Source organism: Microtus oregoni, unplaced genomic scaffold, assembly GCF_018167655.1.
Source record: "Microtus oregoni isolate MIOR12 unplaced genomic scaffold, Mior012 000036F_ref0000092, whole genome shotgun sequence".
Lineage (NCBI taxonomy): Eukaryota > Metazoa > Chordata > Mammalia > Rodentia > Cricetidae > Microtus > Microtus oregoni.
This window is the reverse complement of record NW_024543095.1, coordinates 26,366,467-26,654,824: the sequence shown is the minus strand read 5'-3', so window position 1 is coordinate 26,654,824 and position 288,358 is coordinate 26,366,467. Positions and strand designations below refer to the sequence as shown.

The window sequence follows — 288,358 nt, the reverse complement described above, 5'->3', positions numbered from 1 at the left end:
AATAAAAGCGAACAGAAGCAAATACCTGCGCTTCCTAGGGCAGGGCCATCTAAGTTGAGTAGTTTGACTACAAGCGACATTTCCCACACGATGCAAGCCGAGTGCTCAATTCTAAACAGAAAACCGGATACTTTATCTCCCATCTTGCTAACTGTCATGGGTTGTGGTGGAATCTGGAGAGCCTTTTATTGAGACAAATGGAAACCGTCTCCAGAATTATTGATGGAGGAAGGTCATTGGCCAATAAAGAAACTGCTTGGCCCTGTGGGTGGAGTAAACAGAACAAAATGCTGGGAGGAAGAGGAAGTGAGGTCAGAGACTTGACAGCTCTCCTCTCGGGAGCAGACGCCTCAGAGAGAGACACCATGCCCCGCTCCCGGCATGAAGCTCCGACCCAGGATGGACTAGGCTAGAATCTTCCCGGTAAGACCGGTTCTCACAGATTATTAGAGATGGGTTGATCGGGATGTGAGAATTAGCCTGTAAGTGCTAGAAGCTAAAGGGCCAAGTAGTGCTTAAAAGAATACAGTGTCTGTGTAATTATTTTGGGGCATAAGCTAGCCATGTGGGCGGCCGGGTGTGGGGGACGCAGCCCTGCCGCCCCATATTACTACAAATTATATTAATGAAAAACGTCCCGAGAAAACCTTTAAAACAGACCCCTGCTATAAGAAGGGACCTGCAGGTCTGGTGGAAATGAGCACAACACCTGTTGTCTTTCCTCAATTTCTCCACGTGGCCCCTGAGTTTCTTTTCTGTCCTTGTGCTCAGCTCTCTCTCTTTGTAGACTGACTTCTTCCACAACGTTGCCAATTTCCGCCCCACCATCGCTTGGCCTTTTACCTGTGTTCTAATTCCACGTGGTATTAAACTTAGTTCTGTAATATGGACTAAGGCCGTTTAAATCTATAGTGATCAGCTGAGCCCTTTTACGGCTCATTACGGAGGAGATGAAACTAGGGTTTCGTGCCAGGAGTTACAGTCTCCCAACCGCAGGAAGGGAACGATACTTTCCTCAGTTCCCCACATGCTAATGATGGCACCACATGGTTTTGTGTCTATGGTAACCACTGACCTTAGAGTTACTGTGTTCAGAAATATTTAAAAGCTTGCTTTATTATTCTAAAATTAATAATTGGACCTCCATGGCAATGGTAAGGAGGGATAATGAATATGCTAAATTCTGTGTGAAACCATTTATGAGTGATAATAAGATAAAATGGAAATAATAAGCAATTGTGGTAAAAAAAAAAAGGAAGGCAAATGGTAGAAAGGTCTAATGTAATTCAGATGGAAAAGAAAGTTTATTAACATGATAATATTCTGCTGAGAGAATATTTTGTATAACTTAACTTGATATTAGCTTCCTTGGAAACTGACCTTGTTAAAATCAAGTAACTAAAATGAGAGATGGTCACTGGGTTCTATGGTTTCATTCATTTATCTCACGCTATCCAGTCCCATCTCTTTTCTGTTTATTAAAAGGTTTTGATGCTTAGTTGGCTAGGTTTGTGGTAATAGCCATGAATTTCCTCTTTTGAATGGGCCTTAAGTCCAGTTAGACCACTGTTGGTTACCTCCAGAAACAAAGCAAAAGGGAAAGAAAAAAGTTTCTGACACACATCGATCTTCCTGTAAAAGACTCTTAGGAACGCTGACAAGCCAAAGCAGAAGACCCATGTCCACTTTGGTTACAGGCAGAATGGAAAAACAAAATCCACCCGAGTTACTCATTTCTGTCATTTCAATTTTCCCACTGGTACCTAGAGTTCCAATGTTCTCTTGTTCAGTAGAAAGAAATATTTCTACCCAGAACATGATCTACTATCAGAGATTTATAGTCAATTCTAATGTAAGAACATTTTAGCTTGTCAGCAAGTAAAGCGAAAGCACATATTTTAAGTATTCAATAAAAACACTACCAGGAAGCACGCAGAAGCACCAAAGTCAGTCACTGGGTGATTGCTCCAGCGGCTCCCTTCATCTACATGTGGCTATTACTGGATACAGATCCCTTGCTCATTTATTTACTGTCCAAAGATCTTTTCTCCAGCCTTTATGGCTACATATTCATTGTGTATAGTGTTGGATTTCATATCATTTCTTTCAAGTATGTCACGTATTTGACTCAATCTCTTTTATAATCCTTTCCTTTTGTCATCAACATTTTCCACCTCCCACTGGTATCCTCCCTTCCTCTAGTCATTCGTGTGTGTGTGTGTGTGTGTGTGTGTGTGTGTGTGTGTAATTCTGGTACTGACAAATGAAAGAAAACATGTAGTATTTGTCTCTATGCATTTGACTTATTTTTAACCTGGTTATCTCCTGTCACATCAAGGTTTTAACAAATGACATAGTTTGGTTCTTCATGGCTGAAATAAAATCCATTGTGTACATATACTACATTTTCTTTATTGGTTATGCTGTTGATAAACACTTAGGCCAATTCTGAAGCACGAGTGTTGTGAAATATGCTATAATGAATAAGGATGTGTAGAAATATTTGTAGCACATGACCGTAGAGTTCTTTGGGTACATAACCCAAAAGTGGTGTAGCTGAATCATAGTTATATTTTTACATATTTTTTGAGGAAGCTCCATGAAATTTTCTGATGGTTATACCAGTTTGCATAATCTCCTGTGGTACATAAGGGTTCCTGCTTCTCAGCATCCTTAGCAGCATTTGTTATTGTTTTATTAATGGTGTTTTTTTTTCTTTTTGGGTTTGTATTTCTTCTTGGCATTACACAAGCTGTGTGATCAACATTTAGGAGGCACAGTGACAGAGATAAGCTAGGTCAGAGCCTGAAGCTACAGGGTAAGCAGGTAGTGAGAAAGCTTCCCTAAAGTCTTATGTTTGCCCTGAAGGAAGACTGGGAACCAGAGTTGCTGGTCTAACGGGCAGAGCAGACAGTAAAGAGCTGAGAGTGTACAGGTCCATTGGGACAGTTGGCTTTTCTGAAGTGTAGAACAGGACTGACATTGAACGAGACCAGAATAATGTGCTCATTCTGGAAGACATAACCAAGTCTTTGGAAAATTATGATGTGTTAGCTCAGAGATCTGTGCTAACATCTGAATGTCCTAGTATCCAATCCCAGGAACCAATGAACTTCATTGCAACAAATAAATCCATAGCACACAAGACCCATGGACCAAAATCATGAGCATATTTAAAAGCAGTGTGATTAGAATGAGAAATTATTGTTTGGTGACTTTTGAAAAGAATTTCCATCGGGAGGAAATACAGGTTTTTAAATTTTATCTGGAAGTGTTTCAATTAATTCTCAGTTATCACTCATCACACTAGACATTGATTGGGAATTCATATGTGAATAAAATGAAATCATGCTTGTTCATTTTTAAAAGAATAGAGTATTAAAATCACAGCCTGATCATCCAGGTTACAAATTAGAGTTCTGTTCCTCTGGGTAACTGTAGAAAGTTATTCAACTGACTCTTAGTTTTCTCATTTGTCAAATTAAAATGACGATGTCCAGTTCATAGGATTATAGAAGAAGTTGAATATGGCAATGGAGTACCACATAGTGGTTAGCAAGTATAAACTGCTGTTATTCTTTAACATTTTACAGACAACCATACATAATTAATCCATTGTGTTATATTTGCTTCTATTTAATACAACTGTTATAGCCACACTTTTATTCTGGGGCTTCTCTGAAGATCCTTGATTGAGAAAGTTCTTGTCTTAGGGGAAATAAATGTAAAAATAAATAAACATAAAATTCTGCAAGGTGTGATTTTTTAATATGCTAGAGCCTCTAAAAATCCAGAAGTCTGTGGTAATTTGGATGAAAGATATCCACACAAATCTGTGTATTTGAACACTTAGTGCTCATTTAGGATTATTGTTTGGGGGAGTAATAAAACCTTTACGAGGTAGAAACTTACAAAAGGAATTGTGTCACTGGGGGCAGGCTTTGAGGGCTCATGCCCTCCCACTTCCTGGATGAAAAACATAATCAGTCAGCTTCCTGCTTCTGCAGTCACAGTCCCCCTATCCACTTTTCATCTTTTTGCTGGATTTTTTCAAAGTATCTTAGAGCAAAGTACAAGAATTTTATTATATAATCAATTAATAATGATTTCTTTATGAACAAAGTCACAATAACACTATTACAGCATGATAAAGTAAGTAAATGCGAATGTGTTATAGTGCTCATTGTATTCAAGTTTTCTCTAGCACGAAGTTTATTCAAACCTGGTTTCAAAAAACGTCCATGTGTGGTCATGATGTTCCTTTAAGTCCATTTGATCACTACAAACACTTAACCTCCATTAGATTTCATGTAGGTGTTGAAAATTTTGAGGCTTCTTTCCCTAATATTTTCCTTCTTAATTTGGCAATATTTTCCTTAGGATTTTTTGTTTGTTTTTTAAATCTAACTAAATGGATAGTTTAGTGTTTGAGTGATCCCCATAGGCACATATATTGAATGCTTGGTCATTAGGGAATGGCACTATTTGAGAGGGATTAGGAGATGTGGCCTTGTTGGAGGAAGTGTGTCACTGGGGTGGGCTTTGAGGTCTCCAAAGCCCATGCCAGGCTATCTGTCTCTCTGCCTCTCTTTTTCTGCTCTCTGAGGATCTAGATGTCGAACTCTCATTGAACTCTCAGCTTTTCCTCCAGCATCATATTTACCTGTGAGCCACCATGGTCTACACCAAGATGAAAATGGGCTAAACCTCTGAAATAATCAAGTGCTGATTAAGTGCTTTCTTTTATAAAACTTGCCTTGGTCATGGTGACTCTTCACAGCAATAGAACAGTGACTAAGACAGATAGGTTCAAATCTTGGTTAGATTCAGATGTGAGGTTTTTGTCAGGAATACCTACATATTGTTATATATGTCATACCATAGCATACCTAATGGCTGATTACCCCACTGTTCATATAAAACTGATGGGTGAGTTTAGATTTTTATCACCTCCAGCTATGCTTTCAAAAATGATCATTTTTAATTTCTGATAATTTTGAGTTAGACCAATAGATTTGCATTTGAAATCCTTTTGAGTTCTAAAATATTTCTCAGTAGCTAAAATATTCCTTTCCCTCTGTCCGAATGGATGTTTATTAGAGCCCCAATTCTTCTTGCACTATATAATTGTGTGTAATTTGTGTGTGCATGTGTATGTGCGCAGGTGCACATGTGTGTGTATGCGTGCAGGTGCACATGTGTGTGTATGTGTGCAGGCGCACATGTGTGTGGGTGTGTGCACACAGATACGCACATGCCTGTGGAGGCCAGAGGACAGCCTCAGATTTTTCTCAAGGGACATCTACTTTTAAGACAAGATCTTTCATTGGCCTGCTCACCAAATAAAGTGTAGAGAAACTTAGGATCAGAAAATTAAACGACCTCTAAATTACTTTCTTTAATGCAACATAAAAGGGTAAAATTCAACAGATGCACAAAGTCGAATTCAAGAGAGAGAATCCCATACATTTAGAGTGATGATTTGGAAAGAAAATCAGGCCTTCTTGTAGAAGGATACTTCTTTGGGTTGCCAGCTCACAAAACATGACATGGAGATGTATTATTAGTTACCAAAGCTTGCCTATAGCTTATGATTGTCCCACTAACTCTTATAACTTAAATTAGACCATATTTATTAATCCATGTGTTGCCTCATGGCTATTTATCTCTCTTCCATCTTGCACCCATTTCCTTCCTCTCCATGTCCTCTGGTGTCTTTCTCCCACCTAGATCCATCTCTTCTTCCTCTCTCTCTCTCTCTCTCTCTCTCTCTCTCTCTCTCTCTCTCTGCCTAGAAGTTTCACCTAATCTCTTCCTTCCTAGCTATTAACCATTCAGCTCTTTATTAAATCAATCAGAAGGTGCCTTGACAATGACACATCTTCACAGCATACAAAAATATTATTCCACAATACCCTTTTCTTCCAAAAGTCTTCAGGTCCCTCCTCCATTTTAGTTACTGACGTGTGAATCATGGCATCGTATTATTACAGTTATTATTTTCAAATGTAGACTTACAGATTTACTGTAAACTTTGGACCTAATGATCACTTCTGGCTTCAAGATGCTGTCAGACTGAAGACACATCTAGTTTAGTGATACCTGCTCTGGATCTTGAGAGAGCATTCAATGTAGTTTCCAAGTCAGATCTTCCTGAGAGCATGCATATGTTTCCACCAGAAAGCAAGGATGAGAAGGAAAGACTAAAGCCAAAGAGGATTGCAAGTTCTTCATAGCTGAGTGAACATTTGGCCATGTTTGTCTATCAGTCTGGTTTGCACAAACCCTTACAGAAGACCTCTATGACTGAGAAACTATAAGAACAAAATAAGCACAGTACATTTTATATAGGATTTCTAAGATATGTTTTTAAAATGTGATCATATAATCTCATTTAAGTTTTCATCTATTCCTTCACTATAAGCACTTTATTTCCTGAGTAATTTGTTTTTCTTTTCTGTGCTTGTACATCAATTTAGATTATAAGGGCATGACTTCTCATACTAAAAGAGAATTACCGGTTCCTGGTCATTTTTGTTTGTTTTTCATATTTTATCCATTTCCCACAGAAAGATAGTAACATCTAAATCATTCATTAATTTTCACAGCAAACTGCACCCTTGTTTTTTAATGAAAATTTTCTGTGTATTTGGACTCTGTCTTCATCATTAGGAGGGATAAAGTAGGGAGGGGAGCTTCTTGCTAATAACTAACAAAGCTAAAATTTATTTGTGCAAAATTATGTCGGGGCCAGGGTAAATCATAAGGTTGCGATCATTATTTTCTGTCCTAGGCCTTAAACAAGAACATTGTAGTTAACTTACCAGGAATGGAACAAATGGCTGGTCAACATCACCCTGGTTTGGGACATTGAATGTTTGGTACATCTTGTTTGTTGAACAGAGGGACCACTTAGCTCTAATAGCTGTTTTCAGGGTCAAATTTGTTTTAAACTTTCAGCCATGAAAAAAAATGCTGGTCACAAATGTTCTCAAAGCAAGGGATCCCAATGTGAACAGGGTAAGAAATGAGGTGTTCTTTACACTTGGTTCACTAAGCAATCAGAACGTTGAGCCCAGTAAAAAGAGCCCCTTTCAGAGGGTAACTATAAAGGTTTTGCCACTGTCTGGTAAACCTACATGAGCAACAAGCCATAATATGAATAGTCTTCAATGAAGTCATTTAACCCATTTAACAATAAATACAATAATAACCATCATTATTAAAGTTATGATGTTTATATATTCAAATCTTGTGATTATTTCTACCTACTGGGAGAATGGAAATATCAACATTTAAACACAAGGAAGTGACTTGAGGTAGAGAGGGCATTTCAGAATAATGTTTGAATAAAGCTAGGACATCATATTCTTTAAAGCATAAGTCAAAAGTGTAACAAAGTTCACAAGGAACTGAAGGTCTTAAGACAAATTCTAATATAAAAAATATTTGGATCCTGTCCTAATCCATATGCCCTATTTATCTATTTAAAACATAAAGTTTCATGTATAGAAAATTCCAAGTATTGCCCAAATATCAGGACATGGTAAGAATTCTTTTCTGCCAATAGTTTTTTTGGGTACCAACCTTAGGGTGTGGCTTCTGTGTGCAGATGTGATCTCTTATAAGGGGGAGAAAGGGTCGCTCTCACTCTCTTGGGATATAGGTGCAGACACAAGCTTCTCCCCATGGAAGAGTGGCAGGACACTGTGACTTCCACTTTTTCCAGTATTCCGTGAGTCTGCATTTCCCCTTGAGTCTTATTTCCTTGTGTATCCCCAGAATAAAACAATTTGTAACTTTCACATCACCTCTGGTTTTATCAAGACAAAAGAAAATTAGAGTATTTTTCTCCCACCAAAATAAACTCCATAATCCACTTGCCCCTTGCGCTTTTCTCAGTAATCACTAATCTTTCTCTTGCTCTAGACTTCTAGATATTTTCCTGTTCTGGATAATTTATCTAACTTAAATGACGTAACATTTAATTTTGTGACCAGTTTCTTGGATTAAATATAATGTTTTCAATATTCATCTATGCTGCTGGGTGGTAGTAGCACACACCTTTAATCCCAGCATTTGGGACATATAGGCAAGAGGATCTCTGAGTCTGAGGCCAACCCAGTGTACAGGGCAAGTTCCAGGACAACCAGGGCTACACAGGGAAACCCTGTCTCAAAAAACAAACAATAACAACAGAATGATTTATCAATGCTATACCATGATGGATTCATAATAATGTAGCCCAATAATATTCCGTTGTAGTGATCTATTATATTCTATTTGTATACTCAAAATTGATAGCCATATTGGCTATATTTTCTTTTATCTTTTGTTAATAATGTTGATATAAATAATTATCCTTGGATTTTCATGGACACTTTTTCTATTCCCTCAGTTGCATAGTGTGCCAACTGGGCAATATGGTAAGTATATTTTTGAAACTTTGCTAAAACAGCCTGAACCAGTTTATATTTCTAATGTCTGTGTAAAATGATGTCAGCCTCACCATATCTTCATCAACATATGATTGTTACAGTCATCCAAGTAAGTGTGAAGTACTATCTGCATGGAGTTTTGGTTTTTGTTTAGCTCCTTAGGAGAAATGTGTATTCAAGAACATTACTTATTTTTTGGCTGGGATTTTTATATTTTTGTTGAGTTTTAAGAGTTTTTATATGTTCACACTATTAGGCCCTTATCAGTTATATGATTTAGAGTCTCTTCTTTGATTCTGTAAGGCATCCTTTTGTTTTCTTTAGTTAACTTTTTTTCATTGGGGGGCGGGGGGGAGGTATGGGTTTTGCTCTGTAGTGCAAGCTATCCTGAAACTAGACTTTATTGTGAAGCCTAGATTATTTCTCATTTCTGGCTTCTGGGATTGAGGTTCCAGGTATGTGCTCCAATGCCAGAATTTTATTTCAAGAGTGTTTTCTGATATATAAAATATTTAACATAGGAGTATTTTATTTCATTAGTTGAGAATTTTAAACAATTTTTATCAGATTCATCCCCTTGTCCAACTCCTTTAAGACCCACCCTCCTTCCTCACATAAACAACCTTGTCTCCTCATTTTTTAAAAGCCCATCATTCATGTCTAATCTGTGCTGCCAATATATTTTCACAAGTATAGCCTTCCAATGGATATGGTGAATTACCAGAAGATACCCTCTTTCAAAAAATTACATTGTTGTTTTATTTTATATATATGAGTAGTTTTCCTTTGTGTGTATTTTTTACTCTCTGTACTATGGTCAGATTACTTGTAGGTATATGTGTTAATCATTATCTACTGGCAATGAAAACTTTTCTGATAATGTTTGACTTACACATTAATCTACGGATATAATGGGGAGTTGTTAGGCATTAGTTTAATTCTGTGACCTCTTAGCAGAATAATAGTAAGAGGTTCTCCATTAGGGTCTATGACCCATTTACTCACAGGTTGTTGGCCCCAATATTGATGTCAGATATGGATTTCATCTTGTGACGTGGGCCAATCTGAAGTTAGTTGATGATTTCCTTGATATTTGTTCCAGTATTGGACTAATTGGCTTGTCTTGCTGCCCCAAGCTCTCAGAGTTCAGAGCTGGCTAAATAAGAACTTTCAGAACTGTGAAAGCTAGCAAATAGAGATGAGGTTTTCAAGTCAAGACCAACCTGATATTTCTGTTTCTCTGATTTAAGTACATGGTATCCTCGGAAATATGGTCTTACCATTAAGTCCTTAAGAATAACAAATAGCATTAACGATGGATCTGAAGAACCTCACTGACCAGTCACTCCAGAGGAAGTAACATGTTCCTGGTTCTGGGCTTTTATTTATTAGCCTGGGGTGTCAAGAATGGACATTGCCACCTATCAGGAGAAAAACACAATTTATACTGTTTATAGCTATGTTAAAGCATTATGACCAAAATCAACTTGAAGAAAAAGGGATTTTTTTTTTCTTACATGTTCTAATCACAGCCCATCACTAAAAGAAACTGCATCAGGAATGCAAGCATCGCAGGAACCTGGAGGCAGGAACTGATGCAGAGACCATGGAGGAATACTGATTATTGGCTTGTTCCCCACGGCTTGCTCAACGGGCTCTTTTATACAACTGAGGGGCACCTGTCCAAGGATGGAACTGCCCACAGTCTGCTGCTCCTTCCCACATCAATCATTAATCAAGAAAATTTCTCACAGGTTTGCCTACAGGCTAATTTTATGGAGGCTTTTTCTCAGTTGATGTTTCCTCTTTTCAAATGACTCTATGTCAGGTTGACAAAAAGAAAAAAAATTAAAAATAAATAAATAAAACAGCACCAGGAGCTTTTACAGTAGTGTCTTTCCAAATAATCTTTCCTGAATGTTCTTTGGTATTATTTGTCTCTTACCATATTCCCTCCTCCATCCAGCCTTCATATTCTCAGATTACAAGTTACATTGCAGAGCTAAGTAATGAAAACAGCATGGTGCTTGCAGAAAACAAACACGTTGATCAATGGAATATAGTTTAGGACCAGCATAGAAGTCCAAACTCTAAAGCCATTCAATTTTTGACCAAAAAAAAGTCAGAAATAAACACTAAAGGAAAAATGCATCTTTAACCTCTGTTCTAGTCAAATTGAATAGCTACACATAGAAGGCAGAAGCTGAATCCTTACTTCTCAACTTGAACAAAACTCAACTCTAAATGGAACAAGAACTTTAACATAAAACCAGATATTCTGAATCTATTAAAGAAGAAAGTAGGAGATATGTTTGGAACTCATTGGAACAGTAAGTGACTCTCTGACCAAAACTTTGGGAGCATGGGTATTAAGACTAATAATTAATAAATGGGACAGTTGTACAGCAAACAACACCATCACTGAAGTCAGGAGACAGCATACAGAACAGGACATTTCACCAGTTATATATCTGACAGAGGGTTGTTATATAGAATATACAAAGAACTAAACATCAAGAAAACAAACAACCCAAGGAAAAAAATAGGACATAAAACTAAACAGAGTTCTCAAAAGGCAAAATCCAAATGACTGGGAAACTTTTTTTAACATCTAAAATCCTTAGTTATAAGGAAAAAGAAATTAAAACTAGCTCAAGATTTTATCTTCTCTTAGTCAGGATAGCTAAGATAAAATAAAGCAACAACAACAACAAAATGACAACAGACACTGTCAGAATATGGTATAAAGGGAACACTTATTCACTGCTAATCAGAGTGCAAACTTAGAATGTCGTTGTGGGCATCAGTGTCGTGATTTCTCAAAGATGGATATCTATCACATGATCCAGTTATACCACTATTGTCCACATGCCCACAGGACTCTATATCCTAATATAGACCAAACTTGCTAATTTTTGAAATTAGTTTTAACATAGTTATAGTAGTTAGTAGTTTTTAGGCATAAGGTTATGTCTTGGCATATAACAAAAAGGGAAAAACACTTTTCACTTACCAGTGAATCCAAAAGACATTCTCATTTTCCTGTGGATGCATTTTCCAATCTAGTATGGGATGAGTCTTTAAAAATGACAGTCAGAGATTATAAATTTTCCTCTGGAGGCTTTACATTTCAGAAATTTCACTAAAATTAAAGCACAAAGATAGTGATCTATTTTGTAATCTGTGTATCATTATTGAAACCAATACAACTTTATAAAAGTATTAATAGCAAACTTTATTATCTTTCAAAGTTTAAGTGAAACAAGTTTGTATATGCTTGAATTAAACTTGGCGTTCCTTCTCACAATGATAACAACAGACATTCATGTTTTGTTTTTTTTAATGTAACAGCTATATTTATACCAAGCTATTATTCTTTTTGTCACTTCAGATTAGAGCTCATATGCCCAAATATGGCCAGTTTACTGTTGACCAGTATTTGTTGATTCACTTCTTTTTATACCTGCACAGTGTACCTGTTATAGGAAGTAAACTAAGAGGGTTTGTCCCCAGAGATTGTGTGGGAATCACTATTCATTGCTTCTTTGTGGATTTCACACCTCCATCCCATTCACGTCCCTGTCCCTCCGTATCTGTTTTCTACCTTGCTACCTTACATAGCTCACCCTATGCAGCAAGCAGCGAGGGGTGGGACCAGTTCTTCTGTTCTCACACCCTTGCAGGCTGCCTTATGCCCACCTCTACCACCAGGGCCAGCTCTACTGTGTTGCCTAGGTGAAATACAGAAGTACAAGAGCCACTCTCCGGAGTGCTGAGGCTGGGGAGGTGCAGGACCAGTTCTTCCTATGCTCCCAGGTCAGTTTTCCCATCTGCTGCAGGTGGCAAGGGGTTGTGGAGAGGACATCTTTTCCTTGCCCATGCCATCGCCTGACAGACGGGGGGGAGTATCTCCTAGCCTCAGGGCAGGGTCTCTCATTCCCTCTGCCAATAGTATCTGTTCTCCTGTGCTGCCCAGCGAGGTGCAGGACCCGTCCTGAGTGCTGTAGCCAGTGAGGGGTACGGTCAACTCTCCTACATTGGTGATCTCAGGACCAGCTCTCCCACCTGCCATAGGCTGTGAGGGATACAGTGGGGCTTGCGAATCACTTTTATATCTTTTTTTAACGTTGAGATTGACTAATTTTGGTAATATTTTATGGGATTTCCAAAATATGAGATACACATCACCACCAACACTCCCATTAATTATCAATAATCCCCAGCCTACAAGTTTTCTACTTTAATAATTTTTTCTATGATAAGGTGCAAAAGAAAAATGCATCTATAGATACCATACTTTTACTTTTGAAATACAACCTTTTCCAAGACTAACAAAATGTAGTCTGTAGTTGCCAAAAGCTACCCATTGAAGAAAAGAGATGGCATCTACAACCAACGGTGCTAAGAAGACCACGAGTGCGCATCAATAAGGAGGCTGGAACACAAACTCCAAATGAGTGTGGAAGACTTGAAACTAGTGCCAGATGGAAAACTAGGGGAAATGCACCAAGGTACAGGCCCAAACGTAGACTCCCTGAATGTCTCGATTTGGATCACTCAAAGAGAAAAACTAGTAACCAACAGTGGGACCTCATAGAAGAGGCCTACAGAATGGGAGAGAAATTCTTCCCAGCTACACACTTGACATAAATTTAATATGTAGACCTTATAAAGAACTCGAGAAATTAAACACCAAGGAAACATCCAAGTGAAAGCATGGCCCAGGAGTTCTGAACAGAAGTACAAATGGATTATAAATATGTTTTAATGTGGTCAACATTCTTAGCCCTTGAGAAAATGCAAATTAATATCACTCTGAGACTCTGCATCAACTGAATCAGAACAAAATTATATTATATCACAAAAATACATGTCAACAAATGCTGGTGAGAATTCAGGGAATGAAGAACACTGATCCACTGTGGGTGGGAATGTAAATTAGTAAAGCCACTGTAGAAATCAGCATGGAGGAAAAAATACAACCATATTTAAGATAAAATGAGAGTCACCACATTACCCAGCTCTAACATTCCTTGCCACGTACTCAAAAAAGACTACCCCTTTACTGAGATGCTAGCACATCCGTGTTTAGGGCTGCTGTGTTTGCACAGCTCGGAAGTGGATCAGTCCATGCCCATCAACTGATGAATGGATAGTGAAAATGTGATAGATATACACAATGGATTTCTTTTCAGTTGCAAAGAACATTGAAATCATGACATTGGCAGGAAAATGAATCGCTCTGGAAAATATTATGCTGAGTAAGGTGACCCAGACCCAGACAGACAAACACTGTATGCTCTCTCCTCTGCGAATCTTAGCTTCAAATTTCTAGATTTGTGTGTTTGACTTGGAATGTCTATGGTGACTGAGAAGTTAGAAAGGGGTCATGAGAGGTTGGTTGGGGAAGAGGCCTTGAAGTGGGGGATGGGAATAGAGCACAAGTAGAAGCGACGCTGGGGATGGCAAAGGTTATGTAGAGATGAAGCCGAAGAAAAGAAGGGGCTAACCAGAACTTAGAAGATTTTTTAAAGGCTACATGGAAACTTAGTATTTTGAAAGTTAATTGAAAATAAAATTTTCAAAGAGAATTGAATGGAGGATAGTGCTACTCCCAGAAGTCTAGAGTTGTTAAACAAAAGTCCTAGACATGAGATGCTTTCCCGTGTGTTACTGCTCCACAAGTCCCCCAAAACAATACAGACTACATCCTTGCTCGTGAATGCCCACAGGACTGAGCAGCAAATCCCCATCAATGAGGACAGCACGTATGTTGTTTGCAGAACTGAGGAAAATTATGCAGAAGTGAGCTGGAAACTATAGACCTGACCTAAAACTCATGCCTGGAGAAGTTATAGGTCATGTTGGGGAACCCAGTATTGTTTTGGAAGTGTGATGTTTTTTTTTTAATTTTTCTCTTTTTGGTTGTTTATGTTGTTATTGTTGTTGCTGCTGTTGAACAGATGTATCAAAGCTCCTACATGTTGATGTTTATACCCATAGACTAGAACTACGGTCACCCTTGGAGATGCTTCTTCCTGCCGTGGGTAGCAGAAAGTACAGTGCAGAGAGGTACAGTAAATTTGATCTACAGAATATTCTGGTTATACATAATTCCATTTGTCTATTTTTTTACATGTTTGCCTACACTTTGATGTCCTGTCTAAAATTATTGCCAAAACGAGTATCAGAAAGCATTCTTCCAATGTTTCTTTCTGGGGGCTTCATATCTTGAAAACACAATGTTTAAGTCTTTATGCCTTTTGAGAAGTTTTCTTATATGGTATAAGATAAATGTCTATTTTCATTCTTTTACATGTAGACATTGAGTTTTCCTAACATCTATTATAAAAAAGACTATGTTTTGTTTTATGCTTTCTTGACATCCTGTCAATGCATAGGTTTATTTCTGGGATCTCTATGCTGTTCTATCGGTTCATGTGTCTGTCTTTAAGCTGACGCCATGCCCTTTAAATTACTGTAGCATTGTGATATCTATTAATGTCAGGAAGTGTGCTACCTTTATTTTGATCTTCTTTTAAGATTTTTGGGCTACACTGGGTCTTTTGTGAGTCCACAAGACATATAGTATTCTTCCTATTTCTATAAAAAAATACATCAACAGGATATTGATAGAGATTACTCTAAATAGTAGAGCAATTTGCATGTATGTATATTTTTTTAATGTATTTATTTATTAAGGATTTCTGCCTCGTCCCCGCCATCGCTTCCCATTTCCCTCCCCCTCCCCCGATCAAGTCCCCCTCCCTCATCTGCTCGAAGAGCAATCAGGGTTCCCTGACCTGTGGGAAGCCCAAGGACCGCCCACCTCTATCCAGGTCTCATAAGGTGAGCATCCAAACTGCCTAGGCTCCCACAAAGCCAGTACATGCAGTAGGATCAAAAATCCACTGCAATTGTTCTTGAATTCTCAGTATTCCTCATTGTCCACTATGTTCAGCTAGTCCGGATTTATCCCATGCTTTTTCAGACCTAGGCCAGCTGGCCTTGGTGAGTTCCCAATAGAACATCCCCATTGTCTTAGTGTGTGGGTGCACCCCTCGTGGTCCTGAGTTCCAGACCCTAAAAGAGGAACATAGGATGTACTCACTCATATTTGGTTTCTAGCCATAAATAAAGGACATTGAGCTTATAATTCATGTTCCTAGAGAAGCTAAATAAGAAGGTGAATCCAAAGACAAACACATAGGCATCCTCATGAATATTAACCTTCATCAGGTGATGAAAGGAGACAGAGACAGAGACCCACATGGGAGCACCGGACAGAAATCTCAAGGTCCAAATCAGGAGCAGAAGGAGACGGAGCATGTATGTATATTTAATAATATTAGATCTTGAAGTCTACATATCCTTTTTCTTTTTCAAAAAATATTTATTTATTTATTATGTATACAATATTGTCTGTGTGTATGCCTGCAGGCCAGAAGAGGGCACCAGACCCCATTACAGATGGTTGTGAGCCACCATGTGGTTGCCAGAAATTGAATTCAGGACCTTTGGAAGAGCAGGCAATGCTCTTAACCTCTGAGCCATCTCTCCAGCCCCTACATATCCTTTTTCTATGTTTGCATATTTCTTAATTCTTTTGTAAGTGCTTAAATAATATTTTTGAGAGTTTTATGTTAGCCCCAGGGTGTGGCTCAGTGCTAGAGTGTTTCTCTATTATCCCTAAGGACCTGTGTTCTATCTCAGCACCATAAAAAAATAATAATTGGAAATTTATGTCACCCTTCCAAATACTGCTATAAATAATTCCTAGGAGTTCAAATGTGAAAGTATTTTTACTTCAGTTTGCCAAACTAAAACGCTTGTGTAGCTTAAGTAGAATTTTTTTCCCTGGGATAATTTTTATTTGACCTCAACAAGATTGAGAATATTATAAACATAATTAATCAAAGGGGAGGTTTTGCATGTGACAAATTAAAGAAAAGTTTTTAGAATACTAAGGTATTTTGATAAAATATATTTTATTGCAGCTTTATGTGAGTTTTGGAGATTATTTAAGTACTGTTTATTAGGGCCTGGAGAGATAGCTCAGAATTTAAAAGCTGCCCTTCCAGAGGACCCACATTTGGTTCGCAGCAGCATTTGGTGGCTCACAACTGTCTGTAACTCCAGTCCCAGGGGATCCTTTGCCCTTTTCTAGTCTCCACAGGCACCACAAACACATGTGGCACACAGACATTAAAATCAAATACATTTTAAAAGATTAAAATTAAAAAGTAAATGGTACTGTGCATGGTTATTCATTCAAGAAATATACACTTACCAAATACAAGGCATGTTTTAAAATTCTGCCAGGACATTGCTATTCATCATATTCTTGGCAGTTTTTTTTCATTTCTATGGCAAACAAAAAAGAATCTGATGTAGCAGAATAGTTCAATTGTTTATCAAATTAATCTCACGTAAGTCCTTGGTATGTATGTCCTGTACTTTCTTCCCACTGCTGATGCAGGGAAACTTACAGTGAAATCTTCAGTGCTTCCTAAACCCAGACATTAACGCAGAGACTTGTCCTATCGTCTCATGAAACCCACGAGGACTTTTAAAGCAATGTAAAAAACAAATAAATAAAAGCATTACACTCATAGCCTCCTCCCATTCTCACTGTTTTCTGAATAGACTCACAACCCCCAATCATGTTTACATCTTTTTTATATAAGATTTTGAGATTATAATTTAATTACATTTCTCCCTTCCCTTTCCTCTTCCAAACCCTTGCATATGCCCCTCGCAACTTTCCTTTAAATTTATGCCCTCTTATTTTCATTGTTATTACATTCATATACGTAAGCATTCTTAAATATAACATGTTCAGTTGCATAATATCTTAAGTGGTTTATTTAATTGCTTTCTACTTTCAACTAACAATTCAAACACATAATTTCAGTTATTTTGAGTCATGGGTTATTTTTAGGAATTATTGACTGTTCACTAAAGATATACTTCACTTTAAGTCAAATCAAGATTCACACAAATTCAGAATATCGAGAGATTGTTTGCTTTACAGAGGATTTGTTAGTATTTGTGTTTGAACATTATTGTATATATATATTTAAAATACAGCTTGATTGATGTTGTTTGGTTTTCATGTAAGTTTTCAGATATATCTACTGCATAAAATATAACACCATTATTATAAGGCTTTCAAAATGTTTTCTTGGCCACTCTCAATCAATCTCTGTATTGTTTTAGTTCGTGGGGACATTTATTTCTCTGTGAGTTGGCAACAAAAACACTGCTGATACAACATCTCTCAAGTGATGTGTGTGAGCAGGATCTAACACTGACTTGCTGCAGTTAACCTCAACCTCTGACAGGAAATCTTGTAATTAATCACATGAAATTATCGCTCCTTGGTTAGCACCCAGCTCTTCTGATTCAATACTGACCAGGAAAATAAGGAATAAAATGTTAAAATTAAAATATGGCAATAGCTTGAAGAAAGAAAGTTTATACCAAGACTGCCATTCACATTCTCACGATAGGTTGGAAAATGTCTTCATCAAGGTTTTTCTCTTACTTAATAATTTATTTACTCTGTTTCGTTGCCTGGGTTTGATGTATGCACTGGTGTTGTGTTGCTTGCAGTGTGATAAATGCATCTTGAATCAAAGAGGAGAGCTGCAATCCGTAAGACATGGAGACTTACTACAGCGATAACACAGGAAGACAAATACTGTTATTGAAAGGGTTCATATTCTACTTCATCAGAAAATAATTAAGAGCATTTCATTAATGAAATTTAGATTCATATTTAGTTTACCAGCCAAGAAATTAATCATGAGAAATGGGCCAACGATGGAGACTAGGTTGAGATTCAGCTTCAGTTTTCACCCTGCTTCCTTTGTCCTGCATCTGCCATTATGATTTTTCCAGTGAGAATCAATATTCAGAACCCCAGAAGCTTGTAGAGCATGGAAATTAGCAGAGGGTTTTAAATTTATCGTTGTCTTCAAGCCTCTTAAATCACAACTTGAAAATACGGTTTCTCTGCTGAGGCTGTAAATTGATATGTTTTAGAAGAATTTATGACGAATGTTAAACCCTAAATCAAAGTCATCTTTACAAGACTGGGTCCAACATGAAACATGCACCAGCAGTCCTGTTTATGATTGTTCCTTCAAAAATAAGTCCTGACACCAATCACTCCATCTTGTTCTTGCCAATGATCCCTTAATCACTTCACAATTCTCTTTATGTGCCTAGTTGTCATCTTACATATTTTCTGTCTTTCCTAAGATTTTATCCTTCTGGGAGGTGAATTCAATACTCTTTCAGCTCCCAGTGTTTAGTGTGTCTGTCCATTCCACGTGCATTATTTCTTGGGGCCATCAATACCATTCCCCACAATGCTATTGTCCAAAAAAAAAAAGCAATGCCATCTCCTTTAGGCCGTTTTCAACTATCCCATAGCATGCAATGCCGCCTCAAAGCATAGCTACTGATATTACACTATTGCTTTTAAGACTTCAGCTGATAACATGTTTACATTTTTGAGTAATCATCCCATCTCAGTAGACTGTAGGCACATTGGACAAGAACTTCTAATGGAGGCATGTGTCTTCATTCCAGCCTCCAGTGCACGCTTGTCCAGAAAGAGCTTGCCTCTTCTTCCTTTAGGTTAAACTTTAGTTTCAGGTCACGGGACAAAGAGAGTCTTCATAAATCTGTACGTCACGGTGCGTTAACTTTGGCTCACAGAGAAGAGAGCTGTGACAGTTCCCCTCAGGAAACATTGCTGCTTGCTTAGGAAGACTAAGATATAGTTTACAAATTTGAAGGAAAATAAGGTAGGCAATTCTTTTGAAAGATTCTTTCCAGATGTTTTTAAAATAAACTCCATATAATGTTCACTGGTTTCCTTGCTTAAGAGGTCATCCAACAACATGACCATCTTTCTTTCCTAATAAAAACACTTCTAAGCCCACGAGAATATTTATTTACACTTCTTTGCCTCCACAAGAAGTGAACATTGCCATATTTCACGCAGAAAATAGTCTAACTATAAAACCAAATTACTTTTCAAGTCCTTTTTTATGAAATAATTGCTTGTGGAATTATATTTTAGTGTCAAGACAATCCTTAGAGTACAAATAACAATTACCCACATATAACCATGTATGCCAGGAGCTGTTTGAGTTGATTCTAGGTCAACTGATCCTCACCGCAGCCCTCTGAAGTAGGTATCACTACCAACAATCTCACTTACAATGAGAGAAACTGAAACTCAGGGAGGCTCAGTAACTTGATACCGCAAAGCTATAGTTTATGTTAGGCTTGTATTTGATCCCATCCAGGTCCTATTTGAACTTGTTTGGCAGACAGTCAACTATTCGAACTTCCTGCATTTCATTTGTCTCCCATTGACTAACACTACCATAGCATTACTTTGAGAAGTAATTTTATATTTTCTGGACTTCGTACTTTCTGGACTTGTTTGATGTCATCATGCTGTGTTAATAGCATTCTAACTAGGATGACATGATATATCATAATATTTCGAATTTTCCCAGATGGTTAAACACCCTGAGCAAAGTTTTCCATATATATTTTTTGGTCATTTGATTTTTCTTTTGTACAGTGGCCATTCCAATCATTTATCACCTTTTAGTTGCATTATTTGGAGATTTTTTTTCTGTTGTATTTTTAATTATTGTTTTATTTTTTTGAGGTTTCAATATAATGACAACATTTTCCCCTTCTCTTTCTTCCTCCAAACCAAACTGTAGCTACACTACAGTTCCTTCACCTAAGGTTCAAGGATAATTACAGAACAGGGGACAAAAATATTGTAAAAGACAGAGGACCAGGAAGTTTGTAGTGAGATTGTCTCCTAGGAAAGCCCCTTTGAAGTTCCTTATATATTCCGAGCATTAACACTCTGTCAGATGAATAGCTAGCTGAAAAAATACCTTCCCCATGCTATAGGCTGCTTCTTTTTCTCTGTTAATTGTTTCTTTTGCTGTATAGAAACTTTTTAATGTAGTGTTATTTTTCCTGGATTTTCCTTTTGTTTCCTGTGCTTTTGGGGCCTATCTTTAAAATTATCACCTACAATATGAAGTTACAATTTTATGCATACAGTAATCCAATTTTCCCAGTCCTTTTATTATAGACATTGTCCTTTCTCCATTGTGGGTGTTCAGAACCTTTGTAGATGATTGGTAAAATATAGACAATAAAAACTCTTTCTGGGTTTACCATTCTGTCCATTGGCTGACGAGTCTGGTTTTCTGCCAGTGCCATGTTGTTTTGGTTTTGGTCTCTCTGCTCAAAATCATTTCTGGTATTGGGAGATTCTGTGCTTCCTTTTTCTAGTTCTGTGCAAAATGTAGCTTTGTGATGAAGATTCATTGACTCTGTAGCATGATTGGGGTTTGTGGGCATTTTAACTACTAGAGTTCTCTCAGAATATATACATGAACTGTCTATCTGCCTTTTAGTGCTTTTTTTCAGTTTTTCTTCATTGATGTTTTATCATTTTCCTTTGTTCAAGTCTAACACCTCTTCTCTAAAGTTTATTTCTTGACCTATTTTGTTAGTGCTATAAATGAGATTGCTTCCTGATTTCTTTCTCAGAAAACTCACCATGAATACACAGGAAAGCAGATGGCTTTTATGTTGGCCTTGTACCCTGCTTGTCACCTCATTCATTTATCTTTTCCATTGATCTCTTAGAATACTTCTTAGATTTTGATCGAAACATACAGGCACATTCATCTACAAACAGAATAATTTGGCTTCTTATTTTTATGCTTTTTGATTTGTTTCTAACTTTATGTTTTTTTTTTCTTTCTCATACATAATCATGTTGTCTGAAAGAGATTGTTAAGAAATGATGCCTTTTCTTTTTCCTGGTTGTTAGGGAAAATATTTTCAAATTTTTAGCATTGAGTGAGATGGTTAACTATGGGCTTACTGGGCACAGTTATATTGTGTTGACATCCATTATGCCAGCTTGATAGGGAGCTAGTGTCATGGAATGATGTCAAGTTTTATCAAATACCTGCTATGTGTCTGCTGAAATAATGGAAGTTTCAAAGACAATCTGAGTTTCAGCTTCATGCAATGATCTTTCTAGGCCTCTATGCAGGGACACCCCTAACACATATCTAGCCTCAGTAACATTCCTTAGTCATAAAGGGAGATTCCACAACCCTTTTCTTATATCATTGACTCTACAGCCAGAAACTGTCAAGGCTTTAGACAGATTGAACCTTTCTAAAGTTCTGTTGCTTGCTGGGCCTGGAACATGGTTCCCTCATTCAAATACATTTTCATCAGCTTTCTGTTTTCAATGATTTCCTTCACTGCCTAAGCTTGGCTATCCTGGAACTAGATTCGTAGACTAGGCTGGATTTGAACTCAGAGATCTGCCTGCCTCTACCACAAGAGTGCTGAAATTAAATACATGCACCACCATACCTGGCCCTAATTTTTTCTTTAATTCCTTTTCTATAAGTTGGAAACTTAGATGGGTAGGATCTTGCCTGAGGTCACTACTCCCATTAGACTATTTAGGATCAGGCTTTTCTTTAAACTTTTTTATCTCCTTGAGCACTGAACTTTACTCCATAATACTTTCTGGTGCTCCTTTTCTTGTATTTTTGTACAGTTTGTATTTTTCCTTGCTCAGCTTGCTCATTTCTATTATAGATTTACATAACCATGACCACTAATAACTTAGTGACATAGCCAATACTAGGCTATCTGGAAATAGGCTCTGTCAAAGCTATTAATCAATAATTCTTCAATTTAGCCAGGCAGATTTTTTTTTACACAAGAACAGAAAACAGCCACATTCTTCACCAAAAAAATCACAGGGATGGACACTAATTAGGTCACACACTAATTCTGTTCTCCTTTGGAACCTCTGATCCAGGCTCTCATGGTTCAAATCACCTTCATCGCTCCTTCCTCCATTCTCCTACTAGTATGGACCATTAAGCCCCATTAAAACATTCAACTTCTTCCCTAATCTAAAGACCCAAAGTCCACATTCCTTCAAACAAAAGCATGGTCAGGCCTATTGCAGCAAAAGCCTAGTCCCTAGTTCTGGAAGAACCAACTCTTTGTCTCATTGATTCTTTGTATGATTTTTCTTTGTTTCTATTTTGTTGATTTCAGCTTTCAATTTGATTATTTTCTGCTGTCTAGTTCTCTTGGGTGAGTTTGCTTCTTTTTGTTTTAAAGTTTTCAAGTGTTCTGTTAATTCACTAGTGTGGGATTTTTCCAGCTTCTTTATGTAGGCATTTAGTGCTATGAATTTTCCTCTTAACACTGCTTTCTTTGTGTCCCATAAATTTGGTATGCTGTATGGTCATTTTCATTGAATGTTATAAAATCTTTAATTTCTCCCTTTATTACATCCTTGACCCATTGATGATTCAAGTGAGTATTGTTTAATTTCCATGTGTCCGTGGGCTTCCTGGAATTAGTATTGCTGTTGAATTCATGGTTTAAACTAGATAATTTAAGATAATTGGGTTATTCCAACTTTTTGTACTTGTTGAGGTTTGTTTTATTACTGAGTATGTGGTCAGTTTTTGAGAAGGTTCCATGAGGTACTGAGAAGAAAGTATATTCTTTTATGTTTGGATAGAATATTCTATATATGTCTGTTAAATCCATATGAGTCATAACATCTGTTAGTTCTCTTATTTCTCTGTTAATTTTTTGTCTGACTGACCTATTCAGTGGTGAGAGTGTGGTGTTGAAGTCTTCCACTATTAGTGTGTGGGGTTTAATATATGATTTAAGCTTTAGAAGTGTTTCTTTGACATATGAGGGTGCCCTTGTATTTGGGGCACAGATGTTCAGTATTCAGATTTCTTCTTGATGGATTTTTCCTGTGACTAAAATGAAATGTCTTCTTTGTCCCTTTTGGTTGATTTTAGTTTGAAGTCTATTTTGTTAGATATTAAGATAGCTACACCAGCTTGTTTCTTAGGTCCACTTGACTGGAAACTTTTTCCCAACCCTTTACTCTGAGGTGCTGTCTGAGGATAAGGTGTGTTTCTTGTATGCAGAAGAAGGATGGATTCTGTTTTCATGTCCAATTTGTTATCCTGTGTCTTTTTATAGTTGAGTTGAGTTCATTTATATTAAGGGATATTAATGATCAGTGATTGCTATCTCCTGTTAATTTAGTTTTCATTGTTGGTAATGTTAATTTGTATATTTTTCTCTTCTTTGGAATTTGCTGCTGTGAGATCATTAATTGTCTGTGTTTTAGTTGATGTGGCCAACTTCCTTGGGTTGGAGTTTTTCTTCTAGTACTTTGTGTACAGTTGGGTTTGTGGCTAGTTATTGGTTAAATCTGGTTTTGTCATGAAATATCTTGGTTTGTCCTCCTATGGTGATTAAAAGTTTTGCTGGGTATAGTAAAGGATGTGCTGGCGTCCGTGGGCTCTTAATGCCTGCATAATACTTGACCACAACCTTCTGGCTTTCATTGTCTCCAGTGAAAAGTCAGGTGTAATTCTGATAGGTCTGCCTTTATATGTTATTTGGCCTTTTTCCTTTACAGCTAGCTCTTACTATTCTTTCTTTATTCTGTATGCTTATTGTTTTGATTATTATGTGGCAAGGGGACTTTTTTTGATCCAGTCTATTTGGTGTTCTGTACACTCTTGTATCTTCATAGGCTTATCTTTATTTATGTTGGGAAAGTTTTCTTCTATAATTTTGCTAAATATATTTTCTGTGCTTTTGAGTTGAACTTCTTTTCCTTCTTCTATACCTATTATTCTTAGGTCTGGTTTTTCATGGTGTCCTGGATATTTTGGGTTAAGCTTTTGTTAGATTTAATGTTTTCTTTGACCGATGAGTCTATTTCCTCTATTGTATCTTCAGCACTTGAGATTCTTTCTTCCATCTCTTGTGTTTTGCTGTTTATGTTTGCATTTGTGGTTCCTGATCGTTTTCTCATGATTTCTGTTTCTGTAATCCCCTTAGATTGTGTATTCTTTATTGTCTCTATTTTAGTTTTCAAGTATTGAATAGTTTCGTTAATAAGTTTGATTGCTTTTTCTTGGTTTTCTTTAAGGGATGTACTGATGCCTTCAACAAAGAGTAACTCTTCAACAACTAGAGATAGAACTGTCATATGACCCAGCACTTCTTCCCGAGTTAACACCAAAGGAAAAAACATTACGCCAAACCCAAGTCAAGACAAAGAATAAAAACAAAACACCAAATACTCTCATATTTATTGCTGTACCTTTTAAAGTAGATAAAATATTATTTCAACCCAGATTCCCCTCAGTGGATGAAGAAAATGTGTGTTGTAGAAGCCTAATCACATATTATGTACTCATAATTGTAGAGAAATTACTCTAATTGTCCTTTTCAGTAGTGTTAATGGAACTGAAGACCATTGTACTGGGTGAAGTTATCTAGATACTTAGATACAAATACTACATGTTTTCATTCCTTTGTGGGAAATAATGAGTCAGTGCTATGGGATGGAATGGTGGTGGAGTGATGCTCACACAGAGACTGGAAAGGGTGCAAGGGAGGAGATGCGAACATTTCTAATTCAAAACACAACAATGCAGTGTGGAGTATTTCTGTCTGGTTCTCTTTATGATAGTAGGAAAACTGTAGGTTAAAATAATACAGGATGCATTTTAAATGAAAATGCAAGATCTCTAATGCATAAGAATGACTAATATTGGTAAAAGCGGAAATGCTATTACCTTTGATTAGATTATAACACATTTATGTAGATGTACCGAATTAACACAACATAGCCCATGAATATATTTTATCTCTATTTATAAAATTAGGATTCATTGTCTGATAAACCATTATGTAAGTAGTGCAGTTGAGAAAGTAGACCCGTACATTCAATTTTTCCTCAATTCACTTACTTTTTGGCTTACTTATAGCTAGCTGGAAATAAATTAAAGTTTCCATTCCTTAATTATGCAAACCCCATTCCCAGCCCTAGGCAGTCACATGCGAGTGTGCATTTGGCAGCACATCTTATGCACTGTTGGGATCAGGCCAATTTCCCATCCTTCTGTTGCTCACCCTGACAGCAGCGGTGGAATAATTGTCGTTGGGAGGTTGTGTTTCCTTGCTCACATAAGGATCATTTTTCCTATGGGTCGAGCTTTATGTTTAGAGAAATAACTTGCCCTTGTGACAAAGTCTGTTTGATCTCTTTGTTTTTGCAACCGTGATGGACCAGCTCTATCAACATTGCCAAAGACTGACGAGAGATGAGTAGGAAAAAGCAGACTTGTTTTTCATAATCAAACAAACAAAATCCTCATTGATGCAGGGGTAAGCAAGATGCTGTAAATATTCGGAAAAACACAAAGTACAGAAGAATCTACTTTGACTTGATGAATTTAAAAAAATATATCTACAAACCTCCAAAAATGTAAGTTAATAGGCATTTTTGACATCTATTAAGATAATTTTCTTTCTTTTAACTGTTAATCCAGGTAATTATTTCAAGAGTTTTGCTAACAATTAGTTTTGCTAACCTCTCCTCCCAGTCCTTTCCCCCAATCCCCCTCTGTTCCCACCTCCTAATCCACTCCTCCATCTCCAGTTAGGAAAGAGCAGGTCTCCCATGAGTATCTACAAAATATGGCATATCAAATTGCAATAAGACCAAGCACCTCTCCATGTATTAAGACTGGGCAAGGCAACCCAGTATGAGGAGTAGGTCCCAAAAGCCAATAAAAGAGTCAGCCCCTGTTACCACTTTTAGGAGTTTCACAAAAGGACCAAGCTACACAACTGTAACATATATGCAGAGTCCCATTCAGGCTCCCTGCTTGTTGGTTCTGTCCCTGTGAGCCCTTATAAGTCCAGGTTGGTTGATTCTATGAGTTTTCTTGTGGTGTCCTTCACCCCTCTGGTTCTGACAATTTTTCTCCCCCTCTTCTGTAGGATTCCCCTAGCTCCACCTAATGTTTGGCTGTAGGTCTGCATCTGTTTCCACCAGTTACTGACCGAAGCCTCTCTGCTGACAACTGGGCTTTGCACCAATCTAGTCACAGGAGATGGCCAGTTCAGGCTACATTGCTATCTGAAATATTTGCTTTAATTTTTCTCCTTGACCCAGGATTTACTTACAGAGAAAATATATCGGTGTATAAATAGATCCTTACTTCTTTACTTTCAAAAAATGTATTAATCATCTTAAGCTAAAACACCCAAGAATGTCCCTTAAAGGTTCTGTTTTTTTGTTTGTTTTTTGTTGGATTTTTGTGTGTGTGTGGTTTTAAGGATTTTTTTGTTTGCTTGTTTTACAATCTTTGCCTTTTTTAAATTGAGGGTGGTGCTTGTTTGTTTGTTTGACACAGGGTCTCTCAATATAACACTGGATGTCCTGGAACTCACAATGCAGAGCAGGCTGGCCTCGAACTCTCAGAGGTCCTCCTACCTCTGCCTCCTGAGTGCAGAGGTTAAAGACGCCACCAGGTCCTGACAATTGTTTGCCTTTTATGCTTAGACTTTGATCTTCTTTTATAAGTGTACTTTCCTTCTACATTGTATACTGATAGCTTTACATGTTGTGATTTGGGGTTACATTTTTTTCTTCTCACTGATACCAATATTTACACAATTTCCTGCTAATTTTTATCAAGCAGATCTTTCCTGCTCACTTTTTCCTTTCTTGCTTTTGTGTAAGCTGTAGCACTTACAAACAACTCTTACAAATGAATTTCTGTTGTTTCTATTTTTAGCCATTATTTTAACCTATATTTCTAAAAGAAAACTCAACCTACTTATATTTAGTAATTCCTGATGTGTTTTAACCTTCCTGAAAAATTCCTTTACTTATTGTTTCTTATTAAGTGTCATACTCTGATGGAGGAAGGTCATTGGTTAAGTAATAAAGAAACTGCTTGGCCTCATAGGTTAAAACATAGGTGGGAGGAGTAAACAGAACAGAATGCTGGGAGGAAGAGGAAGTGAGCTCAGACTCGACAGCTCTACTCTCTGGAGCAGAGACGCCATGCTCCCCTCTCCCGGGTGGACGTGAGAGCTCTGCTCTCTGAGGCACATGCGATGAAGCTCCGACCCAGGATGGACGTAGGCTAGAATCTTTCCCAGTAAGACTGATGCTACACAGATTATTAGAAATGGGCTAGTCCAGGTGCAAGAGTTAGCCGAGAAGAGGATAGATATAATGGGCCAAGCAGTGTTTAAATAAATACAATTTGTGTGTTGTTATTTCGGGGCATAAGCTAGCCAGGCGGCCGGGGTGCTGGGGACACAGCCCCACCGCTCCTATTACTACAATACTCTTTATCAAATGACAAGGCCTCCTCTACTTTCATAACTTCCTTTTTTGGTTTAATTAACCACTGTACTGGTGTCAAAATTTTTAAAAAAAATATCTCTAATGTTACTTCTCATCAGATCTTTATCTTCTCAAAAACACGGAGTCTTGCATATTTTCTTCTTTTCACTTTTACTTTCTTCTGCCTTCATCTTGCACAACCATTCCTCATGGCTGAGTAAAGCAACCTCAGCTTTGAATACCAAGTTGTTACTAAATTGTCTTCACTTTTGAAATCACTTTAGTAATGATTTAGTTGTGATTATGTCAAACTATCTAAACTCTCAGTAATTACTAGGAGTTCATTATGAACTTTATCATTTCTTCTTTTAATACCCTTATATGTTGTGCTTTGTTTAGGAGGTGTACACCCTGGATGACAGTTTTCAAAATGGAAGACTATTTGTACATACAAACAGGGGCTCCTTTGCACTTTTTACTTTTCAGATTCAAAGTGAATTGGTCTGGTGGTAGGCCCAAGTGTCAATAGTCCTTAGTACGTCTCCCCTGGAGAAACTATTGTTTATCCAGGCTGAGTTATAGACTTGTCCTTGGAAAGTTTTCCTGGGACAGAGGCCATGGCCAGCTGTTGTAACTGGAGCCAGATGGGGTATGTGTGTAAGCTAGACAAGTCTTGATGCTTTCCCCGTACACTGCTAGCCTGCTTCACCGGTCCAGTGTCCCTTGATTTTGCCTCAGGGCTACCTTTGGGACATCCCCAGAATCTGTCCCTGTTTTTTGCACATTCTCAATTTTGTAGTCTTTTCCTTCAATCTACGATTTTCAGTTGGTTTGGATTTTTTTCTTGTCTGTTTTCCATTAAACTTATCCATATCTTTTTTGTGGAATAAAGTATCAAAGGTCTGATCTATTTCCAATAGTCTTACTAAAGTGTGTTACTACTACTTTATATCATTTTAAAGGGTGCTGGAGAAGAAAGAGGAATCTGCCCAATTAGTGGTCCTGAAGGTCACAGGAAAGTGTGCTTATTCGCCAGCACACGGCTGCCTTACAGTCCCACTGTGTTCTCTTATGCTAATTTTGTCCGGAATGATCAGAAATCACATCATTTTGCTTCTATGAACACCTTCCCAATCTCTTCATATCTGTGAGTTTGTACCTGCAGACTGCTATTCTAATACCATACATGACATTACTTGTTCATATGTGCTGATATGTTTATCTTCCATCCATCTTTTTCTTTATACTTACCCAAGCTGGTATCTTTTCTCTCTTCACATTTCTTTCCAATGACACTTGCAATGTTTTTCTTCTAAGGACATCCCTGAGTCACTGAGCATATTCTAGCCATTCCCTTTGAACACAGTTGGCTCTGTGTAATGCCAATAATCTGAGGGCAAGTCTCAATCTCTGTTTATAAAGCAAACACCCAGTGGTCACCAAGTACAAGTAGTTTATCACACTTGAGACATTGTCAGTCAGTCAATTCAGATCAGAGACTCATGAGATCAGAATCTCTAGTCCACTGCTATTTCCAAAAACACACAATGGTCCCCTTGTTCCTGTGGCATGCTTTCTTCTCCCAGTGAAGTTCAATTCAAATTCCCTGGGCTCATTCCCCTCTGCCAGTGTTAGAGAGGCATGGTCTGCCCTTTTCTAGTCCCTGTTTGCAGCAGAACTGACCTGTGAGAGTGTCTCACTGGCACATTCAGGCTCACAGGCTTTTTGTTGAAATTAAACCTAGATTTAGATATATCTGGGTGTATCTAGCATGTCAGGACCAGCTTCAGTCTAAAGGCTGGGATTGATCGGAGTATGAACAAGACAGAAAGTAGAAACTATTCCACTTTACCATCTCATTCACAAAGTGAATCTTCAACAAGGCCTCTCATGTCTCTGAGCTAACCTCTAGGCCACACACACAATCTCAGCAGTGTTCTAACACTACTTACCATCCATGAGAGACTTTTCCAGAGAAGAATATTTGTGCCAAATTTATGGTATTTGTGAGAATTTAAATTTGATTTCATTCTTTTTTTTCTAAATTTCCACATACATGAAGCCCTGTGTTCAATCTCCTACCTGATCTATGAATACTGTGGTTTCTTACATGAGTTGGGCACATGTAACAAATAATTGGGATATAGAAATTGTGCTGGTTTAAAAGAAAATGACCCCCTAAAGGAGTGGCACTATTAGGAGGTGCGGCCTTGTTGGAGTAGAGTTGACCTTGTTGGAGTACATGTGACCTTGTTGAAGTAGGTGTGGCTTTGTTAGAGTAGGTGTGGCCATGTTGGAGTACAGGTTGCCTTGTTGAAGGAAGTATGTCAGTGGAATGAATTTTGAGGTCTCCTATAGTCAAGCTAAACCTGGTGACACAGTCACTTCCTGTTGCCTTCAGATCAAGATGTAGAATTCTCAACTTCTTCAGTACCATGTCTGCCTGCCATGGATGATAATGGACTGAATCTCTGAAGTATAAGCCACCAAACTAAATGATTTTTTTATAGAAGTAGCCATGGTCATGGTGTCTCTTCACAGCAATAGAAACTTGAACTAAGACAAAAATGAAGATGCATTTGAACTAAGTAAGAGACAAATAGTTACCACAATTAGAGTCATGTTATGGAAGGGGAAGGAAAGACAAGGGAAGGAAAGGGAAGCAAAGGGAAAGGAGAAATCAAAGAGAATAAATTGGGGGAGGGAGGGAAAAAGAAACAAGAAAAAATGAAGGAATGAAAAGGGAGAGGGGAGATGAGACATAAAAGGAAAATGGAGGAGAAGAGAAATAAGAGGAGAAGGGAGGGGAGACAAGAAAAAAAAAGAAGAGGAGAAGAAAGAGGAACACGTGTATTGCTAATAGGGATATACATTTATACATCTATTGTCAAAAATTGCTTCATGGGAACCCTGCAGAAAAGGAATCAGAAAGATTGTAAGAGTTAGTGGGATGAAAGCCGCCAAAGAAACAGGGTCCTCTGGTCACGACAATATTGACTCACGTATAAACTCAGAGACTGACAATTGGCACAGGGCCTGCATGGGTCTACACCACATATTGTCCTAGCAGTAAGAGGGGAAGTGGACTCAAGCCCCATCCCTAACCCAGAAGCTATGTCCCAGTGAGAACTACTCACCAAGGAATAATTTCTCCAATGGAGTCTCACTGTGTATATAAACCACACTTAAGAGCAGGGCCCAGGACCAGGAGTAGATGGCTAACAAAGAAACTCAATGGTGTTTTTGGAAGGATTTTGTCTCATAATGCTTTGTCTAGATACTTTTTTTAACCTTATAGCTCTTTTTTTCCTTATATTATGGTTTCCAATATTATGGTTTCCAATTTTATGTTTTTATAAAGTTTCTGTGTGTGCACAAATACAAATGTGTGTATCTCTGTGTCCATATATGTTTCTTATGGGGTTTTTTTGCTTTCTTTTTTCTATCTGGTTGTTTTCTAATGAGAGAGAAAAGGCAGATTTGGGTGGATGGGGAAGTGGGAAGAATCTGGAAGAAGTTTGGGAAAGAAGAACTGTGATCAGAATATATTGTATTTTTAAAAATCTATTTAAAAAATTATAGCCCTGGAGTTCCTCCGAAACCTAAACACAGAATTACCATATGATTCAAAAATTATACCTTTGAGTCTATATCTAAAATAATTGAATACAGGACCTCTGAGATTTTTATGTTCATAGAAACGCTATTCCCAAAAACTATAGGTAGAAGCAATCCAGCAACAAGTCGCTACAAGAAATGTGATCTATATTTATCAGGCAATATTATTCAATCTCAGAAAAAGAAATGCATCGAAACTTTGGGCACATGCTACAACTTGGATGAAACATCAATATATAGGCTAAATGAAAACAGCTCGTTCAGGAGAAATGAAGAAAACATTCAGAAGACTCAGCTCCCCTTTGCAACACACACACAAACACACACAAATACACACACACACACATACATACACACACACAAACATACACACACACAAACACACAAATACACACACACAAACATACACACACACATACACACATACAAACATACACACATATACACACATACACACACACACTTCCCAAAGGAGGTTACACAGGATTGGGCTTAATGAGAATGGAAAAGGCCAGAACACAGAAGCTAAACTGTAGACACTGAGCCACTGGCTTGGTTTTTTATTGCAGTGATTGCCCCACTGCCTAGAAAGAAACCGGAAGCAGTAAGTGATATGTAGTGGTTCTGTACGGACTAGAAAGGAACCAGAAACAATGAGTGATGCCATCAGGATGGTGCTTGGAAATGTATAGTCTCTGTGTAGTGTAGGCTGCTCAGCTCCTGCCCTGAAGCACTGCCTCAGTTCCCCTCGTCGCTGATGGTGGACACCAGCTTACTCATTTGGAACTCGCAGCAGGAACTGAGTCAGAAACTATGTTGGTGTACCAGGTAGGAAGGGGGAAAGGTTAATGGTGTATGCTGTAAGTTGCTCACACATGCTACAGTAGGAACCGATGGGAGAGTTGAAAAGGAACGTTAGTATTAAAACAAGGAGGCAAGAACACAAGCAAGGAGCTTGTCATTGGGTGTGAGATAGCCAAGTGGCCTTGATAAGAGACAGATGGCCTCTGCAAGGTAAGGCCAGTGTCAGCAAGCTGGCTGTCTAGCCCTACCCTGTACTTCCAGGGGCTATATACTTGTTGCCGGTGCTCTTTTGAGTATTCTTGTTGATAATGCAGCTTATTGCAACACACTAACTTCCAAGAAAGCCTCTACCTATTTCAGGCAGGAGACCCCAGACCATCCCAGAGAAAAGGCATTAAGATTAAGAACTATTACGGCTATTTGTTGGTACTGTGAAAACAGAGCCCTTGTACAATTAACAGAACTTGAAACACGTGCAAGGTCAGACGCTAACAATGCTGAACAAGGAACTCACAGCAAGCAGGCAGTCAAAGTCAATACTAACAAAGCAGAAGTCAGAGATGGACACCTGGTTGAAGGGGCAGAGGAGGTGGTCCTTCCGCCACCCCTAACCAAGTCAGCAGCACAGCGCACGAACACTACATAATTATGGAATATGTGAGCCTGCCATTGGCAGACAATTAACCAGCCTCAGTGGGGATTACCCTGGCCTTTGTTCAGTTTCCACCATTGTGATAAAACTAAGCAAAACAACCAACCCCCTAGACAGAGGATCATGACAGCCTTTTCCTCTCCTGGGTACCCTAATGCTTTCAGTTGTTTCAACTATCAGTTTTTCAGTTGTCCTTGATTTGCCCACTTTTCCTTAATATTTTTTTAATATAGGCTGCATTCCCCTTTTTGTACTTCCATGCCAGTATATGCCTTTAGTTTTCATTGGCAGAAGACCATGAACTTGGGAGCTGCTGCCCAGGTTATGCTTTGGTGGCTAAGGCCTAATGGATGCCCTAAGTCCTTTCAACAAGCAGTTAGGTCCTGCCTTGCTCAGAATCCTGCATGCAAATGATATGTATGTGCTTTCAAAATTGCTAGCTGCCTCCCCTGAATAAAATAAACTTCCCATCAATGGCTGAGATTCTTGTATCTGCCTAGAGGAGCACTATGGCAACTGTAGTGACTGGCGAGGAAAGGAATCCCCGGTCAGGCTTGGATGGCAGCCAGAAGCAGCTCAGACTTTCTCACATACCTAAGATGCTTCTGGAACACAGATGGCTTGGTTCTGTAGTAAACACAACATAGTTAAATATTGGCCATGGCTAAAATTCCAAGTATGAGGTATTGAGAATGCAAGCAAAGATTTTTTTAATATGAAATTCTAATGTCTAATATGATTTTTAAAAGTGTATGTTAAAACTCTCTGGACATGAGAATAAAAGAAGCCTGTACCATGTCCCGGAGTTAAGCAATGGGAATAGTGTCCTACATGTAGTCAGAGGACTTAGACACAACGTTACCGAGCACGGAGGACACAGTCATAGTCAAGATCATAGAGGGGTGGAAGAAATCATCTGGAAAGGGTCTCAGTCCTGACCACAAATGCAAATCAGAACAAATACCTCAAAACATTTTGACCAGTCTACTGAACTTGACTTAGGAGCAGTGACCACAGACTTGCCTTTTCTGGAATTGGCTCAGGTGGAGAAGGGGGTTACAAAAGGAAATCAGGCTGTTCTGTGTTACTCCCTAAGAACTTCAAGCAAGGGGCTGAAGCTGAACCTTGATGGGGCCCCATATCATTGCTCAACATTATAAAAAAAAAAAATCAGCCTAATGGAACCTAAAGGAATTCTCATGACCTTTTGACCCTGTTACATCAATATCTGAGCTGATTCCTAAGTCAGTGTGAGACCAGTTGCTTTCTTATTATTCATATATTGGACTCCCGCTTCTTCAAATTCCAGATCTCTTAGCAATAATTTAACAGCAACCCCACAATGGCTCATTGTTTACCAGGGAGAGTCATCTTCATGTGACTCACCCCAAGTTCATTATTCAATCCTTTTCTAGTCCGTCTGGCTGTTTTCTCCCTTCTCTGTAACTACTCGAACGTTCTGGATTTCTCATGGTACAAAACACAGACAGATGACTAAGAAGAGGGCCTTTCCTTGACGGGATCTTGTTTTCTGCATGAGCACTGAGCAGAGAGCAGCCCTCATCCCCACCCACTTCTAAAAATATTCGATGTAGTGTTGTTGGTAGATTCCACTCCATCAGCAGAAGGCTCTGCTCTTTCAAGTGCAAAATTATATATAATATAATTTTGTTTTAAAAATGAAGTCTGTTATAAAGAGAAGTCTGAGATGGACCAAGCAAGAATCAACTATCCTTTAGCTTGAGTGAAAAGAAAGACCTCATTGAAACTGCACATTGTCCATCTCTGAACATGAGATAAAATGATCAGGACTCTGAACATTGTTTGCCACAGAAAAGTTTTCTCAGGTATAAAACTTATCCATGTATTATATTCACTTAATAGATAGTTATTAAGTAACACAGCTGAGGAATACAAAGAACATGGAGTTCTGATCCTGGGCAGTGTTCTAGATTGTCATTTGGTGAGGTACATTTTCACTAAATTAATCTTCCTAATTTCGGCTACCACTCCTCTCTTAGGTCATGGAGGCTTAGAATCTAAAGTCGGTTTTTAGCAAGTTTTCTTTGTTTATTTGTTAGTTTTTAGGCATGATGAAAATAAGAGCTCATGACAAGAGGAATGAAGGGGAAATTCGACCCATAGTAAACATCTCATCTCACAAGCTGACCTTCGGCACAGAGCATGATCAGAGGTCTGTTTTGCAGTTGTTTCATCTTCTGACACTAATCAACTTCTACTACTTTTCCATGAATGTTTTCAGCAGATGCAAAGCAAAGAAGGATAACAAATAATTTACCTGATGGTTTGCCTGAAATTTCTCATCATGGCCCAGTGTGAGCCTACTGTTGCCTTCCACAACCAGTACCAAGTGATAGCAATGCTTTTTCCTTTCCCAATTTTTCTTTAACTTATTTGATAAGCATCCCCGTAGAAAACTGTTTCAATGTATTTTTTTTATCTTTGACAGGTATTTTTGTTGCATGTTCTTTTATAGTCCATATTCTAAAGTTTCTAAGTCATGGCATATTTTACACATATTTTGCTGTAATGTAAAGTGTTTTATATACAGTAGAGTGTCTACTTATATTCTTTGTCACTTACAGCAACATTTTAGAAAAATGATGAGGGCTCTTGGTATGATATAAAACACATTACAATTTTATTTCTTTAGGAAAGAAGGAAATAAGTTACAGGTCAGGGTTTCCGTGCAGAGCTTCCAACTTTCAGAAATTTGTTGCTACTCCCCAGAGGATGAACCAGGAGTGATAAAATGACACAAAAGGTGACAACTGGACTCTGACTTTATGACCCTGACTTTAGAAAGACTTGGAGCAGCTGTGTGAATAAGCACAAATGTTCCAGGAATTGGAAACAGTTACACCATGCATTGAGTGAAGACAAGAGTAGGGAGGCAAACTCCACCTGGAACTTAGAGCTAAGGCCCCTGGGTTCCAGAGGAAGGGTTAGAGAGCTTACGATATAGGATGGAGCATTAGTGCTGTCTTTTTGAAAGAGTACTCTAAAAAGGCTTGCTTGGGCAGTGTAAGAAGAATGTCCAAATTATCCAAAATACAGATCTCTAATAGGGCAGTATAGATAAATATGAAAGAAGAAAGGAGTGTAAAATAGCAATAAGGATGTCTGAAAAAGTCATAAGAAATCATACTATTGACTGCATACCTAAAAGGACATAATACAAGTAAGTTGGTATATAAATACAGACACACACACACACATACATAGTTTAAATGAAATTTTCCCACATAGTCTGACAATGTATAGACTATCTGAAAAAATAAAAACAGCAGGCATGAGAAGGCCTCTTTTGAGTGATTGGCCAAGAGACTCCCAAAACATACATCTTATTGCCATTGTCCCTGGTTGCCACCAAAGGTGGCAGGTAAGTCCCAGAGGTGGAAGGTAAGTCCCTGTTGCTGAACACATACACTTCAGACACAGAACCCTGAGCAGGAAATGACCTGAAAGCCTCCTTCCTAAGGACTACTTTTCATCCACCAGAAGTCTCGAGCTTCTAAAGAAGGAAGGCAACAATAGTCCTATCCCACTATGATGCTTATGAACCACAACAATGACCATAACAATGAGAGTGGCTTGAATATCTTGATGTTTACCAGATGCTCTACAATTAGACTTAAGACCTGCTCAACAAGAAGCAGAAGGCAAAGTGTTCCTAGTACTGGAAACCTAGCCAATTATTCAGGAACATTGAAGCTATAGAATTTGGAGAAGAACCTACAACGGGCACTTTGATAAACCAGCATTAAACCCTAACTACATTCTAAATATCTGTCCTATGTCCACAGTTAAGTGTAGCCCTCAGCCATCATAAAGAAAACTTCTCTTTGCAAGAGACCATCACAGAAAACAACAACGAAACAAAATGCAGAGTTGTGGAAAGCAATCTCAAAGGATACATCTACAAAACAATCCCACACCCAAGACTTGGGATCATTGTGGAAAAGGAGGTGGAAAATTTGTAAGATCCAGAGGAACAGGGAGATTGCTATGAGATTGTGTCTCTTTGAAATGTCAGAAGCTACACCCATAAAGTCTCACCACTATGACTGCCTAAACATCAGTTGAACAAGAGCAACAGTGATAGGCTAACATCATCAGAAGGCCTCAACCTAAACAAGAACTATAAGCAACTAAGGAATGCTGAGGGTGGGAGAAACAGTTGTTCCCTGAGAAGATTTTAATTTTAAATTAGCAAAAGTTGGAAGAGTTCAAACACAGATGTTGCCATACACTACAGGTCTGCATTTTGTGTCCTCTCAAGTGTGGTAAGCATTTCTAACACACCGTTCGCTAAAACGCACACTTTCCAGAATATTTAAGAAGAGAGTAGGCATAATGGCATAGTCTTTCAAAGTCAGTCTTATGTAGTGAGAAATAATTAACTCAGATTTTTATTCTACAGTTTGAATATTTAATTACCATCCTATCTCAAGCAATATAATTAATATCAGATAGTAATGGATACTAAGGATGGGAAGATAAGAATAGAAGATATGACCCAATGTTGTCTAGATGACAGTACAACTATGCAGATTCATACCAATTAATCAACATGTTTTAAGAGCATTGGTGTTTAAATTAAGACTTGAGAACTAAATCCAGCTACTTGTTGGGTCTCTCAAACTTTTCTTTCATCGATTTTCCCACATTCGATGAGAAATGTTATCTCTGGGTTTCATACTCTACAATGGCAGGACTGAGGAGTTAAGAAAAAGACTGTCTTGCCTGCAACCAAAAAATGTTTACTACCTTGCTCTTTATAAAAATAAATGTTAACATCTGCTGAAGGGGATTGATGGGCACGCTCACCCTGGCAGAATAAGGGCTCTTAGGAAATGTGTCAAAAGGACTTTATACCCTTGACACAAAATTCTGAGAACAGAAGCATAGTTGATGGCAAAATTAAGCTTGAAAGAAAACTTTAGAGACTAAAGAAGTTAAATTCAAAGCCAAAGTGAACAAATTTAAATTAACCTAGTCATATTAATAAGAAAAAAGTTAATTCACTCCCAAGAAGCATAAAAGTTAACTAGATGGAAAACAGAAATCTTTCTTTCCTCATCCAGTTACCAAAAGGTGAAGAAAAAGCCTGGTGGCCATTTCCTCTTGTGCAAATGGAACATAAAACCTAGAAGTTAACTTAATTAAAAAGCCCCTTTGTTTGATTATAATTAAGAATAAAGAATCAAGTTTTGCTAGGTCTTTAAGGAAAAAATTACTTTTTTCCCTTAATATTTGTGAGTGAAGGTTTATGAGTGTTTCACCTGAATGTTTTTCTGTGCACCACATGCATGCCTGGTGTGCAGAGAGGGCAGAAAAAGGTGTTGGACCCCTGGAGCTGAATTTGCACATGGTTGGGAGCTGCCATGGAAATATTGGGACTCCAACCCGTGTTCTCTGCAAGAGCAAGTGCTCTTAACTTCTGAACCATCTTTTCAGCCCCAAGACAAACATTTTAAATATCCAGCCACAATAGCTAAGCAAGAACTGGAGAAAATAAATTGCATAGAGGAGGTGATGAAATCATTACGGTAGAGACAATGAAAGGGTGTCTAAGATGGAAGTGCTGCAGCTCAAATGATATGTGGATTATTAAAGAGAAGAAATTAAATTAAAGAATTAAAGAGAAGAAAAGACCATTTCATAATTAAACCCTCTTAAATCTCTATTAAGATCAGATCAGTATTTCAAGAAAAGCTTCTGCCTAGTACATGGGGATTAGATCCTGGATGAATGGTCTTTGTGTAGGGTGATATTATCCAAATTAGGTCACAATGATTTCCGTTTGGGTTAGACTTGCCTCCTGGTCCTTATGATCTCTATCAACGGCTGTAAATGAGACGCACAGTCTATAGCACAGGAGAGAGATAAAGTCTCTTACAGAGTCACAGGGACACTCCCAAGGCTGAGAGAGGGCAGTGGCCAGTGGGATCATTGTACCAACCTACAGCTTGGGTGGGCTTTACACTATTTCTGAAGTCACTAGAAACAGTGGATTTCCCTGCGAGGCATTTTTCTGTTTGTGTGATGGAGAAACAAACCCTTTTGGACAGAACTGACTTTCAAAAGAGGGGACAATGTTATGTTGTCCTTCAGTTAAATAGTAATCTTATGACTTTTTAGGCAGTTCTGAATGTCATGTCTCCACCCAGGTTATAAGATAACTCAGATTCCATTCTTTTGAACAAAACTCATGAAATAAAGTAGATTTGATTTTTTTGTTGTTGCTTGATTGGTTTGGGGTTTTTGGTTGGTTTTGCTTTGTTTTGCTTTTTTGTTTTGGGGTTTTTTATTACATAGATGGGGAAATAAACATAAAAACAACCATGCTTGAGACCAGAAAGAGACAGCCTTTCCTTGATGAACTCCGATATACAAATATTCAAAATAACCTATGCCCTGCTACCGCCAGCTCCCTTTTCTACAGCCTGACATGCAGGCTGCTTGCTACCCCCTTGTGGCTAAGGAGAGGTATTAACTTGGGCCCACACAAAGTCATTCTCCTACTTCTAGTAACTTGGCCCTGCAGCTCTCAAGTGTAAACATCATAGATGACAGCCTGCTGCTTTGGGTTTATATCTTAGCTCTTCCATTTAAAAAGTGAATCTTCATAGAGGCGGTGATGGAGAAACCACCTAAGAAAGATGCCCCATTTATCTCCTGTCTCACTTTGTTTTCACTAAACACTGAAGTAGGTAAAAGAAAAGTCTTACCAGTGTTATATCCACTCCATTTTTTTAACTTACACTCCTCATGTGATTCCCCCACATCGCCTATCTTCCCGCCTGAATGTCCTAAATATACTGTGCCCCATGGTACAATTTTATCAACAGTTAGATTTGTTACATCATTCTTGATAATGCCGCATAAATAAGAATACATTTTGCAGCTCTGGTGTCTCAGTTCCATTTCTACTGCTGTGACAAAACACCAAAGCCAAGGCAACTTATAAAAGAGAGCACTGAATTGAGCCTATGGTGTCAGGTAGCTAGAATCCACAAAAGCAGAGCAAAAACATGGCAGGGGGAACAGCTGAGAGCTCACATCTTGCTCCTTAAGTAGACAGAAAGAAAGCACACTGGGAACGAAACATTTCTTAAAGGCCCAAAGCCCATCCCCAGTGACAGCAGTGATATCCCCTAATCCTTTCCAACAGTTTCACTAACTGGGGGACCAAGTTCCCAAACATATGAGCGTATGGCGGTCATTCTAATTAACCCACCATATGTAAATTCCAAATGAAGAGAGTATCCGGCCTGGGAAAGAATTCTTTTTAAAGAAAGCTATTTTCAGCGACAGTGAGATCGCCCAGCAGATCAAAGTATTTTCTAGGCAACCCTGATTACAGGAGTTCAATCCACAGATCCCACAAAGGAAGGAGAGACCCAACTCCCCATAGCGGGTCTCCAACCTCCACATCCACAGTAAGGCATGGGCCGACCCACACTTAGCTACATCATACACACATGTGGATTATATCGCAGATAATAACCGATATTATATGAAAATCTTAAAACTAAAACAGAGATATTTCAAATAAAAGTGTTAACATAGCAATGAAGCATGTTCTCAAACATATGCCTGAACACATTTGCTCTGAGTTTAACCTTACTCTTTCCCCTCTGTAAACATGTAACATTCTGAGAATCTCATAAGATTATGGACTTTGTTTATCATCCACAGATACACCTTCACTCCCTTGGAACTTAGCACAGTAAAGATTCTTTCAAACCCTGTGACCTATGGAATCATCCTATGATCTCATTTACCCAAATGGGGAAAGGATGTGGGAGGGGAGGAAAGTTCTTTGGCAACCCTTAAGTCAGTGTTACTGCACCGGAATTCTACATATGTCTATCATTAGACACTTGCATGTGACTCTCCCTTGAGAAGTCTTTACTTGTGTCTTCGTGTCGTGTCTGCTCCCAAAACTCCCCTCTCCGGATTCCTGTGCTTCTTCAATCTGGTTAAAACCTTTTCTTAACAAGTTCCAACTTTGCTTCCTCCTGATTCGTTCTGAAATTCCTTCCTATGTCAAAGTCAAGAATTCCCACTCCACCTGGACTGAGGTCTCTGAACTCTTCAGGCTACCAGGCATTGGCAGCATTGGGCGGTATCCCCCACTCCCACTGCCCCCTGGAAACCTGAGGCTCCGTCTTATCAGTCATGAGCAAAGGATTTGGATGGATGGCTGTTCCAGAGAAAAGATGATTTTTATGATTGAGAAAGTATATTTTTTAAAAAGAAAATTGGGGCGAGATGCTGAGAATACGTCTGCTCCAGCAAAGATGAGTTCTGGCTATGGGGAACTGAAGGAGAGACCTTCAAGTACACGCAGCCAAGGGGAAGAGATATATAAGTGACAGAAAGTAATATTTCTACAAACATGAACCAAAACTGAAACCAAGATATGCTGATTCATTATCCTTCCAGCTTACCTTAAGTAAGTGACTGCTCGTGCTGAAATCCTAGCACTCGAGAAGGTGACGCAAGACGATTGTTACAAGTTCAGGTCCAGCCTCGGCAATGCCGGAGTTCCATGCCAGTGAGAAGGTCATAGAATGATATCATGCCTTAAATAAATACATACACAAATAAACAAACTAACTGAGTAACAACAAAACCACACAGAGAAAGGAGATCTCCAAAACCTGTCTACCAACATTGAAACAGAAGAGGGCACTAAAGAGCTAAGAAAGCCACTTTGCCAGCTGTTCTCCCTTTCTGTAAGTTATTGCTGGCCTGGAAGTAAGACACACCCAAACAGACAGAAGGGAAAAACCTTCATCCACACAAGTTACTATAATCAAAAGTATGAAGTAACAAACAAAATGTTTCCCATGAGAAGAATCACAAAACAATCCACAAAGCAGAGAAAAATGAAACAAAACAGGCAATCTAAAATTAAATATCCTTAAACAAGCATTTGCAGGGGTTTAGAGAATCTCAAAAAGGTATGCTTACTTAAAAGTTGAATTAGAAAAAAAAAACACAAGATAGTGTGAGATGAGACTTAACTGACTCAAAGATTTAAAAATTCCTCAGAAAAGAAGTCCGAGTTGGAAAGTGGTCAAGAAAGAACCAGTCAGATGGAGAGTGTGATCGAGAATATAAGCCAAGGTTAAAGTACCAAAATGATGAGGATGAAGAGGAGATGCAGAAGAGACTCGCGAAAGAGCAAGACATCCAAAAGTAGGCAGCAAGAGCAAGAGCCTCCAGGAAAGTGAGAGCCAAAGAAGGCAATAATGCAGATAATCCTAAGAACGACCCAAACACGGAACACGTAAAAAGAGTTGTTGTTCTATGCATTTTACTCATGCGTGTGTGTTTGTAACATGCAATACATATTATAAGCACAAATGGAAGATAAGTGAATCTTGAGCCTAGATTAGCAGAAAAGCAACAGCAAAATATATAAAACATAGTAAATACAATAAAATAGCATGAGCTAATTATATCAACAAATAAAACAGACTTAACCAGACCTTTTCTAAAATTATGAATTGGCTTATACAACAAAACCAAACCCTGCTGTAACTAACACGCCCATTTTAAACAATCGCAATTCAAAAAAGGTTGGCCCAAGTACATATAAATAAGAATCCACTAATTTCATGAATGCTTTTTACATGAGGAAAACTTCAAATTTAAAAATATTAAATAAGCTAAAACTTCAACTTCATAAATCTGAAGGACCCAGTTTACCAAAATGAGTGGTTATGAATATGTATATTTATTCAATAACAGACATCATCTTAGGAAGTCGGCTGCAGAAAATCCAAGGGAAATACAGTAGTAGAGGACACGACACTTTACTGTCATCCAAGTCCAAGGGAGAAAATTTTCTCTACCCAGTCAGTGTAATTTATTACTGCTTACTATTTAATTTAATAAACTATTAACCTAGATTTCCTACTGAAACATGGTAATTTGTAACTTAGCTCCTTAAAAGGGGGCTCCAAACATATAGAAAGATCCTCAAAATCTTATTACCAAACATCCCATGCTCCCATTCCTCCCATCGTCATAGGCAACTGTGATTGACAGATTGTCTGTTTTCCTACTCTACGTTGCTTAAGTAGAATCATATATATCATCTTTCCTGTATTCAGGGTTCATATGCATTGGTGCATGTGCTAATACTTCTCTTTTTTTCTAATAACATTACACTGGGTAATATTATTTATATTATTTAATATATAATTAATATTATATCCACACTGGGTGTACAGTAGTCTAACCACTTGCCATGTGATGGTCCTGTGGGTTATGGATAATGCCACTTTGATCATTCATACACATGTTTTTGTATGTAAGTGTGTTTGCATTTCTTTTTGAGGTATAAACCTAGCCATGGAATTGCTGGGTAAAGAGATAAATCTAATTTTAAGATTTTGCAGAGCTGCTCGTCTATTAACAAATGACTACACCATTTTACGTCCTTATTGATAAACATATAAGTTTCCATTACCCACTTGTCAGCATCATTGGCTAAAACATGGTTTAGATTTTATTTTTGTAATAACTACTGGTGTTGAGCTTATTCAGTTGCGTATTGATCACTGTGTATCATTTTTGGAGAGATAAATCTCTATTTAGATTCTCTACACATTTTAATTTGGTTATTTTTATTGTTAATTTATAATAGTTCTATATATGTTCTCAATGCAATCCTCTGGTCTTAATGTCATTTGAAAAAAGTTTCCTGTGAATTTTCATGGCGGTATGCTTGAGTCATGTTCTACCATGCCTGAGTCCCTTAAAACCTGCTTCCTGTACATTTGTTCTGTATTTCCCCTGAGAGTAAGTATGAGAAACTTCCCACGCTAAAGCATCTTAGTCGACTCACACTCCAGTCCATCACAGCAAAAGTTCGGGGAATGCTACAGCAACCTGCTTAACCCACTTATAAACGATGTTCTATAACCAAGATAATAGACTCCAAGACATGCTTCAGAAAACACTGAATCTCCAATCTTATCAAAATTGTAAAAGTTGCATTGAAAAGGCTATTTTTCTGGCCACTGATTCCATCTGCTATACATAGCAACAGTACCACCTTCTGGAGGTCTAAAGAAAGTAGAGGGATCTTTTTCAGAACTTAGGAACAATTTTCACAAAATATAATTGTCATCACTACTTAGATAATTACAGTGAGCTATTGCATGTAGACACCATGTTAGGAATGCTTTAATAATGAGAGAATCTGCAAGATCACAAGGTATCTAAGAGACAATAAAAACCAGCAAGAGACGCAAATGGGACAGAGAAGGTCACAAAAGATTGTTGCTGCAATGAGAAAAGACAAGAGAAAATCCTTTCCTTTTAGTCCACTGAAGCGGGTAGATAAAACACAAGACAGAAAAAAAAACAATATAAAAACCTTTACTCTAAACCAAATAAAGCAGTAGATGCAAGGAAATCTAAATAAAGTGAGTTCTAAAGAAAAGTAGCATTTCTTGATGATTAAAACCCAATACTAGCTTATGTTTATATTGGTGGATGCAATATTAGTCCTCAGAAAGTAGTAGAGACATCCCACCTTGAGGAAGAGGAAAAAAAAAAAACAGTACTACCTCTTCTGATGACAATATGATGAGCCTAGTGGATAGCAAATACAGAGTATGAAATGGGAAAACTAATCACTCAGACAACTATTCCCTCCTCAAGGAAATTCTGCTAAGAGACAGAAAAGCCCAGAAACCCTGGGAACATCCCATGTTTTTTTGTTAAAGCTTAGGTTTTGGGCTTCTCCGAGAAGACACAAAGGCAGAAACACATAGGAAACCAAGGTCTCTCCAGCTGAAGTAATCAAAGCCATGCATTTCTTGGCAGTACTGCTGGATGCCAGGGGCTCAAATCAAAGGAAAGAAAAGATGTAAGCCAATGTGAACCAGATATAAACAAGGAGGCGGCCCAACTCCAAGTGAGCTAGCCCCCTCAAGAAACTGGAAAGGTTACCTTTCTCTGCAGATGACTCATGAGAAGGGAGCATGAGTGAGCCTGCTTGAAAAAGAAAACACAGAAATTAGGCAGTTTAAAGTTTATTATTCTTGATTGAAATGCCCTTAAAAATGGGACACGTATAGAAACAAAAAACTAATGTAGTCTCAAATAAAAGGTTGATAGGATGGCATGTAGAAATACTAAGGTAGAAAACCAATTAGCAAAAATATGCTAAAAACAAAATAAAAATTTTAAATTTAATAGTATGATTGAAGTTCTTAAAAGTTACCAGATGTAGTGGGGAAATTTAGGAGAAGCTAAAGAGAAAAAAAGCCAATTAAAAATTCTAAAAGCACAGATTTCAACGCAATGCCCATCGAAATCCCAGCAAAATTCTTCAAAGACCTTGAAAGAATGGTACTCAACTTCATTTGGAAAAGCAAAAAAAACCCAGGATAGCCAAAACAATCCTGTGCAATGAAAGAACTTCTGGAGGCATCACAATCCCAAACTTCAAACTCTACTACAGAGCTACAGTACTGAAAACAGCCTGGAATTGACATAAGAACAGACAGGAGGACCAATGGAACCGAATAGAAGACCCAGATATCAATCTATACACCTTCGAACACCTGATCATTGATAAAGAAGCAAAAAATACCAAATGGAAAAAAGAAAGCATATTTAACAAATGATGCTGGCATAACTGGATATCAACATGTAGAAAAATGAAAATAGACCCATATCTGTCACCATGCACAAAACTCAAGTCCAAATGGATCCAAGACCTCAACATAAAGCCAGCCACATTGAACCTTATAGAAGAGAAAGTGGGAAGTACACTTGAACACATTGGCACAGGGAACCACTTCCTAAATATAACCCCAGCAGCACAGACACTGAGAGAAACATTTAATAAGTGGGACCTCCTGAAACTGAAAAGCTTCTGTAAAGCAAAGGACATGGTCAACAAAACAAAATGACAGCCTACAGAATGGGGAAAGATCTTCACAAACCCCATATCAGACAGAGGTTTGATTTCCAAAATATACAAAGAACTCAAGAAATTGGACACCAAAAGATTACATAATCCAATAAAAAAAATGGAGTACAGACCTAAACAGAGAACTCTCAACAGAGGAGTCTAAAATGGCTGAAAGACATTTAAGAAAATCAAAAACACTGATGACAACTTATGCTGGAGAGGTTGTGGGGGAAAGGGAACACTTCTGCATTGCTGGTGGGAATGCAAGCTGATACAACTCCTTTGGATGTCGGTGTGGTGATTTCTCAGAAAATTAGGAAACAACCTTCCTCAAGACCCAGCAATACCACTTTTGGGTATATATCCAAAGGATGCTCAATTGTGCCACAAGGACATGTGCTCAACTATGTTCATAGCAGCTTTGTTTGTCATAGCTTGGAAACAAACTAAATGTTCCTCGATCAAAGAATGGGTAAGAAAAATGTGGCATTTACACATGGAACACAAAAAATAATGACAGCTTGAATTCTGCAGGAAAATGGATGGAGTTAGCAAACATTATTTTGAGTGAGGTAACCCAGACACAGAAAGACAATTATCACATGCACTCACTCACAGGTGGTTTTTAAACATAAAGTGTAGTAGGGAGGAGTGAGCTGCTTGTCCTCCCAGCAGCCGGGATAGTTTAACCCCCAAAATAACCACATAGAAATTGTATTAATTAAATTACTGCTTGACCCATAAGACCTAGCCTCTTATTGGCTAACTCTCACATCTTGATTCAACCCATTTCTAATAATCTGTATGTCTCCACGAGGTCATGGTTTACTGGGAAAGATTCAGCATGTCTGACCTGGCAGCTTCATGTGGGCTCTCTCTGACTCTGCTTTCTTTCTCCCAGAATTCAGTTCTGTCCTCCCCGCCTACCTCAGTTCTGCCCTATCAAGAGGCCAAGGCAGTTTCTTTATTCAACCAATGAAAGCAACACAAATAAATATAGAACTTCCTACACCAATAAAGCAAAGAAACCCAGCCTGCAAACCATAATCCCAGAAAACTTAGACAACAACTAAGAGAGACTTACATAGACATAATCTACATGGGAAGTAGAAAGTAGAAAAAGACAAGATTTCCTGAGTAAATTATGAGCATGGGGAACTTGGGGGAGGTTTGAAGAGGGAAGGGGAGAAGCAGGGAGGTGAGCAGAGAAAAATGTAGAGCTCAATAAATATCAATAAAATCCCTGGTGTGACCCATTGTTTATGAGGACAACAGTCATATTAGATTAGGTGTGACCGAGTGATCTCATTTGATCATTATTACTTCCTTAATTAAAGTCTCTCAACTGGGCATATCAGCACACACCTTTAATCCCAGCACTCAGGAAGCAGAGGCTACCCTGATCTACAGAGCAAGTTCCAGGACAGCTAGGGCTCCACAGAGAAACCCTGTCTAAAAAAAAAAAAAAAAAAAAAAAGTTCTCAATTTGAATATAGTCACTTTGTCACGTTCTGAGGTGTACTGGCAGCTAGGATTTCAATCTAAGAATTTAGAAGGAGGATACAATTTAGTTCACAATATTTACAAATAAATGCATATGGTTCTCACAGCATCTCTAAGGCACACTTTTCCAGTTATTTTTCAACAGTTTGGATGATTGAATATTGGCCCTTACTTTTTAATCATCTAATCCATAGCTGTTCAGTAGATGTCCCAGCAGGATAATCATCTCAAAGTGATACTAACAACAAAACACGTAAAAACTTAGGTTAACAGCAAAGTGAAGACTGAAGGGCCCAGACCCTAACCCTGAACCCCCTCCTTTGGCAGCCAGGACAGACCTAGCAAGACTAGGCCACTGACTCAGCAGAATGTACTGAGCCCTCGACCTTGTCCAGCCTTGCCCAACTTTGCCCAACCTTGCCCTAATTACTTACTGGGAGGATCAGAAGTTAGCTGGCGACTCAGGATGTGCCTTACTGATTTGATGATGGAATGCAGTAATCGGCCCACCACCACCATCACCACCACCACTGCCGCCATGACTCCAACTATGGCAACTTTTCTGCAGCTACAGCTGACCAATCAGCTCAGCATAGCTTCCCCAGCCTGGACGTGTGCCAAGCCTGACAGTGTTACTATGCAGCTAGCAGACCCTGAGATGACCCCCTTGTTCTACCCTCAATATTATACCCTGCCCCAGTGCCCAAGTGCAGCTCAGGTTCCTCCTATTCCACCCACTGGATCAGACAGATGGACAGAGGACATGAGTTAACCCATAATTAAAAAGACACCTTGAAGCTGGGCGGTCGTGGCCCACGCCTTTAATCCCAGCACTTGGGAGGCAGAGGCAGGTGAATCTCTGTGAATTCGATATCAGCCTGGTCTACAAGAGCTAGTTCCAGGACAGATTCCAAAGCTACAGAGAAACCTTGCCTCGCAAAACAAACAAAAAAGACTCTTTGGTTTTGCATCAAATCTTGTCTCTTGGTGGTTTGGGGGGTCCAGACTCTGGGCACAACAAAGATCTTCTCAAAGAAAGTGAATTGAATAGTTCTTGGTGGAGTTAAAATTCAACTCTGAGGCAAATAGAGAGAACCCCATTCTGTACAAGAGAAAACTAGCATTCAGAATTAAGGAACATGGTTATGTGAATAGCTGGAATCACTGGGATTTGAACGAGGTCACTGTCAACACCAGAGGCACCAAGCTTAGCTGATTATTTACTTCATCCCCTAAACTGCCCTGATGGGAGTTTAGTGAGCCGTAACAGAGTCCAAAAAAATTGACTTTTAAAATTTATTACTGTGTGGGTGTGTGTTTCTTCACGAGCATACACATGTTCATATATGCATGCACGCCACCGCATACATGTAGAGATCAGAGGACAACTTTTGGGATTTGGTTCTAGTGTAGGTTCAGGAGATGTGTGGTGTTTGGATGATAACGCCCCACCCCCAAAGGCTCACATATTTGAATGTTTGAGCTCCAGTTTACGGAAACATTTGGGAAAGGTTAGCAGGTGTGGCTTTGTAGGAGAAAGCTTGTCACCTGGGGTGGATTTTGATTTCCATGCCGTTTCCCAATTAGCTTTCTTCCTGCCTCACATTTGTGGTTCAAGACGTGAGGTTTCAGCTTCTGCCCTATACCAACTATGCCCGCCTGCCTGCTGCCACGTCTCCTATCTTGATGGCCGTGGACTCTAACATTCTGGAATCATGAACCCCCAAAGTAAATACTTTCTTTTATAGGATACCTTAATTGGGGTGTCTTATCATAGAAACAGGGAAGTAACTAACACAGGATCTACCTCAGGTTGTCTGGATTTTCCATGCTGAGTCATCTCAACAGCCCCAGGAAATTGATTTCTCGATAACTTGTAATAACTCGTAACTTTTTTTTTTTTTTGGTTTTTCGAGACAGGGTTTCTCTGTGGTTTTGGAGTAACTCGTAACTTTTTAACTTAGGTGAAGGAATCTGCAGTTTCCATGTCTCACGTCCTCCCCACTTAGACTTGGGACTTGGGAATGCTAATAGAATTCCCCACTTCTCTGTGTCTCTGTTCCTTCAACTAAAACCAAGAAAAATACCATGGCTGTGATTTTAATACAATTTGTCCTTTCAGAAGCACGAGCTGAATTTAATTCCTTGTGTAGAATATTAAGGGGTAGAAACAAATGGAATCTTTAAGAACCAATTTAAGAGCTGCTTTCATGAGTGGGTTGAAGCTACTCATGAGATCAATGGATTCACAGGTAAATGTGTTATCTCAGGAAAACCCTGCTCAACGAGTTAGTCCCATTTAGGTATCTCTTGACAGGTGAGGTCCAGCACAGCTGTGACCTCTGCTAGCAAGAACTCACCAGAAGGTCAAAATGGAAATGACAGTCACCTGACTATTTAGAAAGACTATGACCATATGTATATTACAACTTTCTCCACACAAAAAAATGCATTTAAATACAGAACCATATAGCAACATTTATATTTCTTTCACTACTATCTTAAAATTCCCCAGTTCCAACACGTGGTAGGCCATTTCCTCTGCAAAACATGAGCATTTGGTGAGGCAGTAGTATAACACATGTAAATCTCTGGGGTATTTTCTTCATGAGTCGGGATTCAGTACTCACATGTTCAAAATTATTTGAACACAACAACTTCCAGGAAAAACTAATTTTCACTGAAGCAATAACAGATATAATATAATATTCTTTCTATTCTCTCAAAAAAGAACAGGGGTTTGGGCCATATTAATGCAGTTCTGAAATTTTCATAACTAGTGTCTCTATTGAGAATAGATTAAAACCTTTTTCCCCATAACCAGTTAACGAGTCCCTGAAAAGATGCTATGAAAAGCTATTTGCCATCAGGGCAAACTTAATGGCAAAACAGAGAAACTGTGAGAAATGAGAGAACCACAGCTTTTGTTTTTCAGAATTTAATATTTTCAAAAAGACAGAAAATATAAAAGTTATCAAAAATATGAGAGTTCATTTTGGGGAAAAGTAATAGGATTGAAACTTGCAGCTGATTTATGGTAGAGTCAGAACCATGGCATCTATAGCTGTCCAGTGTGAAGCCCTCCTACAGAAAGGCAGGAACAGGATGGATGAGAAACACCTAAGTCCTGCCCTGCGGCTTCCCAAGGTCCAAAGGGAACATCATTTTGCGCGCTTAGATTCTACTTCCTCAAGAATCCACTCAATGCCATTCAAAAAACCCGTCAGAGTTTCAGCCTCCATATCCTGGACCTGTGAGCAGACGAGAGAGGATGCTGTCAGTTCAAACCAGAATCCTAATGAGTGGCATTTCTCTAGATATTATTTTTTGAAGAGCTAAAATAAAGTGACCCGAACAAAGACTAAGTTCCGCAAGCACTATCACTGGGAGCAGTCATGTAAATAAGTGATCTCTAATGTCTTCTAACCACTTCAGTGTGTGTCGTATTTCCTAGTACTCAGCTCTAGAAATGGGAGGGACAGGCTTCTAGCACATTTCTCCAAAGGATCCTCTTTAAAAACTAAAACTCAGCCCTGAAGCTACAGAGAAACCTTGTCTCGAAAAACAAAACAAAACAAAATTCACTAGAACATTCTTTAATGAACCTAACCAGTCAACTAATGAATGTGACATACTACAAAGCTAACTAGACCCAAATGGACCTAAAAGACCTTAGAGAACATTTTATCCAAAAGCTGGAGAATATATACATTTCTCCAACATAGATTGGAACCATTCTTTAGATTGGACATTACTTTAGACCACAAAATCTTCAACAATGGTAATGATTAAGTGGAAAAAAATATGTATTTTTATGGTTAAATACAGAAATAACAACAAAAAGTTAGAAATGGGAAAATACATGGACTTCACATGTTATTAAACAAACAATGAGCCAGTGGATAAATTAGAAAGACAAATAAAAATGGGAAAAATTTACCAAATATAAGGGATACAGCAAACACAGTATAAAAAGGCAAGTTGGAGCAACAAATACCTATATTAAAATATGCACACACGCACACACATACACAATTTCAGAAGTGGGGCATACTTGGGGCCCAAGTCCCAGTAAATAAATAAGATTTTAAACACACGTGCTAACAATGTATCTCAGGAGTTCAGGGCAAAACAAACACCATATTATGAGATGGGAAGAAACACCAAGAAAACAGTAGAAATAAATGAAACCATGATTTTAAAATCACAAAGGACAAATAGTTGGTCCTGGATTTTAATTAGAATCAACACACCTTTAGCTAGATTGGGGAAAAAAAGATCTTTAGCCCCAACACTTGGGAGGCAGAGGCAGAGGCAGGTAGATATCTATGAGTTCAAGACTAGCCTGATCTACATAGCAAGTACCAGGATAGCCAGAACTACACATTATTACTCAAAAGTAGTAGTAGTAGTAGTAGTAGTAGTAGTAGTAGTAGTAGTAGTAGTAGTAATAGATTCAAACAAAAACAATTGACCAATAGAGACTAGTACAAACAATTTATCTGTGGAGTTTCATGCCAACTATCATATGAAAAAAAGATTTTATTATTCAAATAAACTTTAAAGCACTAGCCTATGAGATGATAGTGGTGGTGGGCACCAAACCCTTGGGTCTCCTGTATTTTGGGTAGGTACTTTACCATTGAGCAACACTCTCATCCCCAACGACCTGTATTTTAACATGAGGAATGCTACTCATCCTAAGAGTCTTAAAGCATACACACTGGTGCTGAGAAAACAGGAGGGAGGTCCTTACAACCTCTCCCAGTTATTGTCTTACTGTTCCTACAATAGGAGAGGTGAGTAAGGAACAGGTGACCCAGTCAAATTTATTACCACCCATCAATCAAGCCCTTAAATCATTTTAGAGTGGCAGTTCATTTAAAAAACAAACGCTATCATTCTAATTGTGTCCCCTAAAGTTCTAAGTGTCAGAGACTTGACCCCACCCCACACTGCTGTTAGGGAGTGGTGGAACTTTCAAGAAGTGGTTACTTCTGGGAGGTCACTTGGGATGTTCCTTGAAGGTCATCCTGGGACTCAGTCCCATCCTCTTTCTCTTCCTCTTTTGCTCTAAGACAGAGGTTTCCTCTATCACGTGTTCATAGTATGATGATCTGCCTTTCACAGCCTCAGAATCAAGACGGTCAACTGATTGTGAACTAAAACATTAAAAACTGAGAGAATAGGTTGCTATACAGTAGGTCACACATAGCAACCTATACTGGGGGAAAGTCATAGATATATTCTTCCTCTAGGGTCTCTGAAAATGCCCCCGTGGGCACCTGAGCTCATACTGACTTTTTGCCCATCTATGAGCAGCTGTTCTGAAATAGTAGCCAGCTGTCCAGAGTGGCGATTTTATAGCCCAAAGGTTTGGATTGTAGTCATTGCTGACTGAGCAAAACTGAAAAAAAAAAAAAAACATAGTAAGGCTGGAATGCAAACTCGGAGCAACATTAGGAGGGTGGGGAGGAAAGCAACAGTGCCAACCAACCAAGGCTCTAGACCAGTGGCTCTCAACCTTCCCAATGCTGCAACACTTTAAGATGGTGATTTTGGTGATCCCCTCCCCAACCATAAAATCATTTTCACTGCTACCTTATAAAAAATAAAATAAAAAAAACTGAGAGAATATATGCCTTTTTCCCTTTTTAAGTTATTGTCTTAGCTATTTTGTTACCATAAAAGAAAGCTCAAAAAGACACATACATGCAAGCAACATGTACACCTGTATAAATAAATACGTATCATAGAAAGTACACTAAAAATCAATTCTTTGTCATCAAAGCAGTTAGGACCTTACCATCCACGGGTGGTTTAGAAGGCTGAGACGCAGCTCATGAGCTAAATAAAAACAGGGCATTCTTTTTACATCCGCTTGAGAAGTACAAGATAAAACCAGCAGTGGTCTTCCTGAAGATCCAAAAGCTGGATCTGTCATGGCCATAATACGAGAAAATTCATCTTGCCATTCATGTCCTAAGGAATTTAAGTTAAAATATGCAATTTGTATCACTCTAAAAATAATTATACTTAAAAATAGCACACAAAGGAATTAAATTTTTTACCAGGATTTAAACATAATAAGCTGTCTTTATTTCTGAGATTTATTTATTATTCTGCCAAAAAATTATATTAAACTGTCTTTCAAATTAGATAGAATTTTTATAATGCCATAAAGAAATACCACAGCACGTGGTAAACAAAATCCCAGGCCATTCTCCTATATCAGCTTGCCAAGAATCTTAGACAATAGATACAAGCCACTGTTTCTTTCTTTTTCTGCCTAAGAACTTTCAGATTTAACGCTAGGCATTTTATTTAGAAAAGCAGTTACAGATGGAGATAAAGAGGACAGACTCTTAGAAGCAGGCATGTTCCTTTGACTGTTGGATCATTAACATATTGGTTAGAGTCAAACTAGTCCGTCGCTGGTGGATTTGCCCTCTATTGCTATAGTTAGTGTCAACACAGAGGATTCAAATGCCCTGCAGTTAGGTATGATAGGTATGATACACTTGTAATACTCGCAATCAGGAGAACGAGGCAGAGTAAATGTCATAAGTTCAAGGCCAGCCCAGGCAACATAGTGATGTCCAGGCTCAGATTTTACACACCAGTTTCAGTCTTAGGAGGGGATGCCCCTGAGCATGAACAGTGGAAGTGTTCTTGGTGACTACAGAATTATGCCCTGTACTGGTAGAAAGGTATTCTATGAAAACATCCTTCCCCTCCACAGGATCAGAAAACAAAAGAATACTTGCTTCAAACTCAATTCCTACCTCTGTGCTCAGGCGAAAAGCATTTGTTTCTACACTTCCCTCAGGAGCAGTCAGTCTCTGCCGGAAAAGCGGCAGGGGCAATTTCTCATCCTATCACTGTTGATAGAAAGCTATGGCTTCATTTGAGAAAAAGATATAGAAAATAGGGCTCCTCTCACCGGAATAGCAGCAGATCAAGACATGCCTCTTTCATGAAAGACCAAAGGTCTCCTATCCTACCACTAAGCTCATAAGGAAAATCTAGCTAAGCTTTATGGAAAAAATTCAGTAAGTAGGTATAGATTATTTTTGTATTCTATGTTTTCATTTATTTGTTATTATCTATCATGGCTTGGTGTGGGATGCCCCTCTCTGTATTCTGTGAATATGTTGTATGACCATTGGTTAATAAAGAAGCTGTTTTGGCCTATGGCAGGGAGGGTATAGCTAGAATGGAAATCCTAGCAGAGAGACAGGGAGAAAGAAAGTGGAGTCGGGGAGATGCCAGCAGTCGCTGGAGGAGTAAGATGCCAGAACATTACCGGTGAGCCACAGAGCATGAGGCGATACACAGACTATTAGAAACGAGTTAATTTATATATAAGAGCCAGTCAGTAAGAAGCCTGAGCCATTGGCCAGGCAATTACAGTTAATATCAAGCCTCTGAGTGATTGGACTGGTGGGCGGGAGAAGAACTGATCCAGCGGCACCAGACAGGACAGGGAAAAGACCTCCAGCTACAATGCTTGGGACTGAGTCTGAGGCCTCAGTTATGAACCAGGTTAACACCCTACTTTTTCTACTATTTTACAGGGGCCTATTGGGACCAATCTGGAAGACGAGATGAAAGCATGTTCTCTATCAGTTGTAGCTCTCATCATATCTCCACCCACAAATACAGCGTCTGACCTCTACAGCTACTGTTTGATGAACAAATCGATCTACCTTTTATTCTGCTTCTAATTTTTCCTTTTACAGATAGCCCTATAATACAGATAATAATTCATTATTTTCTTATGAATAATTTATCCAGGATTTCTAAGTATAATTTCCTCCAGGACTTAACAGATTGGCAGAGAAATAAATTCATTGTAAATTAAAATCAACACATTAAATAACTATGACATTTGTATCATGTGCATATTATATACAAGCAATATGCATACTAAATCGTTTATTTATAGTTATATTTATCTTGTACACAGAGGATTGGGAGCAAGTTATAATACTGATTCAAGATTCAATGACAGCAATGTCATACCAAAACAATGTCAGCGACAATTATTCAGAGTATATGGAGAGTGTTATGAACCCACTGATTTAGTTAACTTTAATCTACACAACTAACATTCTATCTCCACACCTCTTTACAGTATGGGTAAGAATAAACCAATACATTTTCAGTTATCTACGTAAATTATTTGAATATATCAGAGGCAGAGAAAGCATCAGTAATTTTAAAATGTCGGCTATATAAAAACGTGCTGAATCAAGCTTAGGCACATATCAGGACTCTGTGGTGCTTACAGAAACCAGACATCCTAGATAATGGGCAAAATCTATGGATCACAGTGTGGCATGCTAGGAAGTTCCCATGTAGTCCTAACACTAACACTAGTGACAGTAATGGCCAGAAAATCACAGTGGTAACATCTAACTATTGTGGTATTGTGATGCTGTAAAACTATGATTATTTATTTTGCAAAGAATGCTGTACCTTGGAGAAGAAATATAAGAATGCTTACGCTTATGAGCTTCGCCGTTTGCCACATAGATGAAACCATCTACAACTTCACACACCTTCTGAATCTGTGGAATCACACTGTAGCGGCTTCCTTGTTCATTGCCTTCACTCTGTAGGCTGAACATCTTGTTAACGGTGCTTGTGTGCTCTTCCCTTGCCCTGTCTCTCTCCTTCCTGCAAGAAGAAAATATACACGTATATAAGAAAAAAAGATATGAAACAGGTTCCATCCCTCTGCAATAGATGTTCCGCTGCTGATGTTTCAGGCAGCCTTACCTGGTAGTCGAATATAATATCAGGATATTGAATTTATGCTGATTGCTCAACTGAAAATTGACTCCAGATCCAATACCTACATGAGAAAGTTGGTTATACAAACAAGCCAATAATAAAAAAACACTTAAAAATTCCGCTGAAAGATTATGCAGTGAAATCAAAAGGGGCAAAGGGGGGAAAAGTAGCAAGTTACATGCAACTTTGGAATAAACTGCCATGCTTGTGATGAGGAGAGCAAGTTGTATGAACTTTGGCAGCACAGATACAGAGCGCACTGAGCGCATCCTGACTTTCCAGTCTCCAGGCAACATGACAAGCATCACAGTAGCAGCTGGGGCATGGCAACTACTTCTATTTATCCTCAACATGACTCCTATTCATAGTTTACATTTCCACTGGTCTTATGGCCCATGTATATATTCAGTGGAGACCCCCTTCTTCCTGTCTGAGAAACTGTTCACAAACATGAGGTGGAGCATTAGAAAAGCCGGAGAAACTGAGCCAGAACAGCAGATGCTGAAATTTGGAATTAGAGCAGTGCGGATTAGAATCCTAAACTTGCCACGAAAATGAAATAACCTCTACTTCCTAGGGATTCCTGTGAGGGTTGCCTGAGATCTAATATTTGATACCCTTAGGTTGCTAACTATTGGCTTCTTTCTGCTGTGTGTCTGAGTCACCCAACAGTTGCTACCCCTTTCTTAGCCTCTTCTGTTTTGTTGATGGTGGGAGTTTTGTTAATGATCAATGTATTTTTTGGCCCCCTGGAAACATCCTGGTTCCATAGCTCTAGTTCTTGCTAGAAACTTGTCCCCTCCCATCTGTCCACTTCTCTCTGTGGCCATTCTCCTTTTAGTAAAAATTAACAACCTGTAATTTCTTTCAACCAGTCCTCTAAATTCTCTTGCTTTAACTAGCCTTTCCTGCAACAGTAGATACCTTACTTAATACTTACTTACATAAGGGTTTCTCTTCTCTACAAAGCCATGGGCCTCCAGATATACAAACAAATTGACATCGTCTGTTCCCACTTAACTCATTGGAGACTACTCCAGTCTTTCATCCCCAAACTCTTGACTTCTACTTAAATAAGGTATGTTACATCACTTCGTTCTAAGCATAACTTGTATAGATTTGGACTTGTGAATACTATTTAAAATATAACTATCCCAAGTCACATGATCCTCTAGCCTCCAGCCATGTTATTCCACAAAAAGTACATGGAAAGAGAACCAGACATTTCTGCTTTGTTTTTACCAGTTTAATTTCCAGAAATTATCCATTCAACACTGGAATCCAACTTATTATTCAACCAATATTCTTCTCTGCCATAGACTGGCATTTTCAAGCAATCACTTAAGTCACTGTAAAGAGAATGTAATTGCCATTTCACAACTGTAGACTTTCCTCGTATCTTCTGACTTTTTCTGAAGGGTTGCCTGAAACTGGCCTGCCTTAGGTAATACTTGTCTTGCCATGGACTCCCAGTTATCAAAATTGCTTATTTCCTCATATCCTATAGTGAAGAAGTGGGCTGATCTCTCTACTTACAATGACTTGTCTAAACCATTACTCAAGAACCATCTGGAATAGTTCCATCTGAAAAAGACACCGTTCAGCTGGAGAGCAGTCTCTTCATCTGCAACCTTGCCATCATGGTCATCCCTTCCCCTATTTCAGACTTCGGACATTCAGGTCACTATCTTTCTCTCTAGCCTCCTAAACTTCCAAGTCCATGGGAACCTGAACCGTCTATGGCTCCAAAATGTTAATTTCTTCAGATCTTGCTCTGATCTGGACATATAATCTGTAAGCCATTTATTTAACGTGTGTGTGTGTGTGTGTGTGTTAGCTACTTTTCTACTGCTATGACAAAACACCATGACTAAGGTAACTTATAAAAGAAAGCACTTAAAGATGGGTTGTGGTGGTGCATGCCTTTAATCCCAGCACTCAGAAGGCAGAAGCAGGCGGATCTCTGTGTGTTCAAAACCAGCCTGGTCTATAAGAGGTAGTTCCAGGACAGGTTCCAAAGCTACAAAGAAACCCTGTCTCGAAAAACCATACAAAATAAAATAAAATTAAAAGAAAGCACTTAATTTGGGGGGCGGGGCTCATGATTCCAAACGGTTAGAGTCTGTGCCCATCATTGAAATGATCCTAGCAACAGGCAGGCTGTAGCAGCTGCTGAGAGCTGACATCTGAGCCACAAGCACAAGGCAGAGGGAGGGCTAACTAGGAATGGTGTGATGAAGTAGTAATAAGGGTGGCGGGGCTGCTTCCCCAGCACCCCAGCCGCCCGCTCGGCTAGCTTATGCCCCGAAATAACAACACACAAATTGTATTCATTTAATCACTGCTTGGCCCTTTAGCCCTAGCCCTTACTGGCTAATTCTCACATCCCGATCAACCCATCTCTAATAATCTGTGAGAACCGGTCTTACCGGGAAGATTCTAGCCTAGTCCATCCTGGGTCGGAGCTTCATGCCCGGAGCGGGGCATGGCGTCTCTCTCAGGCGTCTGCTCCGGAGAGCAGAGCTGTGGAGTCTCTGCGCTCACTTCCTCTTCCTCCCAGCGTCCTATTCTGTTTTCTCCTCCCACCTATCTTCTAACCAATAAAATGGGCCAGGGCAGTTCCTTTATTAGCCAATGACCTTCCTCCATCATTTCCCCTTTTTCGGTTTAAACAAAAATGGCTTTAACTTTAACATAGCAAAATTACATATAACCAAACAGTTATCAAGTAAAAGTTACAATAATCTTTATCATAACTAAAGAAAACTATAACTAACTATTCTTAACTCCATCAAAGACTCCAGAAAGATATAATATTGCCTAAGTAAACAAGAACTAAGAAACTTCAAACTCTAGAAATGACAAAGACATCTCGCTGCCTAGACAGTCACCCAAAGTTCTTTTGTACCGTTGGGGCATCCATCTTCAGCCTTCAGGCCCATGGTATCCAGCAGACATTTCCATAAAGCAGGAAAATTCAAAGTCAGTTCAGTCACTATCTGTTGTGTCCTGCAGAATATCTCGCAGACTCTTTCAAAATGAATCAGGAACCCCGAAAGATCATCTCACGTTAGGCAAGTTCAGTAGTCCTCTCTCTGCGGGTTCTCTGTGTCCAGTTTATGCAATAGTCCAGGCAAGAGCAGTTTCTTGCCCAAATGGCTATCAAACTCCATAAGGTGCCTCTTCGATGCCCATCTTCCTCTTGAAGTACATTGGTGCTGCCAGGAGCAGAGTGTCTCATTGTCATGAAAAGTCCTAAGTTATTAAAACATTTAAAATGCCATATTCTATAATCTTTGAAAGATATGAAGAATGCCTATCTAAGATATATCTATGCACATCTAGAAAATCTTAACTAACATGACTACAAACTTGACTATTATTTATGATTATCCATCAACAACCTATATTTACTAATTATACATTACATTTTAATAATGAACTACACAATCACAACACCTTAATCAATATCAGAAATACATATACATATAACAAAATTGACCTTAAATCTCTGTCAATAAAGCAAAATCTATACTAATGCAAATTATTCATACCTATATCATATCCCCCTTTAAATGTAAAAGAACATTTATAAACATTTTTTGGGAATATGGGCGCAGTTATTTCTCTCCAAACTGCTTCCTGCTGAATGGGGGCGTCGTTAATTAGGTCTTTCATGGTATAACCTGTGTGCTAGTTTTATCTCAGTTGGCAGTTGAGCGAAGCAATTTTCTGAAGGCGTGCACAGGAACCATTCAGGAGGACGTGGTCCATCATACCAAATCGGAATAGAAGAAATGAACAGCGTCTCATCCTCTGTGAAAACAAAATAAGAAACTCCTTTCCAAAGTATCATATCCTTAGATCCAAATTTAAGATATCTATGTTGGATTAGTTCAGCAGCATTTATAAACAAATATCTTTTAGCATCTGTTGCTCCTTCCTCAGCATTTAAATAATTCAAAGAGAGCATAATAGCATACAGTATCAAGATTCTCTGTGTATTTTTCATCTTTGTACAGCTTTGTTTTAACCTCTATTTCGTTTATTTTTACTTTTAACTTTTTGCTTTTTGAGACAGGTTCTCTGTATCTTTGACCTGAAGTAACTCTGTAAACCAGGCTTTGAACTCTCAGAGATCCGCCCGTCTCTGCCTCCCAGGCATTCAGGATTAAAGGTGTACACTACTACACCTTGAACTCACAGAGATCTGTTTGTCTCTGCCTTCTAGGCACTGGGATTAAAGGCGTGTGCTACCACACACAACAACTCTCTTCCTTTTTTTTTGTTTTTTACTTTAAGAACTTCAACTTTTAGTCTGCATATATTTTTAACACACTTTAAACCATTCAGAAATTTTCTCTGTCTTTGAATCTCTCTTTACTGTATATCTCTCTTTTTCTGACCACATGAATCTTTAATTTACCAAGCAATATCAGTAGGATTAAAGGCGTGGCTTTGCCAGCTAGATCCAGTCCATTCCTTAGCTTTCCAGCCTCATGACGGATATACAGGCTGTAGCCATGTTTAATGCAACAACTGTATGGCATTTCAAGGTCCCTGCCAGCAAGTGAGCTACAACAGACAACACTCAAGTCCTCTCTAGGTAGCCGGCCCTCCTGCCTCAAACAGTCAGAGTTTGCCCTGGCAGGATGGCTCCAGAAAGCCGGCATTTTTAAACGGCGCAGCTTTTTTCCTGCTATAGCTGAAAACCGAAAAGCATGTGTTCAGCTTTTCGTCAACACCGTTTAAGTGTTTCGTGGCAGGAACTCTTAATGAGCTGCAGGGTTTTGCAGCTAAAGCTGAGTCAGGAAGCTTCTCTTAGATGAGGTGCTTGCTTGCCTCTAACAAGCAGAGCAGACCCGAGAACACAGCGAGTCTAGTTGCCATCAAACAAATCATAGCCCTTTACTCCAAATGCTCTATTCAAAAGCTCTGTCTCCCGCAGGAGTCAGACAGAGATCACAATGGCGGCACAGCCCCAGGAAGTCACGCTTTAAAATGACACAGCATTTTTTTTTTCTGCTACTGTTGCCGAATCAGGAAATCTCTCTACAGCACGCCACCAACAAACAGCAAAAATCTGTGTTAAACTCTCTCTCCCTTATTTTTAAGCCTTCTCAGGTTTTTTAAGTGGGTTTAGTCCATCATGTTGGGCGCCATATGAAGTAGTAATAAGGGTGGCGGGGCTGCTTCCCCAGCACCCCAGCCGCCCGCTCGGCTAGCTTATGCCCCGAAATAACAACACACAAATTGTATTCATTTAATCACTGCTTGGCCCTTTAGCCCTAGCCCTTACTGGCTAATTCTCACATCCCGATCAACCCATCTCTAATAATCTGTGAGAACCGGTCTTACCGGGAAGATTCTAGCCTAGTCCATCCTGGGTCGGAGCTTCATGCCCGGAGCGGGGCATGGCGTCTCTCTCAGGCGTCTGCTCCGGAGAGCAGAGCTGTGGAGTCTCTGCGCTCACTTCCTCTTCCTCCCAGCGTCCTATTCTGTTTTCTCCTCCCACCTATCTTCTAACCAATAAAATGGGCCAGGGCAGTTCCTTTATTAGCCAATGACCTTCCTCCATCAGTGTGAGAGCTTTTGAGACCTCAAAACCCTCCCTTAGTGATGCACCTCCTCAAAAAAGAGCCACATCTCTTAATTCTTACCGAACAATTATACCAACTGGGAGCCAAGCATTCAAATACATGAGCCTGTGGAGGCCATGCTCACTCAAACCACCATAGTGTGGAACCTATGATATGTCTGTCATTACAGATACAAGTAAAAATAAAACTGACAAGATCTCTAGCTCCTGCCACCAAAAGCAATAGCCACTCAGAAAACCAAAAAGAAGAAAGAAAGAAAGGAAGAAAGAAAGAAAGAAAGAAAGAAAGCAAGCTCTGGTTATTCCTTACCCTAGTGAATGACTTTAAACCCAACAGAAACCAGAAGACAAAAATCTGCTATCTTTACTACATAATCATTAAGAACAGTTAATTGCATCAATTTTCATCCTCAATTCATTCTTTTTCATCCAATGACTCCTTTCATATATATTTTAATCGTAGATTATAGCAGTTTCTTTAGGCCCTTCTAACCAGTTTTTTACTCAGGAGTCAGAGTAAACTTTTCTAAAGTGAAATCTTGATCCCCTCAGCCCTCTGATGAAATTTCTTCAGCAGCTCCCACATACTTATGCTTCCCAAGTGTTTTTTGGTGGTGGTTACCTAGCTCTGGTAGATTTATAGACACTTCAGAACTTTGTGCTTTTAGCCTTCTTGTTTTAAGAGAACAATGCAGCTAATACTGGTGAGTCTTCGCTGGCATCTTCTTCAATGCGCAGCCTTCTTTGATTCTTATGTTTCTGTTCAGAAACTAACTGATCATATTCTAATTACCTCAGCACTTGTGTCTGTAGCCTCACTTAGAGCCACTGTCTCCATGGAGAACCAAGATTTGTTCTAAATCTCTGAATCTTTGCCATATAGTGAGTAGAACACACCTTACATTGCATCGCTACTCCTGTTTATAACACTTGCTCACCTTACCAAAGGTCACATACTGTTTTGTGGGTTGTTTTCTGTTTATTTGTTTGTTTTTGTTGTTTTTTTTCCTGTGGAAGGGAGGTAATAATACAGTTCTTTTTTTAAAAAATCCCAACATGTATAAAAAATAATTGGCAAACAGATGTTCAATGGCTTTTCTTGACAAATTGTTCTTATTGTAAACACGATATGGACTGTTAAAACACAATAACTTATTTTAACATATTAAATTCTAAGTTATACAAGTTTGAGAAATTAAGAAAAATATACTTCTTATATTAATTTTTTCCAGTGGGACCAGGGAGTGCGTCCACCAATTTCTAGATTTAATTACAATTTCTAGATAAAATTCCAAGATTTAATTTTAGAAATGCCCCTCCTTTAGCACTAACATCAAGCTCCTAGTGCTAGAATTACTACGTATTATACATTAACATGAAAACTAAATTACCATCAATCTGCCTATGAGGCAGACCAGCCGTAGGGCGGAGTTCCTCAGAGGACATCAAACTCAACACCAATGATGTGTTCAGTTCTTCCAAACCTGGTCCAAACATAGCAAATCGGGGTTCGTTCTGAATGATCAATGAGTGTAAGAAGGAGGTAACAGCTCCGTACACAGGACGGCTGGCTTTCGAGGCTCTTCTCGTATACGGACAGCACATTTTATAGCTGCAGAAAATTGTCAGACTTAGAAGATAAAACAGAAAACATTTAACTTTTGTTCATTTGAGAATATATCACTTACAGAGTCCTTGCAAGGCATAGTAATATCGAGATTATAGTTTCAACCCTCCCAGACAGTTGGTGAGAGGCACGATTGTAACATGTATGCAGAGTGCCGTGGCAGGGAAGAACACGAAGAGCTAGAGAGTGGGAGGAATCACGAAGCTACAGAACCCTCCCCGAGGAAGATGTTCTTTACCTTCTTATCTTTTATTTAGTTTCTTTCATGAAACACCAATATTTGTCTGAATAGCGGAAACTAATTATATAGAAGAGTAACTGTCTCTTCCTGAGAAAGATTTTTATCTCTCATCCTAGAGTATGTGGCCATGTTTGGACAACTTTATCTTCACATCTGGGGAAGAGGAGGCTGTGCTACCAGCACCTACTTAGCAGAACTGGAGATGCAGCCATACATTCTACAGTTTCCAGGATCGTCCCCTACAATTGCTCCAAATGTCACTAATGTTAAGATCGAGAGTCCCCACAATAAGGATGGACTACAGATATTTAGTGTTAAATCCCAGAAATTTTAAAATATCACTAAAGCTACTAAGATCAAACTTCTTAAACACTCCTTTCATAGTCTCCAAAGCAACAGTTCATTCAAAATACTAAATAAATATACAAAGGCACCCAAATAGACCTCATTGAAAATTAGCAAAATAAAAACCACGTGAAAGAAGCCATGACAGGGAGAACAACAGCGCCAACTTGTTCCTTGGGCAGCTGAGGATAGGGCACCTGAAATGACCCTATCCTATAGCCATACTGATGAATATCTTGCATATCACCATAGAACCTTCATCTGGCGATGGATGGAGATATAGACAGAGACCCACATTGGAGCACTGGACTGAGTTCCCAAAGTCCAAATGAGGAGCAGAAGGAGAGAGAACATGAGCAAGGAAGTCAGGACCGCGAGGGGTGCACCCACCCACTGAGACAGTGGGGCTGATCTAATGGGGAGTTCACCAAGGCCAACTGGTCTGGGACTGATGTAGCATGTGATCAAAACAGACTCTCTGAACGTGGCTGACAATGAGGGCTGACTGAGAAGCCAAGAACAATGGCACTGGGTTTTGACCCTACTGCATGTACTGGCTTTGTGGGAGCCTAGTCTGTTTGGATGCACACCTTCCTAGACCTGGATGGACCGGGGAGGACCTTGGACTTCCCACAGGGCAGGGAACCCTGACTGCTCTTTGGACTGGAAAGGGAGGGAAGGGGAATTGGGGGGAGGGGGAGGGAAATGGGAGGTGGGGAGGAGGTGGAAATTTTTAATGAAAAAAAAAGAAAAAAAAAAGAAGCTTAGACAGCTTAGCAGGTAAATGTCACCAAGACTGATGTTCTGAGTTTGATCCCAGGGACCCATTTGGTGGAAAGAGAGGATGGACTCCCAAAGGTCATCCTCTGACCTCCATAAGTACCATAGCATGTGTGTGTCTACCCACACAAACACACAATAAATAATAGTAATTTTTAAAAAAATGTCTCAAAAATGGTTTTCTTCCCAGTCAAACAGAATTGTTTTCTGATCTCTGGACATTCCTTCTCTGGTTATGGCATTTATAAGCATTTATAATTTAACAAAACAAAACATATTAGAAAGATTATGAGAATTTTAAGAAATGTCTTATTTTTTGCCAACTGTATCACATAATATTAATTGAAAACTGGTTGGTCACCACAGGGAAATAACACAAAAGGTTAAAGCTGTAAGAGTCTTATGAAAAAAGTCAATTACCTCAAACCCATAACTTTTTTAAAGGGGCCATTTAGACAAATTCCATGCAACAAATTAGTAGCAGTGTTAGAACTAGCGTGGACTATTTTAGTGTAAAATTTACCATCTCCTGCTAATTCACGGAAATTGATACTTACACCTTCATGTAATCAAAACAGGTGCTGTTGGTGACCTCAGATATAGGCTTTTTTAAGATCTCTAGATCCGGAAGTGACTTCCAATCAACAGAAGACCAAGAAGGGAGGTCCCGCAAGAGAAAATATCTCCAGAGGATTGGGTCTCTTACGGTTTCATTCCAGTAACGGTCTGTACTTCCCAACTGGCACAGATCATGGGGTGAAAGAAAGGACAAGATATACAGCTGCACATCAATCTGAAAGAGAGGCGACCGCGCACGCGTAAGAAAAGGAGCACAGCTGAGATAATCAACAAGGAATTGCTCTCTTAAAGGGCAACCGAGCGAGCCCTTCTTCATACTACCAAGTCTTGTCTTCCTTCACCCAGAGAAAAATCAAAACTCAACGTTTTCATTCCTAACACCTATGAAACATTCTTGAAAGTTCAAGGCCTCGTCTTTCAGGCAAAATAACAACTTCCATATTTTTCTTTCTGTGGGTATTTTGATATACCAATGAATAATTTCTCTCTCAGAATAAACGTGTTATCAAGTGGAAATTTTTCTGACAAGACCTACATGTTACGAGAATATACACCACGAGAGAGCAAAATTGCAATTTAATGCATGTTCCACCTTCCCTCTTCACGGAACCTAACGAAATATCACAATAGTTACCAATTAAGGAAGCAGCTAATATTTCCAGAAAGAATTGATCCTAACACTGCGGACTCACAAAATACGCCCTCGGAATAGAATGCAGTACAGCATACTCCATGTGGAACCTGACTGGACGGCTTGGCTACTGTAGGGATATTTTTATGATGAGAATTAATTTCCTTGCATATGGTCAGATTTTCTGTAGCCTTAAAGGGAAATAAAAGAGCTCTGCAGGCAGGTTCCACTGAACTCCCATTTATACTGTCTGTCTTCAATTTCCTACTGGAGATACATGCTCGAGCTAAATTTGGATTCCTAAATTGTCCCAAATTGTGACCTCAGCAGCAGTGATGTATCTGTGTCTCAGGAGGGAACATGACCTACATCCATCAGGAAGCATCGTCTCCCACTGTGAAGAGACTGAATTGTCAACTCCACCGCTGAGCCCTGATGTGACTCTCATAGGATTCTGACTGCATGTTGATTTACTATGTTGGCTCTTGGCTTTGGGCTTTCTGGTGGTTATTCACACTTCGGGAGAATTGTGACATGCTACCTAGGAAATTAATCTTCTATTATTCATTAGTTCGAGTTTCTGTGCAACATCATATTGTGTGTGTACACACATGTATTTTTAAAACTTTTCATTTAAAAATCTTTGTCTCTGAGTAGTGTTCGATCACTTATTTTGATAATTCATTGTTAAAAATTGTGGAAAAGTAAAAGAATTGACTTTTTTTAAGACAAAAAAAGTGGGTGGTAGGAAAGATGAATGTGTTTCTGAACATTTTATTAGTGTATTCTGGTGAGGAATACCAAGAAAATGTGTCTTTGGCCATTTCTAAATATGACATATACCATTTTATATTTATTTGTCCAAGTTGTCTTTTGTAAGAGGAAAATAAATAATAAGGAATTATGAAAAAAAAAAAGAACAGAGACAGTGGGATGCTTTCCCAAGCTAACCCATTTCCCTAAAACAGATTTCCACATCTCCTGTTTGGACCGCTGACAATCTGTGGGCGATCTCGCTGGTCACTAGTGAGAGACGTGGGGCGACCCTGGCTGGCTGGGGCACAAACAAGAGTCAACGTCCAGGCGACTCCGGGCACTGTCGTTCCAGGCGAGCACACACCCGGAAGTGGCTGGCCTGCGCTCTGGGCTGGCTTACCGGCAGCCGCGTCAGCGCGCTGGTCTCCTCCTCCGACTCCTCCCGGGAGACCGTCCGCGCCGCCCGCTCCTTGCCCACCGAGTGCCAGAAGGTCCTCCAGCCGCTCAGGATGGCGGCCTCCAGGCGGCCCCAGTCGCTGGCGGGCGGCGGCGAGCCGGCTCCGCGGGGCTCGCTTCCAGCCATGGCCGCCGTCGCCGCGCGACGAAGCCGGGCGCACCCGCTTGCTGGCCGCTCGGCCTCCGTCTCCGCCTCCGCCCGCCGCGCTGGGCCGCCCCGGGCTGACCTACTGGGCGCGGTTCTGGGCAGAGGTCCGCGCCAACCATCGCTCACCCACTCGTGCTGGTCACCACAGCCAGCTCTTTCACCACTGCTGGGAACCCTCTGACCCCGGAATGACTGTCCTCTCTGTCCTACCTCCTTACCCCAGACTATACAAAAACACACACACACACACACACACACACACCCGACTGCCCCCTCTGCCCTACCTCCTTACCCTCACACACACACACACACACACACACACACACACACACACACACACACACCCGACTGCCCCCTCTGCCCTACCTCCTTACCCTAGACTATACTATCTCTCTGTCTCTCTGTCTGTCTCTGTCTCTGTCTCTGTCTCTCTCTCTCTCTCTCTCTCTCTCTCTCTCTCTCTCTCACACACACACACACACACACACACACACACACACACACTTGATCTCTGGCTTCTGGCTCCATTCACTGCAAGGACCTAGGAGCGATGGTTTGTTCAATAGCTACCCTTTTCTGTGATATTGGTCCTAATTACACGTGCTTCTCCTTAAGAATTAAGTATAAGTGGGCTGTGTGCATCCGTGTTTTGGAATCACCAATTTACCAATTTCTTGGAGCTTCGAAAAACTGAGCCCACAGAGACTATCAGGAGGCTGCGGAACTAAAGTTCTCCAAGAAGCCATATCTGTATTAAAGATATTGCAGGATATGTGACATTGACTGACTAGCACATCCTGCTTTGGAGAAAGAGTCTTGCGGCTGGAGAGCCAAAACTGCCTCAGTAATGTCCTTTAATAGCGCCTTACCTTCAATCACTGTATTCGGTCTAACCTTCTCAGGAATATTAGGTAAAACTTGTGGTTAGGAAGCTAGGAAACATCTAGCCTTTACAAATGTTTTAAGATTTTAATTTAACTATAGTTTTGTGAGTATCTGCATGAATCGCAGGATCCTGCAGAGGCCAGAGACATCCCCTGGGTCTGGAACTTGGAGCTGTGTGCCACCCACTCAGGTCCATGTAAGAACAGTACATGCTCTTAATTGCTGAGCCGTCATCTCTCCAGCCCCCTTTATCTATCTTAAAGTAAATAATGTAACATCTGAAATCCAGAGAAGATTTACCCAATTTCATCTAGGCTGGGTACATAATGCTGCCATGAATGTAGGTGGTAAATGTATTTCATATATGGCCTTTGTTCTTGTGAACTGCTTCCGCAACTCAGTGTGCCATTCAAGGTAACTTGAGTACTCTCTGGCTGTGGCCACCCATATTTTGTTTACGTAAGAGTTGTTATTTTGCCTCAAAAAATAGCCCAATCATTAGGTACTTCATACCAAAATGGCGTCTTAAGTTCACTACAAAAATTTAAGTACACTAAAAATTTGTTCAATGATCGATGGAAGAAAATTTGATAGGAAAACAATGTGGTATTCTTAAAAGCAACAAGTGAATTTTTAGTCTTTTGGAAGCCATGTCTATTCTGCTCACTTTAATCTTAATTTAAAAGACATTTTTTAAAAGGAGGTAGACTATATTATATAGCACTGGATATGGTTCCTTTAGGAAAGACACTTGGTAGCATGTATCAGATATTTTCAAATAGACTATCTCAATCTAAATTTGTCAACCGGTAAGTGCTTACCACTCCACGATACCCAGCTATATTGTTTTTGTGAAAACATTTAAATTATATTATCTGCATATACAATTGGCTTAACCTCTATTGTCAAAATGTTCTCTTATATCTAATCCATAGGATATTTAAAAATTAATCCCATTTTTTAATCTTCAAAGTAGAAGGCGAGATCTACATCTTTATAAACATTAAACCTTTAAAGAACATACTAGGCTACCAGAAAGTCGCCAGTATATAAATATTAAAACAGTGGAGAATTAATAATATATGGCGCATGGAACAGTATTCACTGCTCAGTAGTAGACCATAAATGCTTTGCAATAGGGCCCATCATTCAGAAAGTAGTAGCTGAGGATCTGAATGACAAGAAGTTCAACAAAGCTTGACGACCGGGCAATTGGGGCTCTGTAAGAATCTAAATTTAAAATAATTTTTCTACACACCATTGCTAGCAAATAGGTCAAGCATAGGCTCGGGTCAACAGGAAAAGGTAAGAATTACTTAGATGGCATTTCTCCTCCCTACATTGTTTTATTTTCATAGAAAGAAAATTAGCATGAGAAACTAAGTCAGTTAAGCATGAAGAAACAAAATGCCACTGCTCTTGTATTACAAGGAAATGTGAATTATCTATTGAATGAGAATTCAGATTCCTTATAGAAATATTTGTGGAAAGTAAGATTAATGGACTGGAGAGGTGGATCAGTGGTTAGGAGTTCCTCCTGCTCTCGCAGAGGATGGAAGTTGGAATCCTAACACCCACCCCAGTTGACTCACATCACCTGAAACTCTAGCTCCTGATATCTGAAGCCTCTAGCCTCTGCGGGCCATGAGCACAGAAATGCACCATTTAAACATACTTAAAAATAATAGAGAAATAGAATATTAAAAGCCAAAAAGCCTTAGTAATTTACATAGGATTACAGTTAGGATGGCAGGGTTGTGAATTAATTCAGGCCTTCTAGCTCCAGAACTCACTATCTGAATCATTATGCTAACCTGTCTGCAAGTTATTAGGACCAGAAAAAAAACCATTCAAAAATCAGGACAGCAAACTGAGAGGAAATGTTTTTATTCTGATGCAAGAATAAAATATAAAACAAGAAACAAGTACAGTAATGTGGTTTTATTTTATTAATCATGTTCCAAAACACTGTAGTTGGAAAATGTCACTAAAAGTCGCAAAAACCAAACTACTCAACACCAGCATAAGTATATAATGAATACTTTTAATTCCGGCTATATTAAGCTTATGTTAATATAATACTTCCATAATGTATTTCATTTTATATTAAAAGAACTCAGGATAAGTAATACTAGAGAACTATGGAATCCTGGATTCTGTGGCAGATGGGTTATCCTCATAGTTACAAAAGGGACCCTAAAAGACGGACCAAGGATACAAGCAATCTAAAGTAGACCATGTTAGTAGCAGTGGGTTTTTAAAGTGTCATGAAGATAAGTCAGACAACAACTTCACACACAGCTCATACATTTTAATGAAGATCAGAGCACTGACGGCAAGGCTGTAACACTAGGAATGTAACTTTATGGTGGGCTTTTAGTCATGACTCTTACCTCACTCTACTGTATGCAAAAGACAAGGGAATGCCATATGTGCCTTAACACCAAATAATACACAGTAGCCAAAAAGCCTATAAACATAGTAAGAGACAGTCTCTTAGTCTTTTTGTTGTTGTTTTTGTTTTATGACACAGGGTTTCTGTGTAATAGCCCTAGCTGTCCTGAAACTTCCTTTGTAGACCAGGCTGGCCTCAAACTCACATTCAAGTCTCACAGCCTGATCCATATCAGAAAATTCATACATTTAAGGATAAACATTTAAGGATTGTGGGAAATCCTATAACATTTTACATCTCAGTAAACAGCAACGAATTCCAACTGAAGATAAAGTGATTTTTCACTAGAAGTAGGAAAACAAAACTCACTGAACATCAGCATGAATATATAATGTATACATTAATTGTGACATATTAAGTACCTCTTAACGTAATATTCCCAAACTATGTTACCTCATATTGTTTTAAATATATAGGGAAGTGATATTAAAGAAACTACAGAGTTTGGCTTCTGTGGACAGATATAGGAACCTTACAGAAGACAGAAAAGGGAACTGGAAGGTAGTAGGAAAACTACTTGGAATGAATAAAATGCCAAGGCCTTTAGGCAGTAGACATTAGGAATGCCACTGATAAGAAGTCCATTCAATGCAGCAAAAGTGAGAAGGTTGTAGGTGGTGACTTCCCTAAGAAAATCTTTGACAGTACTGAATATACAAGGTATCTAAATAACAGGATGGAAATTGAAGACAGGTGCTTAGATGTGCCATTCTCATCACTCTAAATAAAACAGCACCCACCTCCAAGTCACACTTGTCCCTTACACCCTACATCATGCTCAATAGCATTATCCCTTGACATGCTGTATATTCCTCATCTACTGATGGATGATAGTGTTTCCAAAGCTCTATCCTTGGTGCCTAGGACAAGACATGGCATGTAGTAGGCATACAACAGTTGTTGAGAAAAATCGATTGGAGGCTTAACTATTGTCCATATGTGGAATATTTGGTATTTTGAGGTTACTTCATTATACATAAAAGAATTTACTCATCAAGATTAAATGAATACAAAATGTGTTGTTCATTTATAATACCACAGTAAAAAGTCCTGCAACTATTATGGTCTACAAATTGTTCTCCAATTGTTTGGGGGAGGGAGTAAATTATACAAAAGCACCCAAGAATACCCTCATAATTGTACCAACCAGTGAGTCCACAAAGGTAATAAAGGCAAAACATGAAGTTCTCAGCTTCTGAAGATAAGGTCTTGTTTTCCCAGGTTTAGTATCCAAGTAACACTTTACTCTTCTGAGGAATATATTTTCCTTTTTGATGTATGAACCACTGGTATAGAGGGCATGGCAGTTTGGAATGCAATAGCAGCAACGCTTTTGTGCAAAATTTGGCATTTCAAATCATGCCTCATTAATTCAAAAAACATAACTACCTACCATGCAATGAACAGTATGTGCAAAGGTAAATTTTTAAGCTATGGAGTTCATTTAATAGTAAGAAAAATAATTACAACACATTGTGCTGTGGTAATGTGGGAAAAGGAAGACAAAAAATATGAAGGAATATCTAATTTCTACTGGAAAGGGCTGAAAACAGCCTCTGGACACAGTATTACTAAAAGTACATCATACAAGTAAATTATTTACCTGACCACAAAGAGAGGCCTGGAAATAATGGTGTCTACAAAGGTACTGAGGCTGAAACACATAAGTGCATTGGGAAAGTACTGGAAGAACTTGATTAATTGACTATGACCCACTGAAAAAGTCTGTGCTTCTAAAAATCACATTAAAGATTATTTAATTTTAGAAAGCCAAAGTATTTTCATAATAAAACTTGCTAAAATGCTAGGAAACATAAAAATCTTGGTTTTATAAAGATATGCCAGGAGTTGAAGCAGGGATGGAGGAATCTCCCCTAGCTACCATTGCCTATTCAGAATTTTGTTGATCAAAAAGAAGCCTGTAATTTTGATGTTTGAAAAAATGTTGATCTAGAAGACAAATCAGAGTGAGTATAGAAATGAGGCTGGGAAGGTAAACCTTCTGTTTCTCTTCCTGAAAAACTACACAAAACTCCGGGGGGGGGGGGGGGGTGAAGCAGAGAAGATTTTCCATTAAAAATGAAGTATCTGTCTTTTGCTCATACTGAACTTAAAATTACTGTGCAGTCAGTATTTAATAGGCAGTTAGAAATAAACTTCAGAGGAAGCAAGGAGACTGGGGCTCAAGTTCCTGGCAGGGAAATCAGCCTGATATTATGGGCACTGCAAGCCAAATGGCTGTGAAAGATATTCTTTAGCATGAGCATTTGGAGTAAAAAGCAAGAAAGAGAAAGAAGACAGAACTTACATGAAGACAGAAAGTGAGAAACAACAAGAAAACAAGGAACTAGAAAAGATTGGTCATCAAAAAATAGGTAACCTATTTTTCTTTAAAACAGAAAAATGAGTAAATATAAGTTGACTCCTTCAGAATTTGACTAATGAATTTGACTCTACCACAGTGGGGAAGGACAGGCACCTTCGTTGCTTACAGTCAACGTTCTTCTAAGTGAAGTCACACATGTAGAAACACACTCTGAAAGACTACATGCCTTCCACATAACTAAGTCTCCTAAGAATAAACAGCTGATGGAGGATGAATAAAGCCAGCTAAGGACAACACTACCAGATAAGACAGAAGAGGAAACAATGGGGGAGAGTAGTTCAGATGACGTCCCATGAAATGCAGGGCAAAGAAAGCATGAAAGAGGCTAAGAGTCAGAAGAACAGTCAAGAAAGAAACCTGTAAAAAGGATAAAAGCTGTAGAATAAAAATAGAGAGAAACCAACAAAAACAAGGAAATTTTAAAAGCTGAAAAGCGGAGAATTGTTATCAGTTACTGAAACTTAAGATTTTAGAAAGAGAAACTGAGTATGGCTAATGCACAAGGTGCAGGAGCAGAAATTACTGGAATGTAAAGATGTCATTGGGACAGAAGTCTAGTGCATCAGAAGGGATCATCATACAGACTATCCCAAGACAACAGGAGTTGAGGTAGGCAGAAAGTTGGTGAGCAAGACAGCAAACTAGGCTCTCTGACCATCAGCATTTCAATCCTAATAAAGGCAAAACATATGTAAAGTTCATTATATGCAAAGATGTGCCCTAAAAGCATCTGAACTGATAGAATCATTTACACTGATTTTTATCTTCATTACTGGAGAAACCATGCAGTTTTTGTTTTAAACAAAATAAGAAAAATAATTTATAAAGTAGCTAAGTCAATAATTTAAGTATTATTAGTAATACATGGCAAAATAAATACAATGGTTCATTCCTAAAATCTTTTGCCATTTAAGATTACTGGAAATGAAATCTAAATATAGTTATAATCTTTTAATTGCCTACATTTATACTGATCTATATATCTGAAACAAGGAGAAAACTGATTTTCATCTTTGAAGTATGCAGATTTGTGTTACATATATTTTACCACAGTGAAATATAACTGGGGCTCTCCTCACCAGTGGCAGGATTGTATGCAGTTCAGTTCAGTTAGAATAACATATATGCTATTTTAGAAGGGAGAGACTACTTTTTCACAGATTTAGGACTATACAATGAATGGTGATAGCATTAGAGAAGGGTAGCCATGCTGGGCATCTTTACGTAGTGTATATACTTAGGATCAGTGTAGACATTGCCTCTCCTGAAGCCTTCTTTTCCATCTCACCCATCTTCTTCCAAGCAGTGAGGACAGAGGAACACCTAGCTACAGCGCTGCTGAAAGAAGCTCAGGATCTGCTTAGCATTCGCCGTGTTCCACTCCTGCTCTTTCAGAGGTCCTTCACACACCGACACATACTTCTTCAAAATTTTTTCACCTACTTCTCGGAAATCCAAAGGCTCTTTGTGTGTGGTGCAACTTGCTCCAAAAACATCAGTATCAACTTCATTATTTTCTGACTGTAGATCTGTGCAATGCTTTAATCCCCAGTAGCACATTTCTCCGCTGTACATCATAGCCAGCACATGAATATCACTAAATATTCCTGGGAAGGTCATTTATTTTGAAATTAGAGTTAAGTTTATAGAAAGCAACATCAGCTATTGAAAAACTCATAATGTCTTTAGCAATAAACATTTTTCATACCATTTACTAATGCTCAGAAAAGCCCACTATCACTAGCACAATTCTAACTAAATCAATGCTGTGTCTTTTATCTAGATAAGAAATTCCCCAAACAAAGCAGAGTATTGTCAAATAATATTTTAAATAACGATTTAGTTATTCTTAACATTTCTATGAGGCCTCTTTAGAACCTTCTTTGAGAATTAATTTCACTGGTGGAACCCTTCTAGATTATAGCCTAAATTCTGTACATAACTTCAGAACTCTCATAAATTTTCTGAACTGCATCCATGAACACAAAGTTTATTTTGAAGGATGCTCTAGGATCAGTGATATAACTATATTGTTAAAATACATCTTATATTTGAGTACACTAACAGTCTTAAGTATTATCATGTGTTTGGTAGGCCATACAATTCTAAACTATCACAGATGCTAAAGATATCCAAGTTGCTTTGTATCACTAGGAAAAAAGAATACCAGGACAATTTCCATCAAAAGATGACTATTCCTTTAACATTATTCCCAGAAATTTTGCAATTAAATATTTAAGGTCAAAGCATGTTAATTTGTTATAAAGACAAATTAGACTTAGAATAAGAGATCTAGGTAGACCAGGAGTAGTAGGAATACGTATTATATTTTCTATGTGTAAAGCAATTTCTACCTATCAAGTACAATTAGCACATAAAAAGCCCTAAAAGTCTATCTCCTTTAAAACTTACTTCTAGTATGATATTAATAGCCAAATCTAGTTCTTGTCAAAACAAAAGTAACATGATACATTAACTCTTCTAAATTAACTCCAGGTTCTGCATCCTGTTGACCTCTGTGGGTACCTACATACATGCACATAAATTCACTCACACATGAACACATGAATAAAAGCAAAACTACACACACACACACACACACACTTCTCACATCTTGCTATGTAACCCTGACTGTCCTGGAACTCACTATACAGAACAAGCTGATCTTGAACTCACAATTTCTTATGACTTTGCTTCTTGAGTACTGGGATTTTTATAAAGCCAGGCAGTGGTGGCGCACGCCTTTAATCCCAGCACTCGGCAGGCGGATCTCTGGGAGTTCGAGACCAGCCTGGTCTACAAGAGCTAGTTCCAGGACAGGAACCAAAACCACAGAGAAACCCACAGAGAAACAAAAACAATAAAATAAATAAATAAATAAAATAAGTTACAAAATGAAATATTTGTTCTGTGCCTTTACTCTGAGGTCAGATGAACTGAAGGTACTTGGCCGGGCCATGGTGGCACACGCCTTTAATCCCAGCACTCGGGAGGCAGAGGCAGGTGGATCTCTGTGAGTTCGAGACCAGCCTGGTCTACAGAGCTAGTTCCAGGACAGGCTCCAAAGCCACAGAGAAACCCTGTCTCGAAAAAACCAAAAAAAAAAAAAAAAAAAAAAAAAAAAAAAAAAAAAAGACTTGTGCCAATACATCTAGCTAAAACTAAACATGTTTTAAGTGTTTTTCTACATTATATGAAAAAAATTGTAGTTCTTGCATTCATTTTAAATTTTGTATGAAATTTCAATGAGAGTAGTTAGCAAGCTTTCTAAAATCTTAAAAAAAAAAAAAAAAGAAAAGAAAACTTCACTTAGAAATGTTAACAAGAAATCACCTTACCTGTACTCAGTAATTTAGCTGTGTCTAGGTCTTGAAAAGAAACACCTTCATTTAACTGGATAGGGCATCGATAATTTAGCATCTGCAGCAAGTAATTGATCCCATCAACAAGGTACTAAATAAAGAAATCAAATAAATTACAGCATTATGCACAGAACTATAAACAAGTACTTTCTGCCTCAATCTTTACTCAAGGATAAATGGACCAATACAGAAGTACATATAATTACTATGATATTCCAATGTCATAAAGACTTATCACCCTGAGACGGTTGCAATATAAGTAAACCCTCCCAAATAATGAGTATGGAACACGGAGGAAATATCAACCACAAACACAAGTTGCAGCAATGCAGTTATTAAAAAAATGTTATCAAAGGATGAATGCTGTAAACATGAATTCAAAAAACCTTTAAAAATAAATACGGAGTTTTGTTTGTTTTGCAGTACTTGGCACTTAACCTAGGGCATCATGAATGCTAGACAAGTGTCCTACATTGAACTATATATTGAAATATAGTGAACTCTATTTTAGCCCGTTTTATGATTCAGATATAACTAATTTTTTCTACCTAAAAGTATGGCTTCCCATTTTCAAGACTATGCAAACTATGGGTACATTTAGACTGAGCTGGAATTCTTAGTGACACAATACTAAGATTCATGTCTTTGGAATAAAAATTGTTAGAACAGACAGTGTCATAATGTTTTAGGAGCAGGGTCCTACAGGCTTCTCAGGATTACCTTGCTTACAAAGAGACACACAAAACAAAACTTCTTTCACCAAAGAAAATATTTAGAAATTAACAGCTTTATCTTATATTCAAACAAAAATAAAACTCAAGAACCTGAGAAACACATGTAGTAGTCTCCAAATGCTGTTCTTTCATGTGTCATCTTAGTCTTTACAGAAATCCCAAGAGCACATGAACCTAAAATGTAGGTCTACTAGCCCAGAACCTCTGATTTCACTACTGTCATTATAAAATGTAGGTCTACTAGCCCAGAATCTCTGATTTCAGTACTGTTATTATAAAATGTTCTAAAGTCTGTAAAGCTAACAATCAAAATCATAAATGAAATTGTTTCTTACCTTCTGGAGCAAGTTAGATTTTCTCAGGAGCCACTCTCTTCTCTTAGTTAGAGAGTGACAGTACATATATAACAGGGCTCCTCGTCTCCAAGAGAGGCATTCCAGTAGCTCATCCCCAAGCAAATCGCACAGCTGAAAAGAAACACAAAAGGCATATCCACAAAAAAGCCATACATTTACAAAATCAAACTTCTAAAGAAAATTAAGCAACTAAAAGCATTCTCATATCACAGAATGTGCCCAGATTAGGTTACAGAGAAATGCTTATGCTTGAATTAAGTAAAAATATTGTCATCTGTTGATATATATACAGCAAAATAACTCTTTAATTTCAAGTAGTATTAAAAATTAAGTCTACAAGAGCTAGTTCCAGGACAGGCTCCAAAACCACAGAGAAACCCTGTCTCGAAAAACCAAAAAAAAAAAAAAAAAAAAAAAATTAAGCTGAAATATGATAGTAGAAAATTCCCCTACTATTACTTGGAAAAATGCAAAATCCATTCTCATTAAAAAGATACCCTTTTTATGAAGACTTTGAGTCAAGATAATATCTATTTTTCTAGAAAGAAATAGGAACTACAGAAAAGAATAAGAATTAATTTGCTAGAATAATGAAAAGCTATATATGAAAAAATAACTTAAATAAACCAAAATGTTTATAGTGGTATGGCCTTTAAATCTTGGGGTTATTGCTCTACCAGAAAGCCTGTCCTAATGAATACATAAAGCCAAGAAGGTATTTAGATAGACGGTCAACAGGCACATAAATACAAGAAATCATTTACTTGAAAATAGTATCTAGCAGGGCCATCAAGAAGGCTCAGCAGGTAATGGTACTTGTTGCCACGACTTGAAACCTGAATTCAATCACAGAACCCATATGGTGGAAGAAGAAAACTGACTCCTGCCAGTTGTCCTCTGACCTCCATACGTGTACTGTGGCACACACATGAGCATGCACACATTGTACCCACAAATACATGTTTAATAAAGGGGGGGGGAGAATAACCCAGGACTAGATACCTAGATACATAAGGCCAACTAGAGAAGGCTGTTAACAAAGCATGTGAACAGGACATTAGAGACAGATCAGAGACATCAAAGCATGAAGGAGGCATCCTTGGGCAATGCCTGTCTCTACAATGAAGAAGAGGAGAGTTCTGGCAAAGAGCAAGCAAAAACTTCTAAAGATGGCGAAAAGAACATGTAGGAGACAAAGGATCAGTGCCAGTAAGAAAGGCGGCAATGTTCACCAGGGTCAGGATTTAAACAGACAGTAAGGACTGGGCGTGGTGGCACATGGTTTTTATTCCAGTACTTAGGAGGTGGAGGCAGGTGGATTTCTGTGAGTCTAAGGCCAGCCTAGTCTACAGAGTTCAAGGGCAGCCAGTATTACACAGTGAGACTTTGTCTCAAAACTCTAAAGAAAAAAAAAAGGCAATAAAGACAATTAGATTTTATGACTGTCAAAAAACAGTGCTTGCAAAAGTAAAGGCGACAAGGAAATATCTGTGTTAGAAAAGGATTCTGTATGCAATACAATTAAAATTCCATTATATAAATATTCTGAAAGTAGTTCATAAAATACACTTTTCTGATCATGGTCTAGAGTATTAACCTCCTCTCCCCCAATCCCCATCCACTTTGCTTTTTTTTTTTTTTTTTTTTTTAACGAGACAGGGTTTCTCTGTGGTTTTAGAGCCTGTCCTGGAACTAGCTCTTGTAGACCAAGCTGGTCTCGAACTCAAGAGAGCCACCTGACTCTGCCTCCCAAGTGCTGGGATTAAACGCGTGCGCCACCACCGCCCGGCTTCCCCATCCACTTTGAAACAAGATCTTCCTAAATAGTCTTGGCTGGCCTGGAACTCACTATGTAGGCCAGGTTGGCCTCAAACTCACAGATCCCCTTGCCTCTGCCTCCCAAGTGATAGGAATAAAGCATGTGAATCCAAGCTCAGCAAACCTCTTTCTTTTAATCTTAACTTAAAACAAGGATACATTCACAAGCATCAAAAACATAGTCTAAAGAGCATACCAAAGCCACACAGAGAAACCCTGTCTTGAAAAACAAAAACAAACAAAAGAGCAGAACAGCGGCAAGACAATGTGACAATGTTCTGTTATAATCTGCATGTACACAGCACTTACCTTGGGATGCATATTGTTTTCTTTAACTAAAATTTCTGGTTCTGAAAGAAAACTGAGAAGCTCTTTTACTTTCTGGGGAGAAGAGTCTTCAGGAAAATCTTCATCTACTAGCTTATTCTCCTCAAAATATGTCATGTCTAATATGGCCTTAAAACAACAACAAAAAATGTATACGTAAGAGATGAAACTTTACAGGATAGCAAAGTGTTTAGCCTTTATTAGACACCCAACCATATCAGCACTGTATTTAAATTTGAAAGGAAGCAAAATGTTCAGGCACCAAAAGGATTACTGTTTCAAGAAGTAAATGAAGATTCATGTTTCAATTAACATGTCATAATTATAAAAATGTAATCAATTATTATTTGCCGCTCATATCTGTATAACTCCCGGATAATTTATAAATGCCTGAAGTTTTATAGTCTAATTCTACTTTTTAATGCTGAATCTTTGGGGGATTTGTGTTCCCAAATATACAGCCAGTATTTGAGAGCATACACCCTGCCACCACATAAATGAAGTATGCCACCACATAAATGAAGTATGCCATCAATATGTGCAATTCTAACACTGAGTCCCCAGCAGCCTGTAAGACCTTAAAACTCCTTAGTCCTCTTACTTATTTTAATCTGCTGGAAACTGGGTTACAGTGGTAGTTTTTCTACTGGTCACAAAACTAACTATGGACAACCAGTACCTTTCAAAGTTCCTTTCTTTAAGAGTAAAATGAATATGTAAAACACATGAAACACTACAAGCATAATTTGTGATACCTAAGTAATAAGGCCTAAGCCTTATCCCCAAGGGCAGAGAGATCAGCTTCTTACAATCTTGATTCAGAGCCACGAGCATCTTACAGAGGAAGCTAAGGAATCAGAGTCATGAGCAGAGTTCAAGGCATGGGAAATCTAAGTCTGTATCCCTAGATATTCTACTGTATTGGGGGAAGTTCAGTATTTAGAGGATCCTCATGTGAAAGACAAGCAGAATACTCACCATAGCAGACAAGAGTGAAAAGTTTTCTGAAGAGCTAGAGACTTCCAAGTTAGTTCTTAGGGTTTAGCTACTATAGGCTAAGTCAGTCATGCTTGGAGGCAGTAACACTCATATGTACCTCCTATGAAGAAGCACAGTGCTACAAATGTGCACTTTCCAAACTTAACCAAGTCCTCCATTTTTCATAACTACTTTATCTTTACTCTCTTAGCAATCAAGAAAGGGCACACGAAAGCACTTTGCCAACTATAAAGTGCTATTCAAGTATCAATTACTATAATGGCATACAGTTCATTCAGATGTCAGCTTGTTTGGAAAGACCAAGAAAGCATATACCACCCAAAAGGAAGGTGTGGTTGTTTGAAAGAAAATGGCCCCAATAGGGAGTGGTACTCTTAGGAGGTGTGACTTTGTTACAGTAGGTGTGGCCTTGTTGGAAGAAGTGTGTCACTGTGGAGGTAGACTTTGAGTTCTCATATGTGCTCAAGCCATGCCCAGTCCTCAGACTGCTTCATGTTGCCAGCGGTGTAGGTCTCTCAGCTTCTCCAATACCATGTCTGCCTGCATGCGACCATGTCCTGCCATGGTGATAATGGACTAAACCTCTGAAACTGTAAGCCACCCCAATTAAATGTTTTTCTTTTACAAAAGTTGTTGTGGTCAGGTAACTCTTCACAGCAATAGAAACCCAAACTAAGACAGAAAGCGAAAAGTAACAAGAAAATGTCACGAACGCATATGATGACAGCACAGCAATCATGTTTACTGTGAGAATCATCCTAAGAAAAGGTGAATTCCAGGGAAGAAAATTAGGCATTAATTTCTAGTATTCTGATTAGTTATCAATAATTATTTTAATAGCAGTATTTTTCTTTATGTATCTAATGAATCTTACTCCTTTCAAACTGCAGGTTTTTTTTTCTTTTTAGCAAAATTCAATGCTTTACAATTAATTTGATTTTATTTATAAACTTTATAAATAAAATTTGATTTTATTTATTTATATAACCTTTGGAAGCCTAGCATTTAAATAATCAATCTGATATCAAAATGCCAGAGTTCAGGGACTGAGAAAGACGGCTCAGTCAATGAAGTATTTGATGCGAACATTAGGACCTGAGTTTAGATCCTCAGCAACCATGTAAGAAGCTGAGCCTGGCATTGGGTACCTGTAATCCCAGCACTGGGGAGGCTAAGAAAGTACTTCTCTGGCACTCACTGGCTGGCCAGCTGGCCCAGTTGAATCCATAAGTTACGGTTCAACGAGAGACCTTGTCTCAAAAATCAAGATGGAGTGTGACTGAAGAAAACACCTGACATCAACCTCTGATCTCCACGTGAATACACACAAGTCCACAAGTCTCCACGTCCACACGAATGTGTGCATTAAACACACCCTCAGTAAAGCCAGACATCACATTTGTGTTAGTACCTGTGTGTACAGTTCCAAAAGATTTGATGGATTTGAACATTCTTGCTCTTCTCCACACAAGAGTTTCAATTTTTCTAGAGCTGCAGAGGCCCGAATTAAAAAGTGATCTGAAAGTAATAAAAACATGATTATTTTACATAAATCTAAAGGGCATTTTAAACAAAAAAGTACTATGTAACAGAAATGATATAAAGAAACTATACTGTGGAAAGATAGCAATTTCTTACCTAAAATATTATTTCATACATAAAACCCAATCACAATGAAATAAATTTATTCTTCAAAGCAAAGGCTTAAAGTTTTTTTTTTTTTTAAATTCACTGTTGCTATTTCTTAAATTTAGAAATAGCATTCTTAAGAGACTTTACTAAGGAATTAAGTATACAGCTCACTCTTTCTTGGTATGTTATGTGTAGTGTACATGCATATGTATGCTTGTTTACACACATGAGCACACACATGCAGGATGCACGTGGAGGGCAAAGACTGACATCAAGATGTCTTCCTCAAGCCAAGTGGTAGTAGCACACGGCTTTAATCCCAGCACTCAGAAGGCAGATGGATCTCTGTGAGTTTGGGGCCAGCCTGGTCTACAAGAGCTAGTTCCAGGACAGGCTCCAAAACCACAGAGAAACCCTGTCTCGAAAAACCAATAACAACAATAAAAAAGATGTTTTCCTCAATCATTCCTCACCTTACATATTGAGGCAAGGCCTCTCACTTGTACAAGGAGCGTGCGATTCTGCTGGTCTAGCTGGTCAACTTACCTGGAGGACACTGGGATTACATGTGGCCCGCGACAACTCACATTTACAGCAGTTCACCACACTACACAACATGTGCTTTACCTTCTGAGCCATCTACGTAGTTCTCAGTTTATTATATTTTTTGCAATGTAGAAATAAGTAAAATACTTAATAAATTTACAACCTTTATGGGAATGCAAAATCCCCAAATTTGCAGAAAGAGCTTCCACTGAATGCATGTAATTTCATAAATGCAATTGCAAATGTTTCCTAAAAGATTAATTGGCCAAATCTTTGTGAAAATATCAGACTGTAAACAACTCTAGCATACTTCCATTTTTAGTTGCTATAGCTACAATTACAATCTAGAGGGCTATCTTATTCCTTTAAAATTTTGGTATGGGGCAAACTACCTCATTCCTTCAAAACCTACAGAAAAACAAACAAAACCAACAACAAACAAATATTCTACTACTTCAATACACTATCACAATTTACCCAACGTTCCAACCTTCACCATCTCCCCATCACTACCATATTTTCTTGACTTCTGATTTCAGACTTTGTGAGTCCCAAAGACACTATCCTCCCTCAGATCTCACTTCAGTAGTGAAATGTATATATGTATACCACAGCAAAAGACACTAAAATCTCTAGGCCTCTTATCTGAAACACGGGACCATTCCTAACCATTTGCTAGTGGACAATGTAGTAGTTGGTGTGGTCTCATCTGATCCAGCCTCTGCAGTTACATAAAGAGATAAGTTATTCAGTGTTAGAATAAAAACACCATCAGGTATGGCAGCTGGCATAAATAACACCCTTTAGTTTTCCTGAGTAAAAAAACTAAACTATAGCTTTAGAGGAATTTTTGTTGCTGTAAGATCACTATTCACCTACACTGAATGCTATCTACTTAGGTCTCTTCCTATCTCTCCTTGGCCCAAAAGAACCAACCAACCAACTCAGAACACAAGATTCTACTGTGAACCCAAATAGTATGGAATGCTGCATTCCCGACATGCTTAGAAGATTATAGTAAATGCCGAGACTTGTATTGAACCAAGTCATTGCTGAAGCAAGATGTTATAGCTATTACCATAGGAGGGGTGTGGTGCTGGCATAGCTAGAAAAGTCCATAAAAACACATTCCCTTTAGCTAGAAATATTTAAAGTAAACTGGCAAGGAAGGAGAGAAAAGTGACTCACATAATCTCTGGAAAATATCCTTCTTACGGTCTAATTCCATACAAGACAGTATCATACTGCTAATAATGAGGAAAAAAAATGGCCACAAATACAAAGAGCATTCTTAAGTGGAATGAAGATGCGCCTTATATAACCTAGTTTGAATAGAAACTCTCAATACTGACGACTTAATAAAAAAGTGTTAGGCTAAAGGATAAGTTTCCAATGTGTTTTGTTTTTGTCGTATGGAAAAGGGTCAAGTATAATTTAAATACATGTAAGCTCTCTTAGTAAATACCGGGTAAAATTAACTTCAATACTGACTAGGAGCTCATACACTGGACAGCTATGGCTGTGATTTAAGTCAAATTTCAGATGTATAAAGACTCCAAAACTATATAACACTGAACTTTTCTTTCCAGGTATCCTCTACATAGGATCACAGAATTCTTTCAAAAGAAAACTATGAAAGACTGTTGGGTTCAGCAATAAGGGAATAAAAATTATTTGTGCTCTGGGATGATCCAAATAAAGCTAGAATTAAAAGAAACCGGGATATAGACTAGGCAACAGTCACTACTGAAGCCTGTTTCATTTGCCACAAACCAAAAGACAGCCTCAATGTGGTGTGTGGGACACTGAAGAACACCGTCCGGCGTAGAAATACTCCAGCAAATGTTCTTCATTGAAAGTGGGCCATTTAATTGCAGAACCGACTCTATAAATATACCAATTGTTCAATCACTTGGGAAAATGTATGAGTCTAGCTACAAGAATTTTAAGGCTCGTGCACGATGAAGGCTAGATATTCAAATGAAGTACTGCCGAACCAATGGCAACTGAGAAATTATAAAAAGCAAACTGATTCCGATGTCAAAAGAACGATGTGTTTCGCATCCCATTTTTTTTTTTTTGTTTCCTCCTGAGGAAACATCTCAGACATTTCTCAGAATACACAAGGCTTGGCGAGGACTGAGATGATGTGGAGGGAAGCTCATTCCAACTACACCAGTGCAACTGTGTGAAATTCCGTTTATTTACAACTGAATTTTGAACTGAACACAAAGGGGAAATTTACAAGGCAGTAATGAGAACGTGAACTGTCATGCACGCCTCTCTGTATTTACTGGATGAAAAAAAAAAAGCATCGTTCATTTGGGAACAGTTAGGCATTCAGGAAAACGTCCGTGTGTACTTTTACTCAGAGTCTAGCCTTTGCGCAGATTCGACACTACACATCTGGTCAGATGTAAACAGAAAGGGTTTCAAGGCGTATGAAGCCCGCTGCCTTGGCAGCACGACTTCTGAGGAGAGGGTAAATGACTGCCCAATGGGGGCCGGCTCAGAAGCGCCAGCCCTCGGAGGGCCAGGACCAGGGACCCCGCCTAGGAGCGCAGGCCGCGCCTTCTGGCCAGCGAGCGCGGCGGGCCCGCGGGTCTCCCCACCGTCCGCCCGCCTCCCTCTGCGGCGCTCCCTCACCGTCTTCCCCCGCGGCTTCGCTAAGGTGCTGTATGTGGGCCTGAGCCAGGTCCCCGAGCTCTTCCACCCGCCTCACCACACCGGACACCGCGGCCGCCATGGCCAGCTCGGGGCGCGCCGGCCCGTCCACGTGACCGCGGCGGCCTGCGATCACCTGATGGCCTCGCTGGCGGGGCGGGGGCGGAGCCCACGCGGCCGGTGGGCGGAGACATAGGCTCCGGGCGGTGACCGTCCTGGCCCGCAAAGGTCGTTCCGGGTATTTAGTTCCTCCCCGTCGCCCCGTCCCTCCCACAATCCTGTGCTGCGAGGGAGCCCATGTAACGTCAGGGCACACCTCCCTCCCGCCTACTTCTTTCAACCAATCGGCAGCCGGCCATGCTCCAGGCTGAGCCAATGGGATGTCGGTTGGCACCGCGGGCTCGGGGAGCATGCAGCCCCTGCAGCACCTGCAGCCCCTGCTGCTTGCAGGCAAAGGGCCGCTTGGAAGGTCTGGAAAGAGGATTGCAGCTGTTGGCCCTGTAGGAAAGAGGTTGCCGAAAATAAAACGGCTGTAGTCCCGCGGTCAGAAACGGAAGTCTGCGGATGGGTGAGGTTCATCCGAGCTCCTCCGAGACGAACAATTAGGCCGTCCGCGAGGTGCTAGATAGAGTAACGAATATTAACCCTGCAGCTTGTTTTAGCTCAGATATATCTTTGCTAGCTCACATTTTAAAGTACCTTCAGTGTCCTGCACCCGAAACGTGGTAGGTAGTTTAGTTCAGCTTGAGACGCTTCTTTACAAGTGTTAAGAGTTCTTCCGGATGTTAATAGGCGCTCAAGAGGTCAAACCGCTTTGCATTCCATGAACGCTAATCTTGTCTATGGCCATGGACGTCTTAATGCTCTTTGTGAGTTTTTTCTGTTTGACACAGTATATCTTGAATAACTCTGTCGTTCCCGTCTTAGTTTTAAGGTTTTGTTCTTGCCTAGTAGAAAATATTAAAAGTACAAAAATAGTATTGGATCTTCTAAGAGTGACTTGCCTCCAACTAGCCTTTGTAACTTCAGTGTCTTCCTCGTGTCAATTCACTCAAAATGCACGGAACAAAAACCATGTGCTGTGTCCTTGGTGCTTGTATACCTGGCACATATGTATATGGTTTTTAATCGAAAACAATTAACAAAATCTTCCAGATATTTTCTAATCAAGAAACTGAAGGCCAGGAAAATCTTATCATCATACGAGCAAGGCGAACTGAAGAATGCAAATGCTTCTGCTGGAGTGTTGGCCGACTCCTGAAATCCCAGCCCATGAGAGGCTGAGGCCAGAGGAACACTGCCAGAACTAGAGCAGCCTGCACAGGAGACAAACAGCTCACAGAAGCTGAAGGATCCATATTCTAACATGCCAAACCGACTAAATAAAACTGACAGTCACGAGCTGGGGTGATGATCGGATAAGAGGACTGGGTGAATAGCCTGGCTGACAACCACATGGCCACTCACAACTATCTAGACCCAGGGCATCTGATGCCCTCTTTTGGCTTCTGGGAGCATTGTGTGCAGACATACATGCAGGCAAAATATCCATACACATAAAGTAAATGGGAAAAAAAGTTGTAATTACAATCATGGTGATGCAGCCAAATCATAGTAATCAAAATGGAAAGTCTTAACACTGGGAATATTGTTCAACTGATATTCCGGTGTGTCCATTTTCAGAGAGAGAGAGAGAGTTGGAAGGGATCTGAGCTAGCAGTCTAGTCTGTTATTTGCAGAGAAGAAGGAGACAGTTAACCCCCCAAACCATAGAATATATGATTCTGTGGTTTATCCAAGATCATAACAACATCCCAAGGAAAGCCAGTTTCCCCACGGTGATACACAGGCAACAGGTGGCCCCTCACCGTCCACAATAAATCATTTAAACCCAGAGAACCCCTGCACTAGAAAAAAAGCATTTCCCCCTACAGCTTATAGTTAATTCTTTTTTCCTTCCAGAAACCCCATGAATAGTACAAATAAAAGATAATTCTAGATTTATTTTTAATATCAGATTAATTACAATGTACCAAAAATATATAAGAAGCAAAGTGGTTACATTCAAACCATCTTCCTCTCCACTGACATATAATTAAAGAAGCTGGCAAAGAAGAAATAAATTTTTGTAGATGTTTATGAAAGAGTTAAAGTTTCAAGTGTAAGTATTTGTTGTTGTTTGTTTGTTTTTCTAGACAAGGTTTCTCTGTGTATCTCTGGCTGTCTTGGAACTCTCTCTGTAGACCTGACTGGCCTCAAACTCAGAGATTCACCAACCTCTGCCTCCCTGAGAGCTGGTATTAAAGACGGGCATCATCACTGCCTGGTTAAGTGTAAATATTTGTAAACAGAAATCTTGCTTGTCTCTGAACTACTTTTACCATTGACTTGCAGCATTCTCTTATAAACTTCTTTAACTACTTTGCGTTTTTGTTCGGGACTTATTTTCTCATATAGGTGTGCCAAATAACAACAGTGATGTGTGTCTGTAAGTTCAATTACTTGCCACTGGTGACTTTTATATAGTCGAACCTTTTGTTGGTGTTCTGAGTTATGAGGGCTGGTGGAAGAAAGAGAGACACTGCAGAATGAATCTGTGCTTAGCAAAAGCAGCAGCGGGAAATCAGTCTCAATGGACTTGACTTTCTAGGAGCTCTGCAGAAGCTGTTTTTATTGATACACAAAAGGTCTTTTAGAAAGCCAACTCCCCAATACCAAAATCCTTTATCTGAAGGAGTCATTGTCTTAAGGAACTGTGACCTAGGCAGTCATAAGAATTCCAGTTCGCTTCCTCCACTTTTGCTTCTCTAGCCTGAGTACTATGTTCCATGGCTGCTGCTTCCCCTTCCCACCAAGTAAGCTTGGCAACTGAGGACCAGCTTCTAGTCTAGCTGCCACTAAATCTGAGAAATTATTCTGAGTAGCCGAATTATGTAAACTCTGTCTTACCTTAGGTAAATGCATACCCTATGCCTCTGCTTCTTCTTTAACCACTTCAGAGCTGTCATTTCTGTAGACCTCCAACTCACCTGAACATAACCTTGAGGATATTGGTTTGCAGGCATTTGCTGCACAGTGACTGGAAAGCACCTGAGGAGGCGTGCTTATGACCTTAGGCAGCAATTCCTCAGTTCCTTCAGGAGGAGACTCCAGAGGTCTTTGATGGTGATTAATTATTTCCTCTCTTCTTTCTAATGGGAAGAAACTTTCCCCTCCTTATTTCATTCTTTTTATTTGTATCTGCAAATTTTGCAATTCTATAGCTAATGCTACAATATTTTTTTTAAAAAAAAATCTGTTTCATCTAATAGAGGAGTAGTGTCTTGGCCTTCCTCACTTTTGCCTTCCTCTTGAACATCACTTTTATCTCTGAGGCAACATTCTCTGCGAGCTGACTGAACTGCTCTCTGTCTGACCAAGTTTTTTCTGACTCTTCACTCTGCAGAGGCTCCAAGGCTTTGGAAATTAACTTACACTAAAGATCAAAGCCTTACTGGTATAGTTTCTCCTCTTTGATGAACTCATCTCAAAGCTCTCAGTATTTCTTTCCACACTGTTAATTTTAATTGAACGTGAAGAGTTGCCTGAAATCAGCAGCAATGATACTTAATCAGTACTGAAAGCTCAGTAAGCTATCTGGTTTTGTGTTTGTTTGTTTGGTTGGTTGGTTGGTGGGTGGGTTTTTCATGTCCACTCCATTTTCTTTTGGAAGCATTTTAACAACCGCATACATTGTTGCTCCTGAGATGGGGAATTCGCCAGGTCCCTGCCAAATCCTGGAGTCTCACTTACCGGTGAGTAAACATCCCCTCCAGTCCTGGAGTGTCCTGACTGCTCTTTTCTCTGAGCCCACCTCACTGGGCGCCACAGGTCAGTGTTCTGAGTCACGTGGGCCAGTTGAAGAAAGAGAGACAAGCTGCAGAATGAATGTAGGTTTAGCAAAAGCAGCAGGGGAGTCCGTTCTCTGGGACTAACTGGGTAGGAGCGCTGTAGCTCCTCTTAGCCTTTTTGCAAGTTAATTCCCTAATAGCAAAATATCTTATCTGAACTAGGTGTTGTCTTAAAGAACCATTAACTAAGAAAACACCGATACTATAAAAATTCCAGCTTTGCTGGAAATGTCTCACGACTGAGGTTATGCTAAGGTTCTAAAACCCCCAAGAAAAAGCAGCCTTATAAATCTCAGATAACAATTAATGATTATCTATAAGAGATTATTTCAAGGCCTAAATGACCATCACTCCAGAGTAAATTCCAGGTACAATGGCCCTTTTAATTTTCCACTACAACCTGTTACATATTTATTGACTCATGAGCTATGATTGGCACTAAACTTCTGGCTTAATCCCTGCCCTCTTGCAATTTATTATTTAGTAAACTACTATAGAGATAATAACAATATACAAATGAATGTTCAAATGTAGAATTGTGGAAGGTAAGATACTAAAGAAAGCACTCCTCAGGAAATGATATGAGCACCTAAATGATGATAGAATTATCCAAAGAAGAGCAATAATTGCTCAGTCAAAAGCCAATCAAGAGAGAGAAAACACAAGGTGTTGAGCATGGTGATGCACACCTCTAATCCAAGTCAAATGATGTGTTATAATCTTGAGTTGAATAGCAAAACCTTACTGAGAAAAAGGGGAAGGAGATAAGGCCACTTGGCAATTTAAACATGAAAGTTCAACATAAGGAATTGCAAAGTATAAAAATTAGATTGACTATAGCCAGTCTTTCATGTCGGACTTTCAATCATGACCATCAGCCTCCCAATAATGACATGGAGACTTATTAGTATAAAAGCTTGGCCTTTAGCTTAGGCTTGTTCCTAACTAGTTCTTATAATTTAAATTACCAGATTTTATTAATCTATGCTCTGCCACGTGGCTTTTTACCTCTTTTTCATTCTGTATGTCTGTTTTCCTCCTTGTCTTGCTGGTGTCTTCCCACCTCCCTTCTTCCCAGAGTTCCTCTCTCTCCCCGGAAGTCCTGCCTATTCTCTTCTGCCTAGCTACTGACCATTCAGCTTTTTATTAAACCAATCACAACAACACATCTTTACGTACTGTAAATAAATATCCTGAACAAATGACACTGTATTGTTTAATAAAAATTAAGAAAGCTCTAAAGAGTAAAAGAGTCACGGGTAGAAGAACTAGCTGTACTGGTGGCACAAAAATTCTGATCTTGCTGGAGAGCTCACGTCCATAGTTCACTGGGTGGCAATAAGTCACTGGTTCACTTCAACAAAATGCTTGGAACTCTGTTTTCTGAAATTTACTTTAAAGAAAAAAAATCCTCTAAGGCAAAGGTTTTCAATCTTAATAACACTGCAACCCTTTAAAATAATTTCTTGGGGCTGGAGAGATGGCTCAGAGGTTAAGGACGCTGACTGTTCTTCCAGAGGTCCTGAGTTCAATTCCCAGCAACCACATGGTGGCTCACAACCATCTACAATGAGATCTGGTGCCCTCTTCTGGCCTGCAGTCATACATGGAGGCAGCACACTGTATTGTATACATAATAAATAAAAAACCCCAACAATTTCTTATGGTGATCCCAACTATAAGATTATTTTTATAATTTTGCTACTGTAATAATTGTAATATAAATATCTGATATGCAGGGTAGCTAATGTGTGATTCCTGAGAAAGGTCATTCGATGGCCCACAGGTTGAGAACCATTCCTCTAAAGCTTCTCTGTTCCTGGAGAAGTATGTCACACCAGGCTGGCTAGTGGAGAACATCCTAGGCGACTGTGAGATCAAGCTGGCACCTGTGCTTTATAACAATCCATAGCCCAGATAACTTGTGTCATTCGTGGTAGGAGCCTTGTACCAGTAAGGCACGTATGCTTCAGGAGACTGCCAAGAAAAAGACACTAAAACCCAGCAAAGACCTTTTGCCTCCTGTAATGTCTCCCCATTTCCTTCTGTAAGCAAAGTTTAATATCGTATCTGCTGACAAAGAAATTTTAAAGGGCACAGATACACTTGCATAAGTAGGCCAAAGTGTTAAGTTGGAGCTGAGAGGCAGAAATCTGTGATTGCATGAAATGGAAAAACGTACAAGATGCAGGAGATACCATATGCAAGAGGTCTGGAGTTGGGAAAGAGCCCAGTGCCTTGGAAGAATGAAAGAAAGCCAGGCAACGTGGAGGAGAGCTGACAGGACATCTAGACATCTAGTCATTTAGAACACACGACTCCCTCTTAGCCACAGGGATGGACTCCAAAGTCACTGTGTGAGCCCCGCATTGGCCATGTTAACTCTCCTCTGACCTTTCATTTCAATATTTAATGACCGCTGATTTTTCATGTCATCCTAGTGAACCAAAGGGGGCATCAATTTATATGAACCTAAATCTAAATAGTATCTCTGCCCTTTTACTGTATGACAACCAGAAAGTGAATTAAAACTTCTAGGCCTCAGGTTCTTCATTTATAGAATGAGGGTTAAGATAAGTATCTACTCAGCGAGTTGCTATGAAGCTTAAATTAATGAATTGATGTAAGGTGCCAGTGTATTTCCCAATATATATTAACACTGTGTAAGAATGAATAAATGGTATTTAACTTGTGGTCAACTTCAGACACAATCTATGGGGTTATATCTTCTCTTGTTATATTCCATGGCTGACAAGTTCTGTTCTTAAAAGAGGACACCTGAGGAGATGGGTTCTGTGTAAGGCCTTTTTTCTCACTGCAGTCGGCCATGCTTCTTTAGATCCATAATCAGTTCTTCTTGTGCCCACAAACACATCTAAAAATTTCACCACTTCCCTTCATGCCATGGGTTTAGCAATGAAAAAGAAGTGACTAGATGTTTGCAATAGCTTGAATGAATCTCAACAGAATGTAAGAGAAAAAATCCAAAGCCTGGAAAGCATAGCCCATGTGAGTCCATGTATTGTTATTAAAGCGACAGACTGCTAGACAATGCGAGCGTTAATGGATAGAGGAGTGCGGGAGGGGGGAGCACGTGAGGGTGCTGAGAAGAGAACAGCAGGTGCTGTTCTGTCCTGTTCCCCTTGGCTGTGGCAATAGGCATGAGACTACGAGCTCAGATTTCACAGAGCTAAATGCCCATGCAAACTGGTGACACACGAAGTTGGTAAAAACCTGCCAAATGTCCCTGCATTATATCAGTGTCAGTTTCCTGGCCGACATATACTAATATAGTTTTTGCAATAGCCTTCTTTGCAAAGGAATGAATATGATGAGATTGTTTTCTACTATTTCTTCTAAACATACACGAATCTATGGCTATTAAAAATAGCTTAACTACACAAAACAGCAAACATTGATGCTCCCTGGTATAATGCAGCATTTGAAATAGGTCGCGACAGATAAACAGAAGTGGAGTGTTAAGAGCAACTTAAGTCAGCAAAACAATAAGGGAGGTTAAGTGAAGAATATATTTAAGGAAAAAGCTGGAACTGAGTTTAGTGGAGGTCTAGGAAACAGATGGGGAAGTACTATGAAGTATAATGAGGAAAGAACATAAACTGGAGAAGCAGAAAGTGATGGCTTCAGAGCATAGGAAAAACTATTCTCCCATGATTGGTGGTCTGATATGACACTGGGTCCTTCTGTTTTAATAGGACATCATTTGTCACCATCCTCTCAGCAGCTGAATGTCTGAAAATCCCAATCTTCAGTCAACCACTAGATTAGAAACCTTCCTAACAATCTAGATGGCAAGGAAACAGAGTATGGCTTGTGAGTTGTTCAGTATTCTGAGAAGCTAATTGTTAAATATAAATTAGAAGTTGTTGTGATTGCAACAGTTGTTGAAGAGTTAGGTCCAGAGGGTAGGGAAGAGACATATATATGTCTGTGGAAAAGTTCATAAGGAAACCTTTAAATGGCTAATATAGAGCTAATAATAGACAGAAAGAACAGAGTTATCCAGATTCCTTCTGAATCACCAGTAATTTAGAACTAAATAAGCCCTAAAATCATATCAAGAGTTGATCAGAGAATAACTTTTGAAAAATAATGAACATTTGACTTAGAAATTTTGTTCTCCTTAAAAATTTATCACTGCCTACCTTCCAAGCTCCCTAAAAATGTGCCTGTCAAGGCAGCTCAAAGACAAAGGAAAAACTTACAGTCCAGGTTTTTTTCTCCAGAAGTAGCTAACTTTCAGTTCCACTAATCTTAACTTGTACGTCTTACAAAAGATATGCTAGGATGTACATAACTGGAGGATGCTTTTCCTAGCCCTGGAGTTCGCTGGAGAACTTGCTCATTATCTATTCATCACCTTCGATTGACATTTGAATCAAAGAAGAGTTCCTTGATAAAATAGAGCCAAATATTTGATAGAGTCTTTGATTATGCCTTCGTTTTATCTGTTTACTTCCCTAAATACCATTAAAGTTTAATGCAGAGTGTTCCTAACCACTAGTTAGCCTTCTTTTTGCCTTCATGCTATCTTTCCTCACTTGGTGGTATGGAGCAATATGGGAACCTCCTGATTGCTATTGCATTTGTGTGGTGCAGAGTTTACACACATTTTCAAATATCAAAATCTATTGATGCCATCTTCCCTTCCATCACTTCTCCCATGCCATTGTTTCTCAGTTCCCGAAGACCATGTTGCATCTCCTCTGGCCCTATCTAGGGAAGTTAGCCATCTCTGGTTAAATTAAACTCCTTAAGGAGCATTGAGTCCTGACGTCAGCACTCTTTCAAATTTTCTAAACACCAAAACTCTCTCTGATAGCTTGTAAAACCACTTTTCCCCTTCTATCAATAAGCATGCCTGTGATTTTTTAGACCTTTCTAAAGTAAACAGTAAACTTTGCAAAAACAAAGAACAAGTCTAGATAGAGTAAAAATACCATGATTATATTGCAAAAACCCTCACATGGTACACATGCAAGCATGAAGGCAAAACACCCATATATATAAAACTAAAAAATAAAGTATTTTTTAAAGAGCAGAGCACTGGAGAATTAGATGAGCCATGAAGGACTCTTTCTGCTATTGTAAAGTACTGGAGTTCCATTTTTAGCACCCGCATGGTCCTCCCAATCATCTCTACTTACAGTTCCAGGGGATCCAGTGTCCTCTTCAGGACTTCACAAACACCAGAAATGTATACACTACACACACATACATGTGGGCAAAACACTAACACATATAGTTTTGTTATTTTAATTTTTTATTTTTTGAGATTATAACATAATCACATAATTCTCTTTCCTACCTCCAAACTCTCCCATATACCCCCTTTTCTTTCAAAGTCATGGCCTCCATTTTCATTGTTGGTGGTGGTGTTGGTGGGGTGTGTGTATGTGTGTGTGTGTGTGTGTGTTTACTTCTAAAAACAACCTGCTCAGTCTGTTCTATTACTTGTGTGTATATGTTTCCAGGACTGATCATTTGGTATTGGATAACCAACTGGTGTATGCTCTTCCCTGGGGACTACTATTTCTCTCGCTCTCTGCACTCCTAAATTGACTCTAGTTTTTTGTGTAGGGTAAGGTCTCGGGGCTTTCCTGCATCTGCATTATCATGTCCGTTGGTGCTGCCTTTGTTCAGGTCATATTTAAGCCGTTATGTTGGTGAGACTTTAGGGGTGTAGTTTCTTACATTCATGGGAGACACTGTGTCACAGCACATCCCCTATTCCATGATCCCTGAGCTTCAGGTGCAAGAGTTGTATTGTGGATGCATCAGTTGGAACTGGGCTCCACAGCTCTGTTTCTGTTGCAATGGTCTCTGCCTGTTGCAATAAGAAGTTTCTCTGATGAAGGATGAGGATTACATTTATCTGTGGGTATAAGGACAGAAATTTATAATATAATTAAAGATTATGATGGTTTAACAAAGTGGCAATTGCAGGTTCTCCCCCAAGATCCATGGATTAACTATCCCTGGGTAGTTTGCTAAGTTTCTGTCATGCTGAGCAGGTCTTAGGTCCAACTAGAAAGCTATTGGTAACCAACAAGTTATGTGTGCCTCTATTGCATACAGTGTTACCTTCCATGCTGGTCGTTACTGTGGTTCACAGGCATCAGCTCTGGGTAGGGCTGTTGGTTGCTTCTCTCCTTTGGAAACTTGCAGGACAGCTTCTGGTACCCTGAAAGCCAGTCCTTAGGCAGGTCATTTCCAGCTTTATCCTTTAAAGGCCTACCTCCTCCAGATAGACCCTGCTTCTCACAACCTCTTAGCTATGATCTCAGCACATTCATCCCTGTGTGAAGTCAGTGCTATCAGTTCAGCTGCTTTTCCATAGTGCCACCTAGTTCATCAAACCGTGAACATGTGAGCCTTGTGGAGGGGCATCGTATATACATATGGCAGCAATTATTTAGAATTAATATGGATTTACCATTTTAAATTTTCAGAGACTATAAGTTATAAAAAGTAAACTTATAATATTGATGCATTCATGAATAGAAAAACCAGTTGCAAAGCCTGTGTCTATTAGGAGGTGAGTGTCCAGGAAGTGTAAGGAATTCTGTTGTAGTGAGATGAGATGCATGTTGCTGCAGGCAGCTAGCGCCTTCGAAAGTCAACTTAAATATGAAAAGGTTATTCTGGTTTATGATTTCAGACGACTCACTCCATGGTTACTCGGTTCCATAGATCTGGGTTTGTTATGTTGTTTATAATGGACTAAAATCAGAAACAACCTGAATGCTTTTGAGTTGATTAATGAAATCTGGCTTAATCATATACTAGAGCATCACTCAGGCATAAGAAGAAATGATGATGCTGTACATGCTAGAAAATAGACCCTAAAATTATTATATATGACAGAATTTAGACATAAAAGACAAGTTACGTGATTGTATTTTTGCTAAGTGCTCAATTATGTAAATTCGGGGACAAGGCATAACTAAAGCTCCCTTGTGTTGGGGTAGGTGGGAATCTGGAGAGATTCCTCAAGAGCAAAAGGCACCTTTCTGAGGTGATGAGGAAGCGGTGAGGTGAAACTGTATTTACCTGCGACTTTCCTATAAATGGTGGAGATCAATACTTAAATGAATTGCATGGTGTGTGAGTAATACTTCAATTAGACATTTTAAAACACTGTCCAAGTTGATTCCATAGCAGTTCCTACTCACAAATTTAGAGGCTGTGGCTCTGATGATTCTGATAGAATTCTGCAGATATCTCAGCGCTCAGAGCAGTTTCTGAAGCTACACTTAGAATTTGTGAAGCACAGAACAGACATGTGTTAGATAGGTATTGAGTAAGTATTAGAAAATTCAATCTCCCCCCCCCCCCCCCCACACACACACGTGGGTGTGAATTTATTTAAATGCAGCCCTGAATGGAAAAAAACAACAACCTTGAGAAGCTGGCAGAGGAGAGATTTTGAAACTCTTTCTACGTCAGAGTAGGATAGATTGATACAGGCCTTGGAGAGATCTGAAACAGCTCTTAGCTAGACAGAGACAAGATAAAGCTTCTGGCAGACACACAGGTAGTAAACAGGAAAGATTTGGAGGTGTAAGTGTAGAGAGGGAGGCTGCTGGGAAAACAGAGTATAAGGATATTAGCATGTGTGGAAGAGAAAGGAGGCATGCTCAGGTAAACATATAAAAGTGAAAATAAGCAATCACTAATGTAGCATAAAGCTAACACCCCAGAATATTTCTGCCGATAAAAAAAGATCCATCATTTAAACTTCCTGATTATGTAATTTTATGTTAATTTTGGAGATGAGAAATTATTTTAGCATCCTTGGACCAGGCACAAGTCTCAGTAGTTTTTTTATTTGTGTCGCCAATACAATGAGAAAATGAATATATCATAAAATATAGTGTCAGATAGCAGCCTGAATAAATACATTTACCTTTCTTATACTTGATCCAGAAAGCACTCCCTTTGCCTTTATTGCCTACAATAACATAATCAGCTCTGACAAGTGCAATTTAATTTCCCTGCTTTAAAACAACTTTATGCTCTGTTAAGAGGTTTGAAGCCTGTCACTTCCAGCTGTACACCCTAGCCCTCAGGAATGGGATCACTACAATCTCAAATCTGCACCTATGCCCTTATCTCTCCACTCTCAGCTTCTTTCCCCAGGATTTTCTAACAACCCTCCCAGCTTTCCACTGTACCCCGAGGGCTCTTGCTCTTGTGTCCATCAGTACCTTCCTTTCCTGGAATCGTCCACGTCACTGCAAACTTGACAGTTCTTTTGTGGTTCCTCTTCTCAAGGTCAGGCCTCCTTGATGCTCCTCTCACCCCACCTACCAATCTCTGGATCCTTCTCTCACCCTAGGTAAAGACACTGAATATCTGTCTCTGCTTTAACCACCTAACCTCACTCTAAATCCTGCCACTAGTGTAACATAATCGGACATCAGGGTACACCAGAAAATGTCTCAAACTCCGAAAGGGAATCTCTGACCTTATTCCACACATCCTTTGCATGTCTCTCACAGTTACTGATCCCTCCTGCATTTTATCTTTCTTTATGTCGCCTGGGACACTTGTTCATTTGAACAAGCACTGTCAATTACCAGCCAACTTTTCGCCATACAAAACCCTGCCTTCCTTCCCCGGCCACCTGTCTCTTGAGAGTCATCCACTCCCCTGGTGTCAGTTGTCTTCCGGTGTCTACTCAAAGGAAAGGCTCAGAATTTCTCTTTCACTTCAGTAAACCGTTGCTGGAGTCATAACTGACAGAACCACAAGAAAAGAAATTGTTATAAGCTATTAAAAGTAGCTGCTCGTCACCACAGTGGGGAAGAAATACGCTCCTTTCCTGGTTTGCTTCTGAACTGGACAGAGCTATTTCTGTAAGTGAACACTTAGATCTCAGAGTCTCACTTAGGGCTAGGCTGGGGACTTAGCTCAGTCATAGAGTACTTGCCTAGTACATACAGATCCTGGGTTCAATACCCAGTAACCTCCAAAATACTCCATTGTTAGATTCTCTTCTAATAATCCAACTTCTAATCCTTTCTGCTAATTCTTAAGAGGACTGGTCAGAAACTGCTAATATCTAAGCCAGTGGTTCTCAACTTTCCTAATGCTCTGACCCTTTAATACAGTTCCTCATGTTGTGGTGACCCCGGTCATAAAAATATTTTCCTTACTACTTTATAGCTATATTGCTGCTACTGCTATGAATCGTAATGTAAGCATCTGTTTTTTGATGGTCTTAGGTGACCCCATGAAAGGGCAATTCGATCCCCAAAGGGGTCGCGACCCTCAGGTTGAGAACCACTGATATAAAAGTCTAGTCAGGCTTTTTTTCCTGCTAGTCATCCCAGCACTATCTAATACAATCTCTGTGGTAATAGAAATGGCCTGAATTTTAAATTACCAAAAGTTAATATTCTATGTGACTATCTGCGTTTAGCATTTTTTGCTTAATTTTTTTTGTACTGTTTTTTGGTAACTTTTTTAAACAAGTGAACTTCATAAATAATAAGCAATGCATCTTCATCACTCCTGCCCCTCCTTCTATGTCTGACACCTCCCCTCCGAAATTCATGATCTCCTCTTTGTTACACACACAACCACACACAAATACACACACACAGACATACATACACACACATGTACACGCGCATATTCAGTTTAGGGAATCTGTTTAATGGTGCTTTTATGTACTTTTGCCCAGGGATTACACCCTTGAAACTGAAAAACCTGTGAGGGAGCTCTTCCCTGGAGAACATGATTCTTCATCTCATGAGCCATTGGCCACCTGTAGCTCTTCGTCAAGGTGCGGGGCCTGCTCACATCACAGAGGACAAGAAGCAGAGAGAAAGACGGGGAGATCTGAGTCATGATTCAAATCCCCAGAATATGACCTACTTCTTCCAGCTATGTCCCATCTCCTAATGTTTCCAGAACTTCTCAAAATAGCATCGCGAGCTGAGGACAAACCTATTAATGCATGGTCTTTTTTGGGTGACTCATCATATTCAAATCATTACACGATCCGAGAAGAAAAAAAAACAAAAGCTTCCAAATATGCTGGATGAATAACTCCACCCAATACACAGGGACCTGGACCTCTTGTCCCTCTCAACACCTGCCACTTATCTGAGCTCCCCAAGACTTTGGGGGTTGGGGAGTCAGGGTAGGAAGGAGATAACTTCATCTCTACTTTCCAGCTCTTCAATAAAACTTGTTTCTGTCTTACCACTTCTTTGCAAATGCTGGCTGTCAAGCAGCCAGACCTCTGTCCAGTAACATTCCTGGTAATGAGGCAGGCTAGTGACCAAATCCCTAACACATGGTCTTTGAGGGATATTGAAGATCCACAGCATAACAAGGGTTATCCTATTGTTCCTTCCCATGCACTGATAGACAAAGGAAATATTAATGTACAATATGGGGCAGAGCTAATCTCCTGAAATGATTCCTGGGTTCTGAGGTTAAGAATAAAGCAGGAAGCAATGCTGCGGTGGTGGCACACTCCTTTAATCCCAACACTTTGGAGGCAGAGACAGATGGATCTCTGCAAGTTCGAGGCCAGCCTTGTCTACAGAGTGAGTTCCAGGACAGGCTCCCAAGTTGCAGAGAAACCCTGTCTCAATAAACAAAACAACAAATCAGAAAAACTAAAGAAACTAAAACAACAAAGCAAGTAAAAGTTGGTAACCAAGTAGTATTTATATTATTGTGGCCAGGACACACACACACACACACACACACACACACACACACACAATGCCTACCTTCTTAATGAGAAAATCAGGTTCCCTTTTGGGTTCTTAATCTCATTGATAAAATAGTTTAAGAACAGACCAGAAGGATCATTTTATTAGAGTTTGAATGAAAAAAGAAAACATAACAGAAAAGCTGTAGTGCTGGCAGCTGGTAGGATGAGCAAAACGAAGAAAAGGAAATCATGCCAAGAAAGGAAATCACGCCTTCTGAGTTAGGCTTCACAAAGAGAACCTGTTCAGCAATGGAAATCATCAAGCTCCTGCATGATGGAGAGGGAGGGAGGCTTCAGAGCAAGCACGAGAAAGTCCTGAGTGTAGAAGTCAGGGTTAGGCTTTGGGCTGGGGTCTGAAAGAAAAATGTAGAAGGAAAAGTCAGAGTTATTTTGTTGTCATTGTTCCCCTTTATTTAGAATGAGGAGAAGCAGACATGCTGAGCACCGGTGCAGGCTGAAGATGCCATGGGCAGCTGCAGCTGAGGAGAGGCTTTTGGGAGGGCTAAACACATTATCTCATTAAGGGCTTATTAGTTCTCCCATCTTCTAGCTACGCGGTTTACAAGCCCAGCTGAATTAACTCTTAAAGAAGAAGACAACAGTATATAACGATCTAATTTTTGTTTGTTTTGTTTTTATTGTTTTTATTGAGCTATATATTTTTCTCCACTCTCCGCCTTCCTCCCCTTTCCCCTTCTGCCCTCTCCCATGGTTCCCATGCTCCCAATTTACTCAGGAGATCTTGTCCTTTTCTACTTCCCATGTAGATTAGATCCATGTATGTCTCTCTCTTAGGGTTCTCTGTGTTGTCTAGGTTCTCTGGGATTATGAATTGGAGGCTGGTTTTTCTTTGCTTTATGTCTAAACACCACTTTTAAGTGAGTACATATGATATTTGTCTTTCTGGGTCTGGGCTACCTCACACAATATGATGTTTTCTACATCCACCCATTTGCCTGCAAATTTCAAGATGTCATTATTTTTTTTCTGCTGTGTAGTACTTTTTTGTGTAAATGTACCACATTTTCCTTATTCATTCTTCAGTCGAGGGCCATTTAGGTTGTTTCCATGTTCTTGTTTATGACAAACAATGCTGCTATGAACACAGTTGTGCACATGTCCTTGTGGCATGATTGAGCATCCTTTGGATATATACCCAAAAGTGGTATTGCAGGTCTGGAGGAAGGTTGTTTTCTAATTTTCTGAGAAATTGTCATACTGATATCCAAAGTGGCTGTATCAGTTTGCACTCCCACCAACAATGGAGAACTATTCCTTTTACCCCCCCCCCCCCCAACCTCTCCAGTATAAGTTGCCATCAGTGTTTTTTATCTTGGCCATTCTTACAGGTGTAAGATGGAATCTCAGAGTTGTTTTGATTTGCATTTCTCTGATGGCTAAGGATATTGGGCATTTCCTTAAGTGTCTTCCAGTCATTTTAGATTCCTCTGTTGAGAGTTCTCTGTTCATGTCTGTATCCCCATTAATTATTGGATTATTTGTTCTTTTGATGACCAATTTCTTGAGTTCTTTGTATAATGTGGAGATCAGCCCTCTGTCTGATGTAGGGTTGGTGAAGATTTTTTTCCCATTCTGTAGACTGCCATTTTGTCTTGTTGACCATGAATGATCTAATTTTTGGAGTGGATCAGAATGTCGTACCTTCAGCTAGGGCTGGAAACAGAATCCATCCCTTCAACTAGGAAGTCCTTTCTCTTAATGGCCCTCAACAGAGTCCTGATATCGCAATCCTTTCATACAGTATTTGTAAATCCTAAGAAGGGTTACTTGTGGAGTTTACTTTTCTAGTATTACAAGGGAAAGAGGAGGTGGTATACAAAGCCAACCATTTCTCTGGAACTTGTTTTTGTATAATTCAAATGGATACTTCTTCAAGAGCAGTTCTTTTGTAGGGTAGACACCAGAAAAGCCTGTTGGGACATGGGTTTAAGCCAGTAGAAAGTCTTTATTAGCTGGCCAGTGACTACTTAGATGTTTGGAATCCCAGTGTTGCCCTGAGCCTTTCTCATGGTGAGCTTTTACACACAAAATCCATGTTCTGGGTTAAAAAAGAACTTGGTGGAGTTGATTCTCTCCTTTCATCATGTGGGAGTGGACTCAGCTCAGCAGGCTTGTGGCAAGAGCCTCTATACACAGACATGTCTCCTTTGCCCCCAAATACTTCTCTTTGAAAGAAGTGTGTATTTAGAACTCTTAGATCAAAGCTATATATCTAGTGGTCTAAAAGTTATGTTTAAGTATTTGAGAAACTATTCGGTTTAGTTCTTAGCTCTCCCTCATTTTTAGATGCCCCTTTTCTGTTTTTAAAAATACAGTTGTTTTGTTATATAATAGAATTTGAATCCTGTCTGTTATGTTTATCTTAGACATTTCTGCACACATTTTTTACTTTTTTATGTGGCAAAATAGGGTCTCAGGATTTCAATACTCATAAGTGATTCTAACCTGGATTATACTGGGCAGCTATGGTAATATGTATATATATATGGAACATGAACATGGAAGTAAATACAGGCCATTATAACACCTTGGCAGCAGTTTTTGAAATGTGTTCTTGTAGGCATTAATAGTTGTCTTGGAACATAATCAGTGGGAGGTGGTTTTCAGCCTTTACCTTTGGTTTTACTTTTTTCCTCATGAAAAGGAGTAGGTCAGTTATGTTTTTTCAAATGGGAGTAGGAAATAACAATGAAAAAAGCAGAGGGAACTGTGTAAGAAAATAAAGAAGTATAAAATAATGCACAGCTCATCGAATGACTGTTGAATTCCTGTTCTGTAGTGGCAGGTTATCTGTGGGGAAAGGGCAATTAGAGGTACTGGATCCAGACATGAACTAGCCTAGAGAAGAAAGGCCGAGAGCATGGTGGTCAGCAGGAGAATGCATGTGTGGATAATCATTACGTTCACATCATGATTAGGGAAGAAAAGCCCCATCTAGAGAGGTAAGCTGAGTGGCACAGATTAAGGCTAATGGCTTGTGTTAGGATAGAGAAAAGGATTCAGAAAACTGAAATATGCTGAGCATCTGCTCTAAACTCAGTGTTAACCCCATGACACAATGAACAACAACGAATATAAAAATCAACAATGACATTCTTGAAAATATCATAATCCAGATGACAAAAGGCCCTGAGAGCTTGGGGTAAAAGATTATTAATTTTTTTTGGAAGTGAATTCTGGTGTTATTAGTCAAAATGTATGAAGGAGTGGTATGTGATATTGGTCCTAAAAGAGAGCAGGAGCTTGCTCAGTTGATAAAGGAAACGTCATTAGTAAAGATTCCATGTCATAAGGTCTCTGTTATGGACAAGAAGCAGAAAGGCTGATTAGTTAAAGCCATTGTGTTCAAAGATATGTATCGTAAGAGTGATCCTTTCAAATAAATTTATACAGAACCCCAACATATAATTTGCAGTATAAATTTATGACATTCTTTTAATTGAAGAACATTTTCCTGTTGTAAATGGAACCATTAAGAATAACAAATCTGATAATTATTGCAACTATTGGTTTATATCAGTGGCTTATTAGTACTATCTTTGTGTCCAGCTATATAATATCAAGAAAGTTCTCTGATCATACTACAGCTTGCTCTAGACTCTTAGTACCTGCTTTAACTAAAAAAAAATCTGACAAACTTGAAGCACGAAACAGAAAATATTCCCTCCATTAGTCAACAGCTACATATATCAGTGCCCCGTGTTGCTATATATAAATGTCAAATAAGAAGCAGTCACATTGAAATAAGCCTCTGAAACTATATATAGTGCATTATCATAGTCTTTTTAAATCTTTTTATTGATTTTTTGTGAATTTCACATCAGGCACCCCAATTCCACTCATCTCCTTGTCCCTCCATATCTGCCCTTGCAACCTTCCCCCAACCCTAGAAAACAAAACAATAAAAGGTTTTAAAAAAATCTTTCCATGGAAGCTGTGATGTGTCCCCGTGTGCCACACAGTAGACCCCTTTGCCCAAACAGCTTTACTTGCAAATGTTCATCGTGACGAATCATTGCTCTGGCTTGGGGCATCTGACTTCTGACACTTCAGTTCTGGATCCTGCTGGACAGGACTCATCTCAGATGTTCGTCGTTGTTCTGTGTCATGGAGATCCTGCCGCTTTGGATCTGCAGGTCCGGTCCTTCCATGCACTCCAGCAGATCATAGATAGGGTAGATGTTGGGGTTGGCGAACCCAAAGCCCTTGGATCTGGGCCTGAGTGTTAGCTGACTTGGTCAGCTGGCCTGCTTTCCTGCAATGGTGCCAACAAGGTCAGCTTTTCTGTTTTGTCTAGGTGAGGGGTGGGGCCGGCTCTCCTGCGTGTGGCAGCTGGCAAGGGGTGAGACAGGATTCACCCAGAGTTCCCCGGTGCTATAACCAGCAAAGGGCGGGGAGGGGGCAACTCTCTCACACCTCCCTGGCAAGGGGTGGAGCCAGCTCTCCCACATCCACGCCACCAGCCACCAGGGCCAGCTCTACTATGATGCTCAGCTGAAGTGTGGGGCCTGCTCTCCCAAGTCCTGTAGCTGACAAGGGGCAGAGCTTTCTCTCCTGCTCTAAGGGCCAGCTCTCCTGCCAGCAACAGGTGAGGCATGGAGAGGGGTGGAGCTGGCCCTGCCAGCTGGCTGTGGCACTCCTCTCAGGAGAGCAGGCTCCACCCCTCCCTTGGGCAGGGTGGGAGAGCTAGCCTTAAGGAATTAAGGAGAAAAGCAACTGAAAAAAGGGCATAGGGGTTGAAAAATAGCTCAATGATTAAGAGCACTGGTTGTTCTTCCAAAGGACCCAGGTTCAAGTCCCAGCACATGGCAGCTCACAGCTCCAGTTCCAGAGGATCTTAGCTCCAGTCCTAGAGGATCTGACGCCCTCTCTGGAGTTTTTGGGTATTGCATGCACATGATGCCCAGCCACTTATACTGGCAAAACACCCCCAATACACACAATAAATAAACAAATGCATAAGAACAAACTATCTTAAAAAACAACTTAAGAAAGAAAGGGTTTATTTTGGCTCACAGTTTGAAAGTAAAGCTCCTTATAGCAGGAAAGGTCACGGCAGCCAGTCACATGGTCTCTGCAGTCTGGAAGGAAAGAACTGTGAACGCATGTGCTTAGCTAGCTTTCCCTTTTTCATTTATATTTGCAGTCTAGGGCCCAACCCCAGGGAACGATGCCATCTAATTTTAGTATAGGTCTTCTCTCCTTAATTAGCCCAGTCAAGAAGGTGCTCACTAGATTGCCCAGAGGCTGGTAACCTGGTGATTCTCCACCCTATCAAGTCAATAAACAGCAGTAAATGTCACAAGCAGTATGTATGCCTGGTGAGAGTATTCATTGTACACAGAAGTATTGTACACACCAATTCAAAAAAGCCAATATTCAGAGAGCTAAGCAATAAAACAGGGCATACGAATAGACAGCTCTAAGAATGATGTTTTAGGTTCGAACACAGAAATTGAGATGGTAGAAAAACTAACCTGGTGTCTCTTTCCAAACTGTACAATGCTTATCATTAATGTTGTTCTTTTTTTAAAAATTCTGCAAGATCCCCGCAGCAGTAGGCAGCAGAAATGCTATAGGTCCCAAATGGTGGCAGCGGGCCATGTGGTGGCAGGCAGCGGGCTCTGGGAGCAGCCGGTCCCAGGCAGAAATGGCTGCCGGTCCCAGAGTGGTGGCCTGAGCGGTGGCGGCGGGCCATGTGGCGACAGATAGCGGGCCCTGGGAGCAGCCAGTCCCAGGCAGAGACAGCTGCTGGTCCCAGAGCAGTGGTGGCCCGAGCAGTGGCGGCAGGCAGTGGGCCCCAGGCAGAGTAGGCTGCTGGTCTCTGAGCAATGGCTGGTTCCAGGCAGGGAGACACATGGCGGGCGGGCAGAAGACAGAAATATGGATAGACATGACATGCAGGGTCAGGTTGAATGTTTATTCAAGGGGTTATGGAGGAGGAAGGGTGAAGCGGGGGACAGAGAGAGAGGGAGAGAGAGAGAGAGAGAGAGAGAGAAGAGGAGAAGAGGAGAAAGAGACAGAGAAGGGGGGGGGGGGAAGAGAGAAGTGGGGAGAGAGGCAGAAGTGAAGCTGCCTCTCCGAGAGGAAGATGGAAAAGAGAACGAGCTCAGGCCGGAAGCTGAAGATCAGCCTGCCTCAGTGGATGGGGAGGGGAATGGGTGTGGCTTGTCTCTTAAAGGGACCAAAACCATAACAATTAATATGCTAAAAAAAAGATACGTCACAACTGAGTATACAAGTGACTTAGGTTGCAGTTGCTATAATAGTTAAGATATAAAAATTCCATTTCAAATGTCAAGCAGTAGCTCTGCTGAGTCCTTGGAACTAGATGGCCTTTTATAGCTGCATGCTCTTTTGGGGAGGTACACTATATTTTATTTAAGCATATCTTTTAAATGTTCTTAATTGAAATGGGATAACATCACTTCCCCCTCCCTTTCCTCCTCTAAGCCCTCCCAGCTACCCTCATTTGAACCCCTCCTCAAATGACTATTGTTGTTACAGACGTTGCAGCAATTAGCTGCCTGTAGTTGTTTTTCTGGGGGTGTGACCCAGAGAAAATTTCCCCCTCCGTGTTAACAGGTTCCACGATATCACCATTGTTCTGGTCTTGCTTATCCAGACATTTCTTGTAGGGCCCATAGGTCTACGCCTGCTCCTGGGGTTCATGTTGAGGACAGTTTCTAGTCAGCCAGCTAAAACATCCTGTTTGTTTCTGTGCTCTCTAAACCCTGTCTGGTGATTAGCTGTAGGGCATTGTTTACTGCATCTTGGGTGTGGCAATTTCCCACCTGCCTGAGGGGAATTCCTTGAGCAGCAGCTGTGCTCTTAAGGATTTTCCCAAGGTTTTCCTTTTGAAGGACCCAGGTCTCTTGTGTGCTCTTTCAATCTCCAGGCCCTTGTCCAGCTCGTGTACAGTACAGTGACTTGGTACGCGAACTGTACCAAGAGGGTAACACAGACACAGGTGTTACAATTGGAGACACCGCTGGGATATCAGGAATTACAATTTCTAGGAGATACCATTTTGTATAATTCCTAAAACGCATTGCCTAATTAGAGTCTCAAAGTCTGTGCCTAGTTTTCCTAAGAGTTTTATAGGTTTCGCTCTTACTTTAGGCTTTTGATCCAATGCCAAAAATTATTATACCCTTGACAACTTGAGGGCCAGGGGACACCAACCCTCCTTGCTGTAGAAAATCAGCATGTAACTTTTGGCTCCCAAAATACTGCTAATAGCCTGCTCTTGTCCCAACATCAAGTAGTTCTACTGTATGTATTTTGTGCACAATATGTATAGTTAAAAATAAACGATGTCCAGACTTCTAACTGACCACCTTCCCAGTGATGATAGCATGGAACAGTGCGGGGCATTGCAGATGTTCAGGGGAAGAGGTTGTAAAATGATCACACCAGTGTCACACACTGTATATTGCAGGTGTCAATCTTCTGCCATCATGACTCAACACAGCATCTGTGCATCTGCTCACGTTTTCAAGGGCTGGAAGAGCGGAACTGCTGCAGGTGGCGTCTCTAAGTAGCTGCAGGCTTTAAATCCGGCTCTGACCAGATGCAGAGTAGGAGGACTGAAGCAAAGCTTCAAGTGGTGAAGTGGGGTGAGCAGCACTGACAGAAACAGACAGCTGTTTACCTCAGAATCGAAAGCAGGATGCTATTTTTATGAGATGCTGGAGTAGCCTACGGTTGGTCTGGTGGTTTTACAGTTAGGTTTCTCTTTAAAACAAAAGATTTCTTCATTTTTACTTTGTGTGTATGAATGCTTTACTTACATGTATGGAAGTGTACTTTGTGCGTGCCTGGTGCCTGTGGAGGTCAGAAGAGAGTACAAGATTCCCTGGAAATGGAGTTATAGAGAAATAGAAGCCACCATGAGGGTGATGGGAACCAAACCTAGGTCCTCTGGAAGAGTAGCAAGTGCTCTTTACTGCTGAGCCACCTCTCCAGCTGCCACAGTTACTATTTTCCAAGAAATATCTTCACCTTGTAAGATAAAGCTCATCCTTGGGGTATCTGAGACATCGAGCCCCTACTTTGATCACAGACTTTTTCCTGCCTCTTGTATCTGATGTGGGAGTGATTTCTTTTTCTTTTTTTTTTTTTGTGATTTCTTATTAATAAAGAAACTGCCTAGACCCATTTGATAGGCCAAACCTTAGGTAGGCGGAGTAAACAGAACAGAATGCTGGGAGAAAGAAGCTGAGTCAAGGAGTCGCCATGATTCTTCCACTCCAGACAGATGCAGGTTAAGATCTTTCTTGGTAAGCCAGCTTGTGGATACACAGATTATTAGAAATGGGTTAGATTGATATGTAAGAGCTAGCCAATAAGAAACTGGAACTAATGGGTCAGGCAGTGTTTAAAAGAATACAGTTTCCGTGTAATTATTTCGGGTAAAGCTAGCCGTGGGGGCAGCCGGGTGGCGGGACGCAGCCCAGCCTGCCAATCCTACTACAACATGTATCCATCACAGTACCTGTGAAGAGCTCTTGAAATATTTTAGGAAAGGTTGTAAAAACACAGGGTATATGCATTTGAAATGAGTCTTGCAAGAACGCTTAAATTAAAGAAAGAAGCAATGTTTACTTGGCAAGGATTCACAATAATCTATATAAATGAAACAGACGGAAACCCGGAAATAACAGGTTTAGGCAGACTGGAGACCTGGGGTCAAATCCAAGGACATCTCGGCAAGGGTAGCAATAATTAATACCAGAAAGCGGAGTCTGAATCCTGCCTGATGTTTCCCAGAGTGTGAGGAAAGAGGAAACATCAGGTATGGTCTAAATATGTACTCTGTACACTTCTTCACCTTGTAAGTTGATTCCTAATCATAAATGTAATAATATGTGGGGTGTGTCCTTTCACAAAGTGATTAACTCATGAAGGTGGTGTTCTTATGAAATGGGACTGTTGCCAGTATAGAAACTATAACAGCTTTCTGCTGTAAGGATATAAAGAGGGTGAATGAGACTTCATAAGAAACCTGTTATAGGGGCTGGAGAGATGGCTCAGTGGTTAAGAGCACAGACTACTCTTCCAGAGGACCCGGGTTCAATTCTCAGCACTCACATGGCAGCTCACAACTATCTGAAGATCTAGTTCCAGGGGACCTGATACCTTCACACCAATGCATATAAAATAAAGTTAAATAAAATTTTAAAAAAAGAAACCTGTTATATGAAAAAAAAAACCCATTAAACTCACCCAGCAGTTTATTTGCACAAAGAAAGAGTCATTACGAGGCATCATTCTGAATGACTAGTGTTTCAGGGAGCTCTACTCACTAACATGGGCAGTCATTAAGGAAAACAAAAAGAAATCCACGATTAATCACAACTCAGTATTTGCCTTTGGAGGGGGGGGGGCATGGTATCACGAGTTATTTGCTTCATAGGAAAGCGGCCAGGTCAACCTAGGATTGGCTGAAGCACAACTGTTAAGATCGGCTGCCATTCAGCTGTTTGTTATAGGAATGTATTCTTTTTTTTAATATTTATTTATTTATTATGTATACAATATTCTGTCTGTGTGTATGCCTGCAGGCCAGAAGAGGGCACCAGACCCCTCTACAGATGGTTGTGAGCCACCATGAGGTTGCTGGGAATTGAACTCAGGACCTTTGGAAGAGCAGGCAGTGCTCTTAACCTCTGAGCCATCTCTCCAGCCCCTAGGAATATATTCTTAAATTAGGTTGCAGTTTGCTGCACAGGAATGCAAAGCACAGAATCAGTAGTCATTCAGATCTTCAGCTCTCTAGCATCCAGAGCTGTGTGAGACAAATTTCTATTTATGTTACACAGGATAAGATATACTGTTGTTGCAAAAGCATGGACAGACGGCACTAAGACATAAATCCACAAGGTATAGGTTTTATCACCCCTGCAGTACAAATAGACGCTGGTTGGTATATTCTCACATATCTCAGCAATTTGCACCGCTATCGTTAGCTATTTCACCACAGGGGCTACACGTTTAGGGAACTACAGTGTTGAGATGGCTTTGCACTCAGTCCGCCTGCTTAGAATTCACACGTGTCTTGGGCTGTCTGGTTGTCAGTTTCTGTGTGAGTTCATCATATAAAATTCGAAGGTACGTGTAATTTGGAATAAAAACATGTGTATAAGAGGAAGGTCAAGAAAGACCGTTCATTTGTACGTCTCTAAGTGTGGACTTTTGTTCCTCAAAGGCTTGGGGAGGATGTATGTACCAGCTACCTTTTATTGTTGTGCTAAAATACCAAGGCAACTTACGAAAGCAAGAAGCGTTTATTTTGGCATGTGGTTCCAGGGGCATGAGAGTCTGTCGTGTGGAGAGGCATGGCAGTGAGTACCGGGCAGCAGCGACAGGAAGCAGAGCTATCACATCTTAACCACAGCATGAAATGAAGCAGAGTATGGTGGAAGTAGAAAGGGGGCTATATCCTCTCAAATCTTGTCCCCTGTGACATACTTCCTCCAATAAGACCATACCTCCCAAACCTCCTCAAACAACGCTACCAACTGGGGAACCAAGTGTTCCAATTCCTTTGTTAATGGGGGATGTTTCTCATTTGAACAACCACATTCCACTCCTCCAGAAACTCATGACCACACTGTAACACAAAATGGACTTGGTATAATTTCAGAACCCCCCATTGCCTCTCACAGCCTCAAGAGTGTTTAAAACTCAAAAGTTCGAAGTCTCGGGGCTGGAGAGATGGCTCAGAGGTTAAGAGCACTGATTGCTCTTCCAGAGGTCCTGAGTTCAATTCCCAGCAACCACATGGTGGTTCACAACCATCTATAATGAGATCTGGTGCCCTCTTCTGGCATACAAACATGCATGGAAGGAATGCTGTATACATAATAAATAAATAAATCTTTAAAAAAAAAAAAAAAAAAAAAAAAAAAAAAAAAAAAAAAAGTTCGAAGTCTCTTCTGAGACTCAAGGGATGCCATCTCTTAACTGTAGACTTTATAAAATCAAAACGCAAATTACTTACATCCAATGTATAATAACCCAGAATACACACTACTCTTCCAAATGGGAATTCTGTAACAAGATCAGAACTCAGCAGGGCAAACACAGTATCCTGTGGTTCCACATCTCATAATAAGGGCTTAGTTGCCTCTCCTCCTTGATTGTGCTGCCTATAATATACACCTTTCTCCTGGACTAGTTCCACCCGCTGTATGTAGTTCTCCCCGGGCTATGGAATCACCAAAATGTTGGTATCTTTGCTGCAATTTAGCCTTCACTTTCGGAGCTTCATGCAATGTGTCTCAGAGCCTCTTGCCTTCCCAAAGCCCTCATGCCGGACACCTCTCCCATTGCTTTCCTGGCCTTAGTAGCTCTCTGAAGCCAACGAAGAATTCATGACCCTTTCAGCCTTGCCTCTTCCAAGCATCTAAGACAGCACCATGTTGAGAAACCTGTTAAGTTTGGCTAAAACCTGGGATGGATCCTGCCTGGGGAGTCACATTAGGAGCTGCCTCGATTGTTGTTGCCTTTCAAAAGCCCGTTCATTTCAGAATCTGGGAGCTTAGCTGGGTGGGGCCTCACCCTGTCCCAGGGCAGATTAGGCCTCTCCTTAATGGTGCTTAACTCCTTACCAATTGTAACCTGTTTCAGGCAGGCCTTGGCTGTAACATTACGAATGCTTTGTGTCTTGCCAAACGGTATTATTTTGGGTTTTTTTTTCTATCTAACATGTTCTCTTTTATTGTAGACCTGAAGAAGCATTAGCAATAAAAACCAGGCCACAGACTCAACTTAATGTAGTTCTGAATTTTTCTTCACCAAAGAAATTAATCTGTCACTTTTAAATTTAGCCTCAGCCAAGTTCTTAGGATAGAAACAGAAGGTGGTCAGATCCTTTGTCCAAACATCACAAGAATGGCTTCCAGACCAATCGCTGATATTCCTTCCCTCTGAACCCTCTGGAGCTGGGTCTCCACAGTCCTCATTGCTCTCTGTCTTTCAGGCCTTATTAGGATTACCCATTTAAAGTGTCCATCTGCTTTTCTAGTCCAGATTTCCACAGCCTTCCACATTCCTCCTCAAAGCAATGTGATCAAGTGCTTCACAGCAACAGCCTACTCTCTGGTGCCAGATTCTGTGTTAGTCACTTCTCTGTTGCTGTAACCAAAACCATGATCTAAAGCAGCTTATCGAAGAAAGAACTTATTTTGGCTTATAACTCCAGAGAAATAAAAGTCAATTACGACAGCTTCTCCCTCCCATTGCAGAGGCCGAGGATGAAGTTGGGTGCACTAGATTGCTGGGGTTTTCTGTTCTACTTTTTTTTTTTCTTTTTTGAGACAGGGTTTCTCTGTAGCTTTGGAGCCTGTCCTGGAAGACCAGGCTGGCCTCGAACTCACAGAGATGTGCCTGCCTTTGCCTTCCAAGTGCTGGGATTAAAGGCATGTGCTGCCACCGCCCCGTTCCTGAAGTTTTCTTAGTCCCTTAACATGCCTCTCATTTTTATTTCTGGGAGCGAGCTATTTCTGACTGTGTAGCTTATATATTTTCATTTTCTTCTGTGAAAAACAAAATAGGGAACCAGGCAGTGGTGCGCACGCCTTTAATCCCAGCACTCGGGAGGCAGAGACAGGCGGATCTCTGTAAATTTGACACCAGCCTGGTCTACAAAAGCTAGTTCCAGGACAGGCTCCAAAGCTACAGAGAAATCCTGCCTCGAAAAACCAAAAAATAAAAACAAACAAAAAAATAAATAAAATAGGGAAAAACCCATTTTTGCGGGGAGGGGGTTTCAAGACAGGCTTTGTGTAGCTCTGGTTGTCCTTGAACTCACTCTGTAGACCAGGCTGACTTCAAACTTACAGATAGTTGCCTGCCTCTGCCTCCCTGAGTGCTGGGGTTAAAGGCATGCGCCACCCTGCTCGGCAGAATCCAATTCCTTTTAATGTTTTAATTAAACAAACCAAGTAAAAAGTATTGATTCAAGGGAACTATGAGAACATCAAGCTAACAAAATAGACAAATCAAGGCATAATGATTTACAAAGTAAACCAATACTTAGGTTTGCAAATTTATATGTAACTTCAGAGGATTTTGTTTTTATTTTTTCTGACTGGAGGACACAAGTGTTTGGAAGACTTTTTCTCTACTGCTAAAGGTTCATTACGTAAAATGAGGCATTTATGCACTTTTGTAGCTGCTTCACACCACATAGATAAAACTCCCACTACTAGTTAAGCCAGTCGGACAACATTTGAGTCTTCAGAAGCCCTTCATTTTCCTCCAGGAGGAAGAGGCTGCTAACTAGGGAAGGGTGTCTTATCTTTCAGTAAAAGGAGGAGCAATCACACTGCATTTCAGGAGAAGTCAAATGAAATCTTTCAAGCAGAAACACGGTGACTACAATCTAACTCGCAATGCAACAGATTGCACTTACCTGGTGGAAGACCACCTCAGAACACGAATTTTCCTGTTAGCTGTGTGGGAAGTCTTTCCAGTCTTTAAGAATGTAAAAGTTAAGTGGTACGATATTTCATAAGAAAAACTTCATGGAGTGGAAATATTTGTCATAAACTGCCTTTAGAGTATTGAGGAAGCTGGCCCTGCTACCACAGGCCTATAATCCTAGCTACTTGGGAGGCTGAGACAGAGGAATCAGGAGTTCAAGCCCAGCCCTGGACTACAAGGTATATTTAAAGCTCTGCTGGGCAATTTAAAAATAGAGCAGGGGTTATTTCAGTGCTCATGCAGGGGGTCTTAGGTTCAGTCGCCAGTACCCATTCCCACACAAAGAAGAGGGAAATGTTCCTACTAATCAGAAACTTAAAAGAATCAGGATTTTTATAAGCAACTAAAATTAAAATGGCTTTTGCTGAATCAGGAAAAAGATCTGTACAAAATCAATATTCCTTTCATGTTGAATTGATGGCCTGCATATTATTGAGAAGGTGAAAAATGAAGCCGTGGAGTTATCAAAAACATAGCACCCTGTCTTCTGACTCTGCAGCAGGGACACTGATTTCCTTTTTTGTTTTTTTGTTTTTTGCCCCCAGGAACAGAAGTTCCACAGAATTACAAGATTTAAAATACCTTTCTTCCTCAGCTAGGAGCAACAAAATGAGTCCAGCCAGCCAGGAATGAGTCAGATGACTACACACACATAGTTGCCAGTGGTTTTGTTATTTTTTCCTTTTCCCATGGCCCTGGAAGGGCAAAAGTGGAGAAGCAACTGCAGCACTAGGTTTTGTTCCTTCTATAAACGGCAATACAACAGCTGCCACAGTTGTGTTAGGGCTACTCATGGACCCTCATCTTAACATCTGAACTCATCACAACCCCACTAGAATGTGCCTGAAAATACACCCAGGATTACCTTGTGAACGTCTCCTATGGAACTGGATAGTTTAACTTGATATTTTATTTCCATATTAAAACCAAAATATTTGCTGGGTGGAGATGGCACACGTCTTTAATCCCAGTGCTCGGGATGCAGGAGCAGGTGGATCTCTTTGAGTTCGAGGCCAGCCTGGTCTACAGAGCTAGTGCCAGGACAGACTCCAAAGTGACACCGAAAAACCAAAACCAAACAAACAAAACAAACCAACAAAAACAAACATAATATTTACAGGAGAAATTTTGAGTTAAAAGGATACTGAGCTAGTAGTTTTTGTGGACAGATTTGTTTTGTGCATATGCAAATGCATGTGTATACACACACACACACACACACACACACACACACACACGCCACCGTGTGAGGTTAAGAGGACGGCTTGAAGGAGTTGGTTCTCCCCTGGCACACATGTGACACGTGAATCCCAGGGGTCAAATGAGGTCACCAAGCCTGGAGACAAGTGCTCTTATCATCTCACCTAGCCCTAGAAAGATTTCAATTAAACCAGATTGTTTGTCCTTTACTGCCTAGTCTACTTTCTAAGGAAGTTAGAGTGTCATTTAATTTTCTCATGGGTTTCACATTATCTCAAAAGTAAATCCGTTTTTCAGGACATGGGCAGCTTTTTAACTCAATAAAAAGTTGTACTGGGCTTCCTGGTGGTTTTCTTTTTCTTTCTTTTTCTTCTTTTTTTCATTCTAACGTGTATAGAAGGTTCTTAAGAAATCGAATTTGTTCAGGTCCTCTGGGTTCCAGTCAAAAGATAAGGCTCGAGCCAGGCAGGATTGCGTGTACACACACGCCCTTGGATAGGCTGACGCAAAAGAGGATGGAGAGGTGGGGGTCAGCCCGAGCCACATATATCGGGTTTCAGTGGGATGCTTTCTCAAACAAAACTTCAAAAAGTTAATCCAACACCGAAACTGACGAAAATTTAGTGCCTAGCATTTGTGTGCTCCTTGTGTTCCAGAAGCCTCGCCTGGCTTTGCTCATACAAAACTATGACAGGCAGGGCATTGCAAGGTGAGGTGACTTACGCAACGTGGCTAAGGACAAGGCAGACACTTCTGTGTTTGTACCTGCTGTCTAATCTCTGGAATTGTTGGGACTCCGGTGCCAGGAAAATCCTGGAACACAAACTAGGATGATGGGGGAACAAGGGCCCAGTTCTAATTTTGTCCCTCTGTCGGTTAAGAGGGTCACATCTCTTGAGGGTCACTGAGAACGCTGCTGGTTTTCTGAGGAATTTAAGGCCAAAGCCAGACTTAAAGAGCATGGTGGTGGTGCCTGAGGAATGTTAGAAATATGAGCTGTCTAGACCTGGGAGAAAAATCTTAATCCGTGACCCTTTGTACCTGTACACATTGCCGAGGCTGACGGAAAAGTAACCAGTTCAGCAAGAGACCATCCAGTCCCCTTCAAACCTGGAACCCTGGTCCCCCGCAAGCCTGGCGCTAGGGGCTTGCACACACTAGCGCCTCCTCCAGCCTAAGGTGGCGCGGCGGTGGCAGCCGAGGCGCCCGCAGATAACCCCGGCACATCCGGCCTGGGGATCTTCCCCGGGGACTCGCACTGCCAGTGGCGCGCTCCTACTCGGAGCCGTGGGCCCCTCCCTGTCTCGCGCCTTGACAAGCCAGCAGCCTGCAAGGGGCGGCACCGCTCCGAGGTCCCGAGGACGTCACGGACGGGCGGTCGAGCCTCCAGCCCGCCCCCCGGCTCGCCTTCCCTTCCCTCCAGAGCCGGTGACGCCTCCGCGGCCCCGGCAACCGGCGCTCGCACACACTCCCGCGCGCTCCGCTTCTCCACCTCCTCCCGCGCCCGGGTCCGAAGATGGCGGCTCTCAAACTCCTGTCCTCCGGCCTCCGGCTCTGCACCTCCGGCCGCAGCTCGCGGGGAGCCTGGCACAAGGTAAATCGAAGGGGAAGAGGAAGGCCACGCGCGGGAAAAGCACGGACGAGCCGCGAGCGGCGCGCGCGTCCTCTGCCCTGCCCATCCCTTCCACCTCCAGCCGGGGACCGGGCATCCGCAGCGCTGTGACCCGGGCTCGGAGACGGTGGGGGTTTCAGGCTCGCCCAAGACACGGCTGTCTGCCTGTCTGTTTGTCCGTCTGTTGTCTTTGCTTCTTCCATCCGTTTCCCCAATGGGGCGAGATGAAGGCAAGCAGGGCGTGCAGCGCTGGAGCAGTGGTCGGGGCTCTGTGCAGCGCTGCTGCGACTTGGGGGCTGCCCGCGCCCCTGGGGCTCGCCTCCCCCACCCACTTCCCCGCCTACGCCCTTGGGAAGGGTCCCCGTGGCGGCCTCCGCCCTAGAGACTGGGAGGGTTGAAGGAGCAGAGCGGGGAAGGGCGGCGCACCGAGGCTTGCGCCCCACCTGAGGGAGCTGCAGGCGTCGGCGCCGGCTGAGGCCCAGAACCCCCGACCGGGCTAACCGCTGCTGGCTCAAGTTCACCGCCAAGTGGGCGGATGCTGTGTGCGGCGGGGGCGGACTGCCGCTCCATCCTCCCCTTCCCTATATGGCGGTAGAAAGGGGAACCCGGACTGGAGCGCTCCGTCACGGGGCGCCTAGCCTGCCAAGCGGTTGGAAGTGGATGGAGAACTGGCTGTGCTCCGCTTCAGTCTGCTAACGCCGCCCTTGCTTACTTGGTGACCCCCAGATCCAGATTAGAGACATGCAATTTTCAAAGTCCTTAAAAAAATACCTTGAGCAATTACACTCCCACAGCTCCCCCGAGCTAGTACCCAGAGATGCCCTCCTAGCGGATCAGCGGGTGGTGGGTGGTTTTGCTGGTGCACTATCTTTTCTGTAAGCACACATTCAGGTTGGGTTTCAGTGTGGGTCCAAGAAACTGAGTGCTGGACAAGAATTCAGCTCCAGGCAAGTGGCTTCACCACGGTGGGTTCAGTTTGCTCATGAACCTCTTCTTTGAACAAGAAAACGAAGTGTTTTATTTGGTGATGTTTCAGATTGTAGCTCTGAGCTGAAGAGTGCATTGCGCAGGGCACGTTCTTGCTCACTATGTGTATACTCTGAACCCCTTTCTTTCCCTGTTGCTCATTTTCTTGCTGGAGAAGTCATCAAGTTTCTCCCACATGTCCTAGGGAATGCTTCAGAACTGAAGTATTGCATTATTAAATTCCTCATGGGAGGCATTTTGGTAATTGCATATAGATTTAGATAAATAAGACATTAAGAGAGAATTTGACCTTCTGCAAGTGATGGAGCAGAAGCCAAAACCAGGACACAGGGATGTCCTTGGGCCAAGGTCGAAAACATTCTTTTGGTAGTACACGTTTGTCTGAGTATAATTTATTCACCTCTAGCCTACCCCACTTTCAATATAATCATTAAACCATTTCCCAAGCCAGCACACCTCCAGGTGGATGAGCTATAGTTATGGGTTTTTCTGTCTCTGATTAAAAGTTCGTGGCAGGGTTCAAAGTTAGGCTGTCTGGAGTATTCTCCCAGCTCCTGCATTGGTCTTGGGGCGTAGCACTTGGCACCCCACCTCTGTTGTACTGTGTAACTTTGGGACCTTGTTATAGGCCGGTTCTTTGTCTCCCTCAACATCACATACTGCTCCGTCAAAGAATACTCCTTTAATATGTGCACGAGATACCTGCGGGTAGCTTAAGTAACCTTGAATGTTTTCCAGCTAAAATATGGCCAACAGGTAAACCGAGATTGTTATTAAAAATGCTTTTATGGTTTTGTTTTGGGAAGCAGGATCTTACTATGTGGCCTAGGAAGGCTTGGCACCCATGATCCTTTTGCTTCAACTTGCAGAATGCTGTAATTACAGGTGTGGCCTTATTTACCATTGTCTGGCTTGAAAAAAGGAAAAAGAAGTGTTTCTTTCTTTCTTTGTTTATCTCCCCCTCCCCCATAGTGAGCAAGTTTGTTGTCTGAAACTTTAGCATGACTCAGGGTTGCCTGAAGACTTTTAAATCTGATTGCTGTGCCACCTCCAAGGTTTCTGATTTGGAAGGTACTAAGTGGACCCATTCACCCAGACCATGGATCGATTCCTCTTGGCAGAGATGCCACACTCTTCGTGCCAAGCTCATATGCTCCCATTCACCTTTTCCTCCTAACTGGTTTTCTTTGCCTCTTTCCGTGACTTCTCTTCCCCAGTTCTGTTTGCCAAACTTCGACACGAAGGTAGGCAATGACCTGTGTCATGATTTCTTCAACAGCACCGAGGTGACAACATTACCTCTTGGGTGTATAGTTCTCTATCATGAAGGTAATGCTTACATATATTTTTAAAAGTGTGTTTGGGGCCAGCAAGATGGATTGGCGGACAATGGCGTTTCATTAAGTCTGATAACCCATCTTTGATCTCTAGGACTTACATGGTAGAAGAGCGAACTGAAAGTTGTCCTCTCACCTCCACAGGGACACGGTGACACATCCCTTCCCTACCCAGATACAAACGTAAAGAACATAGTCAAAATCTAAAGCGTACTTTTAAAATGTGTTTGGTGTCTTTTCATCCCAAAGTGTAATTTCACTAAATTCTCAACTGTTGGGTGAAAAGGGAAAGAGATGTCGGGGAAAGAAGTAACAGTGGCAGTGAACAGCTAGAAAGGAAGTCATGAGATGAAGTTTAGGTTCAGTCGTGGAGTAAGAAAGATTCCAGAGGTTAGGCCAAAGGACATGATGAAGGTCAACATAGAGGATGAAGGGAGAAACGTTAAACAGAAAAGTATTTTCCACTCTTAAGGATTTTGTTTCTTTCATTAAAGTACCTAATCATTATGTTCCTCCCTCCCTTAATATCAAAAATTAGTATCACAACAAAATGGGGTTCTGCTGAAAGTAGGAGAGTAGAAAATAAGGTACTTTGTCACGAGAAGCTTATCCCCAGAGTAAGTCCCCCACATTCCCTTAGGTACTGTGTGCAAACGCGAAAGTCGTTTATGTCTTTATTTATTTGGCACTGACACACAAACTTTTTCTCCCCAGGAATGATCTCATGAAGCCCAGGCTAGCCTCAAACACTGTGTAACCAAGGCTGACCTTCAATTTCTGATCCTTTGGCTTCTAGTGCGGGGTTGCCGGTGTCCTCCTGGGGCTCTCTAGGGCTTTGTTCAGGCGGTGCTGAGCAAGCCTTCCACCACCGAGTTTGTTTTTTCAAAACACCATTTAGGATATAGACTATATTGGACGGAAGAGGCTAACTAGGTAGCTTAAATAGCCTCTTTAGACTTGCCTACCTGAGGAGAAAAGGTAGATGTTATCAGAGATACACTTTTCCCCCAGTTGCCTAATCTTAGGAGGTGACTGCCAGGGACCTGGGTATTTCTTGTCTCTCAGAGACACAGTGTGAACAGGGAAGCAGGGGCAAAATGGGTGAAGAGGGCAAATTCAAAAGCCTCCAGTAAGGGGCTGTCTTTGCAGACCCTAAAGTGTTTCCTGGGCTTTGGTTTTTGAAGATTCTCTGTGGTACAGTTAGCCACGGGCATTGGGTTTCCTCAGTGCCCCACTGACTGCACCAGTTCCTGGCTTGCCAAGTCATCTCCGATTTTGCAGACCGGCAAACAGGATTGCTAATGAGATTAACGTATGGCTGGATAGTAGTGTGTGTTTGCTGTCCCAGCTGCTTGGGATTGAGGCAGGAGGATTGCTTAAGGATAGGACTTTGAGACTAGCCAGACCCACAGAGTGAGGTATTTGTAGTGAGGAGGATTAATTTTTTGCAACATTAATTGTAGCATGATGGCCATGTTGCAAATTTTCTGTATGAAATCATTGGTTGGGGAGAGGGCAGGCAGGGAGTGGTGAGGTTAAAAATTAAACTGCAATAAATGACAGCCTGATTTTACTGTCTTAGCTGGGAATAGAAAAAAGGTGTCACTTCCCAAAGGTGAATGACATCCCTAGGAATTTCCTGTAGTCCAGCAGAGGGCTTCTTTTCTAACTGTATCATGGGAGAGAATGGACAGTTTTCATCTTTAGACACTGTGCAAGCTCCTCACCTGGCTTTGACCAAAAGTAGCACCTCTCTACAAAGGCACAGCCAGTGGTTAAATGATTCTGACACATTCGTTCAGTCTTGGTTGAACTGGAATTTGACACAAGGGTACTTTTGACCCCAGGAGTATGTGGCACGTTAGATCATACTGTCTCCCAGAATTGGTGGCTAATTTTCTGACACCATAAAAATGATTTATTGAAAGTTGATTTCTTGGAACTAGCTCTGGTGGTGCACGCCTTTAATCCCAGCACCCGGGAGGCAGAGGCAGGCGGATCTCTGTGAGTTTGAGCCAGCCTGGTCTACAAGAGCTAGTTCCAGGACAGGCTCCAAAGCTACAGAGAAACCCTTTCTTGAAGAACCACAAAAAGCTGATTTCTTAATAAATAGTACATAAATATTAAATGCCAATAAAGCATACATTGACAAATATTAATTCGTATGAATAATGAAAAAAATCAAATGCTTATGAAGTTCCTTATGATCTTAGGCTCATATTACATTCCCTGGAAATATGTCACTTTACTGTTTGTTTTTAAGATTTTACTTTTATGTAGGTCTCTGTGTGTCATGAGTTTGTATGCATGCATGTGTGCCTGCTGAGCATCCCTTGGAACTACAGTGACAGACTTTGGATCCCTCAGAACTATAGTCGCAGACAGTTGTGAGCGCCACCTGATGGTCTCACAAGCATACCATCTGCAAGCGATCTCTCCAGCCTACCTTACTGAGTGTTGAATTTTGGCCGTATGGGTACATTCCTAACAACCTCCCACATCAGTTGAACCCAGGGTCCTTTGCTTACTAGGAAAGCATTTTGCTACTGAACTACATCTTCAGAGCCACTTCCACCTTTTCTAAAATATTTCTGGCAGGTTTCTTTCCTTTCTCTTTTTCCTTCTTTTCTTTCTTTTTTTCAGAGTGGGGAAAGCTGCTGGGTAATTAGTGCTGATGGTAATTAGTGCTGTGACAATACTAATTACCAGCTACTACAAAAGGATGGGGTTCGTGCCCTGTGGCTCTGTGCTTTGAAGGCTTTGGGGGTACACAGGGGAACTGAATCCTCCTTCCGCAGGCTCTCTGTGGAATTCCACAGAGAAGCATTTCAAGGTGACCTCACCTTTCAGCCTGTCTGGGTGTAGATGAATGCTTTCATTTTCTTCCGGATCCTGCTGAGGCCTGGACTCTTTATTCTGAGACAGAGATAATGACAGCAGAGTTACACAGTACAGAACAGGACTCTCATAAAGATTTGTTGTGTGTAAATAACAAGGCAGAGCAATAGAGGATCTCTAGAAAACATGGACAAACACCTTGTGGTGGAAGGACCATGTGACAGGAAGCTGGGACCCAAGTCTGCCACTCAGTCTTTACCAAAGTTTTGAGTATATTGCATCCACAAGTTTAGTGTGGAATACTCTTATGTCCTACATATTCAATCTATGAAACTTTTTTTAAAAAGATTTTTTAAAATTGTGTTTGTGTGTGTATGTGTCTGTGTGTATTTGTGTCAGCATAGGCTAGAAGCATCAGATCCTCTGGAGCTGGAGTTACAAGCAGTTGTGAGCTGCCCAACATTGTCTTGGCAAGAGCAGCAGATGCTCTTACCCATTAAACCCTCTCTCCAGCCCTCTGGTCTTGTATTTTGAGACTGAATCACATGCTGTTTGTTTCCCAGGCTAAGCTGTAACTTGTTACGTAGTTCAGGCTAGCAATCATTCTGCGTCAGCCTCCTCTGGGCTGGAATTATAGGGCCAGCATGTGTGTATTCAATCTTTCAGACTTTTTATTTCTGAGACCTAAACTAACTCCACCCCCCTGTCGTGTGTGTGTGTGTGTGTGTGTGTGTGTGTGCGCGTGTGCGCGTGCATGCGTGCGTGCGTGTGTGTGTTTAAAACAGAAGCAAATAAAATCTTACTTGTGAGACCAGGAAAGGAAGAAACTTCTTTGTGGTTAAGTCCTTCAGAGTCCTTGTCCTTCCCTCTGCTTATGTCCCAGGCTTTGGGCAGTGCTCAAGCTCCTCACCTGACCATGACCAAAATAGAAACTTGAAGGGACAAAAGTCATGTGACCATGTGTGTCACCTCAACCTTTTTAGCACGCATTCGACTTTCTCTGTGTGGACCCTTTACATGGTCTTTTGTACTAATTGACAGGTACTTAAAAAAATGAAAGTAGTTTCTGGAGGAAAGAAAGAATGCTAGTTCTTGCCCACCTCAGGTTGTGGCTGTTTGCAGTTCCGTCGGGGAGTCGAGTGGGTGTGTCTTTCTGGCCGGGCTTGTTAAAATGGCAGTATATCGGGGTTCAGCTGTTATTCTCCCCACTTCCTCTTTCTTCGGATTAAACACATAATGGAAATAAAGCATGGCATTGTTAATATGGGCCATTAGTTACCATAGAATCGATTGCCTCCTTTTCCCTTGCCCATATTGTGGATGGAGCCTACAGGGCAATAACTTACACCTGGTTTCATGAATGTTCGCTGGATGACTCATTTGAGGTCCATATTGCTCACTATAACAGACACCTGAGACTGGGTACTTATAAAAGAAGTTCGTATAGCTCGTAGTTAGATGGAGACCCACAGCCCACAGTTTGGTGACTGTATCTGGCGAGAGCATTGTGCTGCTTTACAACACTGCGGAGGAGCAGAGGGACAAGCGGCTGTGCAGGATAGGCAGCCTCGCTTAGGAAAAGCCTGGCTGTGACAGCCAGCAATTCCGTGCAGCAAGAGCGGAAACTTGCTGGCTCCTCCAAGGAGGAAGCCGGTCGCATTCATGCCTATACCATGCTCACACTCCTCCATGAAAGTCCTACCGCTTCTCAACAGTGTTGACACGGGGACCCGGTTCTGATGTGGACTGAGGAGGTGACAACCCCGCTACAGATCGTAGTGTGCCCAGTTAGTTCTCCTCCCTGTCGTGATAGTTTGCTGCTTTGCCTTCAGCTTCTGGGACAGCGGCACAGGGGAGTGAGCCCTCTGGCGTGCTGCTCCTCACTTGTCTCCTTAGAGTTCTCCCAGCACTTAGGACTGACCACACTGTACTTCCCCAGAGAGCCGTAGTCCTACCATAGTGTGGATAAATGGCACAGAACTTGGTGCAGGTAGGTTCTCAGTATTTATCAGCTGACTAGAAAACTAGGTTACTGTGAGAGATGGGTGACTGAGCACACATTGTGGATTTATATCCCAGTATATGATGCGAGTTCTCTACTTTTTTAAAAAACATTTTCTTTCGATTTTTTTTGTAGCTTTGGAGCCTGTCCTAGAACGCTCTCTGTAAATCAGGCTGTCCTTGAACTCACAGAGATCCACCTGCCTCTGCCTTCCAAGTGCTGGGGTTAAAGGTGTACGCCACCACTGCCCGGCAAGCTATCTACTTTTATTCTTTTGGGTTGTGGTCGTGTGAGCCAGCTGGACCTTCCGCCATGTAATAGAAGATGTAGATCACAAGGTACCCTGGTGAGAACCTGTCAGTAGGGCATGTCCATCCTGTCAAAGATAAACCATTTAACGCCCAACTCTTGACAGATAGAGTTGTATCAGAGAAGCAAAGTAAAATGACATCACAGAGGTGACATCACAGAGGTTAGAAAGTGAAGGAGTTGGGAAAATGTCGGTCAAAGGACACTACGTTTCAGCTTGATCAGAGAAGTAACTTAGGAAATGTGTTCTATGCCTGGTGATGAGCAGTAGCCATCCTGGAAAACTCTGGAGCAGTTGTGAAATATTCTTACCACAAAGAGTGATGTGAAGTGATGTTGTGTGAGAAAGCTCCAGTTAGTCATTTTGTAATGTCTACGTGTATCGGAATGTGATGCTATCTACCGTAAACATATTGTGCTTGTTAATTAAAAACACAAAGATGCTAAAAGGATTAATGAAGTTATCACATAGAGATATACATATATGCACACACACATGTATCTACACGTCTGTGGAATCATTTGTTTCTTGTGTAAAGTGAAGCTGCAAATGATCGTTCACTGGAAATGTTTTTAACGTTCCAGGGGTGTGTCCGCTACTTTTCTGTCAGTACCCGTCGCCACACCAAATTTTACACAGATCCGGTGGAAGCTGTCAAAGATATCCCTAATGGTGCAACCTTGCTGGTTGGCGGTAAGTAAAGGCACGCCGGCTTTCCTTTCGAGGGTCGCGTGACAGAGCTGTAGAGATCCAAAGCCCCAGTTCTTCTGTCATTTACCTCTTACTCACTCGCTGTCCTTTCCATGACATGCGTGACACTCTGTTCCAGTCTCTTCCTGAGAGATGCCGCTGCACGTTTTTACCTGAGAAGCTGGAGGTTCATGTGCTAGTGTCTTATCAAGAGTTGTGATGGGGGGCTGGAGAGATGGCTCAGTGGTTAAGAGTACTGACTGCTCCTCCCGGGGACCCGGGTTCAGTTCCCAGCACCCACATGGCAGCTCACAACTGTCTGAAGATCCAGTTGCAGGGGATCTGATACCTTCACACCAATGCACATAAAATAAAATCAATAAGCCATAAAAAATATTTAAAAAAAAAGTTGTGATGGATCCCTGAATCCCTGGGAATGCTGGTGAACTTGAAACACATGCCTCATCTCGTCAGTTACTCTAGCCCAGTGGCTTTCAGCCTATGGGTTGTGACGCTTTTACAGGGGTCGCCTAAGAACATTGGAAACCACAGATATTGACGTTATGATTCATAACTATTAAAATTAAAATTATGAAGTAGCAATGAAATCATTTTATGGTTGAGGTCACGACAACATGAGGAACTGTATTATAGGGTTGCAGCCTTAGGAAGGTTGAGAACCACTGCTCCAATCACTCTGTATTGCTCCTGATTTGTTGAGCTGAAGAGCATAGGACTCTGTCATTGAGTCTCGTCCCCCTCCACCCCCATATTCTGTTTCTGCTACTTCTTTGGGATGTCTTTTGTGATCACTGCCTCAGACTTAATTACACTTAACTTCCTGATCCTTATACATAGAATCAAGACTTATTTTACGGCTGGTCTTTGTTTATTCATTCAAATTGGGAAGTTATTGAATGTCCATCTTAAATCCTATACTCTTGGAATAACTTTAAAGATCTATGAAATGAAAGTTATTAGCTTAGGGTTCTAGTTCTGTAAAATACACTAACTCAGATGTATAAAAATACGTGCTTAAATAAACAACTGGATATGGTTTGTATTATGAAGGGGGATAATAGTACACATGTCATATATAAACTGATTACGTTTGGCCTTAACTTGTTCAAAGCCTTGACAATGGTGTCTGGTGATATGTAATGGTTTGAAACTTTGAGATCTGGTAATATGACTGATGGCTCTTTAGTGAATTGATAAGGTATAGTTGTGTATTTTGCTTATTATGTTTAACAAAATGCTTTGTGACTCTTCTCTTTTATTGAGAATAATAACAGATGTATCTTGAAAGAACATTACCTCTGCACAGATGGTTTCCCTGTTGGGTTTTGTAGGTTTTGGGCTGTGTGGAATCCCAGAAAATCTTATAGGCGCTTTATTGAAGACGGGAGTGAAGGATCTAACTGCAGTCAGCAACAATGCGGGGTGAGTGGATCTCTGAAACGATTAGCTAGAAAGAAATGCTAGTTTAAAAATTACCTGAAAAGTTCATCAGTTTCAAGTGGTCAGTCCTAAGCATGTGTATACCCAAGGAACACCAAATGGACTCAGTAGGATCTCTCTCTCTCTCTCTCTCTCTCTCTCTCTCTCTCTCTCTCTATCTCATCTCTATCTCTATCTCTCATCTATCTATGTATCTGTAACAGTTTCAGAAGAAGAGGTCATAAATCCAAGATGGAGTATGGGGAGGGGAAAGGAGAAGTTGGATGGGGGTGGTGGTAGAAGTAACGTAAATAGTGTATTCATATATAAAATTATCAAAGCATATAAAAAGTCTATAAATGAAATTAAATTTGCCTCCATTTATAAGAGTAATCTCTTCAATCCTCAAAAGAGAGTGGCAAATTAGATATGGTGGCACATGCTTGCAATTTCATCACTGAGTAATCTGGGGATGATAATACATTCAGTACCAGCATGATCTGTTTGCCAAGCAGTGAGACTCACCTCTCACAGAACAGGAAAGTTGGTCATGAGGTCAAGAATGGAAGGTCATAGTTTTGTTTTTGTTTCTTAACTTGTAGCACTGTGATTGAACTTAGGACCCTGGGCATGCTATGCAAGTGCTCTACCTCTGAGCTATATCTCAACCTTCTTTTTCACTAAATCTCGCAGCCTAGTCCTGGACTTTCTCTGTATCCTAGGGAGTTTGGATTAAAGAGATCATAATTAGTGAGTTTCCTGACTCAGCCTTCGAAGCAGGTGGAATTGTAGGCCTATGCCATCAGGCCCAACCAAGTTACACTTTGATGCCATGTTTCATAATCATAAGAAAAGATACTTCGTTTAGCCTGCCTTAAATAAATATGTAAACTAATGCTTATATCTTTATCTGATTTACTTTTTTTTAAATGTAAAATATATGTAAAACAATTGTAAAGAAAGTCAGAATAAAAAAAATTTAAAGATGGTCTTTTATGCTCTTTGGTATTATAGGCCATTATGTATAAAGCAAGTCAGACATCAATTTGAAATCGTTTCAAGTTTTTTCTTTTGATTTTATCATTCCTCCAGATGCTATATAAAGAAAAATGTAGATCATCAAAAATGTTGCTGGTCTTGATGGGATGTGAAGGACATGCTATCAGTTTAGCAGTAGGATTGTAGGACAAAGTGGTCATAAAAAGCCATTGTTTTAAAAAGGCCATGCTCATGTTGGGACATGTAGTGATGTCAGAAAAAGCTATCTGTATGCAAAGTGGTAAGTCATTGGCACCCTTTCAACAAATGGATGAAGACTTTAAGAATCTTAAGATGTTTTGAATTAGCAAGCTGGCTTATTATACAGGCTTTGAGAATAAACAGCGCAGATTATCTTGGAAGAGAGTGATGGAAAGAGATCATTATTTTATGTAAGGACTGTCAAAGTCTCAGAAATGCTTACCTTGTGTTGCATGACACTTGTCATGGGGAGGTGTGAACAAATGTCTCCTCCATCCGGGTAGGGGAGTGATGGTGGACCAGAGTGATGATACCACTGACATCTAGCTTGATGAACCGGAGAGTTTATTGGAGTTACTTACGGGAATATGGGTAGGGTTACTTACCAGAGCATAGACCATTTAAAGGTATCCACAAAAGTGCATTGCAGCGTGGGTGTTGACTCATGGGAGTTGGAGCCCTGGAGTGCTCTCCCTGACTTGCAGAGAGCCCTACAGGTTGGAGAATCTTTTCAACAGTCCTTACTAATATAACCTTGGGGTGGGAGGGGCCAAGTGAACCTGGTAAATTTCAGGAACTCCTTGAGACTTGTGAGGTTTTTTTTTTTCTGGGTCTTAATAGGTCTCTTTAAAACTTCCTTTGTTTTAACGAGCTTCCTTCCAGCATGGAGTCTTTCAGTCCAGAGGAGGTTGCTATATATAACACTTTTGTATGATGTATTAAGTGTTAGCCTTGATGAGAAAAATGCTGCTTTAGGATCACCCTTCTGAATATTTGATATTGTTGATTAAAAGATTGAAAAAGCTGAGAATTCAATGATTTTTTTGATGAACTTTGTGTGAAACCAGTGTAAACCAAAACTTTCACAGTAAACTGTATGTCAACCATTTAACTCCAGAGCCAAAAGAAAAATGGATGTATTATGATTTACATGCTACTTTCTTCCAGACAAGTATTTTGGGTTATAGATGTAAAAAAATGGGATCTAGAGGACTCCTTGCTTATATGTGGACGCTTCATACTACTAGATAATCCTTAAGTATGTGTACTTCTGATTTCTTGTACATTGTACTAGTTAGGTACAGGATAATTTTGAGGGTGCAGTGAGTAGTAGTCCCTACTTGAAATAAACATTCTAGTTGTGTGCCGGTGTCTTCAAACCTAGAATGAAAAGGATGTGGACTTTGTGCTGTGCCCTGTTCCTTTTCTGTTTTTACAGCCACAGCTCTGGTGACCTCACTGAGCCGATACTGGCCATGCTGTCTTGACTGTGAGCATTCTGTAGGGTTTTGTTATTTGCCTTGGGAAGGTCTAATGATGTCCTGAGATGCATACTTACGTTCATGTGCTTAGTTCATGGAAGGTTTTATTTGTACCGTGGTTGACTGAACCTTACATCCAAATATAGCATTTTCCTTTATTTTGTATTTCTGATAATTATAAATTGTATGACTGAGATTAAAACATGAAATGAAAGCAAAGGAAATAAAGTTTCCCCAATACTTACATTCTTAAAATAATTATTGCCAATAAGTGAGATTTTAGAAAATAGATATTTGAGATTGTTTTGTTGTTATAGTTGTTGGTTTCTTTTTGATTAATTTTCTTTTACTCTCTCTATTTATTCTTTGCATCTTTCACATCATGCATTTTCAGCCTATTCATTTCCCTGTCCCTTCATATCTGCCCTTGCAATCCACCCCAAAATACAATACAATTTAAGAGAAAAAGACAAAAGAAAAGAAAAAAAGAAAGGAAAGAAATCTCATCATGGAAGCCATAGACATAGTGAGTTACACAGTAAACCCTCATATCCATACTTGCAAGTGTTATTGTAAAGAGTTGTTGGTCTGGTTAGAGGCCTCTGGTTTCTGCTACACTATCGATGCTGGACCCTCACTGGGACTTCTCTTGGATATCCTGTTGTTGCCCTGGATCTCCTGTCATGGAGATCCTGAAGCTTGGGGTCTGCAGGCCTGATCCCTTCACGTGCTCCAGCAGATTACAGGTGGGGTGGGTCAACTCAGCCTTGGTTCTGGATTTGAGTAGTTGCAGGGTTGGTTAGCCCACCAGCTTTCCCCTTTCCTCACCACCGAGATGAACTCTCCAGCATTTCCCACACCTGATCCCAGCTCATCTCTTGCAGCAATGAGCAGGGGTGTGACCAGTTCTAGTCTGATGCCCAGGCAAGGTGCAGGGGCCACCCACCCCAGTGCTTCAGCTGACGAGGGGCAGGAGTAGCTCTCCTATTCTTATTACCTCAGCTCTCCCACTCCTCACAGGCAGTGATGGGTAGAGTGCATCTCTCCCCCACCCACACCATATAGCAGATGAGGGACGGTATAGTAATAGGAGCGGCGGGGCTGTGTCCCCAGCACCCCGGCCGCCTGGCTAGCTTATGCCCCGAAATAACAACACACAAATTGTATTCATTTAAACACTGCTTGGCCCTTTAGCTCTAGCCCTTACTGGCTAATTCTGATATCCTGATCAACCCATCTCTAATAATCTGTGAGCACTGGTCTTACCGGGAAGATTTCTAGCCTACATCCATCCTGTGTAGGAGCTTCATCGCATGTGTCTGCCCGGGAGCGGGACATGGTGTCTCTGCTCCAGCGAGCAGAGCTGTTGAGTCTGAGCTCACTTCCTCTTCCTCCCAGCATTCTGTTCTGTTTACTCCTCCCACCTATGTTTTAACCTAGGAGGGCCAAGCAGTTTCTTTATTGCTTAACCAGTGAAATCAACAGATTGATATATGACACTCCCACATCAGGACGGTCCAGACCTTCCATGGTCATGGTCTCAGGCCGGTTCACCCGTACCCCTTTCAATAGGGTCAGCTCTGCTCTGATGCCCAGGCAAGGTGCAGGGCCCACTTTCTTGAGTGCTGTAGCTGGTAGGGGGAAGAGATGGCTCTGCTTTTAAAGGCTAAGCTCACAACCAAAATTATAAAGCTTTTCTTTTCTTCTTCTGTTTAAGACTGGGTTTTGCTGTGTAGTCCTGGCTGTTCTAGAACTCGCTCTGTAGACCAGGCTGGCACTGAACTCAAGGATCCACCTGCCTCTGCCTCCCGAGTGCTCGGATCAAAGGTGCCACCACGTCTGTCTTCAAGAATTTAAATTTCAGATTCAGAAATGAAATATTTTCAGAAGGTAGATGCCTTTTGTGCAATATCCATTTTGGTTTACATCTCTATAGATTACTGACTTTAGAGTTCTTTTTATTATTATTTTATAAATAATGCCATTCAAAATTTCCACTTTCTCCTCTCCTCCCACTTCCCTCCCCCCCTCACCCTTTCCCCTCCTCCTCCAGTCCTAAGAGAGGGCTGGGTACCCTGCCCTGTGGGAAGTCCAAGGCCTTTCCCACTCCATCCAGGCCTAGGAAGGTATGCATATAAATAGACTAGGATCCCAAAAAGCCAGTACATGCAGTAGAGACAAATCCCAGTGCCATTATCCTTGGCTTCTCAGTCTGCCCCAATTGTCAGCCACATTCGGATGGTCCAGTTTGATCCGCATGCTCGTTCAGTCCCAGTCCAGCTGGATTTGGTGAGATCCCATTACACATCAGGCACACTGTCTCAGTGGGTGAACCAACCTCTTGTGGTCCTGACTTCCTTGCTCATATTCTCCCTACTTCTGCTCTTCAACTGGACCTTGGGAGCTCAGTCCAGTGCTCTGATGTGGGTCTCTGTCTCTATTTCCATCTGTCACCAGATGAAGGTTCTATGGTGATATTCAGTCTGACTATGGGACAAAACTAGTTCAGGCACCCTCTCCTCCACTGCCCAGGGTCCTAGCTGGGGACATCCCCATGACACCTGGGAACCCCTTTAGAGCCAAGCCTTTTACCAACCCCCAAATGGCTCCTGAATGAGATAACCCAGACCCAAAAATATGAATATGGTATGTACTCACTCATTAGTGGTTTCTATCCATAAACAAAGTACATTGAGCCTATAGTTTGTGATCCTAGAGAAGCTAAGTGATGAGGTGAACCCAAAGAAAAACATATGTAGATCCTCCTGGAAATTGGAAGCAGACAAGATGGCCAGGCAAAAGTTGGGAGCAGGGGAGTGGGGGTGGAGAGGGAGGGAAGAAAGGGAGAGAGAAGGGAGAAGGGAAGGGTTGGGGAGAGCTTGGGGGAGTGGGATGTTTGAGATGGAGGAAGGACAGATATGGGAGCAGGGAAGAAGATAGCTTTAGAGTTCTTTTAGCCACTGAAATGTCTGAAGTCCTATGAAATCGAGAATTTTCTTTCTTTAGGTTGGAGAAATGTTGGCTTCTGATGGCAAGCAGTGCCTCCCGTCGGAGAGTCCATCAGCATCATCTTCAGTATCAAGGGGCACAGAGGCTCTTCCATACTCACTTCCCTGTTAGAAATGGGGTGCTCCCCATTTGTCAATGGTCCACATCTTTAGCCTTTGTATCATGAGCTTTTAGATGACAGAGATGTAGTTTACTCATTTTATTTTTATCATCAGGGATGTTACTATTATGTCAGACAAATGTATTTGATGAGTTCATGAATTAGAGACACTATAGAAAGGCATGCGTGCTCTCGTTGTAAGCTATCCAGTAGAGTTTTCAAGGCCTAAGCTTGAGCTCCTTATCTGGTCCAGTTGTTGAGAATCTTAGGCATTGCCTGGTTGCTATGCCAGGAGACAACCAGCCTAAAACAAAATAAAGGCCAAATACATAGTCAGTCCCAGAGCCAAGATCAACAAATACAGAAGGTCATCTTTAAATAGGGCCAAGTTAAAATGTGTAATGTGTTGCAAAAATAAACAGAGAGGTCTGAAAGAGTGGTCAGAAAAATTTCCAAGTCAATGAATGACCGGCTATGTTCTGGTTGTTGGAATGGACTCTGTAGGCTTGGAGGAAGCTTCGGATATTTAAATCCACAAAAAAAAAAAAAAAAAAAAAAACAGATGGGCTGTATCCACCTTCATGGGCTGGTTTATGGTTATGATTTTATTAGTCATAGCTCTGGATATTATCACTGGTAATTGAGCACTCTTCCAAAGCGACTCCTTTAAAAGGACTGATTATAGCTGAAGGAAGACAACATGACTGTTAAATAACCCTGGAGATAAAAATAGGGGTGCTGTTGCCGCTGGCCCTCACATGGGGGCCTTAAGAGAACCAGTGTTTAGAAGTTTTGTATATAGAAGGGAGAGAGAGCCTGTGGACCACAGAACCTGACATCACTATTCTCTGGACCTCATGCTCCCTGACAGTGCCTCCCCCTTGGCTCTGCCCAAGCAGAAGTCAGGAGAGCTCCTGGTTCAAGACGTAGGCTGGATACCAGACAGACTGGAAGCTAACAGTGGATCCAGAGGGACAAATGGGGACTAATGAGTGATTGTGCCGCTCGGCTTTGACTGTTTCTGTCAACCTGACACCACCTAGAATTGCCTAGGGAGAATCTTATTTATTTATTATTTATTTATTTCCTGAGTGCTGCGATTAAAGGTGTGCGCCACCACCACCAGTCTGGGAAGAGAATCTTAATGAGGAATTATCTAGATCAGTTTGACCTAGGGGCACATCTTTGAGGGATTGTTTTGATTGGCACAGCCCATGGTGGTGGTACCACTTTCTAGGCAGGGGGTTCTGAAGCATATAGAGAGGAGAGCTAGCCGAGAGCCAGTAAGGGTCCGTGCATTTACTCCTTTCTGCTCTTGGCTGGGTTTGTGTGGCTATGATGATTCAATTTCCTGTTTGGCCTTTCCTGCGCTAATGGAATTATGAACCGGATGAATGCTTATTCCCCCTCAAAGTTGCATTTTGTTGGGCTATTTAATCACAGCAATAGAAATGAACCTAGAATAGTTCATTCCTGTTAGAGAAGTTATGGCTGGGAGAGGCCAATGGAATGCGGCAGGAGATTCTTTTATCAAGTGCTCACCAAGTATTTCTGCAGTCCCCTTTCGTGCCATCTGGTGGACAGGTGCTTAGGATGTAGAAGTGAAAGAAAAAAGCCAAAACCACCACTACCACCACCACCACCACCAAAAATAGCAGCAGGGTAAGAGTCCTTGCCACAGACCTTCTGTTCTATTTGGGAAAGACAGCCAATAGCCAGTCAGTATAAAAACACATTAGAAAGTTTTGTGACATGAGAGAAAGAAAAAGAGCAAGCAAGACGCTCGGGACCCTCTGAGTAGAGCGATGGCTGTCAGCAATCAGTGCGGTGGTCAGAGTGGCACTGAGTTAACATCTGAGCCCACGCGAAGGAAGTAGACTGGGCGAGGAGCCATGCAGAGAAGAGATTCTGAGACAGCAGAAAAGCAGTGCACAGGCCCTTAGGGAAACATTCCTGGTGTGGCTAGGGGAGCCAGAGAGCAATAGAGAGTTAGAGAAGTGAGCAAAGAAGGTTCTGGAAAGAATGAGGCCGGAGACATAAATGGCATGCAGATAGATGGCCTCGCAGGCTGCTCTGGAGCTCTGTGCTTTATTCTGAATAAATAATACCTCTCCAGGGCTTTGAGCGAGCAGGATCCTTTCCGCTTCCATGTTTTATGTGGTTCTCTTTGGCTGCCATGTTCAAGGTGCACCGTAGGGACAGAAGCAGACAAGGGCCCTCCTGTGCCCAGGTAATGATGGTGCAGGACAGAGGGGCGGAGTGAGGAATGGCTTGGCTCTTAAACAGGTTGTGGGGTCAGGATGTCTTGATAGGCTTCATAGGGAGAGGGTAAGTATGGAACAGAGTTTTGCATTCCCTAGGTTTGTCCTGCCCATCTCTAAGGAGGGAGCTGCTCTCAGGCAGGCCAGGGCAGGCTGAAAGAGAAGCTAAGCTTGGAGGAGAATTGCTAACCTGAAGTGGGGCCTGGGCCTTAGGGGCAGTGAGGAGAAGTGAGGAAAAAGAGAAGGAGGAGGAGGAAGGAGAAAGAAAACAGGAGGGAGGGAATATGGAAAGCATTTCTCACTAGAAAGCCCGCATCTTTGGTAATCGGGAGACCTCTAGTGGACAAGTGTATTATTAACTCGTAAGGCTATTTCTCTTTTTTTTTTATTGAGAAAAAAAAAATTTCCGCCTCCTCCCAGCCTCCCACTCCTCCCCTCCTCCCCCCACTCCTCTCCCCGTCCCTCTCAAGTCTGAAGAGCAGTCAGGGTTCCCTGCCCTGTGGAAAGTTCAAAGTCCTCCCCCCTCCATCCTGGTCTAGGAAGGTGAACATCCAAACTGGCTAGGCTCCCACAAAGCCAGAACATGAAGTAGGATCAAAACCCAGTGCCATTGTCCTTGGCTTCTCAGCAGCCCTCATTGTCCGCCATATTCAGAGAGTCCGGTTTTATCCCCTGCTTTTTCAGTCACACCAAGGCTATTTCTCTTTTAACTTAAAAGTAGTTTTCAAAGTAGGATACCATCTGGGCAGTCATTCACTTACTGTGTTCCATACTTAGCTGAAGACTAGATAGATGAGAAGCCTCAGACTTGCTGACTTCCCTCTGTGTCTGAAGCTAGGTAAAGTTGACCTTGTGTGTGAACTCACTGACAGACTTTACTGGAGCCCATTAAAGGGAAACTGCTCCACGTGGGAAAAGTATGTTTACTAGCCTTTAATTTTCTTTTGGAAGAAAGATACTGTCTTAGTTAGGGTTTCTGTTGCTCTGTAGAGACATGATCAGCAACATAACTCTTATAAAGCAGCACATTTAATTGAGGTGGCAGCTTACAGTTTCAGAGGATCAGGCCATTACCATCACGGTGGGTAGTGGAGGTGCCGGCAGACATGGTGCTGGAGCTGATAGTGCAGGCAACAGGAAGTAGACTGAGTGCCACACTGAGGGAATCTTGAGCAAAGGAGACTTCAAAGCCTGCCCCATAGTGACACACTTCCTTTAACAAGGCCACACCTTCTTCAACAAAACCTCCTAATAGTGCCAGTCCATTTTCCTTCAAACCACCACAGATCCTAAATATAAATGATATAGATACTTGTATGCCTCTGGTGGGTAAGAAGCAAAGATTATTGAATGATAGTTTTTTGTTATCTATATACCTTGAGGGATACGGTGTGCAGGATGCCATGGGAACGGGAGGTAAGAGGCTTTGAATTAGGAAGGAACCATGTGATCTGAAATGGGCATTGGTAAGGTTGGTAAGAGAGAGTGGAGGCAGGTGGTTGTTGCAAGAAACGCTAGTGGTTTGTCACACAGGCTACCATACTTAACACCTTTGCTTGTCAAAACAAGTGGGATGTCTCTAGTGGCTCTTAGATCCATTTTCCCCCAGCTCACTCTTCGGTTAGGTTCCACTGTGAAAGCTAAAATTCTGCAGGGTTTGTGTCTATGTCATGTAGTAATATGAGCAGCGGGGCTGCGTCCCTGGCACCCCAGCCGCCTGGCTAGCTTATGCCCCGAAATAACAACACACAAACTGTATTCATTTAAACACTGCTTGGCCCTTTAGCTCTAGCCCTTACAGGCTAATTCTCACATCCTGATCAACCCATCTCTAATAATCTGTGAGCACCGGTCTTACCGGGAAAGGTTCAGCATAGTCCATCCTGGGTGGGAGCTTCATGGCGTATGTCTGCCTGGGAGCCGGGCATGGCGTCTCTCAGGCGTCTGCTCCTGAAAGGAGAGCTGTGGAGTCTGAGCTCACTTCCTCTTCCTCCCAGCATTCTGTTCTGTTTACTCTTCCCACCTATCTTCTAACCAATGAGGGTCAAGCAGTTTCTTTTTATTTAACCAATGACCTTCCTCCATCAATGTCAGGGTAACACATCTTCGGGATGCACCACCTCCCCAGTGCTCTAGATTTACCCTCTCTTCTATATTCCTGTGGTCTCCACCTTAGTTCAGATGCTCGCCATTGTTTGGACTATGTCAAGCCCTTCCTGAGTTCATTGTCTAGCCTGTTATCTGTCGGCTGAAGCATCTCCTGTCCTTCAGGGTGAAGTCCTTCAAGGCAGATCGCGATCAGGTCCCCCTCCCACTTCTGCCTCCAGTGCACAGCCCATTTGCTCTGAGCTCTGAGGAGGATGCCTCAAGATCTCCATCTTAGTGTATTTTCCAGCTCTGTTGTCCTTTTGCTTTCATCTACTTTTCGCCTTCTGTATGACCTTTTCCCTTCACCTAGACTCTCTCTTCCCTCTTCCTCTGTCAACAGGCGGATCCTTAATCTTCTGTGTTCTCATCACATATTACACAGACACCACTTAGCACATCTTGCTGTGCTAGTTACAGACTCACGCTTATTTCCTCTAACCTCTTAGAACTACACAGGGCCCAGGGCCAGGCCTTCTCAAGGCTGTAACCCCAGAAGGTGATATTCTGTCTCCGGGGTAGAGTAAGCATTGGAGGTATGGGATTGTTGGATGAATGAATTCTGCAGACAACATAAGATGTGTGTGGGAGGAGCCATCAGAACATGCAAGTGATTGGCAGGGAGGAAACAAAAGCTCATGTATATAAGAGGATTTCAGGGCCTTTTTATTGAAGTTTTATCTTTTAAAAAACTATAGATACCTAATATTAGAGTGGTGTAGGACACTAACCATACACAGATATATAGATAGGATTTTACAAGCTGCACAGCCATGAAGCCAACACCCCCGCAAAGACATGGGACAGGGTCAGGTCTCCTGAAAGATCCCTTCACAATGCCTCTAGTTACTACTCTTTTCTCCCGGCCCTGATCTACATTATGGGCACTTTGGATCTCATTCATCAGTCCCGTCAAAGTCTAAAGTGCTTGTGAAAGGAGTAATCCAACATGTACACTCCTGTGTATAGCTTCTTTCATTCAACATTCAGTCTGAGATTTGTCCATGGTGGCTAGTGGTTGTCCAGCATGCAGTCTCATTGCTGTATTTTATTGTCTGGATAAACTATAACTTATCTATTCTGTGAATGGGCATTTGAGAGGCTTTCATTTTTTGTCATAATGGGCAATGCTATTGATGAGTATATTATATATGTCTTTTAGTGAGCATTAAATATAAGTTCTTGTTTGTTGAAGACCCAAGAGTGAATTGCTGACTCAGCAGCTGGATTTTTTTCAATGTTAATAGAGTATGGTAATGGCTTTGTTATTTTTTTTTTCCCTCCTTAAAGCGATTAGTATACATTCATCTTAGCACACAAAAAAAATTCTGGTGTTTTTTGTCCTTGCCTACTGACTTGGTTTTTTCTTTTAATATGATCATTCCTTTGTGTTTATTGTGTTCTCTCGTTATGATCTTTACTACTAAAAATATTTTGTCCTTAAAAGTAGTTTTATAAACCAGGTGGTGGTGGTGGCACACGTCTTTAATCCCAGTACTTGGGAGGCAGAGGCAGGTGGATCTCTGTGAGTTCAAGCCCAGCCTGGTCTACAGAACAAGTTCTAGGTCAGCCAGGGCTACACAGAGAAACCCTGTCTCAAAAACAGCAACAACATAACAACAATAATAGTTTTATAAAGCCAAGCCTGTATCCTATCACTTGGAAAGCTGAGGCAGGAGGATGTTGAGTTCCAGGCCAACTTAGATTACATAGTGAGACTGTTCCAGACAGATAAACCAACCTACAAACAAAGTTCATTGTTTCTCTCTAGTTGGGTAAAGAGCTTCCAAAATCTTTGAGCAGGGAGAGATAAGCCGATGGAAAAGGGACAAGCTTTCATTCAGTAGTTAACCTATGAATTGTGCTTAAAAATGCAGGTGCATTTTTCTATGAAAATATGATAAAAACAAAGAAGAAATGCGTGCACCTGGAGGTTTTTAATCTAGAAAAGGTCAATAGTGCGTGCATCATTTCTAAGAATAAACTGAGTCCTCATTTTAAATTATTAAACCAATATATATATGTATGTATTGTAACTAATGAAGGATTCAATTTGCTGCCTGCAGTCCTTTCGTTTGAGGGGATTAAGGACATTCAAGTGTACAAATATTGTTAAGGAAAATGTCTGTGATACAGGAAAAAATGCTCTTAGTATTATGTATAACTTGGGTTCCTAGTTCAATGAATGTGCTCATCTTTGTCTTAATACAGGAATGGACCCTTCTGTTTGAACATAGAGAGCCTCTGTACTGGAGTGTTTGGGAATGCTCCAAAGCATAGGGCAGGAGCCAGGCCATCACGCTTAGCATCTATCACAAGATCACCTTGCAGTAGTAAAGAAAACAAAAATGTGTGGACTGGAACTGTAGGCTGAACAGGGGCTGGAGCTTCATTAGCTATGTCCCTTAGTCTCTGAGAGCTTGGGGGATTTGAGATAGATCTCCCTGTGTAGCCCTGGCTGACCTGAACCTCACTACATAGACCAACTGGCCTCAAAGCCCAGAGCTCCCCCAGCCTCTGCCTTCCGAGTGCTGGGATTCATGCCAGCCTTTTAAGCTTTCCTATCTCCGCCTGTAAAACAAGAAAAGACAAGCCACCTTCTGAGTTCTTGGAGTGGTGAGGGCTAGAAGAAAAATGTGAACAGAATTCTTTAGAAGAGATTGTTTTCCCTCCAAATTATTGAAGTTTCACATCTTTGAAAAACAAAACAAAAACAAACAAAAAGTGTGCTAACAGTATTCTGTAGGTGGGCTCATGATTACCAACTCCCTTTCTGTTTAGGGTCGACAACTTTGGCCTGGGCCTTTTACTTCGATCCAAGCAGATAAAACGCATGATCTCGTCATACGTGGGAGAAAATGCAGAATTTGAGCGACAGTACTTATCGGGAGAATTAGAAGTGGAGCTGACCCCTCAGGTGAGGAAATGCATCTGCTTTTGTTTCATAGGGCCAGTCAGTGCCAGTTAGTGTCAGTTTATAGAAAAGTTCCTTTCTTCCTTCTTAAAGCTTTGTTGTTGTTCCAGACAGAGAGATGCTATTTCATCAAACCAAGCGACCTTGTCTTTGGGTCGCTCCTGTTGATTCTAGATGACTACTTCTTGTGACTATGGAAGATTAGGTATCGCTAAATAGAAGATATCCATGCTGCTGGATAAAATTTTTAATATGATACTACAGTGTACGTTGTGTCAGAAGCAAACAAAAGGACTTACAAAAATGGGATTGTCTTAAAAGCCAGTTTTAATGAATCTCAGTGTTGGAGATTTTTGAGCGGTCAAATCTTGCTGACTCAAGTCATGAGAGTAAAGTCTGTTGGAAGGTGAAACTCTTTCATCAGGAAGTGCCTGGGCTCAGAGCCTGAGGATTTAGGGGACTGATAAATGTACAGCCATTTGTACAGTTTGTGCAGCAAGTCTGTACCTGGTTTCCACTTCTCCTAATTCATCCAAGGCAGCTCTCGAAGCCCTTTGGGCAAAGCAAGGCTCTACATGCCCAGGGTGCCGGTGCTCCACTTTGACACACTCTACCTTCGCTCTGCAACTGAGTGCCCCATTCTGCCCCAAGGTAATGTTGCTTCAGAACTTTGCCAAGTTGATAAGGATGGAATGCGGCCAAATTTTTTTTTTTAATTTTTATTATGTATACAACATTCTCCCTCCATGCATGCCCACAAGCCAGAAGAGGGCGCCACATCTCATTACAGATGGTTGTGAGCTACCATGTGGTTGCTGGGAATTGAACTCATGACCTCTGGAAGAACAGTCAGTGCTCTTAACCACTGAGCCATCTCTCCAGCCCCCAATGCGGCCAAATTTTAGAAAAGAAAATGATCGGGTACGTGCTAGTCTAGAGAAGGCATGCATCAGGGACTGTTCTCTGTGACGGCGGCTCCACCGCGTCTCGGTCCCACCCAGTTACCCACAGCACAGCACAGGCATCTCTGCCTGTTCAAGGGCTGCGCTGGGTTTGATATGACTCAGCTTTCATTTCAAGTTTTGTGAATGAATAAATATATACATTTCTAGTTTCCTTGGGTTTCTATAAAAATCAACAAGCTCAAAATCCCTCCATAGATCGAGTAGCTCACACCACAGAAACTCATTTCTCATAGTTAAAACAGCTGGAAAGTCCAAGATCAGGAGACAGCCAGTCCAGTTTCCTAGGGAGTCTTTTCCTGCCTTCTGGTGGCTGATGTCTTGCTTTGTCCTCTGGGGCACTGGGATGAGCAAAGTGAGCTCCCGGGTGTCTTTTCTTATAACAACAATGATCTGCCTAGAGCAGGGCCTACATTTATGGGTTTTGCTTGGCTTTGAATTTTTATTGCTTAGATAGCTTCTTAAGTAAAAAAAAATTATGAAAGTAAATTTATGAAATTTAAAGTAAATATGGGCCGGGCGGTGGTGGCGAACGCCTTTAATCCCAGCACTCAGGAGGCAGAGACCAGCGGATCTCTGTGAGTTCCAGGCCAGCCTGATCTACAAGAGCTAGTCCCAGGACAGGCTCTAAAGCTACAGAGAAATCCTATCTCCAAAAGCCAAAAAAAAAAAAAAAAAAAAAAAAAATTTCCTTTTTTTTGAGACAGGGTCCTGTTGTGTTGGCATAGTACTTGGTATATAACTCACGTTGAGCTCAAAACTCATGGCCTTCTTCTTGCCTTAGCCTCCCAGATGTTAAAATTACAAATATTTTTCACCCTGTCTGGCATACCTATTGCTCTTAATGATAAAATTATTTAGTTTACACTTACACATATTACATGGTAAAACAAAATTTAACACTTAAAAATATACGAATAGCTACATTTATGTAATTAAGTTCTAAATTTGATTTCAAAACATTAAAGTAGACGTTTGTAGAATACGATGTCAAGAGACCAGTGGGGGTGGAGTCTAGAAACTGGCAGCATGACAAAGGAACAGTTATATTTGAATGGGGGTCAAGAATGGAATGATTATTGTCTTTAATTGATGCTTCAGCTTGGAGATTTCCAAGCACATACATTGATACACACTTTGGAGGTGGTGAGCCTCTCAAAGATGGGAATTACATCTAACAGTGTCTGTATTCCGAGTCCCAACTGCACTTTGTGGACTTTTCACAGATATTGGTTGCTTATTTGTAGGGTACACTTGCAGAGAGGATCCGTGCCGGCGGAGCCGGAGTCCCTGCCTTCTATACCAGCACAGGATATGGGACCCTGGTACAAGAAGGAGGATCACCCATAAAATACAACAAAGATGGCAGTGTTGCCATTGCCAGCAAGCCACGAGAGGTAAGATATTCCTCACCCACGTGACTCTAAGAGAGCACTTTCCTCGTGAGATTCTGTGTGGACTCCTTTGATGGTTCCCTCGGTGAGATAAACAGTCATTCATTTTCAAAAAGGTGAGACTTGTAGCTAAATCTGGGTATCTGTTCATACTTAAAAATCACAGAGGGAAATTAGAATACATTAGAATCAAAGAAGCCATAATCACTATACATTCTACTGTAATTAGGGTTAGTTAACTGATTTTCTGAAAGGTTTTAACAAAAGGACAAAAATACCACTTACCAGGGTAGAGGCATATGGATTAGAAAAGTTAGTAAAGAGTACGAAGACGTGAGTGAAAATAATAAAACAGAAAATATAGGATACTATTGGGGGGGAGTTCCAGTCAATACTGCGATGGAAATTAAAGATTTCCATTTGCTTAAAATACCCCGACCCCAAAAGGTAGGAGTAAGATAAAAAAAAAACAAAAACAAAAACAAAAACAAAAAAAAAAAACAACGGCGTTAACGTGATACAAAGAAATGAACATACCATTTGAAGGCCACGGGCTACGCACGTAGTTAAACATTCTGTTGCTAGAACAAAACAAGTCATACACACGCCCTAGACCAAAACATTCTGTAGGCAAACCACTCCCTCGTTGGAATCCAATGTTAACTCCTTAAGGGAACTGAAGCCTTGGTTGGATCCTTAGACTTTTGTTTGTGGTAGAAACCTATCTACTTCTCCATTCCTGAAATACAAGGCCTGGGTATTAGCCACACCTGTTGACAATAACCTTGCGAGAGCAGAACTCTGACCTAAATCTAGGTGGAACCCTTGAGGTGGAAACAGACCTTCTTTTAGGAATAGAAGTTCCAACTTTCTGACCTTCAGACAAGGGGAAACAGGCTCACGTTGTTTGGTCCTCAACAGTGCATGAATTTAGTACCTTTGTAATTTTCTGTAAAATTCAGTCTCTCTCTGATCTCTCTGTCTCTCCCCCCATCCCTGCCTTCCCAGTCTCTATCCTCTGGCTCTGGTTTGTCTATTGTCTGTTCACATAGCCTAGAGTTCCCTCAGTATTATAAGAAGTTAATAGTGAATTTGATTATGAGTGTGATATGTTTTAAGTTATATCTTATAAGTCTGACCGTGGTCGGTAAGTTTTATGGTTTTGTAGGGGCCCACGTTAGAGAGTGGGTGGCCATGCATTGATCCTGGTGGGAACAGGCATTGGCTGAGATGAGGTGGTAAAGTGGAGTTTGTGCAAACTGGTTAGAATCAGGCCAGATGTTAGTGATGGAGCCACAGCATATAACATAGAGGACAGGAACCAAGATTGCTCTTATTGAGATGGGGAAGGCATGGGGCAAGCAGAGAGCTGTGTCTGTTGGGGAAGAGATGTCCTTAAGAAGTTCAGGAGTCTCAAGAGGAAGTGCTTGGTGACTCTGGTAGGAAATTCAGGACAGTAGGCATGATATGTGGGCATCCAAACCCTTAGGACTAGACACACAGTCCTGGGCCACTTTGCAAGCAGAGGGTCCTCTTTAACAGTTAATAGACAGGCAGAAGAAGCACCACAGTGGAAAGTGAGAAGGGAGGCCCAGAGGAACCCCGGGGGAACCTGGTGATTTGAAAGATAAAAGAGGGAGCAGTTGGGCCAAAGGAAGGCTAAGGGCTAGAGTTAAACAATAGTGTGCAGAAATGGAGAGCACTGGTGAAATCTGATGGGAATGAATTCCAGAAGATCCTAAAGACGAAGCAGAGGCCACTGGCACCATTTGCAGTGAGCACAGGAGTAATCTTGGTAACGCTTGTTGCTTCCCTCTTTGAGGTTTAAGACAGGTGACACTAGAAAATACTTGCATTTTCTACATCTCAGCCATCATCCTTGGTGGGTTTTCTGTTTGCTTTCTTTTGGGAAAGCTTTGTTGGGGAATTTTTGATGCTCTCTGTAGGCCAGGCTTCTCTTGATCTTCCCGCAGTCCTCTTGCCTCTGCCTCTAGTGCTGGGATTACAGGACTGTGCCACTACTTGCCTCGTCATTGATGTTCACGGTGATGAGTTTTGAGAGACTCAAGCCTTTAAAATAACTTTCTATGTTATTGCGCAACTAATCTTATATAATTTCATGGTCCTAGCTCATGTCTTCTAGTAAGAAACAGGGCTATCTTTGGAGAAGCTTTCCTTTAAGAAACGATCTGTTTGAGACTCTGTAAAAGTAAGGTTGGAACGTTGCTCAATGACAGAGCACATGGTAATGTATATGAGACCTCAGGGTCAAGTCTCAGCATCTCCTCCCCGACAAAGCAAAGCAGAAAGTAACTGAACCCCACCTTTGTGTCGGAAACGCATCCAGTCCATTGTCCACTAGAGGGCGCAGTGGGAATGCAGTTAGAATTCGGCTTTCACAGGGCTGCCGTTGTGTGGGAGGAATCCAGCCCTCAACGGGATTGTTTCAATTCTGTTTAATTCCCAGAGGCAAATCTCCAAGGGGAAAAGAAAGGAAGTGCATACTGGCAAAGGAGAGTTTTGTTTTGTGCTGTCTCCCAAAAGACCGTAAACGTTTAAAACAAATTCAAAAGCATTGTGTTGTATCAGTAATGACTGAAGATGTGCAATAAGTTAAAACCAACATTTGTAAAAGCAAAGGAAGCAAGAAGTTCCTACGGGTAAAGGCAAAAACCATACAGAAATTTTGTGTGAAGAAAATCTACAAAGATGTCAGTAGAAGCATGCCCATGCAAATGCGAAAATGCCAGTTCTTTTCACATTAGTTTCCATCGACTATCTCAACAGTAATTCTAGATCACAGATTAATGAGAAGCAATAGAGATGCCATTTCGTGTAATGTACACATTTTTATTTGGGTAGAGGGATAGAAGGAAAGAGGGGCTGTATTCTATGTCCCCAATGTCACCAAGACACACAGTCAAATGGATATTGACACACTTTACCGCTTGGACTTGTAGGGGTTTTAGTTCCTCAGACATACTAAACTTGCACTTGTTGTGGGACCTGTGCACGGCGTTCTCTTCCTGAAGCCTCCCTGGGCTGTTCTGAGAAAGCCTTATGCTACAGAAGTAGTCTCTTGAGGTCCCTCCCCCTGAGAAAGCCTCCCTCGCTAGGCTCCTAGTGTGTGCCTCTTCAGAGCACAGCACGGAGCCTGGTTGTGTGAGTCCCACCCAAATGTCTGACCGCGAGTCCTGTTTCCCGCAGGTGAGGGAGTTTAATGGGCAGCACTTCATTCTGGAGGAAGCAATCACGGGAGACTTTGCTTTGGTGAAGGCCTGGAAAGCGGACCGGGCAGGAAACGTGATTTTCAGGTACTGTGGTAGCTAAAAAACAAAACAAAACACCTCACCTCCTGTCTTGGGTGAAAAGGTAGTTATACCTCAAGTGGAGTGCCTCCCTAGGGCCCTGTGGTGCATCCTCAGCATTTAAACAAAGCTAATGGAATGGGTGTCAAGAGCTCCGTGCTTTCTAAGTTAGGATGCCACAAAAGAATGCCGCAGCGAGCTGCTTTCTGACCGTTTTTTCAATGGCTTAGAGTCATTCATGCGCACCCGTGTGTGCACTTGGGTCCGGAAATGCATGTCGTCCCAGTGGCCCTGCTGAAGTGCTGTGTTTGTACTTGTCTGTTCCTGTTGGCCTATGGCTCGCTAAGTAATTAGATCCAGGGCCGGGATGGAACTGAGTTGAGGGAGTGCTTGCCTCAAGCCTCTGGCATTACATTCCCAGCACGTGGAGGGCGGAGGAAGGCACAACACAAGTTCAAAGTCATTCTCACTCCATAGGGAGTTTGAGGCTAGCTTGGAATCTATGAGACCCCATTAAAATGAAATGGATTAGTGGATGGGGGTGTGGAGAGAATGGGGGTGGGGTGGGAACCTGGATTGGTATTTTTAAAAAATCGAATAAATTAAAAAAAGAAATGGATTTATGTCCTCTTGTACACAGGTACCTATAATTGTTTTTTCTATCTATATTTTCATTGCCAAGAGTAGTTATTTTCTTGGCAAACATGACAGCAGCCAACATATATTTTTTGTTTTAATATTGCTATTTTTATACAGTGTCTTGAAAATGTCAAAATTGCTCTGATATTTTGGGGGAAACGGCTAATAATAGTTTAGGTGAGTTCCTTTCCTGTGGGGCCAATGTCTCCCGAGAAAGCCTTCTAAGCATTCCATCTGAATAGCCAATTATCTTCACAAATGCTGAACTCTTCTTGTTTGCATTATCTGGGTAGCCACAGGCCTCTGTGCTTTTCCTGTCTTTCGATGAACCTCTGCATATTAAGCTCTAAGTCATGATAAGTATTTAATGCCTTGGATTTGTAGGTTAGATAGTTGTGTTTTGGAAGTTGGGCCACTTTGGCTATATATGAGAGGTGAGCGACATGGTCTGTTCGGTTATAGAAATCATTTTCTTCCTCATCATTTTGTTATTTGCAGCTTTAATGAAGGATTCTTTTAAAAAGTGGTTTCTTTTATAAAGAGGCCAAATGTGGTTTGGCCTCAATCACAGTCAAATCCTCCGCAGCACTTGCGTTTTTAAAAATTTATTTCTGAAGGAATTAACGTGATAGTAACGTTCTGATTTCCTGAGTTGTAGGCTTTTAACATGCAACTAAATTTGGAAATCCTAGGCAAACTAACATGCTGCCTGCGTTCTCTGACCATCGGTGTGATGTTTGTAAAGCTCTGATGCCCTGTAAATAAAACAAATGAAGTATTATAGCAATTATCAGTTACTTCAAGTATTTGTAGAATTTCTTCCCGTGCTCTGATGCCTGCCTGTGGTTTCTGAAGACTTTACTTGGGCCTCTAAGCTCCGACCGTGTGTAGGTGCTAATGGTCACTGAATGGCGGCCCAATGAAAGCTCTCAGCCCAGTGGTCAAGCAGTGTAGACTCTCAGAATACAGATATCACTTGTAGTCACTAGGATAGCTGGTCTATACATCACACCATTGTTCTCCCGAGTGATTGTTAGGTGGACTCACAGTGCCTGTGAGTGTTCATATACTGTCAGCTAGTGGAAACTTCTCCTTATTTAGTAGGAAAAGACTGTACCCTCTCCTGTGAAGCATTTGGTCTGTCATCCCTTTCTCTTTGCCTTTGCGGTACTGGAGTGGAACCCCAGGGCCTGGTGCACACCGAGGAAGTGCTTCATCCCCACGCTGCATCCCTAACTCTTTCTACTTTTTAAAAAGTTTCTCAGTGGAATATTTAACTATGGTGGCCAAGTTTAATCTCGGGTAAAAGATTAGGAGATTTTAATTTCGGATATCTGCGAATACCCATTTTATTTTTCTATGTAAAAGCTATTGATTGAACATGAAAAATGGTCTTTCCTTCCACCTACTCTCAAAGCCATATAAATGGGATGAAATGGCCACGAGAGCTTTTAAGTTTCAAGGTGGTTGTAAGTCACGCGCTCTCAGGTGTACAGATTCTTGGCATCAACTCTTTTAGTCTGCATTTTCAAGTTGAAAGAGAGGAGTCTGTCTTTGATCTTTCTCCCTCCTCTCTCCTCCTTGTCTGATATAGGAAGAGCGCAAGAAACTTCAATTTGCCCATGTGCAAAGCTGCCGGAACCACAGTGGTAGAGGTAAGAAAAGAGGCTTGTGAGTTCATGCTGTGAATTTTTCATTTCATCTTGTTTTATTTTTGGCGTTAGTTTTCAGGGGGACAAACAAGGAGAGTTATTTTGTTTTGTCTTAGATAGGGAGAGATTCTCTTTATATAATTTAGATATGTTGGCAGCTTTCTGGTCAGCTGTGCTCACTGGAATGATGTGTTGTCTTTGGAAATACACTTGGCTTATAAAAGTCATTTGGTCTTTGAACAAAATAAGATGAAAATCTAAGATGCATTGATAGACTGTCATGTCATACTGCTGAGTGACAAGAAATTGTCTGAGAAATACATTGAGAAATAATTTTTGGTGCATTACAAATATCATGGAAATATTTATAACAAGGTAGGTACAATATCACTTAGTTATATGATCTTATGGGACCTCCATGTTCCACATGTAGTCAGTCATATGTGGTGCACGACTGTGCATGGCATTCCGGTAAAGTAGGAAGTCACACCACTTGGATTGATTGGCTTACTGAGTTTGATGATCGGAATTCTTTCACACGGAGTGCTGTACAAATAGCTACTGTAATAGGTTCACTCAGAGCAGTTGAATCTAGGCATTGACTGACATCATTAGGCATCGTAGCATTTGAAAGAGGCTTGGACCATTGCAGAGACTTTGTAGACTTAATGATTTGGGATAGAAATAGTTGCTTGTACTACCTGCCTGTCATTCGGGGTATACATATGTGAATTTCAAAGGAGACTTCAAAATGATTCTCAGCGTGGCTTTGAGATTCATCTTGAACCAACTCTTAATAGGAGTTTGGCATAGTCTTCCTTAGGGAGGACTTTGTGGGAACCTAATTTGGGACATGGAAATGTGAATATATGTTCCTAACTTTTCACCTGATGGTCATGTTGAGTGACATCTCTTATGTGACATTTGGAATCCACAGTTGGCTAAGGTGTTACTTCACAGTGACACTTCAGGAACACTTTCTCAGAGAAAGTGAAGCACAGTGTTTCCCCAAGTGATGGGGGATGTGTCATTTTCCATCCAGTTTTATTTTTCGGTGGTTTTGCTATATTGTGTGCATTCAAAAAATGGATCATGCAGCCCTGTGTGTATCTTATTTCTTATTTATTGAATAATTTTAATGACAAGACTGACACACATCTGTAGTATCAGTGAAGTTAGATTTTTTCGTACCGTGACAAAACACCATGACCAAAGGCAACTTGAGGATTATAGAGGGTTTATTTCATCTCATAGCTTGTAGCCTATCACCCAGGGAAGCCAGGACAGGAACTTGAGGCAGAAACTTAGAGGTGGGAACTGAAGCACAAGCCATGTTTACTGGCTTGCTCTCCCCATGGTTTTTTCATCTTGCTTTTTTATACATCTCAGGATCATTTGTCCAAGATGGGCCCTCAATCAATCATTAATGATGTTAAATACTCCACAGCTTTGCCCAAGATTCCCTCTTTAAGTCCTGGAGTTAAGAACATTGACTGCTCTTCCAGAGAACTAGGGTTCGATTCTCAGGAGCCACATGATGGCACACAATGGTCTGTAACTCTACTTCTAGGTTATCTTACATCTTCTTCTAGCTTCCAGGTACTAAGAACGTATATGGTACACACACATATAGGCATAACCACCTATATGCTTGAAATAATAATAATACTTTTTAAAAACGACTCTTTTTTCCTAGATATGGGTTTATGTCTAGGTTTGTGTCAAGTTGAAAGAAACCAGCCAGCACAAAGACCTACAACGAATAGCTTAACGTTGGGTTTCCCTCGCTTCTACACATCTACAAGAAACTGGCATTATCTTGGGTAGAATTCTCTTTTAATTATTATCCTAGTATAATCTGGTTCTTTTCAGCAACATGTATTTCTTATAGGAGCAAAAATGAACTTTTTGGTGTCCAAGAGACAATGTAGATAGCAAGAGAGGGTCCCTTTGGCTTTAAGGAGAAAGTTATTGAACTACTATAGCAGTTCAGTATTGAACAGGTTGTTTCCAGGTTCTGGCTATGACAAACAAAGCTGCTATGAACATAGTTGAGCACATGTCCTTGTGGCACGACTGAGCATTCTTTGAATATATACCCAAAAGTGGTATTCCTGGGTCTTTTTTTTTAAATTTATTTATTTATTAAAGATTTCTGTCTCTTCCCCCCACCGCCTCCCATTTCCCTCCCCCTCCCCCAAATAAGTCCCCCCCCCTCCTCAGCCCGAAGAGCAATCAGGGTTTCCTGCCCTGTGGGAAGTCCAAGGAACCCCCACCTCCATCCAGGTCTAGTAAGTTGAGCATCCAAACTGCCTAGGCTTCCACAAAGCCAGTATGTGCAGTAGGATCAAAAACCCATTGCCATTGTTCTTGAGTTCTCAGTAGTCCTCATTGTCCGCTGTGTTCAGAGAGTCCGGTTTTATCCCATGCTTTTTCAGACCCAGGCCAGCTGGCCTTGGTGAGTTCCCAATAGAACATCCCCATTGTCTCAGTGTGTGGGTGCACCCCTTGCGGTCCTGAGTTCCTTGCTCGTGCTCTCTCTCCTGCTCCTGATTTGGACCTTGAGATTTATTGAGGAAGGTTGTTTCCAAATTTTCTGAGAAATCGCCATACTGATATTCAAAGGGGCTGTACAAGCTGGCATTCCCACCAGCAAGGCAGGAGTGCTCCCTTTACCCTACAACCTCTCCAGCATAAGTTGTCATCAGTGGTTTTGATTTTGGCTATTTCTACAGGTGTAAGATGGAATCTCAGAGTTGTTTTGATTTGCATTTCTCTGATGGCTAAGGATGTTGAGTATTTCCTTAAGTGTCTTTCAGCCATTTTAGATTCCTCTGTTGAGAGGTCTCTGTTTAGGTCTGTACCCCATTTTTTTTTATTGGATTATTTGTTCTTTTGATCACCAATTACTCGAGTTCTTTGTATATTTTGGAGATCAGTCCATTGTCTGATGTGGGTTTGGTGAAGATCTTTTCCCATTTAGCAGGCTGCCAGAACAAGCCATCTTTGAACACATGACCTTCCTGCCTCCATCTACCAAGTGTTTGGATTCTTTAAATTGTGCACAACACATGTTGTTCAATTATATAACAGTTCATTTATGATAAATGTTTTATACCAAGAAATAAACCAACATGTGTATGAAAAAGAAGGGAAAATCAAATCTCCTTTGATATTAATTATTTCTACCATGTATAAATAACAGTGTTGCATTTGGGGATATGTTTTCGCTTTCTGTTGCATTCTTTATAAACTTATGATATATAAAAACAAAGGGGTAAACAGTGATGTGTGACTATCATCACATGTACCTTTCTGATGAGTCTTTCCCTATGAAGCTGTAGCCCCATCAGCTCTGGTTGTGTTTGCCTGCCCCTGTGAAGGAACTGGGTGATTATTTGAGAGAAACAGTAGAAGTGGGTACATATGTTGGCACACAAGCCAGAGAGAGGTTTCTCTTTTTAGCCCAGACTGTTATTTCTGGACTTTCTCTGAGTGGGCGAAGTCTTCCCTGATGATCTTCACAGGTTGATGAGTAAAACCAGCCCGGAGCGACTCCTGGGCGTTGCAATGCGTGTGTGTGATGAGGAGCAGTGGGGGCTGTCTAGTCTCCCAGGCGGGTTCTGTTGGCTCTGTCTCTGGAGGACTTTTGTCGGCCTCCCAACCCCGCATGACACCTTCTCCCCGTCTCCTGTGTGCATAGCATGCTTACCATAAATCTGGGGGAGAGCCGAGAGTGCTTCACTTCGGAGATAATGCAGCCTGCATGTGTGTGTTGTCACAAAAGGTCGTCTGACTCAGCCACGGAAGGCTGCCAGTGCTGCCTGTGACTGAAATAACCTGGCTGTTTCTGGTCTTTATTTTATTTTACTTTTCTGTTTTTGGTGTGTGTATGTGTGTCAGCGTGAGTAGCCTGTACTCTGTGTGTATATGTGTGCCTGTGTGTGTGTGTATATATGTGTGTGTGTTTGTGTGTGTCCGTGTCATTGGCTTGTGCTGTATGTGTGTGTGTTGTGTGTGTGTGTGTATATATGTGTGTGTGTTTGTGTGTGTCCGTGTCATTGGCTTGTGCTGTATGTGTGTGTGTTGTATGTGTGTTCATGCATGTATGTGTCGTTACCATCGGGCTGTGCTGAGGTTGATTTTATAAAACAAAGATTTGCACGATCCCCTTCCAACTATTTTGATTAATTTTGAGTTTTAGTTTCAATAACTTATTCATTTTCATAACTTAAACTCATTTCTATTACCTAGTATTTATATTATGATATATTGACATAACTGAATATGAAAAAACATTTGCATAACAAGATAATAGATACACACAAATACAGATAAGCCGCCTGCTTGGCATACAAAAATTGAAGATTTATGAGTTATCTATTTGAAGATAAGAGCCTACTCCTCCCCTTCAACCACTGTCATGATAACGACGTGTTTTTAGCCCCCCCCCCTTTTAAAATCTGTGTCATAAGAAGATGTAAAAATCTGTTTTACAAAATGAAAACAAGGTTTCTTTTGTTACATCTGCAAGAGCAAAGCTTTGGAAACCGTGACTTCATGTTCTGTATCAGTGACAGGCAAAGCCATCTCTTCTTAGGAGGGTGACTTGAGGACTTGAGGCAAAGATTAGGGGTACATCTGCCATCCACCATGTGTTGTGCCTGGGTAGGGAGTACAGAAAGGTGAAGATTGCAGTATAAACAACATTGCCTAAGGTATGCTCAAGATGTGTCTTTTCACCAAGGGCTCTGAACATACGTGACTAAGCAGAGGGAGTAATGAACCCTCCTGCGCCTCAAACAGCTGCAGTAACTGTCCATCATCCTTCCTGCCCCATCCCCGTGTCACCCCTGCAGTAACTGTCCATCATCCTTCCTGCCCCATCCCCGGGTCACCCCTGCAGTAACTGTCCATCATCCTTCCTGCCCCATCCCCGGGTCACCCATTTTACCTTGAAACAAGAGCTAGGTATGATCCAGTGATGTCTTAACACAAGTTCTCTGATGCACAGAAGTCCTGGCGCTGCTGGCACTTCTCAGGGTGCTGCAAATTCACCAGTGAACCAGAGAGAGAGAGAGAGAGAGAGAGAGAGAGAGAGAGAGAGAGAGAGAGAGTTCTCTACTCTTGGGGAACCTTCATTCTCATCCAGATGGCCAGAAGGTAGAGTAAGTGAGATGGAGCGCATATAATATAGTAATGTTAAATTAAAGAGAAAAGGAGTATGAAATGTTAAGGAAAGAAAGAGAATTCTTAATCAAGGTGTTTAGTGAAAAGCCTTGTTGTGATGATCCTTTAGAAAACAACTCAAGAAAACGAGGAACTTAGATTTTCAGTTAACGGAAGGGCAGCTTCTTGTGGGGCATGGGAGAAGTAGCATGGTGGGGAGGGCGAGTGCCCTGTGTGTTTGTAGAATGATGCTGCAGATTCTCTTGTCTTCTGAGCATGCCCGTAGACAAAATCCTATGTTGAGCGTAGCTTTCATGAGAGGGTAGTGGTGGTATCTTCTTCAGAGCTAGGTGAAATGTGATTTTTATTTTTAGGATATTTTATAATAGTTCCCATGAAATTATTCAACCTTCTTACAGTTTGGCTGTGATTAGCCCCCTCCTTCACCCCCATTCTGGAAGCTGGTCCTCATTATGACAATACTAAGAACTAATGGAACCTTTAAGATTTGGGGATTAGTGGAAAGTAGATTAGGTAGGTAATGGGGTTACTTCCCTTAAGAGGGATTAACAGGAGTCTTCTGGAGTGAATTAGTCTCTAGAATGTGGATTGCTCAAGGCTGCCATCTTTCTTTCTCTCTATGTTCATTGAGTTTGGGAACCCTCAGCAGAGACTGTAGTGATGGGGCTACCTGGTCTTGACTTCCAGCCTCTAAAATGAATGGACATAATGGACACAGACCAGTCCTTTGCTGTAATAACAGACAGCAGAATAGTACTTCAGCCTGACAGTGAGAACAAGATGAGGAAGAATGTGATTTCAAAACAGGAACATCTTGGGGTGTGTATGTGTGTCAGTATGCATAGTGTGTACTCTGTATGTGTGCCTGTGTGTGTGTATATATGTGTCAGTGTCATTGGCTTGTGCTGTATGTGTGTGTGTTTGTAACTTAGGTGTTGTAACTCCTTGCTCCGTTTAGTGAACTTGATGTTATTGTCTTAACAGAAGCGAGCAAACTGGTTCGTATTTCTCTTTCTGATAGAATGTGGGAACCTGGTGGCTTTTAACCAGGTGGCTTAATGACTTGAGTGGATGATGTGGATTTGTGATCTTCATGGAGCACCCCAATTCATGCATCAGTGTTTGAAGACTGACCATGTTCCTGCCTGTTCTAGAGAAAATGGAAATGCCTCAGGGGCAAACATAATTCCTTTCCTCTTAATTTTCTTTTTATTTATTTATTTTTAATTTTATGCATATCAATGCTTTGCCTATATGTGTACTTATCTGTTTACTACTTGTGTGCCTAGCACCGTGTGAGGTCAAAGAGGAATCTGGTCCCCTGGAACTGGAGTTACAGATGGCTGTAAGCTGCCATGTGGGTGCTGGGCTTTGAACCCATGTCCTCTAGAAGAGGAGCCCTTATTCTTGACTGCTGAGCTATCTCCCCATCTAGCTTTTATTTGAGATCTAGAGATTACTAAGATCTTGAGGTAGGATTACAAAAGCTATGGGATTCAGTCTGTGGACCATAAAAGGGCAAAAATGGTGTAAACAGAATGACAACAGCAAAATAAAGCTGCTCTCCCCATAAGGCAAATGCTTTTCACTGTGTGGAGGAACTTTTCTAGATCCAGGTTCAAATATTCATGCGACACACAGGCAATAATTGCTCATACCTTGCAGAAGTCATGCACACAAACATCTCTGACTGGCATGTGGAGACACAGTATTTGTGAGAACTTGGCTGAAATGCCAAACTTGACGCTCAGTGTGTCAAGGCCCTTCAGTACACTTTAAGCATTAACCCAGTAGAGCTCCCTGTCTCAGTCAGCGAGAACAATGAGGCCGATGAAGAACCAGCCTACCCTACCACATAGTGGTGCACAGTTGTAATTTTAGCACTCAAGAGGCGCTTGTAGGAGGGTTGCAAGTTTGGGGCCAGACTGGGCAACACAATGAGTTCGGGGCTAGCCTGGATGACACAGTAAGACCCTGTTTCAATAACAAATGAAAGGAAAAAAGCAAAGAACTGAAATAATATATCCTGATCTCTTGGACCCACCTGTTTTTGTCTGGCAGTGTTGAACAAACACAAAGAGGAAAGCCGAAGAGAGATGTTTGCTATGACAAGAGGAGGGAAAAGAATCTTTCTGTCATTCAACCATGAGAGCCTTCGATCTGAGAAAGAATGTCATTGACATCTTGGTTCTTTTGGCATGGATATGGGAATGATGGAAATCATGCATATAGTTTATTTTGCTTTTAGACCCATTAAATTATATAATGTCTTCAACTCGCATTTATTTTCTTCATAATTTTTCAGTTATTTATGCTTTATTTTCATTTTTCTTTATGAAAACTTTCTCAAAGAAGTATCTATAAATTCTGTGCTTCAAGTTTGGCCAGGTTTAAAATGCTTTGACAGAAAGTCTGCTAATATCCAACATAATTGTACTAAATGACCTGTTTTAAGGTATTGAAGTATTTAAAGACTGTTCATTCCCTTGAATTCTCATGACATATTGGTTTGGTTTTAAAAAATGGAGACTAATGGAGATGTATTTAATGAAGACATATTCTACTTACCTAATGGTAAAATAACCTCAATAATAAAATTGCTATAACATTAATAAATGTAGAATATAGACTTGGTGAACGCCTGCTAGTTCCTTCTTTCCTTTCCTTCCTTCCTTTCCTTTTTTTTTTTTTTTTTGGTTTTTCGAACAGGGTTTCTCTGTAGCTCTGGGGACTCTCCTGGAACTCTCTCTGTGGACCAGGCTGGCCTCAAAGTCACAGATATCCGCCTGTCTCTGCCTCTTGAGTGTTGGGATTAATTCTTTTCTCTTTTAGTGACTTGTAGATTACTAAATATAAGTCTTAACCTCATGACCACTTGCATGGAGAACAGCAAACTAAAAATGAGATTCATTGATGATAAAGATATGTTAAATAAAGTGCTAATCTTGACATTTTATTTCTTGTTGCTTGGTAACAATGCAGCAACTTTGAGAGAGTTCCATTATCTCTGGCACAATGGACATGGTTGCATTGTGAGGTAGAAACACCCATTATAGCAAGTGATTTGTGTGCCATTATCCTCACAAGAGTTTGGTTCAGCTTCTTTTTGTTAGTTCAGAGTTCCTGAAAGACAAAGTCATTTTAATAATATATTGTTTTTTTGATGGATTGATGACGTTATTTTAGCTATTTTCAGCTTTTTACTTTGTAACTATTTATAATTTTCTAGGCTTTACAAATTTCTCTTTTAGGGACTTGTACATATAAATCTAGGTATTTCAATGTTATTAATAAAATATGCTTCTTCATTGGTTTTTAACAAGTATCTTTTGTCTTTGACTATGTGGAGAAGGAGGGCAGAATTCTTTGTCTTATGAGCAATGGTCAGGATGTAGCCCTTACCTCTCTCTAGTATACAGTGTTCCTATTTTAGTAACCACTTCAGGAGATCAGAAGAACAAAGCTTATCGAGTTGTGGTTTGTTTTAAAGGAATGGCTGAATCATATTGTGTATAGCTATACTTTTCTCTGTGCTATTTTTTATGTGGTGTAATTATTATGATTTAAAACAAACTTATATAACCTGTGGCCTATTTTTGTACTACCTAAGATCCTAAAATGCTTCTTCAGTTTTAGAGAGTTATTTGAGAAAGAGGAAGAAACCTACATGCCCGTGGTAATAGCGTGTAGCTCACAGGTGATTACAAAAGGCATTAACTGTTGGCAAGAAAATGTTTGAAGACTCTTGCTTATAGCTTAATGTTCATTTTACAATCTGAATATATTAAACATCAGCTAGTCTTATGCCTTTCAAAGCCAATGAACTCAGATAGAATTGAGAAAAGACAATGATAGCCAGATTGAAGAGAAACTAGTATGTGATTGGCTGCAGGATTCGTAGGCTTGTTTTGGGCCACTCCTCAGGAGATGATGGTTACATACATTCAGTACCTTGCTTATCCAGCTGTGGTTGTCACAGTCTATATCCTTGATACCTCTTTCATTAAATGTGACTTAACTGAGATAAAATTAGATGCCGACAGATCCATTCTCCTAGAAGTATCTGTCTTTTCTTTTCTTCTTGACTGACTTCATATTTGTAGGCCTGTTCTTGCACACAGATGGATGGACAGTCATGAGATCAGCGACCCTGGGGTTTGGGCTGAGGACTTTTCCCCCTTGACAGGGTTCACAGGAGACTGCAGTGACTGATGGTCGCAGCATTTCCGGGAACCGTGTCAACCATTCAGGATTGGCATCTTCTTGTGTGCCTGCGGTTTTCAAAGGCCCCCGAGGACAAGTTTTTGCCTGACAGCCTAGTCAGAGGGAAGAGAGGTGGATGGTGTAGTGAGACTTTGGACTGTGGGTTTCAAACTGACATTTGGACACTCATTTTTCTTTTAGTTAGAAATATGCCTATAAAATTTATTTGGGTATTCCCCCTTATTTGTGGGCATAGGAAAGCCCCTAATCAGGAAGTTAACCAGGGGGTAGTAGCACGTTTTTCTCTTAAATAATAGAAAACGCTTGGGCCAATTCTGTTGATAAAAATCAGCTAGTTTATAGTGGATTCACCTAGTTCCTCATTTTTGTCATAGAATGCATTCACATTTTTAATTATTTTTGAGAATTTCAGACACAGTTGACCACAGCCTCACGTTCTTCAAGATGCCAGAAACAAACGGTCCTCATAAAGACATCCTAGATTTGGCTTGATGTTTCTGGCATCTTGAAGAATGTGAGGCTGTGGTCAACTGTGTGCCATGGTTTAGAACATTTAGATCTTGTTTGGGATGAAATTGGAGGATTATTCTTTGCTCAAACTTGCTCTTTTTGAATATAAACCTTGATTTTTGAGAAAAAGTAACATCTGTTATTTGTTTCGGGGCAAGAGCACCAAATGCATGAAGGCCTCATAAACCCACTAATGTCTCATGTTCAACTATGGGACTCAACCCACATCACATCAACCCACATACACACCAGAGGGACCAAAGATTCAGAACTAATTATTTCCTTGGGATGGAACCCGTTGTTGCAGATAGCTGTTACCTGCAGGGAAGCAGTTTCACCCTCTCTGCCTCCTTGTGAAAGCCTTCCTTGTTGGATTTTCACAGACCCATGACGCAGTATTTTGTTTTGTTTTTTGACGAGATAGTCAAATATTTGGGAGAAATAGTGAAAGATTAGAAACCAAGAATGATGATTAACTGTTAGAATGTAATGGTTTCCTGCTCTGTGGTTTTTTCCATAAAGAAACCAAGGCCCAAAGTGGGCACTCTGTAGATCCCTCTCTAATTCAGCTTTTGAACGTCAGTGATCACATGGTAACTAAGCCCATTCTAAATCCAGACCACATAAGAAAGAAGAGAGATGGAAATATGAAGAACTCCTAACTTACTCTGTGTTTTCTGTGAAAGTGAACTGGGTCATCTAGGAGGCTGCTTTAGTCACCTAAATACATGGGGAAAGTTGGCTTCGCATTATGAAAATATCCTGTTCCGCTTAGAAAATACCCTGTTTGGTTTATAATTGGACTTTAAATTTTGGAAAAGTTTTGCTGGCCCAAACATAAGCTAGGGAAGAAATATTCATCGTTATCAAATTCATAGGAATATACAGGTTATCTAAAAAACTGCAGGATTAAATCTGTTTAAAAGACTTTGAAAGTTTTGGGTTTAATGCAAATTTCTCTCAACTTGGAAGTGATAAAACTCATTCATTTTGAGAAGTGAGTTTTCAGAAGTTGAATTAAAGTCTTTCAGAGTAAAGGAAGCATTAAATAGACACCCCAATGGAATAATATAATCTCAGACACTACTACACAAAGAAATATTTTGGGTGCTTTTTTTTATAGAGTTTTGCATTTTTAAATTTTGATTTATTTGCTGTTTAAGACAGGGTCTCTCTCCTGGCTGTCCTGGAACTCACTATGTTGATCAGGCTGGTCTCAAATTCACAGAGATCTTCCTGTCTCTGTCTCCTGAGTGCAGGGATTAAAGGCATGTGTCACCATGTCTGGCCAGGGGTTTAAAATATTCTAACCTTTATTTTCATTTTATGTGTATGGGTGTTTTGTCTTCATGTATATCTGTGCATCGTGTGCATTCATTGCCTACAGAGGCCAGAAGAATACATCCAGTCCCCAGGAACTGCGTTAGACACATTTGTGAGCTGTCATATGGGCGCTGGGCTATTGAGCCTAGGTTGTCTCGAAGAACAGCATTCTTAACTGCTAAGCCGTCACTCCAACCCATTTATAGGGTTTAAAAGTGATTTTATTGAGAATTTCATACGTGCATCTGTGTGTTTTGATCGAAACTATCCTCCAGTTCCTCTGCTTCAATTCCTTCCCTAGCTGCCCCACCATGTTTCCCTCCCAACATCATGTAATCTGTTTTTTAAATTCACCAAATCCACTACCAGTATGTGCATGGGTATAGGGATACTTACTAGGAATCAGGTAGTTTCTTGGCCCACATCACTGAAGGAAATTGGCTCATTGTTCCCCAGCAGCCATCAAAGCCAGCAGATTCCCAGCTAGAAGTAGGACTTTTTGAGACCCCTCCATCCATGTTGGAATTTTGGCTGGCTTGTTCTTTATTTATTTATTTTTATTTTTTTATATATATTTATTATGTATACAACTTTCTGCCTCCATGTATACCCAAACGCCAGAGGAGGGCGCCAGATCTCATTACAGATGGTTTGGAGCCACCATGTGGTTGCTGGGAATTGAACTCAGGACCTCTGGAAGAGCAGACGGTGCTCTTAACCACTGAGCCATCTCCCCAGCCCGGCTGGCTTGTTCTTGCACAGGTCTCAGACATGTCGTCACAGCCAGTGTGAGTTCATGTGTGCCTTGACAGGTCTAGCAAGTATTGTTTTATTGTGAACTTCCGTTCCTTCTGCCCTGCAGCCTTCCCACAACTCTCCCTTAATGATCTCCGAGCCTGGGGGAGAAGGCTGTACCAGAGTGGATCATGCTATAGTTTCTTATTCCCTCAGAGCTGACCAGTTAAAGGTTTATGTATTACTTACCATCCATTGCAAAAAGAAGCTTTTCTGATGGGAGTTGAAAGATGCACTTGTGGGAATAGAAATAAGAATTTGGGGAATGGTTTATTGCTATGTTCATTTGGCAGAATAATAGATTAGGTTCTCCCCTAGGGTTCATGGCCTAGCCAACCATGGTATTTTTTTGGCCCAGTTAACTGTACCAGACATGAATTTCATATTGTGGAGCAGCCCTCAAATCAAATAAGAAACTAGATGATTACTCCTATAACATTTATTATTACACCAGTGGGCTTATCTTCTCAGTCCACGTTATTGTAGCATGCAGGGAGTGAGACCACTGGTTCCTTTTTTCCTGGTTGGTGTGTATGTAGCATGTTTGAACACTGTGAAAGCTAGCTAGTCGGGATGAAGCTGCCAGGTCATTGTCAGTTTGTTTTCTTCATGTCTTGTGACTCAAGTCTATGTTGTCTATAGCAATAGGGCCTTGTCATCAAGCTCTGGAGAGATGAAAAGCAATGATAATAGCCTGCACAGTTTTGGGGTGGGGAACCTATTGGATCTCATTGACTAACAACGTACTGATGTTTTTCTGTCACAGTGATTTTGACATCTAAATGTTTGTACTCAAAGGTGTTTATTTTTCTTCTTTGTTGGTTCATATTTTTCATGTACAAGGTAACATTTTATGTAAAAATTGATGGAGACTAGTTTTTAAAGGAGGTAAACTAATGGAATGGGATTTTTTTCATTATGAAAGTTATCTTTGTAGTGCAGGAAGGTCAGTAAAACTCTAAGTATCCTGTATTCAGCTAACTTGCATTCTGCTCTGCACAGTGGGGTAGACACCGTAAGTGAGGAATTTTCAACAGTGGCAATAGTAAGTTATAGCCTAATAACAATAAACGTAACAATAGCAAACATAGCATCAACAAGGCCATTTATACCGTGCACTTTAGCACAGAGTCCTTGAAGTCACTTTTTAAAACAACCCGCTGAGGTACATATTATTAACTCTTGTTTTATAGAAGGAAGAAATGAGGATAAAGAAAAGCTTTAAAGTAAAAGACTAGAAGCCAGTGAGAGGGAGTGCTCACATTCACACACGCTTTTGTATTTCATATTTTTTTCTTTCTGTTTTCTTTTGCTTTCTTCCACAGCTTCTGTTGTTCAGCACAAGCAGAGGATGGCAAGTGTGTTTTCTGGCAAAGATTTTACCTCATTACACTTTTTAGTTTTAATACTTTTGTATCATTTGTTGTAAGGCGGTTTCTGTCCTGCCTGGTCCTACAATAACACACAGAAACTATATTATTTGCAATACTGTTTGGCCAATAGATTAAGCATATTTCTGGCCAACTCATATCTTAAATTAATCCATCTCCATTAATCTGTGTATCACCACAAGGCTGTGGCTTGCCGGGTAAAGTTCCAGTGTCTGTCTTTGGGGCTACATGGCTTCTCTTGACTCCACCTTCTTTTTCCCAGCATTCAGTTTAGTTTTCCCTGCCTACCTATATTCTGCCCTGTGCAGCCCTAAGACAGTTTCTTTATTAACCAATGATATTCACAGCATACAGACTGGAATCCCACATCAATCATTTTCTTCCTTATTAGCAGAGTCATAGAACTTTTTCTAACTGAATTTTTTTTTCAGTTAATTAAATGCACCTCCAGGATAATGTTGAAACTGTCATAAACACAAAATTAAAAGTCACCCAGTTATTTTAACTTTTAAAACATACAAAATACTATCATCTCCTAAAAACTGTGAGAAGAAAGCGTTCTTGCTTAGAAAACTAGATTTTTCCCTTACATGAAAAATGAAGTTTATAACATTTAAATAGTAGTTTACATTCAAGATTGAAGTTTCAGAAATCTGTAGCAACTTTTCGTTACGACTAATCTTTATAAAAGCAAGCACGTCCACTTTGGGGATCTAGCATCCCAAGAACTTGGAAGAGAACATTCACCATAGTCACTAAAAGAAATAGTTGATAAAAGAACAACCAACAATTCACCGTGATTCCTTTAGAGAGTTGAATTCACAGGACAAACCACTACTCTCAAATGAGGAGACAGACAGTACCAGAGTCCTAAACAGAAGCCTCCCTGAAAACCATCTTTGGAATCAGAGAAGCTGAACTGCAGTGATGTTCGAGGGTCATGTCAACAAGTCAAGAGTTACCAACACCAGGGTGGCCCATTCTTAGAAGAGACCATATATTTTTTTTGAGTTTGAACTCTTGGGTCCCTCCTTGTGTTTCTGTGAAGAGAAGGAAAAGTAACTATTTTAATATTTATCCATTATTCTGTTTATAACCAGGCCTGTGTTCTCTTACAGGTCAGGGGTGGGAAGAAGTGTATACATTCTGTTTTTAAGGCATTTCTGCCTGTAAAAGAGACATATTCACTGTCTTAGACCATAGACCATTACAACAGAAGATAGGACTGACCTGCAAACTTGACGTTAGTAATTGGATGGTGTGCTGGACAGTTTTATGTCAACTTGACACAAGTTAAAGTGATCTGAGAGGAGGGACACTCAAGAAAATGTCTCCTTATGATTGGGTTGTAGGCAGGCCTATGATTGATGGGGGAGGGCCTAGCTTATTGTGGGTGGTGCCATCCCTGGGCTGGTGATCCTGGGTTCTTTAAGAAAGCAGGCTGAGCATAAGACATGGTAATGGTAGCTCTTGCTATTGGATCAATAGCTATTCTGGGCTGAGAGTTTGTGATACTAATCCTTCAGGAGCCCTCTTCATGTTTTGGTCCTACTGCTGTAAATGTTCGAATATGGTGGAAGTTAAGGTAGCATCCTAGATGTTTTGTACAATTTCTCATGACTCAAAGGTCTAAAGACATTGATTGAGGATGGAATAGAATTAGTGTGGAGAATATATTGCCTGAAGCCAAGGAACCCTAGGGATAGTAGGTAAGCAGTGTTTTGGCTGAATTTTGTTAATTCCCCTTTAGACATATCATTATTTTTATAAAATTAATACTTATGTATATATATATTTCAACATATAAAGCACAAAATGCGTTTTGCAGTCTCCACAATCTTCCCCAAAGAAAGATATACTATTACAGTAAAATTTATATTAACAAATTGTTATTTAATTTTCATATTTACTATTTTTTCTGATGTTTTGATTATTCACTCCCTTCTTTAATTACCCTTCTCTTCCGTGGTGTGTGTGTGTGTGTGTACATTTGTAAAAGTTCTGACAAATATATGCCGCTAATTCTTATCTGTAGAAGCAATACCCTCGGTGACATGTAAAAGTATAATTTTGAGTTCTGCTTGACTACATGAATATGATATTTTAAGCATGTTTTTGGTAATTTGTTAGGTAAAAATACTGTCTTGTAGCTTTAACTTTGTACCTTTGATGACAAGCGAAGGTGATTACTAGTCATGAGCTTGCTTGTTTCTACGTCTTTCATGAATTCATGTATAGAGTACTATTATATGGCTTGCTCTTGTACAGGCAACCTCGCCATGTCAAGTCTGGAAGACAGAATTTCACAGCACTCCTTACCATCCTCTGCTTCTTCCTTTCTGCATTTTTTTCCCCTGTGATGTTCTCTGAACCTTTGTGGGCAAAGGGACATATAAATGTCCCCGTCCCCTCTATCACCAAGCACATCCCATTACTTGTCCTCAGTTCCTGGTTTCTTTGAGCCTCCATACTCCCCTAGTCATCGCTAGGCCTCCTTATTCTCCAGGAAAAGGTGAGTGAGCTATCCACCCATTCCCCATATGCAGGACAATCTGACGTGATAGGAAGTCGAGTCAAGCAGGAACTCAGTTTATTACTGTGAGCGTCAGCTTATGTAGCTTAAGTGACATGGTGTGATGTGGGGGTACCTCCATCCACTGAGAGGCAGCCAAACCCACCCTCTGGCTGGAGGGGTGTCTACCTAAATTTTGCTGTCTTATCCTCACTCAAATTCGAGCCAGACTTTTTTCTTTCCTCCAGGCCTTGAGGTACAGGCCCTGAGATAATATTGGCCCAACACTCAGTGCATTGTCTAGTTAAGGCTTTGTGTTCTGACTGCTGCCCACTGGTACAAGCTTCTCTGACCAATGCCAAGAGCTGCACAGTGCATGGTATAAGCATAAGGTTTTAGAAGGAAGCTTAATAATACGACCATTTGGCAAAACAATCCTAAGCTCCTCCTGTTGCTCATGGGATTTTGACCAGGTTTGCTCAGTACTATGAACTCCCTCCAGTAGAGCTTGCCTCAATGAGAAAGCAGTTGGTTACCCCCATGCTCCTGCTGCAGCTATACCACTATTGCCCTTTGGCAATGCAGAGCTGTAGTACTCAGGATCCAGCCTGGGTAGGACCATTCATGTCTTTTCCTACTCCTAGTAGCCTCCACATCAACTTACAGCACCATGAACGCATTCGACCCGGGGCCCAATGTTTTTGAGTATCCCACTCAGATGAGAAATTGTTTCAGAGGAAGAATGATAAGGTTCTGGAGTGTGGTTGGCATACATGTCCAAGACACTCAGAGTTTGAACTTGGCGTCCTAGAGGACTTCCTTTCTGCCTGACCCCTGGGAGGAACTTTGCTGTCTATAGGTAGGAAGTTCACTGGGGTAGGAAGAGAGCATTGTGAACCTCCAGCAGTCTCCCAGTTACTGAAGTAAATGTGGAGGAAGATGGCCATAGCCGGCAGCTCTTCCTGCAGTCTGTTCCCTAAATAAAATGCCAGTCAAATGCTCTGTTGAGTCCCTATTTTGAGTCAGCTCTTGAAATCTCATGGTCCTAATTTCTCACATAGTCATCCGATTGTAAGTGAGAATGTAGATTCTCTTCACACAAAGATGGGCCAGAGGGTATTATTTTTAACATGACTTAATGGTTTCGTATTCTTTACCTATTATATCCTCTGAAATGGTTATTGAATAGGTACAGGGTGGCTGGCATAAACCAAGCAGGCTCTTACAAAACCATCTTGCTGCAAAAGTGATAAAAATTCCATTTCCTCTTTTAGTTAACTAACAACTTCTGGCCTACTTATCAATTCATCCCGTGTTTGTGTTGAGGATGTAACTTGGGATTTTCAAGTCATTCCCACTAAAAATAATACTGGCTTTCCTCACTCCTTCCAGAGACCTTGTCAAAAATGTTATTTTCCCCCCACTTCAAATATAGATCAACTCTACAAATACTGAAGCGATAATTAGGGCTTATGCAAGATTGTTTAGTATTCTAAATTAACTTTTTTTTTAAGGGGCTAATCTCTAGGGGGTGTGCTGTTATTGTTCATGAATATCTCTGAATGAAGAAAGCGTTTCCAGTCACGGCTTTCATAAATGATTTTAGCATGAAATATGTGAGAGGAAAAACAGAAAACATTTGTCATGGAGCTCTCCAGTGCTGGTGGTTGTGTCTTATAAGCCCATTTGCGTACACCACTCTTGTAGTTTGAGCATGCTGCACATGGCAACCTACTAAACCTACTAAAATTAGAATATATTCAAATATACCAGTGGCCTGTTACTAGTCCTCTAGAAGAATCCAGGTATATAGCCAAAAATTGATAAGAGTAAGGGAAGTTAATTGCCAGAATTTTAAAATTTTCTTCCTAGAGAGAATCCACAGTAATCAAAAGAAACTGCTCTAGTGACATTAGCTAAGGTGAACTTGTGAATTTTTTCAAGAATAAAGGAAATTACTTTTTTGTTGTTCAAGTGATCAGTTGTCACTTCTAACACTCTTTCCAAAATTAGGTTCATTATTGCATATAATTAAACATTCTGAACCCTTTCTTCTGACCCCCTCCCATTCCTATATATCCAGATCCTGAAACCTTTCTCAAATAACACCTTCCCACATTTCACCGAAAGCTTCCAACTCTTTTGGACTCCGTGCCTTCGCTGCCTAGAACGTCTTCTCCGTTCTTTTCATGGCGCCCTTTCTGTCCTGTCTGTGGAACTCTCCCCTGTCATAGCAATCCTTGCTGCTGTATGCTGATTGCCTGCCTGCTTGTCTTTGCCATGAACATCTTGGGAATCTCCTATGACCTCGTCATAACGTAGGTCTGTATTGCCGGCATGTGGCATGATGCATGGCATATAATAGATGCTCATTAAGTGACATTTGAGTCTCTGAGGCAGACATTTTGCAATATAAGCACTTCTTTCCACGCTTAGAAATGCTATATCCATTCTGCTTGGTTGACATCATTATCATGCCTTGGTGTAAGAAAGGAAAAATGTTTTTTATCAGTGATTCTTTCTGGCGGCTTTATAGTTGAGGCCATTGCCGGGTCCTGCACTGTGACGTAATAACGCGCTCCCAGCTGTTCTGAAATTCCCTTCCTTGTTACTGTGACCAGCTTCCTCTGACTTCTCTGGGATCATTTACTTTCAGGATTGCTGTTTAACCGGCCGAAGAGATAGTGTATCTTGTTTAGAGGACCTTAATATTAGTTAATGGGCTATGTAAAGGGCTACTATGGATTGGTGGCACATAGTCTGCCCTTGTGAGTGCAACAGCCTTTTTAGCCAGGAGAAAATTGGTGAGCCAAGTGCTGAGAGTGGGAGAGAGATAGACTGTATGACACGGAATTAAAATCATGTGTCGCGTTTAGCAGCATGTGCTCAGTAATAGGGAACAGATTGATCCAGCATGCCAGTGACTCAGAATAATTAAAAAGACACCGTCCAATAATGTGTGTCCTCTCTGGACTTGTTTACAGAATATTCTGGAAATAGGGCAAATGTACAACATGGGAGAGAGAGGTGGAAAGATTGTTAGGCATCGTTTACACTTTGACGTCTGCATTTTAGAGATTGACCTTCAGTGGTTTACAGAAGAACACAGTCTTCGATGGTCTCTAGGCAGGAATCTAACGCTACATCTGTATTCCCTTTGTAGCAGTCTATTGTCCTTTTTTTCTCATCATAGAAGTCATTAAAATGCATGGCATAAGGACCGTGTGGACAAAGTTTCTTTTACAATGTATTGACACCATTTACCTTTGTTGTTTGCCAGTTGTTTGGTTCTCAGGCTAGCCTGGGATACACAGTGTAGCTCAGAGGGCCACCACCTCTGTCAGTCCTTCTTTCTCAGGTTCTCAAGTGCTGGGGTTATAATAAGTGGGTCTCACCACATCGGATTTACTTGTATCAATCAGCCACATCTACTTTTCTTTAGTGGAGAAATGAGAGGGAAGAAAGGAAAGGGAGAAATGTTGTACTTATATATTGTAATTTAAATTCTTTTTTCAAAATATCATGATTTAACTTAAATACCCCTTCAACTTTCAGGGATGAGGTGCACGTATCAAGTAGACCTTGAGTGGACCTTGCTTTCCCCAGTGATACCTATGTGCTGTGATTGCTTATTGTAAAAGTCTGGCCCCAAACAATGATTGCTGGGAAAGCTCATTGGATGGCTCTTCCGTGTATACTAAGAGATAGACAGCTTGATCCTATGCTCAAGTCACAGAGGAGAATGTGATGAGTGTGTTTCTATCTCTCTGGGGTCCAATGATAAGGTTTTAGAAACCAACCTCTGGGGAAGAAAAGGGGCATTTTGTTCTGAGATTTGCTGACTTTTGTATTTTGTGGCTACCTCACACTCATGGGGAAAACCAAATATAACATTTTAATTTTCGAGCTGAAATGAACATACCTGCCCTTGCCGCTCCATAGAAACGAGCGGAGAACATTTAGGAGAGGAGGGAATGATGGAAGCTCTGCTTTCCTGAGCCTGATAAGTGGTGTGAGATTCGGGGCTTATTGACTCATTCACAAACTGAATGCAAGTCACACTCTCTGTTAGATTTAGCAACAGCAACTGTGTTCTGGAAATGTCAGCACTTAACCCCATTCCACTGTGTAGTTGGTGCTTTTATGTTTTGTTCTCGGATTATAAAAAGCTCCACGGATGATTAACAGCCCCAGTGGGAAGGGAACGTCTTACAGAATAACCTTGGAGAGGTTTGGTGTTAACCTTTCAAGTTTTATTTGTCAACATCACGAGTCTGTGGCTGTGAAATCCCCCGGGTTTTAATCTGCCTGTTTTCTCAACTCTCCTCACTGAGAACTGTTCTTGGTTTCGCTCTATTAATTATGCCTTGTCTGCCTGACTTTCCTGGGGTGTGTGATAATGGTGTAATTTTTTCTTACTATTAGCAACTAGTGTTTTGAATAAAAATGTTAGAAAAATTTTATTTTTTGGTTAGATGGACTCCATTTAATTGTCTGGATCTGTTAAAGACTTAATGACATTTTTATTTAGAGAAAGAAATGGCAAGTAAAAGTTGGAAATTTGGGAATGTGGTTTACATGGTATGAAAGCATATTATAAAATCATACATTTAGTGCAGACTGGCATTTTTTTGTTGTCAGTCAACTTATAAACCGAATAGCAGAATAGGCCAAGCTAGGCTGTTTGAACTTGTTAGTAGAGGTGATGAAGATAAAAAATAATGCTTATAAATTATTTTTGCATTAAAAACCAATTATTCCAAATCACAAAAAAGAGCTATTGGGGTTTTTCATGTTTATGTTCTTACCTTTTGGGGGTAATAGGTCTACTGATTAGGCTATAAGCTATAGTTTTAGTAGATTGAGTTATTTAGAACTGGCTATGTAAACCAGACTGAACTTGAACTCAGAGTGGCTACCTGCTGCTGCATCCTGAGTGCTGAGAATAAAGGTGGGTGCCACCACAGCTACTTTTATTTTTAAAATTAAAAAAAAAAGGTTTATTTATTTTTATGTATATCGTTATTTTGCATATATGTATATATGCAAATATGTATGTCTGTGCACCATGTGCATGTGGAGGCCAAAAAAGACATCAGATCCTCTAGAACTGGAGTTACGAGTTGCCATGTAGGAGCCCCCAGCCCTCATAACTGCTGAGCCATCTCTCCAGCATTCTGCCCTTTGGAGTTGTTCGTCATCTCTCTTCCCATCAGAGCAAGTGTCCCTACTGTTTCCTCCCTTGCTGAATCTTACCCATGCTTAGGACTTCTTGGTCTATGGTGAGTGTACCTGACTCACATTTCCCCACTAAATCTATGGAGCTCCCACTTAAAGGGCTATGCTTATAAAGTAGGGACAGTGCAAGACAAAGAGAGTAAACCTTTAAAAAACAAAGTTCAAATCAATAATGATTATCATTTCCTAGCCTCGATTTCCCTGCTAACAACTGAACGAAGACAGGTACTAATTAGAGAAACGTCAAGTGTCTGGATTCTGAGCTGTACCAGATGGTGCTGTGTGAGAACTATTCATAGTGCCAGGGAGAAGGTTGGGTTGTTCTTAGCTACCGTTCTTCCATCTTGAGCTTGTCCAAGGATGCTTACATTTGCCCTCCTCCCCCAGTCCTTTGATTTTGCCCTGGTACTGCCAGGGTATTCCTTTGCCTTTATCTTTACTGAGGGCTCCGTGGGAGCTCATTTCCTTCTTTGTCGTCAGATTTCCTTTCTTGCCTGTGTTATAACTTGATCACGTTGGGCTTTTAAATCACCCTGCTGGCTCTTTCTTGGTGTGTCTCAAGATCATGCAAAACTGGGACCATCTTCAGCCCTGCACACAGATAGTTTCTGCCTCTGCTGTTTGTTGCCATTGAACCCCTCATAGATTGCAAACAGATTTTCTCCTTTGGGTTTGTACTTTAAATATTTGCTACCAACTCTGAGAAAGCCTTGTTTGTTTGTCTAGAAGTGTTCAGCACAGTGGTGTGTTGGGATGGCTTTGACAAGAACCGCACAAGCATTTCCTACAATATGGAAAATAGCACTACACAGCATGGAACTGATCATGTTGAACTGAATGGCTGCTTTTTAAAATGTTAAAACTAGGGCACGTTTGTTGTGAAAGTTATAATTGCCCTTAGTCATGAAACTTTGTCTTGATTTCATAAGTTTAGAAGAAACTAATTGGTGGAACCAGAAGGGTCAATAGTTATTGTTTACTCTTGAGATTTCCAGTTTAAGTAAAGGACCACTCTCTCTTTTCCCCTTCTTCATCTTTTTCCTTGATCTTGCTGAAGAGTAAGTCAGGCAAACACATTAGGAAGCTGGTATTGTAATTCCAGCAAGAGATCTGAAGGCCAGACTGACTGCAGTCCTGTTAGGTATGGGAAAGAATCCACGAGAAGCTTGCTCATCAAGATGACAGGGAAAAGATTCCTGTATTTATTTCCTGGTGTTGTAATTGATTTTTATACCTTTACTATTTTGTACTGCCATGTGTCTGTGAACTGTTTCACCAGCCTCATTTCTTATATTTCCTTGTTTGGGAAGCTATCTATTTAGTGCCTCTTACACCTTTGGAATCCATAGCATTTGTGAGGATCTGGGGGTGGAATTCGGCGGCATTTGTGAGGTCCTGGGCACCCCACCCAAATCCCAACGTTTTTTTAGGCTTTTCCCCTTAAAAGGGAAACAAAAATACCTTTCACAAAGCTGAGATACATGTTAGTCAGGAAAGTGCCTGCTTATAAGCCTGAGGACCTGAGCTCAGACTCAGTTTCCACAACCCTATTTAAACATCACCCTACCCAACCCCAGCTCACCTGCCCAGAGGAATGTTTGTAATTCCAATCCTGGGAAGCAAAGCAGATTACTGGAATTTGTTGACCCGGGCTAGCCTAGCTACCTGGTCACACAGAGGTCAGTGAAACTCTGTTTCAAAATAGGAGGTGGGAAATGCCTAAGGAACGGCACCCAAGGCTGGCCTTGGCTTCTGCAAGCAGCCCCCTCCCACAGAAATAACTTGCACAGCTACCCAGACAGAGGATGTATTAGCATTTCACTGTGCTTCTGCTTTTCCTACGTCTAAATATAGTTGTGCTGAAAGGAAATGCTAAATTACCCTGGATTGATTAGTACAATATGCCAGTGTCTAAATATCTACCATTTTTGTAATTAATATGTTTATCAAGAAAGAAAAAAGGAAAATGGTGTAGTTGCATTGAAGTATATATATTTGCTTGTAAAAAATCTTCTCTTCTTATGAAACATTAAATTATGAAATGCTATTCAATATTACCAAAGCGTAATTTTGGTTTGCTGTGTTAAGACCTATGGTATTTGTTTTTACCAGTTCCCTACTATTGAACATTGATGTTGTTTCTGACTTTATAATGAATTCTGTGATCGATATTTTCTTGAATAATAAGCCTTCATGTATACTGAGGATCAGTAGAGTAGAAACACATTTTTGAAGTCAAGAATTTCATTGAGGGCTCAAATGGAAAACAAGGTAAAGTTATGAATGAGCTGTAGAGACTCAAAGTTGCAACCTGGTTCAGACATAGGAACAATGCCTAACTGCTCAGAACTGCTTCCAGCTCTTTTTAGCCTGATCCCCACATTGTAGAAAAAGTTCGGGGGTGGGGACTGGGGAAAAGCTAAGTCAGTCAAGCGCCTGCTGTATACCACAAGGGCCGGAGTTTGGATCCCCAGGAACCACATAAAAATGTCAATCGTGGGAGCACACATTTGTGTACCTTGGGTCCCTGGAGCTCGTGGGCCAGTCAGCCTAGCCAAAGTCATGAGTTATAGGTTCAGTGAAGAATCTTGTCCAATAAACAAACAAACAAACAAACAAACAAGGGGGGAGACTGAGAAAGACACCATTGGCAGTTTCTGGCCTGCACATACAAATGCATATATGTGCATGGTAACTTGCACACATGCATGCTCACTCCCTCACAAACATGTACATACACCACATACACAGAGAGAAGAGAAGGGGAAAGGAGGAGAGGAGAGAGGGGGAGATTATAAATGATAATTATGAATGATGCCATAGGTGTGGTGGGGAGGACAAGATATAGGGCAAGAAGTCCTCTTGTCATCCCCTATAGAAGGACACCCTACCCCCAGTCCTCTGTCCTTGCTTGTTCCCAAGTTCGTCTCCAAACTCTAACTCAACTCGGATGCCACATGATTCTTCCTTAGCGTTGTCGTTTCTACAGGTCTCTCTCTCTCTCTCTCTCTCTCTCTCTCTCTCTCTCTCTCTCTCTTTTTTTATCAGAAAGGTAGTTCTCACCTAGTGTCCTGGTCTTCTTCAGCTGTCTGGGGGCATTGTGTAGCAACCGAACATCTCCTGTAATCCGTGTTCCTCCTCTGTGACAGGAACCTGGAGAGAGATGGGATAACAGAATGCCATAGTGAGGTCTGAGCTCCACAGGCTTCTGGGTAGTCTCTTTAATGTTTTAGATGGCAGGTTTGGAATAACTCTCCTTGTTTAAAAACATCAGCTTTAGGCATCGTTTGGGAGTCCTGTCACTATAATAAAAGATTTTGGTAATTACCTCATGAAGAGAAAAGGATTATTTTGGGCTAATGGCTTTGAATTACTCTTTCATCATCAGACATGCTCACTGCCTTTGGGACCTCTGGTGGGAGCTAGATAGTAGTCCTGGGGGCTGGGTAATGGAACAGCATGCTTGCTTCACTGTGGTCAGAGAGCAGAATGCACAGATGAAGGGGCCATAGTTCCATAAAAGTTAACCTCCCCTAAGCGACCCGAGGATGCCTCCAATCTTTTCATATAAAGCATTAGAAACATCAAGCCCTGGCAAGTGCAAATCCGTAGGCCCATTGTGCATGTGTCATGAGAAAGCTAATTCTTTAGACAAAATTAGCTTTAACCAGAACTCAATGTTAAGATTAGTTTTCCTTGACTCTTTGTCATTCTTAGTTCATTTATGTCTCAGGAAAAAAAAAAAAGAATCCCAAAATAGCAGATTAACTTGGGGACATTTTATATTATTTCAAAATGCCTGTGAATGACTCTGATTTGAATTAATTTCGCTATTTCTAGTTATTACTTAATAAGTCCTTCTTGAAATTTCCATATTAAAATCAATTATCCATCTTTGAGGGAAATTATTTCAATGATTACAGTTCTGTCATGATTCTTAACAACAGGAATAATTAAAAATGGCTGTGACGGGCGTCCACATCTATATTTAAAAATCTCTTCTATTGACCACACAGATGTTGTCACAGATTTTTGTCTTTGACGTGATAGATTTCTCACTAATTTTAAGGAGTGTGCTTTTGAGCTTTTGCATTGCTGAGCTACAGTTAATGAAAGTTCAAGCAGCTGCCCTAGTAAATCTGATGAATTTGTAACCAGACCTCTTTGGGAAAAGGCTAAGATCTGTCACTTTATGTCTTGAATATTGTGTTCAGATGTGTCGATTTTGGGTTCTTCTCGGTTGTGTGTTTAAAAGGTATGGTATACAGTGCAAGTGTATAGATACACTTGCGTATTATTTATACCATATTCACAAGTGAGCTATGAATTTTTATATGCTTTACTTTTAAAAACATAAACATGTTCATTCTAAGCCGTGACTTAGTGTAACATTTTTTTTTTTCTGTTTTTCTCTAGGTTGAAGAAATTGTAGACATTGGATCATTCGCCCCAGAGGATATCCACATTCCGAAGATTTACGTGCACCGCCTTATAAAGGGAGAAAAATATGAGAAAAGAATTGAGGTACTTTTACAGAGCGTTTTTTGCCAGTCTATTTGAATCTGGTTACCACTGTTACTCCTAAGTAGGAGCCTCTGGTGTGTCCATCGGAAAGGAAACTACTACACTTCTGGCCAGCGTAACAGTATCTCCACATCTTGTGATTTTTCTAGGCTGTCATATCTGCCAGGATTCTGTAATGGTTACTATTTATTTATGATATATTTATTTATTTATGATTCCTGATTTTGGATAGCTATCTTCGACGGTAGAGGTGACTTATCAGGTCTTGGGTGGCTTTGCCCCTCTGAAGTCTTAATGCTTGCTTAGAAATATCCGTGCTGAAATAGTTCTGCACTTTTATGGTATAAAGAAAGAGTTAGTTTTTAACTAGCCTTGAGCTGTGGGAAGATGTGTCATGAAAGTATCCAGGGGTTGGGTACTAGGAGCACTGGGTCTTCTCCACAATGACTGAACTGCAAGGTCTCAGTTGATGCCAAGATTCAAAAGGTTCTAGAGATTAGCACCACAATAGATAAATAGCAGGGGATGTTGGGAGTCAGAACAAAAGGCAATATGCAACCCCACACTGCTATCAGATGCCCTGAGAGCTAGGATGGGAGATTTACAAACACACCAATCTATTAGTGTGTTTAAGGAGATTTAGTCATGGAAACGGTTCTCTGACTGTTTCCAGTATTCCTGTGACATACACATAGACTCTGCAGGTGGAAGTCAGCAATTGGCCTCGGGACCACCTGGTAAACACATTTTGGCCGTCTCAGGAAACAGATGCCCAGGGCCTATGTCTTTTCTTTTATTCAGGCTCGGTTTGTTAACATCTGAGGAGAATTCGGCTGTCAAGTCCTAGGCAGAACAGTGCAGCAGTCAGAATGGCAATGACAAGGGGATTGTTTGTTTCGCAGTGCAAGCTGGTCTGCCTTCCGCTTCAAACAAATCTAACTGACCTGCTTTATTTGCTTCCTAAAGAATGGTCTCTGTCATGAAATATTACTCATGCATTCTTTTTAAAAGATTCTTCATTATATTGTAGACTTGCCTCCTACTGGGAACGAATGCTATTTTTTTTTCTGCCAATTTTTATGTTGAAAGCAATGAGAAATTTGAAAGCAGATCTTAAACGTGAATAATTTGTTTCTACTTACTTTGAAGCGTTTATCACTCCGAAAGGAAGGCGATGGAAAAGGCAAATCTGGTAAACCTGGAGAAGATGTCAGGGAGCGGATCATCAAGAGAGCGGCTCTTGAGTTTGAAGACGGCATGTATGGTATCCTTTGTCAGTCTGAGCGCCACCAAATTCTCCATGATCAATAGGCTATTAGGCCTGTGAGTAATGATTCTTGTTTAGTTCACTTTAGCTTTTTTTAATTGAAATTTTTGAGTTCTACATTTTTCTCTGCTCCCCTCCCTGCCTCTCCCCTTCCTCCTTCAACGTTTTCCCAAGGTCCCCATTCTCCCAATTTGCTCAGGAGATCTTGTCTTTTTCTACTTTCTATTTCTCATGTAGATTAGATCTATGTAAGTCTCTCTTGGTGTCCTCATTGTTGTCTAAGTTCTCTGGAATTGTGGTTTGTAGGCTGGCTTTCTTTGCTTTATGTTTAAAAACCACCTAGTTCATTTTAATTTTAAAAGTAGTCAAACTTTACAGAATGGGATATGTAATTTGGGGGTAGCAAGATATAGGAAGTCGATGTTTGTGATCTATTTGCCTTCTTGATGGCAACTGAAATACACAGTCATTGTAGAATGTACATACATTTTTTGTACAGTTTGACATTTAGCTCGAAGTTTGACATGGAGCTATGTGTTACTCAAGATGAGGGCTTCGAATCTTAGAATCCCTTTTGTAACCAGTGCTATTTATTTTCTTGGTATTCTGACATTTGGTTACTCAGTGAGGCATAAAACCCCACTCCTCAGCAAGTTTCTGCTTCCTTTGAAGAAGATCGAATGAATGAGCTCTTTGGTCTGATAGTTTGTAAAGGTACTCAGTGAATGATTCAAATTCTGTACCTTCCCCCTTTTATCTTTGGCAAAAAATACCAGAGTGGACATAATTTAGTAGAGTTAGTGCCTGAAGTTTGAATGCATTTAAATAACAATGAGATTGTTTACCATTTTGCTTATTTTCAGTACGTGTTCACAATTTTGATAATTTTCAGTGTATTAGATATTGAACTATGATGCACATGGTATATAATAAGAGAAATATTTATGGAATTTGACTCCAGTGAAGCTGTACTTACAGACCTGGAGCAGACCAAATGAGAAAATGTCCATCCTAGGAGTTTCCCTTCCCTGTGAGTTTCGGTAATTTCTACTGTCTCTTGACCGAGAGGGTTTGCCATTCTTCCTTTATTTTCACCTCTATTCCTCTTTATTTCTTCATTTTTTTTTCAACTTGCACTTGTGAGACAGTGAGAATTCACACGGGAGAAGAGAGTATCATGTTGGCCTCCATCTTCTGTATTGGCAAAGGAGGGGGGATCAGCCTGGACTGAATGGGTATCATCTCCCAGGCTTTCTCAGCTGACTCCCCATTGATGTATAAGCAGAGACTGCCATGCTTGTTCCATATAATAACGACTCCTGGGTGTTGCTCTTCATTCACTGTTGATGTATTGCCAATGACAGGTGTCTGTCACTCATCTTATTCATCTTCATGGTCTTTATTACCTTCCTTAGTCAGCACTAATGGTGCATAGCCGTTTGTTTCCTGGTATATGTCTTACTAAAGTATTTCTTATTTGTTTACTTTTTTCTTTGTGACAGGGTCTTTCTAAATAGCCTTGCTTGTCCTGAAAGTCACTGTGTGACTGGCCACAGACTCACAGAGAACCATCTGCCTCTGTCTCCTGAGTTCTGGGATTGAAGGAGTGCATCACCACGCTTCTTACTAATGCATGACTTACACTACTGTTAAAATTACCTTGGTTATCGTTTGAAGCCACTCCCTTGATCTTTGTGATAAAGTGTATTAATGTTATTGAGAAGACGAGGACTAATTAGACATTTTCCTTTAGGAGGATTATCAACGGCTGCCCAGAGAATATGTTCAGTTATTATATTCCTAACCATTTCTATCTAAAGAAGACTCTTGTTCTGATTTATATGTGCCAAGACTGACAGCACCACCTCTGCTTTTGCTATGCTATGCCTTAACACCTTTCTTCCAGCTAATTTGGGTATAGGGATACCTCTTCTGGCCAGCAACTTCATCAGTCCAAATATGACTGTTCACCTTCAGAGTGAAAATGGAGTCTTGGGTTTGGTAAGATGACAAACTTTTCTTTAACTATGAGCTATAGCAAATGATATTTGTAATTTACCCAATATAATTTTTCAGTGTTTTATCATCTCTCAGTAGACTTCTACTGTTACTGTGATAAAATTTTATACATTTTATACATACATGTAATATATGAATGGATAACATATGTAATAGCCACAGATGCACATATGTGTAGGAATAAGTTTCTGTCCTACCAGCAGCTCCTAAATAAACACACTGAGACTCATATTAATTATAAATACTTGGCCAATAGCCCAGACTTATTACTAGCTAGCTCTTACCTTTTCTATTAAACCATATTTTTACCTACACGTTGCCATGTGGCATGGTACCTTTTCTCAGTATGTCATGTCCACCTTGCTTCTCTCTCTGCGTCTGCTGGTGTCTCCTCTGACTCCACCCTTCTTCCTCCCAGTGTTTTCAGTCCGGCTTTCCCGCCTAAGCTTATTCTGTTCAACTATTGGCCAGTTAGCTTGTTTATTAAACCAGTCATAGTGACATATTTTCACACAGTGTAAAGGACTATTCCACAAGATGCTGACTGGCTGAGCTGTCTCCTGGCTATTTTCAGAGACACACAAATGCAGTGTGTCTGGATAGAGGCAGATTCCTGTTGAAGTCAAAGACTTGTACTTTAGAGGAACCTTCGAGGTTGTCTAGTGATCAGCTTCTTCTTCAATCTGAGGACAGAGGAAGTTAGTTTATGTGAATTATCCACATTGGACATTGAAAGGGAAATGGGCAGAGACATAAAACATTAGGTGTTAATTCAGTTTATTTATAGAATAGTTTTCAGTCCTTTGTCAGGGGGTATATTAAAAATTCATAGCCAGTATTTACTCATCCTTAACTCTTACATCTTTTCTTCTCCCCCTTCCCTTTTCTGTTAGTATATGTCATTAGGTAAATGTGCTGGGCTCCATTCATTTCACTAGAGTTACTTTATAAAAATGAGTACAAAATTAACTCAAGGATGTACCTCACATGTAGTAGAAAACATGTACGTGGCATGTGAAGTCCTCATTTTGATCTCCACCAAAACATCCGCATATGTACGCATGTTTATTGTGCGTGTATTCTCACATACCCAATTATAGTTTTTAAATATCCTACTGAGAACTGAGCAAAGAGAACATAAGGATGCCCATGTGTAGATACAGGGAGAGGTAAAGTTAAAATACTAGACTCAGACCTCCAAAGTGTTATATACCAAGACAAAAGAACTGCTGTTCCAAGTCTTTGTAGCCCAATAACACAAGGGTAGGTGACATTCACTCTCCTACCAGAAAGGGTTGCAGGTAGGTTTAACTGGGGCCCCTGGCTCTGTGTGGACCAAAATTGTTATTGATTTAACCCAAGAAAGATCACAAACTTAAAACAGGAGATTATTTTGTTATTGTTTTTCTTATTATTGAAAATATATATTTTTCCATACAAATACACTTTTAAAAATGATGTTAATTTTTATTGAAAATAGGTTTTACACAATATATTCAGATCATGATTTCCCTTCCAGCAAGTCTTCCTAGATCCTCCCTTCCTCCCCACCTACACAAATCCGCCCCCTCTCTTTTTCTCATAAGAAAAACAATAGGCAACTAAAAAACAAACACAAAACCCAAACCAGAAGAGGACAAACAGAAAAAAGGCAAGGAAGAAGCACAAGAAACATAGAGATGGAGACACACACATACTCTCTCACACACAGAGATCTCATGGAAACACACACTCAGAAACCGTAATATATAAGCCAAAGACCTGTAAGGTGTTTTTTAAAAAAAACCTTTCGAGATGAGAACACTCCAAAAATACCACCATGTTTGTTTTCCATTGGCCATCTACTGCTGGGCATGGGGCCTTTGCTTGAGTGTTGTTTGTATACCCAGTTTGACTCAGCTGGAGGAAAAACTAATTCTTCCTTTGTGAAAACTTGTCAGTCGGAAATAGCTTCTGGGTGAGGGATGGGGGCTGTCATACAACATAGTCTGATCTCCCACCCTATCTCCTCCCAGATCCTCTTCACCTCCCTACCCTTCCAATTCCACAGCACCTTTCTCCCTCTCTTTAGAAAAAAACAGGTGAAGAACAAAACAAAACAAAAGCCAACAAATATTATTAATGAAATAATAATAATAAGGCAAAGAAAAGGTATTAGAAATGTGCACATCCATGCACATACAAACGTGCATGTGAGCATGCACACACACACACACACCTTGATTGTGTGATTCTTGCATGAAGTTTGTAGACACCATTGTACAATGCCGAAAGACTGAGCATGCTTGATACCTACATAACAGGCACCAAGGAATTACTTTTCTGAAACCAGACTAATAATTTTAGGAATATTTCTCACTTGCCCAGTCATAATCAATATGAGAAAGAGTTGTGTAAACCAGGAATTATTTTTGGAAAAGTTTATCTCACGTCTTCAGATGTCAGCATTCTAGATCTTCAGGGAAGGTATTTAAACAGTTTCTGCGTGTGCCTGGGGGAAGTGTGACTCGGTCACTCACTGACTGTGTGCTATGTTTGACAGGGTCCATACCCACTACAACACGAAGCTGATGCTGACCTCATCAATGCAGGTAAACTCACTTTGTACTTTTTCAGCATCTTCTTTTGCTACTAGTTTAGCTCTGTGTCAAGTATCGGAAACCATTTGAACCCAATTGTTTGTCTTCTGGAAGGAGCTCACTATATTTATGACAAAGGAGGGAAATGACCCTTCTAGTCTTTGAGATCCCTCTCACTCGGTTTCAGATGAGATAGTGAAGAAATGCAGGTGGAGGCGCATTTTAATTGCAGAGCCTTAGTGGGTCGGGCAGGGTCCTGCCTGTAAACAGAGAGCACACCCTTGCATGGTGTCCTCGAGAAGAGTTCAGAGACAGAACAATTGACAAGGGTCTGGACAGCATGAAGGAAACGCGATCCTCCAGAGCGTTATTCTACTCTATCCTTAGAGGGTGGTAGCAGGAGAGAGCCACCCAACAGAAACTGGCATGTAGATAAAAGACCATCACCAAATTACAGGTGACCTTGGTGAGCTAATGGTATCCACTGGGGTCTCCTGCCTGGGCCTTCTACTCACCAACCCCAAGTAGAAATATGCCAGGTTTCTGTAGATAAAGTGGGAGTGGGCGCACAGTTTAAGGCTGGTGTGCTGGGGATTTGTCGTAGGTGATGCTTATCATTCTGTAGGGTAGATGGCATCCTCTACAGGTGGGGTTGCTTAAGTCTGCACCAGGACACTGAAATCATGCCAAGGATGTGAGCTGAACACACACAGAGAGTTTCTTTGAGCTGGGGACTCCCACTGCATTCTCCTTTGCTCTTTAGGCCTCCACCTTGCCTTTTATTACCAGCTTGCTAATTGACAGGGACATGGAATAGATTAGCAACCCAGAGAATGAACAGCTCAGGCCTTTTGGCATCTGTCACAATGCTTGAGGTACCATTGCCGTTCTCTTGGCTTTTGGCTCATCCTTGGAAGGGAGCAGCTCTTAGGAAGCTAATTTATGTTCTAGGAGGATGTTCAGTGCCTTTCTTTATTCATTCTGCCCCCACAGATGCATTGTTCTTACTTTGCGTTCAAAAATAGTATGTGTAACTCTCAGAAGTAATACGAGCAGAACATAAAGTCCACCTGTCAAGTAGAATGGTGTCTGGTACTTGGGATTTTGGAACATTAAAATATACATTCGGTTTGAATATTTGAATTAGCTAACACAACTCAACCCTGAAAGTCCCAGTGTGGCAATGCAGTGACATTTAACCAACGTGGTACTTGAATTGTACTGTATCCTTTAGCAGTAGCTCACTGGTTTGTAAAAATATTTGCTCCTTGCTTTAATTAATTTGTTATGTTAGTTGGTTATTTGCAAAATGAATAATTCTATTTCCCAAATCTCAGGCTTGGAGTTTATAAAACCCATTTTCCTTAGAAGAACAGATAATCTTTTCAGTCATATTGTTGGGTGGGAGCGGTTCTCTACACCAGGAAGTTTCAGAGTAGCTCCGCCCCGGTGGAGCTACCCCTTTTCAAGTTCTAAAATCCCACTGTAATCTTAAAGTGCCCAAGATAAAACCACAAGCGTCTGAGCTCCCACTGTCTCTTGTTGGTGCTACATGGTTTTCTGTCCATCCGCTGAACTATACCTGCTGCAAAGCCAGCTAGAGAGAGCTGTAGACGGCAGCAGGTAGGAGCGAGGAGAACCTGGGTGCAGGCTAGAGTAACTGGGAAATGTCTAATAATCCGTATGCATTTGCTTTTTCATTAAATGTGAACTAAGCATGCTTCCTTGTCAGTGATGTTTTCTTATTTTAATATAACAAGTAATATTTTTAAATTGCTTTAGAAAGAGTCACCTTGTACACCATGTGGCCTGCGAAAAGCCCATCCTAACTTCAATACTGGCTGTTTTCAACAGACTCTTGGGGACATTGGACAGTGTCGGAAGACATTTTTGACCGTTAGTACGACTGGCATCTAGTAGGTAGAGGCCAGAGACACTGCCAAACATTCTGTGACTAGAACAGCCTCCCAGAAGGTCACCCTGCTTTGGAGGGCTCTACCACTCCTGGAGAGCCACAGGCCTGCACACGGAAGTACAGGCAGCTCAACACTGGATGTCTATTGGGTTCTCTCTGCTTTGGACCATTCCTTCTTTCTGGTAGCCTTTGCGTTTACTGTGTGCTCACCACATTCTCCCCTTCATTTTTACCCCATCTCACTCATAATTACCATCAAAATGTATTATGTTAGTCCTTCACATTTTGGCCTATTTGATCACTTCCAATCCCTCCACAGGACAAGAATGTCCCCTCCCCAGAACCTACAACACATTGAGTGTCTTTCTCTTAAATACCCATTATTTTGTCTTGTAACTATTTCTCTTTCTTGCTCAATTAGAAACTGCCCCCCCCCCCACCTTAGGGTATTAGTTTTTCAAGTCTCTGTATCCATAGTGTCAGCATGACCAGTGGCTCTTAGATCTCAGCCCCTACTAATTCAGTGTGGAATTAGAAACTGGGGGAGCTGGAGGCAGCAGCAGCCTGCATATGTAGATGCTCTCCATCTGGGTCTGCTGGGAATTCATGTTTGAGTACCAGTGTATAGGGAAGTTGAATTTTGTTTGTAGCTTTGTTCAGTGTTCATAATAGTTACTTACTCACTATTGAATTATGCACCAAAGAACTGAATAAGGATAAAATTAATGCACTCTCTTGACAAAATCATATGAAAAGATTTAGATGTACACACAGAGAAGTTATTTGTTTGAAACTGTCACACATGTATTAATGCATTCAGATTACTTTATCCTCACTCTCCTTTTATTGCTTTCATCCTTATTATCCCCTCATTGCCTGCTCCTCCCCCATTCCAGATTCCTGACTTTTACTTCATGATCCATTTAATTTAACCATAGCCATCTGTGTGACCATTGGTTTGGGACTATCTATTGGGGCCTGTTGGGGTCAGCAGTAGGTATACAACTGAAGTCAGGTACTCTCTCTCTTCCTGAATCACTTAGTAGCAAATAGTTCAGTGAAGAGGCTCGGCCTTGGTGATCCCCTCCTCCATTGGTACCCGACTGTTAGCAGGGCCATTCCTGTTCAGACTTCGCAGAGGAGCCTGTAGATACTGTGAGTTCATGGTTCCAATGGCTGTGCCTTATCTGTAGGCTATTTTATCGCAGCCCTTCTTCCTTTCCTCCAGCTTTTATCTTCTCTCTGCCTGCTCTCCTGCAGCATCCAGGAGCCTTAGAAGGGGTGTTAGAAATGGCTTGTCTAGGGCTCAGCTCTCAGCTGTCACTTTGTGACCTAGGAGTGTCTGTATTTACTGCCGTTCACTAGAGAGAAGTTTAGAGTAACATTTGTTGGCTTCTGTCTATTGTGTGGGGTGGGTGCTTGGAAAGGGTCCAAGAATGGAGCAAAACAAAGCTGAAACTGGAAACTTGGTCTTTCACCTGACACTGGCTGTCAAGTGGGCTGGATGCCTGGATAGGGTTTTGGATCGGTGGCAAGGCTATTATTCTTTACATTGATTTATTGTTATAGTTACTGACCAAATCCTGAATGTTGCATTAGAAACTCCTAACTATGGAAAAAACTTAACTTCTCTTTGTTAGTGAATTAAGAACAGGGATAGATAGGCTTTATAATTTAATTCATAGGGGGAAATCCCCTACTTCATTTAGTCTGTAGCTCTTGGATAAAGCAAAGAAGTAGCAATATGCTGAGGCATCAGTTTCACAGAACCAGTTAGAAAAGCTATTTCTCCTTACAATTTAGTTTATGTTGTTAAATATGGTGTTATTTGAGATGTATTACTTTATTTTTTTCCAATTAAAAATGGTTTTCTCCTAAAAAACATTGTGAATTCAACATAGTATACTTAGGTACTGGATTCATTTAGATGTTGGATGTTTAAAAATAATAGCACCTAAAAGTAGAACCAGCATATAATCTAGTAAGTCTGTTTTGGCGTGCATTGCCAAAAGAAATAAAATCAGCAAATCACAGAGACATCTGTCCGTACTGTGTTTATTGCAATACTGTTTACCAAGCCTATAAAATGGAAATAGGCTGAGTTTTTATTGGATAATCAATGGATAAATAAAATACATAGTAGAATACTATTAAATGGTTGAAAAAAAGATGATCTTTTGTCATTTGAGACCATGTGGACTATGCTAAGCAAAATGGATCAGGCATAGAAAGACAAGTCAGGCATATGTGGAACCAAAGAAAAGTCGGTATCCTGGAAGTTGAGGCTAGAATGGTGGCCACCAGAGCAGGCAGAAGGCAGAGCTGAGGAAGGCTTCCCAGTGGGCAGGAAGTTATGACTAGATAATAGGGGTTCTCATGTGCACAGTAGGGTAACCATAGTTATCAAGGATCTACTGTATGTTTCAAAAAGCTGAAAGGGGTTTCATGTTTTTCTAATCAAGAAAGAGTCAGCTTTAGAGGAGAGGCAGAAGTGTTGCTTCTGATTTGAAAATTCACAGTATGTATAAACCCATAAACACGTAATTTTTTGAGACTATAATATAATCACATTTCTTATCCCTTCTCTTTCCTCCCTTCAAACCTTTTAATTGTGTGTGTGTGTGTGTGTATTCCTAAACATAAAAATGCAACTTGCTTAGTCTGAATAATTCTGCTCACATATATATTTTCAGTGCTAATCTTTGGATTGGATAGCCAGTTGGAATGCTTACAGCAATTACGAATGAGTAAAAGTCAGGCTAACAGAGTGGCTCATGGGTAGAGGTGCTTAGGGACAGGCCTGACCTGGGTTCAATCCGAGTCCTCAGAATTATATTCCAACCTCACACACATACACATATACTCAGTCAGAAGAAATAACATAAATAAAAATGTGGAGAGGTCACTACTTCCAAAGAATATACACTGCCTTAGAAGACACATACACACACTGGAAATACATAGTATAAATAAGTAAAAACATGGACAGTTGACTCTGCTTCAGAAAAATGTAATTTATAAGACTGCCTCGGAAGAAGCCTGGGTACTTTTCCATGACGGATGTTCTCACGACTTTAAATACGGCTTGTGCAGTTCAGAGAGAGGCAGAACACTCCCCACTGGGCTCAGAATTTCCTACAAAATGCTAATAATAGTAACAAAATTATTATTATTATTATTAATTTAAAAGAACCACCTCCCGTATGTCATCAGTGGAGAATGTCTTTTGGAAATTGTGACTTAACACTCAGAAGAAACAAAGACTTGGGAAGTTTGTGTTTCTTCAATGTCCTGGACAGTTTTCCTCCATGACTCTCCACCCCACAGAAGTGGCGAGGATCTGATTGGGCCAGAAGAAGCATTTGGATGAGGTCTGGCTGTAGTGTGTATGTCCGAAAGCTTAGAGCTCCTGCAGACTGGTTGGGAGGCTTACTGTGTGAGCCAGTTTGTGGTCCTGTGACGTTGTCCCTGGAGGGAAAGCCGCTCTGTCTCTTATGCTGAGTGGTTTGGAGGGAGTAGCACTCATGATCGTAATGCCAGCTTCTGTCACGAAGCTTCCGCTCTGCACCCGGCTCTGGCAGAGGACTGCACATGCGTTATCTCACTTAATCCTCCACGTCTTGTGTGCTGTCTAAAAGCCACTTCTAACCATACCAGAAAGTGGTTCCCAAAGAGTTTCAGGTTTGCGGTACTTTGGAAGAAGAGAAAATATTTCCATTATTTAGAATCGAACTCCCTCGGGCAATGAATATTTCAGTATGATATAAATAGGCCTACTTTCCCCCTATCCTCGAGCTGAAGTTAAGGATATTGACAAAGGTCTTAGCTTTCAGCAGTCCTTGGGAAGCCAGCCAGGGTAGCTGTAGCTGTGGTGCATAGCTGGGGTGGCCAGTCGTCTTCCGGTGCTGCGGCGTCTGAGAACGTTTCCTGCATTCTGACCTCTCAAGTATAGCTTTTCTTCCTCTCCTAAGCTACCTTCCTGTGATGGAGCAGAGGAGGGAGTTCTCTGTGACAGCTGACTTACTTCAGTCAGATGGCGTCTGAGCGTTTTACCAGTGAAGACCATATGATGTTCTGAAAGCAGGAAGAGACAGAATGTAGATCCCACAAGACGGGCAGCTTGGCTCTGACCAAGGCACTGGTAGTTAGCTAGTGTGCTAACTGGATAAACATGGAGGTTTTATTTATATAGCTATCTTTAATTTTTAAAACAGGGTCTCCCTCAGTCTGTAGTCCCCGCTAGGTGGAATTCCCTGTGTAGATGGTGTGATCATTCTGCCTCAGACTCCCGGGATTACAGGCCTGTGCTGCCACACCCAGCTAAATGTGAAGCTTTTTTTTTTTTTTTTTAAAATAACTATGTGTCCTAATTTAGAAGTCTTAACAAGAGAATCTCTTAGAAATTAGTATTAAATGTGTTCAGAAGTGTTCTCTGATTTCATGAAAGTATGTGATTGAAGGAGCTCACAGCTTAAAGGGGCTGGAGAAGAAAGATGGATATGTGTATGTACTTGCATGTGAGGAGAGGGGGCGTCAGGCTTAATGGTAATAGGAAATTAGGTAGGTTTTTACACATTTTCATCTATTTCTATTTTAGGTTTTCTCCCCACAATTATTAAGGCATAGTTGGTGTCTTAGGGTCTCTGTTGCTGACCATGACCAAAGCAACTTGGGGAGGGAAGGGTTTGTTCGGCGGTTTATACTTGCCCATCACACTTCATTGTCAAAGAAAATTAAGACAGAAGATCAAGCAGGGCAGGAACCTGGAGGCAGGAACTGATGTAGAGGCTGTGGAGGAATGTTTCTTACTCTCTTGCTCCTCTTGGCTTGCTCAGTCAGCTTTCTTAGGGAACCCAGATTAGCCCAGGGATGGCATCACCCACCATAGGCTGGGCCCTCATGCATCAATCTTAAAAAAAATGCACCACAGGCTTGCCTACCAGCAGATCTTATGGAGGTATTTTCTCAATTGAGACTTCCCCCTTGTTTCAATTTGACAAGGAACTAGCCAACACGGTTGGCAAAAGAAAGTAGCGTGTATTCAGTGTTTAGTGTTTGGTGTGTTGACTTGACATGCGTGCACATAGTGAAATGACTGACATAATTAAGTTAATGACCTTTCATCACCTCACAGCTGCCATCTGAGGGTTCCTTTCAAAATCTATTTCACATGTGCAGTGTGGCATTGCTGCCTATAGCCACTGTGTGCAGTACAGGTCCTTGGCAACCTTTAGTCTTTAACTGCAGATTGTCAGCGTCGATAGCTGCAAATTGAAGGGCATTGTCTAGACAGCAGAGGATCCTTTGCCCGTAGAGAATTTCCAAGCAGCAATCCTGTAAATGCTGGTTGTTATCACTTTGCAGGAACAAAAATCTAAACAACATTAGAGGTAAAATACACCTCTTCTCAGGGTGGACACTTGCTACCCCACATGCAAATGCATTTTTGTTGGATTGTAGTGTCTTCCAGAAGCAGAGATGGTACAGACCTCTGTCCATCATGATGATCTCAGAAATCTAATAGTTCTTCCCCCTCCCCTTTCCTTCTTTCTTTTGTGTGTGCCTTTAGGAAAGGAAACGGTTACTGTTCTTCCAGGAGCCTCTTTCTTCTCCAGCGATGAGTCATTCGCGATGATTAGAGGGTATGTAATAGTGTAGCCCCTCTCTGTAGTCACATGGTGTAGAGTGGGTTGAGTCATCCCCTGAGCAAGCCTCTGTGGCGCAGTCCCCTTTCCCACCGTCCCATTAAGTGATCACGGTTTGTTCAGCTGCAGAAAGCTGTGAAATTATTCCCACTGAGGGTTGGGCATGGAAATACCCACCCCACTACTTTGAAAAGACCCCCTACATGGAGTCTGCCTCTTTGTGCCAGCTTGACTGGAATAACATTATAAGGTATTCCCAACATTTCCTTCAAACTGTGGGCTCACTTTCCAGCTACAGTTTGTCTTCAAAATAAGTCACATTCTCCCTCACTGGAGGAAACGAACTTCACTGTGCACACCTGTGTTTAGTTTGTGTTTGGAGACAATATAAGCTATAATTTTTAAAAAAGAACTCTTAATGGTACTTCTTTGCACCAGCTTGGCGCTGATCTATTTAGAAATCAATTGCAGGGAGTGGGAAAATAGATGCATTTTGGAGTTTAAGATTATTTTAATTGCTGATGCTTTCAAGCAAAGGGGACATAAAGCATGTGAGGTTTGCTTTATACTTCTTTCTTTCTTTCCCAGGGGACATGTCAATCTCACAATGTTAGGAGCCATGCAGGTTTCTAAATACGGTGACCTGGCCAACTGGATGATACCTGTAAGTAGACATTTTTCCTTCTTCTGAATTATATTGTCTTAGAATGCTTTTGAAACACTAAGAAAACCCCTCAAATTGCTATGAAAGTACAATATAATTATTAGAAATGAATAAATATATTCTCTTCTTGGTAGAATTGATTTAAAAAAAACCTTTATTTTATATGCATTGGTATGAAGGTGTCAGATCTCCTGGAACTGGAGTTACAGACAGCAGCGAACTGCCATGCGGGTGCTGGGAATTGAACCTTGGTCCTCTGGAAGAGCAACCAGTGCTCTTAACCACCGAGCCATCTCTACAGCCCCTGATTTTCTTTTCTTTTTTTCTTTTTTTTTTTGTTTGTTTTTTGAGACAGGGTTTCTCTGTGGTTTTGGAGCCTGTCCTGGAACTAGCACTTGTAGACCAGGCTGGTCTCGAACTCACAGAGATCCGCCTGCCTCTGCCTCCCGAGTGCTGGGATTAAAGGTGTGCGCCACTACCGCCCGGCCCCTGATTTCTTTTTTAAGATACAATTTTACTCTTAGCCCAGGCTGTCTCTGAATCCATAGCATGGCTCTAGCCTCGTAAGTGCTGGGACTATGGATATGAACTGCCATACTTAGCCCAAATTTAGTTTAGCAGCCCTAAGAAGTGCTCAGTGTTTTCTATGTCTTTGGGACTAGTGACCAGAAATGTCATGGAAGGCTTTTTCCTTAGAGAAACAAGAGTTAGAAGATTGAGAAACTAGGTTGGTTATAATCTCATGAATATAAGAACTGACAAACACCTATTACAAATAAGATTTATAACTAGAAAGAACAAGGAACAATTTTGTTGATTATATGTTAATTCTATTTTTCTTATGTACAGTGATTAAAAAGCCTTTCTTGATTAGTTGTGTGACTCCTTAATCATGTTGTCTTCTGTTAGGGAATTCAAAGTCTGTGGATTCAAAGTCTGTGGTAGTTAAATAGGCTTATAAAGGCAGCTGGTTGGTTTTCATTTAATGATGCAAACTTTCAAGAGGAAATCTCAGGATTAGTTTTGGAAAAAGGCTTACAGGATTTCTTTCCTTTGGTTTTGGCCCATGATAAGGCTGTTACTGTGAGATTGATTACGTTAGGGGACAGCAGTGGACATATCCCTCTGGGTATAAGCTCACCGTGGCTGCTTGCTCGGCTGTGTGTGTGTGTGTGTGTGTGTGTGTGTGTGTGTGTGTATGTGTGTGTAAGGTAAGGATGTGTATTTCTGTGTTTCTCTGTAGTACCAGCTAAAAGGTGTCCTGTTAAGTAACTAACATTGGTGTTCTATGATAGTTTATTTTGATATCTCTTAGTTGTATTTCAAAGAAAAATTTGAACATGGTGAATTTACATAATTGAAAGCTCTGGTAGAAATTATGGTTGGTGTTAGGTTAACCTTGTTGAGCTACCGCTACCCCCAACACTAAAGTTTAATAATAATTAAAGCTCTGGTTTTCCAATTTAATGCATCATCTCAAAGGTTAAGAAATATTGAGGCTTGGGCTGGAGAGATGGCTTCATGGTTAAGAGCACTTGCTGCTCTTCCAAAGGACCTAGGTTTGGTTTCTAGCACCTATAGTTTTTACTACAGGGGATCTGACACCCTCTTCTGGCCTCCATGGTCCATGCACACATGTGGCATACACGAACACAGACATGCACATAAGTAAAAATAAAAATAATCTTCAAAGAATTGAGGTTAATTTTGCCTCCAGCCAATCTTTTAAATTTAATTTATTGGTGACATAGCCCTGGAACGGGGGTGGCTTAAAGCAACCTGAGTGATTCTAGTGTTGGAAATTTGTAAATAAGCACATTAAATAATTATCACCATTTGTCATTAAAATGTAGGGGAAAATACTGTGGATCCACCTGTAGTAAGAATTCTTAGCAGATTTGGGGTTATAGCGTTTTTCGATTGTGAAAAGATCAGTTATTTTAAGTCAGGTGTAGGGATAGTGATGGCAGCTTTTGGAGGCCCAGAAGTAATCATGGAGGATGTCCCGTCTACCATCCAGTGATTCGCATCAACAAGTAACGGTATGTATTCATGTAGGAAATCAGAATGTGTGTCTACCTTCACATTTTATGAAAAGGCAATGTGGGGTAGGAGAAGGCACTTACAAAAGCAAGTGTTGGGTTTTATACTGACAATATCAATAGTCGAGATATGACCCTGAGCATACCACTTAAGATTTTTGCATTAAAGCATTTTCATTTTGATCCAAAAAAATTGGAAGTTTGAGACTAGAGTCTGGTTCTCCTGATTTAGTAGTTAAGGACAAAAAAAAAACCCATAAAAACAAACAAACAACAACAAAAAACCTGTGGAGAGATAGATCCTAGTTGTCACATTGGAGCAGTGTAACTTGATCGGTTTTCTGCCTTTGTTCTTCTGTAAAATAGGAATGACGTAATGGTAGCTGCTTTCTAGGCCTATCTAAAGGAAAAAGAAATACTGGGTAAATTTCACAGAGCTTGACTCAGGACATGAAAGCAAATGGGCTCTTATTCTGACAGGCTAAGGAAACGATCCTAGCAGAGAAGTTGGAGTCCTGAGAGGGAAGGAGTAACAGCCTCTGTTCCAGGAAGGAGGAGCAGTGAGCCTTGCTGTTCCTTTGCTTATCCACACTGCAGCCTGAAAGGTTGGAAGTTGGTATAGCTCTTCTGGGTGGAGCCTGTTGAGCAGGAGCTTGCCTTAGGAGGGCTTGGGCATCTGTAAACAGAGTTCAGACATGTGTGATCTGTTTTTGTTTCCGTTATCCTTTATACTTTAGCATGCAATGGGACTAGAGGGCTTTTTGTTTTTTTTGTTTTTGTTTCTTTTCTTTTACTGCAAGCTATACATGATAGATTCCCATTTTAAAGAACTTGCCAATGTGGGCCATATTGTTGTCTCCCTAAACTTGCTGTGAGTGATTAAAACATCAGTGTGCATTGCTTCATACTTTTCTTCATATAGATTTGGAGCTCATGAGTTCCAAAAGAGAGGACCTGTTGGGATGTTGATGGGGAACTCTGGATCATCATGAAATGACATGTGGTGATCTGAGAAACTGAGCGTGGAAAGTGTTCCTTGGTCTGGTTCCACATGTTTGGTAATGGAAGGCGGCAGCAGCATCTGTGGTTGTTGACTTTTGTGTTTTGTGTTTTTGTTTTGGAAGCTGACAACCACTCCTTGACTTCTTCGCATGCGATGCACAGTGCATGTTGTTTTCTTCTGTGACATGGTAGTAAAGACCAAAGCGTTTAGTTTGGAAATCAGTCTGAGCTTCAGATCTATCCCTTACAAATGATACAAGCTGGAACACATGTTTTCATTATGAGTAAGTGATGGCGAGTCTAGAAAGCATGAATGCTCTCCATGAATGAGGCTCTTATTTCCATCTTCATTAATGCTGTGCCACATGGTATTAAAGAGCGATGTGCCTACAACAGAACTGATTGAACAAGATATCGCCGCGGGAACCAGTAGAACCTGCTTAACCTAGGTTTATATTCAAGGGCCAAGCTTGAAATGCTTTTAGATGCACTTCTTGCTTTTGTTGGTCTTAGAGTAGATGTATTCTGCCCTTTCTGTGTACTTTCAGTAAGCAATCTCTTTCTGCTTGTCTCAAACATTTATGCTGATTTATACAGTTTAGATACGTTTTTATTACAAAATATGACAGTCAAGAAGCTGGAAAGTTGAGCTTTATTACATCATTTTTCATTGGCTTTATCTTTCCACTAAGTGCAATAATCTTTCATTGGCTATATAAGTCTTGAGCTCTCAGTACCAAGGCGTCCACATCAATCATAACTGTGTCAGAATATAATAAATGCTGAGGCCGTAAGACAAGAAGATGGTGTGGATGCTATTTGTCTCATCCTTTAATACCTTCTTAGTATTCAGCGCTGCTCGCGTGCACACAGATTTTTAACACTTCTGCTCTGAGTCGCTGAAAACGGAAACGTTGACAACAATAGCTCACTCCTTCCTAGTCCCTGACCAGCATAGTGATGGTGAAACCCCAGATGAGCTAAGAAAACATGGAAAGATGTGCAGCTGATGGAATCTACACTTGGGTCTGCTCTGGTGCCTTCCTAATGGTTATTTTTGGAAAACAGCTGGCGTAGATTATTGACTTATGAAGGGACACAGATGTGGATGATCATCTAGGAGAGCTGTTGTTGAAAGCATAAAATAGCTACCCACAGAGCAGGGCTGCCTAGCGTGAGTGGTACTGGAGACAGGCCCTGTGGTGCCCGTGGAAATACAAACGAATTAAGGAAGAGGAAAAATGGGCATTTTGATATAGTTTTCCCCTCCTGTTTTTCAGTCTTTGTGCATTTGAGAAGCATAGGCCTAAATTCACTTTGAACACACACACACACACACATATATATATATATATATATATATATATGCACTCTCTGTGCCAATTAGCAACTTGATGTTTGCAAAACGTACAAGAGCACACACAACATAGTGTGTGATTGTAGTGGCGCAGGCTGATGGTGGATTTCTTCCTTGATCATCCTCTACTTTCTGAGGCAGGGTTTCTTGCTGAAATTAGAGGCTGCTGTTCCTACTGGTCTAGCTAGCCAGTATGCCTTGGGTATCCCATCTCTGTCTCACCAGGGCTGGGATTAGAGACAGGCCACCACCCTTTGAACTCTGATCCTGACATTTGTATGATCAGTACTTTATCCATCAAGTCATCACGCCAGACCTTTAAGTTACGTACTATAGCTCTTTACTTGGAGACTATGCTTGCTTATATGAACATTATTTTATCTGCGTGTGTCTGGAAAATAGTATGTTGAAAAAAATGTTTCTTACCTACATTCAATGTGATTTGGGTTAAAGCCCTTCTAGAAGTACTTTTAAGAATTTGATCAAGTACTTTGTGTCTTTTCTGGTGTGAGAGGGCAAACTCCTTGCATGGAGGGAATTCTGTTCCTCTGCCTCCCTCCATCTCTCTCTCTCACGTTCACTCACTTCCCCCTTCTTTTTATGTAGAGAAACTGAGCGATGGATGTGATGTTTGCAATAATATGTTTGGCTAATGATGCATTCCCATGACTGCAGCAGCCCCTTATCGTTAAACAGCCCACTTAAAAGGAGAAGGAACATTAGAAATGATAGATGAGACCTCCTTAGGCACCCATTATTAGTAATATGACAGCTAATAGTGCTGCTGAGAAGACTTAGCAGGGAAGGGAACCACGGGGTTGATGGCAGTGTGACCCTGCAGCTGCAGGCTAATCATTGCCGAACACTAAATTTTATTAAATCACTGAATTTGACATTTCCACTTGGCAAAATTGTCACTTTTTGACTTTATTCTTTTGGCTTAGAGATCATCTTGATCAACACTTTAAGTTTAGATGAAGTGGTATTTATACACGGAGACACATAGCTATAAAATATCCGTATTTCTTCCAGATTTTTTTTTTCACGTAGGGATTTGTTTATAGAGCACAATTCTCTAATCCCACCTGCCAATAAGGAATTAAGAAATTCATTCTTTAATGTGCAGTTACAGAACAACAGAATAACATAAATGTAGAGCCATGAAGTGGCTGAACCCATGTTTGAAAACTAGTTCTTACCTATTCGATTACTTGAGCTCATTCTGGTGCTGATGCACTTAGCATTAAGGGAGGAAGGACTCAGTGTGTCTTCCGTATACACAGAACCCACGGCTTTTAAGTATATTGGGAAGCATCTCTCTATATCTGAAGTTACTTAACCTTTCTAGACCGTACTCTTTATTTCTAACGTGTGATGGAGAAAATAGCATCCCAAAAAACAGAAGAAAAAGTGCACAAAAAGTGAAGTCCGTTTTACGTTGGACAACTCCTTTTGGGCATGGAGCCTGCCCTGAGTGTGATTGATATACCCAGTATTCCTCCATTGGCAAAAACTGGTTTTCCCTTTCCCAGCAGCTTATCAACTGTAAATAGCTTCTAGGTTAGCAGTAGAACTTTGTGCTCATTTCCTCTACTCTGTGAGAACCCACAAGAGTTTATTTACCAATTCATTAAGAGATGCAATGAAAAGACAAACTCACGAATACAGAAACAAGCAGACACTTCTGCTGATCCAGCTAGCTGCCTTCCTCCAGTGGTTCTACCCAAGGGTCAAGAGCACCAACCATATGCTGCTTCTTCACCACTTGCTCCAGCTCCGACCACACCAAGAGAGCAAGCATGTGAAGCCTTTCTCAGTTTTATCTGGTCATGTACTCAGGGGAAACCACACCTATAGGACGGGTCACCCTGAGATGTCATTGGCTAATTGGATGCAGCTCCTGCAGCCTGCAGATCTTGTGGATGCTGTCATAGTCTCTTTGAGTTCATATGTGTACCAGTTCTCTTGTGCCTGGAAGATGTTGTTTCTTTGATCTCATCTACTACACCCAGCACCTTCAATTTCTCTACATCCTCTTCTGTGCAGTTACCTGAGCCTCGAGGAGAGGAGTTTGGTAAAGACGTTCTATTTAGGACTGAGTGCTCCAAAGTTTCTCACTCCATAGTGTTTATTGTGGGTCTCTGTGTACTACTCTCTAATATAGGAATAAGCTTTGGTGGTGATGGTTGAGTGCTGCTCTGATTTTTAGGTATGTATTAGGAGCTCTGTTCCTTTAGCAGAATAATAGTAATAGGTTTTCCTTAAGGGCCCATGACCTAACTAATCTCAGGCTCCTGGCCACTTTTCAGGGCCATATGTGGATTCGATCACATGGTGTAGGCCTTACATCCCATCTAAAAGTGGCTGGTTACTTCCCTAACATCTGTACCACTATTGCTCTGGTATATCTTTCAGACAGGTTGATGTTGTAGGTTACAGGGTTTGTAGCTGGGTGATGTTCATGATTACCTTTCTCATCCAGTAGTTTTGATTTGCATTTCTGTGATGGCTAAGCATGTTGAACATTTTAAAAAGTATTTCTCAGGTATTTGTGTTTCATTTTTTGAGACCTCTTGGTTTAGTTCTAAACCCAAGTTTTAATTGGGTTATTTCTTTTCTTGATTTTTCAGGATTTTTCTTTTAGTTTATGTATTCTAGTTACTAACCATTTATCAGATATATAACTGAAAAATTTTTTCCATTCTACAGGCTGATAGTTTGCTCAAAGAATGCTAGTGTCCTTTGCTGTATAGAGGCCTTTTTAGCTTCATGAAGTCCCATTTATTAATTGTTAGTCTTATCAGTGTTTTGTTTAGAAAGTCCTTCCCCGTGTCAGATTTCAAACCTAGTCCCCATTTTCTTTTCTGTTAGGTTTAGTGTGGCTAGTCTTACATTGAGGTTATCTATTTGAAGCTGACTTTTGTACAGTGTGATCAATTCTTCTATGTGTACTTATCCAGTTTGACCAGCACCATATGTTGAAAATGCTATCTTTTCTCCAAAGTGTACTTTTGACTTTGTCAAACATTAAGTGTCCATAACTGTGTGGGCATATATCTAGGTCTTCAGTTTGATTCCATTGATCAGCATGTCTGTTTTTTATGTTAATACCATGTTATTTTTATTACTATGTCTATGTAATACAACTAAAATCTGGGATGGCGATACCTCTAGCAGGTACTTTATTATTCAGGATTTTCTAAGCTGTTCTTTTTTGTTTTTTTTTTTGTGTGTGTTTTTCTTTGTGAAGTTAATTATTGATTTTTTAATTTTGTGCATTGAGTCTGTAGATTCTTTTTGGTAGGATAAATGTTTTCACAAAATTAATCCTACCAGTCTCTACCCTCAGGTGTCTTAGTCAGTTTATTTTTCCTCTGTCTTAAAGTTTTTGTTATACAAGTTTTCCATTTGCTTGGTTAGAATTATTCCAGAACATACATATGTATATGTATGAAACTTTTGTGCCTGTTTCCCTGAGTTCTTTGTCAATCCTTTTGTCAGTTGTATATAGGTAATTTTTGTGTGTGTGTTAATTTTGTACCCTACTACTTTGCTGAAAGTGTTTATTAGCTGTTTGTGGGCATTTTTAGAGAGTTTCATATATAAAATCATATAATCTGCCAATAAGAACACTATGCCTTTTCTCTTCTGTTTGTATCTCCTTGTTCTCCTTCAGTTGTCTTATTGGTCTAGCTAAGATTTCAAGGATGTGGAGAGAGTGGACATCCTTTTCTTGTTCCTAACTTTAAAAGTAAATACCTTTCATAAGATTTTAAAAGTTTATGTCTAGTCCTCTTGCTTGAGAATTTAAAAATTGCAGGCAAATGAGTTTTATCCTGCATTTTAATCTTCTGATCATGCCGTTTCACCATTGATTTGATAATATAATTTAAGTTGATCGATGTTAAATTATTTTTACTCTTTCAATAGTCAAATTTTCAAGATAGATAAGGTACTTTTATGTTTGATGACCTTATATTTTAATACCTTGTGGAATATTTTTGTTAAAGCATATTTCAGAAATCATCCACTTCTTTTGGATTTTTCAGTTTTATAACAGTGCATGGTATTCTTGTATAATTTAGTTTTCTCAAAAACAATTGTATTTGTTATTTATTCTCATTTAGTTTTTCACTGTATGTCTTCTAATTAAATTTGTAAAATTGTTTTTATACTTATCATTATACTCTGATTTTTCTTCAGAGTGTGTAAATCTTCTGCCTTTTCCAACTAGGAAACATCTGACTTGGTAATTTTGTTCTTTCCTTTGGTTAATTCCCTTTCCTTCTGTGGCACTAGCTCTAGATTTGAAAGCTGAATGTTTTCTTTATCTACCGTGCTTTTAATTATAAATTATAAGTTCATTTCAGTTTCCCCTGCTTTCCTGAGCGTGACTAATTATATTCCATAAGCCTTGATGTACATTTCCCAGTTTTGTTACTTTCTGGATGATTTTTAATGGGCTTTGCTTTCTTTTAGAAAAGCTTTCTTCCTAATTTTAAATGTTTGGGGACTTCTTCCTCTTATCATTTTTGGAATTTATTAGATGTCCTTGGCAGTCAAGTTCATGATTGATTTTGCATGAAAATTAGATGAACTCATATGTGACTTAGCCTGATGTTTTCTGTGCTCAGATTCCTCATTAGTTCTCACAGACAGTGGCTTAGTCCAGGGCAGATAAAGATAGAAATTGTGACCTGAATTTTAGTTTTGACTCTGCTGCAAACAAACTGTGAGTTTATAGCAGCGTGTCAGTGCGCAGACTTCTAGCTGGGCTAGAGAAAAGGCATCATGTGATTTGGTCAGTATGGTAGCATCATGTGATTTGGTCAGCATGGTAGCATCATGTGATTTGGTCAGTATGGTAGGTGCTGAGCACTTGCAATTGGACTGTGTAACTAGAGATCTGAATTTTTAGTAATATAAAATCCAGATTGGTACAACCACAGTGACTATTGTACCTGATAGGCAAGCAGATCTAATCCGTAAAATTAAGTCTTAAATTTAATAAATTCTAATAGACTTTAATTCTAAAATCTTAATTTTATCAACCTGCTAGTTTATATATTTCTAAAGGGATTTTGATATAATAGAAAATCAGAATAGTTAGGAAAAACAGTCATTAAGATGTGGTAAAATGTCAGAATTTTTGTGTACTGCTCAAACTTCTAGCATATTGAGAATCAGAATTTATCCACATTCCATAGCTGAGCCTATGGTAATCCAAGGATTTGGCAATATGGAATCATTTCAGTATAGGCCAATCTCTGAAAGTCAACTCAGAGGTAAAAATCACACTATTCATGTTATAATTATTGTTTTACTTTTTTAGCAAAGGTTAGAAAACTGTAACATCTATCACATGCTCTTTTCATATGAGCTTTTGGTTAAAAAAACAATCATAACTCAAATTACAGATTACTTAGAAACTCATGAAAATAACTTCACACTTAAACTTGTAGAAAATGATGAAAATTATACAGCAGAAAAAAGGAGGCATTATCTGTAGAAAGGGTTCCTTGGTCGCTCCCAGCATGCTTTACTTCTGTGTTCAGATTGGTGTTGAAGGGCTTCTAGCACGCAGTCATGCACATAAGACACTGTGGATGAGCAGGACCCAGGCACAGTGCTGGATCAGATCACAGCTCTTTTCAAGGCTGGACATAGCAGTTACTGTATTTGAACATAGGCTGTGATGACATAAAAATTTAAAACTATCGAGAGTTCCTTTTGACTTTACATTGTATGAGGCAAGCAAAATGAACATTGAGTTTTCAAAGCATCTCCCATTCCTTCTCTCTTCAGACCTTTTTACAATCTGGCAAAATTGCCAGATTTTATACATCTTTTTCTGTTTTCCTCCCTAAGACAAAGGGCCAGTGTTGCAGGGATTTTCTGCATACAGTTTTTAAAAATATTTTTGTATCCAGTAAAGTCAGGATTGTTCATATTACCACTTGAAACTCAAACAAGTCTTTAACAACCCTTCAACTATCGAGAACTACTAATGAATAAGATCATGTATATTTAGGTTATCCAAATTAAGCTAAATATGCACCAATTTCCGGAGTCAGTTTTGGGTGAAACACCTGGTTCCTATTCTGTTACAATTATGCATGTATAGAGCATAAACTTTGGTTCCCTATAACAGTTTCTGACATGGTTTAGCTCTTTGTTATCTGTTTGGCTTATTGCAATGTAGAACATTTCTGAGTAATCAGACACTGACAACATAGTCCATAAATAAAACAGAAATAGCTCCCTTGAAAAGACACCATTTATACATTTGGCTTTTCTTTTTTAAAACTTTTTTGGAAGTGGACTCTGACACTGACAGATTTTGTCAGCTAGCACATTACCTCTCTGAACATAACTGTTGCTCATGAGTATTGTTTTGGAGGAAATTGAATTTTCATAAGTCACAACTTCCAGGGTGGTGGAAGAAGCGTGGTTTGTTTATAGGGACGTTGGAAACTTTTATAATTTGCCGCCTGAAGAATCTAACTTTATTTTTAGAAATTGTCCAAACTGAAGCTATGTAGGGCATTTCCAGGCTCACAGTCTGCCTCTTAATTAAATTAATTAACACTATCCAACAGATTAGAAACAGTAAGAAAGGAAAATAATGCAGTCGGTTCAACCTAATGGGTATTTTACGATAGGAAACATCTTCTGTGGGGCTTCAATTACTTCTCTCCGGACATGGAAAAAAGTTGCATCCCATTCTTCTCTGACTTGTTTTATAACTTTAGGTAATTGAATTACCTTTTCCATGTTTTTGTTTTAATAAAGGAGTATAAGTAACCCATTTTTATGATTATAATATAATTATAACATTCCTCCTTCCCTAATAAGGAATTACCTTTATAAGACCAAGTTTATTAAACAATGTACAGTATGAATGAAAGAAATCATAACAAAGGAGAGAGGCAGTTCATTGTACAACAAAGGTCCAGTTGCATTCATAATATTTTAATGCTGATCATATTGTGGTTCATCTTAGAGGTCTGGATTGCTATGCTTGGTATCACAGAGGCTTTCTTAGACATTTAAGATGCCTAGCTTTAGGACAGGGTGATCAAAAGGGCAATGTTTGGATGGCAAAATTTATTATTACAAAAATGGAAAACAGACAAACCTAGAGCCCATATTTGCAGTTCTAACAATTATCTGTTTATTTTTAAATAGTGGTAGCCACTCTATTGTTAAATGTTGGGTTCTGTAATGGAATAAAGTCTAATTATTGCCAGAGAACAGATTTTATCTTAATAGAAAGTGTCATAAATTTACTTATTCTTAGAGTTAGATTTTCTAAAGCCATCAGAAGAGTCATCAGTGAGGGAAATTTGAGTACCAAATCTTTTTTATTATTATTTTCAGTTTGATAGAAAAACAGCTTCCTAGAGAGGAAAATTTGAGCATCAAATCTCTGTTTTATTTTCAGTTTGATAGAAAAACAGCCACAAAAAGAGCAAATAATATATGGAATTATATTTTTTAAGAAATTAAAAATTATCAGAATAATTCTAGATGCACAGAAAAGCATCAGATAGAGAATAGACTTTATCCCATTATTACAGTCCTGTACTGGCACGGCTTGTGCCGTATTTGTCAGCACTGAGAAACACATATTGACACATTTCTGTTACATAAATAGTCTATGTATGGACTCCATGTTTTTCCCCTCCAGTAATGCCCTCTTTCTGTTCAAGATCCAGTTCAGGGTAGTATATTATATTTTTCTTATACAATTTTAATAGACTAGTTTGGAGATGTAAATGCCCCAGAATGGTCATTGATTATTCTCTAGTGTTATCTAGTACATGACAGTTTCTGTCATTCCTCATTTTTCATGACTTTGTCTGTTTTGAGAAGTATTGACCAGGTGCCCGTAGAATGTCCCCTAGTAAGGCTTCGTCTGATAATTTTCTCTGAGGGGATCAGGTAGGGAAAGTTTGATTCATGAGTGCTAAATTACTATTAGATTGGAGTGAGAATTTCTTATGCTACTCATGGAACCATGACTCTGTATAGCACTATTACACTATATACACAGAAAGGCTTCTAAGTTTTTTCACTAAAAGATAAGTGTTTGAGAAGATAGATGTGTTTAAACCAATTTAAACATTATATGATATGTACATGTATTTAAATATCGTGTTCCTCCATTGATGTGTTTAACTTTATTGTGTTTAGTTTTGTTTGGTGGCAGGGTCTTGCTACATCGTCCCCACTTGTCTGTAATTCGGTATGTAGACAAGGTTGACCTCAAATTTGCAGTCTTCCTCTGCCTGTGATTATAATGCTGAGATCATTGTCGTGTGCTACCATGCCTCTATTACATTGATGTTCTTAACCAGTTAAAAATAAGTTTCGCTGGTAAAAGAGACAATGCTGGATAAGGAAAAAAATGTCCTTCTTGGATTTAGAAGTGAATGGCATCACATGGCACATTCTATCAGTTGTCACTTGGTTTTCCAGGTTTGTTCACAATTAAATACTGGTTCTCCTTCTCCCTTTTCCTTAGAATACAGCTTTATTCTCTGAAAGTAGTTCACTACATTTATCCCCTTTCAAAGGTCAAAGAAAGGTGTAATAGTAAGAAAAATGTGCACTGGCCCTCTAAATTGCTTGGAATTTTGATTTTTAGTTTCATCATTTTTTGACAAGAAGTCCTTTCTGTCTATGCCTGAGATTAGGCTGGTTAAGTGACTCAGGGTCCAGAGCCTTGATGAGATGGACCCCAGTTCAATAGAACTGTCACTCACTGTATTCCCTCGAGAGGGAAGACTAGGGCTGGACACCCAGTAGAGTTACCAATGACAGTAATTTAATCAATGATGCCTACATAGTGAGATTTTTCCAAAAGCGCTAGATGATGGAGTCTGAGATTTATGGATATAGAAAACAGTCCTTAGGGTGGTATACCCAACACAGAGGCCCTACACTCTGTACGTTGGTGCCTTGTTCTAGGCATCTCTTTCATCTGGTTGGTCTTTCGGTGTATCCTTTGTAACAAATAGCCATCAGTCACATGCCTCCCAGGATTCAGGGACCTGTTTTAGTCAACTGCTAAACCTAAGAGGAGGTTGTAGGAGCTGCTGACCTGATAGGTGGGTGATCAGAAATGTTGAAAGTTAATATTTACAATTGTCTTTGGAGGTAAGAGAAGGTCACTCTTGTGGGACTGAGTCCTTTCCATGTGGACCCACACTAACACCAGAGTTTAGAGTCAGGATTGTATTGAACTGGCGAGCACACCACAGTCATCAGACTTGGAGGTGGAGGGTTTTTGCTGTGAAGAAAAGTTTGACACATCTGTTGTCAGAAGTACTGAGGATAAACAGGAAGTGCTGTATGCTTTCTTAAACAGTTGTTCTAGAGAGAAAATGTTTCTTATTTCCTGTCATCATTTGATTCATTCGATACATTCCAGTGCTACTTATTTTCTTGCTCTAAGTCTAGCCGTCCTCCCTGGGAGCTCTTTCAGTATGGCTCACACTTAGATCTTTTGGGGACACTGCCACTTTTATCATTTTTAATTGAGTGCTTCTCACATTCTGGCATTACAGAAGATGCTCATCTCACTGCAAAGTTATTCTTTCTTCAAGTGGTCTGCTGTCTCTTCTTGAAAAGCTGATGTGGGTGCTGGCTGTGCTTGCTGCCGGGGGGTTGTCACTGTTCCCAGCCTTTCAGTTCACAGACCTGTATGAGTCCCCACGGCCTCACATAAAGTGTTCTGAAAAATCAAAACAACTTTCCATTTTCAACCTAGTTACTGAGGGGGGAAAAAAGAAAACAAAACACACAGCTCCTTCTCAAATGTCCATGTCTCTAATTAATTTCAAAGCAATCCTCTGAACCAATCTTGGTATTTGGAAAGATCCTTATTGCCACCTCATTGTGTGTAGTTTAAAGAAGAGCCAGCTTTAATTTACAGGAACACTCTTGGTTCCAAAGTCTACGAGTGAGATTTGATTTCCAAAAGTGGCCATGGCCTGTGATGTCAGGACCCCTGGTCCTTCCTGCATCTACTCTGGTCTTCCATATTCCTAGTCTTGCAGCTGTGGCCCCTCGGTGAAACCCCGGGAGCTCAGGCTTTACACTGGGAGTCTGCCTGCAGTGGGACTTAGGTGGCCTGTGGTTCTGTGGTTCCCCATGTCCCAGTCACCAGAGTTAGATCTCCTTTCAGGCAAGATTTCACTCTTCACAGAGTAAGAGTTGCACCTTGAGTAAAAACGAGGCTTTCTGACTAAGCCGGAGTGAGACCAGTTGGCCATGAATGTTCATAACCAACTATGCCCAGCTGGTTCCTCACAGTCCTCTGACTGGGCATCAGCTGAGGTGTCAACAGAGTACTTATAATTAATGTAGACGCAAATGATGTTGTAGTCTTTCATCCATCCTTTACTTGCTTAATAGAGAACCCACATTTAGTGATTGCAGCATGCTCTTTCATAATTTCTCTTAGTGGGCTTAAAAAAAAACTTTTAAATTATCTTCTACCCTGCTTTTTTTTTTTTTATCCTTTATGCCATGGATAAAAACCCTGTTGCTAGCTTCCCCATATTCTTCAGTAATGTTCTTTCAGTCATCGTGCCTCTCGCTGTAAAAGTTCCATCCAGCTGTCAGAAATGGCAGTGTAATTACAATAATTCTGTAATGTGCTCCTCAGAGCTTTGCAGATGGTGGGAGGTGATGGCGAGGCAAGTGTGCCTCTGCCATGGCTCAGGTTCTCACGTCCTGAGTCAGAAAAGAACATTTCTGAGACTGGCTATTTCAGATTGCAAAAGACAGCCATAACTTAACATTCCACGTCAATGACTTGTTCAAGAGACCGATGTGTCCTTGTATGTGCATACCCATAAAAATGTTTGTTTTGTTCTAGCTGTTGTTTCGTAGGGATTATCCAGGGACTTCCTAGAAGAGATGTAAGCCCTTGAAATATCTGTGTGATGGTGAATGACGCCTTTTAGCCCCTACACCCTCAAACTATTAGAATGTGTAGTTGAACCCAACCTGTTGCGGGAGGTCCTTCCACTCCTCCAGCCTATAGCCGCTGAGATACCAGCCCATTGGGGCTTGGTCTCTCTCCCTTTAAAAAAGCGGCTACTTCCATTCTCGCTCTCTTTGCTTCCTGCTCCGTTTCCGGCGACTAGACTCCTTCCTGATGGTGCAGAGGGCTGTTGTCTGGTACGGTTATCTGTAAGTTTTTTCCTCTTTAAATAAATACCACCCTATTAATCATAATTCCAAACTGGTGTGGCATTGTTTGTGACTTACGCCTTCACCAACCCACAGAATCTGTGTGTTTATATGTCATAGTTGGTCATATGTGGATGATTTCCTATGATTCTAGCACATTCCCCCTTGGTGATCTAGAAAAATTAATGCTTGGAATTTTAAATATGGTGCTGGTACCTATTTTTGTTTCTGTTTAATGAATGACTTTGGAACTTATTTATATTATCACAGTGCTTAGTCATTCTAAATAGAAACACCTCATACATCTATTCTGAAACCCTTGCTCAAGTTCCTCCTGCCGATGCCTTTGAAGGTGGCCAAGCCAAGGAGGTAAACATAAGGCAGCTCAAGCGATGTTTATTTTCATCTCGCCATGTTGTGATTAGACTCGGTGACAACTGAAGCCACAGCTTTGAGCATAGCGAGAAATAGCAGGTTTTTTTTTTTTTTCTCAGTCTTCCCTTTTTGTTAGTCCAGAAAATAGATGAGACGGCTCATTTGTGACTTTGTGGCGAAGAAGCTAACCTCTATAATGGGCTTCCTTTGTAAAGGCATCACCAAAGGAACACAGTCTCACCTCCATTGTACCTTAGGAACAGAAGACACATTCATCGCATTAACTCCCTATAGTCAGCTGTGTTTAATGGCCTTGATATAACTAATGACAGCTAATGTTAGATGTATTTTTTTTCCCCTTGGAGTGATGTTTCATAAGAACATTGTAGAAGCACTCTTGGATGGTATCTACTCTTTTATGGTAGGAGAGATTCATTGTAGTTAATAGTAGGACCCAAACTCACTTTTCTTTTCTTTTTTTTTTTTTTCGAGACAGGGTTTCGCTGTGGCTTTGGAGCCTGTCCTGTTACTAGCTCTGTAGACCAGGCTGGTCTCAAACTCACAGAAATCCGCCTGCCTCTGCCTTCCGAGTGCTGGGATTAAAGGCGTGTGCCACCCCAAACTCACTTTTCATATTTAAAGTTAGTTGATTTCTTTAGAATTCAAGCCTATTACATTTTTGCCATGTTCTAGTCTACATAGCCCATTGTTATGGATTATCCCATAATAAATCAATAAAGATTCTGACCATGGTTTTAAAAGGCATCTTTCATTTACAGTAGGAATTGTTTATTAGGCTCACTTGAAACAAACAGTATCTTAAAGAAATAATGTAGTTTTGCCTCTGTAGTTTCTGTTATAAAGTGATGTAAGCAGTTTCTATAGAGAATACATCTTCAGAAATTTGGCCTAGAACTATAAAATATACATGGTTGTAAAATTTTCTGTGTGTCTAGAATATTTTTAAGTTGATACATGGCACTTGTTCTATAATTCTATCAATTAATTAAATTTTAATTTCATTTTACATTCCAATCACAGTTCTCCCTCCCAGCCCTCCTCCCACCCTTCCTCACCTCCCCTGCTCCCAGTCTAATCCTCATCCACTCCTGCCAAATGGTAAGGGCTCCCGTGGGGAGTTAACAAAACCTGGCCCATTAAGTTGAGGGAGGACCAAGCCTCCCTCCACCCCCGCATTAAGACTGAGCATGGCATCCCACCATATGGAATGGGCTCCAACAAGTTAGCTCATATCCCAGGAATAGATCCTGATCCTACTGTAAGGGGTCCCTCAGATAGACAGACCAAGCTACACAACTGTCTCCCAAGTACAGAACTCTTAATCTGACCATCTTACTAAGATGGTTGGGGCAAAGGACGCTAAGGAACCTAAGAGCCCCTGAAGGGACCTGAAGAACCAGGTCAGGCTCGTGCATGGAACTTAGAGTGGGTAGTTTCAAGTGGTTGGTGGGACACACTGTAAAATGCCTTGGGGATGTAAACTCCAAAGCTGCCCCCCAAAGCAGACAACTACCAGAGAGCTCATTGAGTCCAGTTGTCACTGCAAAGGTAGGGACTGGGAAGGAGCCAAGTTTAGACTCTGAGGGTTAAATCCAGAGGAGCCCCAGGGCGGGTTGTAGCTGACAAGACAGGTCCTTGCAAGAACAAGAATAAAAGTGCTTATTAAAAGGAAATGCCAAGTTTATTACATTTTGCTTTTGCAAAGGCCACTTTGTGATGGATAACTGATATTTATGATGCATAAGCAATTTTACCTACCTAGCAACAGAGAATGTAATTATATTTCCAGTCCCAAACTAGTTCATTTACATGATCAATTCACCTGTCCTGGGGAACAGAATTAAATCTGTGAGAGGAAAGTTCCTGTCTTTCTAGGCTTTGAAAACTAGGTATAATGTAAGAAGGAAAGCACTCTGCCGGAACTTTGTTGTAAACCAAGGCAAACTGGAAATCCTCCTTGTCCCTAAAGAAAAGCAGTTATAACCTGTTTTCTTTGGGTTTTAACAAATGTTATTATTTAACCATCTTAGTTTGCCTCCTGCTCTTTAAGTGGGAGCATGCTAAGGAGAACTTTGCTTCCCTTGGGCATTGTTTAATAACGGGGAAGACAGAAATAAAGAGGCTTATATTTGGACTGAGGTGGGTACTTCGTGTTCTGGTGTTTAATACTGAGCAGCAAGTGCCAGTTTTATTAATAAACCGCACCACAGCCATCCTTCCCTTGCTCCTCCAGTGAGTTCACATTTCCTACTGTGGCACATGCCACCACTTAAAAGCGCTATAAATTGTTTCTGGATATGATTAAATGACTTCTCACTTCAGACCAGAATACTGAAAAGTAACAAATCTAGAGCTGATGCATTGCTATTTATGGCCTAATGAAAAAGATGGTGTCATGAATAATTTTCAATATGTTTTGTGTTTTATTTAAAGCATATATTTTTGCAGTACTGTTCAGAATATTCAAACTCCTTGTAAAGTCATCACAAATTGCATGATCATGTCCAGAGCTTGACTTACTATTTCTTTTTACATATAACTGAACATTTGTAGTTTGATGCATCACTAATTTTAATGTTAATACCTTAGTAGTTTTACTTTTTTAAAAAAAAAAATCTAACTTTAATAGATAGAAACAAAGCAGATGAAATACATTTAAAATATTGACTCATAATTAAAGCCTATATTCTAGATTTGTATTGAAAATCCTAGTGGTCTTTTATTTGTGATTTCTGCCGTGGTGCTTGTATAGCAGAGGCTGGGTGAGGAGTTATGGATGAAGGATCATAGTTGGAGCATTATCATTTTAGAAGCGTTGTGTGGCTGTGGTGATGGAGATACCACATTTCTAGCTCATTTTATTGCATTCTTTTCATGCTTGCTATCAGGGTCAGCCTTTAAATGAAAAATGATGAGATGGCTCTAAGCTGAACATCCAGCAATCATCTCCCCATTATGCTTCATGGGACACATTCCAGATCTAAAGTTGGACCATTCAAGAAATATGTGTTTGCTGATGAGAGTTTTAAAGAGGCCGGACTTGGTGTCATGCTGCCCGGTGCTCAACTCGTGCCCCAAACCTCTTCTGCATTACAGGCCTATTTTTCTGCAAGTGACAACTTTCTCTCACAATTTATTTAAAGGTGTATTTTTAGTTCCTTAATTCCCTCCTTTTTTTCTCGGCCTTTTGTTTTGCATGTTGAATAGGATATTGAGTTGCGGAGGAAGATGAGCGTGGAAGTTGAATTCCTTTTCAGCTGCTCTCTCAATAAATCCACGCTATACAGTTGCTCACTCTCTTCCCTCAGTCATTCACGGAGAAAGAATATTATGCCTTCCTAAATGTCAAGCGATGTGCTGGGCATTTGGGTAGAGCAGTGAGTTATGGAGCCCAGCACAGTGTCTGGAAGAGTCATCTTCCTCTTGCCTCTGAGGAGCTTTGCTGGTCCCTTTCCCTTTGCTCCATTATATAACTGACTCTAGTTCACCTTGAGTTCTTTGCTATTCCTGTAACTTGGTCACCACATCATTGAATTAGTTACACCAGCTGCTGTGTGAAGTATGTCTTCCAGTTTCAGTGATCTGGCGCCCAAAACATCACTCTCTGTTGATGATGAGTAGTGGAATGTAGTTCTAAGTAAGTGTGCTTTGTTATGCACAGCCGTGCAAGGACCCTGGATGAAGAGAGCTCATCTATATTCACCTTGCCTTCCCATGTCCATACTGTAGAAGGTAAAGGCACATGAAGAAGGCATATAAGAATTGTTGTGGGCCAGTACCTAGACGTCACAAATATTGCCTTTCTTTTCTCCCATTGTCTGGAATTCAGGCACATTGCTAGTCTTCACCGCGGTAGAGCTGGGAAATGCCAATGGCTGGGTCTCAAATGAAGGCTGATAAGCTGAGTTAAAGGGTGATGATGAGTATGCCTTAGACAACTGCTTTTCTTTTGTTCATGCCAGTCTAGATAGAATCACGTGTCTTTCTTCAGTAATTGATTCTGTTTCAGAAACCTTTTGGGAGTTCAGATGGGAGGAAACATCTGTTTTCTTTCTCTGATGTGTCGAGCATACTAAAGGCAAAGAAAACCAGATACCTGAAAGGTTTGCTGTTACTACTGGATACACTTTGGTCTGCTCTACTGGTGAATAAGTTCTCTGAAATCCCCTTTTAGCAACATTGCTGTCTCCCCTTCCTTCCATCCCTTCTGCAGGCACACTTACCAGGTGCACCCTCAGTGCTCTGCTCTAACTTGAACATGCCTGTGCCAGCCTAATTTCCTCATCCAGTTATTTATGGGTTAGGGGAAAAGGAGCCAGTAGGGAGGGAAGGACAAAGCTGAAATGTCCCTGTAATAGTAGAATTACATACTGAAAGGACTCAGCGAAAGGTCACTTAGCTGCATCTTAGGGATAAGAGAGAAGTGCGGAATGCTGCTTTCAGAGAAAGAAAGCTTGCTTGGCCTAAAGCTTTTTAAAAATGACTCTTGGTTACTCTCCTTTAACTAGACAATGAACATTTAAAAGAAAAGAGTTCTAGTGTAGTATTAAGCTTACGCTAGTTACTCAACAAGGTGAGCTGCCTGACTGAAGACATACATGAATATCTTTGTAAATGTTTTGCCATACATTTCCATACATTGTCTTATGCAGGGTTTACCACAGCTCTGTGACAAAGATGCACCGTCTTATTTTAGTCTTATAGATACTGAACTCAAATTCCAAGAGGTTTGATGTGTCACACAGAGGTTTGCCTGTTCACACAGAGGTTGACAGAATCGACGCAGGTGTTCTGCTCCAATCTTGGACGTTTTGCACTTTTGGAAGCAGGCGCTCAAGTGTTAAGAATGGTGCCATGAAATTTCTAGCTTGTGCTTCCGGGGGCTGGAGAGCAAAAGATCACTTAACTGAGTGATGGAGGACTTCATATATAGCGAGCGAGGAGAGTGAGGGTTCTTTTTAATAGAGGCAAACAGGTGGCTTTTCTACAATTGTATAAAATGCTATGTTTCGTACCCATGAGGTTCTCTCTAAGTATTTAACTAATTGAAGCGATTTCAAGCATGTGCATCTGCTTTAGTTAAATTGGGCAAGCTTCCTGTTAGAGGCTGTCATAAGATTGTAAATCTTTGTAATCATTGTGTCTCAGAATTTGCCTGTGTTGTATTCTAACCCAGGATTTTTTTTTTTAATTTAAGAAATTTATAGCACATTAACTGGATTTCAGTTTTCTGTTTCTCTCTGTAACTTTCTCATCTTTGTTGAGCCGTGAAGATACTGGTGTTTTCTATAGACATGCAATGACCTGATGGCCAGTCTGTTAAAGTTCCTGCTGACAAAGGGTCACAGCGTTGACTGACGAAGTAAGCATTGCACATCTCCTCGTGGATATTCTGCATTCTTTCCAACTTCTCTGCCTGACCTTAACTGATCCTGCATCCTCCACGTGCCTCTGCCCTCTACTGTTGCCAGCTGCTACCCATCTCCTTGGTGGCAGGCTCTAAGCCACAAAGTAGCCAGCTGCTTCCTCCTTCTTTATGTGCTGTTCATCTAATTCATGCCGGCATCGTGCTGCGTTTGCCTCCAAGATGTCTCTGGAGTCATGGATTTGAGGTCCTGCTTTAAACCCAGGTGCCCTTCGTAATCTCTTCAGAGCTCTGAGATTATTGGAAAGTACTTGCTGACAAGTGAGCAAGAGGACTGGGCTTAAAAATAAATAAACAAGGCGTTTCAACGTTAGGAGTCCTGTCTTCACGGAGCTGTGGGAGGATTGATTTCATCACCTTTGGAAACACCTGTGTTTTCCAAAACTCTGTATCCAGGAGACCGAGCAGGCAGGCAGTGGGAATCTCTGCGTGTGCATGGCACCTAGAAGGCGGTGGATCAATGAATAATGAATGAAGATGAAAGGGTGCGTGGGTAGGGATAGATCAGTGATGGCGAAACGGTTCTGAATGCAGCTTCTGGGTTCTGGTTTTGCTCGACTGGAATGTGGTTTTCTTTTCATTCGCGCTTTCTTTTCCAGGCGCAAGATGAAAGTCCAGAGCTCGAGAGATAGACAGACAGAACCACCTTCATTATTAGTCCCTGCTGGAGAATGTTTTTGGTGCCTCAGCCTGCTAGTATGAATCTGTGGGGAACCCAGCGTGCCTTAGAAAGTGTCTGTGATGAAAAATCAGTAACAGCAACTACCTGTTTAAAAGAAGGAAGTGGAGGTCGTAGGTGTCAGGTTTCAATCGAATATTTTTGCAAGAATTCTACAGAGGTTCTTATCTTGGTTTCTTATTCACTGATTGTTTTACTTCCAATAAGTTGTCAACAAAATTGTATTAGTAACACTTAGTCGTTACATGAGGTTATAATATTCACCCTGGGAGCTGGCAAGATGGCCTAGCAGCAGATTCAGCGCCTGCAGCCGAAGCCTGACGCGCTGGGTTTGATCCTGAGAATCTCTGAAAATGTGGAAGGGAGAGAACCAGCTCAGCAGAGTCGCTCTTTAACTTGTACGTGCACGCCATGCACACTTGCCTCTGAGTCGTTCCGCACATACACACGATAACAATAACCGCATCAGCGACAATAATAAATGTATCTTTAAAAAGTCATTCTGAACTTCGTCCTCTGACCACAGGCTAACAGAATAACAAAAGTTCAGGTTCCAAAGCTTCAGGAACTGAGTAGTGATGGCCAGTAAGTTTTTCCTGCGGTGGCTTGTTCTGGCAAGTTGATGGAGTACTCCCTCTGTGATGGATGTAAATGGTTACACGGCTACTCATTTTCTGTTTCTGTTTTACAGGGGAAAATGGTGAAAGGAATGGGAGGAGCCATGGATTTAGTGTCCAGTTCCAAAACCAAGGTGGTGGTCACCATGGAGCATTCTGCAAAGGTAACACGCTGTTTCCTCACAGTTCCGAAGACTCGCAGGCCACTGAGCTGCAGTGCGCCCTCCGTTTAGCTGGGTTTTTAGTTTTCTCTGGCTTACTGAAGGTGATGGCCCTTACGTTTTAGTGGGAAAGAACAAAGGAAGATAGTAATTCATTACCTGGCCAGATGCTTGTTCAATTTTGAGGGAATCCAAGTATCAGGGAATTCTTTGAACATTTTTCTCGTGTGTGCATGCAAAGTAAAAGCTTTAATTAACAGTCTCTGAGGTCAGTGAGAAGGTGTTGAGGCAGGTGTATGGTTCCTGATCTTAGGCAGTTATAGTTGTTGCTCACCGTGTCCTCATGAGGAGCCCAATAGAATGTCGGTCTAACAGCAGTGCTTTCCAAGTGTGGGCAGAACATACGAGGGAATGATGACCATGGTGATAGCCAGCATCCTCACTCTGGAAAGCATGTCTTTAACAAATTATCAAATAGTTATGGAGTGCCTCCTAGATGCTGGGTGATCACAGCTTGGAATTGGCAGTGATCCCCACATACGCCAAAACCACCAATCTAAGGGAGTTCGTTTTTAGTCTTCCTTCCCCTTTCTTCCTATATATAATAAAAACAGCTAACATTTATTGAGCTTTAACTGCATGCTAGTCATTTCGGTGTGTTGGTGTGCGCATGCCCATGAAGCTGATAATAGGTCCCTTATTTTTTTTTATTACATTTATTTATTTTTTTTATTCCTTGTGTGTTTGTGTGTCCATGCATGCACACTTGCATCCACTTGCCACGACGTGTAGATGGAGGCGAGAAGCCAACTCGCAGGCATTGCTTTAGGTTCTGGTGATTAAGTTCAGCCTGTGAGCCTTGAAAGCAACCGTCTTTACCCACTGGCCCATCTCTGGGGCCTCTGATAATAGTTTTTCCCTTCCTCCCTCACTCTTTCCCTTTCTCCCTCCTGTTTGTGTTTTGGTTTTGGAAGCACAGCTTTAAAGTAGTGAGGTCCTTCACGGCAGGGCCTAGTCTTCTAACAAATTGAGTTGTTATTACTCTTTGCTTACCTCTTAACCTCTTTCCTGCCCCCAACCCATTGATCTGAGGATTTGTGAAGTCACTATCGGGCGTTCACTTGGTTTGGCCTGAGGTTTTGCTTTGTTAATCCCGTGAGGCTCACTAATCTGAGTAGAATGGTGGTGTGCATGCCGGGCCTCATTTAGTGACGCACCACCCGATAAGGGCGTGGCGCTGGATTTGCACTTCACTTGCCGGCTGGGGGAGTTCTTTTGCTGATGTGTGCTGCTGTGCACGCTGCCCTCGTGAAAACTGCCCTGCATGTAAATTTGCACATTGTTTGTGTAAACAGTGAGCAGTGGGGCATGAAGGTGGGATAATAGAAATGGAATCAACACAGGTGACTTCCGAGAGATGCCTTGCACGGCATCGAAAATGCTCATTCCAGAGGCGGAAGAACGCCAAGTGTCAAATCCAATCTACGTCCTCTCTGGAATGTAACGCCTATTTGAAGGAAACTCTGTCCAGCTTCCCTTTGGTTCTTACTTTAATGTTGATGCATAGGCAATGGAGTCTGCCTTATTGTGCCTTATTTTTATGTTATGCATTCATTTCAAAACATTAAGCCTGTGTTTGGCAAATTTGCTCTCTCTCTCTTTTTTCCCCCTCACCAAAGTCGTTTCTTCTCCTCAGCTGGAATTTCTGATAGAGGGAAATAAATGGTACTTCTGACTTGTAGCTGGCTGAATCCCCATTAAAGCTTGCCGCAGAAGCCAGATCGTGTGTTTTCCCTTCCCCCTTTCTTCTTTTCTCAGTGAGAAATGGGGTTGTTTCACACTTGAATTGGAGTGTTTTCCACAGATACTTTCATTCGAACAAAACAACAGAAAAATCTACTTGTGATTATTTTTTTTTCTTCAAAAACATCGGAGGGAAGGGTTTCTTTGTTAGACAGTTTCATTCTGTAATCCAGGCTTCTCTGGAATTTACCCTGTAGCCAAAGCTGGTTTCATACTCATGGAGATCTTCCTGCCTTGGAGTACTGAGACTACAGGCATGAGCCACTGTACACAGGTGTGATTATAATAATCATAAGGGACTCTCCACACATAAGAGATAACCTCCAAATACTAACTAATAGAGGGAGCATCTGTCCTTGTGTGTCACCTGTGGTCCTGGGTGTATGATTCTATTGGGGTTTCTACTCTGGGCTCACTGTGAATGGTACTGTGTGCACCTCACCACTTTCTCCCTGAATCCTTTACTTGAGTGAAGGCTGGAAAAGGTTAAGTAGGGGTTTCCCATCCCTGCAGCTAGCCACCCGTCCTTCCAGGCAGCCAAGTGAACTAACCCCCGCAGGTGTATGGATTCAGGGTGCAGAGCTCACAAAGGGATTCCAACATGAGAGAAAGGCGTGATCTCGTGTTCTCTGTTCTTGTGTGGAGCTTTTGTTTCCACCAGGGTCTGGACCACACTGGGTTTTCGGGTGTGGCTTTTCTTTTCACTTGCTCACCTGTAGGGTTATGGTGCATCGGTCCATTGACCGACCTTTAAAGCCTGTTTTTATTGTTTTAATAAGAGCGAAGGAACCGTGGCAAAACTGGCTGCCTGCTGCGGCTGCTCCTGAGTAACTTCTTGTCCTCTGGCAACCTCTGGAGCCAACAGCAGGTGCGAGCAGCAGACTGGGGTGCGGTGTTGGTTGAGGCTGAGATGCAGTGGTGTCTCCCTGTATAGATGGTGCTTTCGTGCTGTCCTTCCATCTTTCTTCATTTTTGAAAGGAGAATATGTTTTAAGAATTAGCTCGTGGAGAATCCCTTACAAGCACACATTTCTTCTTTTCATCTTAACCTAGTTCATTTTCTGCCTCTTAAAACTGGAGAGAGAAGCGGGGAGAGTTAGCTGGGGGTGTGCCTAGCATTGCACAGACTTAGTCTCACTTTCTCAGAGACCCTCTGAATGCCCCCAGAATGGGGGCAAGCCACTGCAGGAAGGTGGCAGGGCAGGGAGTTTGATTCCATCCGTGCCAGCCCATGTCTGTCTTTCTCTCACAGGCAGCCTGCCCACAGCCCTGCCTCTGCCCTGTCTTACCCAGATTCACCCTTTCAGGTTTCAGAGAGACTCCTTTGCATCCCTTTTCTCTGGCCATAGCTCCCTTTGCTTTGGTGGGAAAGCCATCAATAAAGAGTTTGAAAGAAAACAACCTGAGAAAGCGATTTCTCCAGTTTTATTTCCTCAGGTTTTGTGTTACCGTCTTTCCCCACTGGATACTTATTAGCCTGGGGGCAGTTTTTGTAACTTCTTCTGTATGCCACTATGCTGGGATCAGTGCTACTTGAACATTTGTGATTTCTGGAATGCTTAAGTTATAATTTTAAAGATACATCCAGTTATGGTATGCTGCCCTTGTCTTCACTCTTTCTTTTTGCTAAAGGCTTTAAAAGTTGGGCTGAGTTACATCGCTTGTATCCACAGATATCTGGTTCCTGCCCACTTTGTGAGTTCCCAACAGGACGTGGAGCTCCACCTCTGATTCTCCGGGTCTTACATCTTCTCTGCCATTCTTGGGTACTAGTTAAAACGTTGTTTGTTGTGCCAACCATTGTGTTTCACTCAGTGGTTTCTGAAAGCCTTTGTCTCCAACTGGAATTCTCTGGTGAGCTGTAGAATTGCTTTTCTAATTCCTATTAGAGGACTCTTCCTGTATGTCCCAGAGCCCCCTCAACCCACAATATACTCACAAATGAAATTATCTCCATTTTCCCTTAAATAGCCTTATCCTCTTTCTGGCCCAGCTAGGGAAATGATAATCTCTCTACCCCTCACCCCTACCTGAATGATCACCATGGTCCTCACCCCTACCTGAACCATTGCCATGGTCCTCACCCTTACCTGAACCATTGCCATGGTCCTCACCCCTACTTGAACCATCGCCATGGTCCTTGCCCCTACCTGAACCATCACCATGGTCCTCACTCCTACCTGAAACATCACCATGGTCCTCACCCCTACCTGAACCATCACCATGGTGTCTTTCAGCTTGCACTCTCTCTGTGTAATCGTGGATCTGTAGTGTTCCAGAGTCCCCTGTCAAAGTGTCCTAAACGTCCTCCAACCGTTTGAGACCCTCCTTGTAATCAAGCACACGGACCAGAGTTCCTCTTTAACATCTTGATTCAGTCAGCACTGCCTGGGTTTCCTTAGCCTACCTGCCTTTTGCAATCACTGCCACCACTCCCTCTCACTTGGCTCCAACCTGTGCTACGCCTGTCTTGAAAGTTTGGAACACTGCAAGCACAATCCTGCCTCCTGGCCTTTGCCCTTGGTATTCTCTCTGCTTTGAATGCTCTCCCCGAGATCACCCTGGCGGCTCACTCCCACACTTCATTCAGGTTCAAGGGTCCAGAGAGGCTTTCTTTCCCCGCCTTTCTGCAGGCCTTTTCACTCTCTGCATTAGAAGGTGAGAGGCTCCATAGGAGCAAGGACTCTGTGTGCTATGAGCATGGTGTGCAATGATGCCATTCTGTTAGAGACAGAAACTATTAGTCAAGCCTGACAATTCGTGTCGGATGGTCTCTGTGGATCATGACCATTTCGGCACATAGCATTCTCCTAGCCCTTCCCTGTTGCCCATGTTGATTGTTCCCATTCCATCGCTGCAGACCGACCTCCACAGCTAGACAAACCACACTCCATAGAAATGAAATATTCCAGTTAAACTGGAGAGCGAGCCCGAGCCCAGAATCTGTGTCGCCTTCTTCTAAACCCCCTTCGACCTTGCAGAACTTTTCTGATAATGCCATCTCTGCTAACAGCATGCACCAAGTGTTTCGTTCTCAATAACAAATGCTGAAATCCATTTCCAGGGGTGGAATGGGGTTGGGGGGGCAGAGTACTTTAATTGTACTTAATATTGACTGTAAACAAGCAAAGGCAGAACATCTTTTTTGAGAACACAAAAGAAAGCCCTGTTTCTAGGGAAGGTTTATATTTTGTTTTTATTACAGCAAGATATTTGGGTTCTGAAGGAATAAGTAGAGTCATGGTTGTGTCGTTATGAAGTTGAAACTAAGTCTTCGGGAGTGATTTTTCCGATTTAGTCTAATCTCCCTGGTAGCAAAGTCTTGTGTAGAGATTTTGATACTTATTTTATCTTTTTCTTACTTACCCCCCTTGAAGTTTATTAATCTCATTTGTTTTAGACAATGTGTTACTAAAAGCAGCAGATGTGAAAGATTTCTGAGGTCACTTTTGGCGACACTGAAAAGTACTCCCAGTTAGTAAAGTATCCCCTTGTTAATTCATAATTTATGAGAGTTTCTGCTTGTGTCTGTAGCATCATGAAGAACTTGTCACTTTGTCTAGTCTGATTGCTAATAAGTCTATATAGTTTGAAAGAAAAACAGTCTACATTTGATGGAGGAAGGTCATTGGTTAATTATGATAAAGAAACTGCTTGGCCCTCATAGGTTAAAACAGAGGTGGGAGGAGTAAACAGAACAGAATGCTGGGAGGAAGAGGAAGTGAGCTCAGAGGCCATGCTCCCCTCTCCTGAGCAGATGCAATAAAACTCCGACCCAGGATGGACGTAGGCTAGAATCTTCCGGGTAAGCGCATCTTGGGGTGCTACACACATTATTAGAAATGGGCTAGTCCAGGTGCGAGAGTTAGCCTAGAAGAGGCTAGATATAATGGGCCAAGCAGTGTTTAAAAGAATACAGTTTGTGTGTTGTTATTTTGGGGTATAAGCTAGCCAAGCGGCCAGGAGCCGGGCTGTGGGAAGAGGCCCGCAGCTCCAACAACATACATTTTTTAAAAAATGAAATTCTAAGGGGTTTGAGGTATAGCCTTGCAGTAAAATGTACACTTAGCACCATAAAAAATAAAACCAAGACCATAGACATTCTTACATGGTTTTGCCCTTTTATTTCTCCCTTGGGATAGAAATCCTTGAGAAAACAAACAAACAAAAAAGCTTTCAATGAGGGAAAAAACAGACACGACACAATCCAACATCCAGTCAAGCTTTGAAATATGTCTTAGGGAATTTAATTAAGCTAATATTTTAAACTATAGAAGTCTGAGTTTGTCAGTGAAACCCTCTACTGTTTTTTTTTAAAGAAAAAGGAAAAAGTAATACTAATAAAAATGGAGTTAGCACTGCAATTTGTGAGTGGGGAGAATTTTTCCAACTTATTCCTAAACTCTGCTATCCAGATGCTAACAGTCACAGGATTTGGCCTTTACAGAGATAGTGTAAGTCTGGCCATGGTGATGATCCCGTTGAAGAAAGGGGACTTCTGTCCTAAGACCTCAACCCTGACACTTATTCACAGGGACATGGCTTGCCATATCCATTGTCTCAGTGGGCTACTCACTCCTTTGAGAGTGTCCCTGTTGCCACAAACTGTTACTTCATCGACAGATAAAGATTGATAATAACAGCAAAATTATCTGTGCCAGCTGTTTCCACCGGTTCTCTGCAGACTGTTAGGATCCACTGAGGAGATACGGGAAAGGCCAAAATGTCCTATGAGGATAAACTTGGTGAGAGCAAGTTGTTTCTGGCCTTTCTTGTCTGGTATTTGGTGTACCTGATTTTCTTTGTTTAGCCAATCCATTTTTATTATGCCCCATATCAGTCACCATGGTGACCTGACAGTCATGTGATCAGTAACACAAACAGCATTCCCCAATGAAGTGCATGTATGTGTAGAAAATAATCCTCTTGCTTTCTTCATCATGGTGAGGGGTGGCCAGGGAGAAGGCACTAACAAGCTGACTAACAGGCTTCTGTGATGCTGTGTTCAGGCTAAAGAGAGATCTGATATTGGATTCCTTGTACTAAAGACTAAATATTGGAGAATATTTAACTTCTAATATTAAACCTTGAGCACTGTGGGAGGTTATGACAAGCTTTGGCAACCAGGAAGGAGCAAGGGGAAGGTGCAGAAACTAGTTTCATTTCTCCCTTTGAAGTTCTGTGCTTCACACTACAGGCCTGATATGTCTTTGCCCCATCCTTTTGCTGTTCTCCTCAAATCTTGTGACCCCCTTTCAATCACTTCTGTTAGATGAACTTTTGTTGAGCTCAGAGATACTGGAACTGTGCAAGTATATTCCTTAGAGCCAGAAAGACGCCCCAGGCAGTCCACAGGTACTTAGTCACATGGTATTTTATAACTCCAATTCAGTCAGAGGTCTCTGAATCAGGTTGTAATATCCAGACAGCATGTATGGGTCACTGAGGTTTGCTTAGCGCTCTTCTCATCCCTGTAGATGCAGAGATGAATGGTGTCAGCCTTGAGCAAGCTCAGAAGCTATTAGGAATTGATAGGAGATGAACAGCATACCATGGGGAGTGGGAGGAAGGAAACGTAGAGCATCCAAAAAGACCATAATACTTGGGAGGTCCCTAGGGCACTGGAGTGGACACTGTGTCAGGGTTATTGTTCTGAAAACTAGAAAGGCTATGGCCGTTTGAATCTGAGGTGATGGGATGTAATTTGGTGTGTTTTCCCAGTAGCTGGTAGCTTGAGAACCATCAATTCCTAGAACATTCTGTTGTATGAAAAGAATGAGCCGATTACGTGAGATTAAGTGCACTTTGGCATCCTAAAATGCACTGTTATATTAGCAAGAAATATTATCATTTAATCAGAGTTGTTCATTACTGCAAAATATGGTTCTAGGATTTCATATACAAATTCAAAGACTTAAATAGATCTCAAGGAAGCAAGTACCAGAAAGTTCTAAGACCCAGGTTATTGAAAACTAAAATTGTAAAGTACCTAAGGTATTGAAGAGGAGAAAGACGTAAGGGAAATAGTTGGAAGTAATGGAGTTTGGGAATTAATAAAGGTTATGATGAAGTCTAGTGAAATCAAGAGCCCTTAGTATTAGGCGAAACCTCTTTCTGAAGTCCTGCTGGGTTGTTCAGGTCAGCACTGAGTTCCTTGCTCCAGTGATCCTTCTTGCTTCAGCTTCCTACGGCCTTGGGCCTGAAGGCATGGACCACTCACCTAGCTTAAAACGTTTTAACTCTTGTATTTTGTATCCATGCTTCTGCCTTTTCTGAACTGCCTTTTGGAGAACATGAAAAAGAATCAGAATGATGAGGATGAACTCCAAATCCCGGGTTCTGTTTTTCAGCATCAGTTCAAGCCCTCCTAGTTCAGCGCACCTTCAACACAATCAGTGAGTTCTTTAGGATCAGGAAAGCAGATCAAGGCAATAGGAGATTAGCAACCCAGAGAATTGAAAGTCCAAACAAACACTTCCAGGTTCCTATTAAACGAGAATCCTGATCTCCAGACTTCTCTAATGTTTTGCATGCTATCCCGACCGTCTCTGTTCGAATTTATTTTTAACCGTTCAGAATCAGCAATTGTTCCTGCTTTGTGACTCACCAGTGTATGCAGTTGCCATGCTCCACTGATGCACAGCCCAGCGTGCTTAGGGAGTGTGTTAAACTGGGAGTCAGTCATGGTTGGGCTTGAGAGCTGACCTATTGCTGCATTGCAGTTGTGACTTTTTTTCATCTTTTTGCATTATATTTTTTCTCTGTCCTTGATCTCTGTTATATCTTGGAGCTAAATGTGAATGGATTCACCTAGCTGTGTTGTTCTAACTGCACACATACACCAGGGGCTGCTTTCCTAGGCGAGCCTTACAGTTTGTCCCCAAATAGGTACCATTTTTCATTGGGTTCTGCGGGTCTCAGGAAATTAATTTAGGCCATTTTTTTTTGTCTGTTTCTGTGTCAGACTTCATGTAGGGACTTACAAGCTCATAATGAAATTATTGGTAGGTTATATGAATTTTAATTATAAATTGTATAAACAATTGCAGTTAACATTTATTCTTACTAATGTTGGATGGCTGGATTTCGTTTAAATCTAATAATACTGTAACATGAGGCTGGCAAGAAAGTATGAACACACTGATCTGACACAGATAACGTGAAGGATCAGGTTTTGTTCAAAAGTTTTTTTGGTGCGAAGTCCACACCTTTCCTATCTATGCTATGTTATTCATGTAGAAAATAGTTTATAGAGGTCTCTGTTGATAGGGCACCATTAACACTGTCAGTTGAAAGTCATCATTTCTCCTGAAACAAAGTTGCTTGTTCATTAAAATCCCCAAGGCTGCCCTTCACTCCGAGTGCGGCTCTTTCTCAAATAATGAGAACCAAGTGAGGTCCCAGCAGGAAGTGGCCCTTAGAGGCCTATGGACTTCTCACTTTGTGTGAAGTCACAATGCGTTGTGTCATGTCTTATCTGAGCTGTATTAAATGTAAGAAAACCTGACGGCTATAGAAGTCCAGTGTTTGTCCCCTAATTTCAGCTGTTAAATTTAGCTTCCGTGACATGCAGGATGTGAAATCTCACACGGGAGGTGATAGCGGAAGAGAAGTGAAGGCGAGGTTCTCGGTCTACATCTGTAAATATTTTCTCACATAGCAAATCTAGAAACAACTTGGTTTTGAAGGCGTAATATTTAGCTACTTAATATGTAGTCAACACTAATTTTGACTAAGTTAAGGCTATAGAGTTTGTCTTTTAAAAAAACAATCCATCCATCCATCCATCCATCATTCACCCATCCATCATCCATCCATCCATCCATCCATCCATCCATCATCCATCCATCATTCACCCATTTATAGTCCATCCATCCATCATTCATCCATTTATCCATCCATCATCCATCCTTTCATCCGGCATCCATCCATCCACCCACCCACCCACCCACCCATCCATCCATCCATCCATCTATTCAGAAACCTTAGAAAACCTCTTATGCCTTACACTGCTTTACATGTACCGAAACCTTTTTAACTACAGGTGCATTGCAAGGTTGACAAGTTACTACAAAGAGTAAAATCGTAATTAGATCCTGTTAACTGAAATTCATTGCCTCTAAACATGTAGTTGGTTTGACACCAGTCTGGGGAGATATCTGAGCGAATTCTTAGATGGATGTTTGAGCAAGCAAAACAGGCAGATGGCTGATGATGGTAGTGACATCATTGTATTTGGTGTGTTTAGATCCAAAAGAAAGCAGGGACATTTTAATGTTTTCAAGACAAGACCTGCAGTGTGCTAGGCCAGCCTTCAACCTCAAAGGAGATGTTTATTATGTTCCCAGTGCTTTATAGTATTAGTAAAAGGGAGTTGAATCATCACTGGAAGAAGTCAGAGCTGATATTTCAGCTGGGCTTCTCAGAAGCATCTGGGAAACCATTTCTATGTTTGGGGTTAGGATGGGTCTGGGGAAGGGAGTTACTGGGTAAAACCTGACTTTTACTCAGTCTCTCTTCTGTTTTATGTTTGAAGAAAGGGAATTGTGAGTAAAAGAAATGTCAACAAGAGAAAGTTCATTTAAACTAGGTTATGTGTTTTATTAATAAGCAAACTAGAGCTCCATCTCAAGGAACAAATATGGTCACAAGAGAAAGAGAATATAGCATACTGGCCAAGCAGTGGTCTGTTTTGCATGGGCATTAGGTAAGAGTAAAATCAATTCTGATGGTTGAAATTAGCAACAAATTGTGACTGGGAGGACTGAAAATGATGGTGGGGACTTTGGGGCTGCAAATGGAACTTGTAAGAGAGTTAAGTGCTCATGTACCATAAAAAATAAGTGAGTAGATAATCTCTAAATTGATAGCAAGGGATAAATAGCATGCTAAATATAATGTTTTCAATGTAGGAGAAAATGCATGAAAATATGGAAGAAAATTGAGGTGTTTTCCTATTGAAAATGGAAGCAAGGCATTGCTATTTTCTGTGCATCTGTTACTTTTTTAACAAGTAAGATTAAGTCTGTTTGAGAAGGAGACTGGGTTTCAGGTTCCTTTTCCATGTATACTTCCTACTCTTGGCAAGTAAGTACAGATGTTTTTTAAGGGGCCATTCTTTGGGAGAGAAAAATGAGAATATGAGAGTTGGAACTGCACATTAGGGAGTACAAGAACTGAGGCTTGGGAGTACTCACATGTGGAACAGGGCTCCCCAATAAATCTCTTATGCATTTGGTTACTTGTAGGGGTCCTCCCTGTGTTATTCCAGGCGTGGAAACTGACTTGAGAGAGAGGAGAGCTTGACTTTGCAAAGGCTTAGAAATAGTCTATACTTAAAAGTCAATGTCTCTGATCATTTCTGGTTTTCCCATAGTCACACCGATTCTAAGCAGGACTTACCCTCTGAATAGTATTGTTGATGTTTTCTTGTTGTTCTTTAAAACAGGGAAATGCACATAAGATCATGGAGAAGTGTACGTTACCGCTGACGGGCAAGCAATGTGTCAACCGCATCATCACAGAAAAGGTAAAGGACCTTCCTGCGTCTGGTTCCGCGCACATCAGCTCCCTCCTTATTTTATTTAGAGGCACAAGTGAGGCGTTTTAACAATTACAGTCTAAAACCATCTTACATCAGTAGCTGGAAGATTTAGTTTGCAGAAGGGGGGAATGGGAAAATGAATGTCTCTAAATGTAGGCTTGCTTATAATACAATTCTCAGGAATTGTACACACGAAGTGGAACTCTTATCCTGCGTAGCTTTCAGTTCGCTCCAGACAGACGAGAGCTTTATTGGTCCTTAAATTTGGATGCTTAAGATAGGAAGATGTGTGGTATATGTAAAGTTTGGAGTGTACCTTACCTTTCCTCTCTTTCTTTCTTGTCTGACGAAAATCACAAGAATAAACTGTTGGGTTTTTATTTTAGGAAATTCACCCACAACTGAGTTTGAGTCACTTGGGTATAAGTTGCAGGATAGAACCACAATGGCTCAAGACATACATCCTGTTTCTTCCATGGTTTCTGGCCTTTCTCTGACATACCCACCACTTCCATGCCTCTGCATTTTGTTTCATAAATGGAAACCTTTGGCCAGTTATACAGTTAAAGACTGCTCGTTTCGGAGAAGTATTCCAGACAGCTGTCCACAGCCAGGTTCTTCTCCCAGATTGGAACTTGGGATGTGAGAATGGCATGGGCCCTGAAAATCATCTGGGAAGGAGTTTTTCTTGATGAAGCCATGGGACAGAATTGCCTGTTTGGGTTTTCTCCCCCTTCTCAGTGATGCCGCCAGAGCTGTATGACAGTCGTATGTTACAGTGTCTGGATCCCTAGCTTCTTTACAGGTTGGGAAGAAACATCCCAAGGCATGCTCTATAGTAGGTTACATATATAACACTCCCCAGAAGCTGCGCTTTCAAAGGAAGGTTCCATCTGCTCGGGTATTCCTGAGACTGTGTGGAATTCCATAAATGTGCTGTATGGAGAGCAAGTGCATCAAAGTCATTGTTATTCCTGAATCTCTCTAAGCTATCGACAGGGCCTGTTGAGAAAAGCCATTGCTTGGCAGTTAAGATGGAGTCATCTTCAATTCCAATGTCTTTAATACCATAGTAATGCTTACCAGAAATCTTCCAGCATTGGTCCCTAATTGGATGCCCCCTCCCCCTTCCCTCGTAAATCTTTTCCCTACTCCCCTGCCCTTGGCCTTCCAGGTCTTCTCCCTACAGAGCCTTCTACTCCTCCTTCTGCTCTCTTCTATTTCCCCCATCCTGGAAGCCTAGCTACAGTTTCCACCTGCATCACAAAGGGGCTTCTCACCCTCTTAGTGCACAGCAATAGCATCCTCATAGTGGCCCACTGTCCCCACCATTCACTGTAGCTCTTTCCATCTGATACTTGCATGTCCCTAATATAACTTTCATGGGTGCTAAAGCTTAATGCCATTTCGAGCCTCTTTTATACTTATTTTTTTGGTTCTTATTGTTTCTTTCATTTGGTAAACTACTCTTTGGAAGACCTTTTCTGAACCAGACTGTTTCTAACAATTACAAAAAGAAGGAGGAGGTTATCATCATTCATTGAAAGACACATTCCATAGCATTAGACAGCAGGCATCCAGCATCTCCAGCAGCCAGAATAACAGACTCCTTAGAAATCACAGTGTGATGCATACCAGATGCCATGCTAGGAACTGGTAGCAGTACCAAGGACTGTTATTGGGTGGCATCATACATGACATTTTCCAAGTCACACCTTTTATAGTTGACGTCTTTCTGACTTAAGACTCTTCTGCCTCAGCAGTATTAAAATTCTAGGAACTTTGTTGCATTCTCCCTGGACCACAAGCTTCTGGGGCTACACATTCTCCACCCCTCCCTGGAATGCTTCATCCATGCATCCATGCAGCCATCCATCCATCCATCCATCCATCCATCCATCCACTGCTTCCTGTTTGCCTTCTGTCTCAGGCATGCATCTCTCTGTTTCTCTGTCAAGTATCTCTTCTCCCTCCCTACATGCCTTGAGAGTACTTCCCTGCATCTTTTCACTTAGCCTAACTTAGCACTGACAGCTAAGTATTGAAATGACCTCTAACCTCTGCCTGTTTCCTTCATTGCTGCTCCTGTGACGCTTAGCGTGGTAACTAACTTGAACTCGATCATCTCCTTAAACAAAAGTGTCATACTTATCCTGCTGAGGAAACTGATAGGTTGGACAGTGAGTCTTGAAAGACAAATTGGAGTTTTATGATTGAAAAGAAAATCAAAGAAGGTAAAGGAGAAACTCATACAAAGTCTCAGAGGAGGGAAGAAAGCCCCGTCTGTTGAAGAACCTGCAAATGGGATAGCTTAGCACAAGAGGGCAGCTGTATTCTGAACTACAGAAGAAAATCCAGTGAGGGATCAGCTCAGGGAGGGATATGGATGCTCTCCTAAAAATGTGTTTCTTGTCAGGAGAGGGATGGGGAACCCTTCAGTGATCTTTACATTAGTTAGGAAACTATTTTTCACTAGTCAGAACAGTATAACTTTTGTTTTTTCTAATAGACAAAGAGGAAGAGAAATCTAATTGAAAGGGTCCACCAGTGGTCTAGGTAAAAAATGCAAAAGGTCCCAAATCACAACCCAGAGAGATAGTCTAGAGAGATTTGGGAGATTGGACTCACCTGATTTGATGGGTAGGACACAGCTGGTGAGGAAGGAGAGGCCTGCATTTTCTAACAAGAGAGAATGTCTGAGCTGCTGTGTCCCGGCAAAGATGAAAAAGGAGGAAGAGGGAGAAGAGTAGGGGGCAGGAAAGAAAGAGGTTTAGAGGTTTAGTTTGACACCTTCAATTTTATGTTCCGGGGATTTAAAAAAAGACAAAGGGAGATTTGAGTTCAAAAGTGCAGTCACTACTGGAGTAAGCATGTGGCCACAATCAGCATGAACTGCAAGTGATGCTGTTGGAAAGGAAAGTCAAGGCAGCTAATCTCAATCTTTGGCATCTCAGGGAAGGAAGCTGAATGTTTACCTCTGTGAGTCATGCAGAGCAGGTGCTCCTTTGTGGATGCTGGATGAGTGGATGAGGATGCAGTGCTCCATAGACACTGCTGGATGAGTGGATGAGGATGCAGTGTCCATAGACACTGCTGGATGAGTGGATGAGGGTGCAGTGTCCATAGACACTGCTGGATGAGTGGATGAGGATGCAGTGCTCCATAGACACTGCTGGATGAGTAGATGAGGGTGCAGTGCTCCATAGACACTGCTGGATGAGTGGATGAGGATGCAGTGCTCCATAGACACTGCTGGATGAGGGTGGATGAGGGTGCAGTGCTCCATAGACACTGCTGGATGAGTGGATGAGGATGCAGTGCTCCTTTGTGGATGCTGGATGAGTGGATGAGGATGCAGTGCTCCATAGACACTGCTGGATGAGTGGGTGAGGGTGCAGTGCTCCATAGACACTGCTGGATGAGTGGGTGAGGATGCAGTGCTCCATAGACACTGCTGGATGAGTGGATGAGGGTGCAGTGCTATTAAAGGCAATGGCAGTTAAGGAACCAGAATTCCATAATCAGCACTGAGGAAAATTCCATTAGGTTGCCCTTTGAAAGCAATTATAATTGTTCCCTGTTGTATGGATTGGGTTATAAAAGTTAGCTTCCTCATCAGCACCTGGCTGTAATTAACTATCGGATCCATAACGTAGCCTTTATGGCAGTAATAATGTAATTAAATTACTTACCTGTAAGACAAGGTAGTTTCAGTATCATTTTTGATTAGCTGTTAACAATTTAACTTTTAGATTTTCCTCTCCATTTTTATCAAACTTTTGTTTGCGCCTTAGACCACCAGATGAAACCTAATTCCTCTTAAATCATCGTTTCAGTAGAATCAGCCGTGTTGTCAAACAAACAAGGAAAGGAAGCATCCCTTGTCCTGTGCTGTTCCCACTGGAGGGAAAATATAAACCGGCTGGAGACAGTGATTATCTTAGGCCTTTGCCTTGGCTTAGGCACTCTGCGAAGGAGTAATACCACACCTATACTGTGGCCCAGACATGTTGCAGAGAATGTATTATCTTCCTATATGTGTCCTGTACCACAGCCTCAGGGAGGCTTTTGTGTGCTCACAAAAACTGATCACATTTTATAATTGGGTTGATTAGCCTTTTGCGGTCTAGTTTCTTGAGTTCTTTATATATTTTGGAGATCAGACCTTTGTCAGTTGCGGGATTGGTGAAGATCTTCTCCCAGTCAGTGGGGTTGCCTTTTTGTCTTAGTGACAGTGTCCTTTGCTTTACAGAAGCTTCTCAGTCTCAGGAGGTCCCATTTATTCAATGAGGGCCTTAATGTCTGTGCTGCTGGGGTTATACATAGGAAGTGGTCTCCTGTGCCCATGTGTAGCAGACAATGAGGACTACTGAGAACTCAAGAACAACGGCAATGGGTTTTTTATCCTACTGCACGTACTGGCTTTGGGGGAGCCTAGACAGTTTGGATGCTCACCTTACTAAACCTGGATGGAGATGGGCAGTCCTTGGACTTCCCACAGATGAGGGAGGGGGACTTGAATAGGGGAGGGGGAGGGAAATGCGGGGAGGAGGCAGAAATCCTTAATAAATAAATAAATTTAAAAAAAAAAACTGATCACATTTGTAAAGACAAGTTCCCCAGACCACTTAGCTGCGAGGTTTTGAGCTGTGTGTGTGACAAGACAGCTCAAAAGTCACTGTTCTTCCCCCTGCGCGTTCCCTTCTTGCTTGTGCTGTATTTAAGCATGACAGTTTAGGGTTTGACATCAAAGGTGTTTGAATGTAAAGACAGAAGACTACAAATAATAGATAAATTTAAGTCCATGGAAGAAAACCTGGGAAACATAACCTTTAAGTCTAAGAAAGGAAACTCCCTATGAGAGCTGACAGAGGAAGCCATGTTGCTGCACAGAGACCTTGTAGAGCAAGGTTTGAAGCCCCGGAGAAGCATTTGGGTCTCATAGTTAAAGCTTGTTTTTTGTTTTTTGTTTTTTTTTCCTTGTTATTACCAGCACATAATATTCCCCAAGAAGTAAATACCCTAGAACGAGATGGCCCAGAAACCATCTCAGAAGACTTCTGAAGAAGTCTCAAATAGAAAGCTGTGATAAAGGCTTTGTAGTCCTTTCCCGAGTCAGGTGATGCTATGGTGGTACCATCACGAGCTGGTACAATGGCTGTGATGTTGGAGATGGATTATTGTTCAGGCGGGGGTCGGCATTCCTGTCTGCCTTAGACACTACCACAGCCATTAGAACTGCTCGCCAAAAGGCTGTGGGTTCTCATGCCCTCCTTTTGGGTCCCATGTCTTTCCTTGGGAATTGAAAGGTTGAAGAGCTTTACCAGAAAGAATTTGAACAGCTACTTAGTTAGGCTGGCTAGCCTTTCAGGGCCAGGGAAGCTTTTAGTTTATAATTACTCTTGGGTACCACAGTGTCTCCTTTTGTTTCCTACAATTGTTTACCAAGCAGCATTTTCCCAACATCCTTATCCTTTCTCTTTCCAGCTCTACCCTGTCTCATTCCCTCTCTGTTCATTCCTTTCCCTCTTCAGATTGTTGCTCACCTCTCTGGTCAATGTGTTAGAGCTAACAAATGGAAGACAGCTTAAAAAAACAAAACTCAAAACTTATTACAATGCCAGAAGATGCCAATGTAGTCACCAAATAATGACTGGTTAAGGATCTGGTATCATTTACAATAGTTATAGTGGACATTTTTTCATTGTTGCTTTTCAGTCTTTGGTCATGGATCTTTTCTCTCTTCTAGGAACTTGAACGCCCATCTATCTTTGTGTGACAATTTTCATGACGAAAGTGGTCATTGTCATTTTCTTGACTTCCTCAGGCTGTGTTTGATGTGGACAAGAAGAACGGGCTGACACTGATTGAGCTCTGGGAAGGCCTGACTGTCGACGACATAAAGAAGAGCACCGGCTGTGACTTCGCGGTAAGTGTTTCCGTGCACAGCGCCAGCCTCTTGCATGGGATCACAGCCTGCATGAGGAAATGGTTTTGGGACACTAACCATCCGTTTCTGAGCATCTAAGGGGCTGATCTGAGCAGGAATAGGAAAGGGAGCCTCCTGTGAGAGCTGCTAGAATAGTCAGTGTGTGAGTTAGGCCAGGGCTGCCGGGTGTGGGATGGGAGCAGGAGGACCCCAGGAGCTACCAGAGACAGAGGACAAGCTCCCAGTCATCTGCCCTGCATGAAGTCCTGGGAATCATCTGTTCTTTGTCATGTTGGGCTAATCATGATGTGAGCCGCTTGTGGAAAAGTAAGAATTGCTCACTCTTTCACCCACCTGACGAGGGCGTTTCCCTTGCGTCACCTCTGCGTCTTTATGCCCATCCGCTATATTAGAATGTAACAAGTGCAGGAAAATAGTGTACAGAAAACTCAGGAGTGAGAAACCCAGTAAATCTAAAGGGAGGATTTCTATTAAAATTTTTGTTGTTACACTTATTTATTTATACTTTAAAATTTTATTTATTTATTTATTTATTGTGTGTGTGTGTGTGTGTGTGTGTGTGTTAGAGGTGCTTATTATAAATCTTCAGTCACCTTCCTGTTAGGGTTGACAGATAGATGCAATTAACTTAAAGTTAACCAAAGTAAATGGAATATATATGTCTCTAAAACAGTAAGTGACAGAACCCATTTACTAATTATAGTGAAATATAATGAGATAAAGTTAAAAAATGCATTTAACAAACATTGTTTGATACGATGTTCATAGATTTCATATTTAACTTCCTGTGCACACAGGTTTGTTTGTACCTACAAGTGCATAGCAAATTTCCTTGAAAGGCCTTTGTTGTATAATTCATTGTGTACATAGTAACTACTCCTGGTACTGTACCGTGGTCTTTTGTTTACTAACCTTTTCTGAATTTCCCTTTGGAAAAAAAGCAGTCTCCCAGCAATACCTTGCTTGAAAAGCAAATTTTAATTAGCTTTCTCGTCACCTCAGGGGAAGGAAGGGGATTTGTTTCTACTTGAACTCTTTAGGATTTCTTTCTCCAGTGAAACAAGCAAACAGTGCTTGATCAGCCGTTCTTGTTTCTTGTTTTGTTTTCCCTGTGTGGAATAACACCTGTGTCAGGTAACACCTTCAGAGATCTGCAGAAATTTCAGTTTCTGCTGCAAATGAATACACAGCACAAGACCCTCATTATCTAGCTATTTGTCATTCATGTGGGTGATTCAGAAAGAAATTGGCTGTTTTTGTTATATACTCAGATGGGGGGCGGGTGAGTGTACTACCTTGCTAGTTGTCCTATCTTCGTAGGTTTGAAAATGTCCCCATGGTCCTTCTTGTATTTCTCTATCATCCCTTGCTTTTACCATTACTGATATGGAAATTCATTTAAGAGGTATATTTTGATGTTTTAACTTGTGTATGCATTGCATACAAGTCAGGATCAACATTCCTATCCTCAAGTATTTCTTTGTGATGGAAACATTTAAAATCCTTTCCACCAGTGTCAGGACATCCGTGCACACTGCTGTTATAAATACAGGCCGTCACGCCAGTGCACAGCATCATATCACATGTTCTAACAATTACTCGGTACTCAGCAGTCACTCTAGCTCATCCCTCTTTCCCTTCTCCTCCCAACCTCTGGGAGCCACCATTCTACTGGGACCTCCTGTGACTTCCTACTTTCTCTTTTCTACATGCAAGTGAGATCATGCAATACTCATTTTAATGTGCTGCCTTGCTTATTTAATTTAAAACATTGACTTCCAGTTTCATGGGTGTTGCCATAAAATTCAGTCATTCATTTTTTTATTAATAGTATTCTGTCATGCATGAATACCATTTTCTATATCAGTTCATTAGGTGGTAGGCAAACAGATTGCTTCTCTTTCTTGGCCCTTATGAATAGGGAATGTAGTTGTATCATTGCTGTAATGGTCTTATCATCCTTGTAGTTAGATTGCTAGATCATATGCTGATTCCATTTTTAATTTCTGAGAAAATCTTATACTGATGTTCAGTGATGTACAATGACTTTGCTATCCTGTTCCTATCAAATGTCCCTGCCTTATCCTTGCCAGCACTTGCTCCTTTGTGATTTTACATTTGGTCTTAGCAGAAAGACCAAGAGCAATAATATCTCTGTTTCTTTGATAATAGCTAACCTAACTGGGTTGAACTAGCATCTCACCGTGGCTTTGATTTTTTTTTTAATGATTAATAATTTTATATATAACCTTTTGGCTTATCTATGTCTCTTTTTTTTTCTAAACTTTTTTTTTATTGAGAAAAGGAGAAAAAAAAAACCAAATTTTCTCCTCCTCCCAGCCTCCCATTTTTCTCCCCCTCCTCCCACCCTTCTCCCCCTCCTCCCACCCTTCTCCCCCTCCCCCCACTCCTCTCCCCCTCCCTCTCCAGCCCAAAGAGCAGTCAGGGTTCCCTGCCCTGTGGTAAGTCCTAGGTCCTCCTGGACTCTCTGAGCATGGCGAACAATGAGGGCTGATGAGAACCCAAGGACAATGGCACGGGGTTTTGAACCTACGTAATGTGCTGGCTTTGTGGGAGCCTAGCCAGTTTGGATGTTCACCTTCCTAGATATGGACGGAGGGGGGAGGACCTAGGACTTATCTATGTCTCTTTGATAATAGCTAATATTACTGGGTTGAACTAGCATCTCATCGTGGCTTTGATTTTTTTTTAATGATTAATAATTTTATATATAACCTGTTGGCTTTTTGTATATTTTGCTTTCATGTCTATTTAGATCTATTGTCCACTTTTTTGTTTGTATGTGTGCTTGTTTTGAGACAGGGTTTTTCTGTGATAGCCCTGGCTGGCATAAAACTCACTCTGTAGACCTAGCTGGCCTCGAATTCAGTGATCTACCTCCTTCTGCCTCCTGAATGCTAGGATTAAAGATGTGGTACCCCCTACACCCAGCCAGGTTGCCCACTTTTAATTGTATTGAGAAATGTTTTTGCTGTTGAGTTGTTTGGATTCCATATATGATTCCATATGAATTCTGGATATTGACTTTTTGTCATGGGTGTATTAGTTGTCAATCCTTTGTGAAAGATGCGCATGGAGGCTTATGCCCATTGTGCATTTTTCTCTCTTTGCTCGTTCCTCTGCTCTGAAGCTTCTTTTTTGTTTTCTTCTGGTAGTTTTATAGTTTCAGAGTCTTGTATTTTGTGATTGACAGATGGGGAAGAGGGGGTCTAATCCAGTTTTCCCCATGGACATCCAGGCCTCACAGCACCATGTATAAGAAACCTAGCCTTTCCTCAGTGTTTTCAGTTTTGCAATATTGTTAGTGCGTTTGTCCAAAGCAAGTGACTTTAGATGACTGGCCTTTAGCCTTTCCCCCAGATCTATGTCTGTTTTCATAAAAACACCATGCTGTTTCAGTTGCCATAGATTTACAATACGTAAGATCACCACACTATTTCAGTTTTCATAGATTTGCAGTGTATTTTAACTCAAATATTGTAATGCTTCCTACTTTGCCCTGTAGATCAAAATGCCCTTGGCAATTCAAGTATTTTTGTGGTTCCATTTAAATTATAGTATTGCTTCTGGTTCTATGAAGAAGACTGGTATTTTGAATAAGAACTTCATAGCTAGAGATGGCTCAGTGGTTAAGAAAGCTTGCTGCTCTTGAGTAGGACCTAACTTCAGTCTTACACCCACACGCATGGTGGCTTTCAAGTGTCTGTAATTCCAGTTTCAGGGGATCCAGTGATTTCTTCCTCGCCTCCACAGGCATTACACACATATGATGCACATATATACATGCAGGGAAAACACTCATGCACATTTTTTAAATAAAGAATCACATTAGATCTATAGATTACATTGAATAGTGTATACATTTTAACTATATTATTCTTCCAATCTATGAGCATAATATAGCCCTCTATATTTTTTTATCATCTCCAGTTTTTTCAGGGCATTATAGTGTTCATCTGTGCTTGGACATTTGGGTGACCTCTACCTCTTCGGCACTGTGAATATTGCAGTTATAGACCCTAGTATACAGTATTTCTTTGAGATCCTATTCTTAAATGTTTTGGACCTATCCCCAGAAGTAGGGTGACTGGGCCATATGCAAGCTCCATTTTTAATTCTGTGAGGAACTCCCATGCTCTTCCACTTTGGCTTCTAACCACCAGTTCTCAGGGCTTTCCTTTGCATTTCTCTTACAATCACTGGCTTACAGAATTGTTTGTGCATTGGCCATCTGAGTACCTACTTGGTGACACCATGACCCAATATGTTCACAACCAAGGTTCACTTCTCCCCCCTTGTGCTCACAGTTTGAAAGAAGGCTCGTCCCAAATATTTATCAAATAATGATTAATTTGGACTACTCACCAAGGGCCACGCTTCCAAAGAAAAATGACTCCCCTTCCCCTCACAACCATCAGTTGCCAGTAGTTGTTCAGCTAGGTGTGTAGGCTTCATGAGTCCCTCTCCCAACCGTGTGGGAATGTAACTGGTTTGACCTTCTGCACTATTGCTTTTCATTGTGACCATACTTGTATTAGTCATTGTGCGCTTCGTGGGCCAAAGTGGAGAGGGGGAGTGATTTCCTACCGCCTTAAAGCCCGCTATCTCTGCAATGTCATTTGCAGTGCATGTTAAGTTAAATTGGTTAGTCACTCATTGCTTTGCTGATGAACACCTGAGTTATATAAAGTAGGACGTCTTTACTCTGTATCTGTTGACCACGTTTGAAACTTACTATTTCCTTCAGTCTTTATTTCTTAATTTAAAAAAAAATTAAATTAAAAATAAACTGGAACCGTACTTGAACATGCTGTGGTGGAGTAAACTTTGAACTTTTCTTTCTTTCTTTCACCAGGTGTCACCAAAACTCATGCCAATGCAGCAGATCTCAACTTGAAATGTGGAGAGGACGTTTGTCCCAGGATGCTAAGATTTCCTTTTGAACACATAGGATTTAATTAAAAGGATGTCAGTAATCAAAATTATATATTTAACCAGAAGTTTCAACTAGTTTTCTTCTAGTATTTCTGGGTGCGTGCAGCTGTAGACTGTTCCCTTGAGTGTGTTCTAATGTTTCCACAAAAAACAATAGGGAAACATTTCACTGTGGTTTTCTTTCATATTACTAAGAAGGTTGTTTTTGCCATTGGTGCTCACATTGAAAGGATGTTCATCTTTCATGCTGTATATACTAAACCGTGACGTAACAGTCCTGAGAGAAAGTTTTCATGTGAATTTGTGGCTTAGGCAGAATACTTTTTGGATGACTATATATCTTTTGCTTTCCTCTTGTATTGAAAGAAAGCTCTGATTTGGTGATTTTGCTTGGCTCTTTAAAAATATCCTCCTTCCCTGCACACTTCCTATAGCCAGATAGACACCCAAGAAGGCCAAGAGGAATGTCTCTGGGGAAAGTAAGCAGAGAAAAGAACAAGGCATAGATCTACCAGGGCTGGCATCCCACCAGATGTTGCCTTTAAACAACCAACCATCTACCTATGTGCACTAACAGCTGAGGCTAACTACAGGAAGAGGACTAGAAACCTCCTGACATACTTGCCTAGTTCTCCTATTTTTAGATACTGTGCTATACTTTGTATTCAGAAGACTTTATTTCTGTTATTGAGGCTCAGTGTTTACTCATACAACATCTTCTAAGCCAAAAAAAAAAACAAAAAACTGTGGGCAATTTATCATGAGTCCTAAATCACAATAGAAGCAGTGTTTACAAAAATGATCTTCCAAGATATTTCCCCATTAGGCTCTCCATTCTGCTTAGCAAAGATCGTATACAGTGAATGCCTTTTTTCTACAGGAAAAAATAATGATATTTCATCTGCTTGAGTGAGTTCACTTAGCAGAGTACTTTAGCCTTATCTGTGTAGCGGGAAAGATGGGAGGGTCTCAGATCTGAGTTGTTAGCAAATCTTTGTGTTGGGGAATGAACAGAGTGGCTTGGGATTATAAGGGATGCTCCTTCCGAAGTAGCCTCAGTCCCAAACAGTTACCAGGAAGTGTCAATTCAGAAGCTTCCTCAGGATCAGATGGGTGAAAGCCTAGGTACCCTGAAGCCAGGCTGGACAGCTGGTGTCTGCACATTGGAATATACCGTTCTTCTGCTACTAATGATAGGAATGTATGCATGCTTCAGGTGATGGGTATCATTGAAACTCACTTCTCAAGTATAGCCACAGCTAACCTGTACCGTATGTGAAGGGGAAGACAGGCTTCCCCCAATAGTACTCCCTGTGCAGTACTGCCTTTCTGACTGGCTCAATGGTTGAAAGCATCCGCTGCCAGCACTGATAAGAAGAACCTGTCTCAGAAGGCACAAGGTCCATGAGAGTAAATATGTCTATGATAGAGGAAACATTTGAAAATATTATTGTTGATATGGAGATGTCTTCAGATGCACTTGCTTATCATTCCAGTCTGTTACTTTAAGACAAGGGGCTTCTAAGAATGTTTCTAGCATTGTCCACGCCTGAATAGATGGCTCAAGAGTCTTGTTCAAAGAGTGCCATATTTTTAAAAACCTGTTAAGTGTTATAATAAAAATTACAGATTGACAGAGATAAATGTGTTGTTCTTTCTTCTCACTTGGGAATGGTGCAGTTCCACATGGGGAAACACAACAACAGCTGCTAGAATGACCGCACATTAGGTCAGCAATCAAGTCATTATTGTTTGTTTCTTCATTTTTTTCCAGGGGGCAGGAGGTATTAATACAAGGCCTCTATGCAGTCCCAGCTGCCCTGGAACTCATTATGTAGACAGGCTGACCTTGAACTCACGGAGTTCTGCCAGCCTCTGTTTCCTAAGTGCTGATGGGATTAAAGGCACGTACCACCATGCCTGGCATTAACTTTTCTTTTTGCTATACCAAATAGATAAATTTACATTCTAGGAAAAGCAAAATAAACATTACCTAAATGAATTCTGCCGTACCTTGCTCCCTATCACAGCCAATCATATCTGTGAAAATTGATTGTCAAGACTTCATGCGTATTTTTTTTTTGCTTTATCTGACATTTTTCTTCATGGTACATTTCCATTAATCAAGTAGCATGTTGAGTTTTATTGCAGTTTTAAATGTCTGTCCAGTATCTATTGCTTCTCTACTAACAGTCTTTTCTTCATGGCCAGAATCCTGGAACCAGAGACAGGTTTCTTATTTCTTTTTTTTTTTTTCAAGACAGGATTTCTCTGTGTAATGTTGGCTATCCTGGAACTCGCTCTGTTAGACCAGGCTGGCCTTGAACTCACAGAGATCCGCCTGCCTCTGCCTTCTGAGTGCTTGGATTAAAGGTGTGTGCCACCACCGCCCAGCAAGGGCAATGTGTTTCTAAGATATCATTCTTGATAGTGCTCCTCTGTCTACTCTATGTCCAGTAATTGTCATGTGATATAGGGTATCAGATTATTTCTCCCATGTTCAAACACAGTGAGAGAGAAAAGAGTTTTCTTCCTCTTCTTCCCAGAAGCTAGAAGAATCTGGTGTGGCTTTAGCATGAGGTCCTCCCCTAAATACATACATATGCACACATACATGCACACACACACTGCTGCTTTGTCTTTGCAAAGGAAGAAGCTGACACGTAGGAACTATGGAGGGAACATTCTGGTTATCCTCTAGCCTCGAGTTCAGTACCTGAGCCAGTTTCCCTCCAGCTGACCCATAAACCAGCTTCCCAGTCTTTTGTTTGCCACTTGCCACCACAATGTATATTAATCCAGCTTTTGTGGTTTTGAGTTCTGTGTGGGACCTGGAGTCTTACAGGTTTGCATAGAGTGAGCTAAACAGGCTGTACCCTGAGTCCAGAGAACACATAAGCACAGGAGTGGGTACTACCAGTCGGTAATAGGTTTACTTTGACTTTCTTCTTACGGTGGTGCACTCTAAAGGTATGTTATATACCAGTGACAACTAAGCAGAGGTTTTAATCAGTGGATGGGTTTTTTTGGGACTAATATTACTTTTTTTTTTATAAGCTATGATCTGGCATTTCTTAAACTTACTTTTGCTTTCATCTATCTTTAAAATGAGATTATTCTGTTTTCCATAGTGGTTCCATAAGATGAAATCAATGACTTCCACAGGGCAGGGAACCCTGACTGCTCTTTGGACTGGAGAGGGAGGGGGGAGGAGATAGAGGGAGGGGGAGGGGGGAGGAGATAGAGGGAGAGGGAGGGGGAGGAAATTTTATTTTTAAGTAAAAATACAAATAAAATAAAAAAGATAAAAAATAAACTTATTTTTTTAAAAAAGAAATCAATATATTTCTTTATATATCAAAAAAGTCTTACGGATCTTTCAAAAACACCATGCCATATTAGCTTAGTATGGAATTGATTGGCCATATTCTGAGATTTCACTGTCTACCCTGCCTGTCTGTTGGAGGCCATATTAATACCAACATCAGGATAAGCATAAACACCAATAGAGGTAATATCTTTAGGTATGTGTGACATGCTTGAAGTCTCTTCCATCTAAAAGTTAGACATGTCTATCTATGGAATCTTCCAGAGATATTTTGTGAATAACCCAGCTTCTTTGAGATCTCTGAATAACTAACTGGACAGATGAAGTCCTTTGCACAATCACGTTTCATTGTGGTGGCTAAAGAGGCTTGATTATGGTCACTGTGATCTTCAGTGGAGTACCCTTATGGTAGTTTGGATGTAATTGGCCCCTATAAGCTCAAAGGGAGTGGCACTATTAGAAGGGGTGGCTTTGTTGGAGTAAGTATGGCCTTGTTGGAGGACATGTGTCACTGTGGGGGAAGGCTTGGAGGTTTCCTATGTTCAACATACCACCCAGTGTCATAGACCACTTCCTGTTGACTGTGAGATGTAGGACCCCCAGCTATTTCACCAGCACCGTGTCTGTCTGCAGGTAGCCATGCTCCCTGTCATGGTGATAATAGACTGAACCTCTGAATTATCAGCGAGCCACCAAAATTAAATCTTTTCCTTTATAGGAGTTGCCATGGTCATGATGGCTCTTCACAGCAACAGAAACCCTAACTAAGGTAGCCCTCTTGGAAGGGACCTCAGACTATGGTATCCTGGCTGTTCCATAGCTTGACTTGCAATATCCCAGCTCTCAGAACTGTGGGATCCTGGTGCCCATGTAGCCCGTTCTGTGTCTGGCTCACTACTCTGCGGTGCTGTGTTCCATTTATTGCCCACTATTCAGCTCAGGAGGAAAGTGACTGCAGAAACTCACATATAAACCCTGCTTCCTTCGGAGTCTTGCTTTTGGTTTAGCGGGAGAGGAAATAGCGTCTCCCACTCTGATTGCCTGGAACTGGAAGGCCTTTATACCCTCTCCAAATATGGGCTCCAACTCCCAAATTCTGCACACAATATGGGCAAGAGTAAAGAGCTGTGTTGGTCTCAAGCAGAGCTGCAAAAAAAGTACACACACACACACACACACACCGCTGTGCTTTCAATGTATATACCTGTTTAACAATTTTATGGTTGTCCATTGCTGGTCTGTGATAGTTTTTGAGGCACAATTAATAAAAACCTCAGAGAGAGAAATTGGGGATTCACCTTGAAGATCCCAAAAGCAAAGCAGCTAACTGCTGTCTCCTACCTCAACCTCAGTCCGGAATGGCGATCCTGCCTCCAGGAATCTCAGAATGAGACTGTGACTGAGAGCTGTCTCCTCCTGTTTTATAATCCTCATCCTCTCAGAGGCTGGGATTAAAGGTGTTCACCACTGGGATTAAAGGCATGCACCACCTGGTATCAATGGCAAACTAGTGTGGCTACTGGGGTTAAAGGTGTGTGTCACCACTGCCTAGTCTGTAAGGCTGACCAAGGCAGCTTTTTTACTCTTTGATCTTCAGGCAAGCTTTATTTATTAAAATATGAATGAAACGCCACTACAAGTTTTCTAAATATATTTATAGAATTAACCTACCAGTTGGAAACAAGGTTAATAGTAAGTCAGGCTTAGATTCCCCTTGGTTAAATAGTGATATAACATCTCTTAGGAATATGTATGGGAAAAACGGAACCTAGAGGCTGTCACACAGCAATAAATAGTCCTGAAATGTCTATATTTGTTTAAGCATTGTATAATTTGCAAATCACCCAGAATATGTGAGGTAGCTTATTCGGTTTTCACAGTAACTTTCCAGGGAGACATTATTACTGCCACTAAAATTAACTCGATTAGCCTGTGAGAAGTAATGGCCACTAGTTCGTTAATCAAATGAGCCTTTCTAGGCTAATGTTGAATTTTGCTAAGGTAGTTAATGAGATGCAAATTAAATTCCCTGAATAGAACTAGATTTGTTGCTCTCTGCTTAAGCCATAAAATAAAGTCCACACCCTTTAAACCCAATGGGACAAATATTCTGATTTTGTTCCCTCGGTTCCACACTGCTCTTGTGCATAACCTAGTTTATGGGAAAATGGGTAGATAGTTCCTACAACAAAACCGCTCATGTCCCCATCAGGAAAATGTGTCTGCGGGTGACCCCTAATCACCCACATCTGCTCACTTGAAAGGCTTTGGTTAGACAACCAGCGGTAAGAAAGCTCACAGGACCATAGCAGGAAGCATTGACAGGCTGAAGCCATTCTGAAATCCCACTTTCCAGCTGCTATTCATTCCTCGTGTTTGAAATGTACATCAGACTGATTCAGATGAATCCCCTGAGAGAAGGCTCACAGTGTCACTGTCGCTCAGAGAGGTTGACCTAACAAGGTCAACCATTCCTTCCACCAAGAGAGAAAGATTCTGTGGAATGAAGGTAGGAGCATAGCAACCCAAGATGCTGGGTGATGGGTTGCAGAAAAAGGCCTGCTCAGCCAGGTACATGAAAATGAGAAACTTTAAGTGTTGCTATCACATTTCTTGGAAAGTAAGGTATTGCCAGTTGTAAAACACATCATGCTTTTGTCTACCCTCTTATCAGTGAGAAATTATATTGTGAGAGTAGTAAGAAGTTTTAAATTTCTTGCCAGTCCCAGACAGATTTACCAAGTGTTCCCTCCCCATTGACAAAAGGGTCATTGATGGATGTTTGGTGTGACTGATAGAAACTCAGGCAGTTAATGGCCCAAGGAAATGGCCTGTCTAAAGGTCTGTACATTTGAAATCTTCATGACCAAAGAGTTGTATTTTTATAGGACAAGGTCATATTGGTGGGCTTGGAAGCCTGTCTCAGCTTCTCCTCTGAAGCTATGGGGCGGCATGAAGCCGAGAGCCCTCAGCTATAGGATGCCAGCAGTTGTGTGATTCATCTTGTTTTCAGATACGTTAAATGTGGGGAATTAATGAATTGGAGTTAGTCCTCTCAGGTTGTTCTGAGTAACAGCAGATTAAAAAACAATTTGAATAAAAATGTTGCTTTCATACATCTACACCGTACTAACTGCCGAGAAAAATATCCTAGCGATCGACTTTAAGAGGAAGAGAGAGTTGGCACTTTTTTCCTATATTTGGAAATAAGTGCTTGGAAACATTTGCCAATCTATTCGCCAGCCTAATGATTTATTCCACCATCTTCCCATCACGGTTTTCCCAGTAGGTGTGGCACTCTCCTCCTGTCTTTAGCCCTTCAATGCCATCTTTTCTATACATCTCTAGCGTATATAAGTTATAAATTTTTAAATATGTTTGCTCTATTACATGGACTCAAGTATGTAAACCACGTATGAAAAGCCAAAACATTCGACGAGGTCTTCTTGGTCTGGAAAAATGAACAGACATTTATTGAATACTTTATCAGTCAAAGTCAGCTTAGGAGACAAATTACATAGCAGATAGGACATAGAAAGTTGAGTGTACAGGGTTATTAACTAATGTAATAGAAATGAAGTTAAGAGAACTCTTAATAACATAGAATACAGCCAAGCAGGTAGTCACGCAGGTTTAAAAAAGTCCTTCCAATGAGTGGATTACCAAGATTCAGAGCTTGAGGAAAGCTCGTGGCTGAGGCAACTGGAGAGCAGAGAAGTCATCATAGCCCAATGCTAACAAAACCTTCTGGAAATTCCTCTGTTATGTATGTGAGGGAGAGACAGTCACACATCAGTCATCACCATGACGTTGAAAAGAGGTACCAAGGAAGCTGTTCCCAGGAAGGATCTCAGCAGGGTGCCCTACTGTGTAGATGCTGAAGGACTCATAGAGGAATCTGCTGGGTGCTGGACTTCCTTGTCTACCACATATTGCGGGAGCAGGACCTGGAAAAGCCCATCATGCTGTGTTTGCTGGGAACTGGCATGATTCAGAAGCTGGGTGGTGGAGAAACTGAGCTTCAGCATGTTGGCAGAAGGATCATACCAGAGACACATCTCTTTCTCCATAGTGTCCCTCTAGCACCCCATACTGGCAAGGATGAACAAACTACCACAAGGTTAAAAAAAAAAAAAAAAAAAAACCTCTTTGCTGTACCAGTACCAGTCTTCGTTTTCTTAGACCAGGTAAGGAAGGATAAATTTGAGTATAAAAAATAACAAATTGCTAATGATATAGGTACCTTATTAGCCAACATTGTGTAATATGCTACATTTACTACACTAAGAAAGCATATATGATTTCACCTTTAAGAGGTTAACCTTCTAGTGGAAAGAAATAACGCAGTCAAACAATGACATGTGAGAATTGAATTTTCCTATTTTATGAAGGGAAAGTATGAACACCATAAAACATTATTTGAGCAGTCTTGAAATTGTATATTATATGCACGTCATCACATCCTTAAATATATCACAGCTCTTTTAAAAAACAAAATTGTAAGCATATTTAAAAAGCAAAAAAGTGACTCAACAGACAAAACCCTAAAAAACAATAAGGAGATCAAGTAATTTGTGACTTATGATTCATTCAAAGTCACAAAAGGAACTTTGCCACAATGGCAACCCATGAGAAGAAATGGGTGGAGAGCAAAAATCAAACATCCATATGCTTGATTTTAGAAAATTTAAACTTCAGAGTTTCGGAGAAATCATAGGGCTATTGAAAGCATATGGAGTAAAATGATCCCGGTCCGGAATAGGCGAGCACACTCTTCAGTGTCTATTGTAGCCATTTGATTATAGATGTTTTATTGTTGGCAGAGATCGCGTAGATACAATCTGTTCTGAAGGGGTCAATTGAAATAGTCTGGTGACTCAGGAAACACAGCCATGAGAATGCCACCAGCCAAACACAACCAGCTGTGCTTTGCAGAAGCACAGAGATTGTGAAGTGACCTCAGTGTCATCTGTAATGTCGAGGAGAAGCAGAAATGTTCCGAGGACATCTGAGCCGGTGGCAGAACTGAACATACTTATAGGAGTGAACTAAGTCATAAGTTAGCATACTCGCAAGATGGAAATAGAGTTTCTCAAGATGATAACCGTGGAGGAAAACAGTGAGACCCAAGGGATCTCTGCTGTTCTATCTTACAACTAACTACACGTGAACAGAACATGTTCTCAACCAAGGTACTAACAAATGTTAGGTTCAAAAGCAGCTTAGTGTGCAGTGATCAGCCCCTTTTCTTTACCAGTACTGAGGATGGAGCCATGGCCTTCAGCATGCTGGGCCAACACCCTAATACAGACTCACAAACACAGCCTAAGGCTTGCCTTTTGAGTTTATTCAAAACCTTGGTGGCTATCTTTTGTTCTTTTTGCGTTATTTCTTTTATTTTACTTTTCTTTTTAAATAAAAGGGAAATATTTCTTAAGAATGATAAGAAATAGTTGCTCTGGTGTTGAAAATGAGGAAGAACCAGTGGGGCTGACCAACCCAGCAACTACTCAGGCCCAGAGCCAGGGTAGTAAGTTCACCCATCCCAACATCCACCCCATCTATGATCTGGCGCAGCATCTGAAGGGGCCAGTCCTGCAGTTTCAAAGTTTCAAAATCTCCATGACACAGGACAACAGCAGGGTATCCAGGAGGAGTGCCAGTGAGAGCCTAGTGTTAAAGTGTAGCAGAAACGGGAGACTTCAATGTCTCTTTGCAGTGAACACCTGCCAGTAATCCTGTATAGACCAAAGAGCAGACGGTGTAACTCACTGTATCACACTTCAGCTTCCACAATGAGATTTTCCTTTTTCTTCTTTTCTTTTAAATTTTAGTTTGTCTTATCTTGGGAGGGGTGCTGAAAGGCAGAGGGAGGATGAATGGGATCAAGATACGTGATGTGAAAGCCACAAATAATCAATAAAAAGGTTTTAAAAAATTAATAAAAAGCAAAAGAAATAGTTGGTCTAAGAGGCTATGCATTAACTGCATATTTCTATTTCTGAATAGATTTCTCCAGCCCCTGGGTAGGCTTTCTGATATGTAAATGGATGTGAAACTTACTCTGGGGGATACTGTAAAAACTAAAAATATATCTTACATCCATGACACACAGTAGCCAGACACGTAAAGATATCCCTTTATATTGGAAATCGGGGGGAAGAGGGAAGGGGTTGTTTGTTTTTCTTGTGTGTGTCTGTGTCTTGTGTGTCTGTGTGTTTTCCTTTCGTGGTATTTTTAGGGTCTCTGCATTTCCATCTTTGTTTTACCTTTGTCTTTGAAATTTCACCATGTGATTGCAATTGTTCAGGTACAGTATTTGGAATAAAATACCTGTGTGTGAGAGAGAGAGGAGGGGGAAGGAGAGAGGGAGAGAAAAAGAGAGAGGGAGGGAGGGGAGAGAGAGAGAGAGAAAGAAAGAGAGAGAAAGTAATATAAATCCTCATGGTTATCTTCTTTTTTTTTAAATTTATTTATTTATTTAAGGATTTCTGCCTCCTCCCCGCCACCGCCTCCCATTTCCCTCCCCCTCCCCCGATCAAGTCCCCATCCCTCATCAACTCGAAGAACAATCAGGGTTCCCTGACCTGTGGGAAACCCAAGGACCGCCCACCTCTATCCAGGTCTAGTAAGGTGAGCATCCTAACTGCCTAGGCTCCCCCAAAGCCAGTATGTGCAGTAGGATCAAAACCCCACTGCCATTGTTCTTGAGTTCTCAGTAGTCCTCATTGTTTGCTATGTTCAGCTAGTCCGGTTTTATCCCATGCTTTTTCAGACCCAGGCCAGCTGGCCTTGGTGAGTTCCCAGTAGAACATCCCCATTGTCTCAGTGTGTGGGCGTACCCCTCGCGGTCCTGAGTTCCTTGCTCTTGCTCCCTCTCCTTCTGCTCCTGATTTGGACCTTGAGATTTCTGTCCGGTGCTCCAATGTGGGTCTCTGTCTCTGTCTCATTTCATCTCCTGATGAAGGTTAATATTCAGGAGGATGACTATATGTTTGTCTTTGGATTCACCTTCTTATTTAGCTTCTCTAGGAACGTGAATTATAAGCTCAATGTCCTTTATTTATGGCTAGAAACCAAATATGAGTGAGTACATCCCATGTTCCCTTTTTTGGGTCTGGCTTACCTCACTCAGGATAGTGTTTTCTATTTCCATCCATTTGTATGCAAAATTCAAGAAGTCCTTGTTTTTTACTGCTGAGTAATACTCTAATATGTATATATTCCATACTTTCTTCATCCATTCTTCCATTGAAGGGCATCTAGGTTGTTTCCAGGTTCTGGCTATTACAAACAATGCTGCTATGAACATAGTTGAGCATATACTTTTGTTGTATGATAGGGCCTCTCTTGGGTATATTCCCAAGAGTGGTATTGCTGGGTCTAGGGGTAGGTTGATCCCGAATTTCCTGAGAAACCACCACACTGCTTTCCAGAGTGGTTGCACAAGTTTGCATTCCCACCAGCAATGGGTGAGTGTACCCCTTTCTCCACAACCTCTCCATCAAAGGCTATCATTGGTGTTTTTGATTTTAGCCATTCTGACAGGTGTAAGATGGTATCTTAACGTTGTCTTGATTTGCATTTCCCTGATCGCTAAGGAAGTTGAGCATGACCTTAAGTGTCTTTTGGCCGTTTGAACTTCTTCTGTTGAGAGTTCTCTGTTCAGCTCAGTGCCCCATTTTATAATTGGGTTGATTAGCCTTTTATGGTCTAGTTTCTTGAGTTCTTTATATATTTTGGAAATGAGACCTTTGTCAGTTGCGGGGTTGGTGAAGATCTTCTCCCAGTAAGTGGGTTGCCTTTTTGTCTTGGTGACAGTGTCCTTTGCTTTACAGAAGCTTCTCAGTCTCAGGAGGTCCCATTTATTCAATGAGGCCGTTAATGTCTGTGTTATACATACGTAGGAAGTGGTCTCCTGTGCCCATGTGTTGTAGAGTACTTCCCACTTTCTCTTCTATCAGGTTCAGTGTGTTCGGACTGATATTGAGGTCTTTAATCCACTTGGACTTGAGTTTTGTGCATGGTGATAGATATGGATCTATTTTCATTCTTCTACAGATTGACATCTGGTTTTGCCAGCACCATTTGTTGAAGATGCTCTCTTTTTTCCATTGTATACTTTTAGCTCCTTTATTGAAAATCAGGTGTTCATAGGTGTGTGGGTTAAAGTCAGGGTCTTCTATTCGATTCCATTGGTCGACTTCTCTGTTTTTATGCCAATACCAAGCTGTTTTCAATACTGTAGCTCTGTAATAGAGTTTGAAGTCAGGGATGGTAATGCCTCTAGACAATCCTTTATTGTATAAGATTGTTTTGGCTATCCTGTTTTTTTTGCTTTTCCATATAAAGTTGATTATTGTCTTCTCCAGATCTGTGAAGAATTTTGATGGGATTTTGATGGGGATTGCATTGAATCAATAGATTGCTTTTGGTAGAATTGCCATTTTTACTATGTTGATCCTCCCAATCCAAGAGCAAGGGAGGGCCTTCCATTTTCTGGTGTCCTCTTCAATTTCTTTCTTCAAAGACTTAAAGTTCTTGTCAAATCGATCTTTCACTTCCTTGGTCAGAGTTACCCCAAGATATTTTATGCTATTTGTGGCTATCGTGAAAGGTGATGCTTCTCTGATTTCCCTCTCTGCTTCCTTATCCTTAGTGTATAGGAAGGCCACTGATTTTTTGGAGTTGATCTTGTATCCTGCCACATTACTAAACATGGTCATCTTCTATTCGTCTTCTTTTTTCACTAAGAACACCTATGGATTTAAAAATGTAGCCATACTTAGGAAAAGCTTCTTCTGGCCTTTTAATGAAATGTTATTTTTAGAACTGCATTGGGCCATCAGTGATTATGTTCATACTCAGGTCCATCCACTTTCATAAAGCAGACCATAGCTCTATTAAAGGTAAAATGAGAATATATGCTTTTGAAAAGCAAGCAAGGGATTTGCTACCTCTAGTAATGGTGGTAGAGTTAAAACTGGACAGAGGAAGCTACTAGAAAAACTAGATACAATCTCCTCCCTGGTCTTACCAAATGAGACTATCAGGAAGCACACAATTGAGCTTCAATATTTCAAGCAGAAAAGTAGCACAATAAGGATACTTTTAAGGTTGGTGTCCAATAGCATCTCCTTTGATGATACCAAAATGATAAGAAAGTAAACATAAAGCGATAAGAACTTGCGTAACTTTAGAAAACTTTAAAGTGTCTTTTGAATGTGGAAGAGGAACAGTAGAAACCAGAGGCAACCTTGAAGGAAGAATCCTGTCTGTGTTTTCTTTATTGTCTCTATTTGAATTTTCATGTTTTGGGCTGTTTCCTTCACTTATTTGATTATTCTTTCTTGGTTTTCTTGGCTTTCTTTAAGGGATTTATTTATTTTTTCCAAATTTTTTTTTGTCTTTTCCTCCATTTCTTTAAAAGAATTTTCCACTTTCTCTTGAAGGGTCTCTAACACCATTACAAAGTTATTTTTATAAAGTTATTTATTTATTTTTCTTCTGCTTCATCTGTGTTGGGATGTTCAGGTCTTGCTGTTGTAGAACCACTGGTTTCTGGTGCTGCTATATTGCTCCTTAAGTTGTTGAACATATTCTTATACTGCCACCTACATATCTCTTCCTCCAATCAGCACAGGTGGGTCTTTGCTCTGGTGGTTACTCTTCCTCTACATGTTGTTGGGGCCTCTTTTTCTGGGTGCAGTTGTGGCCTGTGGCTCCAGTGGTCCCTGACCTTCCAGGTGTAGGTGTGGCCAGTGGGTCCTGTGGTCACTGTTCCTCCTGGTGCAGGCAGGGCCCATGAGCCTGGTGATTGCTGTTGTGGTGGGGGTTGGGTGGCAGGACAGGGTGCTGCTGCCTGGCCGCCAAGCTGAGTTCTTATTTATTTGATTTCTGTTGAAATTTTTATTTCTTCTCAGTTTACTTTGGGTTTCATTTGTGGTTGCTTTAGTAATTTATTAAAGGGGGAAGTTTTGGCAACTGATTTTAGGTCTCTCTGATTTTCTAGTATATTTATTCAAAACTAAATGTCCCTCTAAGCACTGCTTTCTTTATTCCACACAAGTTTTGATCAGGGTACTTTCAATTTTATTTACTTTAAAATATTTTCAATTTCTCAAGATCTTGGATTATTGTGCTATTTCAAAATGAGTTGTTCTATGACATGCATACATATACCCTTATCATTGAGATATAAGAGATATCTGTGTGTTGATGGTGTGCAATAATTCAAAGGTAGAATATAAGGGCTTGTATATTACGGCTATCATTATATTTAGCTCTCATTTTCAAGTTCTAATACTTAATGGAAACTTGATGTGAGGGCTATTTTTATATCAACTTGATGCAAGCTAGAGCCTCTAGGGAAGAGGGTCTCTCAACTGAGGAAAAAACCTCCATAGGATTTACCTGAAGCGAAATCTAGGCTGCGTCTTTGTGATTGCTAATTGACTGGGTAAGGCTTGCTGGGGAGATGTTATTCCTGGGTAGGTGGTCCTAGATGATATAAGAAAGCTGGCTGAATAAGCTAGAGAAGCAAATCAGTGAGTAGCACTCCTCCACAGTCTCTGCTTTAGTTCCCACCCCCAGGTTCTTGACTTACTGCCCTGACTTCCCTTCATGATGGACTGGGGCCTGAGGCATAGCTGTAAACTTAAATGAACCCTTTTCTCCCGAAGCTATTTTGGCTAAGGTGTTTTATCACAGCAAAAAAGACTTAAGGCATTTGACAATAGATGGACATTTAAAAAGAATTTCTATACTTATTAAATAGGAAGTGTATTATGTTTCATGGAAAATACATGAAACCACAAAATCAAATGTTTTTTTAAGATTCCGAGAGTTTAAGAAACTGGAAGAAACGTGCTAAAGTAAAGGTGCACAATAGGGAATATAACACTTGGGGAGAGCAGAACCCTTTAACTAAGCCGGCTAAAGCATCAGACAGACAGACTGTATGGCACAATGTTGTCGTGTCTTTTATTTTTCAAAAGAATTTTATGTATGAATTTCCAGATTTGTAGTATTTAATTTTTACAAAAGTTAGATCATTGGGTACATGAAACAATACCCATGAGCTCTTTCTCTTTGAAACAGTATGCTATTAGAAGACTATTAAGAAAGGCCACACCTACCAATGTCTTCAGGTTTCCGTATGCCATGTGCAGAGATCAAAAACTAAAGAGACAGCCTGGTAAACATTTGGGTATTCAGGAAATCTAGTAGGCACTGTGATAAGAATCATACTTAAATCAACTAACGAATGAGCAAAACTTGATCCTTGGTGTCAGGGAGCTGCTGAGCTGGACCAAAAAAAGTATGCATGCACAGTGTTACCAGGAAAATTTAGGTTCCTTTGGGGCTTATTTTATCTTTAAGATGTATACTGTTATTTATTTATGTGTCTCTGTGTGTGCCTGGATAAGTGTGTGTGCGTGCATGTGTGTGCGCGCATGTGTGTATGTGCATGTACTGCAGAGGCAGAACTAGGGTGTTGGATCCCCTAAAGCTAGAGTTACAGGTTTTGAGCCACCTTATGGAGTTCCGGAAACTAAATTTTAGTCTTCTGAGAGGGCAGCATATCTATTAAGCCCCAAGCCATTTCCCTAGCACCCCATTTAGGGTCTTTAGTTTCATTAATAAATAATTTCAAAACTCCAAAAGAATCTTGAGGGCCATTATATAAGAGTTTGAAGGAAAATCTGCAAGCTGTGATCTTGGCAGCTGTCAGGCAGAGGGAGATGAAGAAGAGAGAGGGAGGGAAGGAGAGAATAGTGCTTTTTGAGTGAGGGTCCAAAGAAAGCCAGCATGTTCAGAAGTGGAGGGTGGCAAGCAGCTGCATGGTAGACGGGAGAGGAGCTTCAGAAAAAGAATGGCATATTCCAGAGGGTCAGGAAGAGCCTATTTAAGCTTTTGGCCAGTATCCAAAAATAAGACAGAAAGAAGGAAAAGGAAAAGTTATATTTTTTAGTTAGAACTCAGAAAAGAGAGCAGGCTCAAGAGTGCTACATGCTGGAAGCACTGTCAGCAACTGCATTGGGGTGGACCTTCAGGGATGTGCACTGTCTGGCTTCATTAGTGGGATAATTACCCTTCTATTGCCTTAGCATGTTTTCAGGTGAATCTGCTTTTGAGGGTGAGTGTCTCTTTGCCAGGTGATTGGCAGGCCCAGCTTTGATGTGGTATGTCCTTCTATATATGTGTTGCTTTTATTGGTTAATGAATAAAGTTGTTTTGGCCAATGGCTTGGCAGAGCAAAGTCAGGCTGGAAGACATATAGAGACCTAGTAGACTGAGTCAAGGAGATACCATGTACCTTCCCAAGAAGCAAGAGGTAACAAATCACAAGTCTCTTGGTAAAATACAAAATAATATGTAGTAATATGAGTGGCGGGGCTGCGTCCCCAGCACCCCGCCTGTCTGCTAGCTTATACCCCGAAATAATTACACGGACACTGTATTCTTTTAAACACTGCTTGGCCCATTTCTATCTAGCCTCTTCTCGGCTAACTCTCCCACCTGGACTAGCCCATTTCTAGTGTAGCCCACGAGGTGGCTTACCAGGGAGATTCTAGCCTACGTCCATCCTGGGTCGGAGCTTCATCGCGTGTGCCTCAGAGCAGAGTTCTCGCGTCCGCCCTGGAGATGGGAGCATGTCGTCTCTGCTCCAGAGCAGAGCTGTCGAGTCTGAGCTCACTTCCTCTTCCTCCCAGCATTCTGTTCTGTTTACTCCACCCACCTATGTTTTAACTTTCAGGGCCAAGCAGTTTCTTTAATTGCTTAACCAATGAAATCAACAGATTGATATATGACACTCCCACATCAATAATAGAAATGGGTTAAGATATAAGAGCTAGCTAGAAATATGCCTGAGCTGTTGTTCAAACAGTGGTATAATTAACATAGTTTCTGTGTGATTATTCGGGTCTGTGCAGCCAGGAAATGAACTCTGCCTACACAGTTGAATTAATTCTTAAAGAAGAAGACAATAGCATCTACTCTTATAATCTCTAGGGAACAACAGACTGTCATGACTCCACTCAGCACAAGAGCCCAAACTTAAATTCTATCCTTTTGACCAGGACAAAGAAGCTTTCCCTTAATGGTACTCAACAAGTCCCTGACAACCTCCCTCTTTTAATCTGTATTTTAAATCCAAAGCTAGGCACTTGTGAGGTAGGGTCCAAAGCAGACAATGGAGAGAGTCTACTTTCAATGGCCTCTAACCCAGCAGTTCTTGACCTGTGGGTCTCAATCCCCATGTAGTCATTCATATACCAGAGATTCTGCATATCAGATATTTACATTACAGTTAATAACAGTAGCAAAATGATAGTTATAGAAGTAACAATCAATCCATCAATCAATGAATAAATACATAAATGGTTGGGGGTCACCACAACATGAGGAATTGTATTAAGGGGTCACAGTGTTAAGGAGGTTGAGAATCACTACAAGCTGTTACTTTTCTTAACAACAGTTGAGATCTTCCTGCCACAAATAATAGTTCAGCTTCCTTCTTTATGCATTCCTGGGTCCTAAGTATAGTGCACGAGATGTTACAATTGGCTGGCACTGGCATTCTCAATCACTGAAGTGTTCAGATAATCGAAAAAACCTGGTACAGAAAACTGGGGCTGTGTTTCTCTATTTCATCCAGAAAGATAAAGAGTAAAAGGTAATAGATCAAATGGGTTGAAATGATAACAAAAAAACACAATACACACACACACACACACACACACACACACACACACACACACCAGAAAACATTGCAGAAGAAAAGGGGTATTTGTTATTTTCACCACTGCAATTGACTGGGACATTCTAAGTAAGTCTTCCAGAAGAATGCATTATGTCCTGCTTGGTGTGGAGACACTGAGATAGCAGGGAACTTACCTTCTGACTGGCGGGAACATTGCCTTTCCCACATAAGAGCTCTGTTCATTTTATCTGGAGAGCATCCCTGTTGATTTAAATCCCACCTGTCCCTGTGCTACAGTAGAGCGATGGCTGCAGTGGTGTAGAGATCCACACTTCCCTCTGCCGAGTCCTCACAGGTGTTTATTCCTTTTTGCGATACCGGTTGAGATATGTGTAACGTTTCCCTTTAATTATTGAGTAACACTCTTCTGTCATTCACAATGATCTAATCTTAAACTAATTTATGTTCATGTAGAAGTCTGCTTGAGAAAACTTTCAAGGAGATGGCATGAATGCAACAGCAAATAAAGTTGAGATAAGGTGCCCACGAGACTGAAGGAAACACATAACATCACTTTTCACTCTTAGTAAAAACATAACTTGGTAGAGAGAATGGATAAAATGTGGGGAGAAAATCCTTTCTTGAAAATTTTTACAGTGGCTTCTTTCTTGTGAGATCTAACTGGGGCAATGATCAAGTTGGAAATTAATTGTGGTAATTTATATCATTTCAGAATTAAGCCAGGAGGAGCATTTTAATAGTTATAGGGCAACTGAAAACCAAACAGTGAACAATTATGAAGTCGTTCCTGAAAATGAAAGTAAAATGCACTGTCACTCTGGAAGACACTTTCTGAGCATGTGTGATCAGTTCTGCTGATGACATCATATGACAATTGGATGTTTGCTACTGCCTCAGTCAATTATGCAACTGAGCACCAGTATGGTAACTTTAAGAAAAACCTGCATTTAGTTTTTATCTTTAGTTATTTTACTTGATGGATGCCTTGTCCATGTGTATAGATGTGTACCATGTGTGTGCCTCACACGTCAGAAGAGGGCTTCTGACCCCCTGGACCTGGAGCTATGAATGGCTGTGAGATATCACGTGGGTACTGGGAACCAGATCTGGGTTGTCTAGAAGAGCAATAAGTGCTCTTAACTGCTGAGCCATCTCTCCAGCCCTAACACATTTTAGTTTTTCATGGACTTTATTTTTTTATTTTACTAATGTCACATAGCCACAATGGTAGCACCACACAGAACAGTTTCTCTTCCCTAAAACATCTGTGTTCTATAGATTTATCCCTCTTCCTCTCTGCTTACCCTTGGCAACCACCGTCTACTGTCACAATAACTCTGCGACAGTAACTGTTCATGGAACTATTGCTTAATACCATAAAGGCCACACACTAAACTCTGCATGAATTATTTAATTAAATCTACTAAAGCTTATGCGTTAAGTGGGACCAACCTTTTTGTATGAATGAAGAAAAGATGTGAACAAACTTAGGCACCTATATGAAATCATCTAGTTTGCTGTGATAGAGCCAAGCTTCAGGTCCATGACCATGATGGTTTGCTTTTCACTGGAACCTATCCTATTGTCCCCATGTGCTCTGAAATATATGAGTTTCTAATCATCATCCATTCATATCTGGCATTAAGTTGATCCAAAGCCAAAGCCCTCTTTACTTTATCAATTTTGTCTTCTAATGCCCCCTTATATGTCAGTAAAACTGTTGAAGTCTCCTTGTCCATTCAATAGACAAGGTGCTTCTGTAGTTCCCTGTTTTCTTGTCATTTTTAAAAATTGCAAATAGATAAATTTAATTTTCTTTTATAAAACAACCTCTACACAGTGACAGAATATTTTTGTTTTCTTTTTCAATTAAAATATAATTGCATCATTTCCCTAGTCTCTTTTCTTCCCCCAACTCCTGCCATCATAGACTGTAGTATGAGGCGAAATAAACCTTCTCTCCCTGAAGTGACTTTTTTAAGGGTATTTTTTTTTTCACAGCCAGAGGCAAAGAAGCAAAGGCACTAGTCTTATTTTATATTTTTTTTTCCCATCAGCTTCAGAAGGTGAAGCTAAGGTTTGGAGAAGCAAATAGACTTGCTGAAGGTTGTATAACTGGTAAGATGACAAATAGGATTTGGCCACACTCATGTGCATCCCACAGCCTGTTTATAAACTAGAGAAAAGAATAGCCATTAATTGCAGACTTAATAATTAAAGCGAACACCTCAATTAGCTAATCCTCACTTGCGCTCACACTAGACACACACACAATGGGTAAGCAGCTTCCAGCAATTGCATGGACAGATATTTCAAGTGAGCTACGGTTGCTATGCAGACAGCCCTGCTTTGCAACCAGAAGCAAAACAAAATCCATAGCTTCAGAGAGAACTTTGAAGATAAGTTTTTCAAAGGAACAGGTGATTGTTGAAAGGGTATTTGGATGAGTTTCCAGGAATAGCTATTTAATGTATTTAAATGACAGTTCTTACTTTCTTTCAAGAAACACAGGTCTCTGAGAAAGTTGAAGAGAGATAGTAGGAATAACAGTTTAAATAACTTTCTAAAATGTAGGCAACAGTGCCATGGAGCCCAAGTTAAGAGCTTGAATTTCCACTGTCTCTATATTTCTATACACAGATATTCTTCTGTTAAAAAAAGTAATCTGTCTTCAATTGAAATAGAATTGCATCACCTTCCCTTCTTCCTCTCTCTCCATCCTCTCTCAGCCACACTCCCTTGGACCCCTCCAATACGCCTTCCATTCTCAAGTAGAAAGCCTTTTTCTTTTATTATTCTTTTATTATTATTGTTACATGTACGTGTGTACATGTGTGTGCATGCATATATATACTCAAAATTTTTTGAGTACATTTTGTTGTTCTTATGTATACGGTTTCAGGGTGGATGACTGCACTGAGCAACCAATAAGGAGGCTCATTCTTAAGAGAGGCTAATTCTCCTTCTCCCAGCAGTGATGGGTTGTCTATAGTTCTTTGTCTAGGGATGGGACCTCCATGAAGTTTTCTCTCTTCAAAATTAGCATATCAATTGACATTACCATTGTCCCGCTCTTGTTTATGCAATAATTTCTAGGAAAGTTCGTTTCATAGCAGACTTCCTGATTTTCTGTCTCCTGCAGGTTTTTTTTTTGCTCCCTCTTCCATGTTGTTCCTTGAGTTGTAGGTGCAAGAGCTGTAATGCAGATATATCCATTGGGACCCCCCATATCCTGCTAATCTCTGCATTGTGTCCAGTTGTGGATTTCTGTGATGGTCTCCATTTACTATAAAGAGAGGCTCCTTGGATGAGATCAAGGTCCCATAGATAACCATGTTTATCTGTGGGTATAACAATAAGATTTGAAATATAGTAAGGAATTATGTTGGTCTAGCTCACCTTCCTGAGGCTGTTCTGGACAACATTGTCAAGGAGATACTGTAGGTATCATTTCTACTATTCTTAGCACTAAAAACAATAGGTGTGGGTAGGAATATAGTTCAATGGTAGAACATGTATCAACATTCACAAGACTGTGGGTTCCATCATAATGATATAATAAGTCAAAACCAAACCAAACCATTTTCTTGAATCAGTTATTTTACAGTTTCACACGATCATAAAGTACATTCAAGGAAGTTAGAAACTCAAATAGAATCTAAATATTTCATACGATTTAAGACTTATTTGGCCATATTCTGGTATACCTATTTTGTCACAGTAAATATTTAGTGCATTTTTCATGATAAGACATTTACTTTTATTTACATAGATGGCATAAAGGAAAAAATATCCACTAGCTTAACCTAAAACAGTAAGATATTTGATACCATATTTATAGTCGCATGCCATTCTGGGAATAGCAGATTGGAAAGACAACCGAGGTTAATGTTCTAGTAATCAGCTAAAGTTAATTGATGGAGACACTTCAGAGTCAAACAAAATTATCTTGACAGCTTTTCATTAGGATAACAACCTGACAGTCAAAGGACTACCTAATTTTTTCTTTAATCATGACAAATTATTAATAGCAGCTGTCTTAGTTCCTTTCCTGGGACTGTGGTAAAATATCCAAACAAATGCAACATAAGGAGAAATGGTTTATTCGGCTCACAATTCCCGGTTACAGTCCCACACTGTGGGAGAATCAAGGTGCAGAGAATTGGAGAAGTTAAAGGCAGAGAGCAAAGAGGCAAGACAAGTGTGCTCAGCTTGCTCTCTCTTTTTATTTAGTGCAGAACGCCAGGCTTATGAAATGGTGAGTTCATAGTGGGTAGATTTTCTCACATCAATTAATGTAATTACAATAATCCTTCCAAAGACATTCTCAGAGGCCCTCCTCTTGGACTCTAGATTGCATCCAGTGGACAATGTTAACTACGCAGTAACTTGTATATATATATATATATATATATATATATATATATATATATATATCATATATTAAGACCTTTGCAGACTTAAAACATGATTTATGAGTCTTCTCCATTACCAAGGACTGGAGAACCTTAAAACAGTGATGTAAAACAGCATTCATTTCAAGCAGTGTTCAGAGGTCTCTTTATCTTTGTAGATTTCATCCAGAAAGCAAAGATATACGAACAAGAATGTTATAAGGTCAAGATAAAACCATTCAGGATTCTAGCACGTCCTGGGAAGGGATTCAGAAGTCCCCATCCATAATGGAGGAGCTGTGGAGAGTTGTTTGTGTCCAATGAAGGGAAAGTCAGTTTCATTTAATGGTGTGGCTCTTAGTAGGTTGCCCATGCTCCAGTGGATTACCCCATACTCAGAAGTTGATTGGCAATACAAAAATAAGGCCGATAGAGTGTTAAATTAAAAACGAAAGACATGAAGAGAAGTGCAGTGTGGAGGTCTGGGAGGAGTTAAGGGGAGAAGGTGGGGTGGATGTAATCAAAATACATTTTATAAAATCTCAAATAATGAATGATTATTAAAAAGTAATGTTTCAAAATTTTTCAGCAAGTTATTTTTGTACTCATGAGTAAATTTTATTTTTTCCTTATTTCTTCCAATTGGAGTAAATTACTTATTGAACAGTAAGTATTTCATAGCTTATGGAATATCTATTACATACTACAAGGTGAATAAACTTTCATAGTTTTCAACTGGATCAAAGTATTTTCACAAGAGCAAGAAATTTTTTTTGTTCTTTGGATACATATCCTGGTATAGATTTTAATAGTGTTTTATGAACATAGCTGTGAGAATCATAGCTCTTACTTCCTTATACCTTTGACTATGAGAGCATGGACAAGAAGAGAACCTTGATTCATGTCCCTGACTTTCAACCCAAGGAAATGATAGGAAGTAATATGGAGAGCAGAATTGGTGAGATTTGTCATCTAGACTGGAGACCTAACCACAATACTGGGAGTTCTTCACTAAAAGCAAAGAACAGGCCTGACCCTGACATAAACAATATCGGTTTGTAAACTGTCTTTGATTTTTACACTCATAACAAAAAATTAAAATATTATGGAAGACCTTTATTTTTATATAATAGATTTACATAGTCATGACTATTCTTGCTAATTAATCTTAAAAGAATAATAAAATGATATAATGAATAACATATAAATAAATTCATTTAGGTAAGCTGAAATTTAACATATTTTAAGGCATAATTCAATTTTATTAAAAGCTGTGGACTTTCCAGCTGGCTAGCAATGTACAGTAGAATATCAAACATATATATATATATATATATGGATTGTTATATATTGATACAGTAGAATATCAAACATATATATATATATATGGATTGTTTAACATGGAAAAACTTTTTCAACCAAGCACAATTGTTATGAGAATTGCATTCATGAAGATCTCTATAATTTATTAATTTCCATAACAAAGAAAAGAAGATAAATATTTAGAACTAACAGAAGACTGGTTTATTATACAGAAATACTGAATGCATCAAGTTTTTTTTAAAAAATACTTATTTATTTATTACGTATGCAATATTCTGTCGGTGTGTATGTCTGCAAGCCAGAAGAGGGCACCAGACCTCATTACAGATGGTTGTGAGCCACCATGTGGTTTCTGGAATTGAACTCAGGACCTTTGGAAGAGCAGGCAATGCTCCTAACCACTGAGCCATCTCTCCAGCCCTCTGAATGCATCAAGTTTGAGGGGAAAGATTTGGTAAAGTAGTTCATTTCTTCCTTCCTTCTCCACTGTCCCCTTTCTTGTACATCTACTGCCTACATCATTCTCTTACTACATATGTGTTTTCATCTTCAGTGTCAACAGGGACATACACTGAGAATTTCATGATATTCAGCTACGTTTCCCCCTTTCTGCTCCCTGGCTTGGGCAAAAGAACAAGATGAGAAGAAACCTTAGGTCCCGAATAGTCTTGGTTCCAGGCAAGGGCACTGAAGCCGATATGCTGAGCATGGCATCTGAGGTACAATAAAACAGATGTGTTTTTTAATTTTTATTTCTGTGAATATTTGTCATGTACATGCATGAAATTTATTCCCACTGTGGGGAATATGATCTTTTAAAATTATTTTATTTGCATGTGTTTGTGGTTTTGGCTCTCACCAAACCATGTATAGGAAACCTTATTGGGCAAGGTCAGGAGAGGACTTGATATTTTAAAGGGAGTTATGAATTCTAGCCATCTCACCATGTTTGTAGAAGGCCATGAAACTTTTCACAGATAACCTATAAAGGCAGGAACAAGTACAGTAAGAGAGCATTGGAAAGGTGTGTGCTTGGATACAGGAGGATATGGTACGAGCATTGGGAGCACACCCAAAGCAGGTGTGAGCATCGTGAAGATGTGGCTTGGATTCAGGAGGGCATGGAGGATACAGGCAGGAGGCGTGTGTGACAGCAAGGATGTGGAAAATGCTGTGAAGGCATCGTTTCTTGGCGTTTCCACATAAACAAACCTTGGAATTGAAATCATAACTGTTAAATGGAGGTCTAGATTCAAAGTCTTAGGAGAGGTATCACGGAGTCCTTTCTTCTCCATAAAAATTGGTCAAAGATTCTTCAAATAACCTTGTGACCGCACCCCAACCCTGTTAAGAAGCAGTTTCAGGTGTGTAGAACTCCCCAGAGCTCCATTTCGGTTGCTGTGATTGAGTAAGACAAAGGAGGTGGAATTCAAGAGCATTGGCGACAGGCTCAGTTTTTAGAGCATTTGTTCTGTGTTTTCTTCTAGTACCTGGTTTTCATGTGTGTCAAGAGTACAGCGGTCAAAACTGAAGGCAGCCAGAACAAAGCTGCATGATAACAAAACACCAGACATTCATTAAGCATTCCTTTATTTTTTTTTTTTTAGAGAGAAATCACAATGGAATACACTTTTTAAATGAATTTTATTTTCTTGGCTTGTCATTTATATAAACAAAACATTTTTAAAAGATAGTACGAAAATTAAAGTTGCCTTAGAGATTGTCTTGTTACATGTGATTGGTGTGCGTTTTATCTTGAAATAGGTAGCCTCAAAAGAAATATAAATTCAGATTGATGCATTAATAATTACAAACCTAAGTAAGGAGGATGCTACCTTTGGTTGAAGAAATTCTTTATGTTCTCTTATTTATTAAAAAAAATAAGAACACAATTCTTTGATTTTTTTATTCTTTCTACATATTACATCTGGACTGTAGTTTTTCCTCCCCCCATACCTCCAAGTTCCTCCCCCCATCCTCAGATCACCCCAATCCACTCCTCTTTTCCTCCAGAAAAGGGCAGAGCTCCCAGGGGTATCAATCAAAGATGGTATATGACGTTATAATAAGACTAGGCACATAAACCTTACATTAAGGCTGGATGAGGCAGCCAAGTAAGAGGAAAAGGATTCCCCAAACAGGTAAAAGAGTCAGACAGCTCCCTACTTCTGCTCTTAGGATTCCCACAAGAACACCAAGCTACACAACTGTAACATATATGTAGAGGACATAGGCCACAGCCTCATGGTAATACATAAATTAATAGAAATGGGTTAATTTAAGATGTAAGAATTAGTTAATAAGAAGACTGAGCTAATAGGCCAAGCAGTCTTGTAATTAATATAATTTCGGTGTGATTATTCAGCCGGGAAATCCAAAAGTAGTCTTTGTTTAAACCTATTAGCCCTGGTTATTTGATTTTGTAGGTTTTCTTGTAGTATCCTTGACCCCTCTAGCTCTTACAATCCTTCCTTGTCTTCTTCCACAGGATTCACTGAGCCCTGTTTCATGTTTGGCTGTGGGTCTTTGCATTTACTCCCAACAGTTGTTGGATGAAGCCTCTCTGATGACAATTATACAAGGCTCTGGTTTATGATTATAGCAGAATATCATTAGGAATCATTTTATAGCCCAGAGACCAAGGATAGAACCAAACATGACTGCCAATTCTCTGCTTAAATAGTATGGTCAGAAACTAAATTGAAAGATCTCTTAATTGTTCATAGTTCAAAGGGTCAAGATTTAGAACAATGAACCAATAGCCCTCAAAGGGATTTTCTAGGCAGACTGAATTGCTGTCATCTATGTTTAAGAGGTTGGGTACAATGAAAAACATTTGGAAACAGTGAGTTCCATCATACAATCTTGGTTTGGGTAGACCTGGGGATTCCCATGCTCTGAGAAACTATCTGGACTTAATATAAAAGACAAATAGTCCCCATGGGAGAAAGGCATGTCCCACATTTGTTTTTATTTAATATTTTGCTAACAAACCGTTGTCCACACACTTAGCAAGACCCTTTTCTGCACTCTCTAAGCAGTGTCTAAATTCCAGTTCCTTTACTTCTTTTGGTTGATATCTCAAAATCCCCAAAGACTTTAAAGAGTGTTTTAGTAGTCAACAGATTACAAAAAAAAAATAGTGCTCCATGAAGTTCCGGTCTTTTTTTTTTTTAGCATAACAGAGACAAAGACACAGATATCAAATCAAGCCTCACTCCAAAAACTTCATGGTAGAAATGAAATCTTAGCTTCATCCCATGAGCATCAAGGTTATTTTCATTGTAACTTACTGTATAGATCAAAAGAACTTTTGTCACCATTTTATGTAACACCATTCTTACTAGCCTCTGTCATTGTTTATTCTGAACTCATGGTTTTGTGACAGACACATAAAAGAGGTAAATTAATTTTCTTCTGGCACAAGAGTCACTTAGTGTGCTATTGTTGCTGTATGCTTAATGATACCCTAAAGACGTAAATGAGTTCATGTTCCCCCTTGAGTTTTAGGAGTTAATCTGAGACTGGATTCTTGTTACTATAATCAGAGATAAAAGAGATAATATGCAAAGGTGACATATATGGTGCACAATGACTATAAAAGCATGACAACTTGGGCAATTCTATTTGGTCAGATCACATATTAGTATAGGAAAATAGTTGATAGATTCCATGTGCTTTAATTCCTAAATCTATTTGGTTTTAGGTTTACCGTGTCTGTCACCCAGGTCTTCTTTTTGACTACATGCTGAACTTTGGATGAGTTATAATTGCTTTGTTATGACCCTATCCACATTATTTGAGGGAAGGTGGCTAACACCATGAGTGTCAATTTTCCTGCATTACTGAGCACTAAATATATGTCTCAGGATAGATGGGTTGCTGTGAACATGGTGTGTGCCCATGAATCTCGGGTTGCCCACTCTTGCCTATGCATAGCTAGAAAGCCCATCAAGGTGGCTTCCATCCTAAGAGGAAAGCATCTGCCCAAGTTTCAGCAGTTGGGAGAAGCTAGCATTATAAGCACTGGCCAGCGTTTGCTGCTAAAAAGAAATCATTTAGGATGTTTATTAGTAAGGAGAAATAGGAGTGTCTCTGTGAGTTGGTGTTAGGCAATACCTAGATGTTCCACAGTCTAACGTGCCTATAACTGTCCTATCAGCACCAAGGTTAACTGTGAAAATCACTTTCTTCTCTCACCTTCCTATGATTTCCCTTTAATTCCTTTTTTTTTTTTTTTTTTTTTGATTTTCGAGACAGGGTTTCTCCGTAGCTTTTGGTTCCTGTCCTGGAACTAGCTCTTGTAGACCAGGCTGGCCTCGAACTCACAGAGATCCGCCTGCCTCTGCCTCCAGAGTTCTGGGATTAAAGGCGTGCGCCACCACCGCCCGGCCCCTTTAATTCCTTTAATTGGGTGTTTATGTTAAGCTGATTTTTACAATGGTAAACGTATGAAAGAAACAGGTAAAAAAAAAATGCCTTGCACTTGTATATCTTTGCAACTGTATGTGACCACTGATACTACTATTCTCTTTTTTAAAAATTTTTATATATTCCATCCTGACCTCAGTCTTCCCTCTCCCTTCTCCCCTCCCCTGAGTCTTTCTCCCTCCACCTCTGTTCTCCTCACATCCCCTCTCCCCTCTGCCTCCCTTCAGAAAAGAGCAGGCCTTCTAAGGACATCAACCAAACATGCCATAGCAAGCTACAATAAGACCAGGCACTTACCAACACATCAACTCAGCAGGAGGAAAACAGTCTGACAAGTAGCCCAAAGAGTCAGAGCCAGCCCCCACCCTCCTCTCCCTCTGTTAGAAATTCCACAAGAACACCAAGATGCTCAGTCATAACATATATGCAGAGGACCTACTTCAGACCCCCTACAGGCTCCCTGATTTCTGTGAGCCTCCATGAGTTCCCTGTGGGCTGTGTTCTTGTGGTGTTCCTGGCTCCTCCACTTTTTCCAGTCCTTTGATGATGATTCTGCTAAACTCTGATCCCAGAACACTGTAGGTCAAAGGTTTTGTGGCTGGGTAGGTGTCCCAATCCCTCCACTTGAAGCCTTCCCTGGTTGTAGAAGATGTTCTATATAACCTTCCCTGGTTATGGCCGGTTAAGACTCCTTGTCCGCCATTATTAAAAGTGTTTGCTAGTGATACTCTCATTGATTTCAAGGAATTTACATGGCACTAGGTTCTCACCTCGCCTCTCAAGTGCCCCCCAATTTCAGTCTTTTCTCCCAGTATTTCCACACACACACACCCCGCCGTGATTGATCCCTCCTATTTCCAACCCACCCACCTCCAGTCCCCTGCAAAATCTATTTTCCTTCCCAGGGAGATCCTTGTGTCCCTCTTTCAGCCCCTCTTGTTACTTAGCCTCTCTCGGTCTATGGACTCTGGCACTACTATTCTACTATACACCAAACACTTTATGTTTTCAAGAAAAAAAATCAGTGCCCAATATCATATAGCTTGTTCCATTTATTCATGAAAACTCTCATCTTCCATCATTCAGAGCAAACATCCAAACCAACAGCACTGAAGAGGTGTAGCCACCAGCATGTCTTTTATATTTCCAAAAATCTGCAGGTGGTTGAAATGTTTTCTGATGGAAATCAGAGGAGAAGTATTTAATCTTCTTCCCGGATGGCTCTGAAAGCAAACAGCTTTAGTTTCCAGTTGTTACAAGAGGACATTTGTACCTGTGAGAATCGTTTGATATGGTACATTGGAAAGACCTACCTCGAGCAGTCCTATAAAAATGCAGTGTCTTGCTGTTATTATTCGACAGTGCTGTACACTAGGGAATCTAATAGGCCTCTCTGTGTTAGTTAGCGGTTTATTGCTATGATATTTGAAGGAGGAAAGCTAGAAAATTCTGAATGCTGAAAATGCAAACAGCCGCCCCGTCCCTGCATTACCTCATGGTGGGTTTTTAGAGTGAGAATGTGTTAGAGAAGCAAAAACACTTCTAGACTGGAAGCAGGAGGCAGAGGTTTTGTGGTCAAGCTGAAAATTTTATGACAGTACCCGCAAAGGAACTCAACTTCAGAAAATCAACATTCTTTTCCAAAGCTCTAGTTACCTAAGGAGCTTTCACTGCAAAGCTGAATACCACATCTCTGACCAGATCATTGGAGGCAAACCACATCCAGGTCATAGCATGAGGTAAGAGAGCAACTCCTCCCCACTAGAGAAACTGGTTTTATACTTCATGAGTCTAAAACATAATTTGAGAAGGATCTCCCGATATTTAAAAATTTTAGATCAGTTTTATACACAATGAAACAAATAGTAGCTTCTAGAAGATAGACTTCACTGATGAGGGCTTAGGGTCATAATCTTCAAAGGGCAAAATGGAATCCAAATTCTGGTTAAAATATGTCACCGAGTAGCTGTTGAGCATAGATATGTGTGTGTGTGTGTGTGTGTGTGTGTGCGTGTTTGTGTGTAAGAAAGATCACCAAAGTAAAATCCAGTTAACTAAATTGTCATGTGGCCATGAAGTAGTTTTTCTCACCTGTCCATTTACAACATCACTTGGTCATCCGGCCTTATTCTCTTGAGTACTATAGCATTTCTATCTCTTGTTTCTTCATGGACCTTATCGTTTTCGTGCTTCCCAGGTAGGCTTGGTAACTGAAACTTGAACCATTATCACTTTTCCTTTGCCCATGCACTACTTTGCTTTTGCTGCAGTTGACTGGGGATTGGGAGGTGAAGGTCATGAGTTCATGATGTGCTTTGTCTGAGTTGGAAGGACTGAGAGATGTCACATCACATCAGACAGCTTAATCCATCTTATGCACATAGCATCCTTATCTCTGTCATATCGCGAATAAGCAAGGTTTTGACGACATTATATTCATATATGGTTTACAGACAAGAATTGTGTCTCACTGGCAGTTCCACTAGCAACAGGAAGAAAACCCGGATACTGTTCCTTAGTAATCAGGACAGCTATAATGTGTGTTGTATCAATGGGATACAGAGGTTTGGGATCCATCGTGTCACTTGCCATGGGAAACTGTGGACTTTTCCAAAGAGATGCTTCTGTGTGGTTTTTCGCCAGGTGACATTTAGTCCTCCCATTCCAGAAGACACCTGGAAATGTCCAAAGACATTTTTCATGCCATGATAGGGGAAGTGTTGCTGGTATCCAGTTGCTAGAGGCCAAGGATGCTTCAAAACACTCTGCAATGCACAGAACAGCTTTTGCTTACCAGAAAATATCAGGAAAAAGATGTCAGTTGTGTCAAGATTCAGCAAATCTGCCTTTGAGCTAAACAGCTGGAGGATGAATGGGGAATGAAACACAAGCTTGGGTCAGATTCCTACCTCCCCCCCCCCCCGACTGTTTTTAAAAAGTCAGATTTAATGATCGTGAAGTATGATTCACAGAGTTCCTGCCCTGAGAATCCCAAGATCTCCCTCTCTTCCTGAACTACATCACTATTGCTCATATTTCACTACTGATGTTCTAAAATACAGCATTTGGTGTTCACTCTCCTACTTTTTTGATAACGTGCTAAGGGAAGAGATAATCCAGGACGATCGCTGACATGATGTCACATTCCCAATGTAGTCCAGCCTACTGCCACCCCAGCCACCGGAGAGGGCTGCAGATTCTACACAGCGACAATCTTTTTGTCGACTCTTAATGAGGAGCTTGTTGGAGCTGCACATTGTCTGTGTCCAAAATATGCAGATGTTGTGGCAGAGGAACTGCTCAATCCCTGATTGAGTTTCCAAGTTCCGAGAACCATGTCAAGACTCATTCACATTAAGACAACCTGGGAGCTGCAAGCCACTGTGAACTAAACTAATTTAAGAAGGGCATCTGTTGCCTTCTCCCTCCCATGGCCTTCAGCCGGCCTCCTGTTTTGTATAAGTGAGGTTATTGTTTCTGTGCCTCATTAAGGCTACTCCTTCTTCCAAGAAGAGCTGAGTCTCTGCCAACTTTCCAGCTACCTTTTGAATAAGCTATGCCCCAGCAGGTTCCAGAGAGTTTTCCAATGCACTCTGAGTTTTTCTATGCCTGATGGTTTGACATACTTAATTAAAATAATATATTTTTTCCGATGTTATTGATATGCTGTGAGGAAATGTACAGCATGCCACATCATGACAAATATCTACCAGTCTAAGTGGGAACTGAGCAATAAATGTGTTTCACTTTGCAGAGAAATGGTGTTGTTCGAGAGGGGGAAAGACCTACCTTCAGAAATTCTACTGTACGAAGGCAGACAGCTGTGCTTAAGAAGGGCATCAATTTGAGGCTAATGTTATAATAAACTGAATAAAGAAGGATACTTGTACAAGATTAGCTGTAATTTAGGAAAAGAATAGCTTTCAAAAAGTCAACATAAAAGTGTATAATTTAGAAAATCAAACTCCCTTCCTGGGCTTCAGAGTCCACAGAATAGGAATAAATTTTCTGGTAATAGAATTTCGCTGGAGCCCGATGGGAAGAAACAACCAACTTAGTAGCCTAAGCTCCAAGGGAGCTCCAGGTGTGCTCAACACTAACAGCCAAGAAATTTGTTTCCCTGAGGAAATTTCCAAATTAATTTTTAGGTCTGGTTCTTTGAGTGGAGAAACATTTGCAACGGAATCGATAGATGTAAAAGATGACGCCCTAACAGAATCAGGGTCATGCCTTTCTTCAGTGTGGTTAGGTTCTTTTTGGAAACCCAAGGGTGTGATAAGGAGGCCCTGGCTGAGAGAATTGCTGTCACAGGGCTGTAGCCAGGCTCACCAGGAGAAAACTGTATACTAATGAGTTAGACAGAAGGAGGGAAAGGGTTTATGAGCACAGAAGTGGGCTGGAGCCTGCAGTATCCCTGTGTTGTATAACTCAGCACTGTCTAGACTGGACTGATTGATAGTCCAGACAGCCCCTCATCCTGCCTGGGTCTCACAGCCATTCAGAGAAAGACAGAGCTTGAAGCTGCTTCCCTGGAGGGCTTGTCAGTTTCTTAGGGCCTTGGTCCTTAGTTATTTATTACAGATAATTATCAGCTTGGAAGACAGCTTGGTGACGGAGCAAAGCTGGCCTTTCTGAAACCATTTAGATATGGTTGTCCTTTATAGGCAAATATTTTAAAATAAATGTGGTTTCTTTTCAATCCCAATTCTCCCTCTATTGAGGCTTTTGCTCAAATGTCATCACCTCAGGGAGGGAAGCCATCTCATGCTTTTCTATCCAAAATACCAGAATCTATATTCTCACTCTTGTCTTGTTTGATTTGTTGGTATAATTTATCACATCTTAATATAAATTTTCAAATCAAGTTGCTCTTTTCTATTCTCCTTCTCAGGATGTCTCCCACTCCCTCTTTACGCTCTGAATGTAATATACTAAAGGGAAGAACAGAGAAGTCTTTCTTGCTCACTCTTTTCTTCTCAGCATCTAGGTCATTCCGGAAAGGCAGTGTGTGACTACATAAATTCTTTTGATATTTCCCAAACTGGTTCTGACTTTGTGGTGAACCAGTACTTCACTTCCACATGTATTCCAAAGAGTACATGTCATTGTCACGAATGCCCCTGATTTAAGGGAGGTGGAGACAGTGGTAGATAGTGGTAGGTGTCTCAGGACTCAATGAATATTCACAGAGGCCTCTTGGCCTTTCCTCTTTTAGTCTCTGACCATCACATAATGGGCTTTATCCTTTGTTCTTGAAACCACAATTCTTTCTGATTTCAACACACCAACCTAATTCAAGCTCACTGAATCTTGATTTTAGTCACCGGAGATCTATTCTTATTTGTTCAAGATTACGATCAAATTGCTGATTCCAATACCACTCCCACAGCCTTTCTAGGTGGTCAAGTACTTTATAGCATTCTGGGTTCTTGACAATGCAGAAACTTTCTAAACCCTTCAGCGGTTTTGTGAAGATATCATTACCTATGTATGATGGATAGCACCATTGGCAACCAGAAATCAACTCAAACTTCCCTCTTCAGCTTCAGGATGCATTGTAAATGGACCATTCTGAGGAAAACATTTGCTGACCTCCAGGTTGGTATGAGGTCCTAGTTACAGAATTCCTTAATGTTTTCTTTCGTGGGTATTTTTGCAATGGCATTTGAATTATCAACTTGCATATTTTTGTTAATTCTTAACAGTCCCCTGGAGTACAAGAACAGAAATTGCCCAATGTATATTTGGTTTGGTCTCCATCATGATCAGAAATTCTTCCATGCTCTCGGTAGGCACTAGGTAGTCAGTAATGTTTTCGTGATTGATTAATTGAGTAGATGGCTAAATCACTGTTTTTCCATAAAAGAGTGTTTCTGCTTGCTGGGGAAGCGATACCTTGCAAACACTGTGAGGTTGATCTTGCTTGTCATCTTGACCATTCTAGAATCTCCAAGGAAACAGGATGTTAGAAAATCTGTCCAGGGTTACCTTGATTAGGTTAATTGAGGTAGAAAGATCCACTTTCATGTGAATGATGCCATTATGTGGGCTGGATCCAGCACTGCATAAAAAAGGAGAATGATAGCCGGGCGGTGGTGGCGCACGCCTTTAATCCCAGCACTCGGGAGGCAGAGGCAGGCGGATCTCTGTGAGTTCGAGGCCAGCCTGGTCTACAAAGGGAGTTCCAGGACAGGCTCCAAAGCTACAGAGAAACCCTGTCTCGAAAAACCAAAAAAACAAAAAGGAGAATGCTAACTGAGCATAAGCATGGCTCACTCCCTGTTTCCTAACTATAAATACTTCCCCACTGTGATGGGAAACTACTCAATCTCTCAAGCAAACAAAACAAACAAAACAGCCTCCCCTCTTTTTCTTTCAGGGAAATTGGCATTTGGTTTTATTGTGCCAAGGGCATTACAGATGGTGGGTCTTGTCAATACCTGCAGGGCACGGTGCCTCATTTTCCATGGCTGATCCTTCTACCTAAACTCAAATCTTGAGTAGCAACTATGTTTCCCAAAGACCTTGCCTTAAGATTCCAAACATAAGAGAAAGCAGAGAAACACAGCAAGGCCAGTCTGCCATCTGCAACCCCTACCATCTCCCTCTGGCTAATGTCCTTGGCCCCTCCAAGGATCTGAAGGCCAGAAGACAGCTGAAATCTATTTCTTTGCCTGGCGGCCATGATCCATGAGCAGACTGCCTGTTGCCAAACTTGAGATGCCAACCTCACAGAGGCAGTGTTGCTATGTACATCATTTTTGATTTGTTGATTTTATAAGATAAAAGTACATTTTATTTAAAAAAATTAACCTGCAAGGCTCTGATTCTTGGGGTCCTAGGAAGGGCAATTTCTCACTTCCACCTCTCATGTCATCATGGACAGGAAGGGGTGACAGGTTTCTCTGCTCTGTTAGGAAGAGTGAGCAGAAAACTTCCTTTGTCTGAGTGGGCTACCTGGTTGCCCGATGGTTTGTCTCTGTGTGGCTCTTGCCGAGCTTTGGCGCCCTTTCCAGAGTTCCCCGGTGGAATGCTGACCTGGTGCTGTGCATAGAGACATCAGCTGGCAGAGACCAGAGGTGGAGGCAGGGGTGAGATGGGTGGAGCAAATGGGTGGGCCAGTCAGGGCGAAGTGGAAAAGAGGGAATGAAGAAAGGAAGCCAAGGAGGGAGGAAGCCAGATAAGGTTGGGTGGCAGCGAAGGGTAGGAGTTGGAGGGGGTATTATGGGATGGAGTCTGATCCCTGAGACTCCATCAGTTCTTGTCTGGGGGAGGGTTCTGTGTACTTTTTTTCCTTCATACTATCTAGGTTCTCCTGTTGAAACCTTCTCTCTTAAGTTGCGTTTGTCAAGGTATTTTATCATGACAACAGGGACAATACCTATGACACACTGCCTTTATCTTCTTTCTTTTAAATTTATGTATTTTTTCTTTCTTTCTTTATTTTGAAGACTGAGGTAGAAACAGACACAGATAGAAATCAAAGGAATAGTTCTTGCTCTCCCAGGGCATGAGTATAAAGTACATTGGTTGGCTCTGCTCTGTCACATCCCTCCTTAGAGCATCAGCCTATTTCTTATTTATAGAAACATAATATGGAAGCAGCTAAGGGTCCATTGACAAAATCAGGTGGGTGGAAGGGATGTAATGGCTAAATGAGAGCTTGAGTGTGGTTTAGATATTCCTTCAAACTGCTGGAAGTTAGCCTACAGTAGGCTAAAGGTCTTATTGTTATTTTAAGGCTTTGCTTAAGATTATGAAGAGAATGAACTACATTTCAAGTTGACTAGAGCCCTTTCCACTATTGAAAGTTAAAATACATTAATGTATGTGTGTGTGTATGTGTATATATATATATATATATGTATATATGACAGATAGATAGATAGATAGATAGATAGATAGATAGATAGATAGATAGATACCTTAGTTACTTAGCAAGTGAGGAAACTAAACCAAGATACCTCTTCTCCTCATGTCAGGTTCTCTGTCCTGGATACTCAACTGTCCTGATTTACACTTTCCTGTGGTGTCAGATGTTTGGCAGAAAATGTGAGCTCCATTTTTAGAGCCAGCCACTTAGCAGGAAGTTAGAAAACTCCATTGTGACGCCTTTGAAATGTGCTCCTTCTGATCTATTTCTAGGCAAGTTTCTGTCTTTCTAATGACAGTGTGACAGTTTTGTTCAGACTCTGAGGGTTCTGGTACCTCTTTCTACTTCCAGAGATTATGGCATCTCACCCAGATCATGAAGACCAGAGTGTCTAACATGGCTAAAGTGACTGTCTCCTTGGATGCTTATGATGTCTGTTGGGTCCAGAATATAGTAATAAGACTTTCTTAATGAAGGTCTTTGGGTGCCCAAATTAAAAGTGGTCCAAATTAATCATGTGATCGTTGAGCATTCAAAAATAAGAATCCCTAAACTGACAAAACAGGAATGTCAAGGGGCCTTTACTAATACAGATACTCCTTCCCAGATCTGTCTTACTTTCAAAATCACAATTGGGCTGAAGAAATCTGGTGTTAAAAGAACTTTCTATGTCTTGCACAAAGATGACTCCTAGCCCCTGCACACAACTCACTGCTGGGAGATTGTCTGAAATTCATCTGGAAGCAGCAAAAAGAAAGACTCGTTAGAGACCAGAGGCAACTGGATGGACTTATGGGCTCATGAGCTTTGTTCTACCTCCTCTAATCTTTGCTTTGGATATTCTTGCTTAGTATCAAATTTTACAAACTTCAGATAATGATCTCCCAGGTTACCATGAGAATCGAGTCCTTCTCATGATCAGCTTTGGACACTACTTATTTTTATCCTGACAGCATGCTTATTTTATGAATCCTGTCCTCCTTAGAATTTGAAACACCAAAAAGAGTGAGAACCCATGATAATCGTCCCTTCTGAGGGCTTAAAATGCCCTATGAAAAGGAGGATGGTGGAGATAACTTCAGCCCATCAAGGGAAGGCACTTTCCTAGTGGCAAAACAGAACTATTTAATAGATTTTAACTTTTCCTTTAAGTTTTAAAATTTACTTTTTTGAAAAGATTTTGGTTAAAGCAATGGTACCTAAGTTATATCTCTGGCCATTAGTAGAGATAGGACATTCTAAGTTGCCCCCAAAGAATATAAACTCCTGAAGAAATATTATTGTCCCTTCCTACTAAGAGTTAATGTAATTGGGCCCCATCGAACACATGGAAAGGAAATGTCCCCTCAGCAAGCTGTCTGTTCTAGAAACTTCAACTACACCAGAAGTCACAGTAAGAAAGCAGAAGTAACCATTCTCTTACTGAGATCTGTATTCCTGAACCTCAAAAACTCTCCTGTGGACACAGCTTTAAATACCTCACTGCCAAATCTGCCTGTTTTCTGAGTTCTTATTCAGAAAGTAACTGCCTCCGTTGTGGTTTCCTTTTCCAAATGCTGGCCAAAATCCTAAGCAAAGCATGTCTTAACACTTTGGGCTCTTTCTCTCTGTCTGTCTCTGTCTGTCTCTGTTCTCTTTCTTTCTCTGTATCTCTCTGGCCTCTTTCTCTCTCTTTCTTTCTCCTCCATACACACAATAAGGCTTCTCACAGACTTTCATTGCTGAACCTATCCATATTATCTCTAAATCAAAAAGCATACTGTTTTGTCTTTTGTTTATCCATCCTTTTAGCAGTTACTGATATCTCCATCTTGCCGGCTTCTTTCTGATCCTTTTTCTTTAAATAGATTAAATGCCATCTTTCACTCTGTTTTTTTAAAAAAATTTATATTGTTTTAAATTATTTCTATTTTTGAGGTTATAATATAATTACACCATTTCCCCATTCACTTTCTGCTTTTAAATTCTTTTATCTACAAGGCTAAGAAACCATCAAAGGGATCCGCTGCTCCCTGTTAACAATAGCGTATTAGGAAGAAAGTGCAAACCCATTACGCCCAGTGAGAAGTCACAATTTATGGTCATCTTATGACACAGGATATGGACTCAAGAGCAGCACATACACCTTGCAGTAAGTAGCCCGTGCTCCTTTCGTGCGCGGGCAGCTGGCCCTCTTCAGTCAGAAAGCATTTCTGTGTAATAATTCCACAAGGTAATAAATAAGATGTCCAGGAATGTCAAACAACATAATTAAACAAGAGTGTGACCAGTAACCTCTATTTAAAAGGCTGCGAATTCTTCAGTGTATTTTGAAACACTTTCAAATGAAGTAGTTTACACGAAACACATGGCAAGACTCAGTCAAAAAAAAAAACATAGCTTCTCGTGTATTTGAAACATTTAGTAATGGAATCAAATAAATGAGGTGTGTTGCGTGATGGCGACTGCAGAATGTAGATAATACAATCGTGATTTCATTAATGTGCGGAAATATTCAAGAGATGGTTCTCGAATAAAAGTAATAAGACCGTAGTGTGGGGGTAGTTTCATGTTTCAGGGATAAGGGTGAGGGGATGGAAATCCACATAATAAGAATGAGTTCCAGCTTGTGTATAAAATGTTTGCACCGGAGTAGTAGTTACCTTTGGGAGGATGAGTTCTCCAGTCTGTGTAACTGCAGACCGTCTGATCAACAACAGATTGAAACAGTTCAGTTAGTAAATGTTTTCAGCAGAACGGAGGAACATCATTTAAAGCAAAACCGAGGGAGGAACATCTTCCTCAGTGTCCTGAAAAGGCCGGCTCTCCATCTTTCTGTACTGTGTGTGGCAGGCAGAGCAGGACTTAGATGCATGTGTTTGCTCGGCTTTACCTGGCTTCTTTGTAGGAGACACTCAGGCTATTTTCTCTTCCTTTGTTCCTCCATCTGTCTGCCTTTTGGGGCACTCTAGAAGGTAAGTGCTTTGAAAAGGCAGAATAAAGGTCTTGTTTTCCAAATATCATAGTAAAAAGTCATGAAAATTATTCTTTGTAAATCTGTAAGTAGGAAATCTATAAACCTTGGCAAATTAAAAATTCCCTTTATATACATGGGTTTAGCACCATGGCCTAAAGATCCCCAAGGTAAATTTTCTCCTAAAGTCAGGAATTCTCAGTTCTGGTCTCTGCTTCCCAGATTTCCCTCCCATCAGAATGCTGTCATTTCATACACTGTTTTGAGCTTCCTATCTAACTTGTAAACCATGATAGAGGCTATGAGGTACTGGCTGGAGCATATGCAATGTCTTGTCTCTCACAGTTTGAGGGAGTTATGGAAAGCTGTTAGGAACCATGAGATCCCAGTCACTGACAACTTGTTCTAGAGAGTCTGGGCAGTGTGTAGCTACAATTACGGTAAATGTGACAGCCAGTGATGACTGGTAAATACCGCTCTAAGAAACCCTCAGGAGTGTTGTGACAAAGACTTGCCATTTGAAGTGAAATATTTCCCCTCAGAGATGTCTCAGCCCATGACTTTCTGTCTTAGCCCTGGATTTTCTGTATATCTTCCTGATAAAAAAACTAAGTTATTTTGAGGGCCATGTGTCTTCTGAGAAAATTCTCTCTGTCTCATTTTTTTTCTATGTCTAACTTAATTGATGAAGGTTTTTTCATTTTATTTTTAAATTCTATTTGTTTCATTTTATTATTTATTTTATTTATTTACCAATAATTTTAATTATATTGTATTTTACTTAAGATATATTTAAAATATAAATATATCATTAGTATCCATTCCTTTTGTGCTGGTTGCCTTTTGTCAACTTTGACACAAATCTAGACATAGATGGGAAGATGGAAACTTAATTAAGAAATTGCTTTCATAGGATTGGCCAGTAGGCAAGTCTACGATGTATTTTCTTGATTAATTATTGAAGCAAAAGGGCACAGCCCATTATTTTCAGTGTCATCCCTGGATAGGCAGTCCTGGGTAGTATAAGGCAGCAAATCACTAAGCAGCATTCCTTTATGGCCTCTTCTTCTGTTGCTACCTCTAGGTTGATGCTCTGACTTCCCTCAGTGATGAACTGAGTTGCTAGATATCTGAATTGCTAGATCAAACAACCTTTTTCTACTCAGATTGCTTTTATTCATGGTGCTTTATTACAGCAATTCATGTGGGAGCCCCCTTCTTTATGCTGTCATTACCATTAATGAATAAAGAAAACTGGCTTGGCCTAATAGGGTAGAACAGAGGTAGGTGGGGAAAACTAAACTGAATGCTGGGAGAAAGGAGGCAGAGTCAGGAGAAGCCATGGAGCCCCGCCAAAGTCAGATGGAACTTTAGCCGGTAGACCACAACCATGTGGCAATACACAGATGAATAGAAATGGGTTAAATTAATATGTAAGAGTTAGCCAATAAGAAGCTAGAGCTAATGGGCCAAGCAGTGATTTAATTAATACAGTTTCTGTGTGATTATTTTGGTGCTAAGTGGCTGGGAACTATCAGCTTCCCCCCAACAAGCAATACAATAAAAACCGTAAGTTAGACACCTTTCGCCCTTCAATTTCCGTCCATGTTCTCTTCCTTTAACCTTCCCCCATGTCCTCCTTTCCTCTTAAACTCATAGCTTACCCACTTTGATCATTATTGTTTTACACACACACACACACACACACACACACACACACACACACACGCACAAACATGGATGGACAGACAGACCGACAGATGGACAGATGAATATGTAAATACAATGTGGTGATTCCATTTCTGTTGTTTGTGTGCCTATGGTTTCAGGGCTGTCTCCTTGGTATTGGACAGCCAATGAGCGCTCATCTCTGGCAGAGCTTAGTCTCAGCTCTCTCAGTAGTCATTAGTTTTCGGTAGTTCTGTGTCTCTGGGCAGGACCCCCCTGAGATTCTTCCCTTCTACATTAGCATGTCTACTGACATTGCCATAGTTCTGGTCATGTTTTTGCATCTTCTGAAACAGGCAGCCACACAGCAAGCTTCCTGGCATTCTGGGTCTTGCAGTCTTTCTACCTGCTCTTCTACCATGTTCCTTGAGCCATAGATGCAGGACCTGTGCTGTGGATGTATCTCTTGTCTCTGAGCATCTCTCAGTAATTTGCATTGTGTTCAGTTGTGGCTTTCTCTAATGGTCTCCATCATGTGTAGACGGAAGCTTCTCTCTACAGATGAGGGGAGGCAGTGAGTGTAAGCATAGGATTCAGTATGTAGTTAAGGAAATATGCTGGTCTAGCAAAGTGTTGGTAGTAGATTATTTTCTAAGTTCCATGACTTCACTAGCCGTGGTAAATGTCTAGGTTTCTGGTACCAGCCATGATTTCCTTCCTGTTGAGTGGGCCTAAAGTCTACTTAGACAGCTGTTGTCAATCACCAACATGCTAATACCACTGTTGAATCTTTATAGATCCTCTGCCATGCCAGTCATTGTTGTGGTTCTCTTTTTTGGCAGCTTGTCTAGCACTTTCTGCTCTATGGAAGTCAGACCATAGGAAGGAGCCTTCAAGTTTCGGTCTAGCTTCAACAAGTAAGCCCTGTATCCTAAGTGGGAAGTGTCTTCCGCAATAGGAGCTAACTTTTAATTTGTGAGAGACATCAAGGGCAAAAGCAATTGCCTGTATTGTTTGGTGAAATCATTTGAACTATCTTGACCAACAAACTCCAAAGGAGATTTCTTGCAACTAGTATGGTTATATTAGTCTATGGTTCTTGTAGGGTGCATGCATTGTCAGCCCAAGTGACATAATTTCTCTCTCTCTCTCTCTCTCTCTCTCTCTCTCTCTGTCTGTATGTGTGTATGTGTAAGCATACATTTATATGTATTGTGCATAATTTTAGGTGAATATAAAATAATATGATTTTCTGAGGTTTTATCAAACAATGCTGGCATTATTTGTCCTTCTTCCTTACTTTTCTTTCTGTATTTACTTTTCTCTCTCCTCCCATTTCTCTATTTCTCCTTTCATATTATCTATATTATGCTAGTTTTCTATTTTAAATATCTTGAGAAGAAGTAAATTTTTGAACTCCCATCTTCTTATACCTCTTGATAATGTAAGGGGCTACTTTTTCCATTCTTTAAGCCTGAGAGTATGACCTTCATATTGACTTAAAGGACTGTGTACTAACTCAAATTTTCCAAGACGGTTTACTTTTTTTTTCTTTTTTGGTTTTTCAAGATAAAGTTTCTCTATGTAGCTTTGCAGCCTGTCCTAAAACTTGCTCTGTAGACCAGGTTGGCCTCATACTCACAGAGATCCACTTGCCTCTGCCTCCTGAGTGCTGGGATTAAAGGTGTGAGCCACCACTTCCTGGCCCAAATGGTTTACTTTTCACATTTTACTTCTACTTTTAAATCACTGCTACTATTACTATTATTATTTGGAGTGTACATGGGTACACGTATGTCCCCCCCCCCCCCCACCGTGTGTGTGTGTGTGTGTGTGTGTGTGTGCCATAATATGCAAGTGTAGGTCATGGGATAATTCTTGGGAGTTTGAAGTTTCTTCTTCCCTTTACCATGTGAGTTCTGGGAGTCAAACTCATGTTTTCAGACCTAGCAGCCCACACCTTTATCCACGGAGCCATCTTGCCATCCTACAAAGAAGCTTTCTCTCCATGAATGATATGAGATTATAGTTCAACATGCAAAATAGCAAGGACAGCAGAGAGGACACTGGAACACTTTTGTGCTCAGGACCTCTTATGAACTTAAAAACAACCTTCTGTGGAAAGAAGTCTAAGTTCAGCTTGATCATTTTTAGTTTGCAGAACGGGTAAGGGGAGAGTGACTTCCTAAGTTACCCATGCAGAAATGGGCAGAAGAACGATGGATCGAGGGCTCTGCATCTTGCAAGCATTCTATTTCTGGCTATTGCATTTCTTGTCTATGTCAGACATCCTACAATGCTTAGATATAACAACAAATCAATATTGGCCCTGTTGTGTGCAGGAGATAATACAGAAACTGTAAGAAACTGGCGTAGAGCTATATATCTTCTTGTTCCTCACGTAAGTGCCCGGATTTCCAAGTTTCTGGGTTTCATGAGGAATAAAGTTTTAGAATGAGATAAACTAAATGTTACTTCTGGTGATGACATCTTTGGTTCGATTCATATCAGGTTCTGTCTAAGGGAGAGAACAGTTCTATGTAATAAATAGATTAAACTGCTTTCATTAAAGGGCAAAGAAACTCAGAAAATGTCAACAGATGTGTTTTATACGCCACTGCAAGTAAACTCTGTGCCCTTTTTTATTTTAAATCCATGAAATGAATCACTCCTTTTGAGCAGAAATTATACAATGAAACTAGCAAAGGCAAGGTGCTGACAACTGAACTAGGACTCTTGCCTCTCTGCTCACACATGTTACAAGCTCATTTCAAAGGGATCAGAACTTCCACACTCCTGTCATCCAGCTTGCTCAATTAGAGGGGCCAGCCTGACCTTTTTCATATTGCCCTGTGGGAATACCCTTTGATATTGGTGGGAATCCTAGGGCTGAATGTGAGAACAGAACGAGAAGCTGGCCCCGGGGACTACTTGATCTCTGAGTTGGGTCACAGAGGGAGCAGATGCCTGTGAGGACAGGCAGTCTCATATTAACTAAGACATCAGTCCCTGCCAGGCTAGCTGCAGCCAGGAGCTAGAATTTCCTCTGCTAAACTCTGAATGAGGAGCTGTAGATCAGCAATAAGCATGTTCACTGATCTGGAGATTTCAGACAGCCATCATGGCAGATCTTCTATCAGAAGCACAATGTTTGCTTAGTTTCTGCACTTAGTCTTCTTGATGAGAGTGTTATAAAAAAAATTAAAGGACTTGTTTAATAGAGCCCAGAGTCTCTGAGTCGTGGACAAAGCTACAGGAGTGCCTCTAGTTCTGCCATTCTCATCTGTACCACATCTTCTCACTTGGGTTCTAAGATGACTGTTTTATGTCCTCTCACTCATTTTAACCGGGAGGAGAACTAAAGATGGAGGAGGATGAAGAAAGGAGGAGAACGGCATAGAAAGTACAGAAATTAAGACAGGATTCTGAGTGGCTTATACGCCTAGGGGACGAAAGGAGAAACCACAATGAAACCATCCAATCAGTGAACCCAACCAAAACTCCAGATTGAAACCAGGTCTGTTCTAAGTTCAGCCACAGATAACCAAGCTCCCTCAAGTACAGTCCTTATGGTAGCACAGCCTGTACTCACGGTCTATCAATGTGTTCCCTTGAGAAGTATGATATCAGCGTCCAGTGTAGGTGAGGTTTTTCCTCCCAGGGTTTTCTTAGGCATTATGTAGAATTTTCCTCTGGTTGAATTTCTGTGAAGAAACATTTCCAGTTTTTAAGGCTGGCAGCGGACAATGTATACACACTGACACTAATATATGGTTATTTTGGAGTCTCTATTTAGAATTTGGAATAAGAATAAAGCAAGGCTTTGCAGACCTTTATCCAGACAACAGCATTTTTGCAGCCATAAAAGACTCCGAACAAAACTGGTGAAACAAAATAAGGGCAAGTTTTGACAATGGAGAGTTCTCTTTGATAGCAAATTCATAGTGGAGGACTTGAAAAGAATACCCTTTCTTTTCATGCTAAATCTAGGCTATACTAATCTGTATCATTTTCTATGGTGAAATCACAATTCATGGCTTTTAGTCTATTATAGGAATTCTGTGAGAAATAATAGATAGTCTAACTTATTTTAAGGCCTTAGTAGTTATTGCTTTTGGCCGACTTCAGTATCATGTTTTCCTATATGCCATATGTTATGTGTATAGATTTGGAGATACTGTCATGATGCATCAATCCTATTCTTAAAAATGCAAGTTCTCTACTCTGGCTAAACATTAGAATGATTCAAGATGTGTAATTGTTATGCTCATCCTTGAACTCTGGTCCCCCCGCTCCTCTAAGAAAGGTCTTGAACTCTGGTCCTCCTGCTCCTACCTCTCAAGTGCTGGGATGACAGGTGTGCAACAGGTGTAAACAGGTGTTGTTTAGGAAAAGGTGTACTTTAACATCATCATCTGTTTGGTTTTCTTCAGCTCCTCTTCCCTTTGTTTCCTCAAATGTCTGTCAACCTTTGTTGGCAGCATTGTAATCTTCCTGAAACAGAGTGACGCTCCCACACAGCTCACCTCTCTCCCTTAGACAATGAGAAAGTGACTGGTTTTTCTCAGGACAACAACTGACTATTTCCATTGTTACTTATGTCAAACAAAGAGACAAACAAACAAACAAACGATGGCTCTTTGGCTAAAAGGCCAAGGAACAATAGAATGATGATGTTTAAAACAAAAGACAGTGTGAAGCTCATTGTGTAGCGATATAAAATGAATACCAAGCTATATTAGGTTATATCATGGTACATTTCAAACTCATTTTTGTCTTGTTTGATTCATCAGTCTGAGAGGATGCTAAAAATCTGAAGTTTGAGCAAATACTTTCCCTTATGTTGAGTGTTCCAATTTCAGATGGGTATGAAATCACCCTTTCAGAAACAATCTCAGTTTGTTTTCCTAACAAACCAGTACATGGAATGCATACTGTATGCAGAACTAGCCTTCTTTTGAGGCAGGACTCTAGGAATGGTAATGGTCCAGGCCACTGTAGAAAAAAGTAGGCCAAATTAGATGCAACTCCTTAGTTCTAATTGGTCCAGTTATTCAGAACCAGAAAGACTAAAATGTGAGAGAAATGGATAAATGTATCACTCACGTAAAAGGTTAGGAATCAATAGTATTGGAACTACTTTTCTATAAATAAAATGCTCAAAATCCCTATAAACACGACAGTGATTGACTTAGAATAAAAACTTCAATAGAATGATAGTAGAGAAAACAGCAAATGATGTTCATTTCAGATTCAGTTCATGATAAAACATTTAGATGCCAAAGAACAGCAACTTGAGAAATCTCTTTGGATTTGAGGCTTTAGAGCTTTGCCTAAGCCCCTGGTAGTAGTGATGCTCAAGTTATGTGATTTATAGTGACAATGGAAGATCACAAGGGCCACTTCCACACGTGCTCTTAGTGTTCTGGAAAAAAAAATGTGCTTCCGTGACAGTACCTGATGCTTTGTGTGTTTCTTTTATCATTTTTTGAAAGGCAATACTCTGTTGGAACAGAATTAAAAGGAGAAGGTATATTTCTAGTTAATGCCTGAGGTCAGACACCTTCCTAAATCCAGCATTGTTGCTGACAGGATTACCTAAAAGCATAATGCATGACTCATGAGCACAGATGGTTATGTGTTTAAAACAGGCCTGCATGTGGAGTTCCATTTTTACCTCTTGTGCCATTTGCACTAATGAGAGCTTTACAAAGAACACTAATTCAGCCTGGGTGACTCTAACCACACCTAAGGGAAAGCGGGATATCTATTATCAAGAAGTCATTGGCTTTTTTTTTTTTTTTTTGTGAAAGGAGAAAACCCATGACCTTTGCTGTTTTTCAAATGCAACGAGAGAAAATCACCTCACTGTTTCCTACTGACTCAAATATATTTTCAGTTCATTAGAAGTGCAGAAGATCGAGACAACCCATGATAGGACCTAGACAAAGACTGGGTCCCAAGGGGCTCACTGTTATTCAGGCCCAACACTGCAGAATTTATAAACCTTAGAAGAGCTGAAGAAGAGGTGTTTCATTTCAAATGAAGGTATATCCGTGCAGAAATATTCATAGGCTGTGCTTACATACCCTGAAGACTAGTGGGTATCAACATGGTTCTGGAATGGGATCATGATGAGAGAAGGCAAGATTTCTTCCGAAGAACCATTAGTAAAAATCCCGTGGGGCTGTCGAGGCCCTGGGACAGTTGATACCCTTCATAAACTTTCTTGTCAATGCCTGTGGTCTTTTCCCTCTGTGTCTGCAAACACTCACCCTTACAGAGTTAGGACAAGATTGAAAATGAAAAGAGGAGTTCTTCCCATCTCTATTAGCGTTACAGCTGGGGCAGAGGGTGGGTGAGGTCAATCTCTGGTAGGATTAGATTGGCTATTTACTTAAATTTATTTTATTTTTTCTTCACGGACTTGGGGCATCATTCTTTCAAAGAGTTCCCATAACGCAGTGATTATTTTTTAACTACTGAGTTTTTAGAATCAGCTTTAGATTTTGTGCCTGGCATTCGTGTCCCTCGTGACATTTTAGATGACTTCAGCAGCAGCAGCCTAGACTGATGATGTTTTTTTTTTAAATTAATTTATTTATTTAAGGATTTCTGACTCCTCCCCGCCACCGCCTCCCATTTCCCTCCCCCTCCCTCGATCAAGTCCCCTTCCCTCAACAGCTCGAAGAGCAATCAGGGTTCCCTGACCTGTGGGAAGCCCAAGGACCGCCCACCTCCATCCAGGTCCAGTAAGTTGAGCATCCAAACTGCCTAGGCTCCCTCAAAGCCAGTACGTGCAGTAGGATCAAAAACCCACTGCCATTGTTCTTGAGTTCTCAGTAGTCCTCATTGTTTGCTATGTTCAGCTAGTCCGGTTTTATCCCATGCTTTTTCAGACCCAAGCCAGCTGGCCTTGGTGAGTTCCCGATAGAACATCCCCATTGTCTCAGTGTGTGGGTGCACCCCTCGCGGTCCTGAGTTCCTTGCTCATGCTCCGTTTCCTTCTGCTCCTGATTTGGACCTTGAGATTTCAGTCCGGTGCTCCAATGAGGGTCTCTGTCTCTGTCTCCTTTCATCGCCTGATGAAGGTTAATATTCAGGAGGATACCTATATTTGTCTTTGGATTCATCTTCTTATTTAGCTTCTCTAGGACCGTAAATTATAAGCTCAATGCAGTTTATTTATGGCTAGAAACCAAATATGAGTGAGTACATCCCATGTACCTCTTTTTGGGTCTGGCTTACCTCACTCAGGATAGTGTTTTCTATTTCCATCCATTTGTGTGCAAAATTCAAGAAGTCTTTGTTTTTTACTGCTGAGTAGGACTCTAATATGTATATATTCCATACTTTCTTCATCCATTCTTCCATTGAAGGACATCTACGTTGTTTCCAGGTTTTGGCTATTACAAACAATGCTGCTATGAACATAGTTGAGCATATACTTTTGTTGTATGATAGGGCCTCTCTTGGGTATATTCCCAAGAGTGGTATTGCTACGTCCAGGGGTAGGTTGATCCCGAATTTCCAGAGAAACCGTCACACTGCTTTCCAGAGTGGCTGCACAAGTTTGCATTCCCACCAGCAAGGATGAGTGTACCCATATCTCCACAACCTCTCCAGCAAAGGCTATCATTGGTGATTTTATTTTAGCCATTCTGACAGGTGTAAGATGGTATCTTAAAGTTGTCTTGATTTGCAATGCCCTGGTTGCTAAGGAAGTTGAGCATGACCTTACGTGTCTTTTGGCCATTTGAACTTCTTCTGTTGAGAATTCTCTGTTCAGCTCAGTGCCCCATTTTATAATTGGGTTGATTAGCCTTTTACGGTCTAGTTTCTTGAGTTCTTTATATATTTTGGAAATGAGACCTTTGTCAGTTGCGGGGTTGGTGAAGATCTTCTCCCAGTAAGTGGGTTCCCTTTCTGTCATAGTGACAGTGTCCTTTGCTTTACAGAAGCTTCTCAGTCTCAGGAGGTCCCATTTATTCAATGAGGCCCTTAATGTCTGTGCTGCTGGAGTTATACGTAGGAAGTGGTCTCCTGTGCCCATTTGTTGTAGGGTACTTCCCACATTCTCTTCTATCAGGTTCAGTGTGTTCGGATTGATATTGAGGTCTTTAATCCATTTGTACTTGAGTTTTGTGCATGGTGATAGATATGGATCTATTTTCATTCTTCTACAGATTGACATCCACTTTGCCAGCACAATTTGTTGAAGATGCTCTCTTTTTTTCCATTGTATACTTTTAGCTCTTTTATCGAATATCAGGTGTTCATAGGTTTGTGGGATAAGTCAGGGTCTTCTATTCGATTCCATTGGTTGACTTCTCTGTTTTTATGCCAATACCAAGCTGTTTTCAATACTGTAGCTCTGTAATAGAGTTTGAAGTCAGGGATGGTAATGCCTCCAGACAATCCTTTATTGTATAAGATTGTTTTGGCTATCCTGGGTTTTTTGTTTTTCCATATAAAGTTGATTATTGTCTTCTCCAGATCTGTGAAGAATTTTGATGGGATTCTGATGGGGATTGCATTGAATCTATAGATTGCTTTTGGTAGAATTGCCATTTTTACTATGTTGATCCTCCCAATAAAAGAGCAAGGGAGGTCCTTCCATTTTCTGGTGTCCTCTTCAATTTCTTTCTTCAAAGACTTAAAGTTCTTGTCAAATAGATCTTTCACTTCCTTGGTCAGAGTTACCCCAAGATATTTTATGCTATTTGTGGCTATCGTGAAAGGTGATGCTCCTCTGATTTCCCTCTCTGCTTCCTTATCCTTAGTGTATAGGAAGGCAACTGATTTTTTTCTAGTTGAATTTGTATCCTGCCACATTACAAAAGGAGTTTTTCAGCTGTAGGAGTTCTTTGGTAGGGTTTTGGGGGTCGCTTATATATACTATCATATCATCTGCAAATAACGAAAGCTTAACTTCTTCCTTTCCAATACAAATCCCCTTGATCTCCTTATGTTGTCTTATTGCTATTGCTAGAACTTCAAGCACTATATTGAAGAGGTATGGAGAGAGTGGACATCCTTGTCATGTTCCTGATTTTAGTGGAATGGCTTTGACTTTTTCTCTGTTTAATTTAATGTTAGCTGTCGGCTTGCTGTAAATAGCTTTTTATTATATTTAGGTATGACCCTTGTATCCCTAATCTCTCCAAGACCTTTATCATAAAGGGGTGTTGAATTTTGTTGAATGCTTTTTCAGCATCTAATGAAATGATCATATGGTTTTTTTCTTTCAGTTTATTTATATGGTGGATTACATTGATAGATTTGCGTATGTTGAACCAGCCCTGCATCTCTGGGATGAAGCCTACTTGATCATAATGGATAATTTTTCTTATGTGTTCTTGGATTCGGTTTGCCAGTATTTTATTGAGAATTTTTGCGTCGATATTCATGAGTGAGATAGGCCTGTAATTCTCTTTCTTGGTTGGGTCTTTGTGTGGTTTTGGTATCAGGGTAACTGTAGCTTCATAAAAGGAATTTGGCAATGACTCTTCTGTTTCTATATTGTGAAATACATTAAGGAGTATAGGTATTAGCTCTTCATGGAAGTTCTGGTAGAATTCTGCATTGAAACCATCTGGTCCTGGGCTTTTTTTTGGAAGAGAGATTTTTGATAACTGTTTCTAATTCTTCGTGAGTAACAGTTCTATTTAGATCATTCACCTGGTCTTGGTTTAGCTTTGGTATATGGTACTTATTTAAAAAAAATGTACATTTCTTTTGTATTTTCCAGATTTGTGGCATACAGCCTTTTGTAGTAAGATCTAATGATTCTCTGAATTTCCTCTATGTCTGTAGTTATGTCCCCCTTTTCATTTCTGATCTTATTTATTTGCGTGTTCTCTCTGTATCGTTTAATTAGTTTGGATAGGGGTTTGTCGATTTTGTTGATTTTCTCCAAGAACCAACTTTTTGTTTCATTGATTCTTTGGACTGTTTTCTGTGTTTCTATTTTGTTGATTTCTGCCCTCAGTTTTATTATTTCAGGTCTTCTTCTTTTCCTAGGCGTGTCTGCTTCTTTTTTTTTTCTAGAGCTTTCAGGTGTGCTGTTAAGTCCCCAATGTATGCATTCTCCGTTTTCTTTAAGTGGGCACTTAGTGCTATGAACTTTCCTCTTAGCACTGCTTTCATCGTGTCCCATAGGTTTGAGTATGTTGTCCCTTTATTTTCATTAAATTCAAGGAAGACTTTAATTTCTTTCTTAATTTCTTCCTTGACCCAGGTGTGGTTCAGTAGTTGACTGTTCAGTTTCCATGAGTTTGTCGGTTTTTTGTGGGTAGCATTGTTGTTGCCTTCTAACTTTAGTCCTCTGTGATCAGATAGGACACAGGTGGACACTGATTTTTTTTTGTATCTGTGGAGGTTTCCTTTGTTTTCAAGTATGTGGTCAATTTTCGAGAAGTTCCATGAGCTGCAGAGAAGAAGGTATATTATTTCCTATTTGGGTGGAATGTTCTATAGATGTCTGTTAAGTCCATTTGCTTCATTGCCTCCAATAATTCTCTTAATTCTCTATTAGGTTTCTGTCTGATTGACCTGTCCCTTGGAGAGAGAGGTTTGTTGAAGTCTCCTACTACTAGTGTGTGTGGTTTGATGTCTGCCTTGAGTTCTAGTAATATTTCTTTTACATAAGTGGGTGCTTTTATATTAGGGGCGTAGATATTCAGGATTGAGACATCATCCTGATGAATTTTCCTGTTATGAGTATAAAGTGACCATCTCAATCTCTTCTGAATGATTTTAGTTTGAAGTCAGTTTTGTTTGAAATTAGTATGGCCGCCGGGCGGTGGTGGCGCACGCCTTTAATCCCAGCACTCGGGAGGCAGAGGCAGGCGGATCTCTGTGAGTTCGAGACCAGCCTGGTCTAGAAGAGCTAGTTCCAGGACAGGCTCCAAAACCACAGAGAAACCCTGTCTCGAAAAACCAAAAAAAAAGAAAAAAAAAAAAAAAGAAAAAAAAAAGAAATTAGTATGGCCACACCTGCTTTTTTCTTAGGACCATTTGCTTGAAACACCTTTTCCCAACCCTTTACTCTGAGTAGATGCCTGTCTTTGTGGTTGAGATGTGTTTCTTGCAAACAGCAGAATGTTGGATCCTGTTTTCATATCCAATCTCTTAGCCTGTCCCTTTTTATAGGTGCATTGAGCCCATTAATATTAAGTGATATTAATGACCAGTGGTTGTTTACTCCGGTTATTCTTGTTGTTTTTGGTAGTAGAGTTTGTGTGTCTCCCTTCTTTGAGATGTGCTGGTGAAGGGTCACTAGATGCCTGAGTTATTGTAGGCAGTGTTGGCAATGTTGGATTCCTTGGGTTGCGATTTTTCTTCTATTACTTTCTGTAGGGCTGGATTTGTGGCTACGTATTGTTTAAATTTGTTCTTATCCTGGAATGTCTTGTTTTCTCCATTGATAGTGAACGATCGCTTGGCTGGGTATAGTAGTTTGGGTTTGCATCCATGGTCTCTTAGCTTCTGCAGTACATCTATCCAGGACCTTCTTGCTTTTATTGTTTCCATAGAGAAGTCAGGTGCAAGTCTGATTGGTTTACCTTTATCAGTTACTTGCCCTTTTTCCTTTACAGCTCTTAATATTCTTTCTTTAACCTGTATATTTTGTGTTTTGTTTATTATATGGTGAGGAGATGTTTTTCTTTGATCCAGTCTGTTTGGTGTTCTATATGCTTCTTGAATATTTAAGTGAATATCTTTCTTTATGTTGGGAAAGTTTTCTTCCATAATTTTGTTAAAAATATTTTCTGGGCCTTTGAGCCGTGACTCTTCTCCTTCTTGTATTCCTATTATTCTTATGTTTGGTCTTTTTATTGTGTCCCATATTTCCTGAATGTTTTGTGTTGAGAATCTGTTGGCTTTGCTGTTTTCTTTGATCTGAGCATTTATTTTCTCTATGGTGTCCTCAGAATCTGAGATTCTTTCTTCTATCTCGTGTATTCTATTGATTATGCTTCTTTCTGTAGGCTCTGCTCATTGACCTAGATTTTCCATATCCAGCTGGTCCTCAGTTTGTATTTTCTTCCTTGCCTTCATTTCAGTTTCCAATTCTTAAACTGTTTCCATTACCTGTTTGATCGTTTTTTCTTGGTTTCCCAGGGTATCATGTACTTATTTACTCATTTCTTCAAACTTTTTATTATACTCTCCATTTTGTTATACTCTCCATTTCTATAAGGGCATATTTTACATGTTGTTTAAGGGACTCTATTGCTTTCATAAAGTCAATTTTTTCCTCTTCTTCTGTGTTAGGGTGTTCAAATACTTCTGTTGTAAGATCATTGGGTTCTGGTGTTTTCATGTTGTTTTTCAGATTATTGGGTGAATTCTTGCCTTGGTGCCTGCCCATCTCCTCCTATCGATCCTATCTAATGGGTCTTTTAAAACCGGATCAGGCTTCCCTGCTGGCCAAGGGTTCCTCTTACAAAATGCCCTTGCTCTGTTTCCTGGTTCCTGCCGCGGGCCAAGAACCCTCTCACCCCTCCGAAGGGTCTTCAGGACAGGACCAGGCTCCTCGTTTGCCAGTGACCTCGCCAACAAAAGGCCTACCTCTTTGATTTAATTGTAGTGGGGTGATCTGCTCTCGTTATTGCGCACCTGTCCCTGCCGCTTGCGTCTGCTGCCACGCTGGTCCCCGCCGCTTGCATCTGCCGCTGCACAGGTCCCCCAAAGCCTATTCCTGATTGCCGCGCCTATCCGCTGTGTCTGGACCTAGACTGATGATGTTTCAATGCTCATGGAATTCAGGAAATTTTGCCTACAGATGATAAGGAGAATACATGTGTTTTCTGGCGTTGTGCAGACCTCTTAAGAACCAGCAAACTTCTATGGATTCCCACTAGCATTTACTTGTATGTTCATACATGATGCTTAGTTAAAATTGTTCTAGTTTCTTTCTTGGAAGCAGAAACCAAGTCCAGCCATGTTTCAGTTTAGTTAGAACTGAAAACAACTAAGAACCTCTTGCCATAGGATTTATATGTATCTAGCCACTATCATCATCCTCCATTTGCTAGAACCATTTTAAAAGTTCACAACAGCTGTGTAAAGATGTCTGGGGCCTTTTATTGGCCAGTATTGTATTCCAATTTCTCTCTTTGCCAATTTTGATTCTTTTCTATTATAGGTGTTGATCTCAAGATTCTTCCCTCTATGTTAGTTCAGATTATATCACTGAGATGTCCAAACCTCAGCAGTGGTATTAGTTTTCTAGGAAAGTACACAGTCTAATGGGTCTATTTGGAACTAGTTACTACAACCACCTAGCAATGAGAACTCCCTAGTGTTAATAAGTACTGTTTACTCTTGGTGTAAGATGGAAGTATAGGCATTGAAACTTTTATTAATGCTGAACCAAGAGAATAAGCAGGTAAAAAGAAAGTACTTTGCTAAATATGGTGAATCAAGTTTTTGAGGAACTAATTATAAACACTGAGGAGTTGGAGGCTATTGTTGGGGGACTTGATGTTTTTCAAAAAAAAAAAAACGAGAAAGGAGGGAATGATTAATTAGCATCAAAGTTTAAGTGTGAAAACCAGAAAGTCTCCTTGGTAGCAAATAAAAGAACGTCCATTTCTTCTACTGAGCATGAAACAAAAATAACAAATAAAATAGAACCTTGAAAATAGAAATTGAAACTCAGACCAAGTATTAAATCAAAAGAGCAGGCTAGCTCAAAAATAATTCACATTGTCAATATTGGATATTGCTCCGCCAAAATCAGTACTCTGATTGACAAGTAAAGGAACATGGGATTAGGACACCTGGGTGGATTATCCCCCAAATCATGAATTTTGAACATATACTTCCAGTTTCTTCTGAACATTTTGAACTTGAAGAAATACCTTCTAAACTTGTGACTGTAGAACAAACAGCAAGGACTAGAACACAATATGACCTTGCCAGTGCTATACTAGAGTTCTGTTAGAGGAGGAAAACAAATAAACCCAGAAAGAGCTCTAGCACCTGGTTAGAATGTACTCAAAGAAAGCAGAAGCAAACACACAGAGGTGGTGTTTAAAAAGTGTCAGGACACATTGGAGATTGAAGAGTGCGTTGCTATGGAAATAGTCTTCAGCGATTCAAGATTTAATACACTTGTAAGAGCCCAGGAGATGGTACTAAGATACAATATGATAAAACTTAGATGCTCATGGAGATTACGGTCAATGTCGTGTAGATTATTGCAATTGCTATGGTGGATTATGGGCAATGAGACCCATGGACTCGGAGAAATGGGCTTGTTACAGTAGACTAACCCTTTAACGGTGAACTGTATCAAATCTAGATGTCATTGTAATTGCAGTTTACAATAAAATTAGCACTTGGGTCGGTTTATAACCATTAGGGTTAGAGTGTGTCTATCCAGTCCGTTGAAGGTCTTAAGAGGGAAGGGACTGGTATCTCTTGAGGCAGGGGGAATCGTACCAGCAAACTGTTTTCAAACCTGAACTGTAAATATAAACTGTTTGTCTGCTGATTTACCTTGCAAGTATGGGCTTGCTGGTTTCCTTAAATAAGGCTCAGGGTTTCTCTCTCCCCTTCTCTACCCATTTCTCATCCCCCCCCCCCCGTGTATGTGTGTGTTGTTCTGCTGACTCTGTTTCTCTGAAGAAGAGTGAGTAGACTGACTAGTAATAGCAAAATTAATTAAAGCAAGGTCTGTTGAATTCTCCATTCACTAAAACAGTGAGAAATACATTGGTGAAATGGATCCTGGCATCACTGAGGAACATATTTCTCTTTTTCTCTTTTCTGCCATGTTAATAGTAAGAGATGGTAATGCAAAGCTGGATTTGATGATACAAGTTAGAATGTTAAGGTTCCAAGACACAAGCCTTATGTCTTGGAACCTTAGGTGTCAGATTCAAGAAGGATAGAATGACAAGGTTGGAGGAGTCCCTAGAGTGAGCCCTGGAACTTGTTTATGAAGCATGGCATCACTTAAGGGAGGGTATTTAACCACCTATTCTTTCCATTAAATTCCAATAAACAAAGGACAGGTGATTAAAAAACTGAAGGCAGCTACCCAAATAAGATGTAATGACCCTTTGTCCAGCTTTTGGGACCTCAGACAGCTGACAATAGTCAAAGAAATTATAAAGCATATTGACTAACTAGGTGCTATGGTGGGCCTCTGTATTCCTCGTTAGTGCTACAGAGGATGAGGTAGTGGAATCACTTGAGCCCAAGAGTTCAAGATGGGCCTGGGCAGCTTAGTTCATGTAAAAATGGACAAAACAAGGAAACAAAGGCACAAGAAGAAATATGCATTAACTGAAAGAGAATTGACTAGACCCTTTACCACTGGGACACATACACACACACCCACCCACCCACACACACACACACACACACACACACACACACAGAGAGAGAGAGAGAGAGAGAGAGAGAGAGAGAGAGAGAGAGGAATGAGCTTTTTAGTTCTTACCCAAAGGGACTTATAAATACTTTTAAAGATTCTAAGGAAAATGAAGCACTTAAACATTATGAGAACTTTTGGATTTAGGTTCACATTGTTAAAGCCGACATTGCTAAGTGTGTAACTGAAGGGGCATAGTGCTCCTATTAGAGGAGATGGGAGGCAGGTAATACATTTAATAAATTAGCACTTAGCCAAGATCTGGCTGAACATGTGGTGACTGGGTTGAAGGATTGACTGATGTATATTTTGTTTACATAATTATGATAAGTGGCACAATTATCCATTAATTCCTTGGCCCTACAGTAAGAACTGTTATATTGAGAAAGTTTAAGTAGACCTCCACATTAACCATCTGAAAAATAGTTCAAAAAGAACTATTATTTTTCAGAAGGAAGGGTAGAAATTGGTAACGCCCCTAAAATTTAAGGGATGTAAACTTATTGATTCCAGTCTTTTTTTCAAAAACTATTTCTTTTATTTTTTGAGATTATAATATAATTATATTATTTTCCCCTTCCTATTTACATCACCCCCAACAAACTCTCCTACATACCCGTTCTTATTCTCTTTCAAATTCATGCTCTCATTTTTTAAATTAATTGTTGTTTTACACACACACACACACACACACACACACACACACACACAGTCCTAAATATATAGATAGCCTCTGACCAGTCTATGTAATTTCACTTATATGTGTGTTTTCACAGCTGAGCATTGGTATTGGATAACCAAGTGGTATGCTCTTCCCTGGGGAAGACTTTTTCTCCCATTCTGAGCATTCCTTAGGTGCAGCAGTTCTTTGGGCAGGGCTGAAGCCTCATGGGCCTTCCACTGCCCACTTTACTATTGTTAGTTCACGTCTATGTCCACAAGTCGTATCCACTAAAAAGAAGCTAATAAAGAAAGGCCCAGACCAGTTGAGGATAGGGAACCTGAAATGACCCTATCCTAGAGCAATACTGACGAATATCTTGCATATCACCATAGAACCTTCATCTGGTGATGGATGGAGATAGAGACAGAGACCCACACTGGAGCACTGGACTGAGCTCCCAAAGTCCCAATGAGGAGCAGAAGGAGGGAGAACATGAGCAAAGAAGTCGGGACCACGAGGGATGCACCCACCCACTGAGACAGTGGAGCTGATCTATTGGGAGCTCACCAAGGCCAGCTGGACTGTGACTGAAAAAGCATGGGATAAAACTGGACTCTCTGAACATGGCGAACAATGAGGGCTGATGAGATGCAAAGGACAATGGCACGGGGTTTTGATCCTACGTAATGTGATGGCTTTGTGGGAGCCTAGCCAGTTTGGATGTTCACCTTCCTAGATATGGACAGAGCGGGGAGGACCTAGGACTTACCACAGGGCAGAAAACCCTGACTGCTCTTTG

General features: G+C 40.6%; 3 protein-coding genes across 3 annotated transcripts; 1 reads left to right on the top strand and 2 right to left on the bottom strand.

Moving 5' to 3' along the window:
* Window positions 1–50,213: 50,213 nt before the first annotated feature.
* On the bottom strand, window positions 50,214–67,399 carry LOC121432999 (F-box only protein 4-like). The gene is made up of 7 exons (XM_041631219.1): window positions 67,043–67,399; window positions 65,234–65,469; window positions 63,075–63,295; window positions 56,070–56,145; window positions 55,795–55,967; window positions 53,092–53,267; window positions 50,214–50,536 (listed from the first exon to the last, which is right to left on the bottom strand). The coding sequence occupies exons 1-7, from the start codon at window positions 67,223–67,225 to the stop codon at window positions 50,447–50,449; spliced, it is 1,155 nt and encodes a 384-aa protein (XP_041487153.1). The 5' UTR covers window positions 67,226–67,399; the 3' UTR covers window positions 50,214–50,446.
* A 2,612-nt stretch (window positions 67,400–70,011) lies between these two features.
* LOC121433023 (UPF0600 protein C5orf51 homolog) lies at window positions 70,012–85,667 on the bottom strand. Its single transcript, XM_041631255.1, has 6 exons — window positions 85,393–85,667; window positions 81,980–82,086; window positions 79,552–79,698; window positions 77,404–77,535; window positions 76,311–76,425; window positions 70,012–74,579 (listed from the first exon to the last, which is right to left on the bottom strand). The coding sequence occupies exons 1-6, from the start codon at window positions 85,490–85,492 to the stop codon at window positions 74,296–74,298; spliced, it is 885 nt and encodes a 294-aa protein (XP_041487189.1). The 5' UTR covers window positions 85,493–85,667; the 3' UTR covers window positions 70,012–74,295.
* A 30,391-nt stretch (window positions 85,668–116,058) lies between these two features.
* Oxct1 (3-oxoacid CoA-transferase 1) lies at window positions 116,059–232,564 on the top strand. Its single transcript, XM_041631158.1, has 17 exons — window positions 116,059–116,365; window positions 124,442–124,550; window positions 125,900–125,990; window positions 138,785–138,920; window positions 141,127–141,276; window positions 144,481–144,587; window positions 146,815–146,875; window positions 172,472–172,579; window positions 173,729–173,843; window positions 175,753–175,847; window positions 178,408–178,456; window positions 185,929–186,001; window positions 186,593–186,668; window positions 209,466–209,555; window positions 220,804–220,884; window positions 226,727–226,828; window positions 231,726–232,564. Exons 1-17 carry the CDS (start codon window positions 116,288–116,290, stop codon window positions 231,765–231,767), a joined length of 1,563 nt encoding a protein of 520 aa, XP_041487092.1. The 5' UTR covers window positions 116,059–116,287; the 3' UTR covers window positions 231,768–232,564.
* Window positions 232,565–288,358: the final 55,794 nt, after the last annotated feature.

Excerpts from the sequence above, each read along its gene's own strand:
- LOC121432999 (XM_041631219.1), bottom strand. The coding sequence starts at position 67,225 with ATGGCTGGAAGCGAGCCCCGCGGAGCCGGCTCGCCGCCGCCCGCCAGC. Across the intron at positions 55,968-56,069 it reads ATATTATATTCGACTACCAG|GAAGGAGAGAGACAGGGCAA; the intron begins GTAAGGCTGCCT and ends TTCTTCTTGCAG. Across the intron at positions 50,537-53,091 it reads TTCTAAACCACCCGTGGATG|GTCCAGGATATGGAGGCTGA; the intron begins GTAAGGTCCTAA and ends GTCTGCTCACAG.
- LOC121433023 (XM_041631255.1), bottom strand. The coding sequence starts at position 85,492 with ATGGCGGCCGCGGTGTCCGGTGTGGTGAGGCGGGTGGAAGAGCTCGGG. Across the intron at positions 77,536-79,551 it reads AAAACAATATGCATCCCAAG|CTGTGCGATTTGCTTGGGGA; the intron begins GTAAGTGCTGTG and ends GTTTCTTTTCAG. Across the intron at positions 76,426-77,403 it reads AATCTAACTTGCTCCAGAAG|TACCTTGTTGATGGGATCAA; the intron begins GTAAGAAACAAT and ends TTCTTTATTTAG.
- Oxct1 (XM_041631158.1), top strand. The coding sequence starts at position 116,288 with ATGGCGGCTCTCAAACTCCTGTCCTCCGGCCTCCGGCTCTGCACCTCC. Across the intron at positions 146,876-172,471 it reads CCGGAACCACAGTGGTAGAG|GTTGAAGAAATTGTAGACAT; the intron begins GTAAGAAAAGAG and ends GTTTTTCTCTAG. Across the intron at positions 209,556-220,803 it reads CCATGGAGCATTCTGCAAAG|GGAAATGCACATAAGATCAT; the intron begins GTAACACGCTGT and ends TCTTTAAAACAG.